The 288358-nt window shown below is 49.2% G+C and overlaps 1 protein-coding gene across 1 annotated transcript; it reads right to left on the bottom strand.

Annotated features, from left to right (window-relative positions):
* Window positions 1–92410: 92410 nt before the first annotated feature.
* IGDCC3 (immunoglobulin superfamily DCC subclass member 3) lies at window positions 92411–272891 on the bottom strand. Its single transcript, XM_090029075.1, has 14 exons — window positions 272660–272891; window positions 258556–258861; window positions 175255–175399; window positions 171154–171284; window positions 163140–163277; window positions 150282–150440; window positions 136254–136419; window positions 120419–120666; window positions 119671–119835; window positions 109804–109992; window positions 109412–109516; window positions 106086–106224; window positions 103360–103567; window positions 92411–101648 (listed from the first exon to the last, which is right to left on the bottom strand). Exons 1-14 carry the CDS (start codon window positions 272724–272726, stop codon window positions 101457–101459), a joined length of 2358 nt encoding a protein of 785 aa, XP_089885201.1. The 5' UTR covers window positions 272727–272891; the 3' UTR covers window positions 92411–101456.
* Between the last annotated feature and the right edge of the window lie 15467 nt (window positions 272892–288358).

Raw genomic sequence — 288358 nt, 5'->3', positions numbered from 1 at the left:
GTAAACCATTTTACAGTGTTGTTTGATACAATCGGCTAATGTTTCCCTCTGGAAACCTTCTGTTATTCCTAATTTGTGAACGTCCCATACCCTGCAGATGAGTGAGATCTGGGATTGCAGTTAGGTTCTCCCAGAAAGCCTGCCCTGTACTGCAAGAAAATAAAGGCTCCAATCCTGCAGTTGAATGATAGAAAGTCATGGTTGGAAGGGGCCTCAGGAGGTCACATCTAGTCCAGCTCCTGCTCAAAGCAGGACCAGCCCCAACTAGATCATCCCAGCCAAGGCTTTGTCTATCTGGGTCCTGAAAACTTCCAAGGATGGAGAGTCCACCACCTCTCTGGGTAGCCTGTCTTGGTGTTTTACTACCTTCCTAGTGAGAATCCTAGGATTCCTAATATCTAACCTAAACCTCCCTTGCTGCAGCTTGAGTCCGTTGCTCCTTGTTCTGTCATCTGCCCCCACTGGGAACCGTCCGGCTCCGTCCTCTTTCAGCCCCCCCTTTCAGGTACTTGAAGGCTGCTATTAAATCCCCCCTCAGTTTTTCTCTTCTGCAGACTAAGTAAGCCCAGCTTCCTCAGCCTCTCCTTATAAGTCTCATGCCCCAGCCCTTGAACCATTTTTGTTGCCTTCTGCTGGACTCTGTCCAATTTGTCCACATCTTTTCTATAGTGGGGGGCCCAAAACTGGACACGGGACTGCAGATGTGGCCTTACCAGTGGTGAATAGAAGGGGAAGAATCACTTCCCTTAACCTACTGGCAACGCTCCTACCAGTGCAGCCCAGGATGCCATTTGCCTTCTTGGCAACAAGGCCACACTGCTGGCTCCTATTCAGCTTATTGTCCACTGTCACCCCCAGGTCCTTCTTTGCAGAGCTGCTGCCCAGCCAGCACCGATGCATGGGATTGTAGGGCATTGCACTTGTCCTTGTTGACCCTCATGAGATTTCTTTTGGCCCGATCCTCCACTTTGTCCAGGCCACTCTGAATCTGAGCCCTACCCTCCAGCATCTCTACTATTCCCCCAGCTTGCTGTGGGGAGCTACTCAACACGCCACAGCCGTCAGTGGGTTCTGTTCAAGTCCATCCACAAATTAGCTGCTCTCCATCACATGGTAGAAAAACAGGTGCCAGAGATGCCTTGGGTACTGAGTTCCATTAATAAAGCCCTCAAGTCCATTTCCCCTTATTAATACAGTCCCACAGTTTGAATACAAATCAATGTCCATGGTGTCGTGTTTTGCCTACTGCTAAAATCCCAGATCGTTCCACCTCCCTGACCTCTTTCAAATGAAAAGGAGCTCTGCAATGATCTCATTTACATCTCTTGCATGAAAGTGGCTCTGACTATGGGATAACTGGAGTATTAATAGTCTGTTTCTACATGCTAGACTAATCCTGAAGACACTGATGTCATGAGGACCCCCTATAACAGTGTTGCTGAACTTCTTCCATACCATTCCCCCACTTTCCACACCAGGGCCCCTCTCTTACTTTGGAGGGTGTTTGCAGCCACAGGCTCATACCCTTGTTCTGTAGAAAATTCTCAGAGATCAGAATAATTCTGTACAGCTATTGAATGCACCAGGGAAACCAGAGGGCTTTTTAATTCACGGGCTTGGTCGTCACTGGTAAGCTAATGGAACTGCTTTCTCTCCCATCTGAAGATGTCCTTTATCTTGCTGCACTTCCTTCAAGGTCATGCTGATACCCTTTTAACTAGGAAAAATGGTGAAGAGACAATGTTCAAGCTGGTTTAGGTATGATGCTGGAAAGGCTTTGCTTTCTGTATGGGACCTCTACTATCTTGTCCTCAACTTGCATGTGCTTTAGCTTGTTAACAGACACTTTTGGTTTCGGATGAACCCAGAAGCAGGGTGTGGATCAGGGGTGGGCAGGGTGTGCCATTCTATCCAGCCCATGGGGCCGCTAAAAAATTTAGAAAATTAATATTTATCTGCCCCTGTCTGCCTCTCATGTGGCCATCAATGGCTTGCCAAAACTCACTAAGCAGCCCACTGCCCAAAATAATTGCCTGCCCCGGTGTGGATTCCAGGGTCCATATTTTGGCTCTCGGCTCTGATTGTTTTCTGTTTTCCAGTTCTTTGTCTTACTTTCCCTTCTCTCTTCCTCTTTCCTTTTCTCTCTTTAAGATATAAAACCGAAACCCCTTCTTCGCTGAAGTAAGATATTGGCAAGCAACGCCACCAGTGACCAGGCCTGGTTTCACTACAAGTTTCCATTTAGCTGCTGTTTGCCTCCTAAGTCCCAGCTTCCCTCTACTGGACAATGGCATGAGAACACTAATAAAGCTTTCAAATTTAAAACTGGTCAAGAAACTGTTTTATAAATCTGCAACCTTCAGCTTGATCCTTTCCAGAAGCTGCTCTCTCAAACCAAAGCAGCCAAGGATGCCTCAGATAATTTCATTTACATAATTTATATACAAAGCTGATTCTGCTTGCTAAAGGGATTGCATGTTAGGATGAAGCTTGCCCCTTTCCTCAGACATTCATCATTCTCTCTCCACAAATTAATCTCATGGGAGGATCATCCTGCAATCTCCTTCAGGAGCGATTGCTTCATCACAAAATCATCTCTCTGTGGGCTTCCATCCTCAGCAGATGAACTATTCCTACAAAATCCTTGTAGGGCTGCTCTGATCTGCGCTGCGGGGAGTTGAGCTGGCAGAGATTCTCCAGCTTTGCAGGCTGGTGCAGAGATGGAGCTAGCATTCAGCACCTGTTTCCACTAGCCTCAGTTGTGCAAAGCAGTGGCAGTGCTAGTGTAGCACCTGTCAACATCTTTTCAGTGCTCTTTCAGTGAGACTGGAAAGGACTGACTGGATTATCCACCTCGGTCATAGAAGCATAGAAGATGAGGGTTGGAAGGGACCCCAGGAGATCACTTGGTCCAACCCCCTGCTGAAAGCAGGATCAGCCCCAACTAGATCGTCCTAGCCAGGGCTTTTCTACCCAGGTCCTAAAAACCTCCAAGGTTGGAGACTCCACCACCGCTCTGGGGAGCCTCTTCCAGTGCTTTATTATCCTCCTAGTGAGAGAGGTTTTTCCTGATATTTAACCTCAACTTCCCTTGCTGCAACTTGAACCCATTGCTCCTGTTCTGTCCTGTCCTGTCCTGTAGTAGACAGAGCTGCAGGCAGCGATCCCTTTCATACACTGAAAGCCTGTACAGACCTGATGGACACTGGGCATGCAGTCTGATGGCTTATTTGGGATGAGGGTGCATTGGCAGTGTGGCTCCAACTCCCTCCCTGACTTTGAGCAAGCCACATAAATTCTCCAGGCCAGAGAGATGCCCCTTGAGCCACTTTAGGGGCTACGCAGAGAGACAGTCTTCTACCTTCTTCCAAAGATTTTGCTATCTTCCCGCTAGCGTCGCAAGCTTCTGACTGCAGTGATGCCATAGCGGGGCGGCTGCGTTGTCACCCCACGGTGGGCATCTCTGGCACTTTTGCAGTAGTAGCTCTTGGGTTAAGCTTAATCCTTCTGCTCTTGGGTGAGAAACCTTCCCGAGATGCGCATCAATACCAACAGAATCAAGTCCTGGGGCAAGACGCCTGCCTGTCGTCTGGCAAATGACTGACAAAATGCGGCAGGAGCGCCGTGCAGCGAAGCGCTGTGGGGCGTAGGAGGGGGGCGGCTGTGCTGAAGCAGCACGGAGGGAGGGTTGTGAATGCCAGGGCCAGGTTTCTGTCTGCGCTGCTCCTGCTCTAGCATAGCTCTGTGCAGACGGGCTGGAGCCGTTTGCTTTACTGGGCTGCGACCAATTCTGTGTCATGCGAGGCCTGCGTGTGCCCCAGTCGGCCCCATCGCCCTGGATGCCCTCCATGTGCAGTTCCCCCGGAGAGCACCTTGATTGCTCCCAGGCTGCAGAGCAATAGGGCACCCAGCGTGTCGGGCTCTCTGGGGAGCTCCCCGCTGCCAAGGCACCGGAGAGGGACTCTCTGTAGACGCCCTCCGGCTGCTGCCAGCTGAGGGTTGTGCAGGGAGGAGGGCTGCCACCATGGCCCCTGGGGATTGCACCGCAGGCCTCCAGGGTCCTCTTCCCTGTGAACAAGAGGCAGCCCCAGCAACCAGGGCCTGGGGCAGGCTTTCCTCCACGTGCAACACCCCCTGACCAGCAGATGAGACCAGGAGGCAGCCAGTTCATGCAGGACTCGGACCGCTGCCTGCCGCAAGAAGGGTTGCTAGCAGCACTCCTGTCAGCTGCGCTCTCTTTCTCCCCACCTCTGCCTGTTCTGTTCTCTCCGTCCCCTTCAATCCCTCCTCTTCCTTTCTGGGGTCGAACCCAGGGCCTGGTAGTCCTAGTCCCCTAGTTGCTGCAGATTTGCACTGAAACCCTGGATCGGTCTCTTCCCCTCTCTAGGTCTCGGTGTCTCCATCTGTGAAGGGGGCACAGTGGCATCTTCTGGTTGTGCAGGGGTGCTTGATATTGCAAAAGGCCTGATGATACAGTGCCTGCCAAGTATTTTGTCCAGTCTCCTCAAACGTCCCCTCCCTCCCCCTGGTTCCATTACTCCTGATCGGATGACTGAGCTTGCTGGGTGAAACTTGGAGGGGCAAGGCGGCGAGTCAGGGCAGCTTGGCTGGGAGGAATAGACCCTCTTGGGCCAACAGGAGGGTTCCCGGCTGTGCGGGGACCCCACTGCATGGGTGAGGGGTATCCCTGGCAGGTCGGTGCCCTCCACCGGGCTGCAGATGCAATCGCTTGGCGGCCTTTGGCAGGGTTTCAGTGGGAAGCGAGTGAGCCAGTCACTGTGGTGGGGATGTCCCCAGAAGCAGGCGGTGCCCAGGCTGTTGCCTGGGGCTGGGAATGCATGCCGCTGTGGTCTCCCACCGAGGCTGGCCTCGGCGGCCCCAGGCATCTCGCTAGGCACAGAGAAGCTCGAAAGCCTCGTGTCAACCCTGGATGGTTCGCGATCATTCCCAGAGAAGGCCGAGCACCCGGTGTCCCCATCCCACCTGGGCAGAAATGGGGACGGGAGGTGAGGGGGCTTTGTCTCCTGAAACACTGAGGGGGTTGCGGATGGCATGGTAGCAGCATCCTGCAGCGCTGGGCTCCTGTTTGTTAGCACAGAGGCAGTCAGCCGTGTTTGCCTGCAGTCAGGCAGAAGGCGCAGCGTCTGATGCTTGCCAAAGCTCATGCAATACAGCCCTGATTTAATTAGCCTGTAAGGTGCAGAGCTACCCTTCTTTCTGCTAAATTTGGTTCAGGCTGTGGACACGCTGCTGGAAGGGGGGTTCCCAGCACTTGTGAAAGTCAGGCCGGGCTCCCCAGAAACAGAGGTGCCTGAGATTAGAAGGCCCTGCCCAAGCACTGCTGTGGCCTTGGCTTATTGTGGATGTGACTTGCCTTCCTGCTCTCTCTCTGAGGCCGGGCAGTGTTTTTCTTTCATAGCAATAGGTGGTTTTGTAGAAGTTACTGCCCCTCTGTGAATAAATAAGATCAATAAGACATTTCCTCCCCCAGACAGCACTCCCCAGCCTTTGAAGACACCCTGCTCTTCACAGCACCTGGGATTAAAATTGAGCCTTGCAGAAGGGAAGCTTAATAAAATACAGTCGATCTGATGCTCCTGGGACCCTGGCGGTGTTATTAAAATCCACTTTTCCTTGATGCTCTGCTTTGAGCAGGGTTTAACCAGGATACACAGGAGTTTATTGCTGGGATCTACAGGGCTGTCAGTGTCAACCCACTGAGCTTAAACTGGTCCCCGTCTGTCTAATAGCTTTGTGGCACCTCCCAAGGCAGGAGATTACTGAAGGCATGGTTTTTATCCCAGACTTTGCCACGGACTTGCTACGTGCCTTTCCTTTGCCTTGCTTTAACCTCTCTGTACCTCAGTGTCTTTATCTGTGAAATGGGAGTGCTGCACCCAGGCTGGTCAGGGATGCCGCTCGTGTAGTGCCCTGGGAGCCTTGGAGAGAAGCTGCTTTGGCAAAACGCAAAGGTTTATTAATAACATAGGGCAAACCGAAGCATAACTTTTCTACAGAACAGGGCCGCGAGTGAAAGCACGTTCAACCTCCTCCCGTTCCTGGGGATTAATGTGTTCTGCTGCCAGCACCGGAGGGAAAGGTACCAGGGAAAGAGTGAAATAGGGATGGAAGAAATGAAAAAGCAAAAGTGGCCAAACCCTGCCCGCACTGCTCAGCATGGCTACGGCTGCTTTTCTGCACTCGTTCCAAAACTACAGGCTCGGGCCCCGCTGGTAGCAGTCATTATACACAGAGGAAGCACGACTCAGTGGTTAGTGTCAGCCTGGGAACCAGATGCCATTCCCTGTTCTCCCACAAAGGCCCTGGGTGCCCTTGAGAAACCACTTTACTTGTTGGTGTCTCGGGTCCTCATCTGTAAAATGGGAATATTGGATCATCCTTACCCTCCAGCGGTAGCGTAAGGTTAAAAGTCAGGTGGGCACTCGGATACGGTGGCAAGGGCGGTGGAAGAAACAACGTTACATAATTCAACTCCGTACAGGGGAGTTGCAAAGAAGATGGGGCTGAACTGTTCTCAGTGGGGGCAGATGATGGGAGCAATGGGCTCAAGCTGCAGCAAGGGAAGTTGAGGTTGGATATTAGGAAAAACTTTCTCATGAGAAGGGTGGTGAAGCACTGGAATGGGTTACCCAGAGTCCCCATCCTTGGAGGTGTTTAAGACCCAGCTGGACAAAGCCTTGGCTGAGATGATGTAGTTGGGGCTGGTCCTGCTTTGGGCAGGGGGTTGGACTAGATGTGACCTCCTGAGGTCCCTTCCAGCCCTCGTTGTCCTAAGACAAGGGGAAGTTCATTTGCTTGTTACTTAACGGGCACTAATCGGACCATCACGGCATCCAGTCGCTGATGTTTTCCAGAGTAGGGTTATGCGCTTCTCAGTTGCGTAGACTGAACACTATCAGCTAGACCTGGGACCTCCCAGATACCAGTGTAATAAATAAAAGCTTTATGTGGTTAAAAATCCCTGCTTATTCTTAAACAGCAGGGTCTTTGTGTCATTGGTGAAACAACGACAGTAAGAGGAAAAACGAATCTGTCAGCAGCTGAGCGCGGTCATGTGTGAGGGGACTTCAAGGGCGTCTTTTAACATTTAGTGAGATTTGATAAGGGAATATTCACTGGTGAATCTGATGAGACTTGAAAATGAAGTGCAATTAGTTTATAAGTCCCTCAATCACAAGCTGCCCTTTGACCTATCCGATAGCAGAGTGAGCTTATCGGGAGTTTTGTCTGTTGAAGCTTGAGTGTTCGTGACACGTGAGAAAGCAGGGATCTAATGAGAACGGCCTCACAATTGACATCATGCCCTTCATCCAGAAAGATCTCAAAGCCCTCTTGTAAACGTAGGGACAGTTTTATTCAATACCTTCATGCATCCATCCCTGCGGTAAAAAATAGATCTTCTTTACCTGTCCCCTAGAGGTTGGTCATTGGAGTGGGAGTCTGTGCCCGCTTTTGTCCCCCAGGTCCTTGCTGTGGGAGCCTGGAGAGTGAACTGGAAGTCCTCTTCCTCCTGTTCCCTGCAATGGGTGCCCGTGCGGAGAAGCACAAGAGCTGTTCCTTCCGCTCCTGGGAGCTTCTGCAGGTCCCGGGGGCTGTGAGGCTGCTGCAGAAGGTGGTGGGCAGTCACACGTACCAGGCAAGGAGAGGCAGGCCCTGCCACCTCCGCAGCGGTGGTGTTGTGACCATCCTCCGAGCCTAATGGCGCATTGAACCAAGGTGGCACCGGCTTCTCTAGCTAATGGCACACTGGGGAGTGATGTATCATCACTTCCATCCACCTTTGACTCCCCAGTCTGAATGACCAGGTGTGCCCATTGACAACTGGGATCAGTCTTCTTTGGGTCAGGAGCGAGGCTTGAACTCCCAGCATTAGAGCTGGACCAGATGTCTAAGCAATGCTGCCGTTTCACTGAGAAGATCCTTTGGCATCCCAGCAGAGAATCTGTTTGGTGTTTGTTTTTTTACTTAAGATAGCTATTTAAATATTTAATAACCCGTACTAAAATATTTAAATCAGCATTTTATTTAAATACACATTTCCTTTTATTGTATGCAATATGCCACTTTCAAATACCACATGCCGTTTTCAAGGGGGTTTATCAGAGGCTGCAACCTTTAAAATGGGCAGTCGGCTCAAAGAAACCACGAGCCCTCAGGGTGACATCTCGTATCTCATTCCTAAGGCAGACTGCTTCTCTTCACAGAAATAATGGCGACGCAATGATGTTTATCATTTAAAATCTTTATGGATGATATTAAGAACCTCTTCAATCAGTTGGCTCCTACAACTTTCCTTTGTAGATGAGACAATGCAGCAAACGACCCACGTTTCCCTCTTTGATTGCTCTTCTGAGCTGTCCGGGGAACTCTTTTGTACGTTCAGGAGCTGGTGGCGCGGCAGACGCCAAGAAGCAGCCCCGTGTGCGTGTCCCAACCGATCTGCGTCACAGCAAAGGAGCGTAGCTGGTGATCGACATGTAATTGCACAGGATCTTCCTCCAGCTGGAGGATTATTTTCATAGCTGCCGTTACCGTTATGCCTGCTTCTCCGTGTGCGTGCAGGGGTGTTTTCACCCCTCGATTCCATCGCTCCAAGGACTGCTAACAGCATCAAAATATCCATGTCATTTTGGGGAGGTCTGTACTGTTACCCAGAGCACCCACTCTGCATATACCCAACCCTGAAGGCATCCCCCCCCCGCCCCATTGCTCTTCTTGAGATCTTTCTCCTTGGCATACTTGAGAAATGGGGGTGGGGGTAGCCTGCAGGAGCTGGGTTTGGTCTCTATTGGGTGGGAGTAGGTGGCTGGGGCACGTTTGGGAGCAGTGTGCTAGGGAGTGGGGCAGAAATGGTATGAATGTACCCTTTGGGTTGTGCCCTCCGAGGCAGAAGAGGCAGATGAAAGTAAGAAAGGCAGAGCAGGCACAGTATTCAATGTTCGCCCCCAGGCCTTTCCCTTCCTTGGCTTTTCCCTTGGTCCTGCTCGGAGGTCTGCAAGGCAGAAAAGGCGCTGCAGGGCTCTCCCGCCTGGCTTCTCCTGCTCCTCTGCAGAAGGGGCGTAAAGGGGTACCTTTCACGGTTCTCCAATTTCTAAGTGAAAAGAGAGTGAATAAGAATATGGAAGAGGTAGTTTGCTTCAAAGAGCATGCAGGTCTGCAGCGCCAGGCCCAACAGCCGCCTGAAAGGAGTATGTTGCTGCTTTGATCGTATCGCACCTGGGGAGATGTCATGTAACCACAAGGCCTGCTTTTAGATCCTGCTCTGGGCCTGCAGCTGGTCCCTTGTCTCCATCACTGGTTTGTGACTGGGAGACCAATAGCCCTCACCCCCCTTCCTCTGTGGGCAGGGACATACTGGGCAGAGCCGGTTACAAAAACTCTGCTGAAACTTTTCTCACTCCAAAATGCATCTCGTGGAAATGGAAACTGTTCCCAAAATGGGGTCTGGTTGGACACCGCAGTCCTGGAGCAGCTCAGTGTCATGCTGGGAATTCGATTTTTGTCTGTAGCATTTTGTTCCCCATTTCCCTTCATGCTGCACCCTCTTGCAGTCTCTGGAGACACTTCACCTCCCCCTCTGCCTTCTTCCTTGCCCCAACTGATGCAATGAAAATTGAGTCAAAAAGATTGAACTGTTTGGCTCTGATATCCTAGGCATGAAGGTTTTTCAGAATTCCCAACCTGGAGTTCATCCCCGTCTGGGATGAAACCACATCCTAAACTCATGACGCTTTGTGGAAACTGAGCTCCTGTTTCTCCACCTACACCAGGGAGCAGCTCCTCTGAGCGCCTGTCCTGGCTGTCTGGGATCAAGCCAACACGCGGTGCCTCTGCCTGCCCGCTAGCACGGGCGTACCCTCGTGGGGTTCGCCGTGTGTTCGTGCTGTGAAGACCTCGGTGCTGGTGATTTGTGGCGTGGCTCAGCAGGGAGACGCCCAGATCCGCAGGGCACATCCATCACTGCTCAAGTGCTCTGTGTTGCAGAGGTGCTTCAGAGGGAGACAGTGCCATCTCTCTACCACGAGTCACACAGTCATAGAAAACAGGGCTGGAAGGGAGCTCCAGAGGCCATCTGGTCCAGCCCTGCCTGGGGCAGAATCATCCCTGTCCAAACCCGTTGTTTAACCTCCTGGCAAAGCCACACAGTCAACTTGATACAACACAAGGCATAACACCCTCACCTGCAACAGGGAAAACAGAGGGATCACAGTGGCCAATATTTTGCCGTTGCAAAGGTTGTTAAAATATGCCCAAGAAATCTGAGGAAGAGGGCCATGTTCCTGCTGGAGGAAGGCAACCCCTCCCTTCCCCCTCCCAACCCATACCAGTCTGACCAGGGGTTAAAATTCCTTCCTGACCCCAAGTATGATGATCGGCGTGACCCCAAGGGAAGGGCAACATCCTGTAGTCAGGATTATATCCCCACTGAAGTCCCGGCTTGGGCATTGGCACACCCCAGTCAAAATCCCCAGTCTTGGGTGCAGACAACACCCAGTTCTTCTGAGGAAGGTGACCTCCCCGCTGCTGACAGATCTAGCAGTAGGAGGGGGGAAAAATTCCTTCCCAGCCCCATGTGGCAATCAGCAAAGCCCAGAAGCCATAATGCAGGAAGACTGTAGTGCAGGTGGCCCACGGGCCGGGGTGAGGAAGGAAAGGCTTCCCATGCCCAGGTTTACCCAGTGCCCTGATTCACGAGCTTTTGCATGTCCAGCTGCAAATGTAATTAGTCCTAAAATTATCCATCCTTCACGCTCCTCTGTCAAGACCTCTTCAGATTTAGCCTTGTACATGAGATCATTGGAATTGCAGCCCCTTATGCAAGATCTTTACGACTGAAAATACGCTATAAAAGTTTGCTGGGACTCTCTTCTCCTCCCCTTGTACATGTAATTTTCCATTGAAGGAATAATGACATGTCTCGTTTCTGGCATCATAGCCCCAGGCCTAGCAAGCATATGTCCAATCTTTAAAAATAAATCCATTGAAGGAACACAGAGCAAATAGAGCCATGGCAGCTATTAAAGGTCAAATAAGAAAGGCCACCTTAAAATATGCTCATAGGAAATGACAGGTTATGGTACCCTGTTATCTAATTACCTGTGTCAGGCAGGGAAAGCTGAATAGCAATGATTTTCAACCTAAATCATGCCAAGAGACCTCAGCACAGCTTAGCCATCTCTCCCCGTCTCTTGCAAATTCTAATCTGGGGGCAGCTGGACTGGTGGGAGATGCAGTCAAAGTGACAGTATTTGCCTGGCCATTTTGGACTTGGCGGGGGTTTGCTTCATCTGGGGGCCCCTTCTTGCTAGCGTGTACACCCTGAGTATGTGCTGCCAGGGCTTGTTTGCATTGCTGATTTGTATGAACACGGATAGCAGGCTGGGTTTCCTTTGCATGTCATGCGATCCCCTGTAGGAATAGGGGAAGGGGATGCAGCTGGGTCTGAAGACTCAAGTTCTTTAGGTGCAGAACACGGGCAGCGCAGGCACTGGTGGCGGCTGCTGCTGCCCCTTGTACTGGGGCAGCACCTAGGTGAAGGATACCCTAGAGGTTGGTGTGTCAGTCTGGGCTGGGAGAGGTGTGGGGTGGACAGGGGCAGTTCTTTGCTCTGTATTACCGTGGGCAAGTCTCTTAGCCTTTCTGTGCCTCACTTCCCCCTCTGTAAAACGGGGTGGTGGAACTTCCTTCCCACAGAGGGGCATTACGAGGTGCCTTGTTTCATAGTTTCTAGGGTCGGAAGGGACCTGAGCAGATCATCATGTCTGGCCCCCTGCCATGGTAGGAAAGGGTACTGGGGTCAAACGACCCCAGCAAGATGTGCATCTAACCTCCTCTTAAAGCCCCCCAGGGTAGGAGCCCACACTACGTCTCTTGGAAGTTGGTTCCAGACCCTAGCCGCCCTGACCGTGAAGTCGCGCCTCCTGATGTCTAGCCTAAATCTCCCCTCTGCCAGCTTGTGACCGTTATTCCTGGTCACTCCTGGCGGTGCTCGGGGGAACAGGGACTCCCCCAGTGCCTGCTGGTCCCCCCGACTAGCTTGTAACAGGCCACTAGATCCCCCTCAGCCTTCTCTTTTGGAGGCTGAACAGGTTCAGGTCCCGTCGCCTCTCCTCATAGGGCCTGCCCTGCTGCCCCCGATCATGCGAGTGGCCTCCTCTGGACCCTCTCCATGCTGCCCACATCCCTCCTGAAGTGCAGCGCCCAGACCTGGACGCAGTACTCCATCTGCGGCCTGACCAGTGCCGCACAGAGGGGGAGGATCACCTCCCTGGACCTGCTCGAGATGCATCTGTGGATGCACGACAAGGTGCGGTTGGCCTTCCTGACCGCATCCCCACACTGCCGGCCCATGTTCATCTTGGCATCAATGACGACCCCAGGATCCTTTTCTGCCTCTGCACTGCCGAGAAGGGAGTCCCCCAGCCTGTAGGTATAGTGCCAGTTGTTCCTCCCCAGGTGGACACTTTGCACTTGTCAGTGTTGAATCCCATCCTATTCTCGTCCGCCCACCCTTGTAACCTGTCTAGGTCCGATTGCAGCCTGTTCCTCCCTTCTAGCGTGCCCACATCCTCCCACATCTTAGTGTCATCAGCAGATTTGAACAGGTGCTTTTTACCCCCTCGTCCAAGTCACTGATGAAGATGTTGAACAGTGCGGGCCCGAGGACCGAGCCCTGGGGGACCCCACTGGCCACGTCCCTCCAGGTCGTCCACCACCGCTCTCTGGGTGCGGCCCTCCGGCCAGTTGGCAACACGCCTGACTGTGTGGGTGTCGACACCACAGCCCCCAGTTTCTTAATGAGAACGGGGTGTGATTTTTATTGGCATCTGTGGCGAGTTAAAGGGAAGATTATAAAGGAGTTTGGAGTGCTTTGGAGTCTGTTTATGGGCGCTCCACCTAGGTATTAGGTCAGCAGGAGAAACATTTATGGGAAGGTTTGACTAACGGGCATGGAAGGTGGGAAGCACTGGCTGAGTGGTGGCAGTGAACGTGTCCTTCCTCTGTCCGGACTATAAACCTTCTCCCAAGGTTTGGCTTCATTGTTGATTCACCAGCCTTGTGGTAGCAATTATAGCGGCGCAGGTACTCTGTGGCCTGAAATCAGCCACTGAACTGTTGCTTGATGTCTTCATAAAGAGTTGGCAAGGTGCCTTCCAATTTCATTTGATTTAACCAGAGATTTTTGGTGGCATATGAAGTATGAAACCCTGGGCTTCTCCAGCCAAAGGCAGTTATTAAAATTAAATACAGATGTTGGGCTTAAAGTCTGTCTTCTGTCTTGAAAGTTTACCAATTCCCTGTTTTCAAAGTAAGGACTACCTCATATTATCTGACCCTGTATCTATCTACACGGGCCTTAATGATCCTTCACCCAGCACACCACTAAGTTGGAGCTGAACAAGAGTATGTCTCTTAGAAGGAAACCTAGTCTCGACTTAAACATTTCCAGTGATCAAGAGTATGCTATAGCCCTTAACAGTCTGTTGCATAGTTGTTAGGAGCTGGAAGGGACCTGACAGATCATCGGGTCCAGCCACCCTGCACTTGGGCAAGAAAGCCTACTGGGATCGGGTGACCCCAGCAAGATGGGCGTTGAGATGTTTGCGGAAGATTGCCAGGGTGGATCAGGCTCCAATGGTTAGTTACTCCCGCCAACAGAAAATGGATTTAAGATGCAAATTTGTATTTGTCTAGCTTCAACTTCCAGCCCAGCGATATCTATGCCTGTTCGATGAAAGAGCCCTCTAGCCTCCAAAGTCCTCCTGCGATCCTGGCACCCTGCAGCTAACAGGGAGATCTTGGGAGTGACATTGAAGCTTTTGAAACACCTTCAGGCCAGGCTGTTTGACCTGAGCTCAGATGAGCTGCCCTTCTCCACTCAAGGTCGTCTTAAAGTATGCACACAGGCACTCATCCTCCTTAGGCGTAAGGGAAGGTATTGATTGTGTGTGGTGAATCGGTGCGTGCATCCTGCAGGAGCAACGTGGCATAAATGGGAGAAAGATGCAAGCGCTCGCTATCTCCGAACGCACGGCTGTTCATTTCCTTTTGTGGAGGAGACTGTGGTGAGGCGGCATGTCGGAGCGCTCTTCCTGCGGCATCTTTGTTCAAACTGAAAGCAAGAACAAGGAAAGGTTTTAACTAAGCTGGGCGTTAAAATTCAAGAGGTGAATAATGTAGACCTCCCTCCTCCGCCTCCGAAAGCTGATTAACAAATCGTGCGGCGCAGTTATGCTGCTTTATTTCTGTCACCACCGCCCAAGGGGTATGCAGCTGTCAGCCATTTGGATTCAGGCCCTGGCTGTTCAAGAGACTCCCAGCAAGTCATTTTATTTCCGTCTCTCCGTCACCTGTAAAATGATGTCTGCAGGAGTGAAAATGCTAAAGGTGGGATGCGATATACTGGAAAGGCTCCATAAAAGGAGAGGGAGAGAAACTGTTCTCCCTTGCTGCGGAGCGTGGGAGGTGAAGCAATGGGTTTCAACTGTGGCAGAGCAGATTTAGATTAAATACCAGGAAAAACTTCCTGGGACTGACAGAAGAGGAGGACAGTGGAACAAGGTGCCCAGGGAAGTTGTGGCATCTCCTTCCTTAAAGGTTTCCAAGAGGAGGCAGACTGGGCCTCTATCTGGGACACTGTAGGGTACTAGGGTAGCCCATCCTGCATTGATGCCAAGGGTTGGACATGGTGATCTTCGAGGTCCCTTCCCACCTTGTGTTGTAACCTGGCTCACAGCGATGATAGGAGGCATCGTTGGTTTAACCTTTGTCAAATCCCAAGGTATCCTTTGATGGAAGGTGCCACAGAAATGCATAGGGTTGCAGATTTGTTTATTGGAGGGGTAAAATGTAATGCTGTCCTGGTGCTTCAGCTTATGGGAGATAGTGGGTAAAGCACATCCCACTTTCCTTCAGTGGAGATCTTCCCCCACCCCTATTCAATCCTGGGCCTTGTTTGCCATGGCACCGCTGTGGATTTATGCTGATATATGGTGTCACATGGGTGCAAACAAGGCGTAAAGGGGCAGTGAATTGGGCCTGTGCAGATCTGTCATTTTCTGCATCCATGAATCCATAGGCCAGTCCACAGACAGACGAGACTTCCAACCGGTAAGTGAAGACCTTTGCTAGGAAGGGCGCGTCTCTTTAATCATAGGATCATAAGAAAGCAGGGCTGGAAGGAACCTCATGAAGTCATCTGGTCCATCCCCCTGCTCACGGCAAGACTGTCCCTGATTAAACCATCCCAGCCAGGTGTCTGTCTAACCAGCTCTTGAAAATTTCCAGGGATGGAAATTCTGCAGCTTCTCCAGGCAGCCTGTTCCAGTCCTTCACCGCTTTCCTAGTCAGGAAGTTCCCCCTGTTCTCCAGCCTAAATTTGCCCTGCTACAACTTGAGGCCATTGTTGCTAGTCCTGTCCCCTGCAACCACAAAGAAGTGTCTATCTCTACCCCCCTGTAATCACACTTTAGGTGTTTGATGAGTGTTATCCAATCCCCCTCAGTCTTCTCTTCTCCAAACTAAATAACCCTAGCTCTTTTTTTTCCTTGTAAGTTTTGCTTGCCAGGCCTCTAAACATTTTTGTTGCTCTGCTCTGGACTCTTTCCAAACTGTGTACATCCTTCTTGAAGTAAGTGTAAGGCCCAAAACTGTCCATAGGACTCCAGGTGAAGCTTCACCAATGCCGAACATAGAAGAAGAGTCACTTCTTTTGAATTGCAAGAGATGCTTCTGTTAATGCAACCCAGTACACTGTTGGGTTTTGATTGGGTTTTTGGTTTTTTGCAATAAAGGCACACTGTTGGTTCATATTCAGCTTATGGTCTGCTGTAAGCCCCAGGACCTTCTCTGCAGTACTGCAGCCTACCAATCATTCCCCAGTGTATGAGAGACAATAACTGCATGCACAAGTGCAGAACTTTGCACTTGTCCTTGGCAAATATCATCGGGGTGGTTGTGGACCATTTCTCCAGTGTATCTAGATCATTCTGGATCCTAGCGGTACCCTTCTGAGCATCTGCAGCTCCACCCAACTTGGTGTCACGTGCAGATTTGCTAAGCGTGCCCTCAACCCCACTCTCCAAATCATTAAGGAATATGTTAAACAATACTAGACCCAGGGCAAATCCTTGGGGAAGCCCACTTGAGCCCCATCTCCCACAGAGCAAGGTACTGAGGGCAAAAGACCAAGGGGGGAGGCTGGAGGCTTGGTACTTCCCCTGGACGTCAGCAGATCCAGATCCGAGCTTCAAAGGAAAGAGACAGTCACAGTCCCTGGTCACTGGGGACCCAAATGTGCCTGTTACCAAGAGCTTTTAACTTCTGTCAAATTTTGGCCTTGTAAGTAACCAGGATCCTCAGTGATGGTGGATGAGGAGAAACTGGTTCGCTGATCTGTGCCCTCCAAGTGAAAATGATACCTAGGCTGAAGGTTGAAGAACATGGTGAGCTGAACTTCTCGAATGCGTTAGTCCCACACCCACCTCCATTTGTCCAAGCTCCAGAAAGGGAGCTTATGGGGACGGGGGGTGGATCTTCTCACCAGGTTCAATGGGTCATCTAGGATTGGAGGGGAGGCTAAAAGAATAATTCATATTGTAGTAATAGACCTTGGAGAGGATGGAGCCAGAAAATTAGGAGCAAGAGAGCTTGTTCCTTGGACAGAATGGAGATTTCTATGGGCTTAATTCCCATTTTGCACTATTCTCACACCCATGTGACTGTTGAGTTCAGTGATGGTGCTACTGGCTTCTCTCAGTGAAAGATGAGTGGAGAAACAGACCCCTCAGATAGCAAGCTAATGCCCGATTTACCCCAGTGTAAACGTGGTGTTTGTCCGTGTTGTGTGTCTATACAGCTCCTAATGCAATGGGGAGTTGATCTCACTTACAACCCCAAAGCTTTCCTATAAAATAAACAGTAAAAATGAATTGAATCCTTTCAGCTCTGTTACTGATATGTGCTAATTCATAGTCATCTTCACAGTTACTTCTAGCAACCAGAACTGTCATGTCTTTAAAGCTGACTTCTTGAGGAAGTCTGATTTGTGTTTGCTCCAGTGATATACTGACTGGGCGTATCTACATGTGCATTTACGCCAGCTTAAATTTACTGCACAGTGGGAATAGGCCAGCATCTACATGTGCAGGTGACCTGGGATGGAATTTAGTCCCAGGTCAGAGCAGCCTGCCATGTGTCCCTGTGGCCACCGGGGGGAGCTCCAGTCTCTGGCCATATGGCTGCCAGCCCTTGGCACTAACTTTAGTCCCAAACTGAAGCCAGGAGCCCTGGGGCAGGGCTCAGGCTGGCCCCCTGGTGGCTGGGCAGGCCCAGCAGGGAGACCCCCTGGGTTACTGCACAGTAACGTGTCTACACGTGTGTTACTGCGCAGTAACTAATCGGGCATAAATTTGATACCTGCATGATGCAGGTATCAAATTTACACTCAAGTCGGTGTAAATCACCGTATTTACTGTGCGGTACAGGTGTGCACGTGTAGACATGCTCCCACACTGTGCAGTGCAGTAAGTTGGGTTACTACACAGTAAATGCGCACAGGTAGACGCACCCACTGGTGACCTAACACATGTCCTGCTGCCACAGCTTAGCAGGTTCTGAGGACAACCTTTGTCCACTCACTGTTCCCTGGTCCTGAGTGGGACTAGAGCCTGGCCCTGTTGACTGCCTTGCAATCATATGGTTTTGGGGCAGAGAACGTACTCGGCGTGTATTAATAAAGAGCGGTATGAATTGATGGTGTTTAAGCAGCAATTAATTGTACTGTGAAGTGAAGAAATAAGATCTCTTCTCACCGGGAAGCTATTCAGAGCACAATTTGTCTTTGAATGCAGTTTTAATTAAGATTTGCCTTCATGACAAAAAGAATAGCGCTGTCAGGATTTGGGAGGGGAGGGAGATATTCTATAAATACAAAGCAGATAAAAAAGACAGGAGCAGATGACAGGTTAACATCTCCAGCGCTAGTAACTGCTGCATATTTGTGACAGAAAGCAAAGTATAGGAAGCTGAACTACTCAGCCCTAGTTTCATGGGTCCCTCGGGAGCGTACGTGTAGTGTGATAGACTTTCTATTGTCACTTCGTATCCGGAGTATGGCAGAAGATGTGTTGCACCAATATTGTCATCCCCTAATCTCTTAATTTAGCTGTTCCCCTTGATATTTAGTATTTAACCAATTGGAGAATTCTTTGTCGGTTCTTTTCTTAATGTATTCAGCCACCGTGGTGCAGTCACTGCACCTTTGGTATAATAAAACAAGGTGCTCTGGTACCTTTCCCTTTATATCTTGAAGCAGACGGAGCGGTGGGCAGCTGGAGGACTTGGATATCACATATATGTTTTGATGACTTGTTGGAGTTTTACTGCCATACCTTTGCTTCCTCCAGTAATAATTTTAAAGCTGCGAATAATTATTGTACTTCACTCTTTTGTCTCAGCCTCAAACCCAAAATGCATTTCACACTGATGGGAGTTCAATATTTTTTTAAAAACCCATTTTATGGGAAAAGCATGGCAGTGCACTTACCATCAATCAGAGTCTTTTCCAGGCATAATTCAATCAAGCTGAGGAATATGAGCTGAAAAGGGTGCCTGTGTCTCCTCCCCCGTGAAGTGATTGAAACCCGATGGCAACAATGGAACATCCTCGGTTTTTTGCCCCATTGGTAATTAATAAATTTTAAGATGCCATGTGGTTTCCTTCTTAAGAGCAAGGAGGACATAAGCAAAGAAACAAGCTCGTTTTCCAAAAGCAGCGCTGGAGAAGCCGAATACTTTGTCACGCCTAAATGACAGCAGTAAAAAATAATTGGCAATAATGTCATTTAACAACTGAAATGAATTGGAGGTTTTTCCCTCGGTGCAATAGAGGCTGTGGTGGAAGGGTATTGTGGGAGCTTATATTTAATCCTGGTGGCTGGGCAACTGGGCTCTTGCTGAGATGAGAGGCCCATGGCGAGAAAGGGAAGGTGATAATCTTTGTGCTCTGTGTCTTGAAAAGAGGCGCTGTGCTGGATTTTTAAGGCCAGAAAAGAGCACTGCAGGTCTGGGATGTCTTGTGTAACCCAGGCCGGAGAGCAAGGAGGCTTGCTTTTAGATTTGCTTATGTTGTTAAGATGTTCTTCCTTCAAGATGCAGACAAGGGGTGAGATCCTCTTCTGGCCCTTGGGTCGGGTAGAAGGGCCGGAGTGGTGCCACGCTGACCCCAAAGCCCCTTGCCTGGCTTGGGGAGGATTCCCCAGGAGTAGGCATGGGAGAGAGAGGCTCCATAGCTGGCTTTGGGCATGCCAGGGCCAGAGAGCAGCAGAGCCCCAGCACAGCGCTGCTGCTGAGACCAAGCTGGACCCCACAGGGAAGCCCTCTAGTTTCCAGCCACCAGAACAGCCCAGGATACAGCCAGTTAAAGACATTTTAGCCCCATCTCTCCCCAGTCGTGCATGTCTTGCATCTTTTAAAGTCAAAGCACATCCTCTCACCCAGGAACTTTTAATAGCTTGGCTGTAGGTTCATGCTCTGCCACATCGTAGGCAGTGGTTTGATCTGCAGCTCGCTCTCTCACAGGCGTTCGATGCCGTGTTTCTCCCCTTTCAGATGGAGGGGCTGGCAAAGGGTGCAAAATTTTTCCTCTGCCCTGAGAAGAGCAGTGTGGCTAGGGCGGGGTGGCTGGGGCACCCACCCCAGCAATCAAGTGCAGGATGGGGTGGAAAAAGCCAGCTGTCACGGCAGTGGCCCCATCCTGCTGGTGGGGCGGCAGCATTTAGAGGTCGCCACCGCGAGCACGTGTCACAGCTGCCCCAGGTCTCCGGCTGCATCATCCCTCTCTGCTTGAGGAGAGCTAGATTGAAGTCAAAAGGCCACAAGTTTTGCAGATCAGAGGCTGCCGCCTGCATGCCAACTCACTCAGGCTGTGGCCTCCCATGGCGGATGTCATGCAGGAGCAAGCCCTAGGTCTCGCTTCTGCATAGACTCCTGCCCTATGGGAGTAGTCCCTCTGAGCTGAAGAGCTCGCAGAACTGGGCTGGTAGGAAACTCAACATTTAAGAGACCTGGGATCTATTCCCAACCCCATCACTGCCTCGATGTGTGCCTGCAGAAAAGCCACTGGCCTGTCTCGCACAGTGTGAATCGGGTATAAAACCAGGTGAGTTTCTGCTCAAGCCAGGGGAATGTTCACACGCACAGCTGAACCCCAAAACGGTGAAAATTAGTGCTGTTTTTAAATGCCTGAAAATATGCGTGTTGCTTGTTATGCTGCCGAAACAACATTTGGAAGGAGGAGGTGGGAATTTGCAGAACAGGAGAGCTTATTGGTGGTACCTGGGATTCCAGCTCGTGGCTCACGGATACGTTCAAAGAACTCTTGGGAGCTGGTAACTTAACATGGGGATCTTACACTAAAAAGACACCTACCCCCTGCTTCAAAGGCATATGGGCCAAATTCAGCTTTTGGTCCCTCTGCGTAAATCCAGATTAACTCTACTGATGTGAATTTTGCACTATGACTTTATAGGTAGGGGATCAAATCCAATAAGACTATTACTGCTGCAATTTAAACAATATGACGGATCAGAGAGAAGTGGGGCTGGAAGGGACCTTCAGGGGTCATCTAGTCCAACCCCCTGCCAGGGGTAGGGTCACCCCTACCCAAACCATCCCATAAAAATCCATCAATTAGTAAAACTAAATGTGACTCTCATTTGCATGTTTCCAAATGTCACTGCAGAGGGCCTCTTCCAAAATTAAATAATGTGACTTATTCGGCTGTGATATTTATTACATGCACAATATTAGTGTCCTTATGTCCATTCAGTGTTTTAACAAGTGGCTTTGCTTCTGACAATGCTCCTTTGTCTTGATAGCAAGCTCTTTCTCTCCCTCGAAATGGTATCGCTAACCCTGGAGAACACTAAGGACTCTGTTCAGCACAAATGTGCAGAGGAAAGTCAGCAGATCACTCACAAACCTTAGGTGAGCACCTGATTCAAGTGAGCTATTAGGTAAGATCAAGAAACAGTATCTATTTGATATTGGACTCATCCTCTCTTGGGAGGTAACTATAACTGGCCCTTGAATGGGGATTGATTTGCTAGTCTGACTGTATTCCTGCCGCATAGGATATTTAATTACCCTATAAAATGATGGCAGCTGTGCTTCCCCTTTCCTTCTATTCTTCCTCAAGCCTTTCTGCCCCACCCCTATGTCTCCTGTATTTGGGGCCGGGATTGAAGGCTTCCAGTTTCCCAGACGCTTGGGAACGTCAAGGGGTTCGCTTACATAGCAGTCATGGTGATCCCAGCGTTGGACAAATGCATCGAACACCTGCAGAAGGATGGGCAGAGAAAGCACAGCTCTCAAAGGAGGAGGAAGGTGGAAGAACAGGCTCACATGGGGACAAAACCCACCTCTTTTCTGTGCAAAACCTTCAGAAGAAAAGTTGCAACCTCCTGCTTAAGAGAATATGGCTTCCCCAGAGAGCTTGGATGTTAAACCAAGTTTAGATTGACCCTCTCCTTGCCTGGACTTGTGTTGAAAAGTGATGTAGTATCACTACTGCTTTTACAATGCCATTGAGTAATGGGCATTAGAGTGCCCATTTCTTTAAGCAGGCCATGACTGCCATTCCCCTGATGCTGTATTGTTGTGTTTCATTATCTTGCCTACGCTGGGGGGGTTGGTAAAGACTTTCTCCCCTCTGCCCCAGCCAATTGCTACCACTAGTGCAGCCCCACCAGTGGCAGCAGCCCTGGGAGTGCTGGTTCAGAGGGAGCTTGAGGCACCAGAGGTGATTTAACCACCGTGTTGTAGAACAATTATGACTCAAATTGGGCAAATGCTGGTGCAAAATATCAGCCCCTCGTATGTGCTGAAGTTCTGATTTGGCAAAGCAGTTTAACCCAGTATCTCCATCCAGCCCTGCTTGGTAAAGCCAAGTTATTTCTCACACTTAATCCTTTGCACTACGACTTTGAAACCTCCATGCATAGGAAGGAAGGCCCCAGACCCACCCTCTGCTATACTTGTGCTCCTGTAATCTGGCCGTGATCCCTACCTCCCTTTTTATCAATCCTCCAGACATGGGAGACTGTTGTCCCGGGGTCAGATTCTCCATCTTTCTGCAGTGGTGCAAAGAGGATGCAAATTTTCAGTTCTTCTCAACTTGGGGATCTTCTCCAGCAGGAAGAAATCTTCATTGGGCATAAAGCAAACCTAGGTGGTTCCTGTACTACCTGCCACAGCGCCTGGTGTATGGAGGGGTCAAGGTTGCAGGAAGAGGTTATGGCAGAGATGGATCTCTGGCTTTCTAGCTGGCGTATGGCAGGCTCCGGCTAGTAAACCACAACAGCCCCCAGGCCATGTTAGGGATACAGCTACAGCCCCGACTTCATAGAGCTATAACTGGTTCACTTGGATACCTGGATCACCTGCAGACAAGATTTTCTGGGTTGATGTGATTGATACCTTTTATCAAACCTACTAAATAGTTGGAAAAATTGTTCTTCACAAGTATGGGGGCACAAATGCCCTTTTTTAGGTATAGGGAAAGTCTGTTGGTGTTCGTGTGCTTTCCTGGGTAGCATAGAAACTAAAATGCAAAATGCAGGTCTGTGAAAATGCAAACGCAGGGCGGTAAGGTTCAAAGGGAATCGCGTGTACCCTGGAATGTGAATTGGAGGTAGCTGCAGAACGGGGCTGTACAAGCCCAAACGCATACAACCGCCCCCACACTGATGCATTCCCCCCACTCACACCTCCACCCCATGAAGACCCCTAAATCCCTTGGACGTCTTTGGAAGCTGAAAGCAGCTCAACTCCTCCCTATGGGAGCGCTGGATGGAAGGAAGTCCTGGGTAACTTCTACCCATTGTGCTGGGTATGGAGCCATGTAGACCATTCAGATGACTTTTTTCAGGGAGAGGATGGCCTGTGTTATCCTTTGTATTGCAGCACACACCAAGGAATTGAGGTTAGAAAGAGAGTAATGCACCCTCAGGCAATTGGAGCCCGTTCTTAAACTCTTTCCCATTCGTACCAGGAAATACCTATCTGTAGTGTATAAACTCTAGTTTTGATGAGGTCACGGAGTGATTAATAGCTCTGTGATCCCAGGACCTTAACTGAAAGCCTGGATTCCCCCAAAGAGAAATCTGACCATTGAAAGACTGCAGGTATTCGGTTTCAATTAGTGCAAAATAAATGAGTTGTATTTCCCAGCAGGCCCATGGCTAGAAATGAAAAGGGTGATCCTGGCAGGGTGCTAGAGATTTGCTGGGCAGAAAGTGATTCAAGGGACGTTGTGGGGAGGAGAGGCCATGGGCTGGAAATGTCTGGGTTGGGATCCAGAGTGAATCTGTGTACACTGCTATTAGTTAAGGATCTGTCCACAGTCTTGCTAACACCTGAGATAAGATTCCTGATTTTTGAGAGAGGACCTGGCTGCAGGCAGGGTATACGGACATCTCGGGCAATTGTGTAACAACACTGCAGGCATCGTAGTTTGCCATGGAGCATTGGGTAATGATGGTCCATCTGAGCACCGCGGGGAGACGATGTTCCCTAGGAAGCAACATTTTATTAAAAAATATAGACCTGGAGGGGTGTTCAGGGAATGGAGGGATGTTGCTCACCTCCCTAAGAGGCTGTCTGCAGGGAAATGATGTTAAAGTCAAGTTATGAGCAAATGTTCAGACCAGCCCAAAATCACCATCACCCAGTAGGGCATCTCCACATAGGGAGGCATTCCAGAAAACTGTTTCTCATCAGCTCCCTCCATGGGGTCTCTTATTCTGGATAAAACTGTTTTCTTCCAAAGCAGTTTACTACACCGCAAAAGTGAATTAAATGAGTTTGGAGGAAATCATATTCCAGAACAAGAGCATCCACAACAGGGAGTTCATTGAGCATTGCTATTCTCCTTCAGATCCACACATTGCCTTAGTCCAGCTGAACTCCCCCTAGAAAAGCTTTAAGCCTCTGAACTGGCGTGAGAGCCTTGAGACTCCAAAAGGAGCTTGTGCCGGGTGGAAGCAGATCGGGCCTTCTTGCGCACGCTCCTGGCAAGACGAAGACAGGGCTTTTCCCAGTTTTATTTCTCACCGAAAAGAAAAAAGAAATCTGGCAAAAGTGAAAGATTCTGCTTTCCAATGGAAAAAAATAAGAAACAAAAATCAATGAAAACAGATGCAAGGACATAATCCATCTCCCACTGACTTCAAAGGAGGTTGGAAGTCAATGAAGGTCTTTCAGTTGATTTTGATGGCAGCTGGATCAGATTTAGGGACTTGATCAAATGGGATCTGACGATGGTTACTTGCTACTTCTCAACAAACCAACCTATGCAGGATTTCTCATTTTTCTAATATTGTTGATTGTCATTAAATCCGCCTTAGCTTCGCTGTCGAAGTTGGGATCAAGCAAACAAGAGGGAATCTTGTCTCGGATGACACCGTACAAACGCGCAGCCCTCTTGGGCTGAATGCATTACTTCTGTTTCTACAACTTATTCTCTGCACAGACATCTCCTGGTTTGATTTGTGTAAGATTTATGCATGGGGAATTGCAAAGAAAATTCAGCAGTTACAGGCAAGCAAGAGAATTGCTGCAATTTTGTAATCCCACTAATTCCTGACGAGAAATCTTTTCCCCATTAACTTGATCAAGCCATCAATTTCTGAGCCTCAGCATTGTCTTGACAGTAAATCCCCAGCAAATGGGACATGCTTCTTGATACCTTTTTCATCAAGTCCCAGCTAATACTTCACAGCCATTAAGAATGAATACAGTCAAGTATACGGAGGTTTCTTGGCACTAATGTGACGTATACAGTCACTGTTTGTAAAACAAAGCCATCGTCTGATGAAGTGGACACGTTAAACACGTGCCTGAAAAGTTCAGGGCTCAGCACATCTCTGCTCATATTTTCTTTGAACAGTTTGGAGCCGGTTTTGGAACAAACTGATCCAAGAAGCTGCTGTTGGACCTCATCCTAACTTTGTCAAATGCAGCTTGTATTGAGGACAACTCACAGGGCTAACAGGAGTGCAAAGGAGACTTTTCCAATGGTCCTTCAGGCTCTTTCCACTCTAACTGAAGCCAGTTGAAATTTGGGGTGCTTGTCACCAGACAGGATCGAGCTGTTAATTAGCAACTCCTAATGTTTTGGATAAGAAGTTGCTCTTTCTCTGGGACTGGTAAAAGCCAGGGAAGTGGTATAGGAAAGCCATGTCTCACCCCATTGCTACAAGAAGACCTGCGGTTAACAGATTTCTCCTCCCAACATCCCGTGCGATGATGCAGTGCCATTTTCCCCATTTTACAGATGGGAAACTGAAGCCAGCATGGCTAAGTGACTTGCCCATGGTCACAGGGGAAGTCTGTGGCAGAGCAGGGAGCTTAGGTGGATGCCCCAGTCACTGGACCAGTCTGCCTGTCTGGAGCGCCCAAACATAGGAGATGGATAGGGGAGGGAGCTGGAAGATGGGAAGAAATGGAGAAAGTTTCTTGGAGGTCCTGGAAAAGGGCTTGTTGCTGTTTAGTACCACAGGACAGCTGGTGGGCAGCACTTGAGGGGGAGGTGATTTAGGCTCAGTCATGACCAGGAAAACATGTGCAGGGGACAGGCTGTGTGAGAAACAGCTGGTTTCCATTAGGGCAAGAATAGGTCGGGCGGAGCTACAATTGGGTAAACGGAGCAGGAAACATGGCAATATATTGCTCATCCAAGATATATGGTGCACAGCCGTGTGCACTAGCTGTATTTTGAGCAGGTTATTCTGGGATCCTCCAGTCATGTTTTAGGGTCCAGGCTTAAAATAAAGGGACTGCTTGTGTTTCATAAAATATCCAAGCTTTAGACCCAGTTTAAATGCTGCATGGCATGACTTTTTGGAAGTCTGGGGCCTTAATGAGTCAAGGCCTGTAACAGGCTTTTGAAGAGAGGAAGTGTCATAAATGCTGTGGAAGGATCCATATAATTTATGAATATTCATTTAAGGAGGTTACCAGCTTTCAATGCATTTCTGCTCTCGCAGGTTATAATTCTTCTGTGATCAGGGCAATGAGGACCCTTCCTATCCAAATAGAGGAGGGAGTTTCTCTCCCTTTCTCTCTCAATACTGCCAGTTTTTACACCAAATGGGTGATGTTCTGCCCTCCATTTCACTTGTGTAACTGTGGCAAGTTAAATTGGGTCGTATAGCCTGAGCAGATCCCATGCCTTGGCATCAAAGTTTTTTTGTTTTTTTTCAAAATCTCTCCCAGAGAATTGAAGAAGAAATGCTTTTCTTAATATAATTTTAAAAAATCGATATGCATAAAATGATAGCGTTTGGAGGTATCCGTACCGCCTGAAATGTGGTACTGTTTTGGCAGTTGTGTATTTAAAAAGACCTTAGCACTGTTTTAACATTGAATTTGATCTGGATTGACACGCACATGTAAAACGCAAAGCAAGAGGGATGTACGTGCAAGGCCAGTCGGCCATGTGCTGATATTAGTTTCCAGGAAAGGACTGCTCTTTTAGAAAGCACCTTCTTTTGCCTCACCACCGTTCTGCGCATCTTCTTGGGAGGGACCAGCAGAAACCACGAAATCTGGGATTGTCTGCAAAATCCTCAAAACCAATAGCAACAACAGCAAAACCCACTTAGTAACGAAAATGCTGCCTCCCCAGTGGGAGCCGGTGATTCTCGCTGCCAGCTGGTGGGGCGGCATGAAGCGCAGGAGACAAGATGGCAGCTTCCCCCTCGTCCCTCCGCCCCTGCCAGGCCTCTCGGCCAATCGGCACCGAGGGGCTGGGCCTCTTCACCAATCAACACCAAGGGGCGGAGCTGCTGCAAAGTGCCCATGAAATCGGTTCTGCTCACCACGACTGGGCCGCGAAAAGCTCTTTGCCTCACCACGATTTGAGTAGGTCCCTGCTTACCGATGCGGGATTGTAGGAATGCGGGTGGGAAGGGGTCGCATCCCCTCCGAGCCCCTGCTCAAGGCAGGGTCTCCCTGAGAAGTCACCAGTGGTTGTGGGTGCCTGGGCAACAGCGGTGGCAGCAGTGGCCGCCCTCCTGGTGCCCTGCTCGCCCGCCCCTCGTTATACGACTGTGTCCCCCCCTCGGGGAGAGGACACGAAGGCCTCCGGCTGGCTGTGCCGTTTGCGTGGTCCCCCTTACGGCAGCGTTTGAGCACCTCCTGATTCTTACTGCGTGTATCCCCGTAGCACCTCACAGGGACATGAGACTCTGGTGCTGCCCATTTCACAGATGGAGGACTGATGCGCAGAGAGAGTGAGGACAGGTCTATCGCACTTCTCTACCCATCCAACCCGGCCCCCAGGGTCAGCGTGAGGATGTCCCCTTCCATGGCCCACGAGCACCCCGCAGACGGAGATGGCAAGAGCTGCAGCGAGGGGCGTCCTCGGAGCAGTTTCCCCTCCTCCTTCCTAGGCTGGGTGCAGGTGGGCAGGGAGCGTGTCTCGGGGGTGAATGGAAGAGGCAGGCCCAAAGGGGCAGACGAAGGGTGGGATTGGAGGCTCTCAGGGGCCACGCTTGCACTCCCCATCTTCAGAGATGCTGGGCTGATTCCTGCGATACGGCGCAGGGCCGCATCACATTCGTTTCTGGAGCTCTGCAGCCGCTCGGGGTAACCGAAAATACAGTAGCTTGGGTTTCCAGATAGATGGAGGGTGAAAAAGTGGCTGCACGAGAAAACAACTTAAATTTCCTCCTAATGAAAGGGGCTTCCCCAGCTCAATTACTCTTTCAAAATGAACTTGGACCTTACTGATCCTTGAAGCTGACTCCCTGAGGCCCCGGCTCTGAAACGATGGCATTTGCAAACACCTGCCCGTCGCAGAGAGTAAATTATGAGCAAGCATTAGGAAGCAGCCCTAGCTTATTTCAGTCGTTGCCTCCTACAGAGCGTTATTGTTTCTGCTTTCCAGAGAGTGTGGAGTTACAGCCATATATCTGCACCCGTCCAAGCCCAGATCACAGATAGGTCAGGTCAGGGGTATGTCACCGCTGGGCAGCAGTTGTGTTTTTTAAAAAGCCAAGTTCTGCACCTTTAAACTCCTTTAAACTTTTCAAAATGTATTAGGTGAGCAGAGGCTCTGTGCTTCTTCATTAGTGGACCATGCATGTCTTATGCACAAAACTAAGAATCTAGGTGGGCATTATTTTAACACAATGAAGTGCTAATCTGTTTTAACAGCATAGGACTCCTTTATTTAAAGACAGACATCCCTGCATCCTCAGTATCCCCTAAATTATGATAGGCTGCTGGGGGATTTCTTTTGACTTCTTGGTAATGGAGCACTTTATTCATAAATCTTCCAGTGCCAGGGCACTCCTCTGCAAATCAATAGATTCATTAGCAAGCTGCTTTTCCCACAGAGCCGCCGACAGACGCACACCATTTCCCAAGCCGTGCTCTCTCCTGATAACGTGGTTGACAAGCCCAGTGCAAACCAAAAGCTGCCGTGTTGGGGTACGGCTGAGACCTGGTCGCAGTTCCACTGCTCCGCCACTGCCCGCTGGGGGACCTTGAGCAAGTCACCTCGCCGCTCGGCCTCAGTTTTTTGTCTGTGCAATAGGGATAATTGTCCCTCACAGTAGGAGGACAAATACAACCTCAGTCTTTCATATTCCTTCTTCAGGTGCTATTTTGCCTTGCTTGCTATTCCCTCATGCCATCATGTCCAAAGTGGCTGAATCTGGGGTTTTCCTTCTGACCTTGGAAAACCAGGACTAACAGCTTCTTTTCTGTTTTTTCCCCTTGCTGGGTGACCTCCTGTTCCTTCATGCAGACTCTTTGGTTTCTCTCTTCCCCTTCCATTCTCCATTTTTTCCAGATCTTTTAGGATAGGCTCTGTGAGCCCAGTTTACAGCTGGTGGAAACTGGGGTAGCCCCATTAGCATCCTCCACTGCTGGTCTGGTGTGTAATCCTACAGAAATACCGGAGCAAGGAGCAGGGGTAATGCACACCGAGCGCTGCATGCTTGCTCTGCTCCTGTTCCTCTTAGTGTCATAGGACCCCAGGGTTAGAAGAGACCTTGAGGGCCAAGTTAGGCCAGCCCTGTGTTCAGATGCAGCATGCACCGTTCTTAGACCATTTGCAAGAGATGTCCATCTAGACTTTTCTTGGAAACCCCCCAGGGAAGATTGCACAGCTTCCCTAGGAGGGTTGGTCTCTGGCTTTTAAAGCAAGGGAGTTTTTCCTGACACTTGATCTAAATCTCTTTGCTGTAAGTTAAACCTGTGTGTCCTCACCCTGTTCATGTTGTCTACCCACTTCAGTCTAGCTTGGAAATTGCTTGGACAGGAAGAGGGGTTTTTTGTGCAGTGCCTGGAATCAGGCAGGCACCAGGGTCTGACCAAAGTTGTGGGGAGGACTAGTTATGCTGGAGGGCAGGGCTAGGATTCAGAAATACTGTGACACATTGGAAGATTGGGCCAAAAGAAATCTCATGAGGTTCAACAAGGACACGTGCAAAGTCCTGCACTTAGGATGAAACAAACCCCTGCACCAGTACAGACTTGGGACCAACTGGCTAAGCAGCAGTTCTGCAGAAAAGGATCTGGGGGTTACAGTGGACAGTAAGATGGAGGGCAGTGATGCTTCCCCTCTCTTCAGCACTGGGGAGGCCACATCTGGAGACCTGTGTCCAGTTTTGGGCCCCTCACTACAGAAAAGATGCGGACACGTCGGAGAGAGTCCAGCTGAGGGCAGTGAAAAGTGTTGGGGGGCTGGGGCACACGACTTCTGAGGAGAGGCTGAGGGGACTGGAGAAGAGAAGACCAAGGGGGGGATTTGATAGCAGCCTTCACCTCCCTGCACGGGGGTTGCAAAGAGGATGGAGCTGGGCTGGTCTCGGTGGGGCCAGATGACAGGACGAGGAGCAACGGGCCCAAGCTTCAGCAAGGGAAGTTGAAGTTATATGTTAGGAAGAACTTTCTTACTAGGAGGGTAGTAAAACACTGGAACAGGTTACCCATACAGGTGGAGAAATCCCCATTCTTGGTGATTTTTAAGACCCAGCTAGACAAAGCCTTGGCTGGGATGATCTCGGTGGACCTGGTCCTGCTTTGAGCAGGGAGCTGGACTAGATGTGACCTCCTGAGGTCCCTCCCAGCCCTCGTATTTTATGACTCTACGATTCTGTGAACATCACTGGGTGCTACCCTTATGCAAAGAATAACGCACGACACATCTCCTTTTGTCTTTTTGGCCCCACTTGTGCTACGGGCCCTTTGGGTGTTCATACACGTGCTCTGAGAGGCAGGGAGAAGGGGGCACTTTAATTAAAGCGGCTGTGAGTGAGCTCTAATTAAAGCGCCCAGAGCAACACACGTGTCAGCATCCTGGCGCTGAAAAATGTTGGTGAGGGGCTTTAACTTAAGCTTGTTCAACAAGCTTTAGTTAAAAGTCCCCTACTGCCATTTTTTCAATGTGGGAATACTGATGCATGTGACACTGGAGTCTGCTGGAGCGCGGTATGTACCACGCTCCAGCAGACTCAATTAATCATTGTAATTATGTGTCAGAGCAGCCTCAATATACATGTATAGGTGCCCCTTGAGCCTGAAAATGTCTTCAAACCTTCCCAAACTGGCCACGCTGTCATGCAAATAGCCCTTTCTCTGCATGCATCTGCTTCTGACTAGTCTGTCAAGCTTTGCTAGCCACACAACAGGCTTAATTTTTCTGTGCAGTGGCCACGTTGGCACATTCACAGGATAGTGCACTCATTTGGGCAGCTCCGTGGCTTGCGTGTGCAAGCGTGTTGTCTGAATTTTCAGGAAATCTGCTAAATAAACTCATCTGAGACTTTGGTTTGAGCTGCGCCTGGATCAGGCTCGTGGGGAGGGGGCAGGGGGAGCTCTGCCTTCAGCACACCTGAGCCTGAAGAGCAAGGACAGGGTAAAGCTGTTCCGCCCCTGCAAGACTGTAACGGCTCCGTGGAAGCCATTGCTCATGTGCACAGTGCTGTGGCCTCGCCCCCCAGGAGCGCCCTCGAAGCGGCCCCTCCATATAGGGCCAAGGATGCTCTCGCAAAGACGCTGATGCCGCACGCGACTTGACCTCAACCTTTCCTCGAGTGACGGCTCTTTGCACCAAAGGACCCAAGCTGGGGTAAGAAGTCTCCCCCGGGGGCGTTGGACGTACGATGCCGTTCCAGCGCTGTGCATCTTGGAGCTAGGAGAAAGCCTACGGGCGAATTCAAAGACAGGATCCCTCCTCCGGGACCTGAGCTGGGCTCCAGCAAGACTTAGCATCCCCCCCAGTGCTGATTCTGATGGCCCATTCCCACGGCCCTCGCGCCTGCTTCCACGCGCTGATTCATGTCGTTTGTATTAGGCATAGGGACAATGCAGGATGGGAAAGGATGCCCTGATGATAACAGCAGATGGAAATATCTCCCCCCCCACACCTCCCTGTCCCAAGAATTTACTCATCAAAGCCAAAACCCAAGAACAAATGGCAGACTGAGAGCACTGAAAGCCTGGAGGGCAGGGCCCTTCAGGCTCAGGTTAAAGGGAAGGAGAAAAGCAGCCTCTGTAATGATTGCAAAGGGGTTTCTTGGAGATCTGAGGGCAACAGGCCGCGTTTTAAAATAAAACACTTTGAGGGAGGTGTTCTTGGCACAACCTAGGAAAAGATTGGTGTCATCTTTGCTGGGACTAGTGATGCCCGGGGGGGGGGGGGGGCGCTTTGCATTCTGGGAAATTGCTGCCCCTGGAAGTGCGGTGCCGCTGGTGGGAGCAGCCAGCGCTGTTTGCATCCTCGTTGCATTCGGCAGCAATTTTTTTTCATCAACTCTCCTTCTCCTTACAAAAAAAACCCCACCTCTTGATTAGCTGGGAGCAAACACCGTCAATCAGGGAGAGCTGCGCGTGTCTTGATGAGCCCTGGCCCCCTCGACGCCCGGAGGGAGCGGAGCCTGCTGGATCTGATACATTTGTTAAAATAAAATAACGTGGGCAGAAGGTGCTAGTTTTCGGGGAAGGATGTTGTTGCCCTGGGGAGATGTCACCGTGTCCTGTATGCATTAATGAAGCGCTTGCGTTCCGGTTAGGGCTTGAAAGATGCTCATTGAAAATCAGGCTGCCATGGAAACCAAAGGTGTTAGTCTTTTGGGAGCGCTGGTGGAGGGAGGTAGAGGAGGGAGGCAGCAGAGATGGTGTAGCAGAGCGCGAGGTTTGGCCATGGCTGGTACCCGTCTGAGGGGCATGGCTCGTGCTCTCGTGCCAAGAGGGGCGTGCGCCTGCCCTGCCTGGCCTGAGGCTTGTCCTGGGCCCTCGCCCGCTTCCCACCCACCTTGGGCAGGAAGGGCCCGACTCTCAGCAGAGCCAAGCAGCGCCTTTCCGTGCTTGCAGATGGCATCCAGGCTGGTCTAAGGTAGGGACGTCACCGGGGAGGCTGCGGAGCTGCCGGAGAGTCGTTGCGGCGATGGCTGGAGTAGACTCCTCTGTGTGACTTTCCTTGTGCACCAGTGGACCTTCCCCTGCTTCTTCACAGCCGGCTTTGCCCCCGTCCGCTCCCCACCTTCGCTGTCCTACTGCCCGTGCGTTGCTGCGCTGGGGTCCAAGTAGAGCAAAGCCCTGGGCATGCAGGAGGCACAAGAGGTCTGCACAGCCCCTGCCACCCTGAAAGCCTGGCCTTCTGTGACGAGGGCACTGCACCACTACCACTGCCAGGAGACCCGCTTTGTAAAGACATGGCACTGGCTGATGCCGTGGGGCTCCTTGGAGCAGACTCGGCCCTCGGCCACAGCTCATGGCAAGGCAGACTTCACTCATAATGTAGACAGGACTCCACACTAAGGGCTTCCTCCTCCCACCGTCCATGCTGGGCAGTCTCATGTTGTTCTTCGCTGCTCTCCAGCCCTTGCAAGCCTTCCCTCGCACACGGCGCTGACGCCCGTCTGCTTGCAAGCCTTCCCTCGCACACGGCGCTGATGCCCATCTGCTTGCAAGCCTTCCCTCGCACACGGCGCTGATGCCCGTCTGCTTGCAAGCCTTCCCTCGCACACGGCGCTGACGCCCGTCTGCTTGCAAGCCTTCTCTGCACACAGCGCTGATGTCCAGCTGCTTTCAAAACACAAAGCCCTTCCCCACCCTGGGAAGAAGATCCCACCATCTCCATTTCGCAGGTGGAGGAACCGAGAAGAGAAGGTTACACAGCAAGGGATCAAGGACCAGATCCCTCCTGTCCAGTTGTGTCCCTCTGGACCATCCAGTCTCTTTTAAGGTTGTGCCTTAACATGCGTCTATGTTATAATCATTCCCTTGACACCTGGCAGCTCAGCCACTGAAGGTGTCGGGTGCCATTTTGAAGGTGTAGACAGTTTCTTTAAAATGGCGAGGGGACGGGTGGGTTGGTGTCCCAGGGTCCAATCCTGCAGACAGGGTATTGCAAGTGAAAGGCCTTTGCAGCCCTCGCATCAGGCATGAGAATAAAGAGAATAAAATACCCGGGTTCTACCCCGCCCTACCTGTGACCTGCTGGGTCGTTCGAACCCTCTCTACAAACCGCAATTCCCCGACGGCAATAGCAGTCCTAATCAGCCTTTGTAAAGGGCTTGGAGATCAGTGGGCAAAAAACTGCCTCCTGAGAGCAAAGAGGAATTGCACCAAGCCAAACAAGTCTTGCCTCTGCTTCCGAATGGAGCTTCGGACAAAAACTTTCCCCCAGTCGCTGGCCGTAGATCGCTGGAGCAGCACCCAAGGAGAGGGAGAAAGCACCGTCGGTGGTGCACGGAGCGCGGGGTCTGCAGCCGGGGGCTGAAAAGACCTGCAGGCGCAAAGGGCGTGTTGATCTGCTGTCGGGGTAGCTGCAGGTTGGCACGGCCTTCTAGCATTCACTGCTATAGGATCCAGGGAGTTATTTCCCTCCTCCCCACAAGGACAAAGGACAGAAAGCTATGCTGCACAGGAAAATAATACAATTACTGCATCTGCTTTCACAGCTCTGTCATGTACTGTTCATTTTAATTAACATACAGCATATGCTGTGTGACAGAGTTATTAATGAAGGTTTGGGGGTCACTGAGAACCGGTGTCGCCTTCCTCCACCTTGTCATATCCCTGCTTTGACTCGATATCCGAACGCCCTCCTCCCCCTGCGTTTCCTTCTCGTTAACCTTCCTTTTTGTCTCCCCTGCCTCTGCAGTCTCATCCTGCGTGGCTCGGGGCAGTCGTTCCCTCTTTGCGCTGCATCCCGTACTGGAGCTAATTCTGATTGGGCTTGGGGGCATTCAGATGCACACCAGGAGAAGCACCGGCTGCTGCCCACACAAGTCTTTTAATTAGGCATCTAGAATAATTAATGAGCTTGAATAAAAAATATATATATCAGCTCTCCTCCAGAGGAAATCCTAGCTCCATATATCTACAGTGCATCCCATTCAGGTGCTTTGAGACGAGAATGCAAGTGTGAAGTGTACCCATGAGGAAGATGGGGGGAGTTTTATTACAGTCCAGCGCTGTTCTAGTGACTAGAAAATGTGTATATTTTGGGGGGGATCATGCACCAAGCCAACTGCTTACAAACAGATGTTGCACGTGAGTCAGCTCTGGAGATGGCCATTGGTGAATAGATGACATTGTGGAATCAAATTTAGGTGCATTATACAGGATTAAACCAGCAGTAATTAAATTGCATCACTAAAGCTGCAGCCCTTATCCATGAGGGGCTAGGGGAGACTCAGCCGGCGGATTTGGATGTTTTGCATTCATCATCGCTGACACGCGGCGGCCAAAATGCTGCGACTGAAATGAACCTGCAGCTGAGTCTGCATGTCCTGCGGTTGCCCTGGCGAGTGCAAAGCGGGTGGTGGAGCATGCCCGTGGCTGCGTGGGCACCTTTGCCCCTGCTTGCATACACGGTTACAACCAGCAAAGGAGCTCCTGGTGTGAAAGCTGCCACTGGTGCACGTGCATCCATTTTCTGCATGTTTGCCTTGGCTCCTGTTGCTGAAAGAAAGTCAGGTCTTGCCTACACTGCGTCTTGGGCAGGCAGGACTGCGCCAGCCCCACCCATCCAAGGCTGCAGAGCCGCTGTAGACTCATGCCTATGAGGCCACTCTAGACTTATTCCCACCACCTCCTCTCAGACCTGCAAGGATCAGGGGCTTGGGTACAATCAGCGGGGTCCGGTCCAGAGCCATCTCTTGGATAAGCTTCCATTTCTGGAGTATGTTAGCAGACTTGGGTGGGTCGGGTGTGCTCAGGCTCATCTCCCCCAAGACCTACTGTTGGTAGAACATAGACAAGCCCCAAGACAAACCTATCCCACATCTTGCAGGCCCATCTGCTGGTCTTGCAAGGAAGGGAAGGTTTCTGGCATCAGAGGCGAAGGGAAATCAATCAGTAGTTGACGGGGGATATAAAAGTGGATTGCCCTTTTTTTTTTGCTCCCCAAGGGAATGCCTGCTACCAGTTCTGAGTAAAGCCAAAGGGAGCAGAGATTCAAGCTGCACTGAGTTTTCATTCACTGTCTTCCTAAAGAGCTGAACTGCAGACGGACCTGCGTGGGGACCACTTGGGAAGGATCAAGCAAGTTAGCCAAAATTATGAAGTCAATATGCAGACATAAAAATGTGTTAATCCCCTCCCAGGCTGTCTGATATGGAAGCTCTGGAAGTTATTCAGAGGTAACATGATCAGAAGATCCTGGGAAGACAATCCTGCCCCATGCTATAGAGGAAGGCAAAAACCCCATGGCCTGTCCCAGACTGACACAGGGGAAGAATTCCTCCCTGACCCCACATTTGGAGATTGCCATGCTCCTAAGTGGAGCAAGACCTAGCCAGGAACCTCTGGGTAGGCCATTAAAACCATCAGCACACCTGTCCAAAACCCCTAGGCTTAGCTGTGGCCAATGTCCCAGGTCCTCGGAGGAAGGTAAGAAATACTGCAGAAGCCAGGAACATTCATGCGGAGAGGAAAAAAGGTCCTTCCTGGCCCCAACTGGCAAGCAGCAAAAGCTGCAGGGCATGTAGAGAGACTTTGCAAGGATCCAGCTGACTGCAGCCATGAAGTGGGTAATAACTTGGTTCTGCAGAGGCTGGGCTTCGTGACCTCAGATGCAGGTCGAAAGGTAGGTTTCTGGGGACCTCTTTTGTAGCTTTGATTTACTGGCTGGGTGAATTAATTTATTATCTAATTACAGTGATATCAGGCTGCTGACTGGCTGAGTTAATATGTTACCTGGATATAAGCATGTAATGCTGCTGGGGATCGTTATGAAATCTAATTAATTATGAGTGCCTAGAGCTTTCTGTAGGGGCACTTTTTATCGTTGCTTGAATTGCAGGAGTATAAATGCAGAGCAGTCAGACCTCAAAAGTAAACTGGGGCAAAATAAAGAGAAACATGTATTTTTTGCTCTTCCAATGTCTTTGCGATAATCATTGCAGGTGGTTCCTGCAAGGTGAAAACAATTCAGCCGGTAGCACGCAGCGTATTGACGGCTCATCCCGTGTACGTGCCTTTCTTGGAGTTCACATAGTTGGGCCATATGGCATTGGCATTCATTTGCTTCAATGCATATTTGCAGTACTTATTCTAGTTCATAGCACAGCTTATAAAATCAGCTTCCCCGGCACCAGTATGTTCCCAGTACTAGGGATCGTGATCTTCCAGCAACATTGCCCTGGTTTTTGGATAATCTACCATGTTGGGGACAGTCTGTAGCCAGAAGCTGCTCTTCAAGGACATCAAGCCAAGAGCATCTTAATGTTGCCAGCCCAGCAAACCACTTTCATCCAGATCTGGCAACTACACAGTGATAACTGCCCCCCCACCCCTGCTGCCCACTGGTTTTTGGCTGCTTCCAGTCATAGAATAGTTAATCAGCGCAGCCAGAAGCATCTTCTCCTGCCAGAGAGGGAGGGGAAATGCCATCTCCAGACCTGCCAGTGGCCCTTGGGACATAAACCCTGGTGGCAGTGAGATGCATTAAACATCTGCCTGGATTCAAGCCACAGCTGTGCATGGCAGTGTTCACGGGAGGGTGTTACAAAAGCTCCTCTTCATGACCTGGGATTTCATCTCTGGTAGCCAAAGTGCTTAATGCTTGCAGCAGCCAAGAACTGTGCAGCATTAACAAAGGCCTGCCAATATTGTGTGTGTGTGCGCGCGTGTTGTATATGTGTGTATATGAAATACACATATACACTCACACACACACTCTGTCTCTCTCTTTCTTTCTCGCATGTCTTCTAAACCCTTTCACAGACATGCCTTATCCCCAAGCAGGAAATTCATGGATCCTGAAATCCCCCAGTAAAGGACGGAGGAAAATCCCACGCTGCTGTCGAATTTATGATTGCTTTTGCGGGCGCGTAGATAAAAAGGGCCGTAAATACAGCATCGTTCCGACTTCAGGTTTTTTACGTCTCTTACAGGTGACCCGCGTGAGTCCCATCTTGATTGCACACGCGTGGGGAAGCATTTGCTCGGATGCACCGTCAGAGTTCAAAGCAAACCGGGATGCCTATAAAAGAGACTGGGCAGTGTGCATAACTAACGAGGCCTTGCAACCAGGCAGGCTGTTTGCAAGTAAGAACGGCTCCTCGTAGTGCACGGGAGTGTGATGGGGTTGTGGGCACAGCGGTAGAAAGATGCAGTCATGTTATAGTGATATTGCTGCAAAGTAATTACCATTCTATGTGCTATTAGTGCTTCATGCCATGGTTTAGTAAAGCTCCCAAATGAGAATGTACTACTGTAAAGAACTGATTCAGGACTGCTGAATACCCGCTCCTCTGCACAGATGCCCAGAGAGAAAATGTGAGAAAATTTTGCTGACAAGGGGGAGGGGGAGTTGCTAGAAGCCTAGAGGCAAAATCTCTTGGGTAAGGATGTTTCAAACCAGGGAGGCAGCAAGCGACACCGGTTGCGAGATGCATGGATTTTAATATTACCAGCTCTTTCCTTGACTTGCCTGGGAGCATTGTATGTCACATCTGTTGGGCTCACTGTGCCCATCAGGGTAATGGGGGTACTAAGGCAAGCCCCTGTTGGCCAGGCTTCAAGGGGGTCAAAAGGTTTTGATTGATTGATTTTTTTATTTTTTTTTAACTCTCAGGAAAATTGGATTTTTTTCCCCTCAAGTCTTTCTCCTTTTCAGCAACACGTACCACCCTCCATTTTCCAACCAGTTCTGCTCCCTGAAACCTTTGGAATCCCTTTTTTTAAAAAAAAACTTCTAAACGTTTTCAGATTTTCCACAAGGGAAACATTTGAGGGAGGGATGGGGGGCAGGGGGGAGGTTGAAGAGGGGACTTATTTGCCCCAGCCATCACCACTGGATCTTGTTGAAATCGTCTGACAAAGAGAGGAACCTATGTGCCACTTAGTACCAGCACCGTGGAGTCCTGGCACCCTCCGGGTGGGCTCACAGACTCGCCTTGACCTCCACGATGTGCCAGGCCTGGTCCCACGTGAATGCACGCGTGGTGCAGTGCAGAGCTCTGGAGAGGTAGCCGGTGTACCAGAAGCAGCAAACCTGCAGGAGCTTAGAAGAGCTCAAGGTATCTGCCTAACGTGGGCACACGTTGCTGTTTTGCTTGCTCCACCGGCCCAGGGGATCCTTTGTGGGACATATAAGCCCCTCACCACTGGATCTGAGGCAGCAGCTGCTAGCGTAGGGCAGCTTTAAAAAGTGCATGGAGCGCACTCCATGAAGCCAGAGTCTGAGATGCAGGGGGGCAGTGGGTATAACCTGAGCTGGGGAAACGTGTGAGGTGTCCTAGCCAGCACAGCTCCATCAGTGGTACCAGTATCAGGCTAAAGAGCTGCTGTAACAAGTCTCTCCTGCAGCTAGACATCTCAAAGTGATTTACAGAGGGGAGCAAATCTCACTGTCCTCCTTCAACAGAGGACTTGACCAAGATCATTAGCAGAGGCAGGATTAAAACCCAGGCATTTTGGGAAGTAGCTGATCCAGCTAGCTGCTTTGTCGTCCTGGGAGCTGGCTGGCGGTGCTTGTTGCTGTAGCAGATCCTGTCTAGCTCTTTCAGCGGAAGAGATGCTGACCTTAGAGGTGTATATGGATCTGCATTTAGTTGGGAAAAGCCTTTTAGTTGAGCCTTCTGCAGCGCCATCTCTCCAGGGCTCCTGCCGTCATGGCTCGCTCGTTTAACCGACAGCATCTTCCCTGCGACGGCTAATTGCAGAGGTGCTGTTTGTAAGGAGGCACCAGTGTGTGACGCTGTTGCCAAAGCATCCTACTCCCGTGTCCATCAGCCATGTATCTGAGCACCTTTCATTGCAGGTGGGTTTCGCAGGGTTGGGCCCATCAGCCAGATTGCTTTCTATGATTGCTGCCAGAAATCACAGCCTGACATGCCAATGCAGATTGCTGGGTCTAAAAAAGCAAGATCAGAATAGGAGCCAGGTACGAAAAACATAGGATCATAGGAAAGTTGGTCTGGAAGCAACCTCACAAGCTCATCTGCTCAAGGCAGGATCATCCCTGACTAAACCATCCCAGCCAAGTTTCTGCCTAACCCGCTCTTGAAAACGTCCAGGGATGGAGCTGCTGCAACTCCTCTAGGCAGCCTGTTGCAATGCTCGACCGCCCTCAGAATGAGAAAGTTTCTGATCTCCACGCCGAATGCCCCCGGCTGCCATCCGAGGCTGTAGCACATCTGAAAGAAGGGTCAGCACCACCAGCTGCTGTGCACCCTGTCGGTTCAGGTGCACATCTAGCTTCCACAGCCTGGGAAATAAAAGAAGCAAATTTACCGTCTGATATATCTGTTCAGGTTTGCAATTCAGGACAGGCCAAGATCCCCCCCAGTGTTTGTGTTCAGGGTGATCTGGACACTCGGCCTCTGCTCCCTGGGGATCCCTGGCCTCACGCCCCAGCTACTGCTCGCCCTGTGTTTTGCCGAAGGGGTGCACACAGTAACTGAGCTCGTAATCATGTGAACTGCGCTTATTGATTATCGGTGCTTCAGCCCTTTAGCAGCCGCATCCCAAATAGTCACCGCTGCAACCATCCCTTGCCGGGTGGCAGTGTTTGGTTAAGGAAAGAACCGCTGGTATGATGGAGGCGTGCTGTTGCCCTGTCATAGGTATGTGAGCCGTGGACACGTCCCCTTTGCGGGAGCTGCTGCTTTCCTTTCAAACCGCGGGATTGTCAGCCAGGCAGTGCTGGCAGCCGCGTTCCTTGCTGCAAGTGTTTGTATGAGATACCAATTGCATGCTCTGGGCTATGCGGTATAGCTGGGCCCGCTTCAACAGTTTGGTAGCAGCCAGTGTGGGTTTGGACTGATGCAAACCCAGTTCCCACATTCCCCCCTGGCTGTGCGAGCTTTGCGGATCGCCTCCTTCCCCAAAGGGAAGAAGCACAGGTTCTTCAGGACAAAGATGATGGGGCAGGGATGAAGCTTTCCTATATCTGGGCAGCACCTACCACAGCGGCCCCAGTCCAGGCTGGCATTTCAGGGGGTTATAAATGAGACTGTTCCCCTGCACCCGTGTTAAGGAAGAATGAATGAGGTGACAAACTCAAGCGGGTTTTGCAGGAGACGCCTGCCTCATTCAGTGCACGCCATGGACGGCGCTGGTACGCCAAGTAGCTGCTCTGTGCACCATTGTTCACAACTTATTTGCTATATTTGGATGCCCAAATTGAGGTACCTGGGATCTGATTTCCCAGAGTACTTAACATGCCTCTGAGTTCAACACTGTGTCCCCTTCGCCTTCAGCCAAGGCCGTGAGGGGTCAGCTCAGCTGCAAATCGGATCCCAGCGTGCCGTGCCAGGCACCCGGCAAACGAGAAACGCCTAGGTAGGGACGACCCTCCCTGCTGTTCAGAGCTCTCTCTTTTCCCTTTCACTTTGAAAGAAGAAGTCCACAAGCTCCGTTTAAACAGAAACGCAGACCTGGACTATTCTGGCATGTCCCAAGTGATGTATTTCATTGTGAAAAGGCTGAAATGTCAGTCTGAGATCTTTTGGCCCTATTTTTTTGTCTGAAGTCTGCGCTGAATTCAATCCCATGTTTTCATAAGTAGCTTCAGTTGTGGCCCCTCTGTAACTCTACTTTTTGTGTCTAATTTATTATTTTTCAAAAAACCTTTGCTCCCCTCTAGCCACATCCCAGCCTTTCAGGAACGAGGGATGCAGGCTGCTTGGGGACCCTTGCCAGCAAGGACACCCGTGGCTCAAGCAGAGAAGGGCCAAGTCTTTGCTCTGCTTAGGCAGGTATTTCCTCATGTGAAGTCCAGTGCTTCCCCCCACTGGAGCCTACAGAAGAACTACCATGCTTCTTAGCTTAATATCCTTTCCCCCAATATTGTTTCCAGGGCAAAAACCTGTGGAGATAATAAACAGGAGAGGACATTTGTATCGCAGGGCAGAGGAAGACCTTGGCCGAGTGTCAGAAAGTTCTGGTTCGAGCAGAAATGTGACTCCCCCCCAGCCTTTCCGTTCGCCCTCCCCGGACCTTTCTAATTATTATATATTTATTTAACCAGGAAATTTTCCACTCTGATCTCAGCATCTGGTTGTCAGCCAGGGCCGGGGCTTCACCTGATTCTTTCCAGCTGGACTGACTGGGGCAGGAGGAGGTCAAATAACTTGCCTGAGGTCAAACAGCGAGTGAACCGCTCAGCCAAGATTAAAGCTTGAGCGATTTGGGGGTCACGGCCAGGAGGGGAAGAGAGGAGAGACACAGGATTTCATTGTCCTGACTCCGCTTAATGAACCCAGGGCATCTTCTTTATTTTCTTTTTTCCTTTGACTTAGTCTCTGACAAAAGATGGGGAGGGATTTTGCACAGAAGCCCCCTGGAACTGGTGAGCGGAAATAAGACCTGGGGGCCGTGCGAGCAGAAGAGCTAAGTGTTCTCAAACCCCCCAACCTCACATTTGAGATCTCCTGGAGTAAATATACGGGCACTAAATTGTTTGCTGTTCAATAGATCCGCTTCAGGTCAAGTCATGCCCCCTTGAAGAGAAGGCTATAACCCCCATAGAGGAATCCGTCTCGGCCTTCCCTTCCCCTTGGCTGAAAGGGTTAAGACTTCTTGCATGTTTTCCTCTGGGACTCAGGAAAACTTTTTACACTTATGTCTCCGTTCAGGAATGATACGCGTGCAAGCCAAGAGTCCTGAACCACTCTGATGGCTCTCCACCTCCCTGTTTTAAAATATGTGGTGGCAAGAGCACGGGGGTCACAGCCACAGAATATGACTTTGGGCCAAGAGACAGCTGAGCGCAAGGGAAAATGATGGCTGTCAGCTCCTGCAGTAGAAATGGCCCCGGCTTTGTGTGGACTTTGGTCGGTGAGCCTGGGTCTGGATAAGCTGCCCTCCACACAAGGCTAGGGAGGGAAGTAATTCCCTTTTTAACATAGATCCCGTTGAAAGTTAAGGCCAACAAGTTTGGCGAGAGATCTGTTATCTTAATCAGCGGGTACGGAGCCGAGCTAAGCCATAAATAAAGGTGGCCGCTGTCGATTCCAGTCAGCAGCATGAGGGAGCCAGTGGGGTCCAGGGATTAGTGGATGTAATAGCACTAGGTTGATATAAAATCAATTGCTGTCCACTAATGAATGTGCAAGAAATTGGGCAGCGTTGTGCTTGAGTGGGAGAAATCTGATTTCCTCCCCCCCAACACACACACACACACACACACACACACACTTTGTTTTTAAAAAATTCACCTTTCATTCATGGGCTGTATTGTGAATTTCTTCCTCTAGGGCTCTTTTAATTTAGCGATACCTTCTACCATTAAATATCGGGCTCACCCTTTGTGAAACAACTTGATCCTAGACGCGGCCGAGTGATGATAATTCTGTTTTGTGACAGTCTTTGGTTGTGAGGTTGGGTTTTTTGTTTGCTTGTTTCACACTGGAACAGAACTAAAACCTTTCAAACGTTGTCACGAAGTGGCGTGAGGTCGAGGCACTGCATTTTTTGAGGAAAAGGGAGAGGTTTTCAACTGTCTAGTCAAGGAGCCCTGAAACTCAGAAGCCTTTCCATCGAAGAAGGTATGTAGCTGTAAAACATCGTGTACTGATGGAAAGGGTATTTCAGTGAAAGTATTCCCACCAGATCCTCTTTCTTATTATGATAGAGCATCATAGCCAGAATCAATGGGCTTGTGGTTAAGCAACGAGACTGGAACTCAAGAGATCTGGGATGAATTCCTAGTTCTGCTGCAAACTCCCTCTATGGCCTTGTGGGCAATGCATGTCATCAAACTGTGCCTCATTTTCTCAGCCTGTGATATATGGGTAATGATCAGTCTGTTGCTTACAGACCTAGGGCATTTGTACACGCCACGTTTTTTGCCCTTTCTTGTGCTGCAGCAGCATGACTGTTTGCACAAGCAGGTTTTCCAGATGCTTTAAAAGTCTTTCTGGTGCATTAAACTAAAACTCCTTGGACATAGTTTAGGTTGACTTGCCACGAATTAAAGTGTCGCATCCATGGATTTGTTGCGTGCAAACGCGAAGGCACTCAGAGACATGTAATGAGCTTCTGTGTCCACCAGATGGCACTGTGACTTTTTTTGTAGTTCACCCCTTCCAATTGCTGCTGCTTTCAAATTGCTTCCACTTTTTTTTTTTCTCTTGTGCCATGTGCTGGCTCCCTGCTCCCACAGCTGCATGTCAGGGTGGGGGCCCCAGGCCGGGGGGCAGCACAGAACCATCCCGCTCTCCTGTGGCACCAGCTGGAGACTGGGCTTAATTCATTCAAAAACTTGCTAGTGTGAGCAAACACTGATGTGACACTCCAAAGCTTAATTCATTCAAAAGCCTAGTGCATGCAAACATTGATGCAAAACTCCAAGATAAGCAAGTTTAAATTTTATAAATCTATTTAATTTAATGAGGATTAAACCCCGTGACATGTACAAGCACCACTATACTCCAAATTGTCTTGGGAACAAAAGTCCAGTGCAGCCTTTTGCAAAAAACGAAAGTTAATAACAGTCAGCAAAAGTTGGAGCCTAGCAGACTAATCCAGCCTGCATGTCTGAGCTTAAAGAACAGGGATAGACAGTCTCCAGGCTTCCTGATCTTGTCATGGATTGACGTGACCATGAAGTCAAAACACTCTAGAAATGCAGGAGTCCCTTTATGGTTGTGTTTTTCTCTTCTTTTAAAGGTGACAGGATTGGATTTTGATCAGACGGGCAGGTGTTTAAAGTCAAGATCACCAAAATGTGTGTTGATTAATTCATGTAAATAGGATTAATTTCACCCCTTCCTGGGTGCTGTTTGTCTGGAGACTCTCTGTGGAACTGGATGGGTTGGATGGAAGAGAAGAAACAGCTTTTCATAGATGTCATAGATTTCATAGACATTCGGGCTGGAAGGGACCTCGGGAGACCATCCAGTCCAGCCCCCTGCCCCAGGGGCAGGAAGTCAGCTGGGGTCACAGGATGCCAGCAAGATAAGCGTCCAGTTTGCTCTTGCAGGTGTTCAGTGTAGGTGCTTGAACCACCTCCGCTGGCAGACTGCTCCAGACCTCGGGGGCTCGGACAGTAAAGAAATTCTTCCTTATGTCCAGCCTGAAACGGCTTTTGTGTCTCCTGGGACCCCAGGATCCACCAGAACACAACTGAGCCCTTGCTGTCCTCATATTGAAAGGCATCCTGAGTCCATTGAAGGAACCACCCGCTTTGCCAGCCGCTTGGACAACCCCAACACTGTCAGGTTGGGGCTCCTGTTGCCTCCCGCTCCCTTGTATGTGCTTCTTCTTCCCCACATAATTCCCCCAGTTTCTCTTTGGTCTTATCTGATAACCTCTAGCTTAGCCAGCCAAGACTGCTCCATCTTTTGCAACCCTGATGAAAGACTGCAACCAGGAATACAGATAAAAGAGATGTCCTAATGGGATGCAAGTTTGCCAGGCACAGAGTGGCTGATAAGACCATGCGCTGGGTCTGGGTTTTTCCATCGTCCCTGCACCAAGTGAGCGCAGCACCATGGGCAAACTCTGTCTTCTTATCTTTGCCATTTTATTCCTGTCTTTGTATATGACTTGTTTGGTCTCCAAGAGGTGATAGATTGAACTGTCATAGCAACATGAAGTTCAAGCTATTCCAACCAACTTCCTCTGAGGGATAGTTAGAAACTGCGCAAAAGGGGCTTTCTTTAAAAAAAAAATCCCTGCAGTGAAAGGGAAAAGAAATAAGAGTTATGGCTATTAGGAAAGTCTTCCTCAATAGTTTACAGTTCATTCACACTAACTGTAATACCTTCTTTTCCTCCATCTTTGGTAAAATATTTTTCACAGCGTTTTACCCCGCAAATATTGACACAAACCTGGACCTGGTTAACACTGACCTGCTTAGGGCTGTAATAGTGCACCGGGATTTCATTAACATCTTACCCGTTGCTGTGTTTTGAGATGCAGCTCTTTCCTTGCACCAAGTCTGAACTAGTGCGAGTGCACGTTCTCTTGAGCCGGGTCTCTCTCTCTCTCTCCTACTGTCTGCACGTGCCATGGTGAGAACAGGAAGAAATAAAGGATGCTTTCTGGGTACATTTTAATGATGCGTCCCTCTCTGCAGCGAGGAGCACATCATGCAAATTGAAAAGCATTCCAGGATCTTTAAGAAATGTAATTCAATAACTTCCTTAAAGAAAATCCCGGTTTTGTGAGCTCCACCAACCAAATGGCAAACAAATCACTTTGCCATGTACGCTCGTTTGTAGCAGAATTTAAAAGGTGCAAATAGGGACAGCCTCATTTTCAGAATTGTTCTTTCCCCACTTTATGCGTAATGACACCTTCAGCTTTTACCGAGGTTTTTTATAAGCACCTGGTCCCACCCGCTTTCCCATCAGCCTTTGCTTCAGTTGCAGGACAAGCCTGCATCACTTGGGGAGGTGCTGTGCTGCGGGAGCTGCCGTATGAATCCAGACATTTTGAGGCATGTTCTTTTGGAGCGGGTCATTGTTGGAGCCGCGCGCTGGTCGCCGTCTCAGCCGGTAAGTCTCTTAGAGGTCGGTCTTCTTTCTGTCTTTTTTAAACTAATGCTCAGGTTTTCGTGCTTCCAAGCTCAAGTACTTAGTGCAAGCAGCAGCCTTTCTCCTTCCCCAAGTGTATGGGTGTGAAGAAGGAGAGGTCCTTTGGGGTCCTTTGACCCCAGCTGACTTCCTACCCCCAGGGCAGGGGGCTGGACTTGATGATCTTCGAGGTCCCTTCCAGCCCTAACATCTATGAATTTATGAATCTATGGAAAAAAGGTTTGGATGGGAAAAGACTGTGTCATTGCAGTCTCCTTTGGTGTAACTGCTTGAAGAAGCAGTGCAGTCCAATGGTAGGGCATTGGGCTGGAGGTCAGAAGGCAGGGGATACCGATCCTGTCTCCACCGCTGCCCTTTTGTATGACTTTGGGGCAAGCCCTTCCATTTTTCGGTGCCTCTGTTTCATCCTCCAGGCTTACCATGTGAATTTTAAACTCTTAGGTGATTGAGACCCCAGCTGACTTCTTAGCATGTATGTACCATGCCTGAAGGCCATCAAAATCCTACAAATAATGAAGGGAAAACCCCCCCACAAATCATTGAGAAGTCTTGCCATTGAGACATGGGTGCCCTTACCACCTTGGACTAAAAATTAGTCGTCTCACATGACTTCTTCTTCCACAGTGGCTTCTACAGGAACTTGCTATCACGAGTCCTCCTTAATGTATTCTTGACCACTGTTGACCCCTGTTGTGCTCAGAAGAGATAAAGGACTGTTGAGTCTTGCTGCTAAGGAAACTCTTTCTCGGTTTCCTAGAGGATGTCCACCTTTGGGGCCCTCTTTTAAATGAGAATTGCCTTTCATCTAACTCCCACTCAGAAGTTCCTGGTCATGGAAGAGCCTTATACCTAACACTAGGGGAAAACCAACATTGCTCTAGAATTGGTCACTAAACAAACACAAACCAAAAAAACCCACATCTGTTTTTTAAAATCTCAACTTTGCAGGGCCTAGAATGAACCCATGTCTTTTTTTCTTTTCTGTTTTTTTAATTTTGTAAGACATATAATTGAAAGGGGGATTGAAATGTATATTTATCAAAATAGTTCTGATAATCTTTGCCATCATGTTTTGAATAGACATCATAACTTTGGGGGGCAAATACAGAATTTTAGATAAAAAGGATTTTTGAGTGAATTGTTTCTTTTTTTTTTTTTTTAAGAAGGGGCCTTTTATTTTTTTTCTGACCAAATAGACTTTTTGTTTGAAAAGCTCCAATCCTCTATTTCTTTTCACGAGGAACCTCCATCCAGTCAGTATGGTTGCATTTTCCTGGTCTCCTTCGTCTATTAAATGGATCAAAGTTCGTTCACAAATAAGCCTGTTTAAATCAGCTTTGTATCTGCTGGCCTGATGGATGGAGGGTCATACGGACCGCGTGGAAGATTGGCTGTGTAGTATTTGAATGTATCCATCAGAAAATATGTCACCTGCCACTCATTCCCGATACCAACCGGACTACGATTTAAATAGGAAGAAAGACTTCCAGAAAAGGAATAGCCTTGTCTGAGACAGTTTTTTTGTGAAAACTAATACATCAAGCTTACTTGGAGATGAATTGGGAGATAATAAATACGAAGAGCTCTATGTGTCATTATATCAAGCCATTTGGAGAAGTGGCAATAAAAGGGAAAGTAATCCAATAACCTTGGAGAAGGAAATTCCTGACTTCAATATAATATTACAGCTCTTTGTACTGTTTGTGGTGAGACAGGGGAATAAAATCTGATGCTTCTCTTGAAAGGAAATGTGTCATTCATCAAAGAATTTTTTTTCTTTAAATGGAGGCAAGTCGTGGAAGCCTTACAAAAACCATCTGCCCTACAAAGAAAGGTAGCTGTACCCAGTCTCATGGAAAGAGGAAGAAGGGTTGGGAAAATGCCCCCCGTCCCAACGATCTCAACATTGTAGGTGTTTGGTGTGTAACACAAACAGTGTTCAACCTCCGTTAGCTTCTGGGAAGACAAGCGTAGTCTGTGCTTTGCTTCCCCTATTGCAAGGAAAGTCGTTCAGCCGGAGAGTGCTTCCATGCCGTTTGCTGCAAAGTGGCTAACCTCTGCGTGAGCTAAAGCCTTTGGGCTTCTTCAGCCTCCATTCATAGCTGTTAGGGGCTGGAAGGGACCTTACAGATCATCAGCTCCAGCCCCCCGCGCTTGGGCAGGAAAGACCGCTGGGATCAGATGACCCCAGCAAGGTGGGCATCAAGACATTTTTTGGGTGACTGTACCACCTCTGTGGAGAGCCTGTTTCAAATCCTTGGCACTTGGCTTGTAAAGAAGTTTTTCCTTATGTTTAGCCTGAAGCAATCTTCAATCAGTTTGTGCCCATTATTTCTTGTCCTCCCCTAAGCAGCCTTGGTGAATAGATGCTCCTCCAAGCCCTGATGTATGCCCCGATGTACTTACAGGCTGCCACCAAGTCCTCCCTGAGTCCTCTCTCCTCCAGGCTGAATAATCCCAAGTCCCTCAACCTCTCCTTGTATGTCTTGCTCTCCAGGCCGCTAATCATGCATGCGGCCCTGCTTTGGACTCTCTCCAGCTTCTCCACGTCCTTCCTGAAGTGCATTGCCCAGGACTGGACACAGTACTCCAGCTGCGGTCTCACCAAGGCCAAACAGAGTGGAAGGATGACATCCTTTGCCCTGCTGGAGATGCCTCAGTGGATGCACGCCAGTGTTTGATTAGCTCTGTCGGCTACGGCACCGCACTCAGGGCTCGTGTTCATTTTGCTGTCAGTCATGATGACGCCCAGGTCTCATTCAGTTGTGGTGCTGGCAAGCACAGCACTTCTGAGCCTATGTGTTGTGGATTTCTTATCCCTAGATGGAGCATTTTACATTTCTCTGTATTAAACTACATCGGGTTGAGGCCCGCTGACTTCGCGAGCCTGTCCAGGTTAGCTTGCGTTATCCATCTGTCTTTGAGAGTGACCACGCTCCCTCGTGGGTTGGTGTCATTGGTGAACTTTGCCAAATTTCTTATAATGCCTGAATCCAAATCATTGATGAACATGTTGAAGAGCACTGGTAGGAGTACTGAACCCTGGTCACCTTCTGCCATGATGACTCAGTGCCATCAATCAATACCACGGAGCCACTGGACGCCGGCCGCTGAACCGTAAAGTAGTTGAGGCCGCATTTTCCCAACTTAACCAGGGGGACATCGTGGAAGACCAGGTCAAGGGCCTCTCTGAAGTCCAAGTATATGACATCAACCTCATTTCCCCTCTCTAGGTGGCAAGTTACCTGATCACAGAAGGAAATGAGGTTGGTCTGGCACAACCTGCCCGTAATGAAGCCATGTAGACCACCCTCCAGCGTGCTGCCTTCACTTAGACTGTGCGTGATGTGTGATGGAGTCGTTGATCATTTTCTCCAGCACTTTCCCATCTGTAAGAGCCTCACGCCTGTGTTCAATTGCTCAAAGATCTGTAGATGAATTTTGCTATTAGATTACCCCAAACTCAATTCACTTGAAGGCATGCTGCAGAAAGCGTCGGTCTGACAGGGTTTGGTTTTTTTCCTCCCCTCTGCAAAGTTGACGGAAGGGCCCTTGGGGGTTTAAGAGACTCTTTTCCGGTTTTGATTTATTGGCCAGCGGAGCGAATGCATTATTCCAGTACGGTTTGGTTTTTGCTGCTGCGTGTTTGTTGTTTGCGACGCTGAGTCTTAATGAACTGTGAAGGCCTCCAGAACTGTGTGCGTGGATGCTGGCTTTTAACTAGCATTTAAACCCGAATAAATAGCATAAATACTAATGCATTTATTATGTTGCATTATCATAGGTCTTCCATAAAGCTCTCAGTGTCCAAGCACCTCAATCTCTAAAATACTTAACCTCTTAAGACCCCCATGAAGTAGGATGATGCTATCATACCTGGGAAACTGAGGCACAGACTTGCCCAGGGCGATGCAAGAAGTCTGGGCAAAGCAACAAACCAAAATGTGTCCTTTCTTGCCCTAGGTTGTGCCCGGATCACTTGTACTCCCCCCTTGCTTTGGGCAGAGTGCATTAGTGGGTACGTACGCCCGTGTTGTTCTGCGTGGCACTTGCTTGAAGGGGAGCAAGGTCATATGCAGGTATTTTGGTTGATACGTTTGCTGAGAAAGAGCGGAGACTACAAGGCTTTGGTTTGAAGTTCATGGGTAACAGTGAACAAACGATGCGGGAAGTGGTTGAGAAAACCATGTGCGTGCTAGATCGCTGTGCATCCAGGTGCTTTTTGCTAATATCTATGTGAGCACATTTTTGGTGGGGACAAGTATTTCTGGCAATCAAAATTTGGGCCTGTAGAAAACAAGGGTTGGGTAGACGCTCAGGAGGTCACGTCCAGTCCGCGTCCCCTGCTCAAAGCGGGACCAGCCCCAGCTCTCTCATCCCAGTCAAGGCTTTCAGCTCAGCATTGAAAGCAGATCACTGAGAAACAATATTTCAGCACAGGATGAATCAAAATGATCATCAGGTAGGAAAGCGAGCTCAGGGGTATGTTAGACACCTTGAAGAGCAAACGCCAAATGTCCAAGTGAATATTTTCTGTGATTATGCGACAAACAGGGGCCGCAATTTGTACTCGCTGCTCAGCAAGCCTCTTTGGAATAATGAGTCGACGTATAAAGATCACGATCTCTTTCTAAAGCGTTTGTGAGCAGGAAACAGCAAAATTAGCACACGTAGAAGGTCTAGTCAGAGAGGCTCGGATCAGATTTTCTAGGGTCAGGCTCGCCGTGGGGTGAGACGCCAGCAGAAAGTTGCAGTTTAGGGCAGGCTTGTGGCTTATTGCAGGAGCACGGTGTTTGGGTTGAAACGGTGCCGCTTACCTTGCCGATACTTGTATGTCGGCTGCATCTGCTGATGCTTCTGCCTCAGCTGTGTAACGGGAGAAGCGCTGTGAATAGGGGATCAATGGTTATTTCTTTGCAGGATAAATCCCCTATTCACCCTCTGGTGTAGATCAATGGCCAACTCATTGATTATTGTCCCATTTCCGAGGAGGAATTACAGCGTTTTAGTGGCCCGCCATCTGGACAGCCAGGGGGGCCGTGCGGCATTCCCATTGTCCACCCCTGTCGATGTAACACCGGTGTCAAGCTGTATGTTGGATTTTTATGGAGCCTCGAGGCTGACCTTTCATTGACTATATGCTGAATGTCCTGAGGCTCTGAAAGGGTCAAGTCACAAGCAGAAATCATAAATCACTTATGCTAAGGGTCACTTGGGACAAGCTATAAACTTTTTGGGCAGCAACTGTAAATATTTATAATCTGAAGGGCTGTTTTCTGTTTTACGGAAGGGATTGTATGTGTGTCAGGCTTATCTGTGTGTTGATCTCCGCACATATGTCTGGTGTGTTTATGTTTTAAAGATGCATGTGTCCGTGTAAATGCGGCAAGTGCAATAAGTAAAGAAAATGCAGGGTATAGGAGACTCTCTCTCTATATATATATAAAAGAATATATGGATATATATATTCATGTCGGATATTATACTAGAATAATGTGAGGTTTAAGGAAACCATAGCGTTCATGTTGCTCACAGAAAGAAAAAAAATAATTCTGTGAACAAAAGCAATTGGCATCATTTCACTTGCAAATTGAGCCGCGGAGGAAAATACCATTTATGAAAGTGTAATTTATTCTCGGGAAATCAAGCACTCACAATGTGTTCTTGTTGTGAGTTAAGTTACAAAAGGAGGGGAAAAGAATAGATTAATGACGAACCTGACAACACTTCAGAGTAAATCACCCCCACAGAAGCCTTGGGAAAGCTTTATGGCCCATGCACAAAAGAGATGGTCTGTAGCAGTGAAACAGTTACCGCTGTTAGGTTTGCGGCATTTGGCCTGCAACAGAGGAGCCAGGAGCAAGGTCCGGCGCCAGACCCCAAATGCCAGCACCATCCCATTTCGGTGCTTCTTTATTAATTCCCTTGCTAGCTATACATCCATGACGTTAGGAAGCTAAATAGCCATGCTGCCTTAGATGATCAGCGAGGTCAGCCTCCCAAAGTGAGAGAGGGCAAGGGTCAAAATCCTAGACCAGGGCTAGGATCTGAGTCTATATAGTCTCTGTGGGAAAAGCCTAAGCCAGACAACTCCACGTTTTGTATCTCCAAATCCAAATCTAGTCTTCAGAGCTGGATTTTACAGTCTACCCACCAGAAAGCCTGATTCTGCTCTCAGGATAATGCAAACCCTGAGCCAGCAAAGTGCTTAAGTACATGTTTGATTTTAATAACAGCAGGACTACCAGCACGCTTCAGGTCACACCCATGCTTTGCCAGGTTGGGGTCTAGATCAGGAGCAACCCACTGAAATCTGTCGAAAGGCCTCTGTTGTAAGTGCAAACCACTTCTGACCCAAAGTTTTGATCCAGTTTGGTTGGTGTCCATCTCTTCTTCCACATTTAAGAGCCTTGGACAAAAGCATTTTTTCTGCCTCTCACAATGGGGGCCATTTCATTTGTACATCAGGCTCTTCGTGTGATTTATGCTTTAATTAAGGGTATTTATAGGTAGTGATAAATCTTTATAGAGAGCCTTAATAGATATGGATACCTTATCACAGAAGTGTCTTTTCAAAGCTAGAGTAGTAGGATGCCAGCACGATTCCTCTTTGGTTCTCGAGAAACGGTCCTGCGGTTTTGTGTAAGGGCTGGTCTACATGGAGGAGTTCAGGCTGATTAAAGTAATGTGAATCTGGAAGTGGACTCAGTTAATTTGGAACAAGAGGGTCCTTATTAGGGAGATCGTCAGGAATAGCTTTCAGCAGATGTTGTGGAAGCTCACAGTTTAGCCAGATACAAAAAGGGACTGGAAAAATTCTTGCGGGGAAAGGGCATCAGTCCCATGGGAATTAGGGGCACAGCCTCTGCATCAAAACTTCTTGGACCTTAAGTGCTGGAGGCTGCAAGTGAGAGAGGAACAGTGGAAAAAACCTCTGGTCAGACCCTGTTCACGCTCCCTTTCAGCATCCGCTCTCTGCCACTGTGCAATGCGGGAGACTGGGCAAGATGGCCTGTGGTCTGACCAGTAAATGTTCTAGTTAAGTGGAAAAAACTGCTCTTATAGACAAGGCCTCCGTGTTTGACTGCAGGCCGTCTCTTACGGGCGTACTTAGCTACCTACCGTTTCACAAGATGCTAGCGCTGGTGAAGCTTCCTTTGAAAGCAGTGCACCAGCTGCTCTTAAAGTGAGTGCCGAATGCCAAATACCAGTTCAAGTTGTACATTCATAATTTGCATGGGGGGCCATGCTGTTGCATTGGGCCATATTCTGCTCCGAACTGCTGTGAATCAGCAGGAACTCCACTGACATCACTTCATTTACACCGATGTAAAACCTGAGCCAAGCAAGGGCAGCATTTGTGGCAACGGATTCAAACCTAATTGGAACGCAGGCACTTTGCATTCTCATTTTTAGGATGACAAATAAGTGATTGTGCTTTTTTATTCATCTGCAATTAGTACGTTCTTTAATGGTCCTGTTCCTTGCAGATGTGCATAATATTACTGCTTGTCCACATCCCCTTATTTTCGCTGCACACTGCCAAAGTATAACAGAGATTTAAAAGAAATGAATTTTTATTGCTTGTATTCCCTTGAGCTTCTAATAGCATTTTAAAGATCCATTTGGAAGTGTCTAATTTGTAAAGAGTCTTCTCCTTCCTGCCCCCTCCTCTCCCCACTGCAATTTTCATGTGGAGGAGAGAGTAAATCAGCATATTGGCATAATGACGGGTGCGATTATGCCTCGTCTTTGTTTCAGTAGCTTGTAAGACATTTCTGTGCTCCTTCCAGATAGGTCCCGATCTGAAGGGTGACCAGCTCGGCCTGGGAAACAGATCTAGTTTGGAACCACACGCACTTGTAGATCTCAGGGCCCTTGACAACGATGAGTCTCTCTCCTGGTCCCCAGAGGCTCAAGGGAGAAGCAGGAATGAAAAGCTCCTAATGCATCAGCATCAAAAGAGGAAGGGGCTGTAAACTGGTTTCTTAACAACTCCAATGCTTTGTTATGCTTTGCAGGGCCTCGCATCTGGTCATTTTTAGTGGAAAGAATGTAACGAGGGTCCTTCCCCACGCCGTCTTTCCCATTGCTAACTTCTTGTTCAACCCTGATGGAAAGAAAGTGCAGTGACTGGAAACTTCGCCGATGTGGTGGAATGAAAACAAGCAGAGCCGATGGATGTCAGATATTTCCCATGGGGATCACTAGGCAGGTTTTGGCCCAAACCGTAGGACACACAGGCAGGGGCTGCCACTAAAAACCCAACGGTGACAGCGTAGCGGTAGCGGAAGTTCCCCGAATAGGGACATAGTCGCATTCCTGACTAGTGTCGCCCGTTGTTGGATGGAGACCGATGAAGATAGTGCACCTGTGAAAGAAGTATTCGTACAAGGTAGAAGCATTGTGAAGGTCGTGGCAGAGAAGGGAACTCCGGCTGACTCTTTACGGTAAATGTTCTCTGTATTTAACCCTGGACTCCTCCTTTCTAGCTTGTCTGCGCAGTTTTGGCTGAAGCTCTGGTGAATTCGCATCTTGTTCTTGGTATGTTCAGTTGTTGGGGTTTTTTTATTTTAAACTTCCCTCCGGATTCTTACGCAGCCTAATGAGACCGCTCAGTTGTGCCATGGGCTCTCTCCAGCTTAGAGATAATGACTGGATTTCCCTGTAGTACGGTGGGAGATGAGTGACCTGAGTTCCCCTCGACTGCCTCCAGGAGGTCCCAAGGGACTGTGGCTTAGCGGCAGACGATGACGTCCCGGGGTGGGTATGGACGGTCTGTGAGTACGAATGTAGTCGCATTCCTGACTAGTATTGTCTCTCATTTGATGGACACTGGTTAAGATAGTGCCTCTATAGATCGGGGCCTATGCAAGCTGACATAGATGGGCTTCATATTTACTTTCTGTGTGATTTTTCAGGTCAAATTTTGCCTAATTTCCCAGGTCCCTAATTGTCACCTCCCCAAGTTTGTCCATTCAGCTCCCTGCCCCCTGATCAGAAGTAGTGAAAAGTCTCCAGTTGGGACACAGTGGACACTTGGGTCGATAAGGTCTAGACCGCGGCTTGCTCTCTGGTAGCTGCCTGCAGAGGCTTTTCAAGACTCAGCCCCACTTCCCATTCAAGTGAGCAGGCGCAACCAGAGATGCCCTGCGAGTAGCCTTGTTGAGTAAGAAGGTGCCACGATTACCATCACTTTTCCACATTAGCCCACGCTTTAACCTGCGTTCTAGCACATTACGCCTTTCTCCATCTGATCACATAACACCCGTAACACATAAAGCATCAAGTAGTGCAGGAGCCTCTCTGTTTCCATAAGGTGTTATGGTATAATTGCAAGCGAAGTGTGAAGAAAATTAATGCTGTTCACGGTGATGTGCAAGAAGGGGGCAGAACTTGTCAAAATAAGTCAATTGACAATTAAGAGATGTAGTCTCCTCTCTAAGCACGGAGGAGGGTGCAGACTACTTAGAGGCTGTGAATCAAACAGCTTGATTCCATCCCAGGAATCACACTCTGGACCTTTCTTACGCCTTCATTAAGGGAAGGGAAATAGTGCTATTTTCTGTGGTCTTGTCTGTGTGAAGCAAAGGGAAAATGTAAGCGGATGCTGTTTCACTCTTGGTGGGTGGTGGGAAGTCAAGCCTTTATGAGTCTCATCTGGAGCTTCCAGCATAGTGGCTGCGTGAAGGTGGCTGTAGACTTAGATGGTGCTAATAAGCCATGGCAAGTGATGGCCTTCTCAAGAACGTGCGACTTGTTTCCATGCAGAATCCACAGATGTTGGCAATGATGCTTTATTGTATGTGTAGGTAGCATGGACAAATAGGTTAACCCATCAGCAGGGCTTGGGGAGCGCCACCCGCCTCGTGCAGTAATTGCATGCCACTGCAGTGACATACTAGTAACTGCAGTGAATTGCAGTAAATGCTCAGCACCGTGGAACAGCACCAGAAGACACGGGGGCAGGAAGACCCCGAGCTTGTTTCTGTTTGCAACAACAACAGGGGGGAATTTAGATGTGGATGCGAGTTAGCCACTGACATACGAATTTAGACTACCTAAACAGCTGCACGGATCGGGGTCGACGTACCTACCCATGCTGGACTCTGGCCAGCCCCTGGTGTTTGTGAGGTCTCAGCAGGTCACACCTGGGGAAGATTACAGGAGAAGGAACGTGGGGAGTTAGAGGAGGACTGATCTGAAAACCAGACCGTGCCCTTTGCTCTCGGCTTGAGCAGGCCACCATCTCCATTACAGCTGGTAATCAGCCAGTTCAGCTGTCAACTGCACTGACCTCGCTCTTCGGGCTCTGGGAGCGGGTTTATCCTGACAGTAGGGGATCCATGGTTAAAGAAACACAGCCCCTGTTTCCAGTTGTCTGAGAGGGGCTTTTAGCTTCTTTCACTTTTTTGTGAGGGCTTGAGAGGACCTCCTGGTGAGCCGTACCTGGCCCTGGCAGAGTGAGGAGGAGGTCATCTCTGGCCTACTCCAGCACAGCTCAGCTTGCGGGCTCTTGCGTTAAATAACCCCCCCGGGCAGTGCTGGGAAAGGAGGTTATAGCAGTGCATATAGAAGCTGAGTGTCTGTTGGGGAATAGGAGCCTTATACCCGAGAAACGTGCCTGTGGGTGCTGTCTGGGGGTGACACATGGCGGTGGAAAGACCTCTGGAGGTTCCCAAAGGGCGTGAGGGTGGGATGAGAGGATGGGGGAGAGGGGTGAGGGTAGGAAGGTCAAAGCATGAAGGTTGGAGGGTCTTGATGCTCTTCCAGGAGACGCGTTGCGGGTGGGGGAAACGGATTGTAGAGATATAGGCAGCTCTGAGCTACAGCCCCCTGGGGATGTGCTTTGAGCATCTGGCAGATAGCTTAAGGCGACCAGGTGCCGCCACTCTAAGGGGCCCAGTGGTCCAGATCTAAAATGCTCTCGGGTCCCGTACTACGTTTACAGAGGCTCATTACCACACAACCTGGAGCTGACAGGGCTTCCTTCTCATCAGCATTTTGGATGCTTTGAGTTGCTTTTTTGAAGAGCTTTTCTGTTGAGAACAGCACCAAGAACTTTTCCGATACTCTTCCCTGTGCGACGTCCTATCGTATCAAATACAAGCTGGGTTCAGGCGCAAAATCCGTCTCCGTGGATAGAGGAGTCAAGCAATCTTACGTACCACAGGCATCCATCAGTGAGTGACGTAGGCACGTGGGAGGAATCCTGGAGCCGCCCCGATCTGTGTTGCCCCTGCTCTTCCAAGCTCCAGGCAGACTCTGCAGCCTGATTTCCATCATTGTTTTTGTGTTTGAATTGCCAGACATGTGTGATAAGCCTTCTTCCCACACGGAGGAAGCTTTCCTAACGGGTTTTTGTCTCGACTGCTTGGAGGCTAAATGAAATATCATTCCTTCAAGGATATTTGTCCTTCTGACTCCCTGACCCATAGCAATTATAGATTTGTAGATTCATGGATGTTAGGGTTGGAAGGGACCTCAACAGATCATCGCGTCCGACGCCCTGCAGTAAACTCTCAGGAGGTACTACCGTGGTGTAAACTAGGACAGTGAACAGCTTACTGTGTTCGTGCAAGAAGAGTCCCCTTCCCAAGGGCAAACTGCTTTCTACCCTGATCATGAGCAAAGTGGCATAGAAATACCACCCGGGGGAACCACTCAGACTTGCACGTGGTGTGCAGGAGAAAATGCTTGTGTCATTTTGCATGAACCAAGCCGTAAGTTTTTTTCTGCAAGCAGGTAGGTGCCTGCTAAAGACATTTTCTGCATGAACCTGACACAAGGGCTGCACCCCGACCTGGTGGGGGTGGGGGGATCACGGGAAGAGTGCAAGCCATCCAGGAATTTTTTTACTTCCTCGACACAGAAGATGCAACAAAAGGAACTTGCAAATCATCACCCGATGACAGTTTTCAGCCATCACGTGCATGTGTGTACATAGGTGGGCTGGTGAAAAACTTCATGTTTTCCCTTTATCTGACAGCTCCTGATGAACTGTAACGCATAAAGATGCATTGTGGACTCAGGGTGTGAAGAAATGAAAGAGTTATCCCAACTGCAGCGAGAGGGGGCTTAGCACTGCATCTCCTGTTACTGCTTTATCTGATCGTTCTCTCCAAGTGGAAGCCAAACTACGATAATTTACCACGTGTTTTCCTTCAGTTTTGCTTCGCTGTGGTTTGCCATCGCTTACTGTGGCCTAGGACCTGCTGCAGCGCGTGCGTCTGCATGTGACAGTACGTCACTGTCGCAACGTGCTGGAGCAATATAATGTCCGTGCATCTACACGCGACCAGCAGCTACTTGGTTGTAGCGGCACGCTCCCCCACCATAGCACACCGCTATGGCGAAGTAGTTGCTAAAAACACCTGTGCACAGTGCAGTACGGGCTGTTACTGCACCGAAAGGAAGTACTGAAGCATGGCGCGGTAACAACGGCACCATAGGGGCACGTGTAGACGCACCCAGAGATGCACAATATCAGCTCGCAAGTGGTAAGCACTACCCACTTTAAACCGGTATAATTCATCTGTCCACACGCACAGAGTTTTTAGCACAACCATTTGATGCAAAGATGTTGACCAGATAATTATGACCCCAGCATAAGTGTCTGGCTATATCACTTCTGGCACTGAATGTGCTGTCTAATTTTAAGGCATTTGGTGAAATTAAAGGGTTTTTAGGCTCATTACCCAAGTAGCACTATTTCCCGCTGGGGGTAGACTATGAGATAATGCAGCGCGACCAGCAGTGGGCAGGGTAAAGCACAGGCATTCCCAACAGAAATGGTCATATTTCTCATTACAGGTGATTTTATTTATGACCATAGCAAATCAAACCAGCCCTGCCTGCTGCACCTTGAGGTAGTTGCAAGTTCTCTGCTTGGTGCCAGTGGGGAAGGCTGAGTGCTAGGCTAACCGCATAGCCGAGTGTTGTTCACCCTGTGGCCCAAGGGATTGGATCCAGCCCAAGGAGCCATGTCACCTGGCCTGCGGGTCTCCCCGAGGTTTGGTAGTTTAGCAGCAGGGGAGCAGTGGTAGCATTAATTGCCATAGTTGAGGCAAAGCTCCAGCAGTTCACACCGCCACTGCTCCCTCTCTGCCAAATTTCTAGATCCATGGGGAGCTCCACAGGCCAGATAACATGGCTGCATGTGCTGGGCTATGCTGCTGCATAGGGTAAGGACAGCCAGGTCCAGCATGTAGAGTTGTTCCTTGGCTGTTGACATCTGGAAGCAGGCTGGCACCCTTGACCACTCCTGCCAGCCAGCCTCGCGTGGCGACCCCGCATTGGGATCCAGCCCATGGACTGGCCCCAAGCCAACGATCTGGCTCACAGGGCGGGATTAGGTTGAGCATTGCTTATGTAGCCTTATCAAACCCACCACTTGCAGAAGTGAAACCCCACTATCACTCCATTTTCCACCCGATATGCCAACAATGGCACAAGAAGGTCACCTAATTATAAACCCCTGGCTAAAGAGTGGACAGGCTAGATCTTCATTTCTAAATCAGAACCAGCTCTTCTGAACATCCGGCCAATCATTTATGGGTCCTTGGTCCCAGTTCTGAGTCCTGAGCCCTTTGGGAAATCCCAGCCCCCTGGGGTATTAGCGAGACTGCCGAGTTAGCTGTCTAGATCCCAGTGCAGCAAAGCACTCGAGCAAGTTCAGGACAGTCAACCCGTGTTCACATGGATGTTGGCTTCGCTGACCAACAAACGGTCATGGGCAGGTCTCTAGGGGAAGTCTGAGCCTGCTCCTGCTTTGCTTGCAAGCTTCTGGCACCCTGATTTTCTGTTAGGCTGTCTCTCGTCCCACAAAACTTGTTTTTGGTCCCCGATGCTGAAGTAGCTCTGCGCCTCCGTGTTGAGGGAGCTCTCTGGGCCGTCTGTCTGTATAACCTTTGGCTCACTGTTTGTGAGAGATCCCACTTGGTGCCAGTCTGCTGAGCATACGAGAGGCACAGTGCATTGGGTCATAATGGAGGGCTCACGGTCTCCAGTTCAGTCCTCGGCTAAGAAGCCAGCATCATGCCCACATGAGACTTTTTTCAGCGCAATTCTTGCCACTGAGACTCAGTCCAGATTCAGCTCCAGACCATGCCATCCTTTTCACTGGCTAGAGCAGGAGACGGACCCAGTGCCGACTAAAGGAAAGCCCTGTATCGCTCCTAGACCACGGTCTTTTCCATACCCCGACGCCAACAGTGCGACCCGATCTCGGCACCTACCTGACAGATTAATGCAATTGAGATTTAATTCTGCCGTTTATTCTTCTAGCAGTCAGAGGAAATTAAATTCACCAACACGGCATGTGTGGGAACACACTATTTTTTTTATTACATGGCCATTAAATTGTAATCCCCGTAACAGCATCTTTGGAGCAAGAGCAGGTATTTGCATAATTCTGAAAGGGCTGCGGCACTGTACATCTTCATGTAGCGCTCTAAAAATGCAGTGATAAAACTGAGTTCGTGGCCTTAGGCTCTATTGCAGGCTGTAATAGTATGTCACATATTAAAGGAACATGTTTGAAACCACATTATATTATTAAAATTCATAACAGTGATTTATAGGGGGTTTTAAAAACAGCAGCCTGCCAATATAAATTGGCTTAGGAAAGTCAACTGTAATCCACATAGGTCCAAATAATGACATTTCCTCCAATATGTCCAAAAGGCTGAAAAGCAGAAAATAATATCCAGGCTCCAGAGATAAGGCAAGTGCCCCAGGGAAGCGGGACTCTAAAATATTCATGCAATTGTAGATTGGATGTCGGAAATGGCCTTTCCCAATGGCTGTGTTTAGGAACTGATGAATTTAGTTACTGTACCTTTATATTTATTGCTCAATAAACAAGACGGGCTCCTTTACAACTCCCAGCAACACTAATTTGGCCATTTTAGTGCAAAGGAACAAGTTTTCTGGGCAAGAGGAGGGCTTATCAACGCGCCGTTTTCATGTACGATCAGGAGAAATCGGGGGTTTTATTAAACTCTCCCAGTTAGAGGCGGATGGTCTCAGCTGCTCTTTGCAGCAAGGTGCGCTTGCAGTACAGACCCAGTATAGCTCTTCGGGATCGAGGACTTCTGCAGTTTGCTGTGAGGGAGTCATCATTCCAGTTAGCGAGGGGAAAACCCCTTTCCTGAAAATGGGCTAGGGACCCAGCGTGAAGGAGGATTGCAGGGTGGGAGGAGCAGAGTTATCCAGCCTGACCCACTATTGCTTGAGGTCCCACAGCTTCAGCCTTATTTGATCTCCGAGAGGGGCGGTTGATTCTCCGGGCCTGTCGGAGCTCAAACTTCTCTGCCGACCAGACTGCTCCGAGGGCTGCGAACAGAGCCCAGCCTGCCCGACAAGGGCTGGGATAGCTCCAGGTAATGCGAGAGTCGCTGATACTAAATTATGTGGAAAAGTGGTAACGCTAGGGGATAGGATGTGGATCCAAGTGGAACAGGACAAGCTGGAAAGGTGGGCGAAGCAGAACCGGATGCAGTTCAATAAAGATAAATGCAGAGCGCTTCATCGAGGGAGAAGTAACCTGCAACATGAACATAGGCTAGAAGGAGAGGTCCTGGCCAGCACGATGGCTGAACGGGACCTCGGGGTTATGGCTGATCACAGGATGATCATGAGCTGCCAGTGCAACGCTGTAGTCAACGGAGCGAATAGCACGCTGGGATGCATTAGGTGATGTACCACGAGCAGGGCGAAAGAAGTGATGCTTCCTCTGCACTTGGTGCTGGTGAGGGCACAAAAAAGGTGCGGAGGATCTTGAAAGGGTGCAGAGAACAGCCACAAGAATGATTAAGGGCCTGGAGGACAAACCTGATGAGGAAAGAGTAAGGGATCAGGGGCTGTTCATCCTGGGGGAGACGAGACTTGGTGGCCGTCTACAGCTATGTAAGGGGTGAATATCAGGAGCTGGGAGAAAAACTGTTCACTAGAGCACTGCAGGGGAGGACAGGGAGCAATGGCCATAACCTGTTAGAGGATGGTTTTAGGTTGGACGTGAGGAACATTTCTACAGCGCGGGTGACCAGAATCTGGACTAGACGTCCCAAGGAAGGGGTGCACCCCCAACCTGGGAAGTCTTCAAGACGAGACTGGACAGACACCTTGCTTGGGACCATTTGATCTCTGGAGTATTCCTGCCCAGATCGGGGGGGTTGGACTCGATGATCTTTCGAGGTCCCTTCCAGCCCTGCATTTCTGTGATTCGATGATTAACTAATACGCTGAGGTTTCTGCCTGAGTCTGCATGAGCTCATGTAGGTTCTGCCTACAAGATAGCACTGAGGGCAGTGAATTACTTCCATTTTCCATGCTCTGGTGTTGGTGAAGTCACCTAATGATGATATATTGCATGCTGAATCTCAGCACTGGCATTCCTCCTTGTGTGAGGGGGCTAGCAGCTGTTGGGGTGAAAGCAGAGCTGGCCCTTGTCAAAGGATGGTGGGGCACAAGAGGAAGAGTGCACACCCCACCCTCCCACCCCTGAGCCGAATGCTTTCTCCCCTGGCCACACTGAGCAGAGGTGCGTCTCTACAGCGCCTTCCAGGTGAGGAGGACACAGGCGAGGTAGCTCCAATACCGAACATCTCAAGAGTGCTCCTCCTGTCCTCCACCAGTGCTGCCAATGCAGAAATCTCCTCCATATTAAATACTTGAAGTGGGGAGGGAGGCAGGAGACCACTGAATTTAACACCTGTTTGGGACTGGGGTGCAGCCGTGAAAGGCAGGAACAGCAGAGAAGACCCCAGCACTTCAGAGGTTGGAGTTGATCTCCCCTGAGTCTGGGTCTCGGAAGAGTTGAGCCCCCCAAATGCTTGCTAAAGTCAATGGGAGATGCTCCTGCTGAGACCTCGTGTGGCTGCCGATGTACTACCTGAACGTCCAAGGCAAGTGGCCGCACGGGATAACTCATGAGACCGGCAGACCCGCTCGAAGCTGCAGAGTCGGTGTCCGAGCAGGGGTTGCCGGAGCTCAAGAGCTCCCGGTCTTGTGTCCACCCGCCTGGAGCCTACCGCGCTCTCTCGAGCAGCTGCGCAGGATGAAAACCGCTAGCCCCCTCCAGTGCAATGGGATCTCAGGGAAACGTGTCGCCTTGCTGAGCCTAGACGAAGAAACGGAGCTCGCTGAGACGCCTACCACCGGACAGGCGATCTGCTTTGACTGGAGAACTGGGGTGTTCAAAAAGGCACCCGTACGGTTTCAAATCTCTGCAGAGCGGGACGGGTTGTGGTTATTCCCGGTGGGCTCCTGCGCAGATGTAGGTCTGGCTGACCGTGTGTTTTTGCAAACCGCGTGCCGATCACTTTTGTGTCCAGAGAAAGATTCTGCTTCTGCAGATCTGGTGTTGTGCAGAACAGGGGCAACCTCGCTCCAAGTGGATCCTGAGTCCCCTCCTACCTCAAACACAGCTTGCACAACCATTCTGGGTAGCCAGGGAAAGCCAGCTCGTTCACAACACAAGCACGCCCCAGAGAGACCCAGTGGAAAGGTCACTGCTGAGAAGCTACAATCCAGTGCAAGAGGTCAAGGGATAATTGAAATCCAGAAGGAGCCCATTTGTAACTGAGACGGGGACGGGCCAGCCACGAACGCAGCCTTCCCAAGGGCCGACTCGGGGTGGAGACCCGCTGGAGAAGCAGCGGAAGCAAAGTTCAGGTGGGATGAAGACACTGATGTGCAATGGATGGAAACGGATGCTTCCCTTTGCGGGTTCCCAGAGAAATTCCCCCTGCACCTCCATTGCACCCACAAGTCTCTAACTGTCCAGGTGAAACCCAGGGCATGTGGCGCATTATAAATAAGAGCATCTGTGTCCTCAGGATACCAGTGCACTCCCTCCACCCGTCAAGCTGATGGACTATCAATAGCCCCTTCTCCACGCAGAGGGGCCGGCCATGCCAGGGATGGCTATTAGCATACAGCTGATGAAGATGTTCCAGCTCTTGATTTTTAAAGATTATTTTTCAGCACAGAGAACATCACTATAAAGGTTTTACAACGTCCCTGTTGAAATTAAGCATGGATTCATAAAAGTGTCAGCAAATGAAACCATAATGCCCGAGCTGTATTAAAGCTAAAATGACCTTTCAGATACTTAGGATTTTATGGCATATTATAAATTCTGGACATGTTGGCAGTGTTATAACTAGGACATTAGGAGTAACATCTTTTCCAGCAAAGCTTAGGCAGGAAGTCTTGCAAGTTTTCATCATTTGTCTGCATGTTCAGCACGCTTAGCTACAGTATTTAGGAGTGTTTTTCATGCAGTGATGGCAAACTAAGCAATCGTACTGATAATTTCATATTTACACGGACTTTCGGGTGTCTGTTCTGCTCTGTGGGAAGTTTCAAGCAACTCCCTTGATTTTTTTTTTCTTGCCTGCTTTTAAATACAAACACAGCAACTCTGCATTTGCATCCAAAGTCAGAAAGAGACTGAAAAAAATCACGAGAGCACAATAAAAAAGCAACACTTTTCCCTGCTACTAGCCCCGCCGTACATCATTAAAGGGGAGAGAACTGGACCACGTTCCATCCCCTTGTCTTGAGTAGTGTGGCTGTTGCCAGCCTTCCCGGACCACACGATAGGGTTAAAAACCATGGCACTTGTGGAAATAATACATGCCCGATTCTCTTTATTTCTGGTTTTATGCCTTTGGGTTTCCCGTTCCCGAAGGATTCTCCTGCAACCAGACGGTTTAGGAAAGCACAGCCTTTAAAAACGAACGCTGAGATTCTCATGCAATCGCATGGCTCCGGGAGCTGGGACGCGAAAGGTGAGCAACACCACGCAGGCTGCGTCGTACAAGCCGGAGACTTGGCTTTGTTCTGCATTGACCTTCCACGCTGCTTTCTGCCGGGGCAAGCAAGAGCAGCCTTGCTTCTTCGCATAATTAGGTCCTTTTAGACAATCACGTGCTGAAGTTCAGGGGTTTCAGACCCTGTGGGGGGTGACCATTTGACTACTGTGACTATTTTCACTGGGACATTCAGGAGTGCTGAGACCATTCCCCCAGCCGCGACTGGCGGGGTGCCTTAGAGACAACATGAATGTCGGGCTTCGCTGGCAGCGGGTCAGACCACTTGCTAGTGATCCGCTGATGCTCTGGGCTCCAAGGAGACGTTGCCACTTGCAAACAGTTTCATAATTCGCCCAATCTTTTACCAAAACAGCACTGAAATAGTCACCCCTATTCTAGCATCTTTGTCCATGCCAGAGCATTTGTTAGTGGTTGAAGTACAAAGCTCTGCTCTTCCTATGGAGAAGGAAGATGGTGAGATTTGAGTTCTGTTTCCACCCCTACCACTGGCATGTCTCTCAAGATAGGGGACCTGAGGCCCGCCCTGTCCATGAATTCATAGATTTCATAGATTTCATAGACATTAGGGCTGGAAGGGACCTCGGGAGATCATCGAGTCCAGCCCCCTGCCCAAAGGGCAGGAAGTCAGCTGGGGTCATAGGATCCCAGCAAGATAAGCATCCAATTTACTCTTGAAGGTGTTCAATGTAGGTGCTTGAACCACCTCCGCTGGCAGACTGTTCCAGACCTTGGGGGCTCGGACAGTAAAGAAATTCTTCCTTATGTTCAGCCTGAAACGGTCTTGCAGGAGTTTGTGACCGTTCGACCTCGTCATCCCTTGGGGCGCTCTGGTGAACAAACGTCCCCCCAGATCCTGGTGGTCACCCCTGATAAACTTCTAGGTGGCCATCAGATCACCCCTGAGCCTGCACTTTTCCAGGCTAAAGAGTCCCATGGCTCTCAGCCTGTCGTCGTAAGGTCTGCTTTCCTGACCTCTGATCATGCGCGTGGCTCTCCTCTGGACTCTCTCAAGCTTCTCCACATCCTTTTTGAATTGTGGAGCCCAAAACTGGACGCAGTACTCCAGCTGTGGCCTCACCAAGGCCAAGTCCAAGGGGAGAATGACGTCCCGGGATTTGCTCGAGAAGCATCTATGGATGCACGCCAGCACTTTGGTCGCTTTACTAGCCGCAGCATCGCATTGCAGGCTCATGTTCATCTTGTGGTCAATGATGACCCCCAAGTCTCTTTCTTCTGTAGTGCTAACCAACGTAGCACTGCCGAGCCTATAAGGGTGCTGCAGGTTTTTCCTCCCAAGGTGGAGAACCTGGCATTTTTCAGTGTTAAACACCATGAGGTTCTCGTCTGCCCATTTGCTGAGCCTGTCCAGGTCAGCCTGGATCACCCGCCTGTCCTCTGGCATGGATGCTTTGCCCCAAAGTTTGGTGTCATCAGCGAACTTGGCCAGTCCACTCCTGACTCCAATGTCCACATCATTAATGAAGATGTTGAACAGGATGGGTCCAAGGACAGAGCCTTGGGAGACCCCACTAGTTACAGGGCACCACGATGAGTGACTGCCATCAATCACAACCCTTTGCATCTGACCACGAAGCCAATTTCCCAGCCAGTGGATCGTGGTGGAGCCAAGGCCACAACCGGCCAGTTTGGCCAAGAGGTGATCATGGGATACCAGATCGAAGGCTTTTTTGAAGTCAAGATATATGACATCAATCTCTTCTCCCTCGTCCAGGTGATAGGTCACCTGGTCATAGAAGGAAATGAGATTGGTCACGCAAGACCTACCTGCAACAAACCCATGCTGGCTATCCCTTAGGATGTTAGCCTGGGCCAGTCCCTCAAGGATGGCCTCCTTAATAAACTTTTCTAAGATCTTCCCCGGGATAGAAGTCAGGCTGGTGGGCCTGTAGTTAGCCGGATCCACTCTCCTCCCTTTCTTGAAGATCGGCACCACATTGGCCTTCTTCCGGTCTTCGGGCACTACACCAGAGCGCCAGGAGCTCTTGAAGACCCGTGCCAGGGGCTGGGCTATGACGCTCGCCAGCTCCTTGAGTGCCCTGGGGTGCAGATTGTCAGGGCCGGCTGACTTGAAGGTATCCAGCTTCTCAAGATGTTCCTTCACGAGGTCAGCATTGATGGAGGGTAGGGGATCCCCCTCACCCGGACCTCCCTGTCCCATAGCAGGCATGGGCATCCCATGGGACTGATGAAAGACTGACGCAAAGTACCTGTTTAATAGGTTGGCTTTTTCCTGGACGTCAGTTGTCAGTTGCCCCATCTGGTTCAGCAGGGGTCCAACGTTGCCCTTGCTTTTCCTCCGGCTGCCCACAGATCTGAAAAAGGACTTTTTGTTGTCCTTGATGCTCAAAGCTAGTTGGAGTTCAGTTGCAGCCTTGGCTTTCCTGGTTTGCTCCCTGCAGGACCAGACCAGTGCAGAATAATCCTCCTTGGAGGTGAATCCCGTCCTCCATCCTTTGTAGGCTTTCCTTTTTAGCCGCAGGAGGTCCGCTAGGTCCCTGGAGAGCCAGGGGGGCTGCTGTGCCTTCTTGCTGCCTCCTCCATGTTGGGATAGATTTAGCTTGTGCACTGAGGATCGCTTCCTTGAGAAGCAACCACTCTTCTTGAACTCCCATCTCCCTGGGGTCACGGTCCCTGAGGGCCTGACCGACAAGCCTCTTGAGCTTGTCAAAGTCGGCTTTTCTGAAGTCAAGGACTTCCGTGTTGCTGACTGACTTGCCAGCTTTACGGCGGATGGTGAAGGTGATCAGCTCGTGGTCGCTGTCACCCAGCTTCCCATCGATCACTAGGTCGCCGATTAGGTCATCCCCCGTAGCCAGTACCAGGTCGAGCAGCGCTTTGCCTCTCGTTGGCCCATAGACTTCTTGAGTCAGGTAGAGGTCATCCATGCACGAGAGAAAGCTTTGCGCCCGCTCAGATTTTGCTGAGTGATCTTCCCACGAGACGTCTGGGTAATTGAAGACCCCCATGACAACCAAGGTCCCGGAGCAAGCGGCCTCAGTCAGGTCCCGGGCGAACTCCTGGTCAAGCTCGGGACGTTGAGTGGGAGGTCTGTAGTAGACTCCCACCGTTGTGTCCCCTGTGCCGAATTCCCCACGAATTTTTACCCAGAGGGTCTCTAGCTGTCCATGCCGGTCGCCAACATCAGCTTGCAGGGACATGTAGCTTTCCTTCACATAGAGAGCTACACCCCCGCCCCTTTTGTCAACACGATCCCTCCTGCACAGGGTATAGCCCTCGATACCCGTGGTCCAGTCATGGGTGGAGTCCCACCAGGTCTCCGTTATCCCAATGACGTCATAATTCTTTGCACTGAGCAGGAGGACGAGCTCGTCCTGCTTGTTGCCCAGGCTCCTGGCATTAGTGTACAGGCAGGCAAGTGTGCCCTTAGGGGCTCTTGCCTTGCCCGTAGATTGTGCCAGGGCTGGGGCAGGGGTGGGCTCCCTTAAGTGCCCCCTTAAGTGCCTTGGCCCGCTGGCTTTGCAAGGGCCGTTCAGCGGGCCAGCAGTGGCAGTCGTCCCCCCATCCCCCCGCGGGCTTAGTTTAAAGCCCGGTGGAGCAGGTCAGCCAGCCCGGCTGAGAAGAGCCTCGTCCCCAGGGGAGAGAGGTGGAGGCCATCTCTTCCCAGCAGCTTGCTGCCTCTCTCGCCAAAGAGCGGGCTGTGGTCGTGGAAGCCAAAGCCTTCCCGATGACACCAGCGCCGCAGTCTTTGGTTCACCGCATGGATCCTCCTCTCCCTCCTCAGCCCATAGCCCGAGACTGGGAGGATCGACGAAAACACCACCTGAGCTCCCAGACCCCTAAGCCCCACTCCCAACTCCCTGTAGCGCCTCATGACCTGGCTGGGGGTGCTCCGAGCCGTGTCATTGGTGCCCACATGAATAAGGAGCATGGGGTAGTGGTCTGTGGGCTGGAGGAGGTGCGGGATCCTCTCTGCAATGTCTCGGATGTGGGCCCCCGGGAAGCAGCAGACTTCCCGGGCTAAGGGGTCGGGGCGGCAGATTGCCCCTCAGTGCCCGCAGGACGGGGTCTCCCACAACAAACACCTTTCACTTTGTCTTGGGGAGAGCGGGGGCAGTGGCTGCGGTCGAGCCTGGGCTGCCTGCGGGAGCCGGCAACTGCGCAGGCTCTGCTGGGGCTGCAAGAGGTGCGAACCTGTTGCTACGCTCCGGCGGGGCAGGGGCCTTGGTGCGGCGGGCCTCGGGGCCCTTGACCACCTTGGTCCATGCCCCTGACTGGGCAGAGCGGGAGGTCCCAGAGTCCTCCTTAGTCCTGGAGGGAGATGGAGCTCTCCCCTGCGGCTCCCGGGGGAGAAGGGCCTGGCACTAGGAGTCGATCTCCTGCTCGCAGTCCCTGATGGCACGCAGTCTCTGGACTGTGGCCTGGAGCTCCTCCAGCTGGCGCGCCAGAGACCCCAGTAGGGAGCAGACCCCGCAAGGGGAGGGGGCCGTGCTCCCGGGCCCCAGAGCCTGGAAAAGGGACAGGCAGCCCTCGCAGCCAAGAGCCAGGGGCTGCGTCCGCGTGGGGCCCGGGACCACTCGTGATACATAGCTTGTCTGTGGTGCCTCGTGTGACATTCTCCAGGTGCTTTCCATGCAGTCGTGAGCTAGGTTTTGCCGTTTCCAAGGGAAGGAGGCAAGTGAGCGTCCAAAGACCTACCAGACTAAAGCAATCGAGGGGACGCAAGTTCAAAAGTGCTTACGGTCTATTTTCAAAAGTGCAAGAAGGTCAAAATGTCCAAGGTATTTAGGGGCGCTTGTACACACGATGGGGATTTAGTCCTCGGGGTTGCATTCTGGGCTCCCTAAATTGAACCGGGGGGGCGTTATTTTTTCAACAGTGTCATGACAAGGGGCCCGATTCCCCACCCCCTTTTTTTCTCCTGGCAAGGGGCCCAATCCCTTTTTATTTCAGTGGAGCCTGCCCACATCCGGGGGGGCAAGTGACCCCTGAGCTGCAGGGGCCCCGGTCCTTCCCTCTACGGTAGCGATGCCCCCAGGGGCCCCCCGGGTGGGCTGCTAGCAGGCTGAGTGCCGTCCTAGCTTGGAGGCAGCACCTGGCCCAATCCAGCTCTTCCCGACCCTGAGCTGGGGCAGCACCCGGGCTGCTAGCAGCCCACCTGAGCCGCCCCAGGAGGTGCTGCCACCGCAGAGGGATGGACCGGGGGCCACTCAGCCCACTGGCGGCTTGCCCCCTGGCCGCGGGACAGGCAGGCAGGCTCCACCAAAAAAAAAAAAAGGATCATCCTCTCGTGGCTTTTGTCTTCAGCAGGTGCCGTGAGAGGCCCGATCCTTTTTTTGTGTGAAGCCTGCCTGTCTCTCCCACGGCCCGCCGATGAGCTAATAGCTGCCACAATGCAAACTCATTAAAAAAACCTCAAAACTCTAGTGTGATGCCATTAAGCCACACAAAGTGACATTTTTGTCACGTGTGCATGGTAATGATGTCCCGCGTATGAGCACTAAAGATACTTTCTACCGAGATTCTGAAAAGCATCTGCGCCTAGCTCCCATGGAAATCACCAGGCTCTTTGAAAAATCCAGATTATCAAAGAGATTTCTGCATCATTGCACATGATGTTGCAAAGACTAATTCAAGGCCTCACTTTCACAAGTGATTTGGGAGTCATTGACTTTCCAGGAGCCTTAGAGCCTGGCAACGTTGGTGTGACTGCAGCTTAGGTAGACACAACTAAGTGACCTTTAAATTGGTTTCTTTAGGTACTGGTCAGCACCACTGCAGCAGCCCCGAGATCTGTGGGCACTGCAAAACCCACCCTGAACCTAGGGCAAATACAGTGGGGGTCATTAATCCTACCTTTAAAAGTCATTAATACTACCTCTAAACATCTGTCCCAAAACCTTTTGAGTCCGCTAGGCTCTTCCCAAAATGTTGCCCTTCATCATGCCATTCTACATCAAGGTGCTATGGCTCAGAGGGGTCATGGGTGCCCTCAGATGTGTCGAGTGCTCAGTATTTGGGGGCTGCAGGTGAGCATCCAAAATCAGAGGCCACTTTTGAAGATTTAGGCCTGCGTGACTCGATCAAGGTCCCTCAGCAATGCAGACAACGGCACAGCCATCTTCTAATCTTGTGCCCAAATCACAGCGTCTCTCTGGGTCGTTAGGGTAGCCGAAGGTGTTTTGCTGATGTTTGTAAAGTACTCCGAGATCCTCCGGGAGGAAATCTGCCCTGGCGCAGAGTATGGCTGTCCTTCCCGCCACCAGAATACCAATGTCTAAGTGGCTCCTGTTCATTTGGCATCACCTCGTTCTCACGGGGAGCTTGTACGATCTGGTGCCTGACTGTTCACATCGTGGTGTCACGATGATGGACTGAACCAACCCTTGGCGTTGTGCCCTGGCTCAGCAGAGGCCACAAAGTAGCTCCCAATGACTTCTTATTCTGCACTTCACTGGATCAAGTCCAAGCACAGTTGGTCTGCGTGGGGCTCCCGTCCATCCTTCTCAGGGACGAAGATAGCCAAAGTGCCCCGTAGAGCAGATGGGGCAGCTGGGCATTTCAGTAAAGTCAATGGGTTTAAAGCCAACAGAAAACTCCTGCTCTTTTTAATGGGAACTGAAAGACAGCCTAGTCTTCGAGGTGCTGGTGCCCACCTAAGACATCCAGGAAATAGGATCCATCTCTAGCCCCTTCGTGCCACGGGCTGCGGAGGGTGCCCTTGGCCTAAAAACTGCCCTGGGCTTCGCAGAGCGGCTCTACAAACCTCAGACTTGTCACCCAACCAAGGGATGGACTTGGCCCTGTACCACTAAAGCCCAAGAGAGTTTTTTCATTAATTGAATGTGCATGTGATCAAGCCCTTAACGCTTTACCTCGATGACAGAAGGCCAGCAGCTTTCTCTCCGTGGAAGGAATCGCTGGGGGAAAATAGCGGTGGCCAGGTTTTTGCTGGCTGCTAAGCTTGAAATGAAGGAAGTTTAGTGTTGAAGCGACAAGATTTTTCCAGCTAAAACATTCTTTTAGCCTTTCCCTTAAAGCAGATAATTACTTTTGACATTAGCTAATTGCTTCTGTATTCTTATCTGGGAAAATTGTGCCATTTGCTGCAGAACGTGCAGTGCCGAGGCTGATTTTCTACCCAGCTGAGCAGAACTCATAGAAAATCATTTGCGTTTATTGGGAGCCTTTTTATATCGGAAATTAAGCAAAAGCATCTTAGTGGGCTGGCCTTGCTGGTGGCGGATAATGCTAAAAGAGCCACAGAGGGGAAAGGAGGTCTTGGGGACAGCACTGCACTGGGATGTGGGAGTCCTTGGCTCCAACCATCATTAAAATCAGTGGGAGGAGGGAACCTCATTTAATGCCGTGGTTTCTCTAGTTTAATCTGGGGAATACAAAGCTCTCCTTTGTCTTCCTATGTGATTAGCCTGTTAGCTCGTGGCCAGGCTCGATCTACTTCCCCAGCTATACTCGGGGCTAAGGCACTGAGCTCCGGTGTGCCCATAGGGCCTGATCCTAGCACACAGGGCACGTGGAAGTGGACCTGGCCAGCAGTGAAAGCAGGGGGCCGAGTCTCACCTCTCTCTTGTCCTGCATGGCTTCCAGCGTATCACCATGCACTAATACCCGTGCATCACCCTGAGGCAGACCTGCTACTCCCTGTGGGGAGGGGCGGCTGTGTAGAGCAGACCAGGTCTGGGTCCATGTCGGGGAGAGGCAAGGGGCGGCCAGCTTCCTCTCCCCAGTCCCCAGCCACTCTTCAGGCCCCAGGTCGAGAACCAGTACTCTAGAGCCCACGCCGCGGGGAGGATTACAGGCCGGCACACTTGCAAAGAGGGCTATAGGTCTGGGGTGGATCCAAAGGAGGTGCAGTGGCAGGGCTGCAACCCCTTTTGGATTGGTCTAGTGATGCTGGCCCCTTTAGGGACACTGAGAAAGTCCCTAAGTAGAAGAGGTGCTGCCTTCCCCTCCATGCTCAAAGGCACTTCCCCTCCCTTCCCCTCCACCCCCGACCTGCTCCACTGTCCCTGCCTGCTCCAGCTGGGCTCACCTAGGGCAGCCACAGTGGCAGCGGCTTCCTGCGCCTGCTCCTGGGGAAACCAGGTAGTGTGGGGGAACCCACTCCCTCTTCCCGGCTGAGCACAGCCCCTGCCCAACCCAGCCCAGCAGGCAGATGCAGCTTGAAGCTTTCTCCGCTCCCCTGGACAGAGGGGAAAGCAGCAGTGACTAGCTGGGGGGGGTTCTTCCATGCTTCGGGAACTTTATAAAGCCCCAGAGGCTCTTGCAGCCTGATTTTCCCCATTGGTGGGCCAGAGGGAAGGAGGCTGGGAGCAGGGATGCAGCTGCCCCTGCAATGGGGGTGGCTGCTCCTGCACCCCACTTCGCCAAATTGTGGATCCACCCCCGGGTAAGTCTGTGCAATTCTCATCAAAGACAGAAATTGCATCGTGACCTCTCCAACAGTGCAGCTGAGTGAGCCCCGTGGCTCTTAATGGTACCACCCAGCTCTGTAAGCAATGAGCTAATGCCAGCCTCGAAAATCCTCATCTCGTTGAGCCGAGCTTCTAAGGGCGGCCTTTGAGCTGAAAATATTTCTCTTATGGTGGGGATGCTATGAGACTCTATTCCAGCAGTGCGAATAAACCAATAATACCAGGGTGAGCCCTTGGGATCTGTGGTTTAGTCAAGCATTCACTGTTTAGGGTTTTCCCTTCTGTCTCTCATTAAAAGCCTGCTGCCAGCGACACAGAAAGACGTTCAGATTGTGCATTAAGGGAGGAAACGGAGTTCCTCCGCCCCGAGCTGAATGGGCTCCGAGCAGATCTGTTTTGTGGTGAGAGTGACACTCGTTACAGAGATGGGGTGCCCGTGGAGTGCAGGGGAGGCAGGAAAGAATTGAATTACAAATCAGACCCACGGTGGGTCCCAACGTGTGCAGAGATAGGAACCTGTTCTTACCAGGAGGAAGTCTTTGCTACTGTTGTTTGCAGCCTGAACGAGGCATGGCTGAGGGTCCGGCAGTGTTTTGAGGGAGAGGTGTTTGGGGAGTTGGCAGCTTGGTAGATGATGTGTCCCATGTTGGCAGTGGGGAGAGAAGAAGGGATTTGGTAGGAAACCCTTCGAGTTTGTCTTCACCGACAGAGGAGGGGGGGTTAGTGCAGACAAGACACCTAAAGCTTGGGCCAAGCCTATACATCAAACTTACATTTGTGTAACTTGCATCGGTTTTACACCTCGATGTATAGGAGCAGATGGACGCATGTATCAGAGGCAGCTGCACGGAGCAGGTTGCTTTTACTTCACCTTCCCACAAGGTACCAGGGGATCAGGTAAGCCTTAGACAAATAGCTCCCCATAATAGCTGTGGGCACACAACAATTACACTAGGGTACTTTTACCCCGTCCCCCCCCACCCCGGAGTAATTATAGACAGGAGTTAGGTAAGTCAGAGGAGAAAGTAAGTTACTCTAACTAGAAAGAAAAGGGACAAAGAGGAAAAAGAATTGAGGGGGGATTTTGATTTTCCTTATTTTTGTCCAAAAATTGAAACACTTTGGGGGAAAAAAGTGAAACGTTTTCACCAAAATATGTTTAGAGGCCTTTTGTATTGTATAAAAGAGTTTGGATTGAAACACTCTGCCTGTTTCTCACAAGGCAATGTGGAAAAATACAAACCATCGGGGTAGCTAAAAAGCACGCGCCGATTCCCCTCTTTAAAGTCTGTATGTGCATTTCAGCACAAGGGCCGGGTGCCAGACTGGCCCCTGAAACTCGGGGGTTTGTGCAAAATAAGCAAGTGGTCTGATTAGGAGCTGGAAAATCCTTACTTGTTCCCTGGCTGCAGTTTAAGTAGCCAGCATCTGAGTCAACTCCATATATAACACAGTCAAGACAACTGATGCCAGTACAGCACAGATGAAGAAGGAGATTCTTCCTCACCTAAAGCCCTAAAAGACTGGCTGGATTAACACCGAGTGTGTAGGGCAGTACATCTGTAGTCCTGGACCACCACAGAGGCAAGAGCAGACTAGAAGGAACTAAGTCTGCTTTCTCTGCAGCTCCAGTGCACTAGTTTCCTGATAACTTTTCCCTGGTCCAACAGTTTAGCTCACTTCCTTTACAGGTGCAGTGAAAAACCTGCTCAATTTGCAAGATGAGAGCTTATCTGACTGGTGATAGAGAGCAGAGGCACTCCTCTTTAAAGGGACACTACCCACTTGATAACCACACTCTATGGGCCTTTGTACACGCCACGTTTTTTGCCCTTTCTTGACCTGCAACTGTGTGACTGTTTGCACGAGTGGGTTTTCCAGACGCTTTAAAAGTTTTTGTTGTGCATTAAACTAAACCTCCTCAGATGTAGTTTAATTTGGCTCGCTGGGAATTAAAGCGTCGCGTCCATGGATTTGTTGTGTGCAAACACAAAGGCACTTAAAGCTATGTAATGAGCCTCTTTGTCCACCAGATGGTACTGCGACTTTTTTGTAGTTCACCCCTTCAATTCGCTTTCAAATTGTTCCAGCTTTTTCTTTTTCATGTGCAGTTTGCCAGCTGGGAAATGGGCAGAGGGTAAATGGGGGGCCCTGGACTGGGGGTGCAGCAGTGAACTGTCGCGCTCTCCTGCAGTGCTGGTCAGGGGCCGGGCTTAATTAGTTTGAAAACCTAATGCGTGCAAACATGGATGCAACACTCCAAAGCTTAATTCATTCGAAAACCTAGTGCATGCAAACACTGATGTGATCCTCCAAAATAAACAACTTTACATTGTATAAACCTATTTAATTTAATGAAGATTAAAACCTGTGGTGTGTACAGGCACCCAATGGCTGTAAATAACCCAAAGTTGAGGGACATGGATGTGGGCTGGATCCCTAGCTGGCTCAGCTCCATGACTTCAGCACAGATATAGCTTTGCTCCAGGTGGCATTTTCTGCGTTGCCTGGATTTTTCCAGTTCCTTCCTCCTTTATGCATGTGAAGCTCTTTGCAGCCATCCTGTTTTGTCTGTTCCCCTATACAATCTGTGGGTTTCCTCTGCTGCTTATGGTTTTTCATGAAGCCACAGAAGGAGAGAAAAGCATACAGTAAAATGCCATCAGGCTATCATAAGACCTGGCAAAGGGACTCAGGGATTGGGTGTGGAACGACTGTGAGTGGCTATTTTGAAAAAGGTTAGATTTCCCCATTGAGCACATCCCTTTGACTGAGTCTGAGTCAAACACAGCTCCTGTGGGTTGTTCTGCACTTCACTGGTGATAGCTGGCTCTGGGGGTTGGCATCTCCTGTGAGGAAAGGACTGAAGGGGCCTCAGCGTCACTTCTCCTTTTGCCAATAGAGGACTTGGGGCTGAGGCCGGCTGGTGGAGGAGTATGGGGAAAGGTGCCCTCTTTGCTGCTGTCTAGGCTGCGCCCAATAATTGTACATTTTTGCTGTGATCTGTGCCAAGCCCATAGCCCCTTCCTTGCTTGTCAGTATGGGACACACTCGCGTCACACCAAACAGAGTGTCCTGTGGCCTGTGTGGGCGATGCGCATCCTGGAGAATGTCAGCCCTTGATGCTTTCCAGCGGGGCAAGCTGCAGAGGAGACAGAGACTGCAGAGACAGGCAGACAGGAGGCCAGTGCCAGAACACAGCCGTGGTGAAGGGGGGCCAGGCAGGGAACAAAGACCTGCTTCCCACGTAGTGCGAGCGGACGCTGCTCCATTGACTTCAGTGGAGCTACAGAGGGATCCTGGCCGGAGGTCTAACCCCGGGGGTGGGACTTTGTCTCTCCCTGGGGCTTTTGCTATGATGACATGTTACCAAAATGTATGCCTAGGTTGGGTGGACCCTCCGCTGGTGTGAACTGGGTTTCTTTCCACACACACCCTCACACACACACACACACACACCCTTTCATTTTTGCTGCGTGAGACCTTCTGATCCGCAGCATCTGGAACTAATCTCCAGGAACTCAAGTGCTTGGCTTAATTGAGGAGACTTTGTTATCCATTTTTTAACATAGTTAAAATAATTTGCAGAGCCTGACAGTGTGTGATGACTCTTGGCAATGCAGGCAGCCTTGGCCAAATGTGCCGGTGCACAAGATCATGCCGGCTCCATCCTGCCAGTGCTGCAAGGGGAGTGTGTTCACACAGCTGCTTAGGCTCCTTCCCTCTTTATCAATAGCTTTTTGTTCTGAATGGGGACGATGTATGAATTTGTGTAAGCATTAGAGAAGGGTAATTCAAATCATTACAGGCAGGGCCCATGATCACAAAGCCCCCAGACATAACTTCTTCCAGCTTCTGGGATGGATTCTCCTTCTTCATCAGTGTAAATCAGGAGTCATTTCACTAATTCTTTTACTCTGGTTAGCACTGGTGAGGCCTCACCTGGTGTCCTGTGTCCAGTTTTGGGCCTCGCATTTCAAGAAGGGTGTGGACAGACTGGACAGAGTCTGACAAGAGAACAACAAAAATTATTAGATGCCTGGGAGTCAGGACTTATGAGGAAAGAGAGAGCTAGGGTCATTTAGTCTGGAGAAGAGAAGATTGAGGAGGGATTTGATAACAGTCTTCAAATACCTGAAGGGTGATTATAGGGAGGATGAAAGTGGACTTTTCTCTGTGGCCATAGGGGACAGGACTAGGAGCAACAGCCTCAAGCTGCAGCAGGGGAAATTTAAGGTGCTTATACACATGCATCGAGGCTGCTCCAATGCACTGTAATTACAGCGTGTTGGAGCAGACTCGATTAATTAATCGACAGACATCTGCTGGGAAGAGCAGTCAGCCAGGTCTGACCGCTCACGTGGGTCCCTAGCCCATATGCAGGGCCTCCATCTAACCCAGGACGTGCACAGCCCCACCAGGGAAACGCCTTGCTGGACCTGGTGCTGGCCACGGGTGACGGCCTGGTGCGGGGGCTGCGGGGGCTCGACCCCCTGGGCGACAGCGATCATCGCCTGCTGGGAGTCACCATCCAGCGCAAGGTGGCAAAGGCCGGCAGCAAAGCAGCAGCCCTAGATTTCAGGAGGGCCGACTTCACTGAGCTAAGGAGAATAGTTGGGGAAGCGCTGAGGTCCCGGGGGGGAGGGGAGCCAGGTGTCCAAGGAGAGTGGTCGCTCCTTAAGGAGACAATCCTCCAAGCCCAAAGGGGACAATCCCCACATGAATCAAAGTGGGCAAGAGTGCTCAAAAGCCTCCATTGCTCACCAAAGGCATCCGGGAACATCTCCCAGCTAAAAAGGAGGCGCACACCCAGTGGAAGGGAGGGGCCATCACCAGGGAGGACTATACCCCGGTTGCTTGGGGCTGTAGCGGGGCAGCCAGGAAGACCAAGGTGGAGATGGGACTGGGACTAGCTTCCTGGATCAAGGACAACAAGAAGTCCTTTTTTAAATACATAGGGGGTAAAAAGAAGGTACTGGGTAACATGGGGCCCCTGCAAGACATACTTGGAAATCTGGGGTTACACCAGATGACAAAGCTAACCTCTTTAATAATTTCTTTGCCTCCATTTTTCTGAGCAGAGACCAGGACATCCCCCACACTGGGATCCCAGTCGGACCCAGGGGAGGCGCATCCAGGCCCAGGGTCAGAGAGGACCTGGTCAGGGAACTTCTGGGGGGACTGGACGTGTTCAAATCAGCCGGTCCAGACGATCTCCACCCCCGAGTGCTGAGGGAATTGGCTGCGGTCATTGTGGGACCCCTGGCACGCCTGTACGAGCACTCGTGGTGCTCTGGTGTGGTGCCAGAGTACTGGAAAAGGGCCAATGTGGTTCCTATCTTCAAAAAAGGGAGGAAAGAGGACCCAGGAAACTATAGGCCAGTTAGTCTTACCTCGGTCCTGGGGAAGCTCCTTGAGAAAATTATCCAGGAGCACATCTATGAGGGACCAGTGGGGGAGATTATGCTTAGGGGCAACCAGCACAGGTTCATTGGAGGCAGGTCCTGTCAGACCAACCTGGTGGCCTTCTACCACCAGGTCACCAAATCCTTAGACGCAGGGGTAGCAGTGGACATCCTGGACTTTAGGAAAGCCTTTGACTCTGCCTCTCACTCCATCCTCATAAAAAAATTAGGCGACTGTGGTGTCGATGCCTACACAGTCAAATGGGTCACCAACTGGCTGGAGGGCCGCACCCAGAGAGCGGTGGTGGACGGGTCTTATTTGACCTGGAGGGACGTGGGCAGTGGGGTCCCCCAGGGCTCGATCTTCGGGACCGCACTGTTCAACATCTCCATCAGCGACTTGGACGAGGGGGTAAAAAGCACCCTGTTCAAATTTGCAGATGACACTAAGATGTGGGGGGATGTGGGCACACTAGAAGGGAGGAACAGGCTGCAATCAAACCTAGACAAGTTAAAGGGGTGGGCGGATGAGAACAGGATGGGTTTCAACACTGACAAGTGCAAGGTGCTGCATCTGGGAAGGAAGAACCAGCACCATACCTACAGGCTGGGGAACTCCCTTCTCCGCAGGGCAGAGGCAGAAAAGGATCTTGGAGTCATCACTGATGCAAGACGAACATGGGCCAGCAGTGTGGGGACGCGGTCAGGAAGGCCAACCGCACCTTGTCGTGCATCCACAGATGCATCTCGAGCAGGTCCAGGGAGGTGATCCTCCCCCTCTATGCGGCACTGGTCAGGCCACAGCTGGAGTCCTGCGTCCAGGTCTGGGCGCCACACTTCAGGAGGGACGTGGACAGCATGGAGAGGGTCCAGAGGAGGCCACTTGCATGATCGGGGGGCAGCAGGGCAGGCCCTATGAGGAGAGGCGGCGGGACCTGAACCTGCTCAGCCTCCACAAGAGAAGGCTGAGGGGAGATCTAGTGGCTGTCTACAAACTGGCCAAGGGGGACCAGCAGGCATTGGGGGAGTCCCTGTTCCCCTGAGCGCTACCAGGAGTAACAAGGAATAATGGCCGTGGCAGGACACCATGTGTGCCTGCCACTTTAAATCCCTGGAGCTGGCAGCCGCCAGGTGCCTAATGAAGGCAGCCATTTTAGGTTCAGGGCTGCCCGTATCAACAAGGCAGTTTGGCTGCTGGAGGCCAGGCAACAACATTGCCTGTCCAGAGGGTTGCTGAGTTTCATCTGGAGGTAGGGGAGGAGCTGTAGGGGATGGTAGGAGGCTGACCCCAGTAAGTCCTCCAATGTTGGGAGGGAGAGTTTGGGTCAAATATAACACCCAAGCCCCAGTGTGAGGGGGCAGTGTGATGTGGAGCCCAGTGAAGGGAGAACGGGGGCTCAGCCAGAGAGAGCGAGAGCTGAGTCCTGACCCTGATAAGTCCTCCACCATTGAGAGGCAGAGTGTGGGACAAAGGTAACATCTGTAGTAGCACCATGACTTGCTGCCCGGGGGGGGGTGAGAGTCCCCATGTGAGACCCTAAGGCACCAGTCGTGGTGTGGAGGACCCGAGCTCACCATGTCTCTGAAGGAAGACCCAGAGAGGGGGACCCCAGGGAAAGAGTAACGGTCATATATCAAGGCCTGTCAGAGCTTCCCCTGACTGGCCCAGGCGGGGGCCAGGACCAGGAGGGTCAGAAGGGCAAGGGGGCCCACCAAGAGGGACGCCCAGGAGCCAGAGGCCTAGGGTCCCAACTGGCCTGAGGGTGGGCCGGGGCTAGTGTGAGCCAAAGGTCCCAGTGAGGGGACCACACCTGAAGGGGAACTGGTGGCAGGGAGATCTGTGGCCCGGTATGAAGGGAGGAACCTGGGTGGGGTCCTACAGTAGGATTCTGGGGCCCATTGTGTGGGACTGGCGTGTGTGGGAACATCATGAGGTCATCTGTGAGGCTTGGGCTGCGGTGTAGGGGAGGGATGGAGCCGCAGGCAGCGCCCCCTGGCATCGGAGCAGAGAATGGGCAGCCTCACGCTTAATTACATCAATCAATTAAGATCAAGGCGTGGCAGGAAAAAAGGTGGGCGGTCAGCCTAAGAACAGGTGGGCGGGCCACGGTTGGATCAGTCCCGAGCAGGCCCCCTGTTACAACGGTCACAAGCTGGCAGAGGGGAGATTCAGATTAGACATCCTTTTACTCACAGTCAGGGCGGCTGGGATCTGGAACCAACTTCCAAGAGAAGTGGTGCTGGCTCCTACCCTGGGGGGCTTTAAGAGGAGGCTGGATGAACACTTTGGCAGGGGCGTTTGACCCCTGTACTCTTTCCTGCCATGGCGGGGGGTCGGACTCGATGATCTGCTCAGGTCCCTTCCAACCCGACCAATATTCCCTCTAAGGAGCAGTGGTCCGTGAGCGTGCTGCCTCGGTCCAGCATGGGACACTTACTGAAGGGGGCTGGGGCCAGTGGCTGGAGGCTGGGGCCAAGGGCCGGGGGCTGGAGCTGGGAGCTGGGGCCAAGGGCTGGGGGGTGGAGGCTGGGGCACTGCACTGGCAGAGCCTCACTGGGGCAGGCAGCGGCTCCTCCCCGAGGTGAGGCAAGGCAGGGATGGAGGCTGGCGCGGGCTCCGGGGAAGTGGTCCACTCCCCAGCCCTGATGCGGGGGTGCAGAGCACTTCCCCGGAGCCAGTGGAGCCCGTGCCAGGCTCCGGCTCCAGCCTCTCCTGGTACGGCCTTGAAAAGGCTGTGCGCGGCCGCACTTTTAGTTGTGTGCGGCCATGGCCACGCACACCGTAGAGGGAACCTTGGACCCTACCAACTATGAAACTATGGTAATTACCGCAGACTCCAGCGTCACATGTATCGGCATCCCCGCACTGAAAAATGGCTCCTGCTGCCCCAGCTGTTAAATCACCTCCAATGCCATTTTGCAGCAAGGGGATGCTGATACACGTGACACTCGGGGTGCTCCAATTAATTAGAGCAGCTCTGAGAGTTGCTCTAATTAAAGTGCCCCCTCCCTCCACCTCCTGAAGCACGTGTATAAATGCCCTTATTGGAGATTAGGAGGAACTTTCTGACTCGGAGGGTGCTCAGACATGGGAACAAGGTGTCTAGAGAAGTTGTGGAATCTCCAACCTGGGATATTTTCTAGAGCAAGCTAGGCAGACACTTGGCTGGGATGGTTTAGAGATGCTGCTGGCTTGAGCAGGGGGCAGGACTTGATGGCCGTATGAGGACCCTTCCAGCCCCACTTTCCTGCGGCCCTATGATCCTATACCAGCAGTGTAAAGCAACTATCAGTGGGAACAAAGTCAAGGCTGCAGCCCTGGGAGTGAGTGGGGTGCTGTGCTGGATTTCTGTTCCGGCTCTGGGGGGAAGGCTGATATAACAGAGCAGGATGTGGCCGCCACGCCAAGTGCAGCACACAGACTGGAGCGTGGCAAAGGAGTGCAGCCATGCCGCCATGCTCGGGCAGCCCCCCGGCTTGCCGTTCAGGCCGGAGCATGCACAGAGCACGTGGCTGTCTCAGCATGGTGCTGCCTGGGGTTTGACTAACCTCTCCCCCTACCATGTACCCACGGTTCCCAGAATACCTTCCTTTTACTCAGAGCAATGGTAGGGTTTGGGGGTGTGCAAAACTCCCAACTTTGCAAGGGTGATTCGGGGAAGAACCCGGCTTTGTGCTTACAGCCGGGAGCCCAGACTCAAGATCAACTCGTTTGGATAGAGATGCTCAGACAACTCGCAACAACTTTCCCTCTTCTTCCTTGGTCTTATCCATCATTTTCTCTTCAGGGCAGTGCCGTCTCTTGCTGTGGGCTTGCCCCGTGGCCAGTTCGGGGGGTCCTAATCCCAACAGTAATCGGATCGCTCCTGTCCCCGGCAGAGAGGTGTTTGGAGGTGAATATCCATCTGTGCCCATAAATATCTGTTCCAGGTAGCATTTCTGAGCTGGGGGGCTGCAGATGTGACCTGCCTCACAGGCACAAGACCAGGGACTGCAGACCATTGAAGGCCACGCAATGGAGGCTGTTCCCAAAGGCATTCTCCTGAGTGCCCTGGCTAGCAGACTAGGGATTAGGAAGATTAACCAAAGACCTGCCACTTACTGGGTCAGACCATAGGCCTGCCTTGCCCAGTCCCCAGTGTCCCGGTGACGGAGAGCGGACGCTGAAAGGGGGACGAGCAGGCTACGACTGGGGTTTTCCCTGCCGTTCCTCTCTCACTTGCCACCTCCAGCTTTTATGGTCCAGGAAGTTGCGATTCAGAGGCTGTGCCCTACTCCCATGCTCGGTAGCTACTGATGCCCCTTTCCTCCAAGACCATGTCCAGTCCCTCTTTGAATCTGGCTGAACTATCAGCTTGCACAGCGTCTGGTGGCCATGAGTGCCACGCTTTAATGACACGCTGTGTGGAGAAGAACAAACTTCTGTTGCTCGTCTATTTAAACTTATGGCCGACTAGTTTCATTCTAGGACCCTTCGTTCTTATTTTGTGAGAGACAGCAACAAATAAATCCCTGCTTACTTTCTCTTCACTATTTAGTATTTTGTAAATCCTTAGCATGTCACCCCCTCAAGCAGCTCTTTCCTAAACTGAATAAGCCTGACCTCTTTAGTCTTGTCTCATAAGAAAGCCCCTTCATGCCACTGATTATCCTTATTGCTCTTCTCTGAACCTTCTCCAGTTCGTCTATATGCTTCTTGAGGTGTGGGGACCAGAGCTGGGCCCAGTATTCAAGGCCCAGGCACCATGGATTTTAGGGCTGACAAACAATTAAAAAAATTAATCGCAATTAATTGCAAGGTTTAAAAAAATAGTTGCAATTAATCACACAGTTAAATAATAGTCAGCACCCCCTCACCGAACAGCCTGGAGCATGTGTGCCCTGTGACTCCCCCCCCCCACCACCAACAGCATGCCACCCCAGCCCTGACCTCGGCCCGGCTAGCCTCGCGCCCTGGCTGGAGCGGATGAGCAAGACCCCGTGCCCACAGCCCTGACCTTGACCTGCCCCGTGCCTGCTTCAAACTCATCTGCCCACACTGAGCAGGGGCAGCGGCCGAGAAGAAGCTGCTGCTCAGCACAAAGGAAAAGCAGCCCCCCTCCCTCAGCACTGCTGGGCCCTTCTTGCTGCAGCTACATGGAGCCTGTGTCTGGGCTGCCCCGTGGCTCCTCTGCACTGCCACTGCTGCCCGGCTGGACTGCCCAGAGGCGGCAGTGATGGCAGTGGAGAGGAGCCGCAGGGCAGCCCGGGCGCGGGCTCTGGGTGGCTGCAGCAAGAAGGGCCCAGCAGCAGAGCGAGAGAGGCTGTTTTTTAAACTGTGATTAACTGACAGCCCTAATGGATTTATAAAGGGGCAGAACGATACTTTCTGATTTGCACAGCTGGGCCCTGGGACAAAGACAACTTGAAAAGATAGAAGCAGTGCCATAGCAAGTGGGGAGCAAGCGGGACGACCACCCTGGGTGTTGAAGCAAAGGGGTGCCAACAGGTGCTGCCCAGCTGGGGCAGGGCGCAGGCATGAGTGGCTTGTTTGCGGGGGGCGCAGGGATGGGAGAAGGGCAGCTCCCGCTGCTGTGTGTGCACCTAGGCCAAGCATGGGGGGCGGTGCCCCTGGATCTGCGCATGTGGCGAGTGCAGGCTGCTGCTGCGGGCTTTCCCCCCGGGGCAAACTTTGCTGCCATGGCACTGGATAGAAGCTACCTTGGAGAGACATGCTTCCCTGAAAGCTGTACCCTGCCTTTCAGGAGCTCCTGGGCTTCCTCAAAGGCTGTCAGTTGGGGGTGTCCTTCCTCTGTAATTTGAGAGGAAAAAACCTGTCTCGTGTAGCTTGCAGCAAAGCATACGTTTCTGAGTGACTAAACGTGCTCGGGCTGCTCGTTCCCTTCGTTGGTTATAGCTCTGCTCCTTTTGCAGATGAGCGTCCGTCCTGGAAGATGGTTGCTGGTTGTGATGCTACAGCTCGCATGCTCCTGTGGAGAGGAGAGAGCAGGTGCTCAAACCCAGCCAGGCCTGCTTGGTGGCAAGGGGTGGGCCGCAACAGGGTGTTTTAGGCAGAGTGCAGTCTGCGAGCCAGAGCATGGTGAACTTTCTGTCTGAGCTAGGTGACGGCAAGAGGTTAATGCTTCTTGGGGCACACTGGGACCAGAAAGGGGTGACCAGCCTGGCCAGCACCGAACAGCGCTGTCCGTGCTGGCTCCCATTCAGCTCACTTCCTGCAAACATCTGCAAGCGAGTGAGTGTTTCTGAGCAGGGTCGCACCAAAAGCAAGTGTCGCCAATGCAAATTCACACAAGGCCTCTTGAAAGCTTAGCAGTCATCGTTAAAGCTTGGCCAAGCATCCCGTCAGGGAGCAGGAGTAACACCAAGGGTGCATGGTGAAGGTCTGGTCTCCTGCGTGGTAGAGAGCTGTTCACACAAGCTGAAGCTTAGCTCCAGCTGTGCTCGCAGCCCGTGGCACACCGCAAGTGCATGCTCCCAGGTTTCGACTGGAGAGGTGCCCGATATCTGAGCAAATAATTACACTCGCTGCACGTATTGATTATCAGCTGCTTTGAAGCCATTAACAACTCGGCCCTGGATAATCGCCATAACAACCTTCCCTCGCTTTGCCTATTGTTTATGTAGCAAATGAAGCTGCGGCACGATAAAGGCACTTCATCATCCCTGGATTCATTACTTACATAAACAGTCTCGCAGGCTAACTGTTGCTTTCCATGTAAGGGGGGGTGGGGATTGGTTTTTTAGGACCTGGATGACCTATTTCTTATTTAAAATTACTCCCAGGAGGCATTTCTCACCAGGGGACTCTTCGTTAGCTCATTGCTTATTATCCCATCCCTCAGCCCAATGTAAGGGGACCTTCCGATAAGGAAAGTACCAACACTGATGGTCCCCATTGTTGACGGGAAGCTCTCTACCCGCAGACCAGAACAAAGGGGTCTCACTTTGTTGAGTTGGGGGGGGGGGGGTGTCCCAGAATAAAGACATGTAGCAGGCTTACTTTTTCGGGGCTTGGGTTGAGTCCCAGGATCGAGGGTCTGCTGTTTGATTGGAGGAACCCACCCACCAATCCAGAGGCAGCACAAGGGAAGCAGTGCCCCACCCCTTTCTGAAGGGAGGGGGCAAGGAGCAGCTGGACCTGAATGGGAACTGCACCAGCCAGGCCTGGAGCACGTCGGGGGCGGAGCCTCTGAAGAGTATAAAAGGGGACCGTGCTCGGCATGCTGGCAAGAGGCTCTCGCAGGATCGGTCTCCAAGGCACAAGCCTTGGCTGCTTCAGAGGGGAAGTGGCCCCACAGGGGAGGCGGGCACGGGGCAGGAGGGTCTGCCGCCTCCACCCTCCGTGGCGGGAGGGGCGTGGCCAGATCCCAGGGCCCTAAAGGGGAGGGGCTTCAAGGAAAGCCCTCAGGGAGGTGCTGAGTGCACTCCCTATTTTGGGTGACTGTTGTGTCAAGGTCTATATAGCTCTGGATATTCTTTTAAGACATTTTACATGGTTTCTATGGTCTTAATGTATTAATATGTAGGTCAAGAAATGCTATTAACTTATTTGGGTTATGTAAGCTGAGTCCTCATATGCGTTTATCATGTCATAACCTTAACTATCTTGTTCAATGTATTAATTATTATATATTTTGTAAGTTATATGGTTTACGTGAATTGTGGGATATTAGATGTAGTGAGATATGCCAAGCTTTATCGTAAATATTTCATGTTTTATCTTAGGTATTTATTATAGTCATAAATTGTATATAGTTAAGCACTCAGTCTCGGCCTGGGTCTGTAGAGAGGAGAGGGAACTGCTCTAGTAGCCGGCCCCTCCATCAGCACCCCGTCAGTGGAGGCCAGGGCACAACCCCTGGATGTACCTGGGCTGCAGAGAGAGCCCGCCTGTTTCTTCCCAAGAGAAGCACTGCAGTGGAAAGCCAAAGGAGCATTTCACTAGCATGCAGATCTGGCCATGGTAATGCAAAAACCCCCCCAACCCGTACTCGTACTCTGGAGAGGTGTAGGGCAGCCCCAAACTCTCCAAGCTCTTGCTGCCTGCTGGATTCCTCAATTCACCCCAGTCATTATGGGTCTCCAGCTCCCCTTTGCTTGGGTACACGTTAATGCAAGGGGTTGCTCATAAAGACCTTCAGAGCCGCGTGAAGAATTCATAGTACGGCATTTACTTAACCCGCAGGTTCCCATCAGTGGCAGTGAGGGCCATCCCTCACCGTACCTGAGCTCTGGTACCTTGTTCTCCTGGCTGCAGGCAAGTCTGTAGGCAGGCACCTTGCTCTCTGGCTCAGCACCCATGGGACCTGGCCTTGCAGCTCGGTCGTTAGGCAAGGTTGACCCAGAATATTGATGAGTTTAGGACCAGAATTAAAGCACCAGCATGCAGTTCCTTTCTTCAGACAATGCCGGCTATACACAGGCTGGACAATACTAATTTGATTGCTGACAATACTAATCCAATCGCTGCTAAACACAAGTGTTACGTAGTAAAACTGAGCACCTAGCTCCTATGAACTGAGTCGAGCAGCTTCTGCAGCCTTGCTGTTGGGACATTCGCTGCCCAACCTAGTATCTGCAGTCTACAAGTGACACTAAATCTACTACAGTAGCATCCACAGGGACCCCATCTGGGCCAGGGGCTTTACTTGTATGTCGTAAGGGTCAGACTGTGGCTTACAAGAGAGCAGGGCAGGAGGGGTGCCAGTATCAGGGGAAAGAGGGCAAGCTGGGTGCATCTATATGGAGCCTGGTAGCTCAGTTGGAAGTACATCAGGCTTTTAATCCGAGGGTTCAAGTCCCTGCTCAGGCGAGTGCTGCTTTTGGGTCGTCAGGAGGAGACTGGACAAGCACTTAGCTGGGGTCCTCTGGATCAGCGCTCTTTCCTGCCTAGGGCAGTGGGTCGGACTCAGTGACCTACTGAGGTCCCTTCCGACCCCAGTATCTATGTCTTGGGCCCCACTCTTCAAGCAGGATGTGGACAGTTTGGAAAGAGTCCAGTGCAGGGCAGCAAAATACACAGCTGTTGGGCTCCCCGTTGCTCTGGCCTGGCTGGAGCGGCCTTATCTTGCCCTGAGCATTGCCATAATGCTCCCATCCACATCCCACCCTCAGCAACACCGAATACAGACACTCCTCATGGCAGGGCACAACCTGCGACGGGCACTTCATCACCCGTCCTGCCGAGCACAGGCCCTTTGTGCCGTAGAGCAAGCAGAGGAGCTGGGTTTTGTCGCTCAGGTGTGGGGCTAAGGTCAGCACACAGGGAACAGGTGCCTGTCCGGGTAGTGCCACACTGGGGGCTGGGTTGCCCCACCTGCCCCGGGTGGCGCGGCAGCACTGCACCCTCTGCCTCGGGGAGCAGCCCTCTCCCTGGGGCTGCAGCAGCCTGCACTGCTTATAGCTAACTTACAATCCCTCGAGTGCTGTAAACCCCCATCGACACGCTCCCGGTGGCACACGCGGGGCACTCGTGGTGCCTGTTGCATTAGCAGCAGCAGGGCGGCCGGTCTAAAGCCCTGTGTGCTACGCTGGAAATTTAGCTTTGGCAATCCGATGCATTAGCAGCCTGGATTCCTGATCAATCTGGAAGCAGTAAAAAAATCTTAGAAGCGGGGAGACTTGAAGGCGCTCTGATGTGAACTCTGAACCCTCTGCAAAATCCCTTTGAACTTGTGAAGTGAGTCGAAGTCGCAGCAGTCAAAAGACAGCCGGCATTACTGCCGCAGCCTGTTCCCACACCCCCGACATGTGGCCTGGAGGGTGCTCAGAGCTGCTGGCTCAACGATGGATCTTTGCTCTGCCGTGTTACTTTGCTTCCCAAGTTTTCTCGCACTTCTGTGCACCTGGACAATGAGATCGGGGCTTCTGCGCCCGGCTTTCCAATGTGGGGCTGGGGTAGCTCTGGCATTGCAGAGGGGACCCTGCAGTGTCGGGCACTCCTGCTCTCGCCTGCACATCATTGTCTCTGCTAATAGAAAGGTGCACTGAACGGCGGGTGAAGCAGCGGAGGCGCGCCTGCATGGGACGCTAAGAGCCTGCGCCGGTCAAGCGGTCGACCTCTCCAGCACCGGGAGCCAAACGCCACGAGGCATTTCATGCTAAGCTGTTACCCCGGGTCCGCAGAATGCGGCTTGCGCGGCAGTGACAGGCGATGCTTGACCCCTGGGTCAATGGCAGGCGGATGCATCCTCCTGTTGCTGCAAAGTGACTCAACCAGGCAGTCGCCTATGAGATCTCAGCAGCAAGCTGCTAGTTTGAGAGACAGAGTGAGTGCACGTGCGTGCGTGCACATACTTGTAAAAACCTGGACCAGGAGCCCCTCCATCCTGTCTCTGAGCTCCTTTGGTGCCACGCCGCACAAGGGGAGGCTGTCCCCAGCCCCTGGACTCTAGGGCAATTTAACACAAAGCATGCAGAAGGTTTAAGGTGGGTATAGCAATGTCAGCGAGCCACGCGCGACCCCTGCGGCAGCTCCAGCTGTGTTTCGAGGCCCGTTTTGGTGGGGGTGTCGTCGGGTCCTGCTGCTCTGCAGAGTGAGCTAATGCGGCTCTGCAATTACTGGTGCAGGGGGGTGGGCCTGGTGGGGCAGAAGGGCTAAGGTATGGCTACAGGGTGAGGCCCAATCTGCAAAAGCTGCGCCCAGCGGCCGACGGACGGCTCGTCTCACAGGCAGGGAGACGGGCCACCGCCAGCCCAGGAGCGCAGGCAGTCTTCGACGTGTACCGGCCGGCTGCTGTTCCAGCACAGCTCCCATTCGCCTTCGTGCGGCTCATCCCCCTTCCCGCGCGCTCTGCCGCCCAGCTGCTGCAGAACGTCCTGCCCTGGGGACGAGGCCGGGAGACGCAGCGCGGCCTCCAGCGGGCTGGGCAGGTGCTGACCCCTCATTCCTGCGGCTGGTCCTTGACCCCAGGCCCCTTTCGCAGGCTTTCCCTTCCACCTCCTTGCTGATTCCCACCGTCACCTCCTCTTCCAAGTCTGGCTGGTAGCAGCTCGGTAATTAGAAACACTTGTGCAGAGCAGCAAGCTGTGGCCGGCCAGGCCGTCGGTTCAGCGGCTTCACTTGGTGGGGGCCTCCGCTGAACTCATGCGCTTGCTTTCAGTGGTCGCAGGGAGGCCTGGCGTGGTCCAGCGCCGGCTGAAGGGGGATGGAAGACACCACCGTACCGAGGCGCCCTGAGGTGCTGCTTTGAACACTGCTGTCCCCTGCACTTACAGCATTTTGCCCTGGTAAGGACGAAGCCCTGCGCCTTCAGGCTGTGGGTCAGGCAGCACTGCCCAAGCCAGGAGCAGCGACAACCCCAGCTGGCTTCACGCTAGCGCTGCCGGAGAGCGTGCAGAGCTGCCTTGGGAGAGCGTGCCTTTGATCGTTCTTCCGGGCCCGTGTTCAGAGCCGGCCAAGCCTTTCTCATTTCTTAGGACTCATTAAGGTCCCTGCTATAAAAACCTTTTAAAGCAATTTATAGAACTCCTCCGCCCGGCGCCGCACTGCCTTTGGGCCACTCCGTCATGTTGCTGGCTGTATTTCTGCTCACAGCCCTTTTATAAGTCTTCCTTCTTTATTATGAGCCCCCACAAGGTGCCCATAAAACGATGCACAAGAAAATTACAGCCGTTATTTTTTGACTATCAAATAAATTTCTTTTCACAAGTTTTATTTTACTAGTGGCGATTGCAATAACCTCCCAGCAACAATTCCACATTTTTTTTTTTATTTGACCCTATTTGTTTCTGGGTGTCGAAGGGCGCGGTGACATCTTGCCTCAAACACAGAGCCTGCGGGTGCCGGGCAAGGTTCGTTTGGCACCCACCGCCCAGGCAAAGGGCAAGGCTGGTACTACGCGGAGCCCTGCGGCCTGGCGAAGTCAGCGGTGCGCCACGCGCGCGCGGCTGTCTGCCAGAGCCGATGAGAGCCTGGACGCCAGAGGCACTTGCATGCCTTATTTACAGTGGATCGCTTGCTGTTTGCGGCCTTGAGTCAAGAAAGGCCTGAAGCACACTCGGGCTGGTAGCTTATAGCCCATTGATACCTGTTTGCATAAACGTTGATACAGGAGGGCCAACAAGATGTGCTAAAGGGCATGTCTGGCCCTAAACGCTGTGCCTTAATGGTGACCACGAGCCAGGGCCCTGAAGAAGGCTGTTTCAGCATGGGGGGTCTGTTGGCAGAAACCAGGATGGGACCCTCTAGAAGATCACAGCCTATTACTATGGGCTTTTGCTGCTGGCTTAACGCAGGTGCCTAGCTGGGCGCTGCCCTTAGCAGGCCCCCTTTCCCTTTCTCACCTGAGGGCAGTGATGCTTTGCTGCTGAGTGTGCTGATACGACCAGGGGCATCGATTGTACCCAATGGCACGCGGGGGCTGCCGCAGCGAGGGTGCAAGCTGTGCTGTATGCGTGCTCCGTCGCCATCCGACACCTCCCGCCAGGGGCTCGACGGGACGGGCAAGTTGTCCCACACTTTGCAGGGAACAGGCTCACTGCAGCATGAAGCAGTAGGCGCCATCCCCTTGGACAGTGATGATGCATTAGCATCGCAGAAAATGAGGGCTGGAAGGGACCCCCCCCAGGAGGTCACATCTAGTCCAACCCCCTGCGCAAAGCAGGACCAGCCCCAACTACGTCATCCCAGCCAAAGTTTTGTCTACCCAGGTTTTAAAAACCTCTGAGGATGAAGATTGCACCACCTCTCTGGGTAATCTGGTCCAGCATTTCACCACCCTCCTAGTGAGAAAATTCTTCCTAACATCCAACCTAAACCTCCCTTGCTGCCACTTGCGCCCATTGCTCCTTGTTCTGGCTGGAACAGCCAGCCCCGTGCTGAGTGAGCCCCCCGGCATGCAGCTCGGGTTTACCTTCTGGGGGCTCGCTGCTCCATCGCCTAGGCCTGGGTGATGTCCTCACCGGTCATACCCCAACATGGCCACAGACGTCCTCTCTCCCCACCCCAGGACAGGTAGCGGCGTGGCGCTCTCTGGTACCCTTGCATGCATTTATTCTGGCTCCCAGCCGGAGATTCCCCGTAGTGACATTGCGTTGTGGTGGAAAGCCGTAAATGCCACCGCACCGGTGACCTCAACGGGCTCATGATTTGTTGGGTTTAAAAAAAAAAAAAAGAAAAAAAAGCAGGTCCTTGGCTGATTGCTGGTTTAATTCCCTTGCCTGTCTCCTTCCTTAACGGCAGTGAAGCTGCCTTAGAAAATGGGAGTGAATGAGAGGAGCCTCAGCAATGCGGTTGGTTTCCCCAGAGAGAGCGTTCCTGATTGCAGTGAAGGCACCGAGCAGGCCAAGACCCTTGTTTAACCAGCCAAGGACCTGGCTTGAGGTTGATGAGAAGTGCATGAAGATAAGCAAAATGTCTCAGCATCCCCTCTACTTGGACCCATGTCTGACAATCTCCCACCGTGTTAGTCCAGATAAGGAAGCTGGACTGTTTACACACAAACCACCTTACCTTTCTGCACACCATGCCTTCATCTTCTATCCCAGCAGCTCCCAAACTTGGACAGCGTGCACACCTCCACTTTAAAATGATCCAACCTTAAGTACCACCAGCAAATTTTTGTCATATAAAGCAATGACAATAAATCTGTTAACGCGTACCACTGACAGGTTGTCTGCGTACCACTGGTGGTGCCCGTACCGCAGATTGGGAACCAGTGCCAGGTTCGAAATAACAAAGCCACACTCAGAAAGAAACTAGAGCTAATTTATTCTAGTTTTATTTTCCTTGTACAATAGCCACAGGCTAAAAGCTAAACAGAGCAAACTACAAAAAAAAAAAGGTTTTTTTATTTTTTATTTTTTTTTATACAGAACTAACAATCATAGGATCAGTGGGATTTCAAATATCAAGATGGATCAAAGTAAGAAAGGTAGAAAATAAACAGTAGAAAAGTGCTTTGCATTTTGGGTTTATATATATATAATTCTTTAAACAGTTTATTCCTGAAGAAAATTGGAACAAAGTTCTATCATCTTTATTACAAGCTAAAGGACACCGTAAATACCGTCTAGATAGACTTCCTCTATCCTTGCTTTGTAAGAAAGAACCTGCTCCAAACCCCACTGACGTCAGCGTCTTGCATGGACGTCTCATCGGGCCCCCAAGTCCCTTCTCCTTATAAAATGCAGAGGACCGAATCCTAGTCTCAACCTTGGGTAAATCCAGCATCGTTGTGTTGATTTACACAGTTATGGCAGATTTATCCTGTTGTAAGTGAGAAGAGAATCCGGCCCTGAAACTGCTGAGCGCTCGCTTAGAGATGCTACTGTACTTCGCACATAATCATTTCCAGAGTTCAAAGGCGCCGTCTGGATTCAGCGAGTTCACAGGCCCAGCTGGCATACACCCAAGCTTCCTCTTTTTTTTTTTTTTGGTGGATTGGAGAAATAAATGAACAGGCATCAAGTTGCTCGATAGGATCTCTAGTCTGCCTTTCATGTCCCTTGACTGGGGAAGGATCTATTTCAAACACTGTTTGCACAGATGATTTCAGTAGGATCCCCCCCGCCCCACACACAACCTCCCCCAAGCCTGTGTTTGGATACAGTATTTTTACCTTTTTTTGTGGTTCTTTACAGACCCAGTGGCTTTTAATCCATTTGCGGGATGAGGGCAACTCCTCCAAACAGCAAAGACCAGGCGGGATTCTCGCCCCATGGACAGCAGTGGGGATACGCTGGATTTACCCCAAGGTGGCTATGTCTCAGGCAGCCCCATGTGAAGGAGACTATGAGGAAGCATCCCACAGCCTTGTTTCTCCAGACCCCTGCTCGTATACCAGCACCACGTTTCCTGTAAGTACCTCAAACTTTGGGTTTCTCGGCGCGTAAACACTCGCGCCTCTTAAAGAATTGGTAAATGAATAAACCAAGCACTTGTCCTAGAGCTTTCCTTTTCCCATCAAACCACGAAACGTCCCCCGCTGAAAACGCGATGGATAACCCACAGCAATGCAAGAGCAGAGCGCAGGGGAACAGGGCTGCCATGTAGCTCTGGACAAATCCAGCATCACCGCTCTAAACGCATTCACTTTATGCAATGATACCTCTTCCCCCCTCCCCCCCAGCCCTCTGGTTTTCTTTTCTACAGTATATACACAGCAAGGGCGACACTCATCATGAGCCATGTAACACAGGGTGACAGAAGACTGATGTACAGTGGACATGGCAGGAAAGCTAAAGCAAGCCAACAAAAGATGACAGCTGTTCTCAATCTGTGCAGGATTTGAAATCTTCCGACCTGTGATCGCTGCGTGACAAGGTATCCGGGGGCAGATCAGGGCAGCGCAAGTACCTGGTGCGACAGTCTTTCTTACCACCGGCTTGTATTTGCTTTGCAGATATGGGGAGAGTGGAGAGGCAGTGGGCGCTCTCGCAGAGGAAACGGGGTTATAGGCGGGGAAAAGCAGCGCTCACCGCTTTGCTCCCAGCAAATGCATGATGTAGCCACAGAGAAGGGGAAAATGGAGTGAAAACGTTACACTGAGGAGGCCTGTGTGAGCGTGGGGGCGAGGGGATGCATGTGTTGGGGCAAGACAAGGGATTTCAGTACAACACTCATAAATTGCCTTTAAACTTATCAATCCTCCGTTTGCTACTATTGTAAATAAACATGGAGAAGAGGATAAAACCCCAGACGGCATTTGGGAAAGCAGTATATCCACACTTTGTCTCTAAGAAAAAAAGCAGTCATCCACTCTCCCCATATACACTACCGCGCTGATTCAGGTACTGCACTGAACTGCTACTGTATTGATTTCCCCCTGGCAGGGGACCTGGCAGCCTATAGTGACTTTTGCCCTCAAATCGCTGCACGATACATTATCCTAGTACGGAGAAATGTGCAGACACACACAGTAATGCTGCTACAGATCAAAATGCACTGTTGTTGGGGTTTTTTAATATACCATATACCTGACCCAAGACCCACTGAAGTCAATGGAAACCTTCCTGTTGACATGAATGAGCTTTGGATTGGGTTATAAAGTAACAGCACTTCATGTGGTTTTCCTTTTTTTTTTCTTTTTTTTTTTTATTGCCAACCTTTTAATATCTACAATCCTTGGGGGGGGGGAATCGTTGTAGGTGGCAGTTTTAAAATCCCCATCTGGTCTAATACTTAAAAATTCCAGCATCTTTATGACACAAGGAAAAAGAAAGACACAGTTCACAAATAAATACCTGAATCCAACAGTATGAAAATACCCTGTCACAGTATAAAACTATTCCCTGCCCAACTAAACATAACACGGATACTATCCCTGAGGTAGCAGCCATCTCTGGTAAACTTGCAAGCAGAGCTTGGAGCATCAGTTGTGCCCACTATGGGTTACCAAAACTGGGTCTTAGACAGTTTATCTCCTACAACAGCGTCACTTTGCCCGAGTCAGGAAAACAGTAGGAATTTAGGACCCCGTCTGTTGTGCAACGAAGGCAGTTTGCTGAAGTGATGGAAGTTCCTTGGAAAAGCACAACGGGGCGAGATGCTGATGTCCGGTACACCCGTGCCTTATGCTGGCAGAAATGCAGTCAAGCTGCTTGTTACTAAAGGGCTTGTGAAGAGGAAGAAAAAGCTGTCACATTAAGGTGCCGCACACAGTTCCCTTGGATGAGCGGGGGGAAAAGGAAAGAGAAAACCAGCAGGAACGTTTGGGTAATGCTCGGCTCTGTGAGCGAGTCACCAGCATAAAGAGCTGCAGCGCCCAACGGCAGCTTTTTGATGTTAATTCTTTGCGGTCGAAACACGCCTGCCCTATTGTCATGTCCCCAAGATCAGCTACAAAGAAACATGGAAGACGTTTGACTTCCATTCATGCGTGAAGCCAGCTATCACATGCGCAACGTAATACGGGAAGATCCCAGCAGTGCCCTAAGTGCGAAGCCTGGATCGAGGATCTGGTTGGAGAGAATAACATGGGACTGTTTCAAAGCATGCTCTTATGATTGAGAGTCAGGCCACGTGAATCCCATCCAAATGCTTTCCAGGACACCAGAGCGTTGGCTTGCTTTGAAAACCGACCGTTTTCAATGTAGTTTAGTGGTTTTCAACCTTTTTTCATTAGTGGAGCCCTAAAAAGTGTTGAACGGAGGTGCAGACCCATTTGAATTGTAGGTGTGGGTATTCACCCACTTTTGATTGATCCTAGTCATCTTTTGTGGGCCCCTTAGAAATAGTGTGCAGACGCCCAGGGGTCCACCGACCATAGGCGGAAAACCACTGGTGTAGTCAACTCGGGCACTTTAAAGAGCCAGGGCCAGGTTCTCAGGCGTTATAAAACAAGCACAACTGGGTTGAAGTGAATGGCGCTCAGACAACTTCCACCTCCTCAGAGTTTGGCCTTAGATGCTTACACCCATGAACATACCTGCATGACTTTCAATGAGAAATTTTCTGCATCTCCTCCATAACATGGATTATTCCAGGATCTCACCCCATGCTCTGGAAAGACCCTTCACTTCACACGTGGCACCTACAGCTGCATACACACGTCAGCAGGATGGGACAGTTCAGTCTTCCTTACAACAACGGGTCATCAGCAGTGGAAAGAGGCGATTTGTGCTTACTTGCATTTTCTGGAATGTCATGGCGGCCACCTCACCAATACCAAGTACCTTTCCAACATGTAAATGCCACCTGTTCAATCAGCAGCCCATACCTGGAGTTTGACATGGATCCCAGCAAGTGAACACAAGACTATATGAAAATGAACAAGTAGCTGCTAAAGACCTTTGGGTCCAAAGTTGGCCTTGCGACGTTGTGAAACTCCATCTAAGTCAGAGGAGGTTGCAAAGGGCTTCATGGCTCTGCCTTCATCTGCAAGCTTCAAGCTTGCCTGCATTCTTTAGATTTCTATCCAGCAAAAACCAGTCTGGATAAATTAAGAGCTGGCTTGAATCTGTAGCTGAACGTGAACCAAAATCAACTTGGTTTAGACTCTTGAACAAGTTCAGTTAATCTGGACCAGAAACATTTCTTCCCCCCGAGTTCTGTGGTCCTCTGTTCCAGGATCAGACATGGAGGCCCCAAACCAACCAAAAGGATGGCTGTTACTTGAGTTGTTTCCCCATCCAAACAGGAGCTGGATGTACTTAAAGATGCGCAATCTCTCATTGCAAGGATTCCTATCTGATTTTGCAGACTCAAGAGCCTTGGACACGTCAGGTAGAAATACATCCTCTTGCTGTTTCCCCAGAATGGCCCTAAAACCCTTTCGAGATTTGCCCATTACAAACATCTATTTTGCAGTGGCATAGATTTACAAGAGCTTAAAAGAAACCCCAGAAAGAGGAAAATCTAAATATCTAAAAATAATCTTTAAAGGTTCACATCCATCTTTGTCTCAAACCAACACACAGTTGGTTTAAGCCATTACATTTCTGCATATTAAAACAAAAAAAATCTATTCATGACACACTACTGTGTTTTAACTAATCAAATGGCACAGCATTTCCCTTTAATAAAAGGAAGTAGTGACAAATACTTGTTACTATTACAATATCACAATAATATGATATTAAATTAATAGCAAGTTCACAGCCCCAGGTATTTGAGCTGAAAGCTAGACTAAATTATGTGTTCACTTTGGCAACAGTACTTTATTCAATCTGAACTTCATCATTACACACAGAGACAATAAAAAGAAGAGCGTGGATGGGTGGGGGGGGGATTCTCTTTGATATGAAGTCGTAACTCAATGCACAAGGAAACACATCGCAGCTTTGTTCCTTCCATGCACACTAGGCAACATGGACGCTGCACCTGCGGTGCAGGGCTCTACTTCACAACAGGTTGGGTGAATACCTCAAATATCAGACTTGGAGCCTTACCCCAAAATCCTAGCTCCGAAGACCAGGCTTTGAGAGGTTGGAAACCCAGGTCCAAGTTTCGCAGCTTGGGCTCTCGCTAACACACACTTCAAATCTTTAGACAATGGCTCTTGTTTGACTCGCATCAAAGAAAGACGTGCTTTTAACAAGCCCTTTGAATCAGTAACATTAATGCCTTTCTTGGCTTCCCCCCCCAGCTGTCCTGCATCTCCATCCCCTTTCACCTTTCCAAACAGTGGCGTACCCTGGCTCCGACAGGTTAACTCCTGTGTAACCGGACGTCCCAGCTGGCCAGTAATAGCCACCATTGAGCAAACATGGGGCCTGGCACTATAGATGCTCCAGAGCACAGCTGTTATTCTGATTTTCAGTCTGTGAGGAGAGAACAAACCAATTTATTTTACAAACTGCTGAAGGAATTCAGAGATTTGTGGGTGGGGAAGAGAGAGAGAGGGCTGAAAACATCTCCCAGCTTACGGTGAACGTGTGAGCAGATCGCTCTCTTAGGTCATATTTAGTCAGTATTTTAGTGGCGGGGTTAGATCACTTCTCGGTTTATTAACATACAGACCTGGTGCTCTCAAATTCCTCCTTTCCTGCAGAGCGAAAGAGAACATAAGAAACCTCATGAGGGGGAGAAGAACTTTTAAAAGTCTAAGAGATTTATAAACACTGACCCAAATTCACCTAAGGCACATGTGTGCTCAGTTTAATTGAGGCCAGCGCCATTGTATCTGCGTACGTCAGGCTGATCTATTTGACCCGAAGGGGAGCTGTCTCTTCAGATCCAGCCCAGGCTGATTGCTGGAAGCGTTTCAGGATGCAGGAAATGGGAGATATGCTTTTCCTTATTTCCCTGTGTATTCTTGTACAACAATTATGTAGACAATTTTAGCAATCAAGTGCCAAAGGGTGTAGGTAATGGGGCTGGAGCACATGTTTCTCATACACCATCTCTCTCCCACAACTGAAGATGGAGGACTGGTTTTCATTTTTTAAACAGCCATTGAGCTCTTTTCCTTTTTTACAACTTAAGCTTGTTTCCTCATTCCTTTCACTCTTCTTCTTTTCAGCTAAAATAATTACATTTGATTCACCACCGCATATAAAATAAAGAGTTTAACACTAAAACAGCTTAAAAGCGCGCACACACGAAACGGCTGCCCTGGCTGTGGCATCACAGATGGGATGTTCTCCAGCATCGCATTACAACTCTTTCTTGGTTTTCGTTTCATACCACCAGGCTGCTTTTCTACTGGAACTGAGGTAGGTCGCCAGCAACATGCACCTACTTAACACACCAACCTAAGGCTTTGAATGAGGTCTAGGCCTGACACTGCCACCAATAACCTAAAGAGAAGCTGCTGGGAGGATGTCTCAATGGACACGGCTGTGAACACAGCGCCAGTTAATAGCATTGTTGCTACAGCCCGGATTCCCCAAGGCATTTACCTCAAGGCCCACCTAAATACCTTGGAGAACCAAGGCCTAGGTCAGCACACAAGACAGTGCCATATAAATCAGCATGGCAAATTTTTGGAAGCGGTGGCAGACAGCTCTGGGCAGACTATGGACACTTTGAACTCTCTTCTTCCCACGCTTCTGAATTAATGAGATCTTTGCCATTTCCAACACGTGGCTAGGCAGATGAAGACCCTTTAATGGCCCAAGATGCAAGTACCATACTCTTAATATTAAAGGATACTTAAAGAGTTTGGAATATTTTTTTCACATGGAAAAAGCAATGTAAAGAACCGTTTCTTCCAGTTCCTTCAGGATTGCTGACTTTGGACTCATTTCCATTCTGTGAAATGCCAGTAAAGCTACCCAAAAGGTAGGGAGGGGCCAGTGTTTTCTTTGTGGTGGGAGAGCGACAGTTATAGCTGCCTCTAGCAGACTCTTTAATGGCTTTACTAAATAGCATAAATTTCATAATTAACAAACCCTGACACCCCCTCTCCCCACCCCCAGGTCCCTAGAGATGATAATGGGAAGCAACCTAGCAGTAACTCTCAAACTGGCCACTGGGAATTATGTCCTTTCTGAATGGGGGCACATCAGTCAGCCAGTCAAGCCAGATCAATCTTTGAATGCTGTCATGTGCTGGCTAATGCCTTGTATTCAAAAGCCTCAAACTTAGGCTGTTTTCCTCTTACAAATATGGGTCCAAAGATGTCAAATGAATAAAGAAACCATGCTTGTTAGCTGCAAGGATGGGGGGACAATAGGTCAAAATATGCTTTTCCTTTGATACAGCCTTTCCTCAAGGTGCCACCACACATGGGGGTACGTATTAGTCACTGTGGCACAAGAAGACACCTCCATGGGTGCGTAAGGATGAGGCTAAAGGCCATGGGTCTCCTGCACCTCAGGGATGTCATTATCTCAGTTTGGGGTGTGTTATACTGCTGGGCCAGTGGTAGAAGGTGGGTGCTCTGAGTAGCAGTGGATAAGGGTAAGTGCTGTAGTCCTAATCTCTCCAACTGCTGTCCTGTGATCAATTAAGTGGGAATTTTAGCCACATAAATTGGTTGTATCCTGCAAGGCACTGAGTACTCTAGCCCTGGTTCAGGAAAGGACTGAAAATGTGCTTCCTTCTAGACCTGCGAGTCATCCCATTGACTTCCAAGTGCTCTCCTGAATTGAGTCAGAGTGCTCAGCTGCCTCGGAGGATGGGTGGGACAGAAGGAGCTTTTGGAAACATCGCGCCAGTTTGAAGAAGCTAAGCTTGGATCTCCGGCTGCAACTCCGTGGTGAGCACCATCCTTAGGTTATTCGTGGCAGCTTGCAGGCTACAACGCTAACAGTCCTTAAAGTATAACCATGATCTAAAATGCAGACGCACAAAACCATACACAAACATTACGCTTCAACTAAAAGTAAAGCTTATAACACTAGTGAAATGTCATCACAATTTGTTACACAATGCCACCACGCTGCCCTTTCGTGTTTCTTTGAACAGATTTCATTGGAACAAAGCACAAGAGTCAGATGAAGGGAGAGAAGGTCTGATGACGCACACGAACAGACTTCTATAAAAAACTTGAGGTAGAACATTGCTTTCAAGGTTTGGAAGTGCTTTACATTGGGGGGACGACGACAAAACGACAACGACAACAATGGCAGATACGGAGCATGACTTCTGAGGTAGTACCGAGCTTGTACTGACCAAGTGCTACGCTACTTGTTCTGAAAACAAAGGAAGACACAGATATTTGCTGCTTCCCAGAAGACATTCATTCCGGTTGAGGTAGGTTCTGATTTAACTCGGGTGGTCTGTCCAAGTCTTTCAACAGCCCTCATGCAGGCCTCCTTTGACACACTTCTTTTTTTTTTTTTCCTTATTTATAGTCAATAAGCAAAAAAGTATCCTGAGAAATAGAGAAAGTGTACAAAATCATCAAATCCATGGAGAGACAGCCCTTTTTGGCCCAAATTTTTGGAGTCACATTAGAAGGATTCCTCTAGATCCAGTCATCTTGAAATAAAAAATAGATCCACAGAATAGTTCTAAAGCTGCTAAAGAAGAAACAAGTTTGTGAAGCCACGGGAACATGCGTCCACCATATTCCAGCGCTGACGGAGAGTTTGCCCACTCAGGCAGTTCAGTCTGCTGTCTAGCAGCCACTGGGAAAAAACAATCATGACCAGTCTCGATAATGCAGTCATAGGAAAAAATGCACAGAGAGGCCTGAGACAGGTCAGAAAGATAAACTTCATAGAGTTTCCAAAAGGGTGTGTGTGTGTGTGTGTGTGTGTGTGTGTGTGTGTGTGTGTGTGTGTAAAAATAAAACAAAACAAAACAATAAAAAAATCAGACCATAGAAATCTTAAATTTGACCTGAGATTGACGAATCATTGTAAAGACATCACCAGACATGGAAATGGTTCCTGGTGATTCCTACAAGAAGCTGAAAGACTTGGCAATTATCCTTCATTGCTGGGACTGTGGTTCGAAGCTGGGGCTTCTTGGCTGAAGTGGGGTGGTGGTCCACCATGGTCATCAGGAGCCCAGCTTTTGGATGGGGGGTCCAGCTGCTCTTCTATGATGCTGAACTCATCCAGTGGAAGTGTCGATATCTGGGTCTCATCATGTGAGGTAGGTGGGACGTGATCCGGCTGAGAGGAGGTAAAAGACAAGCCGTTACAAATCCAAGAACTTTTCATGGTGCTATCTGAACTGAGCTGTGGGGCTGCTTGGAAATGGTGCAGCTCACAGGGAGTCTGTAAGCATCTTTTACAGAGGTGTCCATATCTGCAGACTAAATTCTGCCTTCAGGTACCAGGCATAAGGATTTCTTCATGGCACAAGCCTCTACCACCACAGCTAAAGGAGGAGCTCTTTTAGCTGCAGCCACTGATCATTTTGTCTCTTGGGCAACGCATTCAGGGAGTGATTTTATTCCCCTTTGTGGCCTAGCTCTGCACCTGGGGTTTTTTAGCCTTGCCTCTGCACTGGGGATGTAGAAGTGTGCACAGGCTGCATGCACACTTGGCTGTGTGCTAGTGAGTGGTCATGGCACTTGTCTAGATAACCTGGTTCTGGTTCCTCCTCACCCAGAGGAGTTCAAACTTGTGTCTCTGACTTCCTAGCAATGCGCTTAACCCCTATGCCACCGGCTGGGCATTAGCAAGGGCTGCTTCAATGTCCAATTGAAGCTGGACTACTACTGCTCCTTGCAGTGGATAAAATAGATGGAGAACAGAGCAAAGGTTTCTCCCCAGTGGGAGCAAAGGCCCACTTCCTTCCAGGCCCACAAGCCTATCATTGAGCTATAAAGCCTCTGACTTGCTCGCTTCCTTCTAGCCCCATATATCTCCCTCTCTTGGCTGGCCTAGGGGACGTCTAAGCTGTGGCATGACAGTTAGAGCACTATGTTAGCAAGTCAGAAAGACAGGCAGTCAATCCACCTTGGGAAAAGTCTAAAACCTTGGTCTCCAGCTTCCAGCCCAAATACCCTGGCCTTACAATGACATAGGAGGACTGTTTCCTTCTAGCTACTTTATTAAGACTTCGGTGCACTGATGCCTCCAGCGTAGATATGCATCCGTAGCCATGCGCCTGTCCAGCCAGTGCATAGCTGCCTGCGTGCTCAGTCTGTGGGTGCAGGCTCACACATCCACCATGCAGGGGCAACAGAATCCCAACTGCAAATCAGTGTAAAAAATGTCACTAGAGAGCTGCCATTCAGACACCTGGCAGATGATACACTACAGACATGATTAATCTGTTAATCACATCTTTAGTAACCCGGCCACACATTTGTGCCATTCATGGTGTGATAAAACAGGGAACAAGCCACAACGGTATTACATAAAACATGTAATAACTTGTGGGTTGGTTCCCATTGTGCCTTCATTTGAACGTGTGGCTAGCACCAGGAGCACAGAGAGCCCTTCAAGACCTGGTATGCTCCTGTACCTGGGAGCACACATCAGCTGACCAGTGCTCCCAGCTATGGGCACACCAGGCATCCAGTTTGCTACTTGCCAATGCAGGGGGTGCCCACTGTCATGACCCCAGGCTTCCCTTGCTCTAGCAATAGGGAGTGATTGGGAGCTAATCCCCAATTCCACTTCCAGTTGTGTTTGTGTGGCATGGTGGGAAGGGCGATTGCTGGGATCACAGACCAGATCCCATCATGCTTTTAACTGAATAGCAGCCTCAGGTAAATAAAGGGTGATAGAATAATGCCCCTCCTGTGTGTTGTTCTGTATTTTCTGGGTACTGAAGGGGGCTGAATACACACATCCAAGGAGAGAGGGGAGGGTCTCTGCATCCTTTGGCTGCTTGCTGTGGCAGGACCATTGCTCTCCTCCCCCTGCTTACCATGATTCCCTTATCCTGCTGCTCTTGCAAAGGCACCGCAGGAAACAGCCTTTCCAGTTCATTCATATCCAGCTGCTTTCTGTTCAGGTCCAGATCATCCCTGTCCCTCCGAGCCGCTCCATTCAGCACCAGACCCGTGGCATTCCTCTGGCTCCTTGGGATCTGTGGAGTCGACAGCTGCTCCTGGACATTTTTGCACATCAGCAGTCTGGAAAACAGAGGGCAGAGAAGCTCAGGTGGGGCCAAAGCTCCTGCCAAGGTGACAGGTAGCCTGCTCACATGGCTCTGGGAACACCATTGCCCTTGCATCCCCTAGCAAATGACTTGCCTATATGGAGCCAGTGAGAACAGGATTCAGGGTTGGGAAGTGCAAGAACACTGTGAGAACATGGGCTGTACTGGCCAACAGACTCTCAATGCGAGGCACCTCCTTGCCCCTCCCACTTTGTACCCAAAACTGCAGCCACTGTGTGCTGCATTTTCTCCTGCTTTAGCATACTGCCTCCCTCTCCCTTAATCAACTTCCCTTTGTTCTGTATCCCAGTGTTTGGGAGTGGGGGAGTGCCTGCCTGCCAAGATTCCCCATGGCAGGCAGGGAGCTAGTTTGCCCAGGCTACTGCCAGCATTTTCTTCCTCATTTTAAGAGGAACCCTTGGATGTCTGAGCCTGGATCTCATTGCGGGTAGAGGGCAGGCTTTGTGAATGAAGTGCTAGGCTGGGAGTTGGGGTCTAGGATCTGGGTGGGCTTTGCCACTGCCCCGCTAGGTGACAGTGGGCAGCTCCCTTCACTGCCCACGCATGGGTTAGAGCTCCTGGCAGCGACCTCCTTGGCAAACCTCTCTGGGGTTTGCTGCCCTGTTCAGGTTCTTATGAATCTGTATCTTTGGCAACGTTGTTCAGATCAGTTTCCTGCCTGATGTAGCCCCAATGTGCCACCAGGGCTGTTGCCCCAGACTGTTTTTACCCTGCCTGTGCCATGATAACCCTTAATAGGGTTTGAGAAGGCAGCAGTGTCCCACTGCCATCAGAGGGGCCCAGCGAGATATAGTCACAGTCACAGTCGTCTGTGTGCAGCACAGCGAGCCAGTGCCAACAACGCCTGGGGATCTTCCAAAGCCAGTGCACCAAGGTTCCCTCTGAGCTGCACACATGCACAGTCGTGCACAATAACAAATCCTGCCGCACAATAACTTTTAAATGCCATGCATCGCTTGGCTGCACAGGGGCCGCTCCACTCCTCACTGCGCCGGCATCCCCACAGGGAGGGAGAGCACAGCCCCGGCCAGAGCAGCCCACGAGGGGCTGGTCTGCTGATCAGTAGCCAATCATAGCTGTTACCCCTTCCTCCTCTGTGCCAATGGCGCAGGGCAGGCAGCAGCTCCCCCCTGAAGTGAGGCAGGGGCAGGGACAGGGCCTAAGGCAGACCTGGGCACCGTGTGAGCTCTGCTGGCTCCAGGGAACTACTCCACTGCCCAGCCCCTTCAGGCAAGCTTCGCCCCAGGCCCCACTGACTTCACCCTAATCCTCTATTGGTTACAACAATTAAAATACTATTAATTCATCTAGTATTTACAGCAATGCAAATTAAAAGCAGAATTAGGGCTTCAAAGAAAACACATCTAACAAGGTAATAGATAGACTGAGACTAATATTAAAGAACGCATTTGGTACACTGTGTAATATTAACTATAAAAGGGGGAGGTGGGACCAATTCAGGAACGGACTAAAGCAGCGCACCCATGGACCAAAGGGCATGCTCACAGATCACTACACTTTAGAGCAGGGGTGGGCAATTATTTTAGGCAGAGGGCTGTTTACTGAGTTTTGGCAAGCCATCAATGGCCCTATTACAGGCAGCCCAGGGCAGATCAATATTAATTTTCTGAATTTTTTAGGGCTCCCACGGGCCAGACAGAATGGCCTGGCAGGCCACATCCAGCCCCTGGGCCACATTTTGCCTGCCCCTGTCTTAGAGGGAACATTGCAGTGCACAAGTCCAGCAGAGGACAGAGAGTCCAGTATAGGGCAGTGAAAGTGGTTAAGTGGCTGGGACACATGACTTGTGAGGAGAGGCTGAGGGACCTGGGTTTTAGTTTGGAGAAGAGAAGACTGAGGGGTGATTTAATAGCAGCCTTCACCTCCCTGCAGGGGGGCTGCAACGTGGATGGAGGTGGGCTGGTCTCAGTGGGGGCAGATGACAGAACAAGGAGCAATGGGCTCAAGGTGCAGCAAGGGAAATTGAGGTTAGATATTAGTAAAAACTTTCTTACGCAGAGGTGGTGAAGCACTGGAACAGGTGACCCAGAGCAGTGGTGGAGTCTCCATCCTTGAAGGTTTTTAAGACCCGGCTGAACAAGGCCTTGGTTGGGATGATCTAGCTGGGGCTGCTCCTGCTTTGAGCCGTGGGATGGACTAGATGTGACCACCTGAGGGCCCTTCCAACCCTAGTTGTCTAAGATTCTAAGTCACAATGACCTTAGCAGGCCCCAAACAAGCGTATGCCACAGGGATGTTATAGCACAGGTGGCAGGAGGTGCTCCCTCTAACCCCCGCAGGAGAGATGCACTGTGTGATTGGCAGGGACACCATGGAAGGGTCAGAGGGTGTCACATGTCAGAGATGATCGTGAGATCCCACAGCCCCTTTGGCCCACAAAGTCGGAGAGCAGTGCGAGAACGTGGGCTGTACCGGGAAGAGAACATCCCACCTGCAAGCAGCGCACCTACCTTCCTCTGTACCCAAACATGAGGAAGAGGACGCAGAATATAATGCATGTGACGCCGATGTGGATCCCAATGATGATGCCAGTGGTGGATGTCTTATTGCTCTGCTCATCTTTCAGGCAGTCGCACGGGGGATTCAGCACTGGAAGGAAAGGGAGGGAGTTAGTTCTCTTCCTGGTGCTCCTCAGATCCAGTATCATTGCTTCTCCAACGGCCCAGGTTAGGACTGAGCCCCAGAAAACTAAACCGAGATCTGGGCTGTGGCAGGGTGGGTCCATCCAGGTGTATAGGCTCAAACCCCTGCTCGCGCGGGGTCTGCGGAGGGGCAAGACACGCAGAGCTGATAGGGAGCAACAGCAGCAGAATGAGGTTGGCAGCTGAAATAACACAGCCTGCAGCATGAGCCTGCAGTTGGGAGCTGGGAGCCCTGAACTGGACTGTGCTCTTGGCCCCCCTCCCCAATACAATCTTCCCCTACTTTCAGCAGGGGAGGCTAGCCTTCCTGGAAAGATGGTGATAAGCTTCATCACCTGGTAGGGCCTTGGCTGGCTGGAAGGAAGCCATTGAGACTCCAGCAAGGACTGGCCTGTCCTCCCCACCATCTGTCCTGGCACATCTACTTCCCCAGCAGTGAGTGCAGGGTCTGGGGGGGTGGGGCTGAGTGGTGCCTGAGGAGAGATTGGTCTCAGCCCCCTGCCCTGCTTCACCTCCACCCCACACAGACACAGAGAGGAGAGCTGAGGCAACAGGGTTGAGAACCTTGCTGGCTAAGGCCTCTTCTTCTCTCCTGAGGCCCCTCTTACGGGAATCATGACCTGGGAGCAGGGAAGGACATATAGTGCACTTATTCCCCCGGCTCATTCTCTCCTCTGGCTTGGCACCAGAAGGTACTTATCCCCTCCCCAGGTGAGGAATCTGGAGGCAGGGGGTAGCCATCCTTTGTGCCAGCTGTGGCCAGCAGCCATGCCATAATCTGAACAGGAGTCAAGTCGATGGATATCCATGGTAACGTCCTGGGTGATGGCTGACGGCAGCTTTTGACACGGTACTTTCAGGGAATAGAATGGGATCGAGCTGCCAAGTGGAGTATGTGTTTTATTGAAACCCAATGTCAATAGCTGCCACAGGCAGGGAGCAGAATAACCCTCCATATGGATGATATCCATGCTCTGTCCTCAGGGTACCAAGTGAGCTAATTTAACCATGTCCCAGACCTCACGGAGGAGAAAAACACCGCTTCCCAAACAGCAGTTTCGATGGAAATCAGGCATGTTCCCAAAAATCCCTGCTGTACCACGTGCAGCTCCTAGACAGCCAGTGCATCCTTCCCCCTTTCCTTTGTGCTGTAGGTGATGGAAGGGCCTTTCATCTGAGCTAATTCATAAGACTCTGCTGCAATCTGGCAGTTCTGGTCTATTGTAACAAAAGCTTTCAGCCTATTCTCCTGAGACAAGCAATTTGCTTTAAAGGCAGAGCCTGCCTCTCTGATCCCTAATGCTGTGTTCAGATGAAAAGTGAAAGGATAACATACAATTATTTTGCCTTTCCACCTGGGGATTTGTAAACTTTGCATTTTCTCTGTGTAAGAGGTAGGCTGTGAATTACAGAGGAGGGAAGCAGCAGTGCTTTTGTACCAGAGCAAACCAAAGCATTGTTAGAACATCTCCGAGTATCACTATATAAACCAGGGACGCAAAGTATTAGACGGAAGCTGATGAGATTAATATTTACAGGAAAGAACGATAGTGGATGAATAACATGGTACTCTGCTTGGAGGTATTCCCAGTGGGAGGCTGGTTAAAATGACTCCAGAAGTACTGGGTACTTATACGCCTACAAGAGGAACGATCAGTCAAAGCGGAGAGAAGGGAGACCTCTCACCTCCATATAACCTTACCCCAACATAATCATTTGCTTTTTTTAAATTCCTTTAAAAAGCATGTCTCCACCCCTCTCCCCCCCAAAGACACTCAGCAAAAGTTATTTCATTCCAGCTGAAATCACTGCAGCTTCCCTGAAAAAGAGGGACACAAGGGGTGGGAGACTCAGAGATCTGGACACAAACACTCCTGACCTGCCACAGTGAGAAGAGAGTCCTGGAAGCAAATGAGGTGGAAAATTTGGGTTGGATCAGGACTTTCTGTCCTTGCAAGGACTGTGGCTGATTCTGGCCATTCCTGGGCCCCATGTGTGGAAGCAAAGGCTGGGCCAAGTCTGAGCTTGGTTCTTTGGTCAGTTTAAGCTGGTTCTGCAGTCACTTTCTTTTTGTTCACTTTGGCTGCCAAGACAGCAAGGGACTGCCTGCAGGGGATAGTGCAGAACGGGGGAACAGATAATGTCTGTGACAATCAAATCCTTAGCAACAACAATGATTTATCTGCTGTTCTTACCTACACTAAAAATAAGTACTTGAATATTTAGGGGGGCAGGGCGACAAGGACCCCTTAAACTACTAGCCCACCAAACCTGACTGTGGTGTGTCCAACACACCCATTGTTCTTGTGTCTGAGGCAGGTTCTCCTCTCAGTCAGTGCAGTATAAACCTGCCTGTCTCCTTGGGGTTTGCTGAAGGTATGTCCCACGTGTATAGCTTCATACCTGAGTCTCTTTAGTAACAGTCAGCCTCCCTTACGGGACGCATATTTAAGGTTCTTGCTAAGGGCAGTGGGAGCTGCACATATGCAGAATTAACCCGGACGACCAAACATACAGAAATCTCACGCAATTTTGATGATAAAAAAAAAGTAGTTGTCTCTGCACAGCTGCAGCTTTCAAAAGAGAGATAAGTGTATTTGCTCTCTAAGCCTGTCCACAAAGCGATCAGCCTCATTCTTCATTTCTGGCTTCTGAAACTTGAATTTGGATGAGAAAGTTGTTATCGAGTTACCAGAGCACAGGAAACTATGTACGTTCGGCCTTTCTTTAGATCAGCAGACAGCAGACTGAATTGTTCTATGAGATCCTTTTTAATGACACTAGTGAAGGGTAGCTGGGAGCAGGCTGCGCACGGTTGGCGGGTCATGCTGGCGTTGCTTCCCCTTCTCCTTGCTAAACGGGGCAAATTGGCATTGGGAATAAACAAGGGGAAACACCAAATTAGCCACCGGGGGGCACTGAGCCCCTACACAATCTGTCTTTAAGTTTATTTGTTGGGCTGTAAATGAAATGTTCTTAAAGGTGAAGACGCAGAGGGAGGGGTATATAGGATTGGGTTGCGGGGGAAGCCTCTCGCTAGCTACAACTCCCATGCTCCAGAACTGACTCCAAAACTCCTATTCAAGATAAAGTTTCACTTCCAAAAGACCAGCTGATGTGGGTTTGCCTCTTACCTGTCCTCTCCACCGTTTCTCGGAGGGACACAAAGCGAACCGTGGAATTTCCATCCCCGTGCTGGTTATATGCAAGGAGTTTGACTTCGTATACCACCGATGGGTCTGTTGAAGAGAGACACAAGGAAGAGAGTTCAGGCAGAATCGCTCCTATAAACCAACCTGCCTGTTTCGGCACGTGTCTGGGAAGCAAGTGGCAACAGCCAAGCACGATGTTCCCGCTGAACTCAATAGTGAATGTGCACTGTCTGCTGTGAAGCAAGCTTGGGATCTGAAAACAAACCTGACACAGCTCTCCTACTTGCTAGAGGCCATGTATTTCACCAAGAACATGGAGGCAAATGTTCCTGTGCTAAGCAACATAACATGGACAAGGCCTTCTTGGTACTTACCTAAGTGAGTAATGTTGTAAGACGTAACGTTGCTGGGCAGTAACATTGGCCCAGTATACTGGGAGAGGTGAACTTTACGGTAGTAGAGTTTGAACCCTTCGTGTTGGCCCAGCTTGATGGAAGGCTCCCAGGTGGCTTGGACAGCGGTGCTGTTAATAACTTTAATAAAGAGGGAAGGCATCGCTGGGACTGAAAGACAGAGAGAGAGAGAGAACATTTTATCACCACCTGGGTCACACCTGTGTCCTTTTAGCCCCAATATACTCTGCAGAGTACAAGACTCATGATGCAAGATGCCCACTTTGCTGAGGTTGCTGAGTCTGAGAGCATGACAGCTAGATTAAAGCGGGAAAAGCAACTGAGAACCACCCCTGGTTTAATGGCCCTGAATTCTTCCATGAAGTTGTGAGAACTTCAAACTGTTTCCTGCTCTCAGCGTGGTGGTTGGACAAGGTAGGAGGCTACTTTGTAGATTCTGTTGCCGTTTGATTCTCAGCCCCTTAAGGTCAGGGCAGGAATGCAGCAGCCATGGAAGTGAATTTCCAGATTTCGTGATCTTCACCATGGGGCAGCGGTGGCCTTTTAGAATGATTAGTCCCTCGGGGAGGGTGAAACCAGGAGGACGGGGCAGTGCTTTGAGGCTGACGTCTCCAAGTGAAATACGTTGCAGCTGGCTGAAGATCCCAGATACCTGAGCTAGCTTAGAAGTACTTTCCTTCAGTGCTGGAAGGACCTTTCTCCACAATGTCAATGAGAAAGGGAGGAAATCAGGGATTGATAAGCAAGAAATTAAGTGTTTTCAATTAAGGCAGGACATTTCTCCACATTATATCACTGCTAAATTATAGCTATTTCCAGTATGATAATCCTGGTGGGATGCACTCACCTGGCCAGAAGGCTGCACTGAGTCTTTGCTGTGGGGAAGGCAATGCAGGCTCTTTCTCAGTTTTACCTACCTATTCATATGCTGTTCCCTGTGCTTTTGGGCTACAGCCAGAGCCCAGAGGAATCAATCAAAACCTCTCCACTGACATCCAAAGATTTGGATCAGGCTCCTTCAGACCGTGAAACAGTACTTGCCTCCCAGGAGGGGCTGGGCTGGGCTAGAAGCTACCCCAGAAGACCCAGACACATCCTGGGCACCACTGAGAGGCTGGCACTGGGGGTGCTTGTTACGTCCACACCAGAACAGCATGTTCCAGCCAGGGGCCTGGGAGGCTGGATGCATGGTCCTGCTTTGCCTAAGTCATATGTAGCTATGCACCGTGGTGGCCAAGCAATGCCCTGGACCAGTGTGCTCTTCACAGAGTGCTCATCCCTTCACCAGGTTTTAGGTGGTCATGAAACTTGAGAGCCCTTTCCTCTGAACTGGGCATCCCTGTTCAACTGCAGTGGGTTTGTCAAGGCTGCGCCAGTTTAAGGAACTGTGGTGTTAGGGATGGAAGGATCTGGCTCACTGGTGTGGGAGTATGGTGGGCAAAGCAGGGGAGGGTTGAGGCAGGATCTTGCTCAGCCTCCTCTGCCCTCCTCCTCACCCACTCACACAGGGGAGCTCTCTCAGTCAGGCTTTTCCCTGACTGACCCCAGGATGCTCCAGGCCAAACGCTCTACTCATTTTTGGGTCCCTTTGCACCCTTCAGTGTGTGCAGCGGGGCTGGGAACTTCCCCCTGCATTGGTAAGCCGAGATCCCTGCTGGTTCAGGGCTCCAGGCCTCTGGGTCCCTGATGTCCCATGTAAGGGGTTCTTGGGGGCAGGGAGTAGGTACCTCCGCTACCCGGGCAGGCCTGCTTATAGTCCTTGTTGGGCAGGAAGCTGCCTCTCAGTGGGACCAGTGTTGTTCCAATAATCCAGCAGCAGAGTTTAGCTCCTGAAGTCCCTGCCCTTGGTGCAGAACCCAGCACCATAGCTCTCTGGGAATAAATATCATCTCAGTGGCACCTCACATCAAGGAACACTGGAACCAGCAAACAGGAACAGAACAATCATCCACTTAACTCTGGCATCCAACACAGACCAACAGCAGGCGCTTCAGGAGAAGGCATTGACTTCTCATGATGTCTCTGCCTCGGGGAAGTTAGTAACTGATCCCACCTGGTTATCAGGTCATGCTCTAGGACTGGTGCTCAGGCTTTGCAGATTTGAGGAACCCCTCGTTAGAGTCCAGAGACTTATCAGACAATGCAAGCTCTTAGTTGCCACTCATTTTTTGGCTACAGAAAAATAAAAGAGCAATTCTTCTGTTGCAAAGAAATCAGCAAGCCCACGACAGGTCCGAATGGTTTGAACACTGTGGATTCCTATCTGACATCTCTAAAATCCCTGCCACACACCCTGCCTGAAAATCACTGCTTTCATGGATAGGGATGGATGGCCCTGTAATTCTGCCTTACCTTCTGAAACTATAGTTGCTCTTCTTTTGCCTATAAATGTCTATACATTTATTGACACGTATACTAAAAAGCTGCCTTGACAATTTCTGTTGACACACAGCCTGGCAGGGCAACTGATACAATACATAATAATAGTAATAATTTTACTGAATAGGTCAAAGTCAATGGAACATGATGGTGCAGGCTGAAGTTTGGCATGAGCAGAAAGGCTACTGTCCCTGTTTGAAAAGAAGGGTTAAAACAGCATAACTGAACAGTTAGGAATTTCCTGATTCACTTGAATTGCCTTTTTTCCTAATAAAAATACAGTAGGCAATTAAAGACTGCTCTGCTGTTTGATGAGCTTGCAATTGCAATCATGAATCTTCCAAAAAAAAGTTATCGCATCTCCATTGATTCACATTGGGAACACAGTGCAGGACAAGTCAATGTATTTTCCTAATGACCTGCATGTAAATCAATAGAAAGGAAGAATGAATTGGTGTTTTCCCATTGACCTACAATACAAGAGCATCCCCAGGTAAGTTCCACAGAAAGGCATAAGAAAGCAGCTTCCTTATTCATTTGTGTGAAATTGTCACTCTGGCTCAATGTCTCTGAACGGGGAAAAAACCCCCAATGAATCAGGGTTCCTTCTTACCATCATAGTATCTCGAGGCTTAAGCTGATGGAATGGTAACGTGAGTTTATCATGACTTTCAGGCCTGAACTTTTACTGGACCGTGCCATTTCATCCAAACAAAGATAGAAAATTGCAAACAAGACCTCCCATAATTGCCCTTGCCTGCTAATCTCTCTTGGGCAAGACAAAGGATAGTCTGGACTTTGTTCTTGAGGAGAGGTTTTATGGGCCCCAGGGATACTGTGCCAGGCCCAACAGTCAAATGTTATTTAGGGGAAACAGCCTAGGCAAGCAAACTTCTAGAGGTGCTGAAGGTGCTGGATGCCAGCCATTCACAAGTGGCTCTTATTCACTGTTGTCATAATAGGCAACCTCTGCTTGCAGGCACATTCCAACAAGCTTCACCTCACTACCACACTGGCATTTTTGGCCCTGTTTGTTATAACACACGGGGCCCAGAGAAAGAATCCATGAATCATTTGCCAACTTGCACTCCCTTCCCAAGGTGCAGCTTACATATCACCTCTGGATTTGGCCTGTGAATTGACCTGAGTGCAAGGAAATGGCTGGTCACAGGGCTCACACGGTGAAGGACAGGAGGAGAGCAGTGCAGCTCACAAGAGGATGGAAGACGATGCAAATGAGTCTTCTCTCCCCAGGCCCATTGTACACAACAATGGGGCGAAATGCACTGCAAGATAAGTGATCTTGCCCCGTGCCAGGGCGGGTCTGCACACGAGAGCAGGGGAAGGTCTCTCTGCCTGAGATGAATCACTTCTGTGTGATGAGCTGAGCCTTTGGTAGCCACAGCAAACAAAAAACTGAGCATATCCTTAAATAAATACATCCAAGTTGGCAGGGTGGGACATTTGGCTTGGTACCACCTGAACAAAGCTGAAATGCTTGGTGGGAGGCGTAATCCCTGGATATGGCAAAACTAGCCTACTAAGTTCAAAGACTGCATGGTGCAGCAATTTCCTTAGAGATGGCTCTAGGGTTTTTCCCAAACCTTGTTCAGGCCATATTGAAACACCTTAGCACAATAGCATAGATTCTCAGCTCCGCCACTTGCTTTGCACAGACTCTGCCGGTACAAAGCAGCAGCAAAATCCGGTAAAGCTGGCCACTAGAGGACTCTCTGGCATAGAGGACTTCCAGTAGTAGCTAGCTTGCCATCAGTTCCCCCCAGGCCCAGAGCAGAGGCTGTGGGAAGGGAGAGGGGGCAAGCGGAGTGCATCCTGGCAGTGTCCAGCTGCTGGGGTGGCTCAGGTAACCACTGGCAGCAGGCACAAGAGAGAAAGCAACCCTGAGACAGCTCATGCTGAGCCCAGACACAGAGCAGTCAGACCCTAGAGGAGGAACACTGAAATCTGGGGGAAACTTGTCTGCCGTTTGGACAGTTCTTGGCCTAGCCACCACGTACAACACCTGGATCTGGACTTGCATCCAAGCTTCCCTATATATTCAGAGCCCTTTGCAGTTAGCTTGGCCAAGGTGCTGCTGGCCTGTTGCCCAAGGCATAAGAATGGTGCATCCCTGAAGTCTGGCCATTATGCAGCTTAGCTGGAACTCCCAAGTTCCTGCCAACTGCCAAAAGTTGGGCAAGATGTGAGAGCCCCTGGACACGGCATTGCTACGGGACATAGGTACTCTCCCTCTGCTTTTGCAGGATGGTGCAGTGCATGCCCCAGGAATCCTCATGAAAGACAAGTTTCTCTCCAGCTAGTTGATGTCTTGCCTTGCTATGGAGAATCTATACAGGGGGCAGAACTAGAATCACAGCAGTTCCTGAAGAACAAGGGGCATTCCTGGAGCTCTTCTCCATCCTGGACTCTGATGTGGAACATGCAGCTAACTGCAAGCATGCTCCAACGCTCTGCAAACAAACAGCTGTCTGCATGTTCCAGGCAGGTGCCCACCAGTCTGATCTGCACACAAAAAGCAAGGTTTGGGCACAAATGAGCATGCACTGGTTGCGTATGCAAAGCCAATGGGCACATCTCACAGCAAGCTGGCTGGGATTCTGCCTTTTGGGGCAGCACCGCTTCTTGGAACATGAAGAAAAATATTGTAATTGGGAAGAGGAAACTTTATCCCAGGGAACAAAGAAACACTAGCATTGGCCATCCTGATTTGTGAAGAGTCGGTTTTATTTTATGGTCTCAGAGCTTTACATTTATTAAAAACTACAAGAATGTCTCACCTTCAAAACATGGAATATATAGTATTCACTCAAAATTTAAATATATAGTATTGATTATATGTACGTACTAGTAGAATGCAGGTGCTATTTATAATTGCATTACATAAATAAGTGTATACAATAAGGAAGTATAGCTGTGTGTGTCTGCAATATATATGTGTGTGTATATACACACATGCACACAAGCATATATGTGCTTCACAGAGGTATATATATGACACAAAACGTATCTAACTTATGTGAGGTGTCTCCCTTTTGCTAAGGGATGGAATACTTGTCTTCCTCTTCAGTGCTGTTTGGAGTTTTCCCCAGGTCATTTCAACTGTCTTCTTGAAGTCATCTTAAGCTGAAGATGACTAAAGGAATGGTCTTCATCCTAGAGAAATGTCAAAAAGTTCTGGAGAAAACCCTAAAAAGCATGAAAAGACAAGAGTAGGCACCTGTGCTGCTTCATGAAGCACATGTTGTTTGAGATATAACAGTTCCATTACTGGGTTGGTATCTACAGGTGTTTCTCAGCACCAACCATGCAAAGCACCTCTTTATCTGGCTGCTGGAAGGTTGAGCAACAAGCCTGGGTGTTGGAGTGGATTCTGACCCCATGCACATACAGATAAATTGAGAGCGAGTCCATTGGCATCCGTGGGGTTTTCCTAGATTCTAGCCAAGGTGCAGCTGAGTACAGCCCTGCCTATGATGCTCTTTCTCGGCCTGTGCCATGTCATCTTTCCAAGCCATGGGATAGGACCGACTGCTTTCTTCTCCCATCACGTCATCCTTTTCGCCCAAGGTCAGACTTGCATGCTGCATCTCTGGATCCCTAACCGAGCTCCCTGCGTGGCTCCGTCACTTCCTGCAGAACATATACTTTCATTGACAAGGAACCAAGACTGGAGCCTGTGGTGCAAACCTCCCCAGTGTAGCCCGAGGAGCTGCTGCATTTCAGCAACAGGCCCAATCCTCTTCTCACCTCACGCTAGTCCACATGGGGAGTCACTGCCAAAACGGAGTCACAATAGGGCGAGCTGGATTATGTGTGCTCAGAATTGGGCCCCAAAGCTCTAAGAGAAGGTGCAGACTGCTGAAGTGAGAGATTTGGCTGATTTCCTAATGCAGGACTCACTCATTCTCTCCCTATCTTAATCTCCTGCTCCTCTTTCCGGTGCCTTGTTGCTACTCCACTTCTCAACACATTGCTTATCTCAATGGCCCGGCGCTGCAGATAGCTGTGCACCGGCCCCAGTCCAAAGGAGCTCAAGCTAGACAAGTAACGTAACGAGAAATGATGAAAAGAAAATGGGGAGAATAGAGAAGAAAGAAGAGCAGAAAGGAAGATTTCTCCAGAGCTGCACAGAACTACAATTCCTTTAGAGAGTTGCAAAAAACTGAGATCATTTCCCCCTTTGGTATTTGTCTCCTCCTTCTTTCTTATTGCACCTAGTCACAAAGCAAAGAGCGGAGAGCAGAGAGAAAGCAGGACAACCAAAGGCAGTTTGGAGCGAGGCTGCATAAGAGAAGCATGTGTGCATGGTATTATTCGTGAGACACATACATTCATATGCTTTGAACTATGAAATAAAATTGCAAAGACAGTGACCGGCATCCACATCCCTGCCATCTGAAAGACTCCCAAGGGTGATCTTCTTGTCTAAAAACTAAGGGTCCAATGCAGATCATTTCACCCTTGGATAGCTTCCACTACTTAAGGAGAGCTTGTACTTAAGGCCCCAGATGTAACAAACCATGAGATGCCCAGATCCTGTATGAAGTTAGATTCTTAACTGCCTGGCATATTTCTTCATGATATTATGGCCTCAACATCCTCGCTTACTGGAAGTTTTATATGTCCTTCAAGAACCACGCAGCTTAAAGCTGGCTGATATCTGTACCCATTCTGGAGGTGCGTGTTTTCCTAGTTAAGCAGAGCCCGGTGGGGTAAGCCAGTGCAGAATCAACCCCTTTACTTTGTTTAAGAGAGAAACCTCGGAAATCAGTGGCTGTATGGTGGGTGTGGCTCAGGCATGCAACAGGGCGGGATTCTGAGTGCAGTGGTAGTGCTCATCTGTCAGCAAGCCAGGAAGACGGCCCCATCCCGAGAGCAATGCCACCACATCAGCTAAGACACCGTGTCCAGAGTACTGTGAATAGAAGAAATGGCATTCCCCCTGCACTCACGTCAGTTGGATTCAGACACACATGCTCATTTCCGCTGTCGTCCCAGGCCAGGTCCCATCCTGCCAGTGAGATTCCACCCCAGGAGGCACCTAGGCACCACATGAACGTTTCTAGCTGTGCTCGCACCTGGCTTCAGGCATATCATCAACCCAGTTGTGTATATAGACCAAGGCCCCTGCAGAGTCTGCTCGTGCAATGTCCGTTCTACCTACTGTCCTCCTGGGCAGAAAATTATGGGCTGGATTTTCAAGCAAGTTGCAGAAACTCAGAGGACACAACCAGGCCATAATTCGGCTGCTTGGTCCCAGCAGAGAATGCTGCTTTGGTAGGGGAGGTTTCCTCTAGGGGCAGCTCTCCGTGAGGAGCATGTAACCTGGCTTGCTCATCCGTAATTAAAATACAGCTCAATGTCTGCATTCAGTTGCCAGGGATGATGTTGTTTTTAAGGCCAGCATGGCAGCCTTGTGCCTTCAGATGTAAAAGATCCAGGAAATGTATTGCCCTCTCACAAGGTACATAACCGCATAAGGCCTGAGTTAAGGCAAGCTTGTCAAAAAGCCTTGCCCAGCCTGCCCCAACCTATGCCAAGAAGCACCAGGTTTTATGAGGCATGGAGGGGCTGTGAGCTACTGTGGCTGAACTCAGAGCTCTGGGTCAAGGATTTTAAAGCTTCTGCTGAGTCCACCCCTGTCTGGGCACCAGGGGGAGAGGCTAGATGAAAGGAAGGCAGGGGGACTCCAGAATGCCAAGTAAATAGACATGCAAAGTAATAACCCAGCATGTCCCACCACAGGGATAGAGTAGCTCTTTAATCTTAGATCCTGTAGGAAATGCTCACATCCGCTGAAAACAGGGCTCAGAGCTGAGCCCCCAGATTGGAGTCAGAGCAGCCATTTCAGCTGCATCTGAATCAGGCCCTTTGTCCTCCTATCACTGTCCTGCAGGACTTCATGTTTCTGAAAGAGACCCCTTGGGGTGCGATGCCCCTCTCCAATACATCTGCTTTGAAACAAGAGATGAAGCTATTGAGATAAGCCGTGGTCTCCAACTGCCTGAAATGTGCTGGGGCCTAAGCTCAACGCTGGTGACCAAAGGCTGTTCTATCTGATGGCCTGGGACTGTGGTTTTAAGCCAGCATCCTATGGGCAAGTCCTGCATCACACTCTGCTACCATGTTGGGGGCACTCACTGGCAGTCTGAGCAGAGACGCTGAGGAAGCAGAGGCTCCTGGAACCAAGCTACCTTCTTACTAACCTCTCACTCCAGGTCAAAGCAGAGCAGATGGGAAGGCCACTGTGGCCACCGGCCATGCTGCACTTGTGCTGTGGATGAAGCAAGGGCTTCTGTCTCCAGGGCTACTGATCAACTGGCTTTAGGAGTAGAGCCATCAAATAAAGAACATGCACTAGACCATCCTTTAGGAAAGGCTGCCAGTGCCAGAGCTGGTGCTGCAGCATCTGGGCTGCTGGACAGTACTGAGGCCTACTACTGTTTAAAGCTGATGATTTAATGAATTACTGTTGTAGGGCAAGGACCAGTAATGGGCGTTCAGCTCTCACTGGCTTCAGCATAGCTGGCTGAAGATGGAGGGCTGCTGTAATCTATGTCAGCTGCCAGGGTACGGATATCCTTGTTATGCCCCATCCTATGGGTACATGCTTTGGGCCAAGAAGGTAAGTGCAGCTACAGGGTCTGTACATCTTAACACGCTGGAGGGGTCAGGTTTTGCTACTACCTGATCTTTGCCCTTCATGAAACAATGTCAAGTCATGCCATTGAGAACACTGGCCCAGGGACCGGCTCTCCTGAGACAGGGAGCTCTTTCCAAGAAATAACCGGGGTTACTGCATTGTCAGGGCATAGGCCTGCAAAGCCCTTCACTCCCAAGGGACTGCATATAGGCTCAATGAAGAACCCGATGCCTGAGGTCTTGCAGAGCCATGTCCCCCCTGAGGGGATCAGAGGAGCTCATTCATTTTCTGGGTAAGGAGAAACATGTCCAAAAAGACCACATGAGGCAGTTGCTAAAGAGTTCGAGAGGTCTCTGCAGGGGCGGAGGCAGAGACACCCACAGACATGCCTTGCTTGCAATAAAAGGCTTTCTTTTGGGGTGTCATAAACAATCCTGAGGCTCTCACTCACTGCAGGCCACACACCCAACATGAGGATGGCAACATACCAGAACAAGACCCCTGCAAAAACTGACAGTTAGCCCCCACATCATGCTGTGAGATATAAGGTGTTGCAGAGACCGCCAGCTGATTTGGTCTCGCTCTCTTCTGTTCTGCCAGGTTAGAGAAAGTCCAGATGCTCCTCAGTGTAGCCAGGTAGGGGGACTGTATGTCACGTTCCAGAGCATAATAAGCAGGGGGTGGGGGGGCAGTACACAATGAAACACCAAGTACGCACAGCAACTAGGCTGACATTGTTGCTGCACCCCAAGGTTTGCAACCATCCAAACTTTAGACTTCCTTACCTTCTCCCAGTGTGCTCACCACCATGACATCAGAGGCTTTGCTAGCTCCCCGGGAGGTGTATGCCTTGATGTAGAAGCTGTAACTGGTTGAGGGCTCCAAGTCAGTCACAAGCTGCTGGAAGGTGCTTTTGCTCACGGCCTCCTGATACTCCATCTCCACCGGATCTGGAATGCAAGAGTGAGCAAAAGCAGAGTGGCGTGAGGCTGCAGGAGGGTAATGCAACGGTGCTCGGGAGCACATGGATAATAGAGTGACACCTGAACAAGCCATAGTTTTCCTTCTCAGTGAGGAAGTGTGTTGATAGGTGGGTCAGATTCTTCTCCACCTGGAACCTTTGCCATGGACTTCAGCTGGAGGGAAAGGACCGAGCCTGCAGAGCTTTGCTTTTCCATCCCTCCCACAGGAAGTGCCGTGCTGAGGCTGGCTAGTTTAGAGCCGGCTCTAGTATGTCCATAGGAGCTGCAATCATGCCTCCTGACCACAGGGCAGATGTGCCCTGGCAGCTTGATTCTACAAGATGGCAAGACCTTATAATCAGGGACTGAGCTCAGGACATGCCAGCTTCTGGGGTGGGGGAAGGTGCTCAGTGCCTCACAGAATCAGCTTATGCTACTGGTTTTTGTTGCCTGTGCAGACAATCCTAGCTTGAATAGGCAGGAACATGATTGTTGCTACTGACAATGTCCCTGCATCGTATCCAAGTGCCCAAGGATGGGACCTTTTGAGCATCCAAGCCAGGTGCCTTACCTGCAGCCTTCCTTATGTGCAGCACATAGCCGATGATCTCCTTGGTATTCTGCAGAGGCTCGCTCCAGGACACCTGGATGGTGGTCGCAGAGACAGTCTCAGCATTCACATTCTGGGGAGGGCCTGGCAGCCCCTCGGCCCATAGCACAGTCAGGCGGGCACTGGCCTGAGTGGAGCCGGCGCTGTTCTCCGCAATGCACTGGTAGATGGCTTCGTCCATCTGGCTGATCCCGTAAATGGTGAGTGTGCTGGAAACAAAGGCAGACAAAACAAACAGCAGCTTTTAGCTTCACACCTTGTAGCCCTGACCCTAGCGCTATCAGGCATCGCCATAATCTCATCCAAAGGGTGTGAAATGTAGAGGTGGGATGAAGCCTAATTAGGGACAGTGTCAATACCTCTCATTTGGCTTCACTATTTGGGCCAAACTGGGTTTACAACCAGGTTCCCACCTGGATCTGCATATTGATGATTCCATCTCAAAAGAAAGTCAAAGGAGGAGGAGGAGGAGGTGGCAGATTATCTTGATATTGTAGTCAGGCAGCTTGTCTCTGTCTTGGATTAAAGAGATTGGGGTCACCCCTAACTGAGTTACAAAGGAAAAAGAATGCACCAAAGGACTTTTGCACATGGACTTTGGAGAGAGAACGAGGTGTTAACAGTGTAGGTCTCATGTACAAATTGGGCAGACTACACTGTTGAAAGCAGAGCATCCAGCACCAACCTGGTGGAAACCAATGGGACGTGAGCTCCCAGTGCAAGGCTGTGTCAAAGAAGGCAAATACAGCCCCTGGGTGTAATAAAAAGAGAATAGCACCAAGGTGAAGAGAGGTGACTGCCTCATGCCTGACTTGTTCCTCTGGCTTTCACTTGGAACCTGCCCTTTCTCAGCAGACTGCCAAGTAGCCCTTTCCCCAAGATCAGCTGAATTGCTTTCACTGCAGATCAGAGACACCTGCCAGCAAGTTCCTCCATCTCAACTTTACAGCCAGAAGTGGGGTGGGGACTTTGAGATGGTCTGTTGCCATGAGGGTGGGAAGCAGGATAAGTATACTAGATGCCACGTGGGATGGCAAGGAAGTCTTATATTCAACCAAAACAGAGGTGCTAACAGCAGATATACCTACCTAGCTTTGACCCAGCTGGTACAGGTAACAGCAAGCAAGGGAACAACGGCACTCACCGTTGCACCGAATGCACTACGGCATTCACCCATACACTACTAACGTGACAAGGTAGGATCATGGTAATAGCTACCGACAGGGAACTTGCAGAGGCACAGCACGTGATACATAAGCCAAGTCTAATCAACCCCAGTCAGAAAGCCCTCTGGTGATGTTGTAATTATATTATAGCACATTAGAACAGTCTTAGAGTAACATTAGAATTAGCCCATTTATCCTGCAGGGTGATAGCCTCAGCTTTTGCCTTTGTGTTATGAAAAAAATAAGGCCCGATCCTTGCAAGTGTCTGGGGAATATTCACAGCCTTGCAGAAAATCTTGGTGTGTATTTCTGAGGCCAGGGTCTGAAATGTCCACATAATTAGAACCACTCTTCAAAAGAGTTGCTGGAGGCTTCTGCTTGGAGGCTCAGGTGCTGCTTTCAGTCGCACGAGATAAGAAGGATCGCTGGCTCTTTGCTCAAAACCATTTCTGAAGGACAAAAAGGCCAGGCGTGCCCAGTGCTCCCCCAGCCACCACGCGAGTATCTCAGTAGGCTCCATGAGACAGGACGGGGGGGGGTTTATTGGCAAGGTGGTAAGAGGAAAGATAGGATGATTAGATGCTATTTGCACCTCGGGTAGTTGAAGTGAATTGCTATGTGGACAACTGCATGGGTGTATGACAAGGGCCATTTATAACAGAGACCATTTCCTAGCCAGCGAGGAGGTAATGGGAGCCCAGGTTTTAAAAAGAAAAAGCCAACCACTATCAATCTGAGAGAGCAGCACCACTGTGCATGGTTGCAGCATCACCCCAGCTGGCTGTTTAAAGTTTAAAACAGCTGTTTGACAGCTCTGGGCACTCAAACAGAGCCGTCGATAAGCGCTCATGCCGTTCAAGTGTTTCCCTCAGAAATCAAGCCCAGAACAAAGTGATTCAAATCATCGTGATCCAGTGGTTACACAAAAGCATAAGTAATATCCAATATTTATCCAAAATAGCCTAACTGGAACTGGAGGCAGCCTGTGAAGCTAAATCAACTGGGCTTAATTTACCAACAACAAGGCAGGAGTTTGAGAAGGTTACAAATAAGACAAGTTTGTGACTTGCTTGATTGCGTTAGGCAAGGATTTTTGTGGGGCACATCTTTTACTGGACCCATGGCATGGTTGGGATGAAGTTAGAGAAGCATTCAAACACAAGCCATTCACCAGGTAGCAGTGTGTTAAAAAACAAGAAGTTGGGAAGGTGGGGAGGGGATAGTCTCAGCGAGAGATAATACACACTCCTGTTCAGGGCAGTATGGGAACACAGAGCGAGTGAGCACATGCTGGAACCTTTATTTAAAAATAAAAGACAGCCGTAGAGCCGATGCTTGCTGTCAACTGGAGTGCAAGCAGAGTCTCTCTCGCAAATTGAAGTGGTTGGGATCATTGCTATAGCACACCCTAATACTTGAGAAGTTTTCTTCCATCAGTCATAAACAGAGTTACCTGAGCTCATCAGTGAGAGCACACATCCCTGCCGTGCTCTTCCCTTCCCCGCCGTGTGAAGGGATGGAACGAGAGGTGAAAGGAGTCGAAATCTCACAGACAGCCCTGTCTTTATCAATGCACCATGCTAGCCCGCTGTAAATACTGGCACAGAGGCCGGCACGGCAGCCAGCATGCTTCATGTCAGGGGCTTGCACCAGCTCTGATGCCCAGCCCTGAGAGGTGGGAAATCCAAAAAGCCAGAGAGCGAGTCGTGCTCAGTCTCTGTTGGGTGAATGGCTCCAGAAAACTCTTCTGCCTGGCCCAAGCAGAACGAACAGGCCCTGGAAGAGTCAAGTCCCATGCTCCTTTCTGAGGTTGGCAGGAAGGTCTACACACTACAGAGCCTCGGCAGCGGGGGCAAAGGGGTCAACAGCTGTAGCACCAGCCCTGGGAGCTGGCTTAGTATGAGACTGGTGTCCACAGCCGCCCCCAGCTCAGCTGTAGCTACCCCTTCCACTGCCGCCAGCCAGGGTACAAGAAGTGCTTGTTACGCCTGTGGCCGAGAGCATGAATTTACAAGAAATCATTTTGTTCTGCGAGGGGGAGAGGGCTTCCAGCCAGGTCAGGATCAGGCCCCCTGCTTCTGCAAATGAAAAACAGCAAGCGGGAAACCGAAATTACAAATAACCTGATGGAGCCCTGCCTGTAGATCATCTCAATGCTGGTTGTAACTGCAGCAAAATATTGGTCTTCCTGCATTACAATTTATTACTACTGTTGATTTAACATTCTTATTTCTGCCCTGCAAATCATCAGGGCTATAGGAAGTGAGCAAATGTTTAACAGTCCTCTATTTATGTCCTAGTCTTTTGTTTCCTTGGAAACATTGTAAATGGAACATGAAATGTGATGGTTTCAGCTGATATGGTGATTTCAGTGAATCAACCTTAAGCTCCTCTCCTAGCCATAGGCTCCATCTATCTGATTAAATGAAGGAGGAAGGGGAGGCAGGGAAGGAAAGTCCCAGCGTGTGGCTAAACTGGTCAACAAGCCATGATTTTGGCACGGCCAGGCGGCAGAAAGGCAGGATTATGCAATGGGAAGGCTGTATCTGCAGCTCTGCATACAGCAGGCGGGGCAAGGAGGAAGCAGGTATGCTGCTGCCTTCTGTAGCAGCAATATTAGGATGACTCCCATGAATTCACGCTGCATCTGTCTACTGAGGAAAGCCAAATCAAGCCTGGCTCTGAAGTCAAGCACAGCATTAAGCTTCCCAATCGTGGACAAAGCAAACCAGGAACAATGAGAAGTGTTGAGGTTCTCCTGGCTTACGGCTGCTTTTACTTTACATGTTAAATATGTTACAAGGAGAGAAGAGTCAGCAAGGGAGAGAGCAGCAGCTACACATGACCTACTCCTTACTGCTGTGGTGTGGGGTCAAGGACAGCTCTTCCAAGGGCCAGGGCGGCTTCTGGTGCATGGGGACATTTGTCCCTGGAGGTGGGAAATGCAGGGGTAGCTGCACTCGCTGAGGGGCAGGTAGGAACTTCAGCAGCAGAGGCAGCAATAGGGGATGAACAGCATGCATTTTGGGGAGCATCCACACTGGGCTTTGCAACAGAAAGAGCTTCCCAGACAGAGCTGGGCTGGCTGAGATTGCCAGGACGATGCAGTTAGCAGCATCCCCCATCAAGCTACCTGTTGTGGGGGTCCTAAAGATATGCCCCTGGCATGCTAAATGAGGCACATCTCTAGGGCTCTAGGAGCCCACAACTTAAATTTAAAGATGGTGACTCCTTGACCTGTCCCCTGCAGCCACAGTGACCAGTCTATCAACATCCGCTGTATAACCACCCTTCAAGTGTTTGAAGCCCATCACCAGCTCCCTGGTCTTCTCTTCTGCAGACAAAATCATTCCCATTTTTCCAATCTTCTCTCGTGTTTCCTTGACATTTAACAATTTTTGTTGCTTGCCTCAACAGGCTGATTTTTCGTAGGGGAATGTTATGCATAAAAGGGCACAGGACATCGCCACAGCAATGCAGCCACTTCACACCCGACCTGTTAGCAACCACTGGCCCTTTCTCTTTTATGCTCAGAGGGCAGAGTGAGAAGAGATTAACAGCCGCTTTAAACCAAGCCATTTCCTGCACATGCCAGAGCTTCTGATGCAACAGGTCTGTGGGATGCTAGCATCAGGACCTGGGCTGGGCACTCCCTGTGATATTTCACAGGCAGCAGATACTTTACCAACAAGACCTTGATATCCAGCACTCAGCCACATTAAACAGCTAAACCCCCCACTTGATTCATAGCTTATGAGATTCTGCACCAGCCGACAACATTCCTCCGGCATATTGTCACGTCTGAAGAAGGACGAGGAGAACGAACTCTCTGAATGCTGAAGACAGCAGCAAGCTGCAGTCCAGATTTTAGAGGTTTGTAAACATTCATTTGCCTTGAGATTTGCAAGTGTGGGCTTGAGAGCGTGATACAGGTCATGGATACCCATTGCCTATGGAAGGCGGACGCAACCAGTATTGTGTTACTTGGGTTTGTGTCACAGGCAGGGGTTCGATAAAGTTATTAAATGTTCAGCTCAACCTAAAAATCGTGAGGTGGAGAAACGGAGTGCAGAAAAGCAGGCAGAAAAACCGCTGGGCCTTCGAAAGGATCCACAAGATCCCTCTCACAAGGCACAGCCATGCAGCACCCAATGGAAAAATCTCTTGTTCCCTGCAAAAAGGGCAGGGGAGACCATGGTACTGCTGGCAGGGGATTTATGAAAGTTGGATATGTTCAGCTGATTCTAGAAGGAAAATCATTCCCATGCTCCGGAGAAAGGCAAACCCCACCACAGTCCTGCCCATTCTGATCTAGGGGCAAATTCCTTCCTGACCCCAAATCTCAAGATTGGTTTGGCCCTGGGCACATAAGCAAGACCCTCTGGCCAAGCACCAGAGAAGTAGATACAGCAATGGACCACAAACTCCCTCCTGTGTGGGTGGATTGGCAGAAATCAGGTTCTCTCTCTCTCCCAGACAAACAGTGAAAAAAACTAACACCGTCAGACTGGCAGAAATCAGAAAAGGCCACTGTCTGTCCTTTCTGGAAGCACCTACAACATGAGCATCAGTCGTGACTAGCCTCCAAGACACCGGTTGAAAGCCAGTTCTACGACAAAGCCATGGAAACCCCTGGGTCGGCTTCCTGAAGATACCACTAGCAAGCATCAAGTTGCCTCTTCAATACTTAGAGCACAAATTCAGCCTGCCTTTGCCCACCCCAGAGAAATCCCTGGGGGTGAAGGTGTTGCTTAGTGCAGAATCTGGTCCTGTTTTCCCAGGTTCTGCTTTTCACTGAAGGCTCAAAGAAAAGCCAAGGGCCTAGTTGCCATGCACTCCCCTCCCTTTTGAGCAACAGATGAGTGTCTCTGGGTTTCGAACATCTGAAATATGTGAGTGCCCTTTCTTTCTTCCTGTCAACAGAAAATCTGTCACGTTGGGACATCTGCTCTTTGAAAACTTTTCCGTGAGTGCCAGACTGGAGGCGGCATTAACACATCGGATGATAAGAGATGCCGGGACGCTTTCTGTCGGTCGCTAAAGATGCTCACTGAGTGGAGAGCTCAATCAAATTTTCGCACAATACCCTGACAGGCATTGAGAAAAGTGGGGAGCAGAGCTGCTGTAGATTCACACCAGGCTGAGCTGGAGTGTGGGGGGAGCGGCCCTTCCAAAGCAGCATATTCACAAGCTGTCTCCCAGTTCACAGGCAATCAAGATGACTGATCTCACTCGGGTCAGGGGTCTAGGCCAGTGACCAGAGCTCAGCTTTGCAAAGGCTCCTCCTCCAAAAAAAAAAGAAAAAGAAAAAAAAGGATGAGAAGTGAAGGAGCCCTCTTCAGTGAATCAACAGCACAAAGAAGAGGGGCCTCCTTGGAAGGCTAGCAGCATGTGCACACACAAAAAGGAGAAAACGGGATGAAATTAATGCAAAGATTAGAGTAGGTTGAGTTGTGGGAGCATTGTCGGTGACAGGAGTATGCCCCAGCGCTGCATTCAGATGCACAGTACTCCCCCATTCAGCAAACTTCCTGCATCATACTAGAGCCTGCATGACTATATTCGCTATGGGGTGCATTGTCCCGGCCCATATAGAATGAATAACTGTTTCAGAGCCACTTGCCAGTGCACCGACAGAAAGGAGCTTTTGCTTCAAGTGGTGCTTGCTGGCTTCTTTCCAAAACCGTCCTGCATTGGGAAGGGAGAGATGTTCACACTAAAAAGAAGCAGGGGCTTTGCAACAGCACGTTGGAACCAAGTGACAACCTGGATTCCCCTCATGCCATGTCTTGAACTCCAGACTGAAGGTCTCTGAGGGCTGTGGGGTTGGGGCAGAGCATATCGATGCAATTCTTTAGCCTGTGGGAGGCTGGAGTCAGGCCAGACGATCAATTTGTGCTTGGCAGGCATGTGCTGGCACACAGAGGTCTCTCCTGGCCAGGGTTTGGGTCAGATGCTAAAGGTGTGCCCTTGCACAAGCTCTCGGCAAGTTCTCCAGAACCAAGGCAGTAAGAGCACAAAAGCAACTGGTGCTTTAAAAAGGGGAAGGTAAGTTCATTACTATGGGAGAGGCTGATAAAGAGGCTGCACATCTAACTGTCCTGTGCTCATCCCCAACACCCAGATCCTCAAAGGTAGGCTGGCACCTACCTACCACTGATTTCAAACGTTTCCTGTTGATTTAAGTGGGAGTTAGGACTCGCAGTCTGCATGGCCCTGAGGTGGGTAACCTAACCAGTGGAGCAAAAGACTACAGACTCACCCACCCCCTCAGTGAACACCCACAATTACAGACCATGGATGAGCTAGGCAGAATTTCAGTCTAAGAGTTCACGTGAGCACAGCGACTGGTGCTGTGTCTGCCTACGCATCTGAACCCAACTCAAGGGAACGGGCCTTGGCTGCCCTATATCCTGCGTACTGCCTACCTGAACTGGTTAGCGATGCTGGTCAGCTATGCAGGCAGTAGCAGGATGTACCCCACACACTCCCTAAACCATGCTCAGGGTCAACAGGGTGACAGAGTTTCAGTCTGGAATGCCCCCAGCCTTTGCAAGCTTTGACATGTCCAATGTGTCCTCTCAAGAGCATATATAGAAATACACGTACACACACACACACACACACACACACGTGCACACACAGAGGCACAGCATCTATGTCATCTCTAAGACTCCCAAGTGGTGTGCAGGGGCGAAGTGCACTCACACCCCACACTTCAAAACCCATTTGAAACGCTCCTATAACTCAGTCCTAACACTAAGGCACACAAAGTGGTGAGGAGGAGGAGGACCTACCTTCCCATTAAGGGTTTTCCAGGGACTTAGAAGTGACATCGAATTTGGGGCAGGGTAGACAACACTAGTGAGACTGAAGAAGTGTCATGCCTACTTGATCAAAACTAAACCCTCGCCAAGGCCTGGCCCTTCCAGAGTTCAAGGGCTCTTAGTCTTCAGTCCATGTCCATCTCACAGAGAGGGCTCAAGTGGGCCAAGCAGAACCGAGACAGGGTTCTGAGCTTTCCCACATCCAAAGATGTTTCAGTTTGGCCCAGTGCTGCAATCAGCTCCCAAGCGGGGCTAAGCAAGTGAGAATCATGTCCTCATTACAGCTGGGGGAACTCTCCCAAAGTTGCTTGCCCGCAGCCAGCAGTGGAGCTGGGAGTAAAACTCAGGGGCCAGGTTGTCTGCTGATGCAACAAGATGCTACTCCATTGACTCCTGAAGGATTGCCTCCTTCCTGCACAAGAAGAGAGGCTGGCACCAGGCTTTCCAACTCTCTGCTCTAAATAAGACCGGCTCTTCTGAATTACACTGTTCAATGGCTAGTTAGTGCCTGGTACAGAAACTCAAACCTGGAGCATTTAAATTACTTCTCAAATACAACAGTCACTGTGACTAACTGCACTTGGTGGGTGCGCCCAGAAAGTCTTTCTGCATGTTCAGGATCCCAGAGGATCATTCAATATTTAAAGAAAAATCCATGGAATAAATACAATTGAAGTATTTAGTATTTTACATGTGGATATGCAGGGCAGACAGGAAGGAGAGCTCTTCATTGCTGTATAGAAGCCCCTGCCCCCAGCAAGGGATGTAAGTGCTGCTAGAGGACATGGGAAGCCCTTGGAGAAAGGGTGAGCAGGAGTCTTGATGCTCTCAGCTCCAACCCCTCCTCAGCCTGGCCACTGGTGCAGACTTATGGGGGAGAGGCCCCCCACCCCAGTTAGCCCATCCTAACCAGCAGGTGCATCACTGAGGCGACATGGTGGGGTGTTCAGGGGTAGGCTATAAAAGGAGGAAGAGGCATCTTTTTGGAGCTGTCTGAGGATGGAAATTAATCCCTTTTCTGTGCAACATTTTGGAGGGATGCTCATGACCCTGAATCAGCCTCTGAAAGGCCAGTAGGATGGAAGGAAGCGCTAAGAAACCCACAGCCATAGGCTCACAGCAAAATAACCACAGTCATACATGATGGGAGGGGACAGAGGTCTAGCAGTGTCAGATGGCCTGCAATGGCTGCAAACCCATCTGGTGGGACGCAACCATCTGATCTCAACACGTGATCCCAGCACAGGGTAGAAGAGCCAGGATGAGGATGATGCCCTTTTTGTTTCACTGGGCCTTGTGCTTTGTTTCAGGGAGTCTCTGTGCCATGTGGCAGAGGCAAGGTCACCGGGCAGGCTCTGCAGAAGCTGCATCCAGCACTGAAGTGCTTCCTCACCAGGAAAGGGCTATCTCACTCCCCAGCCCTATTAGTATGAAGCTTGCTAGTGTCTGATGCCGAACGGCACTTCCAGCACCAGGAGGATGGGCACTCAGATAGACTAGCATCTAGCAGAAGCACTGGAATGAAGCACAACTATGCGCACGCGTGCTGCAGGTAACAAGACAGTATCCAAGTGTATTTACTGTCAGATATTTTCTCTGAGGACAACCAACACCAACCCCCTCTTGCGGGAAAGTCAACCGAGAGACACCTCCGCACACAGCCGTCACTGAAGAGTTAAAGAGGGAGACCGTTCATCAGCCCGGGTCACTGAGAAAAGCAAGCGCCACCTGAGCCCAGGATCCAGCTGAAACCCCTTTTCAGTGGAATAAACAAAGCCCCTTAATTACCATTTTGTAAATAAAATCTTCTTGGAAAATCAATATGTAGAGCTGCCTTCTCCGGAGACATCGGCCTTTGTTACTGGCTGTTGCAACAATTGCAGCCTTGCTGCCCAAACCCCTTAATGTGATTTATTTCTAGCCTGAAAATGACCCCCCTGAACCCACTGAGCACTGATTGGGTCAAATGAAGGAAAGCAATAACCCAATTCCCACCCTGAAAGGTTTATTACTTCTTGCCTCATCTCCCAGCACATTTCAAATGAAGCCCCTATAATATCCAATAGTAAGCATATGCCCAGCTCACACCAGCCATGCAAGTAACCATCCAGATGCCATCGCAGCCATAGGTTTTCTTTCAGGTTGCGTTGAATTCAAAAGTCTGGGAATCTGCTGGGGATGAATATTGCTCCTTTCAGCTCTGAGGAACCCATTCAAGAGGGCAGCTCTGGAATTAAGTGGGGAACAGTTGCGCTTTTCTTGCTGTACCCTGCAACATCACATTCTGTCAATCAAAACTGCCTGAGATCACTTTGGGAACAATGCTGGTGAACTGGTATCCTCCGATCAAGGCACCAGGTGGCAGATCCAGAGCCGGTGAAAATGGGAACAGCTCTATCGGAGTCAATAAAGCTCCCCCAGTATTGGCCACCTGTAGATTTTTGTGGCCAGCTTGCTTCTGGACTGGTCCCTGCATCTTCCATTAGAAGCTGGGCCAACCATGAGAGCCGAACTCTGCTGCAATGACCCGAGAGCAGAATTCAACCCCCATGTCCATCAGATGAAAGCAACTGAGCCCATCTAACGCAGGGCCACTCCAACAACAACAAACACTGACTCCATGGCTTGGAACAGGGGTCCGTCCCATGGCCAGGACTTTGTCTTAGGCCTACAAAGTGATTTTAATTCACAGTCTTTAATGGCAAGCCCCACCATTCCCTCCATCTGAGCCTTCATGCATTTTTCATTAACAATCATCCGTTATCCAGCGCTGCCTTTGATTTTTGCTAAACATCGATCGGCTATTTTACTCCCACGCAGCTGGTGTTTTCCAGACATAACCACCACATCTGGAGAGGGTACAGGAGGATCTTTAATGTTCATATACCCAGAATCCGCAGTGTGTGAAAGAATCAGCATTCTCATTTTATGGATGGTGAGCAGGCAGTATATTCCAGGGAGCTGAGATGCAGAATTTGTTTTAGTGCCCAAGAAGACTATCTCCTGGTCATCAAGTGAGTCCCTGGACTCACCCAATTATATAGCTGGTAGTTGTATTCCCTGATCCTTTGATAAGTGGCTCAGTAAGGCATGGGAGAGAGGGATATGGTATGTGAAGGTTTTAGTCAGAAATAGCAAGTGTCAGTACCTACCACCTTGGCCAAAATATCTACCCCACCCCAAATGCCAGCTAGAATGTTAGGACTGCTGTTCCAACAGGAAATCTGACTGCATCTGGAAAAAGAGGATCAAGCTTCGATGAAGTTTTGTGAAAATTAAGAGGACCGAATATTCCTATGTGAGAAAGTGGTTTGCAAACGTGGCAAAACTTCCACGCTTTAAAGGCGCATTACCCCTCCCAATCTCTTGTCTCCTTACAGGTCTTCCAGCTACCACCTAGCCACCGTGTGACCCATCAGGCAGCATCCTCAGAAGAGTAAGGCTAAGCCAATGGAAACATGCAGCATTGCTGTAACCAAGGTGTATCGTCTCCTGACCTGGCCTTCTGATTGCTGCCTACTGTGGGAAATGAATGAAGGAGGAGCACAGGACTTCTGACGTTTCTCAAGCCTTGTGCCTTGTTCTCCCTGTGTTGGAGCTCTGAAGCCCCTATACACCGTAGCTCAGTAGGAGTCAGAGGCTACAGAGTCTCCTTGCAGGTGTAGCATGATGCCTATGAAGAGTCTGCAGACTGCCCTAAACAGGCTGACTGGTACCTCCATTTAAGGCACCAGGTTTGGGGTCTGATTTTCCCCAAGGTGCTAACAGGGAAGCGGCAACTCAGATATACTACCAGGAGCTGAATAACCCCCAATTCTGCCTTTAGGTTTGCAAAACCACAGTCTGACATAAGACCAATTGTTCTGGGCGGGGAGACGGAGACAAAACTATCCCCAGTTTTGTACTCTTCCACCTCCAAGTCCGATACCAGAACCTTTCCAGAGGCTAATGTAGGATCACCGAGTGCAACTGGGGCGATTCCCTGGGTGCTGCACGTTTATCTGGGAAGGCTGCAGTCAGCAAGAGCAGTATCTCAAGCGGAGACTGCATGCTCAAAGCTCAAGGGAGGGCAACAGGCTCCATCTGACCTCATGTCAATCCTCTGGCAGCCCCATTCTCAGGCGCTTCTGCCATTCGATGTGTTCGTGCATCATCCCTCACAGTGCCATTTACAGGAAGGGGCTTGTTCCTTGGATACATTTTTGCAATCAATTAGCGCACAGTATGACTTGGGATGATTTAGTCTTTCTTTAAAACCCCCCTTTGGAGGCATTCAGCCCTTTACGATGATATTAAGGAGAGTTTTAATCCAAATGAATTTTCAAGGAAACCATGTAATCTAATTAAAAAAGCTCATAGTGCAGTTTAAGAGCTTCATTACTATTAGATTCCAGATCCATCATTACATGGACAAATATTTTCCAAGTGCAATTGACTGATAAATCCAAAGGCCTAATCATAAACTGACTCTGCCTGGAACTAAGCGGGTTACAGCACTTAGTCACGCACGCAAGAATGAAACAAAAGGACAAGTTGAAAAAGCTCTTACGAGGAAAACAAGCCATCAACTTGCTCTCCTCCATTCATCCTTCCCCAGAGCAACCAGCCAACCCAGAAGCACACTTGCCCTTATATTTCAGTGGCTTTGGGAACTCTGCCTACCATTTCCCAAAGGTCTCAAGCCAAGGTGGGCCACACTGATTCAAAGAGTTGTTGGCATCCTCAAAGGATGGAGCATCCCAAAGCCTAGGACACTATTCATGGCCTTCTTCAAGTAATGGAGAAAAATGGCCTTGCCAGGGAACCAGCTGAGCTCCAGAAGGCACTGACACAGATTCCATGTGAAACCTTGGCATTAGATTCTTTATGACTCCATTCCTTGATGTATAACCCAGCATAGATAATACGTTCGGTCTCTTGTCTCTGGCGTTATTGCAAAGGCAGGTACCGTCTCTGATGCCGTGTGGGGCTCTAGTCTCCGCTGGTGCTGTAGGGTGTGCACACCAAAGTCACGGTGACCCCTGGGGCTTTATAAAGTCTCCAACCTGAGATAAAAGCTCCCCTGAAGGTGGAGAATCTCACTGTCCTTATTCCTTGCCCTCAAACATTTAAAAAGGCATTAAAAAACCCTGGCAACATAACACGGGGAAGCTGCATGGTTGCAAAGCTTTAGCGGACACAACCATCCTTTTCCCAGGAAGCAGATACATCAAGGCCCACAAAAGCCTTTCCTGATGGACTGAACGGAAGGAATAGGTTTTTCCCAGCCGGCAACTGCATTCATGCATATGCATTTGTTAAGGTAGGTAACAGTTATACCACACCAGGGACTATAAAACTCGACTGATAATTTAGGTTTATGGCACAGCTCCTGTTATTTTTTAGCATGTTGCTTCATGTTATTTCCATAGAAACTATGCTGCCAACTTGTAATTTTCACACTAAGCACATCCCACTGTGTTATTCCCACAATACAAACATCACTGTACTTTAGCATGGAAATGCAGTTATTCAGTGCTTGCTGAAAACTATTACCTGGTGAGATAAAAGGCCTAAGTTTAGCAAAAACCAGCTCCCAAGCCAATATTATCTCAAACAGGGGTGTATCCATGTGCATTTTCACATACCAGGGGTCAAACCATACAGACTAAAGTGTGGTTTGACTCTGAAGACTGACTGTGTGAGAATAGCAGGCGCGGATTCAGCAAATCAGCTCCTAGGGCATAATCAGAGTCCTCTCTGCTTAGTTCAGTGAGAATGTTTTCTCCCATTCAGCCAGAAGAGCCAAGACAGAGATGGGAGTGGAGACCTTTTTCTGGCTCATGCATCATCAATATGATTTTAATCAGAGGTCCTGATCCGATAAAGCCCATCAACACGTGCTTTAAGTCTACAAAGCACAAGCTTTAATGCTGGGCTGCATTGCGGCCTACGTCAAATCTACTGACTCAACGCTGCAACTCAACTGCCTTCGGGTGATTATCTGGACAGCCTGACTGAGAGCAGGAGAACTGGGCAAGTGCGGACGCTGAGAAACCTACCCAGGCATCACAAATGATGGCACCTATCTTACAGAGTCTTCATTACATCACCCTACCCAAGCCAGAAAGAGCCCATGTGATGCTCAGATCACAGGGATGCTTGCACGTACTCAGAGCACCTTTATACTTGTGAAGGGACAGCCAGCACACGATGCAGCCAAACAGGGAAGCCTTCTGCTGCCAGTTCCACAAAATCTTTTTCAGACCAGGCCTTGCCTGTCCTGTGCTGGATGAAGCAAGCAGACAAGCTTCTGACCTAAGCAGGGTTGTTCTCACAGCTGTACTCTCCGATAAGTCTCACAGTCAGAGAGCATGAGGTGAAAAGCTCTTTAGAGATGGGGAAATGAAGCAGGGAGAGATGAAGTGACTTGGTCAGGAACAGCGAGGGGGTCTGTGGCAGAGGTGGAAACTGAATTGAGAGCTTCTGCCTTCCAGGGCAGGCCTTACTCCCTTTCTGGTGTATTTTAGCAACATAATCAGTAACGGTATTTTAATACAGGGGGATGCGAGTGTTTCTCCCTACACTCCTTCCAGGCTTAACTGTTACAGTAATGGCTTTCAAGGGAAATTTCCCTTCAAAACCACCTCGGAGAGTGTTTCCTTGCAAACGTGGCATTCAGAGCTCACCCGCAAAAATGACCCATCGCTTCTGCTGTAGACTCAGTCTGAACTAAACCATTTGCTCTTCAAAGCACGCAAACAGAACAGAACTGCTTCCAGATCACTCTTTTCCAGTCTCTGAGTGGAGTGTGATAACTATCGTCCGGTGCAACAGGAGTCTATTATTAACCAGATCCTCAACTAGACAGGATAGATTTTGTTCCCATCTGCTCGAAAAGTAGAACAGATGCAAAGTGCTGTCAGTCACTGGGACTTAGGGAGGCTGCAGCAGCCACTCAGAAGTGACTGAGCAACACAGTTGTGACAAATTAGCCTTAACTGTCTTCCATACCAAAGACAATACCCATGAGAAATTAAGTTGCTCTCCTGCTCTTACTGATCCCACATCTGTAACTAAATCACATGAAATCTGTTTGTAGCAGCAGTGCACTTCTGACCAAAATCTTTTAAGGGCCATTGATGGTGCTCAGACAGTGGTGTTCAATCATTTTGCCCAGTGGGCAATGCCTGGCCTGTCTGGGGGGCCACATTCAGCCAGTGGTTCCAATCTGGTGCCTGGGGAGGGTGTGGAGGGACCCTATCCAGCCAGGATCTGGCTGTGTAGAGGAAGGGGGAGGCAGGGAGGGAACATGACCCAGCCCTGATCCAGCTGCATGGCAGGGAAGGAGGCATGGCCTGGCCCCTACCCAGCCATGGAGAGGGAAGGGGAAGTGGCCCAGCCCTGATCCAGCCGGGCAAGGGAAGGGGTTGTGGCTCAGCTCCAACCTGCCATGAGGGGCTTGGGAACTTGTCAGTGGGGGCAGGGTGATAGTGTTAATTGCCATTGCTCCTCTGCTGCCAAATTTCCCAACCCATAGGAAGTCCCTGGGCTGGATGCCATGGCTCTGCAAGGCACACTTGACATTCAGCCTGGATGTGGAGCACCCCGTCCTAAGACATGAGAATTTTGGGCATACTTCCACCAGCTTCATCTACTGAGATGTGTGCAGTGACTCCCAATGGACATGGGCGGGACACAACAGCATGAATGCCTGTTCACGCCCAGCTGAGCTTCCGGCTGTCCCCCCCACACCTGAATTCAGCAATGCCAAAAGCTGTTGCCGATTTACTTGTTGCCGATTTACTTGCAATGCCAATTTACCTGTTGTTATTCTTCAGTTTAACGTGATCACCAGGTTCCAAGATCTGCCCGTTCTTCAGCCAGGTGATCTGAGGGGGGGGTTCGCCTTGCGCCAAGCATGTGAAGATGGCAGTGGTCCCCACTGGCCTGGAAATGGACTGAGGATGCTGCACAAACTCGGCAGGGGCTGCGAAGAGAAGGAAGGCAAAGTATAAGGTGACCGTCCTGTCCCACTGGCATCAAACACGTTCTAATTGCTCAGTATAAGCTAGCCCTCATCTATTTTGTTGGCGCAGCTCTATCAGATGAAGGGAACCCGTGGTAGTTTATCGGCTCCAAAGGTAGCTGGGTGGCAGGGGAGAATCTAGATCACTCTAGATTGTGCTTGCCCATCTGTAACCATGTCTGTAATCAGCTAAATAATAGAGCTGGGCTGCTTTATCGGGGAGAGAGAATTTTCAGTAATTGCACAAGCTGCGGATGCCAGGCACGGTAATCAGTTAACAGCCCATCGCCTTGTGGGCTCAAGAAATCTGGGCACGTGCTTGTTTACAGAGAGAAACACCCTTACCTTAATCTACACAGCCCCGACTGCCATGGCTTTGCAGTGCTGGCATAGCACCTTGTGCCAGTGGCAGGCCGACCCCGGCCTGTCTGATGGAGGCTATTTAAAAATGACAAAAGAAAGGACCAGATGGAACTTAACTGATTGCAGTTCATTCTAATGCAGCGATAAAAATCACCCCGAGACAAAGAATATTTCTAAGGACCTCAGTGCCAGTGCCCCTCTCACAGTCTGCCATGCCCCTTCTGCACTAAACACAGTCAAGAAAAGCAAATGACATATCAGCTCTGTGCTCTCTGTTCAAAATCGCCTCGAATGGCTGGACCTGCAAACTTGGAGGCAGGACTTGTGGGTTCTAGTCCCAGCTCTGCCACTGGCTTGTTAGGTGCCTTTGGGCATATCGACTCTGAAACAAGTACAATGGCACTTAACTGCTAATGACAGCAGGGGACTTAATTAATGTTGGCAAAGAGCTTTCAGAGGCCTGAGTGCAATTATGGCAATTGTCTAGCTCCCTGCCCCAAAAAGCTTATAGCTAAGTAGGCACAAGAAGCAACACGGAGAGACAGACAGCATGGGGAGCACAAGGAAACAAGACAAACTGACAGCATAGTGCACTTCCTCACCCCATCTGCACCAAGCCCAAGGAGAATGTGCACTCATGTACTGTGATGTTCATTCAGAGATCTTGAAAGACTGCATAAGACAGGAAGGGTTATTATCCCCATTTGACAGATGGGAAAACTGACCATTGCAGGGGAAGCGACTGGCACAGAGTCAGGGGCCGGGTCTGGCAGCAGAACTCTCGTCTTTGACTCCCAACCCAATCTACTTGCACCCCACAGCCTTTGCCAGCTGTCGGCATTTTGACAGCAATGCATGGAAAAGCTTTACAAAGCAGGAAGCTTGGAGCATCAAAAAGGCAAACAAAATGCTAGAGATGATTAAGAAGGGGGTTATAAACAAAACAGACAATATCAGCATGCCCTTACAGATCCATTGTATGTCCACACCCCGAAGCCTGTGTCCCGTTTTGGTCTCCACACCTCAAAAAGGAGAGAGAAGGTACAGAGAAGAGCAACAAAGATAATCAGTGGTATGGATGGGGCTTTCATATGACGAGCCACTGAAGAGGCCAGGGCTATTCAGTAGCTTGAGAGGAGACATGGTAAGGGTGTACAACATATTAAATAGTGAAGAGACAGTAAGTGGGAATTTATTATTAGCTGTCTCACAATATGAGAACTAGGGGTCACGAGTTGAAATTATTAGGTAGTAAGTTTAAAACTAAAAAAAGGAAGTTCTTTTTCACCCAGTGTGGCGCTCATTGCCACCTGATGTGGTGGAAGCTGCCAATTTAGCCAGATGCAAAAAGGGACTGGATAAATTCTTGGAGGAAAGATGCATCAGTACCTGTTGACCATGGGAGTTAGGGGCACAACCTCTGAATCAGAGCTTCCTAGACCTTAAGTCTGGATGAACACCTTGCCGGGGTCATTTGACCCCAGTCCTCTTTCCTGCCATGGCAGGGGTCGGACTTGATGATCTACTTAGGTCCCTTCCAACCTGACCAACTATGAAACTATAAGTTCTGGAGGCTGCAAATGGAAAAGGAGCAGAGAAAAAAATATCCTGGTCATACCCTCCTAACTCTCCCTTTCAACATCCACTCTCTAACCCTGTGTGACACAGGAGACAGGGCAAGATGGACTTATGGTCTGACCAAAAAAATGGTAGTTCTTATGTGCTTATGTTGGAAAGCCACTCTTGTCAGCAGATCTCACGTTGGCTGCAGACTCATTCACTAATGACATTTCATAGCACTCCCATGCACCTGGTTCATCAGCTTGGTGCCCCCAGCACCTGCCATGGTCTCCTGTGTGGAGGCAGACCCCGCAAAGCCTGAGATTGCCACTCCGTTTACTACAATCACTGCCATTTCTTACTTTTAAAAGCAGGATTTTAACAGAAAATGATGGGACCCTCCATCCAGCTGCTCGTATTAGCCTTAAAATCCTTTGTCACAATATATCAGCACATTAGGATACAGAAGGCAGGGCATGAACGACATTGCTGAATGGTTGAGTTTATACAAGCAGCTATGCTTCAAAAGGCAAGGCTATAATATAGTCCACATTGCCACTGAGACCCGAAAACCAGTTGCAATCTCTAGCCGGTCCAATGAAGACAAACAGATGAGAGCCACGGGGGTGTAATGAACTTATAGACAAGAGTTTCAGAGTGGATGGCAGACATTCATCCTCTTTTTGACAAAGCGGGACTATTTAGTGAGGACCACTCATGGCTGATGTCAGGCATTTCCAAATCAGAAATTAGTGTACACCGTCCCAAAAGATGCCTGCATCCCATTGCCCAGAAACCTCCGCGTTTCCATTCTTCCCTACAAGGTGTCAACCTGGGTGAAACCCTCTGGGTAGGAAAGTGAAGACAAGGCCCAGATGCCTCTTTCTAACTAACACATAAGCTGCAGGTCTGAGGCAGACTGAGAATGGGACAAACCTTATTCCTCATGAACAAAAATCTCTGCATGTATAAAGAGTCGCCTCTCATGAGAGGATCTGGGATTTCCACGGGCTGCTTCTTTGGTGCAGTTGGGTGACAGGGACAATAGCAATCCTTACGAACTCTGAGCTTATCTTATGAATTTATAGGCCTAGCAATACTTTAAAGGCTTGTACAACATATAGACAGAGGAGCAGCTATTTCACTGAATGTCTCAAATATGCATGTGCGTGCATGTGCATAGAGGTATATATGCATATATTTATGTGAAGGTGCATAGAGAGAGAGGTATATATACAAATTTGCTACCACAGAAATCACTGCATCAGGGCCTAGCTAAAAAGTTTACCCCTTGAGACGTACTTCATTCCACCCCCACTTCCTCCCCACAAAGGATGTAGGGAAGGAAATCAGGCTGCTAGCCTTTTACGGTTGTCTAGCCACCCATTTTTTCTCCAGCCAGATGCTCACCCTGGCCCCTATCCCTCTGGCATCAGGGGGTTGCTGCTCCCATTCTTAGGGGAACAGCCACTATCCTGAAGCCCCAGATGGATGCTGGGCTGTTGGTTCATTACCAGCTTGGAGGAAAACCTGCTCCTGCATTGTCACGGCAGGCTCCCATGCAAGTACTGACCGGTTCCTACCACCCTGCTTAGCTAACGTGCACTAATTAGAGCATTGCCTGAGGGGGAACGGTGGCACGATGCCTCCAAAGGGCCCTGGCGCAGGTGACAGTGCAGCAGGAGGTGCTGGGAAATCTGAGGAGGGAGCAGTCTGCAGAGAGGCCGGCCTCACCAATTATTTGGAGGGAGCAGGACAAGGAGGATTCGTTTGGTGAAATAATTTGGTCTGTGGCCAAGTCTCTCCTGGGAGCTGTGAGCAGGGAGAGGAGCAGCTCCCTCTTGAGGTCTCCAGGCAAGTGGGGGGAAAGGGAGAAGGGGAAATAGTTGAGCCGGCACCTCCCCGGGGCCTGGCATGGCCCTGAATGGCAGGGGAGTGGTTGGGAGATAAAAGCGTTGGTGGACTGTTCCCTTGCTCCAGCCTGACCGAGGACCAAGCCAGTGGCTCCCCGAGCACCATCTCCGTCCTAGCCCTACGTCACCCATCGAAGCTGCTCCCAAGCGTGCTGCGGTGGCCGAGAGCAGAGGCCCACCCCTCCGGAAATCTGGTAGTAAAAGCTTTCATGGGGACGCTGGGGGATGGGTCAACAAAAAACAACGCCCAACCCCCTTCCCCAATTATAGGTGATGTCATGGCCACTGCTTCGAGGCCAGAGCAGAGCTGGAGGGATCCACTGCACAAGCCAAGTCCTAAAGATCAAAAGCCCCAAGAGCAGCGACACAGAAAGCCCCACCGATGCAGCCCTCTCCTGCAGAAGAGCTCCCTCTTTCATTTTTAATAATCAAAGAGAAGTGGAGCATGGAAGATGTGACTTATGTTAGCAGTAGGGGGTGTTCTGCCGAAGGAATGCATTGTCAGGGAGTCCTGCCGGAGCCCGGGACTACTAATGAACCTAATCTTAGAAACCTAATGGACATGGGTTTCTAAAACCTCCTGCTGAACCGTCCCTGGGTTCCAATCAATGACTTTTCTCTCCCTCTCTCTGTTTCTCTCTCTCTTTTTCTCTCCTCACATTTTCTCCTCCTAGATCAAGTTAATTTATGAATTACATTAAATTTGAGGACAATTTTGGGAAAAGGTAGAAGAATGATGCTGGGTGGAGGGGGGGAAGGGAAGGAGGAGGTTGGCGGGATTGTTCCCAGCAGTGAATGGCTTCTTTGTGCTGCTCAAGTGATGTACAGTGAGAACATGACACATTCAGGACCTGATTTTCAAGAGTTTCTTAACCTCCCCTCTCCTTCGTGCTGGTGCAATTCTTCGAGTGCAATTATTTTGCAAGCCATTCGATGCCTCCCTTCTTCCACAGGAGCTCACAAATCATTTCACCCAGGTGCAAAGAATCCCCCTAAAGATGCCAAATGAGGAAACGGCCGGCTTCCAACTCCATTATTTCTGTTTCATTAGAGCCCTGTCACTTGGCTTTTTGCCTTCCCCCAAGCCCGGGAACTGCAGCTTGTTCCAGGGAAAGCATATTTTACATGTGGAGCAAGCCATCCGGCATGCCCCTTCTGCAGTCGCTCTCTCTGCATCCTCTCTTGTTAGCCTGTGTCAAGAGGGAGCAATTGGGACATTGTCGTGTTTGACTCCAGGGTAACCGAATGTACAGCTGTGTCCACTGGCCCCGGGCCAGTGCTGCTATTCACCATTCAAAGTCCTAGCCCCATGCTTTCCTCCTGTCCCTGCTCTGCTCCCTGCTCTCTCCTCTTAGCTGTTTCACTGAATGAAGGCTGGGTAGATAGACTAACGAAAGTAGATGAGAGAGAGAGAGAGAGAGAGATCACAATTCTGCCAGGCACAGGATGGCAGTAGCAAGGGCAGAGTTCAATTTTGGGGTTTTATACAAATATATTATCTTGGCTTGAGCTCCCACCGAAAAACATGAGCAAATAAATCCTGCCTGGGTGTTCCTATGTGAACAACCTACCCTACTCGTAAGCAATATTCATCTATAATGGGGTTTCTTGAAGGGAGAAGAAAAATGGGACAGAAACCCTTAATAATCAGCAGCCCATCTCAACCAACTCTTAGCACCTTAGCAACTCTGGGGTTGCAAAGGTGCATACAAGCTAGTCCTTGGACCTCTTTCCCCCAACAGTACAGCCACACAGGGAAAACCAACAAAGAGCCCCAGGTGCCCAGTGCCAGATACAGCCTCTGGTGAGCTAAACAGGGGAGGTGAGGAACACAGATCAGGCTACCAGAGAGGCACACAGGACTCCTGCTTCCAGCCCCAGGAGCAGAAGCTCACAGTGCACCCGAGGTGGTGGGGGGAAGGATGCCTGGTCATCACTGCCTTCTGAATCGGATGTATCTGATGTACCCCCAAGTGCCAGGGGGACAGGGCTCGGGCAGGAGGCTTAGCTGGCACTGCCATACACCACATATCCCATGGCAAGGCTCCTGCTCTCCCCGAGGGGACACTTCTTCAAGGGACAAGGAAGTTGAAATGAAGAAGAAACCATTTGCCTCTGTTCTCACTTAGGACTTGGCAACATTCAGGGCTGAGCAGAGAGGGAACTCCCTGTAGGGCAAACCCAAGCAGCGAGGGCTTGTGTCCACCACACAAGCAGCTAGTTTTGGGTAGGCAGGCCTGAGCGGGCCCCAGCCAGTCTACTAAGGTAACCCAGAGCTGGAAGTTCAGCCACGAGGCTGCCAAGCACCCAGAGACGTGGCGCTGGGAAAGAGTCTGGAGCAGCCTGCTTGGCGAGCCTCCAAGTCTGGAGTGTGTCGGCAGACCCAGGGGATCCGGCATAGCCAGCCCTGTCTTCCAGAGGGCCCACCACTGACTAGGGCTTGACGGAGGCACACAGGGGTCTTCGGTCTCATCCGCTTGTTTCACGCACACGCACGCACACGTGACTTTGGCTTTTTCCTTCCATGAAGACCCTTTGTCCCTTTCCCCTACTCTTTAAACTGGCTCCAGTGTCCCCAGGCTGTCATGTTATGTTTTCCATGCTGGGCTGAGCTGGAGAAGGGACAGACTTTGCAAAACTCTGCACTGGACCTGACCATCTCACCCCCCTGCCCTGCCATCCATCCCCTTTGCCATTCATAATTGATGTAGCATCTTGTCAAGGCTTATTTTACACTAAGCAAAGGGGACCCTCCCACATGCCTCCTCTCCCTCCGCTTTAACACAATGAAAGGCTGGGGCTGTGGCAGGAAGGGAAAGAAGAAACCCATTTCACACAGCGCCATGGCTAATAACCAAATCAGCATATAAAGGTGATGGCTCCAAACCCCTAGCGAGGAGGCGCAGGCATGTCGGCCCCTTGTTTGTGAAGTGCAGTGAGCATACAGAGAGCTTTGTTATCGGGGATAGAATGGGAAGCAGGGAAGAGATAATATGCTTTTAATGAATATTTAAAGGCGTGACATTTGTATCAAAAAGCAATAAAGCTTAATGCCGCCTGCAGAAATTTTTAAATAAATGCATTAATGGGTTTTGCTGTGCCTAACGAACTGGGATGCTACGAAGGTCTGGCGCACAGGGGCCTCTCTCCCACAGGGAATTGCTCAGCTCCCCAGAGACCGATCAACAGCATTTGTTAGCACCCAGGAACTGAAACATCCAGTTGTTTTCATTCGGACAAATGAGCAGGATATAGCCAATGCAACACAACACCCTTCATGTTGCTAATAGCTGGGATTTCCCTGTGAACCCAGACATCGCACTGGGGATGGTAAAACAGAGGGGTCCCATGCTGAAAACATGAGCAGGTTGCAAGACATTTCCCCCTGTGTCTTTGGAGGCTGATGTTAGCATCTAGGCAGGATATGTTTAGCTTTAGGTATCTTGCAAGAACGTCATGCTGAGGGAAGCTACAGAAGAGGCAGCCCTGGCGTGGAAACTTCTTCCACTCCAGGGGATCTCCAGGGTGCTGAGCCCTCACGCAGCCCACAGAGACTGGAGGTCCATAGCACCTCTGAGACTGAGCCTCTTCACAGGAGACAAGGTGCTGGAAAGTATATGGAGTGACAAAGAAAGTGTCCCTACACAGCCACACCAAGATGCCCAAACCTTACAGGGACGGTGCTCTCAGTGTGCTGGGCAAATTCAAGCCCTGTGGCCTGCTCAGCCCTTGGTCTCTCTGCTGAGATGACTAATGTGGGAGTCAAGTTCTTGCCAATTCCAGTGGGGAGACTTAGGACTGGGGATACAGGGTGTAGAACATCCCAGGAAAGAAATTAGATCCAATTAGACCCAAAGTCCTAGTCAGGACAGAGTCTGAACTTCAAAAGCAGGCAGCAATGGCACCATCACTGGGCAAACCATGTACCTGACTTTGATGAGAGACTAAATAATCAAAAGTGCTGGTTGCACTGAACCTAGATCATCTGGATGAACTGTGACGGAGCCAGACAGCCGGCTACTGTTGAGGAGAACTGTCTCCAGCGATGGGCTCCGACTCGGAGAGTTTCAGAAGCCAAACCCTATCTGAAATCTGCACTTGTCCTCTCTATAAGGCCCAGTCCAACACCAGGCGGTGTCAACAGGACTAGTGCAATAGCAAGACAGGGAACACTGATGCCACCTTCTCCCAGCATCAAAACAGAGCGGAACTACTGAGAACCCTTTAACTCAGGCAAAAGCTGAAGGCAGAGCAAGTGCTATGGCTTCAAGCACAAAGCATGGGAAATTCAGCACTTCCATTAATTAATTCCATCCTGCGGCTGGATCCTGCCGCTCTCTCATGAAAGCAATGAATGGGTCAAGGAAGACAGCGGGCTGCAGAATCTACTGCACAAAAGAACAAAACTAAGGCCTGAAGGCAGAGAACAGCAAGACAATGCAACAACTGTTGAAAAGAGCCTCCTAAAATGTGTCCTCAAGATGGACAATTATTGGTGAGATGGGATCTCATTTTTTTCCCCACAGCTTTCAGGAGGAAACAAAGCGTGAAGTGGGGAACACCTCTGACTATCTTTCCATTCACACCCCAGCAGTGTGTTATTACACTAGATGCATACCAAACCACAAAAGCTCCTACTTATGCATCCTCCATTTTGTATCTAGACCCAGTCCGCTCCTGCGCTGCCTCCCGCTCCTTAAGCCTTTCACTTCCCATGTGGCACAAAGCTCTATTCAAACGTCCGCCTTCATATCTCAAAAGAAAATGGAAACTTTCTTCTGTAAGGACTTGACAAAAGAGATCAAAGGGCCCTAAATGGATAAGGGGGAGCAGAGAGAAATAAGGAGACCTCACACCCTGAAGGAGAAATTCCTAGAAGGGCAAGATGGTACTGGATGATTTAAAAAGGGAGATTGCTATGAGAAAGATAATGGTTATGGAAACAGCATTCAAATAGACAGCAAAGACATTGGGCACAGAAATCTCTGCCCCAGCTACACCCAGGACTGTCACTGGGACCTCTAGGAGACAATACTGGTAACCAGAGATGTGGAAAGGGAGACAGGATGCCTGGGTCCACCAATCCCACTGACTTGCCATGTAATACTAGGCCACCCCCTTTTTGTCCACCTATCAAAGGCAGCCAGGACTGGCACACCAGGTGTGGCAACAGCAAATTATCTACATACACTCTGCATTTTCAGAATTTCTCCTGTGCCCTGTCATGCAAACCCTGTTTGTTAGTACCTGGATTAGCGTATTTTGGGGACCCACACATTGTATACCAGCCCCAGCACATTGGCACTGCTCCTTCCAGATCAACCAGGCTTTTGTTTGGTCACCCCTGGACTTCCCTCTTTCTCAGGGCAATTTGCATGGCTGATGTCTTGCCAACACTGAAAGCCGATTTCCATGTTTCCTCCTGGCTTGGATTTGAAGCAAAAGCTGCTTGACAGGAAGTGGCAACACCATCAGGACCCACATCAGTGGGCAGAGGAAGCTTTGCTGCTGGCTGGCGCAGGAAAAGGATTAGCCTTTACACGTACACCGAGAACTCCTGGTGCAAGTTCGAATCCTGAGCAGTTCAGATTTCCCAGATATGCATCTCAGGTAGTCTCTAAGAGTCAGATACCCCTGAGTGCAGCAAATACCAGCTCTTCATAGTCTCATCTGACCTTCTGCTCCTTAATGTGAGCACTTCTGTCCCATGATGGGGGATGACTGTGGCAGCACTTTCATTAGACACTTAGGGAAAAAACAATCCTCATCCCAGTCACACCCGTGTAAATCCAGAGTCCCCACAGTGGAAGTCACTTCTCCAACTCCAGACTGATATAGCAACAGCAGACTGAAACCAGGATCCAACTCTCCAAACAAGTAATTTCACTTGTTGCAATTGATTCTGCTACTTGACACCTTCCTTTTCCTGATGAGCCCATTGTAAAGATGGAGCAGTTGGCGACAGGGGAAGTTCTTCTTGTTGCAGCTTTCAAGACATCTAAACTTGCCGTGTGTGTTAAAACTTCCCTTGCACATCCCTCCTCAGCTCCCCATCGACAGCATCACTTGTACATTTGGGCTCAGTATTCTTCATTAGCCACAGCCCCAGGCCTGAGGTTTTACACTGGACAGCCCCACCTGGCTTCACTCCAGTTCATCCCTAACTTACTATTCCAAGCCCACTCCTAGCATGAGTTATGAGCAGCACTGCTGTCTTCCAGGATGAACACAGTGCATCATGCCTGGCTACCTGGGAGACTCCAAACAGAAGAAACGCCCCCTGCACAGAAACCAAACCACACAGCAAATCCACAGAAGGAAATTCTTAATGCCAGGCTTTTCCCATGAGCAGGCCACATCTTACTAATGGGATTTATCTCATACGCAGCTGATGTGAGTATAAAGCCCCAATGGCAACTGAAGCCATTGCCTACCTGGAACAGGAATCTTAGCAAAGATTTTGGTGCATTTCAGCTTCTTTTAATGTGTTTGGGAACAAAGACACCACCCTTCGTTCACAAGGGCTATTTGGAAATGGCTATATTCTTATGGATGGTACTAGCCAGTTAGGAGTTAGACCACCTGGGAATCAACTGGGGCTTGTGGAGCTGGTCTTATATCTTCAGTGGTGGAAGGGATCCACTTGCGAACCCTCACATGTGACTTGCAGGAACTGACAGGTGAGCATCAAAACTGAAGGAGAGCACTCTCCCCATCACTAGCATGAAAGGTTCAATTAGCTTGCTCCAGCAGGAGATGTATAATTTTAGATTCAGGATATCATCAGTCAATAGTTAATGAGTGAACTGATGAGAATACGAGATGCCTTAAGTGGACTAGTTTGAAGAGGAGGTGAGTGCCTGTAATCAGAGAAGGATTAGTGCCATTCAGCTCCATGCTACCAGCTGTGTTGCCTTTATAAATACTTGCCTGTTTCCTTTCACCATGGAGACTGGTTGTCGCTCAGTGCTTATTTCTGGCTGCTAGTGGAATCGCGGGCAGACCCTTTACGAGTGGCGTTTCAGGCCTGTTGTTGTGGGAGAATGGTAGCACCCACTCTAGCCAGCGCTGAGACTGGAGCTAATTTCACAGATGACTTTTTAAGAGTGCTCAAGGCTGACACTTCAGCAGTGGCTCAGACGCATCATTTTGCTGCCACCGAAAATGGCAATTTCCCAAGGAACCAGCTTTAAACACATTTAATTGTCAAGCATGATTGTGCTGCTGATGGGTGCCGGGTGAGCAAACTCTGCTTTTCCATGAAGACGTGTCAGGACACAGCCACATGAACTTCCTCCAGGGTGCCCCATCTGCATGCCTCAACCCTGCTCTAGAGAGATGGGGTGAGAAGGCTGTTTTGTCCCCCTGCCTGTTTAGCCTTCGATGCTGATACTCTTCAGAACAACAGGAAATAATGACAAGTATGGGAGTAAATTTTGTGACGCAGCCACTATAAGAACTCAATGGGGGTGGGTGGCTGTTTCAACCTTTTCCACAGAGGCAACATTAGACCTTCATGGCTTTTGATTTCCACTTACCTAAGCTGGATGAGAACAAGGGCTTGCAAAAGGTGAGGATTCACAGTGTGCTACCATTCTCAAAGTAAAATATCTGAAGGAGCCATGCAATGATCAACCCACTGCAGACTGGACCTGTACACAGCAGACTTCACCTGCGGGCTGCAGCCCCATTTTGGACCAGGATATAAACTGTTTCCACCTCCATGCCCACTCTGAGATTGAAACCCCACCACTTCTATCGCAACCTCAGTCCAGAGGAACAGAGCCATACTCAGCCTTATAAACAACCTGGCTAACTTATAACAGGCTGACAGTGGGGGTGCAACCACTGTCCTGGACAAAACAGCATATGTACAGGGAACCAAGAGACAACTTTCCAATGTGTAGTTTTACAAACTCCTGACAGAGGATCCCAGGGCACAATACTGGGAAGAAGTAGATAAACTCCTCAAGAAACCACCTCTGGAAACACAGGAGAGGATTCCTGCCAGGAGCCCAGGCCAAGCAACTTTTACTTATTTCCCAAGATCCACAGACCTAGTGAGCCAGGACACTGCATCATCTCTGGCACTGGCCCATCAGAGGGAGCTCCTGGCTACATCGACTCTATCCTATTTCCAGGCACTACTGGAGCTAACAGTTATTTGAAAGACACCGCGGATTTCTTAAAGAAACTCGGCTCCGTGAACAAGCTTCCAGAAAACACCATATTAGCCACCATGGATGCCCTATCTCTGCACCGACAGGCCCCATGAGGATGGATTACAAGCCATAAAGAACATTATCCCTGATGAGGACACTGCTTCTGCTTCTATCAAACTCTTTGTCCTCACACACAACTAGTTCAGATTTCGAGACTCCCTATACCTAAAAATGAATGAAACTGCTGTGAGCAATATGCCCATATATTTAGAACAGACCTCAAAGTAGGTGTTGTCGACAGTTGTCCTCTCCTCCTCCCCCATATAACTAAGGTGTATCAATGACATCTTCATCACCTGGACAAATGGGAAGGAATCTCTAGAGAAATTCACCAGGACTTCAAATCCCACTTCTCCATCAAGCTAACTCTGAACTATTCCATGCAGAAAATTCATTTCCTAGACATGAAGGAGAAGGTTTCCAATGGGCACATTGGCACCATGTTGTATTAGAAACTGTCACAACGACCTTTATATCACCAGCTTTCATCTGAAGCACACCACTTGATCCATCATCTAAAGCCAAGCTCTGTGTTACAACTATATCTGCTCTCACCTCACTGATGGGGAAGAACACCTTAATGGTTTGGAGTAAGGATTCCTACAATCCCAATAAAACTCCCAAACTGTAGCCATTTGAATGAACAAAGCCAGAGTCAGACCTTGCACCAACCTGTTACAACACCAACCCCAGGGAAAGGACAACAGAATCCTTCTGGTTGTCACCTACAGCCCCCATCTTGAACACCTTGGACACATGGTTAATAACGTCCAGCCCCTCCTGGAAAAGAACAACCATCTCAAGGTAGCCACGGGGGGGCAAACCTATCCTGACTTCAAATGGTGTCTGTCCAACAGCAGGGTACCTAACACCCTTCTCACTGGGGCACCAGGCCTTGCAGTACACCAAGGTGCCAGCTGTGCCTCCTCACCAATACAGACAACGCCACCACTGGACCAAATGACACCAATTCTCTCTGCCATCTCGCATATACAACTTTACCATCCTCATATATACGATCACCTGCTTGAAATGACCCTCTGCTGTCTTCATTGGACAGACGGGGTGATCCCTACATGTAAAAATGAATGAACACTGTCCTGACATCCATTCTAGAAAGATGCACAAGCCTGTGGCAGAACACTGGACCCTCCCTGGACCCTCCATCAATGACCTCAGAGCAGCTGTTCTTAGTAGTACAACTTTAAAAACCAGCTTGAACAAAAACTACAGAACATGAGATCGTCCACAGACTGGACTGTGTTAAGCATGGTTTAAACAGGGACTACCAATTCTTATCCCTAGATTAGCTTTTGTGACCTCTTTTTCCACTGTGGGCTTATTGCTTGTTTGCTTCTCCCAGCACTGTTCCCTCTCCTCTCCCTCACTGTCTTTTGTATTCAAATCACTCACTCCATTTTACATGCTGCTCTATGGATATCCTTTCACAGCATCTGATGAAGTGAACTCGGACTCATAATAACATATGCTATCTAAATCAGTTAGTTTATAAGGTATAAATTGACCCTGCCTTATGTCTGACTGCAGACTAACAGGGCTAACTACCTTTCACTGTTTTGCTATCAGGTTGTAGACCTTTCTGGCTTTATGGGTGCAGAATGAAAAGTTTATCTAGTGGGAAAACTAAACTGACATCAATAAAAGAAAACTGAAAAAGTCACATCTTTACAGCAGGCCAGGTGAAAGAGGGTGAGAAAACAGTCAGGTAAATAAAATTATTAAATAGCATCCTGCTTTGTCTTACCTTGTACAACCAGCCTTCCCTGGGCCGTTCTCCGCACCCTGGTGCCAGGTTTGTTTGCTGCACACACATATATCCCAGAATGCTGCACAGTGAGGTCAGAAATCATGAGATTTCCTGTCCCAAGCACCTGAATCCCTTCCACACCAATTGGGCGGCCATCTGCAAGCAGAAAGGGAAAAAAACAAAATTACTTGCTTAGGCTTTAAGCTCAACTCCCTCACCCGCAATGAAGTCCCAGGTCAGGGTCCTGTACAGCTGCCCATCTGATGCAAGCTTTTCCCCTGAGCTCAATGGGTTTTAGTTCAGGCTTCTCCATGCTGTAACTGGAACAGAACAAGCAAAGAAAAGACAATCTGGGATCCCTGACTGTGCCATTGCTCTCCATTACAACTAGAACTGGATGAAAAACACAATTCCCACTACACCATTTTCACCTTTTCAAAAAACACAGCCTAAACTCAAAACAAAAACTCATACATTTGTGTGGAATCATGCAGTGTTTCATCTTGGAAACACCAAAATATGGCATTTCTGAAACAAAGTTTATGCTCTCCAGGATTCTGGCAGCACCTGCTGACATCTTGCATCGATGACATCTTTTCCTGACAGCTGCAGAGCTGCTATCACTGAACAGCAGTGGGGAAGCTGGTTAACTTTACCACGTCCTTTCAAGGGTGAGCAGACATGAAGCTGTCAAGAGTCAAGTCACTGACAGGTTCCAGGACTCCTCTAAAGCGTTCTCAGGAATTGGTGGGCTTTCTGGTACTCTAGACCAGCCCTGCTGTCAGCTGGGGCAAGCTGACCTGGGAATCTGAAAGCCATGCCATCCCCAGCTGTAGAACTAGCTGGGTGATAGGACTGCCCTGACACAGTGGACCCACAAAACCCAGCTCTTCAGATGCCTGGGAGAATTTCTTCAAAACTGAGTGAATTTTGTGAAACACTTGTTTTGATGAATCAGTGCTTCCTGGTGAAAGCCTGTTCGGCTAGAGAATTCCCAGCCTGCTCTAATTATGCTGCATTTCATCAGTAGCAGGCCATGGCTGTTCATTGCACCATTGGTTTGTATTTTAAGACTCTATCTGCCAGACATCTATGTGTGTTAAGAGTGTCTGAAGGGAGGGAAGGTGAAGGGCTGTCACTGCTGGTGAAGGAGCTGCCCTTTCATTAGATGTGAAACTGGACCCTTGCTCCTTCTTACATTTGCTAAGAGGGAAGCGGGAAGATCCTACAGAACAAGAAAAAGAGACCCAGCAATAATGACCTCTATATATACCTGCTCCTCTCAATAGCAAACTCCCCAGCGTGTTATGTTCTACAGGAGAGGTGCTCAAACCCCTACCCATGGGCTAAGTCTGGCCTGCAAAGCCATGTCATCCAGCCCCCAGGGCTCCACATGGGTCCAGAAATGTGGCAGCAGAGGAGAGGTGACAATTAGCACTGCCACTGCTCTCTTCCCACCAAATTTCCAAGCCCTGCCTGACTGCATTGGGCCTGGACCATTGCCATGTGGCCAGATTAGGCCCCAGTCACACCCACCCCACACACTGGATTGGGCCTACAGATGGACTTGGCAGCTCTCATCTGGCCTACGGGATGAAAAAGCTGTGCACCGCTGCTCCAGAGTTGGGGATAGGTATCTAACAAAAAGGTAACTGTAGGCTAGTCAAGAAAAATTCCTACCAATGAGCTCAGTTAGCCTGCAGCATGACCTCTCAAGGAAAGCAACAGCAGCCCAGTAAAACCAGAATTCAGATACTTTGCAAGGAACCATTGTTCCCTGGTAAAAGATCAACCAAGTGAGACGACAGTCATTTTCCAGTGCTCTGGACCTGATTCTAAAGATCTGCATTCCAACTGACTTGGCTCTACACATAGTTTCATAGTTCATAGTTTCATAGTAGCTAGAGTCAGAAGGGACCTAGGAAGATCATCTAGTCTGACCCACTGCCTTGGCAGGAAAGAGCACCGGGGTCAGATGACCCCGGCAAGGTGCTCATCTAACTTCCTTTTAAAAATCCCCAGGCTAGGAGCCTGCACCACTTCCCCTGGAAGCCGGTTCCAGGCCCTAGCCACCCTGAATGTGAAGTAGCGCCTCCTAATATCTAATCTAAACCTACCCTCCGCCAGCTTGTGACCGTTATTCCTGGTCACTCCTGGCAGCGCACGGGGGAACAGGGACTCCCCCAATACCTGCTGATCCCCCCTGACCAGTTTATAGCAGGCCACAAGGTCCCCCCTTAACCTTCTCTTGTGGAGGCTTGCCCTGCTGACCCCTGATCATACGAGTGGCCCTCCTCTGGACTCTTTCCATATCGTCCACGTCCCTCTTGAAGTGTGGCGCCCAGAACTGGACGCAGTATTCCAGCTGCGGCCTGACCAGTGCCGCATAGAGGGGGAGGATCACCTCCCTGCACCTGCTCGAGATGTATCTGTGGATGCATGACAGGGTACGGTTGGCCTTCCTGACTGCCTCCCCACACTGCCGGCCCATGTTCATCGTGGAGTCAGTGACGACTCCAAGATCCTTTTCCATCTCTGTGCTGGCAAGAGGGGAGTTCCCCAACCTGTAAGTGTGGTGCCGGTTCTTCCTCCCCATGTGCAACACCTTGCACTTATCAGTGTTAAACCCCATCCTATTCTCATCCGCCCACCACTGCAACCTGTCAAGGTCAGCTTGTAGCCTATTGCACCCTTCTAGTGCACCCACATCCCCCCACATCTTAGTGTCATCAGCAAACTTGAACAGGGTGCTTTCTACCCCCTCATCCAAGTCACTGATGAAGATGTTGAACAGTGCGGGCCCGAGGACCGAGCCCTGGGGGACCCCACTGCCCACGTCCTTCCAGGTCGAGAAGAACCCATCCACTACCACCCTCTGGGTGCGGCCCTCCAACCAGTTGGCGACCCATTTGACCGTGTGGGCATCGACACCACAGTCTCCCAGCTTTTTGATGAGGACAGGGTGAGAGACAGTGTCGAAAGCCTTCCGGAAGTCCAGAAAGACTACATCCACAGCAACCCCTGCGTCTAATGATTTGGTGACCTGATCGTAAAAGGCCACCAGGTTGGTCTGACAAGACCTGCCACTGATGAACCCATGTTGGTTGCCCCTGAGCATGCATTCCCCCGCAAGGCCCTCCTGGATGTGTGCCAGGATAATTTTTTCAAAGAGCTTACCCGGGATTGAGGTAAGACTAACTGGCCTGTAATTTCCCGGGTCCTCTTTTTTTCCCTTTTTGAAGATAGGGACCACATTGGCCCTCTTCCAGTCCTCCGGCACCTCACCAGAGCACCACGAGTGCTCATAGAGCCGCGCCAGGGGTCCCGCAATGACCTCGGCCAGTTTCTGTAGAACCCTAGGGTGAAGATCGTCCAGACCAGTGGACTTGAACACGTCCAGCCTCTCCAGAAGTACCCTAACTAACTCCTCGCTAACCCCTAGCCCAGGCGTGTCTCTCCCGGGGCCCGAGGGGGGCCCAGCAGGGAGGTGGCTGAACTGGTCCCTACTTAGGAAGACAGAGGCAAAGAAATCGTTAAATATGTTAGCTTTGTCATCTGGCACGACGACTAAGTTGCCCATCGTGTCCTGCAGGGGCCCCACATTACCCGGGACCCTCTTTTTACCCCCTATGTATTTGAAGAAGGACTTCTTATTGTCCTTAATCCGGGAAGCTAGTCCTATCTCCATCTCTGCCTTGGCCTTCCTGACTGCCCCCCTACATCCTCGGGCGACTGTAACATAGTCCTTCTTGGTGATGACCCCATCCCTCCATTGGGTGTATGCCTCCCTTTTAGCAAGGAGACATTCCCGGATGCTCCTAGTGAGCCATGGGGGTTTATGTGCCCTCCTGCTCCCTTTGACCCTTGTCGGGATTACCTCCCTTTGGGCATGGAGGATCGTCTCCTTAAGGAGCAACCACTCACCTTGGACATCTGGCTCCCTTCCCCTCTGGGTCCTCAGCGCTTCCCCAATGATCCTCCTTAGCTTGTTGAAGTCAGCCCTCCTAAAGTCTAGGGCTGTTGCCTTGCTGCAGCCCTTTGCCACCTTACGCTGGATGGTGAATTCCAGCAAGCGATGATCACTGTCTCCCAGGTGGCCCATCACCCGCAGCCCCCTCACCAGGTCGTCACCCGTGGCCAGCACCAGGTCCAACAAGGCGTCTCCCCTGGTGGGGCTGTGCACCTCCTGGGTTAGATGGAGGTCCTGCACTCTGGCTAAGAACCGACGTGAGTGATCAGACTTGGCTGACTGCTCTTCCCAGCAGATGTCTGGGAAGTTCAGGTCCCCCATGATGACCACATCCTTAGCCCTCACTGCCTCTGTGAGCTGACCTAAGAATTCCTGGTCGAGCTCTTCTCCCTGGTTGGGAGGTCTATAGTAGACTCCCACCGTTAAGTCTCTGTCCGCTGGACTGCCTTTTACTCTAACCCAGAGCACCTCAGAGTGCCCCCCCTCTACCCCCTTGCTAATTGACGAGGAAGTATATTCCTCCTTGATGTAGAGTGCTACTCCTCCACCTTTCCTTCCTATCCTGTCCCTCCTGTATAGCCTATAGCCCTTGACACTCACCGCCCAGTCATGCGATGAGTCCCACCACGTTTCTGTGATCCCCACTATGTCACATCTACGATTCGCTTTGATCCAGTTGGGAGCACAGTTATTGAATGGCTTTTAGCAACGGAGAGCCTCAGATCAAAGGGACAGGGAATGATTCCACTTGCAAGTATCCATATCTCTCAACTACAATCATTCCAGCATCAATATCTACTGTAATCCAAGGGTAGGAAGTCCAGGTGTAAAATCCTCCAGTGGTAGATGTATGCCTCTTATTTTTATCCTCGCTCTCTGTAGTTGTGCTTTGGACAATAAGTTGATAAGTAGCGAGGTCAGAAAAAAATTCCCCCCGGTACATGATGGCCAGAAAATGGTATTTAGAGGTTTGCTTTTGGGAACTGGTTTGTAAGTAAAGTAGATATGCATTAGAACAATGGTTCATGGCAATGGCAAGGGTTAATTGATTTCTAAAAGCCTGTTTGTAACAAAGTTTCTTCAAGGCCCACCCTGTCTGATACAGGCAAGCAGCAAGCAGACATACAAGCTGCGAAATTTAAGACCTGTTCCACAGGGTTCCACAACATGAGGTAAGGTGGCATTAGGTACCAGTGCCCAGCTACAGAGCCCTTGGGATTTCTGGTTTTGGGGAACAGGCCAAATTAAGAGGACACCGGAAAGAACCAAATTAGGATGTGTGCATGTGATGGGTTTGTAAAACAAGGGAAATATGCTGACAGGACAGAACATGGATGGTAGGACAAACTCAGAGAGACCAATCAGTGATACCCAAAGATGAAAGGTCATCAGAGGAGAGAAAGAATATAAAGGAGGGATTTTAGAGCAGCAAAAGGTCCCCAACAGGGGAATCTGAGGCCATTGTGGACAGAAGGCACACCACCAGCCTGTCTCACCCACTCCATTGTGGGGGCAAGGGAGGGGGTTCAGCTTCCAACCTGCTGACATCTGACACTCAAGAAAGAACCTCAGGGTGAAGCTCTCATACTGGCCAGACATACCGTGACTCTGTAAACCCTGGGACTGGTAGATATAGAATTGTTTGCATTATTCTTATCTGCTATCACCACGTATCAATAAAATTCACCTATTATCAAATGGAGAGGTCATGGTCAGTCTGAGGGTTTGGGTCCACCTGGAACAAGGTATCTGGGCCATAAATCCAGGGCCAAAAGTATAGTGCTGCAGAATTAAGAGCTTTATTGGAGAGTTTATTCTTCCCCTGAAGCATCCCCCACCAGTGACGGGATGAACAGAAAATAAACTACATGGACAAAATGGGTGATTCATATACAGCAATGTTTACTGCAATAGGGAATTAATTATAAGTCAACCAAATTCCACATTGCAGTCCATCTCCAGCACATACAGGATCCACCAAGTTTGTTTCTGCTGATGTCTCAGACAACTGAGATCTACATGCAACCTTTTTCTCCCTCCAGAAATTATTTTTGGATGCCACAGGCAAAACCTACTTCTAAAAGATCCCAGTCACAAAAAGAAAGCTCAAGTCCTCAAGAAAAGGTGGAGAGATGAGATGAAATGGGAAACCAGGTTTTTGAAAGGAAACAGCAGGCCCTGCAGCAGGTGTTTGTTAGATTCCAATGGTTGGACCCATTAGAGCAGCAGAATTCACTGATGAATTTCAAACTGGGTAGATATTGGTGGAGCACTCGCTCGTGGACCAACAAGCAGGAAGTAGAGGATATTCCTTGTCAATGGCAAATATGTCTCCCATGCTCTTGGCAATGCTTTGCTGGAGAAGTTTAAGATAAACGTTTTCTGGTCTCATAAGGCAGGCAGATCCAAGTCACTTTATTACGTACATTGCAGAAAAAAAATGCTCAGGTCTTTTAGACAGCGATAAACAAATTCCATTAACTAGCCATATGGCTGGCCAAGAGCAGTAAATGGATCAGTCATAAAAAAGGGCGGTAAAGTGTAACCTGCCCAACATTTAACAGGCAATAAGATGGGTCCTTGCCTTGAAATGTAATTTAAGCTGAGCAGAGAGAAGGTTTGAACTAAATCCAAATTGAACTTGATTTTATCTTTGAGTTAGGTCTTTTTGAGGCTCATATTTAAAACAGGTGTAAAAAGCCCTGTTTAAGTACGAGTGTCTATAGGCCTCCCATTGTCTCTACAGCTGCCGTTGATTGATGAGATGTGAGAAATCCATAGGAACATAGGAAAAAATCCACTGCTGAAGCTTTTCTTTTCTCTTAAGATATGGGACAGACATTCTTCAAGGCTAAAGGTTTAAGGGAAATGGCCATTCACATCTCAGGAGTTTTGCAGTTTCTAATTTCTACCTCACAGGGCTGGTCCAGCAAGGTGTCCTGTTCAGGATGCACTCCATGCCCTCCTGGCCCAGCAACTCTCATCCAGTCCATGGAGCCAGATGAGTTTGACACCCCTGGGTTAGAAGGCAGCAGGTTCTGTGGGCTGGTGTCAGAAAAATTTGGGATCAATCTGTCAGGCTAAAATGGAAATGGTTCAGATGAACTCATAAGCTCTCTCTAAACTGTCCTTTCAAGACAGCAAGTCTGCGTGGCATCAAATGCCTCTTACCTCCCATCCGAACCAATTCAATTAGAGTTTGGAAATAGCATGTCTTTTCCCATGGGCCTGAGCAGGCTAGCAAAATTTATATGAGTCCCTTCCTGGAACTCAGCCTCAGTAGCTTTGCCAACCATCAGCAAGATACTTAATATCCTTTGCTGCACCAGGGGTTCTCTGGCTTCAGTTCTATGGATGACTTCATTACACAAAACTTATCTTTTGGCCTCCCAAAACTTGTTTTTCCTTTTGCATTTTCTGTTTGCAAGACTGGCCTCTAAAACAGGTGAAGAGTAGACCCAAGGACCACTCAGGAAGCAAGATATTCTACAGTCCACAGACAGCCACCAAGCTCTATAACTCTGCAGAAGATAAACAGCTAGCGGCACGCTGCTAATCCAAGCGCTAAAGGGGAAACTGAGCCCCATGTGTGCGTGCTTGCTTTGAGGTTGCAGAATTAGGTCACTTCCACTTCATTTTACCCTGCCTGGATTGTGACAAAACACCACTATCAACCAGCTCGAGAACAGCGGGGTGGAATGCTGATGGGGGCTTTAAAATACATGTTGTTTTTAAGACATGGGTTTTGATCAATAGCAAAGAACAGCTGGTGATTCTTTAACAAACACTAGTTCCATTAAAACTGGCTCTTCTCCAAACAAGAGATGCTCCCAAAGAATCTCTCTATAATATCCAAATACATTTTTAAGTTAGCCATTAGCATAGGAACTGGATGAAAGTATCTCACCATGCGAGATACAACTTATTTATTTTTCCAAGGTATCTGTGATACTTTTTCATAGCAACGGTCTCCATTGTTCTGTCCCATAAGCCAGTGATTGGCACATTGGTGCCAATTACAGAGGTTCATTAAAACGTGCTAGGCAATATGAATATGCAACAACATGGATGCCTTTCTTTGATAAGTAGCAAGTAGAAAGAAAGTAACAACTTTCTAATGTTGACCATTTAGGTCTTTTGTGGATCCTTTGTATCAGGGTATAGTAGCCTTCTACTTTTTAGACACATGGGTCTTCTACTCCATCGGACATTGGGCACCACGTATTAGCATATTTAGAATACATTGCAACAGTTGACTATTCAGTGTGTGAAGTGGTGAAATTTACTCTATTATTTCTAAACACTTACAGGACTGGTGCTCCTGTCAACCAGTCAGCCATCTATTGCAAGCTTCTGTGTCCAATAAGTTACCAATTAATTGGCTCCTACAATTGTTGTATAGTTTACTTCCTGAATGGCTCCCTCTTTAGTAATTTCCTTCCCATTGTGGGACCCATTCTGACAACTTCTGTATAATGCTATCAGATAATCACTGCCCTTTCTTTCTCGTCTCACTTCTCTATCTCTCACTAAATAATGTACTATTCTCACTTGGTGCCGTTCTGGAGGCCAACACCATTGGCTTGTCAGTTAAAGGATAAGCTGTTAGGCCCTACATTAAAAATCATCATCCCTTCTGTAGGCTCTGAGGTAAATGCCCAGGATGTTTATTTGCGCATGCTTGCAGGTCCAAGTTGGAGTATGCATTTCTGGAAAGGAAGCCCTATCTTTCCCAGGTAAAACAAAACTTTTCAGGATTTTAATCAGAGCCAGTCCACTAATAAACCTCTAAGTTTTGCAATGTGTATCATGCACTGGCAGACCCAGGAAGTTAGTTTGTGCTAGAGGGGTATAAAATATACTCATGCAAAATGAAATTCAAAATTTACTGCAGATCATTCAAAAACTGGCTTATATGTTGAGTAATTTTTCCCCCCTTCCATCAGCCACTTTTCCACTGAAAACTAGGTGCTTTTGTAGCAAAGCCAGAAGAGAAAGTAGATCTATTTTATAAAGAAAGGATGATTTTATAAATAAAATGAATGCAGAATGTCAAATGTGCACTCATTTCTTCTGGGGAGGGAAAAAGATTGCCACATCATCAAAATTGCAAGTCATGTGACTGGAGGCAGAGAGGATGCAAAGAAAATGGAAAAGCATTGTGTATAAAAACCTGCAAGAGTGAAACATTTCATAGAATGCAATGATTCTTCTTTTAAATACTGAGAAAACTGTTCATTTATCGTTGTTTTGGTTTATACCAAGTTGAAACGGAACCTCACATAAGTTGACAGCCTTCATTTCATAGATTCATAGAAGTAGGGTCAGAAGGGACCTTGTAGATCCTCAGGTCTGACTCCCTGCCCTGGGCAGGAGAGAAAACTGGGCTTAAATGACCCCAGCCAGGTAGGCATCAAGCCTCCTCTTAAAGACCCCCAGGGTAGGAACCAGCACCACTTCCCTTGGAAGTTGGTTCCAGATCCCAGCCAACCTGACCGTGAAGTAGTGCCTTTGGATGTCTAGTCTAAACCTACTCTCTAACAACTTGTGGCCATTATTCCTTGTTACCCTGGGGGGCGCTCGGGAGAACAAGGTCTCTCCAAACTTTGCTGGTCCCCCCCTAGTGAGTTCGTAGACGGCCACCAGGTCCCCCCTCAGCCTTCTCTTGCGAAGGCTCAACAGGTTCAGGTCCCATCGCCTCTCCTCATAGGACCTGCCCTGCTGCCCCCTGATCATGCGAGTGGCCTCCTCTGGACCCTCTCAATGCTGTCCACATCCCCCTTGAAGTGCGGCGCCCAGAACTGGACGCAGTACTCCAGCTGCGGCCTGACTAGTGTCACATAGAGGGGGAGGATCACCTCCTTGGACCTGCTCGAGATGCATCTGTGGATGCATGACAAGGTGCAGTTAGCCTTACTGACTATGTCCTCGCATTGTTGGCCCATGTTCATCTTGGAGTCAATAATAACTCCAAGTTCTCTTTCTGCCTCCGTGCTTTCGAGAAGGGAATTCCCCAGCCTACAGGTATGCTGCTGGTTCCTGCTGCCTAAGTGCAGCACCCTGCACTTGTCAGTATTGAAACCCATCCTATTTTTGTTAGCCCAACTGTCTAGCCAATTTTTGTTAGTAAACTGTCTAGCTCCTGCTATAATCTGTCCTTCCCTACTAGCATGCTTACCTCATCCCAAATCTTGGTATCATCAGCAAATTTAAACAGGCTGCTTTTCACCCTGTCATCCAAGTCGCTAATAAAGAAATTGAACAGTGCGGCCCGAGGACCGAGCCCTGGGGGACTCCACTGCCCACTTCCCTCCAGGTCAAAAAAGACCTGTCCACCACCACCCTCTGAGTATGACCCCTCAGCCAATTTCCAATCCATCTGGCTGTGTAGGCATCAATGCCACAGTCACCTAGTTTTTTAATGAGAATGGGGTGGGAGACAGTGTCAAAGGCCTTGTTAAAGTCCAGAAAGACTACATCCAGCGTGACCTGATCTTAGAACATAATCAGGTTGGTCTGACAGGACCTGCCCCTAATGAAACCATGCTGGTTGCCCTTGAGCATCAGCCCTGCTGCTGGCCCATCACAGATGTGCTCCTTGATAATCTTCTCAAAGAGTTTCCCCAGGATTGAAGTAAGACTAATGGGCCTATAGTTGCCCGGGTCCTCCCTCTTCCCTTTTTTAAAGATGGGGACCACGCTGACTTTCTTCCAGTCATCTGGCATCTGGCCAGATCACCACAAGTGCTCGTAAAGCTGTGCCAGGTGCCCCACAATAACCCCTGCCAATTCCCTCAACACCCTGGGGTGGAGAGCATCTGGACCTGCTGGACACGTCCAGCCCCTCCAGAAGCTCTCTAACCCAGTCCTCCCTGACCTCGGGTCTGGCGGCGTTTCTCCCGAGTCCTTCTGGAATCTTGGTTGGGGAGTCCCGGTCCCTGCACAAGACTGCGGGATTTCAGGGATTGCAGCTGGGTGTTGGACAGCTTACGGTACCACGAGGATGATTCTCTCTGCTCTCCTCAATTTGTATGACTGTAGTGGCCACAGGGTGTCCTTCCGGTGGCTCTTTTAATGAGTTACCATCATAGGAGGTGCCTCTGAAAGGTGATTTCATGTGCAAAGACACTATGTGTATAAAGTCAGTTGTGCATGAAAACATCTTTTCTTGGACACTAAGGCTTGGGCTGTTCTTAGTTGGTTTTGTTCCAGCTGGAGTCCTTTCAAAGCCAAGACATTTCCTTTCTACTCCTATTGCTACAGCACAAGAGCAGCAAATGCTACATATGTTCGCAGGCTATCGAAACTGCTCAAGGAGAACCAGAGAGACTCACAAATCCACAAATGTGCTAGAGTGCCTTAACTTACCAAACCACCCAGGACAATAGTGCCTGCCTCCTTGGGGAGAGGGAAAAACATTCACAATTAAATGGAACAAGTGAAATAAAAAAAAGGGATTTCCTTTAATTCATTGGTTTTGATCAGATGCCAACTTGCATCCAAATGCAGACAAGATGTCTGGTTTTGGTAGAAAGGTAAGGCCCAGCAAAGCCCATAGGGAGGAACATAGCTTGAAATTATTATATCTTCATTACTGCACCATTCTGTGGAGACAAGAGTTTTGAACAAGGCAATAAGCCATTATAATTGGGGCAATTATAAAGTAGTTTATTATAGTCAACCAGCCTTGTGTCCAAGAACACATTACAGCACAGAGCTTGGTATCATTGACAGTGTACTAGTCAATTTTTAAGACAGCATCAGTATGAAGGTTATCATCCCTAGGGGAGAGAAGGGGGGGAATATATATATCAGCAAATGGCAGACTGGTGTTATGGGTATTAACAGTCAACTAAATGAGAAAAGCAGTGTGGCTAAACTGCTCTGGATCACTGTTGTGGAAGTGTATCCTGCCATGTGCCTGAAGAGGGGAACCCATCCTGCCCACAGCAGAGTTCAGAGAACAAGAGGCTCATAATGGAAGCAGCAAGGAGCTGGGTCAAAGTCTTGGGTAAGCACAGGTAGACAATGAGAGGCAGGACAAGCTCCTTAGGCAACATGCAAGCCACAGGTGGAAAGATCCTGTAAGAACGAAGTAATAAGAGGAAAAGCTGAAGAGCTGGAGAAAGGCTGCTGAAGTTCAGCAGATCAGGAAACCTTCTCTGGTCCCACAGTGCAAGAAGGTAGCCACCAGTAATTTATTCAGGAGAGATGCCTGCTGGGCCATTCGCTATGAGATCAGTGCTCTGCGGCGTACATCTCTCTGGACTCATGTTTTGAGCAGGCAGAGCTGAAAAAAACATTTTCTTTTGGTTGCAAGAAATGCAGCACTTAGCTCTATGCCACTTGTGGGATCTGCTTTGACAGCAGCTCAGGTTTTCCTGCCTATCAACAAATGCTGTTCACTTCTCCACCGAACAGCAATTCTTCAAAGCTTCATATGTGCCCCTATTAACCACTCCCATTTCCCCGGGTTTATTTTACGTCTCTCAAGAGACAGACAGTTGCTCTGGAGTCTGTTTTCCGTGAAAGATGTGTTTGACTGTTTGTGTATGAATTCACTTCTCTGGAGCCAGCACTGTTGATGTTTTTGATGCAGCTACAGAAAATGCTGTCACTTCTTGGAAAGATAAAATTATCCCCTTCATGAAGCATCTATGGTGGTAACCCACCCCCTTTTATAACAGGTTGAAATAGGGACTCATGGGAAAGCAGCTCTCATAGCACAGACAGAAAGATAAAAGGAGTTCTGAGTCTACAATTAACCTGAACAGTAAAGGGAAAGCTGGATTGTTCAGTGCAATAAGTCCTCGGTGGCACCTAGCTATTTCCCCTGGTGACAACAATCAACTGAATCCAGGATTTCCTGCCACCCACTAGCTTACCTAGTCGACTCCAGGACACAATCGGCCTTGGGTTTCCAGTGGCAACACATTCCAGGATAGCAGTCTGGTGCACAGTCAGGGTGAGGTTTTCCGGACCAACAAGAATCATGGGATCCTTGTAAGCAGTCGAGCGGGAGCCTGCAAAGACAGTCACTGTTAGCTGTATCTGCCGGACCAGGAATCCTGGGGTTGGGGAGCACTTCAAGGGTCATCTAGCCCAGAGGGGGAGGGGAGTACACCTTTTTGGCAGCCATACAACAGATTAGCCCTGCACCCTTCCTGAGTGCCACTCCAACCCCTTTCCCTTACCTGATCTGCTTCTCTACTTCCTGCTCCATGCCACCCAATCCCTATCCAAGCTGTTGCTCTGCTTTCTGCTCCCTGTCCTATTAAGCATTGTGCTCCCTCTTCCCTCGCTGATCTGCTACACCTGCACACACAGGCTGTCTATACCAACTATGCCACATGTGCCACAGGTTGGCCACCCCTCATTTGGATCCAGCACAGCAAAAACAGTAAAATACAGTCTTCTACAGCTCCATAAGGCAGCTCATGCTGTCCATGAGTGCTGATATCAGCATCCCAGGGCCCAGATACCCTAAAAATCCTGGCTTTGCAGAGACAGCAAGGACTGAGGCAGGGGCTTACAATAGGTGCAAGAACCTTATTACAGGGCTGTCCAACTTCTAAGTGGCCAGGGGCCAAACACCCACAGACTGCACCAATGAGACCCGCATAACAGCAGACTGAATCAGAGTGACTCAGTGAGCTACATGGACGCTGGCCCGCCCTCCACCGCCTTGCATCTAACAAGGCTGAGAGCCACTGCTACATGCCATTTAGCCATATTATGGCACCCGCATCTAACGGAGCTCCTACTCTAACCAGACAGACAAAAGAAGGCCTATTCTATTTTAGTAGGTGGGAAAGTGCTGTGCATAGAGGTTGCATGATTCGTTCAAGGTTGCATACAGAAGAGCTGAATCCTGGATCTCCTTCAGCCTCCCTACAGCTTTATGGTTTCTGGTTTTCAGGAGGACTGCTCCTTTCTTTCTAGCATGACTTGTGTTAGTTTTATCACCTTCCAGGAGGTAGGCAGGTGAGCTCTTTAACAATGCCACGAGATGAACGCTTGAGATATCAGAACCCAACACCTCACAACTGTCACCCAGGGAATGTGGTGATATCCAAATGCCACCAAGGACCCAACAAAAGCAGCTGAAATTAAGACAGCATCAAAAGTGATGGAGGACAGGCAGCAACAGCTTTCCTGCACATAGGACAAGCTGCGCCGAGTCACCTTGTCTCCGAATCAGATTATGGACTGTGCACAAAGTGGTATAAAGCACCTGCAATGATCTGGGGAGTCTACATACAGTTTACATTTTTCATTTGATATTGAGGGCAATGAATATCTGAGTCACCCTGCAAACTCCATCATTATAGGACTGGTGCCTCTGTTGTCTTTTCACCTCCATATTAAAATGAAGCTCCAAGGAGCAGTAACACAGGGCTAACGATGAAGGACTGTTAACCCCTAATGATCATTTACTGACACGGAAGCACTTTTGGCCAGTTCCTGGCCATAGAAACCTGTTTGTCCATGTGAACTGATAAATAAGCAGGAGGTTGGCTGGTGGGAGACTAACAGGCTAACACGTGGAGTCATGGGTCACTGGTAAAAACGTGTTGCTCACCAGCATTTTCAAGAGAGGGAGAACAGACCAGAGGGGCTCCATATTCTACATTAGGGGTTTTCAAACTTTTTTGGTCAGTGTACCCCTGGCGGCTGGTCAGGAAGCAGGTGGTCCCCTGGCAGCTGGTCGACAAGCAGGGGGAGCACGGGTCCCCCAGCAGAAGTGATGCACAGTGGCAGAAATGGTGGCGGAAATGAAGTGCTGGATATGCGGCAGCGATCCCACACCTGCGCCACTGCTGTGTACTCCCTGGGGCCTTCCCAGTACCCCCAGTGGTATGCGTACCCCCAGTTGACACCCCCCATTCTAGATGAGAAGTCACATTAGGTGAGGATACAAGGCATTCTCAAAGAGCTTTCCAAAAGGACAAGGAAACCAAAGTCAGGGTTGCTCTATAGGGGAGTCACCACTTTGTCCAGGCCTGTAGGTCTCATTTGCAAAGCCTGTGCAGTCCATCCTTCAACTATCACAGGCCCAAGAGAGAAGAATGATAAACCGAAGTGTCCACAACCCTGAAGCTCTAGGAAAGGGTGAGCAGCCTTATGTAACAGGAGAGTCCAAGGGAGCACACAAGTCAACAGGCTTAGGTCACTGGACTCCAGAGTCTTCATGCCCAGGAGGGGGACAGTAGACAGAGGATCCACACTCACAGAACATGCCATACACAGAAGCCAAAAGCAGGGACCTCTGCTCTGACCCCCAAAACATAGCAGGCAGACTCAGGCAGCAGGGTGGGGTGTGCCCAGGAGCGGAAACGTTACATGGGCTGGAACAGCAGGGTGACAACCTGTCTGTGTGTCAGGAACGGGCAGCCACTCCTGACTTTACCATCTCTCTGTGCCTCAGTGCCCCCTTTGCCAAAGCAAATTCAACTTTGGTCTATTTAGAAGTTAAGCTTTTCAGGGACAAGCATGGCCTCTTGTTGTAGTTTGCAGAGCAGGGAGTACAGTGAGCCCTGACATGGGGCCAGGCCCCAGGTATTTCCATATGTGGCACGACTGTAGCTCCAAGTAGTAAACTTCTAGCCTGCACTGCAGGCTCACAAGTGTGGATCCCCATAACACAGTCCTTTATTACCCACAGTTAAGTTTACTAATCGGCCTGGTGACAGAGAAGCAAAGCTTGGGCCAAAGCCAGGACAATCCCCAGGCTGGGCATTTTAGCTCAATGAATGTTTTATTAAATAATCAGAGTCTGTATTTGGTCTTTCCTCATTGGCAGCTGCTGTTTTATTTCCAGCCCTTATGTTATGGTGAGACCTGGGGTAGACGCAAGATAGTCCGAGGTCCAGCAGCATTTAAGGAATTCCAACAATCCCCGGGTTGCTGCTGGCAAGAATATTCTGTACACCTGCTTGGAGAAATACTTGCATTGATTTTTATCCTTAGGAGTTTGAGGGGAGTAGTGGGAGAAGGGAGATGTGAAGGGCTTGACAGGCTCATTTCAATCTGCTTCGCTATTAGCATTCAGGGTTGTTTTTTTTAACTCTTCTTTCAAGATCCATCAGCTGCGGACCCTTGTCATGACTGCAACACTCGTTAGCTAGAAATGATGCAACTGAAAGTACTTTGCAAGGTTTTCCTCCTAGTTTTCATTGCTTACTGCACTGGTTAGCTTTACCCCTTCATGATGCACCAGGGATTGAAGGCAAGAAACCACTGGGGAAGATATTACTGTGGTAGTGAGGAAAGCACAAGTCAGAATGGCTCATTTGTTAATCATTTATACAGCAGCTGCACAGAGGGTGATAAAGTAATATTATGGGTTGTGTTATAAAGAATGATATCCGAGGCACAAGGAGTCGAGGGAAATCTGTACACATGTGTGTGTCTGCTGAGTTGACTTCCTTGCTAAGTTCATTTCACTGTAAAACAAGCAGTAAATTAAATGTCCATGCTCCAATATTATTAATGATTGGCAGCATTTGAGAGCACAGGGAAATGTGGTGACTCAGCCAGGGTCAACCAGCAGGACCAGCATTGCCAAATGTACAAGCCAACAGCCAGGCTCCTCTGGTGAGAATTTCAGAAGCCCTCAGCGATAGCCAGGGCAAGAGTTAATCCTTGCAACGCATTTTCAGTGCAACATTTCTGCCCAAAGGGCTTCACAGCCATATGAAACTCCATTCACAGGGCCAGCAGCTGAAGGATCTGCAAGGCTCCAAACAACATAAAGCAATAAAAGGGAAGAGACTCTCTTCTTAAGGGGAATGGATTTAAGTTAAGGACCAAGTCTCCAGAGGCCCTGCCCCTGTCATCAATGACAAGGGGACCTAAAGGAAGGATGCTGAGCCTGGCAAAAGGCCCCTTGTGCCATTAAATGACAAGCAGTGGGTGACAGAAGGAAGCGTCACTAGCATGTGCTTTTATACCTGTTGCTGCCTGCATGGGAAGGGTGTTAGTGCAGGGGCAGGGCAGCTGCAAGGAAGCATCTACTCCAGCCCTGTTGGAAACAGTCCATCAAGAGGATGGAAAAGTGTCTGTGTTGCTTGCTGTCACCGGGACACCATACTGCTGTGGGAAAGGGATATCCAGGAGGCTGAGCGCATCCCACGGGTCTATCTTCACAGCAAATCAGCATGCCTCCACCAGTGGCAACAAGCAAGATGGAGTGAGGGCACATGGCCCATCTTATGGACCTACTGCCCCATGTGGAAGCACATGGGAGGATAGAAAGCATCTCAGGGCTGGGCCAGGCTCTCAACTGAAAACCACTCCCCCACACCTTCTGGTTTTTGGACACATACCAATGCACCTTCATCTTTTGTATCTCTCTCTTCTGGCCCTCTATCAGTATCCTAAGTCTCAAAGAAGCCCAGAGAAGTTCAAAGTCTACAGCATAAAACTGGCTTGGGTCCATTTTTTTGCAATACAGGCTGACTGAGGGGAGAGGAGGACAAGAGATCCTGACTCGTGAGGTGAAGAACACCGCATGCCCTTACCCCTGCCACGACCACAGTCCAGTCCAAGGAGAAGGTGCAGAAGTTTGCAACACGGCTTCCTGTTCCATAATGCTAAGAAAGCTCTCCTACACAACGCAGTCCACATCACTGCCAAAGCAGCACAGAAGTAAAGCCTATATTGGTGAAGGGATGTGCATGTGGACTCACACCAAAGCTAAAGCCTTATCTTGGACCCACACCAAAGCTTATGCTGGGGCAATGGTGTGACCTCTGCTTGGGTGCCAGTGTCTATACTGGGATGACACACATGGTGTAGCTATTCTTTGAGTAACTTGGTTTTCTTAGTCAGAATCCACATAGACACTGCCCATGGCAGACCCTGGAAGTGTCCTTTCCAAGGGATGGAGAGTCCCCCGAGAAGAGCCAGCATGTTCCAGCCAGAGCAAGCTAACAACTCAGAGCAGCAGGTGGGGAAAACCCAACTTTCCTCCACTGATACTTCACTATTCATTTTTTCCTTCCTTTCAGCCACAGCTCACATACATCAGATGAACCAGCATCCAGTGCTGGGACAGACACCCAGTACTACCAGTGCTTTCAGGACCAGTCACTTGCTTTCTGGCCACGTACAGCATCTCTCTCCCCCCAGCCCCTTCCCAGTCCTCAAAGGCCATTGCCTTAGAGCAAGCACTGTGACCAGCCTGTCATTCAGCATGGGAAAGCCGCTCCCCAATATCCGTCACCAGCCACATGGCTAGTTCCAAGGGGTACAACTGGCTTTGTGTCACGAGACTCGCTGAGCAAGTTCAGTCCCAGCGAGCAGGCAATGGTTTGTAGGACCCAAGAAGATGAGGGCTCAGGCTAACACAGGGCTCGTCTATGAGGCCAATGTCCTGTCCAGGAGCCCCAGGAACCCAAGCACCTCCTCAGCCAGAGAGTCCAAATTGCTACTCTGTGCTGGAGTACCCCTATCTGAACAGGCCCTCTCCTAAGGACATATCTGGGCCAGCACAGTAATGTCCAAGGAGATGTTATTAACTATAGCACCTCAGAGCCCTAACCCTGGACCAGGACACCCTTATACCCTTCTGAGCCTATGCCCTTCCTGAACAGCTTCCTACCTTCCCTGCTTGCTGATCTTTCCCTGTACAGCTTCTCTCCATCTCTGCCCCCATTCTATCCTGTCTGCAAGGTTTATAGCAGCCACCTGGGTGGCTCCATCCCAGCTGGGGCAGATGAGGAGACTCTTCATTAATCCTTTCCAGGTTGTTACTGTGGGATGCGGGGATCTTATCGCATGGCCTCTACCTCCAGAAACTTGAAATCTGAGGGCCTGTTTACACTGCAGTGACTGCACCCCCCAAACCATGGCCGAGTGTTCAGCTAGGGCAACTGCTGGCAGTACAGCTGCAATGGCAAGGAGTTCAGCACCGGCTAACCACCTGTGCACTTACCCAGCAAGCTTCGCAGACTACACTGACTCCAGGTACAGCTGGCTGGACTTAAGCTAACTGCAGGATAGATATGCCCTTTGTAGGACTCCTTCACCTGTAAGCCTGCAGAGCCCCAGGAGCTGAGCACTGCTCCTGCCTGTGCACCTTCAACAGCACTTACTGACCTTTCAGCTGGAGTCCTGAATCCGACTCACCCTTTGCACTCTGGGTTATGGCTATGTTACACTGATTTTCCATGCACAATTGCACAGAGCAGTTTTTTGGAGACCCAGCTCCTGTACAACCCCATTTGTATAATCTCTTCCAGGAAACGTGCATATAAATTAGCTTAGGGTCTCTCTTCTAGGAAATGTGGACCTCTGGGTTGTTGGCCCAGAGGTGCCTGTTCAGAAAAAATCTGACCTAAGGATCGCCAGTGGCTTGAAACCAGAAAGAAGCAAATTGCTTGTTTTCTTCGGAGACCAGACAGAGGGCCTTCACAGCCTTGTGCAAGACAAGGGCGCAACATGCTCATGTCCTGTGAGCTGCCCAGCTGGTCCTGGCTGCATGATTTGATGTCAGGCTTTCTCTCTTCCTATCTCTAGGGAGAGTTTCTGAAATATCAAAGGAGGTTTTATGAAAAGAAGAGATGGAAAAAGGTAGGCTAAATAGTAGACTACACAGCTGACATCATCCAAATGACTAGCACAGTAGAAACTGGTTGACTGGCCAATTCCTCAAAACAGCTGCAAGATGGTCACCTAGAAAGATGATTTAACAGCAGACAATTGCAGGCCTCTAGTAAAATTAGGGAAAGTTGCTGACTGTAATTTCAAAGGGACTTTAAACCATCATCCATTACAAATCCAGATATCACCTGCAGGTGTGGTTTTTGTATCCTACAGCAAAATGCAAACCTGTGTACGCAAACCTCTGTCCTGCTCCATTTGAGCTGGTTTCCTCTGTTTGTTTGGTACTGGGTACCTGAGGTTGGGCAGCAACCATCTGGGCACCCAATAGCATGTACATCCACTTCAGCCACTCATTGGAATGGAGCCCCCATAACCATTATTGCTTTTCCCCCTATAATATTCAGTACGGTCAGGAATGAATTCCCATCAGTTTCAATCAGGGGGTTAAAGCCAACATTTTTTTTTAAAAAACAGCTTATTCTTCTGGAGGATTTTCCCCATGCTTTTTCTTTTGGAAGCATCACTGCTCCTTGGGCTGTAATGCAGTGCTAACAGCACACAGAATATATTTCTCCTCCTGGATAAATAATTGATCATGCTGCATGTTACAATTACTTCAGGAGTGGACAGAGCTTATAAGGAGATGATGAATCTTTCACGTTTCAAAAGGGATTTATTTAATGTAAAGCTGCCGTAACTCATGTTCCCACCTTGCTCCCTCCCCACGCAGCAACCGGCACTAATTTAAAGGCAAAGAGACAGATTTATTTGCAATCAAATGGACCATTCTGGCAGCAACTAATAATACTCAGGAAGAATGAATGCAGTATTCCTGGGCAGAAGAAAGTCCATTGACAGGAACCTCAGTAATGATCTGTTAAACCAGTGATTCTCAACCAGGGTGCTATGGCACCCAGAGGTGCCTGAGATCTTTTCAAGGGTGCTATGTAGCACTGTTAGGTTCACAAACATGATTCACAGGAAAAACCAAGAGATTTCAAATAGGAATCCATAGTGTTAAAAACTGCCCTGTTGTGGTCTTTCTGAGTTCTTTGCAACAGAAGAATTGCTTTGGTATTTTTCTGTAGTAAAAAAAACCCAGTGAAAATGGAACTGGAAATTTCCAAGGCGGGGGTTGAGTCTATTGAGGTGCTAATGCCCCAAATCTACTGAGGGGTGCTTTGAGTCTAAAAAGGTTGAGAACCACTATGTTAAACTGTCCCAGCCCAAAATAATGGGGAGAACAGGAATGGGGAAAAGAACTTCTAGGCCAGGCTGGCTCCTACAAACCTGACACGGTGAGTCTGGCTTCCCGGCTGAATTTCACATTCGCAATATTTGTAGCAACACAGTGAAAAATCCCACTGTCTTCAGCTCTCAGCCCAGTGATCTGCAGGACTCCCTTTGGAAGCAGCGTGTACCTAAAGGGCACAAAAAAGCAAAGCATTTGCTAAATGAACATGGCTGGAGAGCAGAGGTGTATATCCAGGGTGACTTCGGGCTTCTGACAGTACGGATTCCCAGCACCCCGTGTCTGGGAGTACACAGAGGTGCCACCCAAACCAAGCTCACCCCAACTCAAGGATCTCATGTCTAGTAACACAAAGACTGTTTCTTTCAGAGACAGGATCTTTGACTTTCCAAAGAACCTTTGACAGCAGTCAAACCCCTCAGTCAAAGTTTTATCTAAGATACTAGGCAATCAGGACTCATAGTAGAGATGATCTCTTTTATTAGACCAACAGGATTTTTGCAAAAAAGTTTCTTCAATTGCAAAAATTTTGTTGGTCTAATAAAAGATATCATCTGTACTTCGAGTCCTGATTGCCTTTTCCTCTAGACCAGTATGGCTACAACCTGGATACCTGACATATAAGATACTAAGATTTTCTCTGGGCCAATGTCCCTTTAGCAGGAGTTTCTCTTCAAAAAGCCAGTGTTCCAGGGGATGATATGCATCAAAGGTAACACAGCAGCACTTTGTGGCAGCCTCAGCAGTGCATTTGGCTGGACATGTGGGACAAGACAAGTCAACCTCAGAAGAAAACATCTCAGAGATGGAACCACCCCATGGAGAAAAGAGTTGAGGACTTTTTACACACTGAACACTGCCCTGTCTGCACCTGGGATCCTTTCCTTGCCTTTGTTAATATTGTTTTTCAACTTACTAGAGTTGGACAACAGAACACATGAGAAATTCCAGAGTTTATTGCTCAAAGAACAAAAGAAGCCTGCTACTGTCCACACAAATGAACCTCAATAGGAGTCTGCTGCTAATATGTGCTGCCTGATGGCACTGATTGGCTTCATGGAGATACAAAACATTATCTCACCAGCGATTAATTATCCATGCTGGACTCAGTCTGGAATGCACTGTACTGCTGGCAATGTTTACTGGCAAACTGTAGTGGTATCGCCTCCCCTGGGCCCTGCCAATAATGCTTTTTCAGTCTTATTAGACCTTTATGGAGTTGGGTCTGTGTGAACCTCACATCGTCTCCCAATGCCAGAGGTCATTAGCACACTTTTTTGTTGCCATTTATTCTTATTTTACCAGTGTTAAAATAGGTTAATGGTAGAGTTTTTAGGAAGAGGTTTGAAATTTCTGGCATTTTCAGTCATCTCTAGAACTTTAAGTGAACAGGCTTTAATAATATATATATACTGTATTATGATAGGTTGCTTAGCATCTTTTTTTTTACAGCCATATCTTTAAATTGGCTGGCAGTAGATCATTACACTCTGATGAGTTAATCTAGTTCCATCTGGAAGCTAGAGAATATCTTTTTCTAGATCAGCATATGGTTAAGTATCTGTAACCTGCTCTCTATGCCGGGTTCTGAAAGCTCGGCTGAGTATCTCAGACAGCATGAGAGCAATCAGTTTTATATGTACTGAAGTTGATTGCAATCTCCCTGGGACTTTAAAATGTTCTTTGTTTTGGATGAATTATACCACCAGAAGCCTTCATTTTTGTTAACAATCTGCCCACAGCATTAGAAGATTCAATTCCAAAGCTATTATTCTGTCTTCAAAGCCTCAAAACGTAAGACTCAGCATACACATTTATAAACAATTTATACACAGAAATGCACCAACCATGATTAATGTAGAAATCCAATTCAGTTACAGAGGAAGCAGCTCTCTTCACCCTCTCTCTTGGGCGTCAGAGATTAATCTACAGAGCTCATGATAGAAACCTTCTCTAGTCCCACAGGAAGCAGAATCTGTTCAGACTCCAGATGCTCAGGACAGGTAGGAGGAACCTAATCTAACTCCTTGCCAGGAGATAGTTCTGCCTTATCCAAGGAGGAGCAAAGGGCAAGCAGTGGAAAACGTGTTGGGTGATCACAGGGCTGGAATCTGCAGCTGTTCCTTTTCAGCCTCAGTTGTAAGGGGGGGGGGGCGATGATCTTGTTCAACTCCTTACCATACCGTACACATGGGCACATCCTCAAGCCCCCAGCACTGGGCATACACTTTGACCCTAGCCTGCAGCAATCTTTGTCACTCCAATCTTTGGCATCTCTGGAGCAAAGGTGCACACAGCTCTCCTCCTGTAATTCCCATAGCTGGAGATAGACTATCCTTCATGGCTGTAGGAAGCAGGAGTAGGGACAGTGGCCTCAAACTGCAGCAGTGGAAATTTAAGTTGGAGATTAAGAAACAATTTCTCACTCAGAGGGTGGTTCACTACCCAGAGAGGTTGTGAAATCTCCATCCTTGGAAATTTTCAAGAGCAGGTTAGACAGACATGTGGCTGGAGTGGTTTAGTCAGGGATGATCCTGCCCTGAGCAAGGGGCTGGACTAGATGACCTCGTGAAGTCCCTTCCAGCCCTACTTTCCTATGATCCTATGACTTGTTCCAGTTTCAACACTTCCATTTTAATGAATGTACTTTCAAGGCTCAGGTCTGCAGCCTTTACTCACCCTAACTGGTATTTACCTAGACCACAGAGTCCCACTGGGCCATACTGCTGGCTAGCCAGGACCTCTACGCAGCTCCTTGTGTAATTCTCAACATGAGCCAAGCCTGTAGTTGCCTAAGAAAAAGACTTGATAACACAAGGAAAAGCAAAATCTGATGGCTGCAGTTTTATTCCTCAGTCGGTCTCTCGGGTGCTTCTAATGTAAGTTCATGGAGAAGCTGAAAAGGTCGACCATTGTTTCAGTTCTTCTGCATCTTGCTTTATCCTCTCAAGCACCAAGCTTCCTTTTGACATATTGAGACCAGGGGCCTTCAGAGAAAAAAATCTCTGCTGATTCCTCATTGCATCTCTTCCTCCTAAGCAGACAGCGAATTGTGAAGAAGGTGTGCTAGGATCCACGCTCTCCAGGAAGTCTTGTTTAGGGGCTGATCAGAAGCAGCCGTGGCTGTCATAGGCTGCAGATAGCATGTCATTCCTTTCCTGTTACGTGCCCTCCCATCTGCCCCCTCATTTTCTGCCAAATCTTGGAAGATCAAACTGTTTCCTAAGCAAAGGGAGGGACCTGTCAAAAAAAGAATTAAGGAGGGGGGATTTCAGGGTTATGAGGGAGGAGGGGAAATGAGTTTGGTTGTTTTTTTAAAGGCTGGTTGAATAGGAAAACTAAATAGGTTTTAGGAGGAGGATCCGTCTGTTCATCTCATTATTGACAAGGCACCATATCAAAAGGGAGCTCAGAGACTTCTGATGAGGTTAGACTTGAACTCCTCAAAGGGCCTCCTAGCACCAGGCTGCTGCTCACATAACTTGTCCCTTTGACTTTGGCTCAGCAGCAAAAGGCAAATTCACACCCCTTGAGCCAAAGCAAAGATGGGACAGGACATGCAGCGTGGGCTGGTCAGTCGGGTCCTGCACGGAACCTGATGGAGGGCTCCTAGCACAGGAAGATCAACCTGCAGTGAGGGTTGCATTGAATCTCTCCTCTACCAGAGAGCCCTGAAGAAAAATCAGTGTCAGCTGGGAAAAGGCTGAAACAGTGTGGCCATGGGATGCATTAATTCAACACATCTCTAAGCCTAAAGGATTCTATGGAGCCTATAAGATATATTACAGCTGTCTTTTCATGACAGAAGGACAGTGACTTCCATGGAGCCAGGCAGGAGAGAGACCTTTCCATCTCACTGGTCTTACAAGAATGAATTTGGCTGACCTGGAACAGGTTATCCAGAGACATGGTGGAATCTCCATCCTTGGAGGTTTTTAAGAACCAGCTCAACAAAGCCTTGGCTGGGATGACCTAGATGGGGCTGTTTCTGCTTTGAGCAGGGGGCTGGACTAGATGTGACCCCCTGAGGTTCCTTCCAAACCTCATTTTCTATGATGCTGTGACCTGTTTCCAACATGTGTGTGGTGTGTGGGTGCAGAGAGAAACTGCACGTGGTAAGTCATCTGTGTGCCTCTTACCTTTTGTTATCTGTACTGATGGGGACACGATTCTTTTGCCACAAGATTACAGGCTCCGGTAACCCATGGATCTGACACTGGAACCGTGCGATGCCTCCTTCTTCCACAACTGCATTCTGTGGGTGAATGTGGAAGTCGGACATAGCTGAAAGAGAAGGGAAAAAACAGGGGCAGGTGAGATCCAGACTAAGAAACAGCACTGCCAACAAAGGTTGCAGTGACCTTGGTGACCGGGCTATCAATGACTTCAGCACCCAGGAGTCAACAATTAGGTGAGGTGATGCAACGAAGTTGCCAAAAATACAGCTGGAGCTTGCTTGATCCCACCTGAATATGTACCCGCTCCCTTGGGATAAAGAAGCAGCAGTGCTTAGAAGCTGTGCATTCGCATGCCTAAATCTTACTTAAACTGAAAGGAGAAACATCTCCACTCAGCAATGAAGCTTGCAAGTGCCTCTGTTATCATAGCATCGAGAAGGATGCTGCAACACTGCAGTAGCATTCACTGACAGTCTATACTACTGATTTCAGTGGGTTTTGGATCAGGCCTAATAGTAGAAAATAAGCATCTTGTTCCTAGGCTCTTTTCATTCCACTGCTGTGAGGACCTTTCAAGCCCACCACCCACAGCCATCCTTGTTGTGTATATGGCTTCACTATGGCATTAACTCAGTTGTTATTTCTGCATTGGAAAGGCTTACAGAACAAGCTGGAAGAACTTTTCCTGGGAGTTGATTCTGAACCTCTGCTTGACACAGGCAGCCTCAGCTCATTTCCAGTTCCTGCTTTCCAGCACCACAAAAGGATCGATTACAACCACAGTAAAGTAAGGCTTGGAATGATAGAAACAGGTCCCAACATTGCTAGTGATCCTTCCTCAACTCCCAGTGCTAGTTTTAGTGCCTATTTGCCCCATGCCCCGATAGCAGCAGAAGCCTCCTATTCAGTACTATACAAGTAACAAACCTATTGCAGACACCCAACAACCTAATGATAACAGGCCAAATTTTGCCTTGAGTAGCCCTGACTGAAACCAAAGAAGTGTAGAAGAGTGAGTTGCCTCAATCAGACAAGAATTCACTCAGCAGTCACTCCAGGGAGTCCTGGCTGGGAGTCCAGAGAAACCCCCAGGACACTGCAACAGCACAGTCAAAACACCAGCAACAGGTCTTCCTTGATGGTGCTAGCACTGCAAGACCCAGCACCTCTGTCATTTCAATCACCAGACCATAAAGCTGATGCCGTTAAGCCTGAGCTTTGTCTGGCCTTCCTGTCTGCCTGCCAAGCAAAAATTACATATAAAGGGAATGCTGCTTCTGAGGGGCCCTTTAAGCAAGCTAATGGGTAAACACTTCTACTGAGCATCCCAAGCTCCTGGCACAATGCTGTATCTTATAGCATGTTGTGGTCATCCAGAAAAGGATCCAACGCAGATTCATTCATAAGATGTTACCATGCTCCACAGGAATGGAGAGAAGGCCAGGACATGGTGAGAGGGGGCATGTGCACATCAAGGAATCCAGTGGTAGCATTACAGGGAACCAGGGACACTGCTGCAGAGAGCAAGTTTAACAAACAGTAGTGGGTTTCTGTCTTGTGGTCACTGCTGTGGACAAGGTCCACATCACCTCCAGCGCCACTAAAGTGGAAGGTAAGAAGTGAAAACCATCATCTCCCACTTCCATATCACCTCTCCATAACCAGACACCTGCATCTTCCTGCACTGCTCATTTTTGCTCCTTGTAGAACTGAATCACCACAGACCCCACTTCTGCGGGGCACTGTACACCCCCAATCTGCCCCTGAGCATCCAGCAGGCCTGATATTACCAGAAAGCACTCAGGACCTCTCTGGGTTAGCCCCCACATGCCCACAATACACATGGCTGCCTTGGCTTCTCATTCCAGCCAGCTGGTAGGAAAGGACAAATTGCAAAGCATTCAGGGAAGGAGAAGAAAAACCATCCCGATTCAGCATGCACTAATAGCAATAATCATTGTGTGCAAAGTGCCTGGCATGCTGTTAGCAAGACATAAATAATACAGTAATTATTACTATTAATTAATTGGAAGGTGCTGCTTGTTGACTCCACAATAACCATATCCCGGGCTAATAAACAGCCCAGCACTTATTTAGCTCATGATTCATTTTCAGTACCACACGCACAGGAAAATCCCTCAACTTACCAGACAAGATGAGATTCAAGAACCACCCTTCTGCCCTCTAATTCTGCCTTCCCAGCCCTAAGAAAGACTTCTCTCCCTCCTTAAAACAGCCTCTTGCCTCTTTTTGCAGGTGGCATGGGGTAAAAAAGGTGCCTCGGCTAGGAAACAAGCTAGGGAGACATCAGGGTGGCTTCATCACTCATTGCAGATTCCCGTTGGACTCAGGCAGCTGGGAGCCTGCTATTAGCATTCATGCATTAAATATGGACTGCATTAACCCACTCCCTATCAGCAGCCTCAACTTTCTCGTCACGCATTTGTTCAGCTGATTGTATGACACCGAGGAGCAAAGCCCCGGCGAAGGGTGGGGAAGGTTGAGCTTAGATCTTGCTCTCTGGCACTAAGCATTTCATTAATAACCATTTTGCTTCAAGTGCGAGTGGATTTCACCTGCCAGATGGCCTTTGAGAGATAGCTCAAACACCCAAACCACCATTCCCTGCGCCCAGCAGCTCACCGCATGGCTCGTACACCCTGATTACAGCCGGCCTCTGTGTAATGTGAAACCCGCTGGGCAGGGAGCTTGGCCTCCAAAAGCAGTGCCATGCGCTCTGCTTCCAATACAGAGAGGGCAGCAGGCAACCGACCTTCTCCAACTTGGAAGGAAACTGGTTTGCTCCTCACATGAACAAGGGCAGGGCACCCGATGGCTAAGGCAAATGGGAACGGAGGGATCACTGGAAAACCCACCAGCTTGGGGAAGAATACCAGGAGAGGGCCTAGCTCCAAGCCCCGTGGAAATAAGGGCCATCAGGGCTAAGTCAAGGCAGTGCCACCTCCAAAATGGGGGTGAGGTATAATGGCGGGTGGCCTGGGGATCCCTTGCTTCAGCAGAAACCCAGAGACAAGTACCTTCTCTCAGGGGGTTCCCTGGCTTTGCTCTGGTTAACATCCCTTCCCTAGGTGTCAGCCCAAGTGAGAGACAATAAAACCAGCCTTCAGCCATGCCTGGAAAAGTGGTGCCTTTCTCTGATATTTTCATACTGTTCAAATGACTGACGTTTCCCTAAATTAGGGTCTCCCAGTCGGTAAGTGCAAAATCCGGCCCTGAGGCTAAAAGAAACCAAGATACCCAGGCTGCAGCAGAGGAAACTGAGGTTGGAGATTAGGAGGAGCTTTCTGACTGAGGGTGGTAAGGCGCTGCAACAGCCTGCCCAGAGAGGTGGTAGAATCTGGAAATGTTCAAGAGGGGGTTGGACAGACACTTTGGCTGGGGTGGTTTAGTCGGGGATGATTCTCCCTTGAGCAGGGGGCTGGAATAGATGACCTCAGAAGGTCCCTTCCAGCCCGACTTTCCTATGATCTAGGACTTCATTTTTCATATTAGTTGTATGATGGAAGGGCTGAATTGGGGATCAGGAACACATGCTGTACAGATACTTAGAAAGAAGACAGCCCACTACCTCAAAAAGCTTTACAATCCCGATAGGCCACCAGCCACCAAAAGAAGAGTACTCTAAATCTGATGCGAGTACCCAAAACCTGATAGCTGGGCACCAGGCACTAAGGTATGAGCACTGTATAATTAATACCCCTGGACTAGCCACTGGGGAACCATGAGTTATCAGGAACTGCACAAAGTTAAATAATACAGCAAAATACTCCCAAATCCAAATGCCTGGGCCAAGCTTCCTTGTGGATGGGAAATTTTTCCATGCTGTAGGGATGACTGTGGACAGCAAAGTGTGAATGAAAACAGCTGTAGGTAGAAAAATGCATGCTCGTTTCTTTATTTCATTAATATCATCTCTTAAAGTTAAAATTGCAGTGATAACCTCTACTCTTAAAGACACTAGTATTAATATTTCCTATGAATAAAACATGAGAAGCTATAAATTATTCAGTTAGCAGGATGTTAAGTAAAATATTACTCTTCAACGACCCTATAACGTGGCTTTGAAGCATGGTTTTATGTTAAATGCCTAGGAAACACCATGACCCTTGCCAAGACAGCTGGTGTCCCAAAGCTGCATTAAAAATTAATGTGTTGATCTGCAAAATGTGATTTTTAAAGCAGGTTTGCAACTTTGTTTACCATTAAAAGACAAAGGTTTCACTGGAGCTTGTCTAACTAGCAGCTGAGTTAACTGTGAAGAATCACTGGAACATGGTTTCCTACCTGGAAATAAATCACAAAGGGGAGAGAGTTGGAAAACTGATGGCTTGATGGCCACCAATCAAGGGAAGAAAATCTCTGTTGCTACCCATAGGATGCTCCATGCTTCCCACCTGCCTGTACCTACCTCAGACACTTGAGCTCTAGCTTTCTTTTCTCTTTTACCAGGAACCACCCAAGCTTTCATTATCAGAGGGGCTTAATTGCTTAAACATACACTAGGAACAGGGCTGCCCAAACTTCACAGCACCAATGGCGGCACTGGCCTTTTGCCAGGAGCCTGAGGGAAGGATCTAATTTGTATGCAAATGTACGTAATTATTTTTTTTAAATAAATGCATGCAACCAGAATATTCGCTTGGGCTCTTAATCTCCCCACGCAGGGAGAACCTGTCTAATGGATCTGCGTTGTCGAACTCCATCTGTCTGTCCAGCCTCCCCAGGACAACCATCGGAGGAAGAGCGGATGAATGGGACTTGCTGCCTGGGTTCGTTAATCTGCACTGAGAATGTGTGTGCATGGGTTTATTTCCTGCTAAGGTCTCCTATGGCTCAGCTCCCTGTGGGGTATGAAAGGCAGCATTCGGTGAGGAGGACCCACATTAAGACCGTAGTGCACTAGAATGTCCCAGCCCAGCCTACTGCACACCCATGTCCTAACACAGCACGTATAGACAGATGTGGAGTCCTCCCCTCCCAGGGAAATACACCACCATAGGCAGAGTCAGGTCTAAAACCTGAGGTGATGTCTCTCTCTCCAGAACATGGCCGTGATGCGAAAGGTCTCAGGGCTGCTACCAGACACTAGGGCCCGGTGACTCCCACAACTAGGTGCATCTACATGAGACGTTTACTGCGCGTTAGCCTAATAAAACTACACAGTAAGGCTGTGCGAAGCTTCAGGTGCCTATTCAATTCGGAGGAGATTTGGCCCGATTCAGTGGCCAAATCTCCAAATCCAAATCAAATCAGGGGACCAATTTAAAGGTCCAAATTGATTTGAAGCTCTCTGAATCGATTCAGAAAAGATTTGGAGATCTTTGATGATTTGGGCAGTCCCTGCCCACTGCAGCAGGCAGCTGGAGCTGAACTCGGAACTGGTAAGTAAGGGGCAGGGGAGGGAGGGCTGGAGAAGGGGAGAGAGGACCATGGTGGGAGCCCTGCCAGGCCTCATCCCCTGCCAGGCCTCATCCCCTGCCTGCTCCCCCAGCCTCCCTGAGCACCTCAACCCCCACCCACTCCCCCAGCCCTCCCATGGCTGCCCCGCCCACCCCAGCTCCAGGCCTTTTAAAAAAAAGCCCCAATTCACTGGGGGCTGCCCGGTGGGGGGGGGCAAGTCCCACTGCCTCACACTGAGTAGGGGGCTCTGCCACAAGCCCCCATGACCTCTGCCCACTCTCCCAGCCCCACCACAGCTGCCCTGCCAGCCCCAGCTCCGGCCCTTTAAGAATAATAAACCACCCCCCCAGTCCCACCAGCTGCTGCAGCACAGGGCAGTGGGGATCGTCCCCCACTGGAAAGTAGCCAGTGAGCCCGGCCTTTTTTGTTTTTTTCTAAAGGGCTGGGAGCTGGGGTGGATGGAGAAGCCATGGCGAGGGCTGAGTGAGCCGGCAGGGTTCAGGGGGCATGTGGCAGAGCCCTCCACATGGCATGGGGCAGTGGGGGGCAGTGGGGATCCCCCCCCCACCAGGCAGGAGCTGGTGAATCAGGGCTTTTTTATTAAAAGAGCTGGGAGCTGGGGCTGGGCAGGGCAGCCACTTTGAGTGGGCAGGGGATGGGGCCTGTGTGATTTGGAGATTTGGCTGATTCAGTAGCAGCCGAATCTCCAAATCAGATTTGGTCCCATCAATTTGGTACAGTGATTTGAATCACCAAATCGAATCACTGCCCCCCGAATCAGCCGAATCCGAAGTGAATACTAGCCACCTTGCACCTACTGCACAGTAGCATGGCAGTCAAAAACTGCTAATAGGCTACTGATCAGTGCTCTTAGGCTAATGCGCAGTAAGTGTCACAAAATAACCATGCGCTGGCAGTACTGTGCAGTAACTAGGATCACTGCACACTTAGTCAGTGTTTCATTAGGCAAATACTAAATTAAATCCGCAGTAACTAAGGTGCATTAATGAACATGTAGATGCGCCCACTGAATGCCACTTTTGGTCTGTGATTTGTGTGGTCCAGCCAGCGCAGAGAGGGTCATAAGGAGGAGTGGGCTGGTACAGGATGGGATTCTCTCTCTCTGTGAGCAGGATTGCACTGACAGCTTGTCTACACCAAGAGGACCGCGTAGAAGGTCTGGGTATGAATTGACAGCATACTAACTACCCCGCAGTATCTCCCTGTGTGGGTACACCTATTGTCAGCATGGTCTTGTCTCTACATGGACACACAGGAAAGTCAACCCACATTCACTAGGGGGATTTAAAGCAGGTTGGCTATACCACCATCCAACTGCTGTGTAGACACACTCATTCAGAATTAAAGACATGGTCCTCTCAACTTGACTTATTCCACATCCAGAGTAAAATTACTTCAGATTAACTTTCCTCAGTGTCTCTGTGGCAAGATAGCTCACAAACCAATGTTGAGCGCTGGTCTGCCATAAATTCATATCCTTGCTTACCGGGCACTAAAATCCCCACACAGACACTCTCAGGGAAGAGTGGTGCCTGAGCTAAACGCAGCTATTCTCGCAGCCTGTGCAAAGGGCAGGGCTAGAACACCAAATTAGTCCCAGAAACCAAAGCGTGGTGCTGGCGGTTCTGGAAAGTGGCACTGCTCTTCCAAAATGGCTCTGGCACTGACATCCCCAGGGGTGAGAGAAGGGGAACCTCCTCCTAACTTACACTCTGCCCCCCTGCAGTTTTAATGAGAGGAACTACTCTTTGCAACTGCTTCCTAAACCCAGGGTAACCTTGATTCCCACTTTCCATGTTGGTTCCCTGGCTACAAGGTGGCTATGTGATTGTGATGAAGCAGACAGTCTTCCTGTACTCAAACCTCTCCTGCCACAGGGGTCCCAGGGGAAAGTCCTGAAGACACAGCTCTGCACTAAGCCAGCAGCATCCCACAGGTAAAAAGCAGATCTTGACCTCATCCATATTCACAGAGGATTTATTATGGCAAACAAGTTTGCTCGGTCTCTCCTAATCGAAAAGTAAATACACTCTCCTGATGAACAGATGCCACAGAAAGTCTGATGTAATAAAAATGAAAATAGGTATCGAATTAATTTTTCTTTACTCCATGAAAAACTAAATTGAAACCATTAGTGGCTAATCCTTTTTTGTTCAGCAGAGCATTAGTGCTAAGCAGGAGATTGACCTAGATTTGATGTAAAAAAGAAAAAAAAAAGAAAGAGAAACAAACAAAACATTAGCTCAGTTTGTCAAAGCATATCCCAGGCCTGTTGTATCGTTAAAATACAAACATTATTATCAAGGGTAGACACAGGTGTGGGGATGAGGGACGAGAGAAACTAGTCTAACTGTACAGTAAAAATTGCAGTGTTTAGAGACTACTGAGGAAGCCCAGTTTGTGCTATAATGAGTTTTTCTTTGTTTTTAAATGACTTCAGATGGGAAAAACCCTCTGAGTTGCTTATAATATAATGCAACAATGCTATTGCTTTCCAGAACCGCGTGAAGAATAAGCTATTGAGTTGGACTCCAAGGGTAACTGTGCACTGCTAGCCACCCTTGGAGTCCAACTGTCTACAAAATGATGCCCCCAAAGGGAAGCTGCTTTCAAGCTGCTTCCCAAAATCTCCATCTACTCTCACCTCAAACGAAGACCTGTCCACAGAACTGCTCCAGAAGTGGTATAATTGCAGGGCAACCGTGAGCTTAAAAACAAGGAGAAAACTCTTACTACACAGTGCTTATCCACAGCCCTGGGCAGATCTAGAATTTGGAAAAGGGGAGTGCAGGTGGTGAGATGCACCATCATGTATAAAATAACACATTTTTCTCCAGTTAGAAATGAACTAGAAGCAGTACTAATATGCTAGGGGCCTTCTGGCTGTATTATTCAGTTGAAGATTGAAGCAAAAACAAATATGACTTCATTGCAATGAGTTAAAAACAATCTGCGGGGCTGTAGAATAGGAGCTTCATTACCGGGAGCAGCTAACAGGCAGCAGAACAGAAGAAGGGATGGCTTGATTTGGTGGACCCTCAAGCCCATTAAAAAAAGAAAAAAGGGTCACTAACACCTGTGGAATGCAGAGTTGAGAAGGGATCAGGTAGACTGTAATGAGCCTTGAAGTCAATTGTCTCCCTCGGCACTGCCTGACTAGACAGGTTGCTGCCTCTCCTGGGGAGTTGGTTTTATACTTTGGCTGGAGCAGGAATCAGAGGTGGGTGTGAGTGCACCCATGCAGCCCCCCGGATCTGCCCTGTCCACAGCTTTTTGTTGGTTCTCAACCTCCTTTACAAGGGATGGTCGTTAACATTGTGTCCCTTGTCTAGACAAGATGCCAGAGGCGAGAGATTAAATGTTTTGCCCAGTGTTGCACAATAAGTCAGTGGCAAGCAGATTCCCTTAAAGCGTAGTCCTGCCTGGAGCGCTGACGTAAAACCGCAGCTGCCCGAAGGGGGAACCTTTTCCCTCGACTGAAGAGGGGGTTGTATCCCTGCCCCAGCAGCCTCTGCAAGCTCCTCCTTGTGCTCCACAAGCCAAACAGTGGATGGTCTGCTCCTTGCCATGGCAGCAGTAAAAAGGGCCACGGACATGATACTAGGCATCATCTACCCATGCCCAAGCCTACAAGGCTGGTGCTGACCTGGCTGTGGCCTTGCGGGTCTAACTGGAGTTGACGGGAGCGATGGAGGCTCCAGAAGGCAGGAGCATGGTGGGAGTGGAGTGAATGTCTTTTATTGGCCTGCTAAGGAGATGTGAAAAATCCTGCACAGCTGAGGATTAGGAGACCCCCCTTTCTAGCATCACTTCTGCCTCATCCACCAGGCATCCTGAGGTCCACTGGTGTTGCGCGCAAGGAAGCCCCGGCATTGCGGAGGAAGCAGTCAATCCAGCGGCTGGACGCTCTGGAATGAGTCCAGCCAATTGAGCTCGGGGAACTTTTCCAAGGCACGATTGCATAAAGTGCCAATTAAACCTATATCTCAAGTGCTTGGAGCTCATGCTGACAGGCGGGGCTGAAACAATCCTCGGCGGCAGTTAGGCTCGTTAGGTACCAGCACTCCTGCCCAGCCCTAGCCTCCCCGCAAGAGCCTGGGGTTCCCACAGCCCATCTCAGGGATTGCTTTCAAAGGAGCTGGCAGGTTCAGGCTTCGCAACCACACACTCCGCTTTATCTGCAAAAGAGAAATCCTTATCTTGGAAGGGGTCACTTGATTTGCTCCCCTGTACACTCTGGGAATGGAGGAGCCGCCTCTATAAAGGGCCGGACATAAAAGGGCGGTGGATGGGGAGGCGAGGGAAGAAGCCGGTTGTATTGGGTTGAGCCTCTCCTCTTGGTGACCCCAGCTTAACGAGAATGGCTTAGTCAGTCTTTAAGAAAAGACACTGTATCTTCTCTCCACTTTTTCTTTTTTCTTTTCTTTTAATGATGCATTAAAAAAAAGCAGCAGCCCCAGCAAGGCCACCTCACAAGGGCCCAGTGGCTATTCACAGCTGGGCCACAGCCTCTCCCCGACTGGAAGCTCACTCTCCGTGTCTAATGATGCTATTGTGTGAGGCTCTTGCAGAACGGCTATGGAGCCCTGTTTTGAATGCAAGCTGCTTTGTGCATAGTGAAGCGTGAACAACAGCGCCGCCCATTTATCTATTTAATTCTCTAGGAGTATCAGAGGCAGGGGCCTTCACTCGCCTCTAAAGGGAAAGAAAAATCGCCTTTCTCTCTGTTTTAAAAAGGGAGGGAAATATTAAGAAAGCAGCAGCGCCTCTCCCACTACAGAAGAAAATCCCTTTTGCCACCGTTGGCTGATAAAAGGTTTTAAAAATCCCAAATCTTCATTGTCCGTGCTGGGTTCTAGGTCTGAAAACAAAATGTGCTGCATTACTCGGGAGAGGTAGACCCTAGGGAGACATTTTGGCTGAGTGTAAATCAGCACCGGTGAACGATGCTGACCCCAGAAAGGACAGACAGGTGCCCTGTTGGGTGCTGCTCTTGCTAACCATGGTTGGGTGTTTTCCAACAAGGACAGGGGCCAAGCCTGCTAGTTCCTACTCACAGGTCTTCACCCCTCCATGATAGCAGCCCGGTTGACTTTAACCAGACTCATCAAGTACAAAATACCTCCAGGAAGACACAAGCCTAAAGCTTCTAAGACACAGCACAAGGCACCGTGGTTCTTCTGGCAGTTTTAGTGTCCATTGACCCACCACAGCCTTACGGTCTCCAGTTTGCAACAGCTTTGCTGCTGCCCTCCAAGACTGGAGGCAGCGGGGCTGAGTTTCAGAGGGACAGCTGTAGAACAGGGCTCCAGAAATGATGGCGCTGCCAGTAAGGCTCCTCTGTCTCTTCTAGGTGATCCTCTATCACTAAAAATGCCAGAACTGATTCTTTACCTTCAAAGATGGATGAAATGATTCCATCTAAATACAGTTCAAATCAGATCCAGGGGTGCTCTCAGGCAAAGATGCCCAGTTTCAACCTGGAGAGGACACAAACACACAACTGGCTCCGTTGTAAACCCCTGAAGAGAGGAGTTGAAAAGGAGTCACTGGTTGAGGTTGAAAAGCACAAGTGTGCTGCACTCTAACCGTCCAACTTGTGATGGAGCTGCTGAAATATGCAACAGATGCTTAATAAAGAAACCACTTAGCACTGCCTGATCTGGGGCAAGGAATTATTGGCTTCTTACGTGACCATGTAAAACTATCGCATGCCCAAAACAGGCCCCTGGATTGCACCCCTCCTCACTGCCAGGCCAGGCTGTGCTCTGAAGCTACTGGCTCTGCGGGGACAGCAGGACACAGGAGTCCTGATGCAGTCACTAGACTTCCGCCAAGGTCTCTGGGAACCACCCATCAGCACAGGGGCTTCTTCACATCCACGTGGGGGGTACAAAGCTTCCTCCCTCACGCAAGCCTCAGTCCTTGTGGCTTGAGCGGACAGAAGAAAGCCCTGAGCCCTGTAACCTATGGGCTTGGCTGTGTCCAGAAGCACAAATCTCCTTCACCTGCCGGTGCTCTCTGGGTCAAAAACCAGAGCCACCCAGGGTTGCAGGGTCATCACAACCAGGTTCAGAGCCAGACACGATGTGTCGACAGGGAGCGACAGGTCCTTGCAGGGTGTCTTTCTTGCAGTTCTAATAAGCCGCACATTTTGCTGGATGCATTTCTCCCATGCAGGGCACAGGGAACTCACGGGGAGTTTCCTTCTTGCTCTTCCTCTGCAGGAATCCCCTACCATGTAGAGGGGCAGAGGCTGGGGCACCCAGCCAGCCTGCAGGTTTCAATGGACATGCTCGTCTTTCGCCCATTTCCTCTCGCTCTGACATCACATCCCAGGAAGCAGCCATGCTGCCCAGCATGGGGTGGAGTTAATATTGCCTCCAGGGAAGTCCAGAAGGTGCTGAGGGAGTACCAGGACCAGTACCCAGAGGTCTGCAGCACAGGAAGTGCCATGGGGTCCTAAGTTAGGAGGAGCATGTTACGAAACTGGCATTGTCTGGATAACATTTTAGGTTTCAAAGATTTCATAGATATTCAGGCTGGAAGGGACCCCGGAGGATCATCGAGTCCAGTCCCCTGCCCCAGGGGCAGGAAGTCAGCAGGGATCATAGGATCGCAGCAAGATAAGCATCCAAATGTGTCTTGAAGGCGTTCAAAGTGGGTGCTTGAACCACCTCCGGCAGCAGGCTATTCCAAACCTTCAGAGCTTGGACAGTGAAGAAGTTCTTCCTTATGTCCAGCCTGAATCGGTTGCAGAGGAGTTCGCGATCATTTGATCCTGTCATCCCTTGGGGTGTCCTGGTGAACACCCCTAATAAACTAAGATAACCATAGCTAAGGCCAAAACAACACTGGACAGTCCCAGAGTAATGCACATAGAGAAATTCAGGGGCATGCAACAGGACTCTGCAAGGTGGAAAATCCCCAGCAGGAGAGGAGGGATTTAAAAGCCCATGGGTGATCTGTTGTGTATGGATTTTGAGAAGCTGTGATATCAGATACAAGCTCAGCCCTTTGCACAGACAAAACCCTGAAGCCGATGCAGCACAGTATGACCACATAAAGCTGTGATGTTGGTTCAAGACAGTCAGGCCAACGGAAGTGGAGGGAAGGTCTACCCTTCACGGAGCAGCACAGCATACAGGCAGCGGAGCTGGCTCCATGAGGCCGTGGCTAGACCATTCCTGGTGCCCAGGGTGATGTGGGTCCACCTGCACTACCCCGTGCATAGCTAGTGACTGGAGGCCTGGGTCCTTTAACCCACGTGTACAAAGATGCAAAGCCAGAGAGGGGATATTTTATTTCTGTCTTCTACGCAGAAATGCCCCAAATGGCCCTGTTCAAAATGTCTCCACTGTCCAACAAAAGAAGCAAGTTCCAGCAACTGTGCTGCCTTGGTAAACCCCCGGCTAAGTCCAGCTGGGCCAGATCACGGAAGGTGCCAAGCAGATGACTGCCCCTACAGAAAGTGGGAGAAAGAGCCAACTACAAGTGCCCCAGGGGATACAAGTTTTGTACTAGTCTAACCCAGTCAGGTGGTGACAAGGGCTGGGGTAGAGACAGAGCACAGCTGGCCCAGGGAGGGAATGCCTGAGCTAAGCCTTTCTGAAGGACACAGGGATCCTTCACCAGCACTGCAAAAGTCCCTGGAATAATGTAATAGAGACCAAGAAACAGCTCCATGTGCTCCTGCCTCAGGACAGGTCTTCCCTGCCAGGCTCCCAGTGCGGTCAGGAGCACTGAAAGGTCCTGCTTCTCTTCCTAATGAGCTGCGAGTCTCATAATGGAGCTGTCCATGTAACTGGGGGCAGAATTTAGGCCCGGGTATTGAGTCCTGATAGTGACTTATAGGCATATGCATCATCTCCGACAGGTCAACAATTCAGCTCTTGCTGGTCTTCTCTTCAATGTACTCATTCCCTCTGTCTCTCTCTCACAAACACGCATGCATCCAGGCCATGCTGGCAGTCTTAAGGCATGTTTAGTAGATTTATGGTATTGATTATGGTTCACTTATTGGAAAATAACTACCACATCATTAAAGTTTGATGCAGGAGCACTCTCCTGTGAATTTGAGAGATCTTTGTCTGAAGGGAGGTGATCCATGGGCCACAGAAGAAAAGAAGCAGTGATCACGCACCAAACAGGGCAATGTTATGCTGCGTGTGCTATGGAATTGCCAATGGGCAGAGGAAAGCAAGCTCCTGCATCCACACCTCTAGCGATCCAGCGGGTGTTCCCCCCACCTCATCCCACTGCAATGCTGACTTCTGGGCAGAAAATTAACAAATATGCACCCTGTGCAAAAGACCATCTGGTGCTCTGCAGACAGAGATCTCACCGCACATTACACAAGAAACCTATATCAGATCCCCATTTTAGAGATGAGAGAGGTGAAGTGACTCGTTTCACATCAACGAGGCCAACTGTAGATCAAGGAATAGAACCTGAATTTCCCATATCACCAGCCAGCGCTTTCTCCCCTACCCAGAGCTGTCAAATGCATTTGGCCCTGCAGGCCAAATCCTGACCGCTGGACCCAGACTGAGAAGCTTCCTGTGGACCAAACGACCTGCAGGCAGTGGCACTGATCCCCATGATCACCAGAGCTACTGTTTCAGTCACTCACCCTTTTCCCCAGCCATCAATTTTAGCCAGCCACATGGGCCTCTGTGAGCGGGATCCGGCCCATGGGCCATATGTTGGACACCCCTCCACTAGACCACACAGTCTTCATTTAAATGAAAGAACGCCTATCCACTGCCTGCCCACTGCCAGCTTACCCTGACACTACCTCCTAGACAGGACTGCATGACAGATAAATAGGCCATGCAGGGTCATCTTCCATTTCACACATTTGGCAGGGAAAAATCTACTACCCAACCGCTCTTTTGGCTCCCTCCTCGTGGTGAGAGGCAGGGGAGAAGTCCCCGGCAGAGAGGCATCACGGGGAGGGCCCTCTCCCAGCCAGGTGCATGGCAGTAATTTCTCAGAAAGAAATTACACTCCGGCCCATGACGGTCTTTAGTGTATCCTTGGGCAACTGTCTGTGAAACAAAAGCTGGGGTCCTCCTGCTCTGCTGCTGGAAGGAATGGGGAGTATTTGATGTTATAAACAACTCTTGATTTGCTTTGGAAAGCTGCATATGGGGCTTGTGAGGACAGAGTTCAGAGCAAGGTTATCTGTCATCATTACAGAGCAAGAGCATGGAAGAGGTCACGCTGGCCTGTACAAGGACACCCTGACAGCCCAGAGATTGAGTCCAGTGGCCTAAGACTGAGGGGAGAGAGCTCAGTGGAGATCCCAGTGGTACCATAAGAACGTAAAAACTACCATTCCCTGGGTCAGACCATAGGTCCATCTTGCCTGGTCTCACGAGTCACAGAGGCAGACAGCGGATGCTGAAAGGGAGAGTGAACTAGGTCTGCCTAGGGTTTTCCCCACTGTTCCTCTCCCACTTGCAGCCTCCAGCATTTAAGGTCCAGGAAGCTCTGATTCAGAAGCTGTATCCTACTCCCATGCTTAGTAGCTACCATGAGGGGCTTTGGCCCCTGCTGGAACAGGATATTTTCTTACACCAGTGGCACTGAACCTTTTGTCCCTGTAGGGCAGAGGAGTATCACAGGGCCAGTACACGGGCTGGACTGGACCCCCTGTGCCAGCTCTGCCTGGCACCGTGCACTGGGATTGGCCCTGGGGCCCTGCACTGCCTCCACACACCAAGACTGGGCTCCAGGGTCCCATGTAACCCCCACCTGGCCCCACATGCCAGGATCAGGCTTTAAGGCACCACGTTACCCCCACCTGGCCCCATGTGATGGGATCAGACCCCACCCACCCTGCATGCCTGATCTGGCACACAGGTCCATGGTCGGGGGGCCAAATGGCATGGGGCTGGGGGCCAGATCTAGCCTGTGGCCTGTGGGTTGAGAATCCTTCTCTTACACCATAGGAGTCAGCATGGGACTCCCTGACCAAGCACCGTAAGCACAGCTGCACCTCGGCCTTGCTACCGAGGGGGCCAGCGCTCCTTGCCGAAGCGCAGACTTCTGCAGAACGCGGCCTGCCAAGCTCTCACCATCCCTACGGCCATTCACTTGCTTGCTGCGAGGCAGACAGGGCCTGATCCTAACAGGTGCTGAGCACCTAGAATTCCCATCGAAGGGAGTGGGCAGTGCTGAGGTCCTACTTGGAGAAGCTGTCCAGTCAGCCTTTAGAAACTACTGGATTGTAAGAGCTACCCAAACCACAGCAGCAGCAGGAAGTTCTCCCTATTCAGATGTCAGTGGGGTAGTCCCTGCGTACTTCCTGCCTCACATATACAATTAAGACAAACGGTGCCATGTGCCTTGTGCTACCATTTTGACTGCTTGTGCAGTACAGATGTCAGACAAAGCTCCTACTGCATAAGGCTGTGGGAATCCCAAGTGTCCTCTAGGGCTGAGAAGCTTGGGTGACTTACAGGGACCATCTGAAAAGACTGGAACGCCAGTGCCACGTCCGGAAGATCCTCGGCATGAAGTGAGAGGATCATCACACAGATGCCAGCATCCTCACCGACGCTAACACCACTGGTATGAAAGCGTTGATTAGTCGACATCAGCTGCGGTGCGTAGGGCACTGCATGTGCGTGCCTGATGTACGTTTACCGAAACACCTGCTATGCTCCCAACTCAGCCAAGGACAAAGGACACACGGGAGGCCAGAGGAAACATTTCAAGGACACCCTCGAGGCAAACATGAACACCACAAATTGACACCACAAATTGGGAAAACCTAGCCCAGGACAGGGCTACATGGTGATGCCTTGTGAGAGAAGGTACATCTTACTTGGAGGAAAACTGTCTCACCTTGAAGGCAGAAAAATGACAGAAATGGAAGGAAAGGAAACACGACGGAGAAGTCCATGATCCAGCCCTCCCTTTAACCACCACCAGTGGTGTTTGCCAGAAAATCGGTGGCTCTAGGCTCAGCCTTCTTACCCATCAGTGGACCCACTTACAACCCTTTCTCTTGACCCAGGGGAGTGATCATCCTCAACCGCGAGGGAGATCGCTGCCGTCAGTAAGGATGTTTCCAAGTCCGCCCTCAAATGCTGACTGCAATGGTAGGACAGCACACTCTCTCACATGCATGCCCTGCCCTTGGCCAGTACCGGCAGGATCCAATCTGTAGCGATACTGAAGCAATGCTGCAACAGGTAACACCAATGGGACAGCACATTGACAGCTTGCAGAAGGGAAAACCAGACAGTGAGACTGAAACAGCGAAGAGCTCTATCCGGCCCCCATGGAAGTCAGGGGTGAATGCTGGGATCTAGGGAGCAACTCTTCAAGATGGCACCTCAAGGGAGGACAAGGACGGGCATAAGCTAATAGAGGATAAATTCAGACTAGATATAAGAAAGAACACTTTCTCTGTAAGGGTCACAAGAATCTGGAACATGGTCCCAACAGAGGTGGTGCAATCACCCTGTTCAAGAGGAGGCTGGACAAGCACCTTGTTGAGCTCGTCTGAGCCCAATAACTTCCTGCCCACAGCAGGGAACCGGACTTGATGATCTTACAGGTCCCTTCTGCTTCTATGATTCTTGATTTTATGATGCAATGGCACTCCCCGAGACCTTGTCTATAGGGATTCTTTGGCCAACCCCTGGGCACCAACCAGGACACATCCCCACCCCTGGCTGCTGTTCAGCACCACAGCCTGGTACTCAAGTAGCATCACTGCTTTAGCACAGGCCTGAACGGCTCTCTGCCTTGGGCATGCTTCTTGGTACATGTCTGTGCTAAATCCGCTGCACTGACTGATTTCTGAGCTGAGCCCTTCGGGTACGTCTGCGTGGCAGTCATGTTAGATGGCTCACATTCACGGTGTTGCTGTGGAGGCCCAGAGATGCTTGCTGACTAACACCCCACTGAGACTCAGGTTCTCGGGCAGCTTTGACCTCCAGGCTGCCGTGGGACGCTGCAGGCAGAAGGCAAGCTAGCTAGCCTCCTGACTCTAACAAGGCTTTTACACAAGGTGTTGTCACAGCACTGCCTGCGGGATGGAGGCACTGCTAGAAACTTTGGAAGGAGCCAGCCTGCAGCAAGCTGCGGGAAGCCTGTCTATTTTCCATCTGAAGAAGGTTGGATGTGGCCAATTTGCATCTTCTTGTTATGTTGGCACATTCATACATGTTTAATTTTGGCCTCGGTGAGGTGACATCCGCGTACAGAAGCCTGGAGGGAAGGGAAGGAAGCTTCTCATTGGCGATGCCCACAGATATGCCCCCGGCCCCACCTTCAGATGGGGAGCCATCCGGATTTACCAAGGCTAATGAATTTTAAACGAGCTGTGTTGTCTTAATTTTTTTGTTGTCAACCCCCATTTTTCTGCTGGCAATCATTGCAATAATAGCTTTAAATTTTCAGCATCTGTTTTCGACAGCCCTCTTGTAATTAGCTTACTAATGTATTTCACTGCCGCCTTTGTTATTTTCAGAGAATTACTTCATTCCCAGCTATCAGAGATAGTGCACTTTAGTCTATATGGAGGCTGGCCTTTGTTCCCTTGTGGTTATTCACATGGGGGAAGATGGCTCAGTGAATGACAAGCCATTCTATCACTGCACATTCTGCATTTAATGTCTTTATACTGGCTCATTAATTACCTCAGAAAACTCCTTTCCGAATGGGACCGGTGATTTACAGAAGGCTTGGGCAGGGTGCCATATTTATCAGGGCTACAGCAAACCGCACCGATACACTTAATTCGCACTCTCCTTTTCCCTTTCATTACAATCCTCAATAATCCTCACCGAGCACTTGGTCAACTTCTCCTATGCCCTTGCTCGACCCAAAGTCAGTGAAAGTTTTGCCTGAGGAAGGTTTTGGGAGTTCAGTAGGTGGCTTATAATGAATAGAGTTGGAGCCTGATCCTGTAGCCCTGGGTCTGGCAAGCAGTTTGACTGAAGCCATTGGCACAGTGTTGTTAGCCCCTGTCAGGATGGACTGTCAGCACCAATCAGGGTTTTCAAGAAAGTGGGGGAGGAGGGGTTTCCAGGATCTGGGCCTTTATCTTTAAATTAACCCAGCTGGTCCAAAGCATTGCCACATACAACATGGTTCATTCATTGCTTCAGAAAGAACATGGCATGAAACCAGTACAGCATGGACAGATACTCAGCCTTTCAATATACACATGTCAGAGAGAGTGAGATTTGACAATATTTACTCTCCCACCTGTCAAGCACAGCGTTTTGCAATGGCTGAGTTGGGGAATACAGACTGATAGGAGATTCCCCACTGCACCCCTCATTGTCCAAGGAGGCCTTGCACTGGCAGGGCACCATCCCAGGGAGAGGGAAGAGCAGCAGAGGTTGGATGAAGCTGCACCATGGGTCTGTTTACAGCAGTGAATCTGACCCAGGGTGCCTCAAGATCCTTTTAAGGGTGCTGCCAGCCAGGTGTCACACAATGTCCGCCTTATTAGGTGTGCAGACACAATTCACAAGATAAACCCAGCGATTTCAAATAGGAATCACAGATTTCATAGACATTAGGGATGAATGGGACCTCGCAAGATCATTGGGTCCAACCACCTGCCCAAGGGGCAGGAAGTCAGATGAGGTCAGGTGACCCCAGCAAGGTGAGCATCCAAGTGTTTCTTGAACGTATCCAGAATAGGTGCTTGCACCACTTCTGCGGGGAGTCTATCCTAGACTCTGGAGACTCGAATGGTATCCATGGAGTTAAAACCATTTTGACCCATTGTAGTCTTTCTGAGTTCTTTGCAGCAGCAGAACTGCTCTGGTATGCTTTTGTAGTCTAAAACAAGTGAAAAGTAAGAGCTGGCATTTTCTATGGGGTGCCTCAAGTCTACTGAAGGGTGCCTCGAGTCTAAGAAGGCTGAGGACCACCACAGCTCTTTTGCAACAATGCGCAAACCACCTCCCACTTGACCCAGCTCAACCTGCTCTGTGCATGTGTGAAAAAGTGACTTGGCTGTTTTTCTGGAATAAGCCCACAGATGTTCTCAGGACCCAAGGCTGGGGTGGGAGCAGGGGGTGAACAAGATGACCTTGTGAGATCCCTTCCAGCCCTATTTTCCTATGATCCTATGAATACCTTGCTTCAATGAAAGAAAAACTAAAACCCTTTCTGGAGAAGAAAGAACCCCTTCCTACTCCAGGGACCTTTTTGAAGACATAGGTGGCAGCCTATTTATCTTGCACCAAGAAGAATCATCTCTGACCTATGCATAACTGATGGTTGAGGCCACCGCAGGCACAGATGTTCATAGGTGAACATGAATGTCCTGGTGTTCCTTACTTCTCAGTAGGGCCGCTGAAGAGAGGGATCAGCCTCCTACTCTTTCCGATTCTCCCACAGTGCTCTCAACTTTGTCCCAGTGACACGATCAGGGCTGGATCCTGCTCTCTGGAGACTTAAAGTCAGCACCCTCTTTTTCTCTTTCTGCTGATGCTGATCTACTCTTCTGACCCACTTTCTGACAACCCTTGGGCTGCTGGACAGAGCTGGAGGAACAGTAAGACACTCCTCCAGTTCTCTGTCCCACAAACCTGAACAAAGAGTGGCCAAGCCAACACACCATTGTACAAGGGCCTGCCAGCAAAGCCCTCCTAGGGGCCGTCTGTATTGCAATCCGAGGTAGATACACCTGAGCTAGCGTTCAGCTTGAGAGCTCAGGTACTGATTGCTGCAGAGCCGCAATGCCATGGAGCCCAACGCCAAAGATGTGCAGGAGCTGCAGTTGTACCCTGAGTGCAGGGTGAACAAACCCTTCCATGAAAAAGACTGCAGAGGGACCCAGTGAGTACAATGCAGGCCACACTAAATGAGGTCTCCTGCCCCTGTCTCTGTCCAGGCCAGCTCTTCTACCCTGCCCATCGCTTTGTAGCTAAGTACTTATCTCTCTCTCATTAGCACAGGGACAAACAAAGGATCCCTTTAATATCCTCTGTCTGAGAGTACTCTCCACTCCCGCCTCCTACAGCAGGAAGGTATCTCAGTTGCCTTGGCAGCTCCTGATACTCAGTAGGACTCCAAGCTTTCTTTATTAAGTAATGAGGTAGAGGTGAAAATCATCCACGCTCTGGTTAAAGAAATTAATGGGTCGAATAAAATAATAATTCCTGCTGCACAAGCCTCACATCAGCCCTACAAGTCTTGCAAAGCTTCCTCGTCCCGCCCCCCGAAGTATATCCACTATACACAGGGAAGGGGAGGAGGGGAAAGCATGCTACAGAAGTTAAAGGACCTGGTCAAGTTTTGCACAGGAAGTCAGTGGCAGAGTCAGGACAAGGTCTCCTGGCCAAACACTGCCTCTCCTACACTGCAAAGCTGAATATGTCCAACAGGTGCAATGTGGGCCTATTTTTAGCCTTTAGAGCCTTTAGAGAAGGAAGGCTGTCAAGCCCCGGGTGCGGGTGCTCACAGAACCACCTGCAATTCTAATGCTAATTAACCAGAATTTGAGACAAAGATTTAATTGCATGGAGGCTGAAGCCTGGGATGAACTACCGATGTGCTGAGTAAGCCCCCCCAGACGTGTGGTTTTCCCCCTGGAAACAGCCAAGCCCCGAGTTTTCATTTCATCCATGCGGCTAAGTTACGCATATAAATTCTCGCCCGCTCCTCTGGCACTGGGAAAGGCTTCCTATTTTGCTGGCTGAGATCCAAAGGAATTCAAGTTGAATTACGGCCATTCTTCAGAAATAGGCCAAATCCACCAAAGCGGGACACATGACCGCATACGTAGGGCTCACTCTTTTCTTCTGTGTATTTGCAGGGAGAAGCCCCGATGGCTGAAAATAGCTTATCTGTGGAAGTTCCCCTTTCCGCTTGCTCTGCCGCGGCTGCTGTTGGCTGCTGGCCAAACTATTACCACCTCAAAGAGCAAGTTCATAGCTCAGGCATATCAGGCGGGCTGTACAGTATGTGTGTTGTGATGTTGTCACTGATTGCTCCCCAAGAACAGAATTGTGTTTCTGCATAAGCGCCTTCCCTCGTTAACTCTTTCTTACTCCTCTGCTAGGTTCATCAGTTTAGGGATTGAGTTTGTAAGCAAACCAATCCTAGCATCCATTCCTCCTCCCAAATTCCTCTATAACAGCCCATTTCAAAATGGAGCTCACGTGCTCATTAAAGGGCCAAGGCTGTGATTGTCATTTTACCACGTGAGGAGCTCAGCACCATGGATGAGGTACTGTCCCATGCTACCTGCCTCTCACCTGAGCTCTGGTTCACTGCATTGTTCCTAAATATCATAATTGCAGTGCTCCAGCTGAGTGCTTTGGCTGCCTTTCTCCCCTCATCATTAACACCCAGTGCAGGCATCATGAATGAAGCATCATATGCTATGGAGAACTTTGAAAGCTGCAGTTAGAGGCAGCCCCTCGTCCAGGAACCTCCAAATTAAATTAGACAAACACAAACTCAGCAGTAAGAAGGCCAAAAGGTCCCAGAGTGGAAATCTCCATCTACCTGTCTTTTTCAGGCTCTCTGATCATCAGCATGACAGCCCGGAAAACCAGCTCAGGGCTGGGGCGGAGAAGCAGAGATCACTGTCATTAAAGTATGACCAACATCCAAAAGGAATTCATTTTTCAATGAAGCAGGCAGCTTTAAATACTTCTGCTTTTTAATGACTGGGAGTTGTGAACCTGGTCTGTGCCATGATTTCTGCTGCAAGCTTTGTCAATCCAAGCCTGGCATCAGCTTCCTTCATGCCTGATCTTCAGGGAATCTCACACGCTAATAGCTCAGCCCTCACTACATTATGGCTGGGGAATTAGTCTCTCTGTCATCTTTATGGAAACTAGCATGTGGTCCCTGAAAGGGCTCTATCTATAGTGTTAACAGAGGTGATGCAAAGTCAGCAACTAATGTATAATGATAAGTCTGGCTATTAGTGCCCCAAAAGAACACCTGGATACCTAAAATATCCAGCATGGTGATCCAGTCTATCTTAACAAAACCCCATAGCCCATAATAACTCCCTAAGAGACCAACTAAGATGCCTTAATAAGTTGTTTATGTGACCAAATTGTCCCATGAACAGGATGTGTGTGTGTGTGCTGTGCTGTGTAAGGCAACCTATATCCCTGTGTACTGCGTAAGGCATTCATGAGTACATGTATGTTCACACCCTGTAAGAAAGGTGGAAGTAATAAAAACTACTGGGTATCCCAGCAAAAAAAAAATGATACAGGCACGCATATCGGGGGGAAAAAATTGCAAGAAGAAAACATAGAGCCCACGTACAATGAACTAAAAAATGAAGCTCCAAAAATGATCTGTTTCGGCAACACGGCTGAATGCAAACAGAAGCAGAAGAAAATGCAGTCAGCCTCTCTTTTGTCCTCGAGCACAATAGGCATGTCAGTTTGGTAGCCTTCAGAAACCATACCCTGCCATCTGGCTCTGGGCTGGACAGCCAATGCGAGGCCCCAGCCATCCAGCTGACGGAGAGAACCACTGGGGAAATCAAGCTAAGACAAGCTGTCCACATTAAGCTGCATAAATTAATGCATATATGTGGCTGCTTAGGAGGACTTCTGGTGGTGAAGTGCTTGACCGGTGGGGCTGACCCACAGGCAGGTGGAGGGAGAGGACAGCGATATTTGCAGCATGCCGTTAACTGCATTTCAGGCCAGAGTTGTAGGCAGGCGATCCATTAGAGCGGGGAAGAAAAGGCAGCCTCCTCTGCTCATTTGCATGACGTATGGTACACCAGGGAATCTGGACACGCAGCCCTTTTCAACAAGATAGTCAAATACTCCATGTTACGCTGAAAGATGTACAACGCTGTCCGCTGTGAGATGGCCAGATGCAAATTCTGCAGCAGCAGGAACAGCCCAGATTAATACTGCTCTGCTGATGCCTTGGCCTTAAAAACTGGACTTGTTAACTAATGCCTCTTAAGCACTGATGTAGAACAAGGGCTACCAATGAGGGAAGATGTGGGAGGCAATAAAGATCGCCACGTTCCCACTGCAAGGCCAGATCCTGCAGCCCATAGGACAGTGCACAGTACTTTCCCTGCAAACAGCCTGCTGAATCCAGGGAGCCAGGCTGCAGCAGCAAGAGGAGGCCTTACCTATGGGATTCCTCTGAATGGGCTCCTGGTGGGGTAGACACTGCTCAACACAAGCAGGGAAAACAGGAGCAGGCCCTCAGCTCACAAGGAAGAGCAAATAATAGGTGTAATTCAATGCAGCTCTGGTGTTAAAGGGTTTGATCCTGCTTACTGCCAGCACTTCCTCCTAGACCTAAAAGATGCTGAGCACCATCAGCTCCCATGGAAAACACAGGGTCTGATTTTCCCCCTCCCCTCCCACTATTGAAGCCTAGGACATTCAACTGGTGCAAGGTACATAAAAAAGATGGGTATGAGGGTGCCCAGCTCCAGGCAGGGAGGCACCAGCCCACAGACTTGACATGAATGGCTCAGCTTGCCCCCGGCTGGGGACCAAGAGAACGGACCAAGGGGACAGGTGAAAGCTGGTGTCACAGAGAAGCCGCTGCCAGCGAGACAGTGATCTCAGACCCTGGAGCCATCAGTACCTCCCTGGTGCAACAGGAGAGAACACAGTTGTGCCAGCTTTTCAGAGATTTCAGAGATTTCATAGACATTTGGGCTGGAAGGGACCCCGGAGGATCATCGAGTCCAGCCCCCTGCCCCATGGGCAGGAAGTCAGCAGGGATCATAGGATCCCAGCAAGATAAGCATCCAAATATGTTTTGAAGGCATTCAAAGTGGGAGCTTGAATTGCCTCCGGTGGCAGTCTTTCCAAACCTTGGGGGCTCGGACAGTGAAGTTCTTTCTTATGTTCAGCCTGAATCGGTCACAGTGGAGTTTGTGACCATTCGATCTTGTCATCCCTTGGGGGGCTCTGGTGAACAGTTGTTCCCCCAGATCCTGGTGGTCACCCCTGATAAACTTATAGGTGGCCATCAGATCACCCCGAGCCTGCACTTTTCCAGGCTAAAGAGCCCCATGGCTCTCAGCCTGTCGTCGTAAGATCTGTTTTCCTGACCTCTGATCATGTGCGTGGGCTCTCCTCTGGACTCTCTCAAGCTTCTCCACATCCTTTTTGAATTGTGGAGCCCAAAACTGGATGCAGTACTCCAGCTGCGGCCTCACCAAGGCCGAGTACAAGGGGAGAATGACGTCCTGGGATCTGCCTGAGAAGCATCTATGGATGCAAGCCAGCGCTTTGATCGCTTTACTAGTCGCAGCATCACATTGCAGGCTCATGTTCATCTTGTGGTCAACCATGACCCCCAAGTCCCTTTTATCCAGGAGTGGACTGGCCAAGTTCGCCGATGACACCAAACTTTGGGCCAAAGCATCCACGCCAGAGGACAGGCGGGTGATCCAGGCTGACCTGGACAGGCTCAAGAAATGGGCAGACGAGAACCTGATGGTGTTTAACACCGAAAAATGCAAGGTTCTCCACCTTGGGAGGAAACCTGCAGCATCCTTATAGGCTCGGCAGTGCTACGCTGGCTAGCACTACAGAAGAAAGAGACTTGGGGGTCACCATTGACCACAAGATAAACATGAGCCTGCAATGCGATGCTGCGGCTAGTAAAGCGACCAAAACGCTGGCATGCATCCATAGATGCTTCTCGAGCAAATCCCGGGATGTCATTCTCCCCTTGTACTCGGCCTTGGTGAGGCCACAGCTGGAGTACTGCGTCCAGTTTTGGGCTCCACAATTCAAAAAGGATGTGGAGAAGCTTGAGAGAGTCCAGAGGAGAGCCACGTTCATGATCAGAGGTCAGGAAAACAGATCTTACGATGACAGGCTGAGAGCCATGGGACTCTTTAGCCTGGAAAAGCGCAGGCTCAGGGGTGATCTGATGGCCACCTATAAGTTTATCAAGGGTGGCCACCAGGATCTGGGGGAACGTCTGTTCACCAGAGCGCCCCAAGGGATGACGAGGTCAAACGGTCACAAACTCCTCCAAGACCGTTTCGGGCTGGTCATAAGGAAGAATTTCTTTACTGTCCGAGCCCCCAAGGTCTGGAACAGTCTGCCAGCGGAGGTGGTTCAAGCACCTACATTGAACACCTTCAAGAGTAAATTGGATGCTTATCTTGCTGGGATCCTATGACCCCAGCTGACTTCCTGCCCTTTGGGCAGGGGGCTGGACTCGATGATCTCCCGAGGTCCCTTCCAGCCCTAATGTCTATGAAATCTATGAAATCCATAGTGCTAGCCAGCATAGCACTGCCGAGCCTATAAGGATGCTGCAGGTTTTTCCTCCCAAGGTGGAGAACCTTGCATTTTTTGGTGTTGAACCTTGCATTTTTCTTCCAGCCTGCTATGTTAATTCCTGAAGCCACCTGCTCCACACAGGGAGCCTGCCATCTGGGAGACACCATCCCCAAGCCACACAGCCAGGGGACCCAGCAGGGCAGTCCAGAGCCAGGGCAGGAGGCTTTGGGCCTCACTGAAGATCCCCAGACACCCAGGCAGGTCCATGTTTCACCCGAACCAGCTTCAAATCACTGCAGAGCTCGCCTCCTTTCCCACAAGCCAGTGGGGCTAGCTCAGAAAGGAAACGGGACTGAAGGAGCTTTGCAACCACCCAGCCTGGGAGCACAGCTGCCTCGATGGCTCTTGCCCACTGTCCCCTCATTAGAGCCTGTGCAATGCAAAGGGACAAGGCAGCCCAGCATCACCAAACCTCAGCTCCTCCCTCTCCAGCAGCTCCTCTGCAGAGACTGGATGCCTTTTCCTCCTGCCCATGCCCCCAACAGGAGGGGCACATTTGTTGCCACAGTTCACCTTTCTGCCCAGGTGAAAGCAACCACCAGGATCATCTCATCAGAAACCCTTAGGGAGCCATTGCCAAGGGCTGGGGCACGCCTGGATGCCAGAACACCTCTTGCAGACCAGGCACCGTTGTGGGGACCTCTCCTTCTCCCTGCGTCCATCTGTCTGTTCAGCAAAGCAGTCAGACACAAAGCTCAGATCCTCTCATTCACTTCAACAGATGGGGGCTTGGGGAATGGAGAGATCTATGTCTGCATGGCAGGCTCTTGGGTCCAGCTCTGGGTTTGTGAAACCAGGGACAACATCCTAATTCCAGTGGCGCAGGGTAAACCCTTCGGTGAAGTTACTCCCAATTCATGCATTTGCTCCCACAGAGCTCCATCCAGATGCTTCACAGGGGGTGGGCTTTGTTTCAGGTCCGCTGGGAAAGGCCCCTAACCCAGAGGATCCTCAAGCTTCATGAGAAGCAGTCACATTCAGAGGCCTCCACACAGGCTGAGGTCTAGCGATGCCAGATCTCCAGATGGGGGACTGCACAGAGGAGATAACATTGTCCCAAGATGTGCTGTTACCTCTGATAGAGGCCACGCCCCTCCCACCCCAGCCAGCTGGCAGCCTGACTCTCCCCCACTTCCATTTCTCACCTTCTTCCCCCAGAGCCACTGACAGACCCTCACACAGGGACTGAAGGGACCCTCAGGATTTTGGGGAGGGAAGGCTGCCAGTCTGGGCTTCAGTGTAATCCAGTTTGTCCCCAGGCTAACTGAGAAAGACCCTGGCCCTGGCATTAAAGTTCGAGCTCCCCTATCCCATACTGTCTTCCTGGGAAGGGTTCTGTCCAGCACTTCTTCCTGGAGTAGGAGAGTCCAACACAAATGCCATGAACTAGTATTGGGGTGGATGAACACAAACACCTCCCACTCTTAATGCAGCAACAAGGACAGGGGTTTCCTCCATCACCCATCAGAGATCTGTTGTGGGAGAGGGAAATACCCCACATCACACACCACTGGCAGCATAGGGTCATATGGGAACAACACACAGTCCTAGGGGGAGCACATCGGTCCGCTTCCCCAGCTCTGAATTAGGGAGGCAACATGCTAAGAGCGCTGAGAAGAGCCTTCGCAAAGACAGCCACTGACATTAAAAAATGACCCTGGGGGGTGGAAATGTTGCTCCTAAAGGATTAGTTCAGCTACAGATTCCAGCTCATTGAAATAATCTGTTGATAACTTGTAAACCACTGTAGGGACAGAGGCTCAGAAGAAGTTTATATTAAGCAAGCATCTTCAGATGAAAATATCACTCATCTAAAAGGCATCGCCATTCATTCACGCTCAATAAAACCTGAGATGGTTACAGATAGGGCTGACAGAAAACATAAAAAAGAAATGAAATCAAATGCAAAACTGCCAGGCAGGAAGCAGCATGAGGGGAGGGGGGGGGCGGTGAAAAAATGGTGGCAAATAGGTTGATTTAACATTTAAGCTCAGGAGAGAATTTGAAAGCAGCCTTTAATATCTGATAAAACTTCCCTGCTGCCTGTAGCTGCCTCTGGACTAACAGCACGGGTACACAACGCGATAACCCACTTTAAATGCAATAGCTTCCCCGGGTGTTTTTAAAGGGAGTATTATAAGCATTTACATTCATTGGTTTCTCCCTGATACATCCATGGGCAAATGAGGTCACCTAATGCAGCAAACACCCACTCAAATGGCAAGGTTTAAATAGTGGAAAATTAGCAAGCAGATGCTCCAGACAAGCTGGCCCTGGATACAAAGAGCTGCAGGGGCAGAGGGGAAGAAATAACTACTGGGCAGGAAATGGGGGGCAGGGGAGAGAGACCCTGATGCTCTCCATCCCATTTGGAGTTGTTCTGATGAAACAAGGAACTGGTCCAATTTCCTCCCCTACACATGCCCCAGCAGGTAAATGTGGAGCCAGCTCCTTGGCCACTTCCGCAGCAGCCCCTGGGGTTATTAGGCGTAGCCAAAGGGCTCTGTCTGCCAGTAGTGCCAGGGTGCACGTGGCATCTTGTGGGCCACATCCAGCCAGAGGTGCTTGGAATAACTTTAGCCCTGGGGCCAATGAGGAACAGCTCTGCTGTCTCTGCCACACTCAGACAAGGTCCATTCAGCATCTTCCTTTTATCCGTATATGAGGGAGGCCCAGCAGCCCCATCCAAGTGGCTGGATGCTGGGTGTAAGAGGCAGACCGTCTCTGTTTCAAATGCACTGATGATTTCCTGGTCCAATAAAGAGACATAACATTATCTGCCTTTTCAGGTTTTATTTCCCAAGGAACAATGTAGCTAGAAACATTTCTCTGTTTCAACTAATAAAACTTTTATGGCCCCTTTCTCTTGAGAAGCCCTGCATAGCAGTTCTTCTCCTGACAAGAAATCTGGGACCAACAGGAGAAAACTGACTGGTGAATATTCACGGGTCAGAGAAACCAGGTACCATTATCCTGCAAAGTTCCAGCCATGCTCAGATGTAGGTTTGAAAAAGCTTGTTGCAGTGCAAGCAATCAGATGCATGCAGTGAAAGAGCCCAGTGCGAGCAATTAAATACATGCAAAAGGTTTTACTGAATGACAGGGCAGCAAGAGTATCACTGCCAGGATCCACCGTTTATCTTGTCCTTTTTTTTTCAGAAGTTTCTTTTTTCACTTTCCTTTGAAACGGCTTGTAATCCCTGGCAGCGAGGGGCCCCATGTTCCAGTGGCTAATGGCTAATCTCATGAGACGCAGTGTTGCTTGCCTAAGAATTAGACTCTCAGTGAGACAATCCTGTACTCCCAGGCTTTCTGCAGAGGGCGAAGCCAGGTCTGCACTGAACAGGTCTGCCAGCATCAGTTTGAGGAGTGGTGTGGTTTGTTTGTTTTTTTTTACCTACAAGGTAAAATCTATGGGTAAAATCTGTGGACCCAGTTACTCTGACATAACAGTTTTTCCTGGTATAGCCTGTTCCTTGCATTGAACAAGAAGCTACCCCAGCAAAAGTATGTTTTTGCCAGCAAGGCTGCACCTCCAGGAGGGCCGTCGCCAGGTTGGAGACACCGGGATTGCAGTACAAGCAAAGCCGTTTCCAGTATGGGCTTGGTCTGGGACATGGGCACTTAGACAGCAAGGTAGCAGCTGCCAGTTTGCTACCTCAAAGGTCCCAAGGCCCAAATAACGGTTAATGGACCCACCAGATATGCTAGACAGACAACAGTAAGGAAAAAAAAATGGATTTCTAGGAATGAGGAGAATGAAGAAGAGCAAATTTGCATCTTTTGTGAAACACAGCACTAGGCTGCTCTCTTGCCTAACACGCTGCAGGCCTGACTTCTCTTCACATATGCCAGGGCGAATCGGGGATACCTCCACCGAAATCAAGGAAGCGACACTACCGTATGAGAAAGGAGAAGAGAAGCGCCACCTGTAGCTGCTAATGGCATCACAACCGCTGCAGGACCATTACACAATGGTTAGTTCTTTAGGGTTAGTAATGAAGAAAGAAGTGGAATCAGGAACAGAGTCTGAGACAATTTGCTGTTAGCTTTGCTGAAAGGGAACGCCAAGAAATCTCATCAGGGCACACTGCCTTTTCACACTCCTCTCCTCGCAGGCACCCAGAAAAACCTTTTCAGGAGTTTTTCTAAAGGCAGGAAAATTCCCTCACTGCAGCCAGCAAGCACAGAGCAAGTAAAAAAACCCCTAACAAATGAGAAGGAAGAAAGCTAGCAGCAAGGAGGGCAGGAAATGATTGCCACTCCAGTCGCTCAGAAAAAAAAAGGTTCACATAAATCAACCCAGGGGAAAAAGAGTTTCACGCCGCAGAAAACCAAGGCCAAGTTAAACCTACGTTCAATCATAAATTCCAGGAAGGAGAGGTCTTTCCTTTCTTTCTGCAGGATGCTTTTTATGTCAGGGATGGTTTTAATTAGCGTAGCTGAAGTTTGTAAGCAGGGCTGTGGAGATGAGAAAGCTGGCCCTTTTACGGCCACAAAGAAAACCCACTGCAGCAGCGGGCTCAGCAGCCACCCCAACACACCCTGCCAGGGGACTGGGGGCAGAGCACCATGGCTGGGCCCGTTTCCCAGCACAGGAGGAGCTCGTTGCTCTCCCCAGAGCACTGTCAGCCCTGCAGCTCTGGAAAGGACACCTCCGACACGAGGCCGGAGCATGATGGCCAGGCAGGCAATGGAGGATGGACAGGGTGCAGACATGCAAAAGAGATCCCCAGGTACATCAGAGGCCACTTTGGGACTTCAGCAGTCAGCCCCAGTCAGGATGGCCTCCAGCTGTGGCCCTGTAGCTATACCAGCCAGGTCCCTTCCACCACCGAACATCACCCGCCTTGCCCAGTGTTATACGGTCACTGGTGTTACACATTCAGCTCTTCTCATCAGGAGCAGCCCAATAGCTCCTGCCTGAATGCTGCTATGATCCATGTACATGAACGTCTACTAACCTACATGCACTCAGTTCATCGACATATCTCAGACCCAAGTTGCATGCCTCACTGCTCTCCTTGCCTGGGCAAAGTAATGTGAGAAGGTGAAACTACTTTTCACTTGGCCTCGACCACCCGTTGCTCAGATCTCAGTCTGACACCCAGCTCTCACTGTAGGGTGGGGAAGTTTCTTCTGGGGACACCATCTCGTCCTAGCCCAAGGAAGATCAGCCCTGTCATGGTCTCATTAAAATTCAGTCTCATTGAGAAGTGCATGAGCACACTCCCTCGGAAATGAAAAAATAAACTCTGACCTCAATAAAATCTAAAACAATTAACTTGCTAATTAGTCAACAAATAACTGTTTCTCCCAAGTAGATATTAAGTTGTTAAGAAATCTATTAGCGTTTCCACTGTAATTTCATGCTTTGCTGATGATGAATAAAATACAGCTGAATAGGGCCCATTCACTTCCAGAGCACAGAGCCCATTACCTTCATCCAAAGAGGCAAATCCTGAGATCCAAACCATTAACTGCACCTTCTGTGCCATGGAAGGACAGAGGCAAAACAGAGACCACTGTCTACTGTTGAGAGCAGGAGCAGGGAGAAGAGAAGGAATTACTGGACCTGCTCAGTAAGCCAAGTTCTCCCACAACCCAATCAAACCTGTAGGCCAAATTCAGCCCTGGTGTAACGCAGTGCAACTGCAGAGACTTCAAGGGAGCAGGAGATGCTGGCACAGGGTTAGCTTGGTCTCTGTTTACACTGAAGGCATCAAATGCATCTCCATCAAACTACACACGTGCACAACTCAAAACAGTTGCAAATCTGACACAAGGAAGCCCATTCAAATGCTTCTGTTCCTAGTTAACCTATTGGTTCAGATGACAAGCCAGCTATGGGGCCTGACTAAGAGTCCAGAGGTGTGTCTGAGACTCATTTAGGACTCACACTGGCAGCCATCCTGCAGGCAACCTTGCTGTCAGTTGGTGGTCAGTCATTCAGGCTGGGGAGTCACAGGGGGCTGGGCAAGATGTGTGCCCCATCACTCACTTGCAGGCTGCTGGCTAGAGGTGTTTCCATGCCTTAACCAGGGTAGCTAGGTGGGCCATGCAGACTCAGGTGGCCTTTGGCTGTCTATAAATGGGTCTATCAGACAAACATGCAACTAAAAAGAAACAGAGTCCTTAGGGCATGCGCTGAAGGTTTTAGTTCTCAGACCAAGGAGAGACAAGCTGCAGCACAAAGACCCCTCCCAAGGCAAGTCCTGTCTCCAGCCCTTCCTGCCTCACTGAGGGACTCAATGGGTCACAACAAATGCATGAGGGTCTCACATTGGAGGAGCCTCTCAGAGTCCACAGTGTCCTGGACACTTTCCAGACAGACAAGAAGAGGCAGCCCTGCTCCCCGCCATTCCAGGGCTTATAACTTAAGGTCAGAGGCTAAAAGGACAGGAGTCTGCCATGTAAAGGTGAAGTTACACATTACACTTAAACCATACTAGTGGCACTTAAAATGGGAGTATCTGCAAGTTAAAGCTTGTTAGTTCACACTAAGCACCCTTTGAGCATCTCAAAGTTATGCCACTTCAGGTGAGGGTTAATTCTGGGCCGTGCTACCCAGCTCATGATACGGTAACTTCAGTCTGCTCCATGGAGGTAAAACAAGCAGTTACACTCCTCCAGCATCCCAGGATTCTCTACTTCCAGCCCCCACCCCCAGTGCCACTCAGAGGAGGAATGGAGCCCGGGTGTGCTGGCTCCTAGCCACACTCCAGGGGCAAGCCAGAGCTGTGCAGGCAAGAAATGCTATTAACCCTTAATGTGCAACTACTCACAGAACCTTCTAACTATACTGTCGCTTACTATTCCACAGGTTTCGTATGGTCTAAGTGTAACATAATGTTACCCTAAGTGGAAGAGTTGAGCTGGCAGAGATCGCCAGGAATTTTAGGGTTTGCAATCTGCTGCCCGGATGTGACTGATTAGCAGTAAGAAAGCCAATGTTACACTTAGCTACAAAGGCTGCAAAGTGATATATAGTCTGATACGTGAACTTTTTTGTTAGGCACTGGCCCAACCAATCCCATGGATCCAACTTGCATGGATAGCCAGGTCCTGACTATTGGTCCAAACTAGTATAGAGACAGGGGTCAACTATACAATTTGCAATGGTGACCTATTCAATTACTAAACAGGAAAGCTGCACCCATCCAGGGCTGTCCATGTAGCACTTTTAACCACCACTAAATTCACCCTTTAACTAGTTTTCTCTTTAGTCTCCAGTCACCTTTGCCATATCACTAAAATGAAGTCCAAGAGTCTGTAAAACATGCCCAACTACTTGCTCAGCCCCTGCAGATGGCACTCAACCCCAGCTTCCTTTTATCTTAATATATGCTGGCTTTCAAAAGAATTTGCATGTTAGAACAATTAGACGTGAAACATGACATCCCTTATCTCCATTATATTATATAATTGGATTTGCAGCGCATACAGATAATGAAAGCCAGGGCTTCCAGCAGCCCGAAATATAAATCATGAGCTGCATTTTCGGCATTTAAAGTTTGGACATATTTTTAAGAGGCCCCAGTAAATACATTGCTCATATTAAGAAATCGAATCATGTTATTAGGGCCTCAATTTATCCAGTAAAATCTTTAAAAAGCTCGTAAAGTCATTACTTTATTAGGCCAGACTTATTATATGTATTTGAAGTAATACTCAGAGGTATTGTTAAGCTGCAGCAGGCCAGGACTCCAGGTCTTTATGCCTTTTCCTTTTGGTAGCAGCAGATGTCTTGAAAGCTGCAGCTATGCAGGATTGTCCCCTGGAAGCCCTTAGCTTCAAAAGAATCCCAAAGAAAAGGACAGTTTGTGGTAGGTGCAGATGTCTTCAGCATATTGCATATGGACGGCTGGCCATTGCATATTGCATATCTTCTGTTTTCCTAAGGACCATTCACCACCACTCCCTGCCACCTCATTGCTGGAGGGCTCCTGCAATGAAGAGGCCTTGCCGCTATGCACACAGCACTCTTGGAAGCCAATAGGACAAAACCAAGACAGCTGCAAGACGCAGCCCACAGACCTCACCAAGAAGGTCTGTGCAGGGACTGCAGAGAAGAGGATTCCTTCTCATTCCAGTCACTACCCAAGCCCCTGGCTGAAGCAGCAGCCTGAGCTGATGGGCAGACCTGTCATTAATGCATTCCCTGTGTTCCTGGCCTCTTCCTTCCACACAGATGCAGAGGCAGCAGCTGCAGAGCAATGCCCTGTGAAAGTGTCCCAGAAGGCCTTGTGATGGCACACTTTGCCCCATAAATCCTGTGTTCATGCAATGGAGTCAGCAATGCCTTACTGCGTTTAGGAAGCTCTGCTCTCGGGAGTATGCGGGGAGGATGGGGCAGGAGGCCAGCTTGGGGGAGGCTTCTAAAAGTGAGTAGCTCCAGACTGGGTTGGAAAGGAAAGAGCACAGGATGCTTTGTGAAGGAGCAGGTCTGCACTGACCGTGAACACAGGCCCCGCCGACCTCACCAAGTCTTGCGTGCCCCTAATCACAGATCCCTGCCTCCTGCATGTACTCCCCTGAACTTTGACCTCACCGGCCTCCTCCCAGGAATGAGGAATGCCAGGCTGGAGACCCCGTGCTCCTTCTGCCCATCAGGAAAGCTGCTGCGTAATGACCACAACATTTTAGTCCACAATTTGATCCTGCAGCAGAGTCACTACTTCCTGTTCTTAGCCTGCGGAGCCAGGACAGTGACAGGAGGGCAGGCTGGGGTCTAGCCTGACTCGCACCTCGGGGAACGGTTAACTACGCTGCCCCGCTGCAGAATCCAGTGCCAGTGTGACTGAAAGCTGGAGGGTTTACACAAATGAGCCAAACACTCTCATTTGCATATATGATGAATATTCATTATCCCATACTCATAAATGATGGCAAACATCCTAATTGCTAGTGCATAAGCTTGACAAAGAATGAGCCACAGAAACAGAGGAATTGCTCTGATCCAGCATTGTCCTTGGGCTGCACCCAGGTGATTCTGGTGAGTTTGTAAGGGTCTATCTGGGTTGGTCCTTGATTCAGGCTGCCCTGAGGGCTGAGGCTGGATTGCTTGGGCAGCTGCTTGTGTTGGCAGGGTGATCTTCCTGCCATGCGCTGGGGGATGCTCTGGCTGGACTGCCGGCCATAACCGGGTGCCAAGCCCTGGCTGACCCATTCTCTTGTTGGTGGAAGGAAGAGACTGCTGAAGCATCTCACCTTCCATTAACAGATACACACCTCCAGTGCAGAGGGCTGCAGAAAAACCATGGCCCCAGTGCACCAGACAGCTAACAGAGAGATCCCCAAATGCATTTGTTTCCAGCCCTGTCGCATGACTTCCAAGGGGTGGGTTGGACTCTGGCTTTCTGATGGCTTAAGATTGTCCATTTCACAATACATGAACCTGCGCACACCCTGCGTGGCTCCTAGGGTTGGCAGCAGCAAGGCTGAGTATCACTGCTGGTCAGCTTTGTCCCAGAGCCACAGAGGGGTGTGGAGGAAGCCATTCAGCTCCTCCAGGGGGACTGACCCTGTAAAGGGCAGTGCCCAAATCATGGGCAGCGTCCTGCTTTGGGGCACTGAATATTAGCACCAGAGTCAGTTTGGGATGGTGCACTGCATGCGTCAGGGACAGCTGGACGGGCTGCTGGATGAAATGTGTCGGCCCATACGGTGTGCTGTGTCCTGCTGCCTCCTCTCTCTCCGCTCCTTCCCTGCAAAAGCAGCTGTGGACCAGGTGAATACATTCCACGGGGTGCGTGTGCCTGGAGAGGCTGCTCTAATTGGTTCATAGCCTTCAATCAACCCCCATGACTCCCCCTCAGTCCCCCAGCCTAATGCCTGGATTGCTTTGAAGCCCGGCTAATGGCAAAATGACATCCTGCTCCCTCCTCCCATTCTCTCCCTTTGCCTACTAACAGGGGCCCCTTGGCTTGACCTTAAGGTGTTACTGCTTTGCAAATTCAAAGCAGAAAGAGCACTCAGAATGGAAGAGCTAAAAAGGCTACTGGGATATTTCTTTATGGAGGGAAATACCAGGCCTTGGAAATGGGATGACTTGGGTGTCCACCCTAACATGGCAGCATAATGGCTTTCTGAAGAACAGGCCTGTTCGGGCTAGATTGCTTCTAGTGGCCATAACACAGCACTGGGATTTTGGTCACTCTTTCACCCCCATCTCACTACAGCCCTGCAAGGTCATCTGCCACTTCATGCCCCTCCGCTGCCGATTCTGACTTTGTGTTGCAAATCAGCACTTTGCTTTTGGGCCAAGGAGACCAAGGAGAGGGATGGATGTTCACGGGTGATATCTTTCGTTGGATGGGGATTGATTTAGACAGACAAGCGCTTGAGTGCAAAGCACTCTTCTTCAGGTCGGTGAAAAAAAGCAGGCACAGCTTGAGCTTAGGATGTTTTTCCTCATCCTTCCTGCCAGATACAACAGTAGCAGATTAAAAGGAAGTGGTGGGAGCTTTTATCCCGTAACCCAGTGCCTTCCAGGTGATCCAATAAGCAGTGGCCACTGGAGCTCTCTGAGCTAACGGGGTCTAAATACTTTATAAGGTCTCATTATGGATTCACGTGGGCAGTGACCTGATCTCTTCTAAGACATGTTCCCAGGAAAGAATCAAATGGTGCCTCATTCTCTATTTGATTCATCAGGTCAACTCCTTTCAGCCCATCTCCTGTGCCAAACACCAAAGGCAGTGGTAAAACTCCCCGTGCCTATGCTGAGAGCAGACGCTGGTTCTTAATGTGTTAAAATGGTGGTGTTTTGTGTTCTCGTGGGAGCTGCATTTATTTACATTGCAGGATTACGTTTGTGAAGCATTGCCTTTAAGTTGCTTTGTGGACTTCCCTGAGCTCCCATTCAAGTCAATGCACTCAGCTCCAGGGCCAGGACAGCATTTAGGTGTCTAACTTCAGCTAGATGCCTAAATAACTTGAAGGGTCCAAATCTCAGTCTTACAGAATCAAGCCGTAACAACTTCCAGCTGTTGAAGGGAGATGCGACTTCTAACAAGTTTTATCTTTCCTCTATATCTCCTCCTCCCTGAGAATAAAACAAAACAGTGAAAGCTCTTTAAAATCCATTCCCAACCCTCCTGTTCACACGACTGCAGAAAGACGATGTTCTTAATCTGTCCCACAGAAGCTTAATATCCGCAATCAGTTACAGGAGGCTCAGATGTATTTAATGGGATGTATAGCATGAACAAGCCACACTGTCCTATTAGGAGCTGTGGATGCAAAACTCCATTGCTGGCTGCCGCAACCATCATAAAAGCCATTAAGGGAGCTACTCGGCCTAAATGCACATAATCGGCAAATTTATGGCCTGTTTCTCCTGTTCAGCGTGGAACATGGCTGAGGCAGGGGAGATGCGTGATGTTTAATGCTCACAGGCAGGGTTGGCATGTGGCTAGGAAACGGTGTCTCCGAAGCCAATGGTAGTTAAAAGTAACAGTTTGGTGTACACGCTGAGATCCGCATGTTACAGCGGGTCCATCACACGCGTATACAAGGCTGCCTGTTTCAGTTTAATTGATTCCCCCAAGGGCTTTGGTATGGGTTTTATAGTGCATAACTAATACTGATAAGCAGGCGTGATAAGGTAGTGTTATTACCAACTAATGGGTCACTTCATCCACAAATACTTTCTAATTTAATTGAAAACAGTAACATGAGCTACAAGCAGTCAAAACCTTGAGTATCGTCGATGCTCGCGTTCCTTGCCCTCTCTCTTCAGCAGTTTTCTGCTCTTTTCTTTTTTATTTTCGGTATGATCGTGAGCCACTGCAGATGTCACAAGCCAGAGTTGTGCGTCTGCAAATCAGCATGCTGAAGCCTTTGTGATAACCTGTTCAGCCTCCATAAGAAAAGGCTGAGGGGGGATCTAGTAGCCTATTACAAACTAGTCAGAGGGGACCAGCAAGCTTTGAGGGAGTCCCTGTTCCCCCGAGCACGACCAGCAGTGACTAGAAATAACGGTCACAAGCTGGCAGAGGGGAGATTCAGACTAGACATCAGGAGGTGCTACTTCACTGTCAGGGCAGCTAGGATCTGGAACCAACTTCCGAGAGAAGTGGTGCTGGCTCCTACCCTGGGGGTGTTTAAAAGGAGGCTAGACAATCACCTTGCTGGGGTCGTTTGATCCCAGTACTCTTTCCTGCCATGGCAGGGGGTCGGACTTGATGATCTGCTCAGGTCCCTTCCGACCCAACCAACTATGAAACTATGGATTAAATTCAGCCCTGGGGTAAGACAGTGCAGCTCCCCAGGACTTCAATGGAGAATCGCACCCAGTTACAGCAGGGTTGGATTTGCCTTTGCCTTCTAGCTATCTCCCTGTGCCCTGTCAAAATAGCATTAAAGAGAAACTACTGGAATAACTTTCAGGTGTTTAACCTTTTGGGATCAAATATAGCACCCACTTGTTAAATAGAGATTGCAAGCTATCCAGGTCTCCAAAGTTAAGCTCTTCACTGATCATTTACAAAAGTAAAATTCCAAACTCTGCCATAATCTCATCTACTTAAAAACTGGATAATTCAAGTCTCTCTGCAGGAAATTCATGAGGAACATGGCAGCTATTAAGCAAACTGCTTTTGTTTGAATTTGGGCTCCTCCAAAGACAACAATAGTGTTTCAGTGGGATCAAAGGGACTTCTTGGAGATTTCAGGTACTAATGAGAAAAGCAATTCCTTCTAATTCACACAGAAAAAAAAAAGTCTGCCCAATGAATAGCTCTCCGTTTGTAAACCCTGGCTAATGTCCCTCTGCTCCAGGAACATAGAGAACCCGAATCAACAGAACCTGATGACGAGGCCATCACAAGCAGGCGGTTCCAAGATCTGCTCAGATCAAAGATACATCGGCCCAGTTTCACTCCTCCGTGAGAATGGGACCAGGTCCTCTATTTGATGTCCTTTAGTCCCATTACACTGCGATGTCACAGACTGGCTGAAGACCGGACTGCTGGCTGGAACAAGAATGCTGTGTGCCTTGGTGACTGTGTCACCCTCTAGCGTCTGCAAACCCTGGACGTGTTTATGACCCCTAATTCTACCGGTGTTTAACAACGGAGATTCTCCTTTTACAAAGCAGTGGGAGAGACAGTGCCATCAAGTGGATCTGCCAAGATTTCCACCTCCACTTGCTTTGCACTATAGCGGAAGTTAGTACAGTTTGGACTGGCACAATACGTTGCTGGTTGTACATGGAAAAGCCTTGAAGTATATGACTTTGAGCACAAAAGCATTACTGACTCGGTGTGTGTGTGTATGTGTGCATGCATGCATGTGTGTGCACATGTGTGCATCTGTGCGCGCACATGGGCAAACACATTTGAGAACACACCTTCACTCTGAAATACACTTCCTTCTGCACAGCAGCAAACTCTTAAATGAAAATAAAATGGTTTCAAACCTTGCCCGCAGTGCCTTTTTCCTTGATTAGCACTAAGAGCAATGATTTAACTAAGGGCAGCTGGGGGATAGCAAGACCAATCCAAACAGTTTTACTTAAATTCAATCTCGGTGAACCTCGTTCCCAGTGCTTTTAGCACTGGCGGGATAATGCATGCCTATTAAAGAGCATGTCAAAGCCCCAGTCACACAGTCTGGGCATTCAGTTAAAGCGAAGGTCACGGATCTGTGCCCCGGGGCCATGAGAGAAAGCACAGAGGAAGGGGCGTGCCCATCTACTCTACTACTTATTCAGAGGTCACTGCTTTCTGTCACACACCCCAGTGGCCTTTGACTTCTAGGACTCGAAGAAGGAGGGGAAAAAAAGATAGGCATGATGAAAGTGGGGCCCTGATGTGGTGAGACAACTCACGAAAGGAGCTCTAAGTAAAAACAGCCCCATGCCCTGCACGGTTAAAGGAGCACGATCACTCATTTTCAGAGCTCTCTCTAAAATGGCTGTTTAAGGAAGATCACATTTTACACACACACACACGATAAAAACCTGAGCATGGAAAAAAATAAATCAATTGTTACAGCAATGGAAGGCATAACCCATCAACACTACAACAGCTCAAACAGGGTAGGAACCATCTCTTGGAATTATAAGTAGTTGGTAACTGAGATACTCAGTGGGAAGCCCAATAAATGATGGAGGGAATATAAATATACATCCAAAAATCTAATGTGTATATATATATATATATGCATGTTGTTTGCAGGGAAAACAAGAAAGAAAATGAGAGGGAAAGAGAAGTACAGCATATTTTAGAAGCCTATTAAGTGTCTGGTGATTGCAAATACTTGAAACTAGGATTGATTCTACTCATACATGGTGCATTTGTATCCTGCTCTGTAATGGTGGGGATTTGAGGAGAATCCACTAATTGTTCTGTTCACACTGCAATTTGTGAATAGCATCGTTTAGAATTGCTGGCAACTAAGAGAGAAAATAAACTGGGGAGTTATAAAAAGAAAGGCTGGTTTCATATTCTTAGTAAAAGATAAATGGCTCTTGACTTCAGTGACACTCCCAAAGCGGCTTGCTGGTTAAGACTGGATTCCCAGTTGCTAGCGCTCTTATATTTGAACAATGTACATTTGGCATTAGAAGCTAAAACGCATGTTAGTGAAGCTACCTTTTGTTTTTATAGTAAACAGATCTGTTGTTCATTAATTAAACAGTTCTTCCAATAGCACACAGAATTTCCCATTAAGAGAAATCTCCTCTAGAAATTGTTCCCTGCATGTCTGAAAAAAGAAAGAGACTTTTATCTGCTTCATGTTAATCTCTGATTTCTCCGAGGTCTTGTTGCCTGAAGCATGCTGCTGAAGTAACAATGCACATGTTCCCACATCAAACGTCAAGGGAAGGTGGCGTGGCTCTGAGGCAGGGGCGGGCAATTATTTCAGACAGAGGGCCGCTTACTGAGTTTTGGCAAGCCATTGAGGGCCGCATGACAGGCAGCTAGGTGCAGATAAATATTAATTTTCTAATTTTTTAGGGGCCCCATGGGCCGGATAGAACGGCCTGGCAGGCCGCATTTTGCCCGCGGGCTGCATTTTGCCCACCCCTGCTCTAAGGTGTGCATGATTTCAGAGAAGATAACGCCACTGAGAAAGAAAAAACAGTAACTACCAAAAACCTACAGGCCACCCTGCAAAGTCTAGGGAGAAATATTGGAGTGATGAGCACAAGTTTGGGTTCAAGTTCAGCCCTGCAGACCCAATCTGGATCTGCTGCAGTTTGGAGCTTACTCTAGATCCTTCTTTTCCAATGGATGAAACATGAGCTCCACAGAAGTCAAAGGCAAAACTTCCTTTGAATTTGAAGGGAATGAGGATTTAAACGAAAGTTACTATTATCACCTCATTGGCTCCTGAGCTGCCATCAGTCACTGCAGCCCTATCAAATGGAAAAATACCAAACTGTAGCAGCTGATGATCTGGCCCACTGCTTGCACTGCAACACTTTTAAAACTACATGGGAAAGCAGGTCTTAGACACATGGATCAGTCTCAGAAAATACTGCAGCATCATCACAATGCAGTTGCTGATTCATCCCATACTCCTCATGAATGAAATATTCCTGACAAACAAAAGGCACTAGGGATGTGGACAGATGAAGCAATTATACTAACTGAAGATGGAAAAGGGACTTAACCAGGGTTCAGTTCAGCCTGCAGTCATGGTTTTGTCTGTCCACTCTACCTTGGAGTAGTAATAGTAGGCAATTGTTGATCCTTCAGGATCATTGGGGGGGGGGGGTAAGAGGTCACTGGGACCTTCCATGTGTACATCTAGGCAGGAGTATGGAGAAGTGGAGGCTACCCAGATCATCCATCCCCCCTTTAGGCCATTGAGACAGAATCCAAAGGCCAGTCTTGAGTCCAAACATTCAGTGCTTTGATGGCTGTAGTTATATGAGTGTCAAGAAATCAAATCCAGGTCCCCAACCTGAGTCAGAACTGGTCCTGAAGGCCATGTCATCTGGCCCAAAGGGCTTCCCATGGATCCATGGTGAGCCCCATGGACCACAGCCCTGCACACTAAATTGGACATGCAGGGTGGCAAAAGGCCCTGGTCCTGGTGCACAAGGCCAATCAGGGGCAGTATGGGGCTGCTGGGCCTGATTCTGGCACTCAGGCCAGGGCAGGAGTAGCATGAAGCCAGGCGGGCCCAGCACAAGGCTCTAGGGCCTGATCCAAGCAGACAGAGATATCATAGGGCCCCAGGGAGCAGTTCCAGCAGGTGAAGGTGACACGGGACCCGATCCTAGCAGACGGAAACAGAAGGGGGCCCCGGGCCTGAACCCAGTGGCTGGCAGTGGTGCAAGGCCCTTGGGCCCAATCCTGACACACAGAGTCCAAGCTGGTCCAGATGAGTGGCCCCATGCCATTCATCTGGCCCACGGGGCTAAAAGTTGAGCGCTAACTGGTCTATCTCACCCATGCAGTTGGTCCATCAAAAAAGATCACCCACAAGGATTCTTGCCTTTCGCATATTTCCTACACCATGATGACAATGATGTCACCTCGCTACTACCATAATTTCTCACCTACTTCATTCAAAAGCAAGTCACCATTGTTCAGGTTCACTTACTGTGGGACAGGAGCACATAGATGAAATGGTTATAACAGCTCACTGGACACAGGCTGAAAAGCACTAGACTTATTCCCCACTTTAAAGCAGCATCGTGCCTCATCTGTCCATGCATTGAAATGGACTTAGAAGCTACTTGTAAATTAATGGAAGAGTGGGGTGTATCGAGAGCAGCTAATCGCTGTGTCTCAGCACCCAAAGAGAGCAAATCACTAATTATTTGTATTGAAAATAAGCAGCAGGAAGAGCTTATGAAGTAGGAAATCAGCCCCTGGACAGACAGGTATCCTTCCTCTATGTCATCACAAGATGTCCATGCACGCTATTAACACATGGGATGCACTGGCAGGTTTCCAAAGATGCGGTACAGAAAGGCTCCAACTCAGCAAAACAGGGAAACCCCTGTGTGACGGGCAACATGCAAGAGCAATGCTGATTGCTCTCTTCACTGGGACCATCCACATGCCTAGGTTGTGTGCGTGCTTTAGGGTTTCACTGTACTGGGACCTTCCTCTGGTCATTTTCCCATGTAGAACGTATCTAATTAACCCACTATAAAATCATCAGTTCTCAAAAATTCCTTCATTTTCTCCAGATGCATCAAACTAAGTTGCTCCCCTATGTCCTGAGCAATCTGGATGCAATATGTGTCAGCAGCGCAGCAGGTCTCCAGCTGATAGGCCCTGCTCTCCCCTGAGGAAGAAAGGGAAAGCCTGCCCCATCTCATCTGCTCTTGCATGGCAACAAATGAGGATTCATACTTAGCACTGAGGAGAGGATGGGCCTGCCATAGGAACGTGCTGTTAGAGGAAGAGACCCCATCACTTCCTGGAGGGTCCTGGCTTGCTCTGCTGCAAGCGTCCCCGCTGCCCTGAGAAGAAGCTGAAGCAAAGGACCTCCTCCATTAACACACCCGCTCTCGCCTTCCCACTTAACAGGCCAGGGTTGGCTACCAGCAGAACCTGGCACCATGCTGAGCAGTAGGGATGGGACCCTGGGAAGCCCTCAAGGTATGTAGGACCCAAGGTTGCTCCCGGCAATGCCAGCAACCAAGCTCCAACAGATCCCCACTTCTACGCCCCTGCACAGGACTGGCCTGGGCAACAAAGTCGCTGCTCCCAAATACCAGAAAAGCCCCTTGCTGCACAGAGCACGCAGCCCCTCCTCTCCTGGGTGGCAAGGCTACTGCTGCAGCCCACTGCCCTCAAAGAGCCCAGGAGGAACCTGGGTAGGGGCAGCAGCCCCAACTGGACCCCTGCACACCTCAAGGGACCCCAGGTATAATCTCATTGTAGTTTTCCAACAACCCACCTCAAAGTCTAATCCCATGAGCTCCCAGCAGGTACCCACTTGCTTTCTGGGCTAGTAACAGGCATCTTTTACTAGACAGCTTTGCAGGACTCTGAATCACAGTCCTGGCCCCTTTTCCACTAGGCTTTCCCGCCCCTTGACTTCTCCACGTGACTGTGAGAGACAAAGCCATCATTGTGAGTCTTTTCAGTGCCTCGCTAGAAGCAGCAGCTTTAAAGGTGCCATTTCCTTATGGGGGAAGAAAGTAATGCAGACTGGTGGGAAGATGAGCCAGTGCTTCGCAGTATCAGCCTTGGCTTTGGCAGAGCACCACCCCATTACAGCGAATGCTGCTGGTGTTGTGACCGGTGCTAACAGTTTGCTGCATTTCATCAGGCACCAAAACACATTTAACTTCACAAAGCACAGGCTCAGAGTGGCTCCAAGAACTTGGCCTCCCGGAGTGCTAAGATGTTACAGCTTCCAGAAGGAAAGACCTGACCCCGAGGGAACTAACCCAGCGACACGAGGTGGGGGTACTTCCTGGCCACAGTGCTGGGGCACTGCATTGCTACAGGCTTGGGCTCTCCTTCAGAAATCATTTCAACATTCAGTGAACTCTGTTCCTCCTCAAACTGGCTCTTAGGAACAGCCTCGCATGCCTCTGAAAGCATGCTGAATGCTCTCTGAATGCATGCCTCAATGCTGTACTGGTGCAGACTGCTTTCCAGAATCGCGGTGTCAAAACTGCCACTATCACTATCCCCAGAGTCGCTCCAAATATCAACCTATACGTCACTTTCGGTACAACTACTGACCTGACCTGACTTGCTGGAGGAGCCAGTGGGAACAGTACGGCTAAGCCATTTTCACCCAGAGCCTTGGCTCTGGGACTTCATTTGGGACTCAGGTCAAAGGCTGCCCCCAGAAAGATTGTAGGCTGAATTATTCCTGATCCCCCTTCTTCATGTTTCTCAGGCTACTTGTTTGGACCAGCCACCTCTTATGTCCCATCATAAACATAGGCTGCTATTGGCATCATGCTGCTGGCTTGTGGGAGCCTGCACGTGCTCCGTCAGCTCCAGGGGCAGGGGCTGGTATTAGATACCGGCCCAGACAGCACTGGGCAAACATGAGGCATCCCACGGTGACATCATGGTGACAATCAAGCAATTACATTAAGTAGCAGAATCATAGAAAACGAGGGCCGGGAGGGCTCTCAGGAGGTCACATCTAATCCAGGTCAGGTTTATCCCTGCCTCAACCATCCCAGCCAAGTGTCTGCCTCTCCTGTTCTTGAAAACTGCCAAGGGCAGAGACTCCACAAGCTCTCTGGGTAGCCTGATCCAACGCTGAACCCTCTGCAGATAGAGAAAGTTCTTCTTCCTAATCTCCATCCTAAATTTCCTTCGTTGCAAATCACCATTAATAACCTTCAGAGTAATAATTACAAACATTATCATCCTAATAACGCTCGTGGGTAGTATCCATTGTGAATCATGCGGCCAGAAGGGAGAACCTATGAAGTCCCAATCTTAGACGACAACCAGGAAATGTTAAGTTGGAATTAGGAAAAACTTGCTCACAAGGAGAGTGGTTATGCGTTGGGACATATTGCTTAGAAAGGCTGCAGAACCTAAGGTTTTAAGACCAGGTTAGACAAGCACTTGGATGAGACCGTTTAGACAGGGGGTTGGACTAGATGACCTGAGGGCCCTTCCTGCCCTACGTTTCTATGATTCTACATTGCATGTTTCATGGGTCAGCATCAGAGACTCTGGCAGAGGCCAAAGTGAACCAAAAATGTAAGGAACCTCCCAAAGAGAACAGTATCATCTACTTCTGGGTAAGAAAATAGGCTTTCACTCTTTTCACAGTAAGGAAGGGCTGCCTAATTGATCTGCAAAAATAATTAAACAATGTGCTGCTAAGACTTCCTTGCTAATTTACTTACATGTCCATGTCATCCACACAGCAAATCACAGACAGGTCTGTTCATTTACAACTTTATGTATAATGTATTCAGCAAATGGCATAAATTGGCAGGAATACAGGCGATTCCATCTCAAACCCTGCAGTTGGTAAATTAAATCTATTTGCAGCAAAGTAAATTGAAATACGCATTGGACTTATTACAGTGTCTACTTAAATATCCACAAATGGACTGGATTTCTTCAGGTGAATATTATCTGCATGCAGTGAAAAGGATTCGACTGGTTTGAAGTCTTTGTCTGACAATACTGCAGTGATTCCACGGCAAGTTCTTAGTCCTGCTTTGCAGAGTTTGGGTAGGGGGATGTTATGCCAGTAATCAATATTATTCTGCTTCGTCGCCAAATTTCAATGCATGCCCTGCAAAGAACAATTTTCCAAGTAGCAGAAGGAAGATGCGCAAGTGTTTGAATCATATTACTTTTAAAGCAGTGTCTGAACTTAGCGTGCATGAAGGTTGCCAGATGGACTGTCCTAGAAAATGCAGTTCTCTGTTTGCTGGCAACAGAACCAGCAACACTTAGCTCTCTCAGCCTCCAAGCTCCCTCCCAAAGCATGCAGGCGTGCCGGTGAGCTAGTTCACCAGCCCAGGAAGATTGATGACACCCTAGCATCTGGTGCAGGCCTCTTCCCCAGAGCACAATTTATTGGCTCAACAGAAACTCAGGCAAAACATCAGCATAAAGCAGTTCCTCTGTCCGACAGTTCAATGGGGATACTCCCTCCCCACCCTCAGCTATCACCCTACCCTGCAGAAGGACTCACACAGGGCCCTTCTACATGCCCAGGCCACCCACCTTGGAGTTAACCAATAACTGGGCTCTTTCCCAGCAAGGGCACTACTCCTTCTCCAGCACTGCTTAGGTCTTGCTGGCACTCATAAGGACCAGAAGTTCTTCAAGCTATCACCAGACCCCCCCAGCTCCATCAGCACCACTGGCAGGAAAATTATTAGTCAGGGGTAAGCCAGGACTGCTGATGTTTAAAAGGTCACCCTGTTACAACCCATTTCACAGACGGCATTTGGGAGAGCTTGCAACTCCCCTGACTCCCACACTCATGCTTTCCCCACTGGACCACTGCAGTAGCAGCAGTGCACGTGCCCTCAGGTCACTCAGGCCTGGAGGCACCACTTGGGAGGGGAAGAGAGACCTTCGAGTCTATCCAAGGCCATAGCCTATCAACTTGGCCTTGGGACACACGGAGTTGGATTCTCATTTTCACTGCACTTGGCTGATGCGTGTCCCACCTTCCCTGAAACATCACAGAGTCTGACTTTAAACTCCCCAAGCAGGCAACATCTCCAACCATTTCCATGGGTTTCTGGCTCAGTTTTCTCCAGGCAAAAGCTGCCAAGAAAGTCTATGGGTGTGCGGCCTAATGAAAACCCAGCCAGGATGACAGGCCCAGCAATCCTGGCAAAGGGCATGCATGGGGCCTATTCCATTTTCGGAGAAGTGCCGCCCTTCTTTCATTCCCCAAGAGGCCACTCTGAGTCTCTCTGGCTTTTTTTTCCAGCTGGAATCGTTATGGCAGTCACTTTTTGAAATACTTTCTACCCACAATGCCTGAAAGCCTCCGTCCCCCAGCCTTTCAAAAAAGCCTACAGTTTATGAGGTTAATTGAATGCACATTGATTCCACTAAGTGTCCACAAGAAGAAGCGCCATTCTTTAAGATGTCATTTCTTTCCCTCTCCCTCCACCTTCCCTCCCAGATACTGCTGGGGCTCAGCACCGAGCCAGCCTGTCCCTTAGCATGGCAGCCCCTCCAGCCTCCACCAAGATACTGTTTCCAGGCTGGGGGGAGGCTCAAAAAAAAAATCTCTCACATGTCTAAAAAAGAAGACATAGTGCCACAGCTAACCTTTGAGGATTGCTTCCCCCCTGCCCCTGTGACCTCGTCCAACCTCCATTACTTAGGAATTCCCCAGACAAGCCCTGAAAGGCAGGGATGGAATTTCGGACCCTCGTGCTCAGTTGTTTGTGCAGGGCAGGGTGGTCTGCAAGCATCCGGACCGAAACGGAATTCATTTGCTAGGAGAGGGGGATTTTTTTTTTGTTATTAGTATTATTATTATTCCCTTTCCCCTCTCTGCTTAAAATTGCAAATCCCCGGCTGGTACAATGAGATGGGATTGTAATATGCTTTGTGCAGTCGCTTCGCTCCAGCCTTAGAATTCACAGCCTGGTTTTAGGGCTGCAGACTGAAAAAAGGCTCATCTACATTATAAAACTGAAGCATGTTCCTCTTGAGAATGTCTCTAGTGGGGTGAGAACTTGGGAAATGCTCATTTCGGACATCTGCTTCCCAACGCGCCTGCAGCCAAGCTGAGCAGTGAAAGGGTATTAACAATGGCTCTGGGGGCTGCAGATCTTTAATCCTAGGAGCACACAAAATGGGGTGGATAGATAGATAGATAGATATATTTGATCCATCGATGTGCTCATGTTAGAAAAAAGCCACAAAGGTTATAAAGGAGGTCTGCAACCACTTGTAAAGAGTCAGACTGAACTAGAGCCCTGGTAACATTATTCCTCCAATCGCTCCTGCCAGTTGTGTGCTGCTAATTATGCTGGTGGTTTTCCAAATGATTGCCAAGGGATCCAACGTATCACTATACTGGGGAGGAGGGGGACACACACAAGAAGTGATAGTAGCTTGAGACACTCCATCTACCTAGCACAGAAGATTGAGGTGTTGTTTCCACCAAGCCCTGCTGAGTATAAAATAATAAGGAGCAAATATCCCCATTCCTCACAGATCCTCACATTGCACTGACATCCCTGACAATGCTGCTGGCTACAGCTTCTGCCTTCGGTGCTGAATGACCACCACGGAAGTGGCAAAACCCACCATACCTGACCTACCCAGGACACAGGAAAACATGCCTGGGAGGTCTTCCCTTGTGAGCTCTAGGAAAGGTGGCCTGTGTCCCCTACCTCACAGGATGCTCACCTGGCAGCGGCAGGTTGGATATTGGGGACAGAGACTCGGGAGGCAGTCCTGGGTCATGCGCTTCTCCAGAATCATCCATAGCAGGACAAGGCCCCTTCCTGAAGATGTTCTTTGCTCCCCAGATGCTCTCAGTGAATCATAAAGAGCTGGGAAGGTGCTAGCCTGTAGTGCCCACACAGGACCTGGGTCTGAAGCCTGAGTGCACTTGTGCCCCCTCCAGACCTGGCTCAGGTGCTGCTGTGGAGCTCTCCACGACTGCTGCCTCTTCTGAAGTGGGGGGGGGAATCATCCTGGACCTACAAGGATCCACTGGGCTGTCTCTCGTGAGAGTCAAACTATCGGCCAGGCCATTGCCCCACAGCCACTCCACCCCTCCCACTGCGTGACTTTGCCCCAGACATGCTCTGTTCTCCTACAACCGCTGCAGGGCCACAGAGCATGCCAGCAACACAAGTGCTCAAAGCCCCCAGGTACGTACCACAAAATCTAGGCCCCCTAGCTATGCACCAATGGTAGAAGGGAGCATGGGAGCCCTTGAAGAGGAAAGTTTCTCCCTCTGCCCCATCCATCAAGAGAGCTTGGCGCCCATTCTTTTGCTAATCAGCCCCACTTACAGCTGCACCTTTTCATCCTGAAGGGCCGAGGGGATTTTGCACGCGTTGGGTGGTGGGAACAATGCCGCCTCCGGCTTTGTAGTTGGGGGAGTAGGGGGGGAAGAAAATTCTCTCCACATGTGCACTGGCAGGTGACAAAGCCTGGCTGGGGAGGGGGGGGAGAGTAACAGCCTGGCACTTTGCTGTCCCATGAGCTATTTCCTGAAAGAAGTGTGAAGCAAGGAGTGGCTCCCAGAGCCCCCTGCCACCTTTCTCAAAGGGCTCATTTGTCTTGATAAGCCGGAAGAGCTCGAAGCCGAGAGAACTTTGATTGAGTCAAGCCAGCATCCAGAATCAGTGTCAAGCCCAGGTGGCAGCAGGCCCCTGCAGAAAGTCCTGGCTGAAGAGCTGTATTGTGGCTCAGCCAGATTTTGTAAATTTGGGGAACAAGGGAAGTCAGGCACCTCCTGGGCCAGGAAAAAGAGAAGCTTCTTCAGAGGCACTCAACCACGCAGACCCAAGAAAGCGCAGCATGAGGAAGAGCAAGGAATGACCTGGAGGTTTATTTACAGTCGACCTCCCGGGCTACTCAGCTTTCTAAGACCAAGCGCTTCAGCCTCCCACACCTTGAAATATTTACGACCCTGCTTGCCTCTACAGAGGGTTTGATGTGGCCTAGCTGCTCAAGGAGCTAGGGATGCGCAGACAGCCCATGTCTAGGAAAACAGATCCTGGCCCAAACTCTTGCCTGAGCTTTACACCATCACAGACGTGCCCCTTGTAACTGTAAGGCACAGTTCTCAGCTAGTAAGTACCCCTGGAGCAATGGTGCAGGAAAGCAGCCTCCGGGAGTCAGGGCTCTCCTCCTCCAACGCATTGCAAGGCAGCTAGAAAAGGCTTCCCTGGGGTCTGACGGTGATACCCAGGTGTGATGAACTTTTCATCTTTGATGCTGCTTCAGTGGACTTATTTCTGGCCTGTAGGTACCAGTGGCCTGTTCTTCCTTGTCTTGTGCCTCACAGAGTCCCTCCCACCCCAGGGGTAAAGTGATACCAAATCAGAGCTGGAACATTTGATACTGTTTTGCACTGGCTCGAGGAACTCTGCCAGGGGCAGGGCAGTAACTTATTCAACCTGGGTAGAGGACGTGAATTCTTATAAAGTGGCAAGATCCAGGAATGCAAACATGGGCTCCTGGGCATTAATCTTGGGTTTGCCACTGATGGACTGTGTGTGTTGCCTTGGGTGAGTCACTTAAACAGCCTTCCCATCTGCAACACAAGGGTGACAACATTTACTCATCAAAACTTGCTAGCTAGTCTTTGTGAAGCGCTACACAGGCACAAGGCCACAGAGCTGATTTACGGCCATGGCGGATGTGTCCCATTAAGTGCTAAGGATCATTATTAGAACTTAGAAACAGGGTTATGCACACACAATGGCTCAGCAGAAGAACTAATGAAGGCAGCTCTTCTTTTGCGTAGTGGCTACAGGGCTGCCTGACTGGTTAATGGCTCAGTCTATATACAGTAAGGCAACACTCTAAATATGTCAGCCTTATGTCAAACAAACCTCAGAAGCGATAAGTGTGAGCGGAGAGCCTGGAATGTAGCAAGAATCACATTTTGAACAGCGTGCCTGATAAGCACAGGCGCCTACGTGCTTACACAGGAGAGTTTGGAAGTGACCCTCCTTCATCACCTTTGCTTGGCTTAAAGCTTTACGTACAACAGAGATCAAACAGCCACACAAGAGACCCAACAACTGTCCAATGCCCTTCCTCTCTGCCCAGCAAAAGCTCAGCAATTTGCCTTTGCAAAATGCTATCCAAAATTATTCCCCAGGTGATAAGCCAATACACTTCCTCATACAATATGGTGTCTTGGGTTTTGTCTAAACCTTGTATGCATTGATTAGGACTGTAAAAACCTATAGCTACATCCCAAGTAGCCAAATCTCATGTCCCCTGACGTGTATCAGACATTTTGAAAAATCACACGCTGCTGTGAAAACCTGTCGATTCTCATTATGTTTCCGTTCCCTCTCACTCATATAAATGAGCTTTGACTTCTATTGTGCCTCTCTTTTTCCTTGTGTAAGAATAAAGAGGCAAATAAATGCTTAATTGATGCCTTCGTAGAAGGTACTCAAATGGAGTTCATGGACCTCCAATAGAACAAAGAAGCAATAGGGGATCCATCAATAGAAATCATAGGATTGATTATCTATCCACTTATATCAATGCAAGTCACTCGACTGATGCCATTGGAGTGACTCCAGATTAAGAGCAATATGAATGAAAGCAGAATCAGTACCTCTGATTTCTGGATTCCACCAACTGAGGTCCTTTAAGATTCACCAATAAATACACAGTGAACAGTCACCTTCCAGTTCCAGTCCTGGACTGGGCCCCCAGCAACAGGACACTGTCTGGTCGAGCTAGAATTCCATACTCTATTAAACATGCATAAGCTTCTGTGGGCTGGAAGGTAAATGATAGCTGGTTTATTTGAACAGAGCACTGTGTTTGTTATTGCCAGGGATTTTCCTGACATGCACTGCATACCATCCTAATCAAGGAGCAGAGAAAGGTTTCAGGAGACTTATATGAAAGCACAGAACACACGGCAAACTCAGGAGAAGAAAAGGTTTTTCCAGACTTGCTTAAAACTTAAAAAAAATCAGAGCTTTATATGATTGTCAGGGGACAGCAACCACAGGGCAGGTCTGATACAGATCTCATGCTCACCTGAGAAGAGATTACCAGTAATTCACAGTGAGAGAAGCGTTTTGGTTACTGTCTGGCATCACTGCAGTAGGCTGGATTTGAATGAACTGTCCCATTCTTCTGAGCTTCATTGCTATTAGGGTCCGAAGGGACCTCAGTAGGTCATTGAGTCCAACCCACTGCCCTAGGCAGGACAGAACGCTGAGTCAGCGGACCCCAGCTAAGTGCTTGTCCAGTCTCCTCTTGAAGACCCAAAAGCAGCAGCTGCCTGAACAGGGACTTGAACCCTGGACCCTCAGATTAAAAGGCTGAGGCTCTTCCAACTGAGCTTCCCTGGCTCTGTATAGATACACCCAGCTTTCCCTCTTTCCCCTGATACTATCAGAGCACAACAGCTCAGTGGCACAAACTCAAATAGCATTTTCCCAGCTTTCTACACACTGGGCACAAGTGGCATCTAACTTGACCTGGGAAGGAGACAGCAGAGAAAATCTGTTCCACCTAAACTCAAGTTAGCTTCTTCCTGACATGCCCTGCCCTAGCCGGTCACCTGACCATGGGCAACTATTTTGGAGCACCCACTACCACACTTACATGCTTCACAGAAAACAGGTTAGGCTCAGTGCTAGGAACCTACATGTGCCACGGGCAGAGGTCCAAGCCAAACTCCCACTACATTACAGGAGTCAGAGGCCAAGGTCGATGGGGCACGAACCATCTTACATGTTTGTGCAGCACCTGGCACAGCGGGCTCCTGAGTCAGAATGGATAATTAAGACTCAGCAACTGCAGAAGTCCAAAGCTCAGCCTCTCCTCTCTGATGGAGCAGACCAAATACACATCATTATTGCTGGTGCCTGGGTGGAAACTGCAAGCTCCCAAGCACAAGACAGAGGAGTGGACAAACAAGGGGAGAAAACTACTTTCCTTCGGCCAAAGAAGGTTGTAATCCCCTCCAATATCCAGGCACTATTCTACAGTAATAATAAATACATTATATGATATGCACGTTATTGATAAGGACATTAGAAGAAACTATACTTCATCAAAGACTCTACATTAATGAGAGTAATAATCATCATCCCTGGCATAATTCTTTTTCTAAGTGGACTCAAAGTTCATCAGTCATGTCAATTCAGTTGTGCTTCTGGAGAGCGCTGTGATGTCTTTAAAGCCTTTAATGATACCCAGGGAAATGAATTATATGGATCCTTCCCCACTCCCCTTCAGGAGGTGCTGAATCAAGCCCTTCAAATAAATAAGAAACATTTCTAACCTATCCTGGCCACTTGGGCTGAAATATGGTTAGGTGACTGACTGTATGACTATCACCACGAGCCTACAGATTGCAGGCGGAAAGGATTACCTATCTAGAGGCAGGTAATCCTAGCCACATCTCTGGCTGAGTTGCCCTCAATTTACTGCTTCTGACTCAACTCAGCAGGTGGATCTATCAACCTCCCACCTAGATAAAGAGACAAAAGCAACTCTTTTGCTAGGGACAGAAGTTACATATAAACCAGTTTAGGTGATCAGAAACTGATTTAAACCTGTAACAGAACAGAAGTTCAGTACACATAAACCACTTTCAAAATAGGTGAAAATAGCTTAAAGTGGTTTAAAATAAATCTGGTTGAACGTAGTATCAGATTTAACTAATCTGGGACAAACCTGTTTATGAAACTTCTGTCCCAGACCCTGGTTCAAGTTAAATCACAGTCCCTCAGCATGCTTTCTAGCCCTGAACTGGGCTACTTGCTCCAGCAGAAAAGCAGGGGGAGGAGGCAGGATTGCCCCCACCAGGCATAACCCTGCTAGGATCTGGGCCAGGCAGGGGGGTTAAACTTCCCTTCCCCCAACTACAGAGCTTGCTCCCTCTCCTGTCCTGCCCTGCTAAGAACTTACTGCTGGCTGTGACTGTGAACTACAAATCCCAGAGGCACCTGGAAGCACTAAGAGGAAGCGATGAACAACCCTGCAGAATCCTGCTGCTATGACTGTGGACAGCAAATCCCAGAGACCTCAGGGGCAGCAGGAAGAAGAAGCAAACACACAGCCGATGCTGGTTCTGTGCCGGAGAGCTGTGCTCCCCAGCTTCTCACCTGAGCCATTGCAGGTATGTGATTGCATTTCCTCAATCAATAGTGAATGCCTGTCCAGCTGTTTCTCGGTGTAATCTCTGCAGTTTAGACTAACCTGCAAAGACTGAACTGATTCAGCCTCAGGCTTTTTGACTGTCTGTACTTAGCCTCTGAGCTAAAGAGAAGGACAGAGGCAGATTCAGGAGGAAATCCTAGGAACAGCTAATTCTCAATGGAGACAGCTGCTGTTTAAGTTACCTCTACAGTCAAAGCCCAGTGGGGCACGCACCTAGACCTGTGATTTTCAACCACCTCAGAAAGGAATAGTGACTAGAACCAGCCTCTACTGAAATGGGTAAGATAATGAGTCAGCCTCTTGGACAATGGTAGGGATGGGACTGTAGCCCTTTTTTTATCAGCTGCCGAATAGGTGCATTTAATAAACTACAATGCTGGTTTGTTCCTCCATTCAGAGGAGGATTAGCATGAGAAGCAGAGTGAAGAGGAAACCACTGGATGGAAAAATACCTGCTTCAAGCAGATGAGGACTGGGAAACATTTCACTGTCCACAATACCCCCAGGAGTTCCAGGCAAAATCCATAAAAAAGGGCCCCCAAAAATGTCACCATTAAGCTGTCTTCCATTTATTCTCTATTAAAAGGCCCAGTTTTGTCTAAATTGGATTCAAATGAATGTATTTACATTTGCAGTAAGTACCTGAAGTCAAGCTGTCAAAATGTCACTCCGTCACTCATGTTTTCACAGCACCCCGTCACAACAATTAGACGTTTCCCCCCTTGACAGCTTCTTTGGACACAAGAGAATGAGTGACAGAAAGGAGTGCAGCTCTGAGAGTGTCTCATAATTACGCTGCAGTGGAAAAGTGTTATTTGTCTGTTAATTCTGGCACGCCAGGCCATTATTGTCATTGGCTGTCAGCCAAGCTTTCCCAGTACACAAAAAGTCAATTTATGTCAGGATTTTCATTGACTCACTAGCCGTCGTTCCTCAGTTTTGGGGGGCAATTTATTATGAAAGCCACCACCGGCCATATGTGAAGTTTTCATATAACTATTCATCCTAATTAACAGTAAACCAGGATAGAAGAAGAAATTACAATGGGCTTAGACTACATTCACTTGTGAAAAATAACACATTATTAGTCAGGACAATATGTTGTTTGTCAGAGCCCACATGATGACTTTTGCTTTCTTTAGGGGGGGAAAAAGGAGAGAAAGGAACGAAAGCTTCTTGGACCACAAAAACAAGCTCTAACAAGCAAAACTTTGTGCAGACAGTGAAATCTAGTTAGTGAAAACACATTCCAAAATAAAACCAAGATTTGCATTGACCTGATGGTGTAAGATGAAGCAGCAGCAAGAACTCAGAGTTCAGCCAGTTATAATAATTTGGCCCTGTTTGCACTAGCTGTTATACAGATGCATCGTAGAGAGAGCCTGTGCCCTAAAGATCTGTAATCTGAATAAACAAGGAAAGGCTGGGTCAAAAGACAGGGTATCCCATGTATGGATGGGCTGCAAGTGCTCTGGCTCTTCCACCTGAAAACAGAGCAGGATCTCCCTGGCAGAGAGGGGTGATGTGTAGTTTGATACTGTCTTGTCATTATAAACCCCTCCTAGTATGACCTCTTTATAGCACTACATCAAGGAGAGCAGCTGGTTCTACAGGACAATAAATCAGCAGATGGCAAAGCACTGTCTCTTCAAAATATCCACGCTGCAGAAATGCCAGAGAACATCCTCATGATGTCAGGATAGTGCAGGCCTCCATAGGAAGTGATGGGAACTAAGTTTTAGGGGGTGCATCAGAAACGGAGATGGCCAGAGATGTACACACTCAGGAAGGATTTGCTCTGAATGCAGCTAATGGAGAAGCAGGTGTCATCTGGTGTTTTATCAGCAGGAGAAGGCAGCGCTATGTACTCTAAGACCAAACCTAATGCTAAGGTCAAGATATGGAAAAAAGAACAGAGAGTAACAATAAGAAAAGAGGGATTGTCTCCTGAGAAGACAAGACTGATGCTGCACCAGCAGTGAAGACACAGGAGTGCCAAGGTTGGAGGGAAGCGCATCCTGCTCAGCACGTGAGCCCGGATGCATCAAGCCAGGCCCGACTCTGAGGCACCCACTGCACCAGTCAGATGCTGGGTGTGACTGGGACCGGTAGAATGGAACGAGGAGAAAAGGACTCGGCTCTTGATTCACCCAACGTAAAAGGAGAGGAGGGAGCCTAATCAATTCCATGCTCACCTGTGATCTGCTAGGGCCTGTGGCCCTCCGAGAACAGCCAGATGCATTCCTAGGCCCACCCAACCCCTTCCTCAACACGCCTCCTTTGCCAGCCAGTGGCCAGCAGCAGTTGGTACTCCTTTCTGAACCATCTAGGAAGCTTTTTCCCAGAAGGAGCTTCTGCAGGGGAAAGTCTGCTGCCTTTATTTTACTGGAGTAGTAGTGTGCAAGGACAAAGGGGTTCTGGTCCAGCACAGAACGACGGTGCACTCATGGAGAAATTTGTGGTGAGTTCAGTGGATAGCAAAGGGGTCACAGGCTTCTCTGTTCCTTGTGTATGTTCCCTCCATCTTCGGACATGAAGGATGGCTAATTAACTTAAAGAACGGGGAGGAGGGAAGTGGCAGGAAGGAGTTATGAAGCAAGTGCTAACCCACTGCTGCGCCAGCCTGGACATATTGTGGGATTTCGCCTCATTTGGAATTCAGGCTGCTCCTCTCCCCAATTCCTCAACCCAATCAATGAACATTAATCCAGTTTATGGTTCTATTTTTAGGAGCCTGTGTGATATTTCTGCAATTAGCTTGCAAATGTGATGCAGCATCGAACTACAAAATCTTCCATAAACCACAAGAGGGTAAACTGACAGCGCCACAGAACAAAAGTCGGCGTCAGCAAGGCTCCGAAATAGAGACCCACTGCTCGTACACTGGTAACTTCGTGCATCGTGAGTCGTTAATGAAAGGCAGAGATTTTAGAGCAGCAAGAGGATACGTACAGCTAGCGCTAGAACAAAATGAATTATGACAGACAGGAGCAGCAACACTTCCCATAGGTAATGGCAAAGAGAATGTGATTGCTTAGCCTACAGTTACAAACATTCGGAGTCAAATCTTCACCTGGTGTCAATCAGGCCAACTGAGGGTTTTGGCCACGGGTACCACTAAGAAATCAGCCTGGACCCAATCTACCTCTGGCACCATTCCACTAAAGTCAATGGACTTGGCCCCTGAATGCACTCTGAGCTGAGTCTCCACCACAGTTACACACTGGAACTGCAAGAGAGTCTCTTGCAAGTGGAGAGATCTGCAGTACATCTCACTGAGTCTTGGGGATGTTGTCTCTGGGAGGTGGGCATCACACAGGTAATGATAATGCATATTAATAGGAGAGCAAGGCACATGATGGCAGACCTTACAAATAATGTCACGTTAGATCAGCCACAGAAGACAAGCCCATCCCCAGTGACCATATACCCAAGCTGTGGAGGAAGACTGCTGCCCCTATTTTTGGCTTCTATTTTATAAATAAGTAACCTTCCTTACTTCTTTCTCCTGCAGCATACGGTTCTGATGCCTCTTAAACTCTCTTAAAGCTCTCTGTCCTTCTCTCTTTCCAGCAATGCAACTACCTCTGGGGTGGAACATAACAGCTGCTCAGCATTGCTCAGAAACACTGCCAAACAGTTGGAGTCAGAAGATGAGGAAGAACACTGTCCAACAACAAGCAGGAGGTTGGCTGAATTACCGACAGTGCAATTTAGTCAGGAGAGTTGAATTTACATCTCTATCTTTGTAGCACACTCCATGGAATTATGAATGATGAAAGGTTCAGGAATTATTCAAACAACAGCACCCTACTACTCCATGTACACCATGCTGGAGCTGGAGCGTACCCTTTGTTGCACGTTTTTTGACTGACCAATACAGAAAGACTGGGGAATAAGTGCAGAAGCACCAGTACTGGAGTTACCAAGGGCTCCCATCCAGCCATCAGACAGCTTGTGAATGCTGACCAGTGATCTGCACTGGCTTTATGCTGGTTTCTAAGTCAGTAAGTTGTGGTATTTGGGTTGTCCAGAGCTCACTATCACAAAATATCACAAAGGGGAAAAACTTAAGAGGGTTGTGAAAATGACTGGAGCCTTCTGTGGATACTGCAGCCCTGACCGATCCCATGGCTAGACTGCGAGTCTTCCAATACTTGACATTACTCTTAAAAGCCCCAAACCTGGAATCACACAACACATGAGAATTCCAGCTTTTGTTAAAGAAAAAGTAAAGTTCCCCATCCTCCGGGCCTTGGAAATAAATCCTGCAAATGCAAAACAAATGCTCAAAACCCAAAAGACCATTTAAAGATCCCCCACATTTGTTATTTTTAAATGTCTTCTGAATTTGTTTATAACCACTGAGATTCCCCATCCCAAGTGCCAGGAATATCCAGTGCTCTAAGCATAACTGGAGTAGAGTTTGGGAAGGGACAGGAACCCCCCAGCTTCAGGGCCTGAGCCCACCTCTAACCATTAGACATCAGGAGGAAACATTCCCCATGGGCCCTTTCTCTGAAGCAAGTGGCCACGGTCAGAAACATGACGTGGGGCAAGAGGAACCATTGTTCTGATCTGGTCGGGCAATTTCTCCATTCCTGTGGGATGCTGCTTGTTAGCTCCTCTAACCAAAGGATAATTTTACAGAGAATTTGATACCTGCATTCTGCACATCAGCAGGGGAAAAAGAAAAAAACAAAAACACACAAACCAGAGACCTAATTAGCAAGGAAACTTCCAGGCCTGGAGTGCCGCACTAGTGTTTCATCCTGCAAGTTACACAATAATATTAGCTCTCCTGAATCTTGAGTGGGGACTTCCTTTATGCTGCTTCCATAACATGCCATAAGTGATTAGCATTATTTCTCTCCTTGGCGTCTTGGAAACAATAGCAATTACAAAGTCATCCATTCATATCTAAGGCCTCCTTCCCAGACTACAACTTCCCTCAGGAGGGGAAAAGCATTTCATTGAAGCAATTATTTATGGGGCATTAAACTGTTTTTTTAAGAAGATGCTGCAGTTTCCCTTTTTGCATGCATAATGCAAAGATCAACGGGACAGCATGTCACCTGAGCATCACACAAAGACGGGCAGATTTTTGCCTGCTTAAAAGGCTGCTGCACACCAGTTTACCCACCAGCTCTTGCCACGTTGTGTTGATTTACCCAAGGGATTCCACATGCAGCCCGGCATCCAGTTACGAGAAGATGATCCCCTTCTTCATTTTTTTAACTCTCCTCATGTCAGTAAGAGGGTCTTGTGATACTCAGTGGTTTGGTGAAAGCCCCCAGCTCAGGGAATCTTTTGATGATGAAAACAAACCAAGATTCACTTTCCTTATTCTAAAGATATGAAGTTTATAGCCCTTAGGACCCTAGGCCTGAACACATGATATAAGTGTGTCCTACCAGCTCAGAGACCCACAGGTAAATGAAGGCAATCCATCACTTTTTAATTTTTAGCCTCATGATTGTCAAAGCCAGTGTCACAATTGTTTTTTTGGGAGGGCAGGGGTTTGAAGGAAAGGTCAGGCTCATAATTTCTGACTACAATTGAATTCTTCTTGCTGTTCTTCTTATCCTCCAGGGAAGGGGAAGTGTGCATCTTGCAACAGAAATCGGAGATCTTGGCACAAAGGGAAATATGCTCTTTCTTCCTGTGCTCTGAGAACTGATAATAGTTTCAGCTTGTTTGGCGTGGACTTCTGACCGGCACAGGGCTTGTCATGCTGTTGTCAGACACTGGCACATAATAGTGAGTCCAACATGCAGACTTTAAGAGACTCGTCTTTTGAAGCAGGTGCTGCATCTAATTGCTATGCCTGGTGTTTCACTGGGATTAAGTGACAAAAAGAATGGCAGTAATAATTGCTGCCATTAGTACCTTGCATTCGAGCAGCACCTGGCCTACAAGGACTGACTCTCACTCTTAGAGCTTGTTTAAGGTCAGATAAACTAGGACAAAGGGTGTTAAGCAACATAACCAAAAGGCTGGAGGGGATGGGGCTCAAAACAGGAGTGCTGGCTCCTAGCTCCCTGGTCTAGCCACCTTCCCTACACAGTAGATGCTGTTCATACTCCCCACTCCAGTGGTGCTCAGCTCAGTGCAATGAAACAGCAACACCAAGTAGCCAGCAAATGCCTTCTTGGTTCCCAGATGGGTGCATGCATGGGAAATCAGAGGTCCTAGTATTCTGCAGGCTGTGGTGCCTTCCTGGGGAGGTGACAATTCGGCACCAGCCCAGCTCCCTGACAGGGTGCTACTCTGCACAGCGCTCCTCTATTGGGGAAGGAGTCCAGGTCAGCAGGGCCCTGGAAATCCAGGGGTCTGCCACCTTCCTGCCATGCACACCAGAGCCCGGCCCTTTCTCTGGAGCCCTGTGCTCATTCTTCCGCATCTCCTTTTGTCATTCACAACCCCTCCTTCGTGCCTCTGGAGACAACTGACCTTTCTTCCCTGTGAAGTCCTGGTCTGGACTGTCTCCTGGCTACATTGTTATGCTTAAGGCCCATGTTGCAGTCAACCATTATACTGGCCAGAGGATGAACTTGTTGCTAGGGCAGGAGCTCAAGTATGCACCATCCGGCTCCGTCGGTGCGAGTGGCAGCCCAGGGCTCGCTCCGCTCCGCCACAGCCGCTTTTCAGACCATTCTTTTCTCACCAAAATGAGATTGCAACAATGGGTCCAGCATCTGGGTACCTTGTGCTGAAACACTTGCTTTGCATGTTGAGGAAGGGGCTGGGTGAAGCCCCTGCATGCTGGCTTGCGAGCCTGGGTGTAACATTTACCTTCTGCAATAAAAACTAGTGACTCATTAGCCAGGACATACTGAATTAGACCATTTGGCTTCTTACACGCACCCTTCATCCTACCTGGCCATCGCATGAGCTGTTATAACACTGCCAGTCACTTGCTGCTGCAAAAAAAGAGGCATCTGACAAAGGCCGGTTCCAGCTGACTACAAGCCAAAGAGCCAGCTTAACTGGGCACTCAGCCCCTCCACTAGTTCCACAACTAAGTCCAGGTCTCAGTCAAATAATTCTGGCCAAAAACCAGCCTCGCTCCAAAGACAAAAGACCTCATGCTGGCTTAGCCTTTACTGCGGGCACAGGGATAGGGAACAGCTCTGTCAGAGCCATGCAAACGCAGTGGGAAGTAAGGGGCCAATGCCTGAATCCTCAGAGGAAGGCACAAAAAATGCAAACCAGGAGCTTTCATGAGGGGCAGAAAATTCCTTTCTGATCGCTAAAGGTAACCAGCAAAAGCCCTGGAGCGTGGAACAGCCAATCACCTGCCGCCTGGCAGGGAGTGACCTCCGGACCCAGCACGGGGGCTTGCAAATGTTTGATTCTGCACATACTCTAATATGGAGGGGCCACTTTTCACAGCATTGCCAATGGACTCTGGGCAAGGGATCCTTCAAGCACAAAAAGCCAGTGCCATGGCCCTGATACTGGGCCCTCCATCTGCTGGGCTGAAGGAAAAGGGACAGGGCAAGGACCTGAGTGACCCAGGTAGCAGCAGCCACAGGGGTCTGACGGGTGCTGTGTGTCCAGCCCTGGAACCTGGGCAGCGGCATGGTGAACTTTACGCTCATCTCCCAGGCTCTCCACTTCAGCCCGGCACACTGCGGCTGGGGAGGAAGGGCTGGCCCACAGACTCCACCTACTATGCGTATGCTGATGGCCTGCAAAGAGTTCGTGCCCAGCCCTCCTTTACTTACCCAAAGGGACCAGGCAGGCTGTAGAGATTACATCCTGAACTTTCAGTTTCCCTCTCTTCATTTTAACTCACTTTTAGTCCAAGCAAAAACCGATGACATTTCACCCCTCGCTTCCCTCCCAGTCCCATGCCAAGTGAACCACCCCGCCCTCCACCACCACCACTACCACAAGGGACCAGGTTGGGCAATAAGCAATCCTTTGCTCCAGCAAGATGAGCAGCCTGGATCCACAGCCGCAAGGTAGAAGCAGCACTGGTGTCTGCAGGGGGCCACGGGAGGAGAATGTGCTTTCTCCTGGGCACAGTGCTTCTTTTCACTGGATTCCTTCTGAATGTTCAAACAACGGCTAATTAATCACAACAAAGACAAGGCGATCAGAAAACTTGGACCCAGCACCCAACAGCTGCTTTTTTGTGGAAAAAGTCTATGCCTTGTTCCATCTGTGGCACACAGAACTGTACCCTCTCTGCCCAGCCTCTCCCCAATTCAGGAACATCCCTAACTGACCCGAGACAGCACCATGCTGCCCCATGAATAAATCCATCAGGATTGCAAATGCTTTGAGGCAAGAGTGCCATAAATCCCAGGCTAGCGTATTTTAAATAAAAGGTTGGGGGGCAAGGGCAGTGGGGAGGAAATAAACCATTGCAAAGAAGTGGACTTTCTGCAAGATTATTCACAGCAGGAGACTTAGGGGGGTTTTTTAGTGCTACAATGCAAATCCTATGACATTCTCTGCTGAGCTCTGGTTTAATAGCTGCTGGTACTCCCCCATCCTTCTTTGATTACTACAGCTGAAGCCAGAGTGTTCTTGCTCCAATTAATCCCTTCTCCCCATGAAAGGTTTAGAAGACGTCTATATTCTGGACCACTGCAGATTTTAACAGGATGAAATCCAGAGGTGAATTAAAAAACAAAAAAACCCTCTGCTCCCTCCTCCTAGGATAGATGGATTTTAGTGGCTTCACGTGAGGCTCCAAACTAGCATTTGAGAGTGTGTCAGCAAGAAATTCCAGTGTAATGAACCTGCCCCCATCCCAAATGACTCCCGCTGAAATGGAGAAATGAGCAGAGAGGTATTATGATCCCTCACACACCAGATGGATGCTCTGCTTTGTTCTCCACTTACATACAGTTTGGATTATCTTCATTGTAATTCTAATCACCACCCTTCTGTAAGCGAAGGGGCTATCCATGCTTTGGTCAGGAGAGCTAATTAAAAGCTGTGAGTCATCCAAATGTCTTCACACATTGGAAATGTTCTTTGGAAGAACAGGTACCCTCATTCTTTGGGGAACCTCGTTAATCAAAGAGAAATTAATGCAGGCTTCTCTGGGGCTGGAAGCCAGGCAATAATAGCAAGATGCCAATTTCCCCTAGCAGAACACAGCAGCCTGGACCATGGAGGTGCTGCACACACCCACCAGCCAGGCAGTTCTTGAAAAAAGGAGTGCCCTGCACAGTCTCCACTGATGGCAGTCGAAGTGCACGCACGCATGCACACACACACACGCTTCCATTCATGCTTCGTTTTATATTTGTACCGCATGACAGCCTACAGGCTTCACCCAAGTTCAGGGCTCCACTGTGCACGGTGCTGTACAGACACATGATAGGAGACAGCCCGTGTCCTGAAAAACTTGGATTCCAATAGGCAGGGCAGAGGCTGGCCAGAAGGCAGTACCATTAACTCCATTTCACAACTAGGCAATGGAGGCCTAAAGAAAGCAAATGAGTCTCTCAGGGCCCCACAAAAAGCGTGTGGCAGAGTCAGGAACAGGTTGGAGCTTTCCCAAGTCCTGAAGCCTTCACTGTGAATCTTCCCTTTATCCAGAGCCTTAAAATTAGGCTTCAATATCCATATTTTGGACCTAAAATAAAGAGCCTCATTTAAGCAGGGCTTGAGTGCCCATAAATTCTACTCTGGGCAATTCTGGCAGTGCCTCTTCCATCTCCAGGATCAAAAAGGTCCTGACCTTGGGAGCCAAGGACCCAGGGTCCACAGACAAACTCTGGTGGTCCTGTTGCCCAGTTTACACCTGCTTTAATTCCACAGCACCAAGTGGGAGGACAGTGAGTTGTCATTTCCTCAACACAAACCCCAGCTGCCCACAGATTCCATCTTTCAAGCTTTTTATCCCTCGTAGTCACTGGCCCCGATCCTGCAACGAACTTCCTGGCATCCCCTGGAGCCAGCTCACACAACCAGCGCCAGCACCATACATAGACTCCTGGAGGTCCTGGACAAATGTTTAGTATTGGGCCCATCCTTTGCCAGAGATCATGATAATAATAATTTAAAAATTACCACTGTTGGGCCCTCTTTCTGTCCGGGCTGCCCATGTCTGTGCCCTGCCCAGGACTATGCCCCCAAAGAGCACATCAAGCCCTGTGAGCAACAGGTGCCATGGACCATTAGCTCAGCAAATGCACTGGACTATCAGCATGAAGGAAAGTGGGCTGCAGAGGCATGGAAGGAAGGAGGAGGGCACCAAATGGCTGTGGCAGCAACACTTTGTTACCCAGCACCATCCTGAGGCCCTCTCAGCCCAGCTCCCCAGCACCACGCCCCGGGTTGTGCTTCTCTGGCAAGCAGTCCCATGACAAGAGGCAGCATCTGCACTGGCTTCTCCCTTCCCAGGAGAAAATGCAGCCGCAGGAGGAATTCGCAGCATGAGAATGGAAACAAAACTGCCCCCCAAAGCCTCCCCCCTGCCCTCCCCAATATGAACTCTCTCAATCCCTCAGCCTACAAGGGTCCGGCTAACCCCACAGAAGAAGTTACGAGATATTCTTCCCACTACTCATTAAACTTCTCCAACTCTCATTAGCTTCGAGCCAGGCTTACTTAAAAGAAATTCTTTTTATCAAGATTTTTCTTTTTTTTTTTTTTTTGGAGAGAGAGAGAGAGAGTGAGAAAGAGAGCCCAATTTGACCCCCTTGGGGCCCTCCCTCTCCCCTGGCCCCCTCCTCTCTCTGTGCATTAGGATCGCAAATGAAAGACACAATCGAGACTTTCCCTCCCACCCCTTTTATACATTTCCATGGGAAACCACAGAGAGTTGGATGGACTCCGCCGCTCTGACCAAACAAAACGCCTCAGCAAGCATTCGCTGCTAGGAAGGAACCGCCAAACTAGAGGAAACAAAGGGGCTGGACTTTTCTGCATAGCCCAGGATCGCGGGACAATGAAACTGGGGAGAGATCAAGACCAGAGCGACCGCATTGATGGACGAGAACTGCCTCGCTGTACCCTGGGAAAGGAAAGGCCGTGGAGAAAACAAACAGATGGGGGGATCCTGAAGCTGATCTTTGAGAACTGTTTTCAGGGAGGAGCAGAAATTGCAAATGGGAGATTTAGACTGGATACTTGGAAGCACCTTCTGACTCTGCAGGGGACTCTGTGGTGGGAAAGTTTGCCTACAGGGGCTGTGGGATCTCTACTGGTGAAAGCTTTTATGTGCAGGTTAGACACACACGCGGCCAAGAAGGTTGAAACAAGAACAGTCATGCCTTGAGCAGGGGGTTGAACAAGATGTGGCCCCCCCCGAGGTTTCCTCTGGCCTGGTTCTTCTCTGAAAACAGTGATCCTGAGCTCAAGCTTCTACTGGTAGAGATCCCACAGCCTCTCTGGACAAATGTTTCCATTGCTGAGCCCTGCTCAGAGTTACACAGTGCTGCCGAGTATCCAACCTAAATTGCCAGGTATGAAAACAGAATCTGTCATCCCCACGAAGGAGCAGTGAGCAAACTAGAAACCATATGACGCAAGGCTCCTTTGCCTTCAGAGGGGTGTAGCTTTTGTAGTGAGAGAAGCTATAACTTAGAGAAGCTTCCTAACAGGAGGGAGTGGGGAAATGGGAGCTGGCCCCTCAGTTAGGAAGCAGCAAGCCGGTCAGTTAAGTGAAAGGCAGACAAAGGGTCTGTAGAGGTTGCCTATAGCTCTTCAATTCAAGTCTATCATTAGTTCTTCTTATCAATTCAAGTTTATTGTTAGTTCTTCTTATTCATGTATACCCATATTTATTGAATAGTATGATCACTACAACTTTGAGCCAAAGGCTTCCAAAGGGACAATCTGTTGCTATAAGCCCACATTAAAAATGTCTCATGACCTCTTTTCAGAAGTACGGAGCCCCACACCTACTGCCAGAGCTGGTGGGGGCTCAGCGTCCTGGACAAATCAATCATAAGAGGTCGCCACTTGGTCATCAAGAAACCAGATACCCCAAACATGGGCCTCAGGTGGTTCTCGGATTCTGGCCCAGTATATTTTGTTGGGATGATATTTTTCTCTATCTCTGTTACTGCTATTGCAGAGGCCGGTGTCTGAAGGAAGTGTCCATCTTCACTTTCTCGTGTGTCACCATTATTGATCAACTTCAGTTGATCAAGTGCTGGCCAAAGACCCCAGCCGAGATTGAGATCCCAAGATGCCAGCTGCTGTTTAAACACAAAGCAGTCCCCATCCTAAGGGTTTCCACTCTAAATGAACAACAGAAAGTAAGGATGGGAGTGAGGGGGGAGAGGAAGCGGAAGATGAAATGACTTGCCCCAGGTTCACACAGAAGTTCAATGGCAAGGACAGAAGCCAAATTTTCTGATTCTGAATTCAGGGCCTTTTTGATCCAATAGCAAAGTCTTAAAGGTTGGCTTAAGTTTGTGAGTCTCAACCTTTTCTAGACTCAAGGCACTCCTTGACTTGACAAATTCAAGGCATTCCCTGACAGCTCAAGGTCACCCTTGGTAGACTCAGGGTGCCTTTTGGAAAATGCCAGCTGTTCATTTGCACTCATTCTGTAACCACCAAAAAATACTAGAGCAATTCTTCCGTTGCAAAGTACTCAGAACGACACAACAGGTCAGAATGTTTTTAGCACTACGGATTCCTATTTGAAATCTCTGGTTTTATCTTATGAATTGTGATTGCACATCCATCAGTGCTAACACTGCATGGCACCCTGTGACACCCTTTAAAGGATCTCAAGGCACCCCCGAGTATCACAGCACCCTGGTTGAGAATCACTGGCTTAAGGCCATCAGAGCCTTCTGCTGTCTGGAAACAACACTGATGTTGCATGTTCACCAACATGACACCATTGTGGAAGCAATGATAGCTATGAAGATGGAAAAATGGAACCCTGATACAGGCAGTTCTTGGACTTACAACACAATTTGTTCCTGAAAAACACGTCTTAAGTCGAAACGTCATAACTTGGGACCAATTTTCCCATAGGAACAATGTTATAAATGGGGGATCGATTCCTGAACCAAGGCCCAATATTGTATTTTCACCAAAAATAACCCAGAATGTTGTGCTCAATCAATTATAGATGAGTAACATAACTACATTAATGTATTTATATTGGAAACAGCAAGCATATTGATTTGGAAGGACTTTGTTGAGGTGACTTTGTTGGACTTTTTGAAGGGTTCTTGGCTGGAGTCTTCTCAGGAGTCTTGGCTGCAGGTTTCTCTGGAGTCTTGTCTGCTTTCTTAAAGAAAGCGTCCAAGGAAGTTTGGATAGATGTTCTCCAGGGAGATGGGTGACACAGCAAACTTCTTCGCTGGTGTGGCGTGGTGTTGGCTCCAGTGTCATGAAGTCGAAACTGATGTCAGAAAGTTGAAACAGGGTGTCAATTTATAACGTTGTAAATGCCATTCATTGCAACTCAAAACGTCTTAAGTCGAGGACTGCCTGTATTTTGAGTTCTGGAATGGTCCAAGTGTAACAAGGAAACAAACAAGACGTGAGCAGCAGGTGGATTTCTGTTTAACGCACATCCAAGGGGAGGTGTCCCTTGTTTCAGCCCAAGGCCTGGAAACCTAGACAAACATGGAGTTCCCACCAACTCTCAAAGGAAATATATCCTCAGACAGGGTACATGGGGCTGGTCTTTGAAGCCTAAAGCTTTGGACTTTGGATATAGAGCAGTACTTTGCTTAATTTTCCTAATTTGCCTGGTGTCTTAACTGCCTCAAACCTTTTCATTCAATTTCTGTACAAATAAGGTAACAAGTGAACACTGCAACCATGATGGGGGTCTGTGCTTGGTAAATAAAAGAAGGTTAAAGAAACCAGGGCAAAGGAAAGTGAGACCACTGCATTTGCTGGCTTTGAGCACGTGATGGACAGCTGTCACTCCAGGGAGAGCAACAGATAATATAAGTCTTCATGAACCTCTCTTGAACATACAGCTAGACATACAGCCCTCCAACTGATCATGCTCAAGCCAGATTTGGCCTGAAACATCCATTTTTCAAATACAACTTGACCATTTGGACACTTATAAGACTGACTCTCCCTGTTTAACAGACAGGACCAGTCCCATGGCTGGATCCAGCCCTGCATAAGTTTCTTTACTGGTAGAGAAAATCATATATGAGTACCAATCTGCTTTCCTCTAAACCACTGCATTCTCACCTTCTTGCCATCTCCCTCCAGATACCCACAACTTCTCTCCTGGCAACATCACTGTCTCGTCCCAATCCATCCATGCGCTCCACTTCCTTCCTCCCCCTCACTCATTCCAGCTCATGGCATCTTCCCAAGACAGTTGGGGTTTTCTCTTTGTGCCAGAGTCTACTATCCTTACCTCAGGGATCATTCTATTTTGCAGATCACTTCACTGAGATCACAGATAGAGTGACAGTCTCTGGCTTCTTGTCAGCACTTTGGGGCAGGGACTGTATCTCCCTCTGGGTTTGCACAGCACTGGGGGGGAGGGGGTGGTTATGGTGCCACATAAAAGTTTTTAAATGAAAAATAAGTAAATAGTAGTGTGAAATACAAGTCTCATGACTCAAGACATTTAAAACATCTTATGGAGATCTGTGCTGCACGCACTTGGGAATAGACTTGATCTCGGGGGCCTTTTCTCAGGATTCTGCACCTGACCTTCCTGGACATATTATGTTGGAAAAAGTTTTGTTTTTCTGAGATGAATACACACAGAAGCATGCAGCTGAGGGGAATGCTGTGGTTGAAGTTCACACACACACACACACACACACACACACACACACACACACAGAGTCTTTCTTCTTCTTGCAAGCCCTACCACTCATTTACACACCAGCAGCCCTAAAACTCTCTTTTGTACGCCCAAATTGATCCTTGCTCTTAATTAGTGCTCTCAGTTGCAGCAAAATTTCATTTGTTTCTTCCAAATGTAGCCTGATCCATTGTCCCTCTCCTGTGACCTGTGAAAATGAGTCATTGAGCTCAGTGACAGTGGTAAGTGCAAAATGCGGCATCAAAGCGACATAATGGAGGCCTCTTAGGACTGACAAAGAAACACCATTAATCAAGGAATGCTCGAGAGGTGCCAGCTTATTCAGGCATGTGAGTCACTGCTGTTCCTTGGGGGAAAGATGGGGGGCAAAGGGGGAGGGCAGTGGGCCCTCCAAGAGAAGGGCAGCCTGCAAAGAGGAGCTGTCCAGTCCCAGGAAAGGAGCTCCCCAGCTCCTCAAGGACTGCCAGCGCCTGGCTGGCTGGATACACACAGGTCCTGGAGCAGAGAACAGCAGCCATCAGTGTTCCTGGGACTGGGCTCCCAGGGGAGTACCTTTCCCCTCTGCATATCTGCATGCTTCACCAGTAATGTTCTTTTCCCTCCCATGCATCTTGCTACATAGATAAATTGAGGTAAATTGAGGCATGGAGCAGTCTCTGGACTGCTCAACACAAACCCCCACCTGCCCCATTGTAACCAGGAGGCCCCATTCCCTGCAACACCTGTGTCCTCACTCCAGAGCATGTGCCTGACATGACAGGGCAGCTGCTACACCGGCCTGCCAGGTGGGTTTCACATCTGGGGCTCTGGGGAAGGAAGTCCACCTGGGAACAGCAGCGTCAGAGGAGTTTCAGGTCTGGTCTCCCCGATCTCCCTAGTGCATTGCAATCTAGGCAAAAATCCCACTTCGTCCTGCCATGGCCCCTTCTGCTATGTGCTATAAAGGGGCCAAGAGCCCGCTACCTCGTGGGTCATGGTGGGGTCATACGGGATGGATAAGCCTTCCTGGTTCAACACATAAGGAGCCAGGAGTAGCCACGTCCAGGCAGAATTGAGGTATACAAAGCCAGGGCTGCCCTGCCCCATTGTAAGCAGGGTGTTCCCCAGCCATCCCACTTGATGGGGCTGGGGGACATTGCCAGCTGCTTTTGGCTCAGAGACAAGGACAGTTTCACCCTGAGAAAACCAGGTGCAGGTGGAGAGCGAGAAGATTTCTGGACCTCTGTAATGATGGAAAGTCACAGGGAGGCAGCTTGGCGCCCTCGCCTGAGAATCTGCGTCATTAAACCAAACTGTTTAGCCACAGCTAAATCAAGCTGGCTCCCCCTCTCAGCACCCGGCATTAAGAGCCGCACAATAGAAAACAATGCAGGAGAGAAAAGGCCACGGATCTTGAAACTGCTTTCAGGAGGCCATCTGGTCCAGCAGTCACCGCCAAGGCTGGGAACGGGGAGAGTCCTGGGTTCAGATTTAATCAGAGTCACTTACGGGCTGACCTCAGGTGAAGCATTTGACCTCCTTTTGCCTCTGCCAACCGAGCTGTGAAATCAGGTTTAGAGCAGAAACCCTCTCTGGAAACCATATGCTGTGTCCGGGGGGAATGCAAGTGCACTCTACACACGGGGCTGAGGCTGGGCTGGGATCCATGCTACAAAATGGAGTGCAGGATATTCAGGTAACAGCCCCTTGCCCAGCAGCACACGTTGCTAATGAAACTCATTGAGGCAAGGGGGGAGCTCACTGCCTGCTCTCATTATGCACTCCAATACCCTCCTGGGGGAGCATGGGTGAAGAGACTCCAAGTCCTGGCCCCAACTCTACCACTGACCCCAGGAAAAGCACCTGGATCTCTCCACAGCAGGTTTGCTCACCTGTGATAGGAGGACTGCAAGAACAGCCTCTCCTCCATGGACCCTGTGAAGGCTCATTAAAGACTTTAGAACCACGGGACCTTTATACATCTCCTACCTTGGTCAGTGCAGACACACTCGCATTTTGCTGGAGGCTAAAAAGTGCCTTCAGTGCCAAGCACTACAATTAGTAGCCCCGTTTTGCAAAAGCACAAAAGTAACTCAATAAGCAAAGTCTCAGGGGTGCCTACGACACTTTAAGGGGGGAAAAATAGGATTTAAAGCCCTTTGATTTCTTCTTTACCGCTTAACAAAAATGGTCTGGAACTAAACCTATGAGCTGTCAGTCCCCAGATGCAGCAATACACATCCTTCTACATTTCTAAGCAAAAGCCATTTCCAGCACCTTTTATTTTATTTCCCTCTTTTTGGCAATTTTCAGTAACCGCAGGTCAAACCCATGATTAGAGCAGTCCCAGACATCAAGACAAGTGCAGCCATCCCTTTAAGTTACAAAGAACCACTAGTTCCCCATCAGATCAACATTATTGATTTCCTTGGCCAGATGGCTTCAGAAAGTCAATTCCTACTCACAGACTTTCCAATAAACACTTGCAGAAAAACAGAAGCATCTCTCTCACCTGGTCATCAGAGCAGCCTTTCTTCCTTGACTTTGGGGGCTCCTGACCTGTTGATTGGCTTGCAAGAGAGCAAAACTTAAGATTAAGTGGGCTCTCCACCCTCTGGCCAAAGTGAATTCCCCATAGACAGCATTAAACAAGTCTCTGCTCTGCTGCAGCACCTTCCCTCCCAGGATCTCATTGTCCTCCATAGTCTTCAACGAATTAAGCCTCATGTCCACGCCTCCCACATTGTAGCAGGGAAGCATTAACTTCTGTTTACAGATGAGGCAACTGAAACACAGGTCAGTAAGGCACTTCAAAGTCACCTGGAAGTCACTGGTACAGCAAACTGAGGCCAGGACCCAGAAGGGTTGCAGCATCAGTGCCCTGGTTCAAACGTCACTAATACCAACCATTAGATCTAGCCTGCTCAGACATTATATACATAAAGTAGTAGAATAATAATAATTACTAGCTCACAGGTATGTAAGAAATCAACACATGTAGGGAGCACATGCTGTCTAGAAGTCAACAGCACAGAGGTTCTGGGGTCTAGCATCCAGCCTAAGGAGGGGCATGGGGTCAAGGATAATGCCCCCTGCATTATAATGTCCTAGGTATGGAGCTTCCCAAGCATCCCAATGTCCTGGTGCACGCTGATGGTATGTTTCCCAAAATGGTTGTACAAAAACCAGCCAGGATATCTTCAGTCCCATAAGTGCAGCTTTCCCTGGCACACAACATACAACATTTTTTTCCACCCACCCTTGCTTATTTGCAGCATATGCCAGCTTCCCAGACTGTGTTGATGGAGACAAATTACATATCTTCCCCCTGCCTCTCTACTTACACTTGCCATAGTCTCATCACCAGACTGCAGCAGCAGTGTGTGCACAACGGCATGCTGAATCCATCCAGAACTCAGCACAGGGCCAAAATTAGGATTGGATTCAGAGACCTCCTCTTCTTTTTGGCCCAAAATGACTTAAACCTGTGGCTATATCTCATTGATACTTCCCTTCTACGCGGCATTGGTCAGACCACAGTTGGAGGACTGCATACAGTTTTGGGCGCCGTAGTTCAAGAAGGATGTTGATAGACTCGAGAAGGTCCAGAGGAGGCCATTCATGTGGTTAGGGGTTTACAGGACAAGCCCTATGAGGAGAGACTGAGGGACCTGGACCTCTTCATCCTCCACAAGGGATCTTGTGGCCGCCTACGAATTCATTAGGGGGATGCAGCAAGGGATCGGAGATGCTCTGTTCACCAGGGCGCCTCTTGGGGAAACAAGGAACAACGGTCACAAACTGACAGAGGGCAGATCTAGGCTAGATATCAGGAAACATTTCTTCATGGTACGGGTGGCCAGAATTTGGACTGGGCTCCCAAGGGAGATGATGCTCTCCCCTACCCCGGGGGTCTTCAGAAGAAGGCTACATAGGCATCTGGCTGGGGTCATCTGACCCCAGTGCTCTTTCCTGCCTAGGCAGGGAGTCAGACTTGATGATCTGTTGAGGTCCCTGGCAACCCTAGCATCTATGAATCTATGACTCCTAAGGTTCATCCTTAAATCTCCGTATGTGTCTAAGTGCTTTGCTGTACCTATCTGGTGGGAAGATTTGCCAGCTAGGAACATTTCTGGCAATAAACTTAAATTTCAAGCTCTTTGGATAAAGTCTCTCCATGAATTATTTGTATTCCTGGACTCTGTGGCAATTACATGCATTCCCTCAGTTTACTTGACATGAAGCAACCTGCATTTGCTGTGTTTCCTGACACTTCGGCAGTAAAGGTTTCAAGCTGCCAAAATAAGATGCGACAAATGTCTGTAAACTGGGTTGTTAATCCACAGTCTGGTGATATCTCCTGAAACCCTGGGCACTGGGATGATGCAGTCCTCCCCGCAATGGCCATCACACACTCTTTTGCCATAGACACTCTGTGTGGAGGCCCAGCCTTCTCCTCCCAGCTGGAGTCACCTGCAATGAGACTCGCTGCTTCCCTCTTTGTTGGACTTGCACCACAGCTGAGCAGTACAGACACTCCCAAGACAAAGGCTCAAGCCAGACAGTCTCCAGTTCAATGCAAATGCAGCTCCAGGCCACTGTGGATGAAGAGGCCGGAAGTGGATCCAAACTCCCCTAAAATTATAAGTGTATTTCTATTTTCTGCCAATCACCAACTATTAACAGATGTATCAAAAGGCCATGTTCTAACAGGTAAGAGTTTCTCAGTGGATACAAGCCAATGTTTTCACTGGCTGCACAGGATGGCATTTTTGCACTATAAAGAAACACTGGTGGCCTGCTCTACCAAGCAGATGCTGAACAGTCACTATCTCGGCTAACACACCAGAGATCAAACCCAGAGCCTCCTAACCTAAAACCACAAGCTTCTACAAACTGAACTAGACAGCACAGCTCTTTTCAGGGGGAGGGACTGTCGCAGATTGTGGACCAAGCTCCTGCTGACCAGTGGGTTTTCTGTGCCTTGGGAGAGCATCCCCCTGCCAGAGAAGACCTTTGCAGCTCCCCAGCACAAAGGCCATCCAGAAGAGTGTTGTCCAGTGCATGTATGGAAGTGTGCTGTCCTTGTCCAGGCACAGCTGAGCACGGTCTGAGAAATGCATTAAAGGCTCAATCCTGTTAGCTGTGGTAAAGCTGAATAGCACCTTATTTCTAGCAGGACCCATGATTGAATTGTCAATACAGAGAGCAGATGAGAAGGTCATCAGAGAGTACTGCACAGACAGAACACAGATTGTAAAACAGAAGCAAACAAAACCAAAATGCCAGGAGCGCGATTCTCAGCAGCTGTTAGTCAGCATTGCCCGCTGGCTTTTCTGGGGCTGCACGAGTTTACCTCAGCTGAGGCTTTAGTCCTAGCCACAAAAGCACCTCGGACTTTGCCTGGTTGTGTCTGAGACTCTGCTGTTTAGATCCTGCTGACCTTAGAGATGTCAGAGCTTCCTCAGCTGAGCTACAAGAGTTAATTGAGACAAATAACTCAACAGTGCTACCATTAATGAAATTCTTCTGATATATTTCCCTGGAGCCTTCTCTAAATGAGTAAGTGACATTACTGCCTGGAGTACAAACTCTTCTGCAAGACAGAGAAACAGTGCTGGGACTACGGCTTGGCTTAGCTACAAGATAAACGTTACAGAGAAGAGCAAGGTTGCACGAAAATAGTCATCACGCTGCTACAAAACCAGGGTCCTCTAAAAGAAAGATGACCTAGACTCCAAAGTGTACATTCTCAAAGGCGCCAAAGAAACTCAGGGGGATATGTTGTAGCTGTGTTGGTCTAAGCACATAGGCAGACAAGGTTCTTTGGATAAATCCGATATATTTTATTAGACCAACTCAAATAGTTGGAAAAATTCTTCTTTGCAAGCTTTCGGGTACAAACACCCTTCATCGGGCTGAGGAAGCAGCTGCAGTTGGAGTTCCCATCCAGGAAGAGCACAGACCAAATGCAGCCGCTTCCTCAGCCTGATGAAGGGTGTTTGTACCCAAAAGCTTGCAAAGAAGAATTTTTCCAACTATTTGAGTCAGTCTATTAAAAGATATCAGCAAGATTTTCTTATGGTAATATCTTTAAAAAAAAACTCAGGCATGCTCCAAAACTCAATGGGAGGGCGGGATGAGTGCCTGTCTCTTCCGGTCCCCAAATCAACTAAAATTCCCAGCCATATGTCCAATTTTTCTTGGACAATCTGAAGTTTAGGAGGGTTCTCCTATGGTTTTCTTTCGTCACAAGAGATTTCCAGGACACCCAAAACTTTCTGCTTTTTTTTTTTACTCTGATCAGAACATCTGTTTTCTTTAAAGATATGGAGCCACAACCGGTACAGTCTGTTCTACGTTTACCAAGACCACAAAGAAGGACAGTTTGGAGTGATAAACAGCGCTCAGAGCTACGAGATTTGTCAAAGGAGCATAGAGAGCATCCCAGCAGTTCCTCTTCTCAGGGTGTGTTAAAGATGCTTGTATTTCAGGGCAAAGCTGACTAAGCAGCAAATGATTTGCAGCACAACATTTTGTTTGAGGGTGCGAGGAAAATTTACCACACACTACCACAGCAAACTCAGTCCTCTTTCCTGCCAGGGGCAGGGGGTCGGACATGATGATCCATTGGGTCCCTTCTAACTCTGACATCTATGAAATCTATGAACATGCCAACTGTATGCAAGCCATCTGTTCCCACAAAAAGCCCTGCACTGCAAGGATGCATCCAGCTCAGACTTAAGCCTGAAAGTGGCTGGAGTGACATCAGACATGCTCCCCCTTTTATTTTTAAAGAAAAAAAATGCACTTTTGCCCCACGCAAATGTTGCAGCACGCCAAAAAGCATCACTACAAAAAGGGCCCAACTTTCAGTTTGCAAAATATATCAACTTTGTAGCAACCAAAGTTATAATTAGAGATGCTCCCTAACAGGAGACTGAGGGAGTTGGGAAATATGAGATGGGCCCTCAGAGGACAGCCAGGACAGTGGGTCTCAACCGTTTCGGACCCAAGGCATCTTCCACAGTGTTTGTGAATTGAGTGGCACCCAATTCCAAAAATGAATTGATAGATCACAGTGCTTACTTCCTTGCAGAAGGGCCCGGCAGTAAGGATGGGAGATCAGCCAGGCAGGGAGAAGCCTGAGCCCACACTTACCTGCTTAGTTTAGCTGCTTATCTACTAACACCCCACTCACCCCTCCCAGGACCCTTCAAGGGATCTGGTGGCACCCTGGTTGAGAATCACTGAGCTAGGAGTTCAAGAAAGCCACACAAAGGGTCCGCAGAGGCTTGCTTACTGCTCCGCAACTAAAATGCGTTGTTTAGTTCGGTTCAAATTTGCCACAAACCAGAGTCCCTCCTGTAGTAGAGACCTCCAGCCTGCATCTCACGCACAGGGAAAAGCAGGCGGACCATGCACGTGGCGACTGCAAAATCTGTGGAAGCATTTGAAAGTGGCATCCCCATGCTGGCATCGCCCAGGAAATACCATGTGGACAATGTTGGCGCCACCTTATTTAAACCTTCATTTCAAACGCTAACTTCATAATAAGTGGAACAAAACTGTGTAAAAACATTTCCCACTCTAATCCCAGGCTGATCCCTCCGGCATGGCCTTCTTTTGTAATTACATCCCTTTGTGATCTCATTCTCATGCCTTGTATTGTGACCCATACAATAATCAGCTCCCTTTGTCTCTCCTTAATCCTTTTAAACTTCCTTCTTGTCTCTGCACTCCCATAAATGCTCCCATTATCTGGGTTCAGCGGCTCTTCTACCGCCCCACAACTCCAAGGGAGTTTTGCAGGTTAACGGCACTGAATGCAGGCAAGGCAGGGAGGCGGCCAGCATGAGAACGTGGCTGCTTTAAGCAAAAAAATTCTCCCCAAGCCCTTCTGCAGCCACATATAGCTTAACGGGCAGAACAACTCGCAGGCACGTGTGAACACCAGGCCTTTTTTTGCAAATGACCTTGAGCCCCTTGCCCTGGAGGTCAAAGAGACTGGCACTTTTGAGCGGGAGCCTCAGGGCCTGGGGAGAGAAGCTGCTGCTGTTGTCTGTAACAGCTCTGAGGAATCAATGCTGAGAACATACGTAACATCTGCCTTGCCCAGGCTATCAATCCTCACCTCCTGCCAGCAGGGTAAGTGCTAAGTACACACAGGCACAGTGGGATGGAAGAAAGGGGCTGGGGGTGGGGAGAACAGAAGGGGGAAATGTCTGCCGAAATAAAGGAGTAACAGGGTACCTGGAGGGTGGCTCAAGCTAGATGGCAACAACACAGGTCCATCTGTACCATAGACTACAGGCAACCACATGCCCTGCAAGCTGGGATCTCAGTGCCCAGCTCCCCACAACAGCAGAGCCACTGCTGTCAGGAAACCCACCCAGCATTAAGCCATGCACTGTCCTTTGCACACTCTCCCCCTCTTTTAATACCATCAGCTCACACCATGAAAATTGCTAGAATCAGGCTGGGTACGTGTGGCGCCTGCCCCAAGACCCAGTTGGATGGTGGTTTCCAATTAGCAGAAGCTGCTTGTTATCGAGTGATATAATCAATGGGTCCTATCGCATGGGCTGGGCTGTGATTTATGATCACGCAGGGCAGCTCCATCAAATGACGGTACTGGCAAAAAAAGAAAAAGGCTGGGAATGCTGAGAAACCACATGCTGGCCCACAGGCAAGCCCTTGGCAAACAAAAGGGGGTGGAAGCTAGGGCTGCAGCTATGCTGCATCTCATAGGGCTATTGGGCTCTTCCACAGGGCACTGAAAGCAGGAAGGCCCCAGCCAGCACAGCACAGGTGTAACAGAGTGGAAATACAACTTCATCCTGTTCCACACACCACTGTCTACATCTGGATGGGGCAGGGCTGTATGACCAAGGCTACCCAGCAGGGATGGCTCCACTTTGGCCACCCACCACTTAGCCCTGCTTGGGGTCACACTGGGTGACCCTCAAAGTCCAACCCAACTCTGTCCTTCTGTTCTTACCTGCGTGGGGGGCAGGCAAGTAGGAATAGGCAGTGTGGCAGGTGATGTGCTTGCTCCACTAGCCCACATATTTGTATATCCAGGGGAAGCTGCTGTTTCCCTGGAACAAGTGGGAAGTGGGGAGGAATTTGTTGCCTGGGATAGGATTTGCCCCTCAGTTGCTGCATGAGCTCCACCTGGCCTCTCACGTGGCTTTACCAAGCATAAAAGCAGGGACACAACATGCAAAACCACCCCCTGTCATGATCATTAACAACAGTAACTCATGAGTATAAGGAACTGTCCCCCTTAGATCTCTGATCCCAAAGACATTGCAAATGTCCAACCTGTTGCAAAGGAGCTGCCCACTTCTACTGAGCACAGTTAAGGAAACAGGCCCAGAGAGGGGACGTGACTGCTTCAAGGTCACCCAGCAGATCCATTTTGGAGCAAGCCTCCAGCCTCCCAAACCAGGCCCATGCACTGAAAGATGCAGCTGTTTTTAAACCCCACATCTGAAGACTTGGAAGAAGAAAGGAGATTTAGCATGAAAGGAACAATAACAGGCAGGATCTAAGCACCTTGAAGCAGCTTTTCTGAGGACAAGTTAAAGTTCTTTAATGCTGTTCTATGCCAGCATGTCTAAACAAGGATCTCCCTTTCCCCGCGCTGGCCATGGATCTATGAAAACCAGAGAGATCTACCGAGAAGCATTGTCCAGGCTCCATGCCTCTGAAGAAGCTTATAACCATGCAATGATTTTTAATTAAGACAACTGGGAGTCATACAAAAATAAATTATGAAACCGTTGTTATAGGGGAAAATATCTGTAATCAATAACCTAATCCGACTGTGAAAGAACATATTGCACACTATGACCTTTCAATGCTGTTGCCTGGGTTTGAACAAACAGCAAAAAAGGCAGCTGAAAAGGTCCCAGATGAAGACACCCCAGGAAATATGTTAGTAGGACAGAAGCAGCAAAGGCTTGCGTTTAGTTTAGCCATACATGTACTTCACGGATGCTTGTACTTATTCAAAACTGGAGTACGGTACAAAAATACTGTACACAGGCATTTTAATTTGTGCTCTGAAAAGCCTTGTGAGAAGAAGAAGCCAGTTCCTGTCCTCTGTGGAGTAACATACAGCCTGGGATTTTGATGACTATGCATAGCCTTTCTCTTGTACTTTTAACTGAGGAAAACCAATCACTCCACCCCACAGAGGTAGGCAAAAAAGCACTATTCGACTCCATTTAACAGACAGAGAAACTGAGGTGGGGAGTTGAAATGGCTGGGCCCAGGCTACAGGACTAGTCAATGTGAGCACTGGGGTTAGGATCCTTAGCCAGTTCAGGGTTCCTCATTCCCACTTTATGTGAAGGCCCCTTTTCTCAGCATTAAAGCATAGCAGCACACGCATGTTACTCTGTCACCCAGGTCTCCAGACCTTGTCCATCTGCCCAGCAGCCTCCAAATCCAACATCAAGAACCTCAAAGGAGCTGCTGCCAAGCAGTTGAGCACTGAGGACCCTGTGTTACATACACGTCATCTGTGACCAGAGTATTCTTACAGTTAAATTTTACCCACCACCAGTGCCTGGAAGAAAATTTTAAGCATAAAAATATGATATCCGGCAACATTTCCTGAATGCAAACATGTACATTCCACGGAGCTGAGAAGATTATATTCCAAGCAATAATACAAAGTCAGGGTATATAACGATGATATGAGACTAACGGCATTCCTTTGAACCCTGTGAAAAATATAGTAGAGATCTCTAGGGGCTCTGCTTTGTCAGATTCCTTTTACTTCTCAGCAGCACAGCCTTGATCAACTTTCATGATTTTTGTTTGTGAAAGGTTTTTATTTCTCCCTCACTTTTTTGTTCACATGTCAGCATCAGAGTGAAGGGCAGATCTGCAGGGGGACTGGGATTTAGCCCCTAAGACATTATTTACTCTATTTCATCAGGGAGGTGGGGAGAGGGGTGGGTAAAATACACATTTTCTGCCTTAAAGGAACATGCCTGCTAGAACTCAAGCTGGTGGACTCAAAGCTCATAAGATTCAGAGCCCTCACCACCAGGCAGCAAGGCGGCATTTCTGTGCTCGGTGCATGATGTGGGGAAGCTGACTGAAGGCTGATATTACCACCCCCTCTAAGCATGAGCAGGAAGTGTTTTTGCTCCACGTCTGTACAGCACCAACCACATGACCGTCCCTCTCTGTGATCAGGACTCACAAGCAAAACCATCGCGCAAAAAATGATCCATGAGGCTGCCACTATGGGAGTCCAGTGGAAAAGATGGCCCAGCAATGTCCAACCTGCTACGAGAAGGAGTCTTGTGGTAGGACTCAGTGTATCAGGGTTCAGATCTCCTACCTTGGGAGAGTCACCTCATCTTTCCGCGCCAGAGCTCATCCAGCTACAAAGCAGGGAAGGGGGTAACAATCCTTTTCACTTGTCCCTGTTTCTGTTTCCCGCGTATAGACAAAGATCTTTGGGGCCCAGCACATATCGTAGGCCATACCTATTGGGCCTCAGACTCACCTTCAGCCTTCATGCACTACTGCAACTCTTTCTCCAGAGGGTTTGTCCATGTTTCGACCACACCTGGAAAGAAGTTCTCTTTAGTCTGTAACTTACCTTCACCAAGGAGATGTCAGCACGCCCAAGCCTGGGGATTTGGATTCCCCCCAGCTCCAAACAAAGTTCTGTATTGAAGTTCTAGTTTTGGCTCACTGGCAAACGTCATCATTGATTATCAAGCTGTCAGATGGTTGGCCTGTTTCCGCTGACCTGGGTTCCAAAAGAACCGAGGCAGCAAGCCACAAGGCAATAAACTGCCACCAGGCCCAGGACAGGCCCCTGCACCCACGGATGTCTGCAGGTGCTTCCCAATGTCCTTAATGAGAGAAGAGCCAGAACACACTTGGCCTCCACTAGCAGTCAGTGAGAGTCTTTCCCCCTTGATCTCTCTAGTGGCAGGACAGGGCCGGGGAGAACAGCTGTCACCACCGTTTCCAGAGAGGACTGAACCCAGGGCCTCTACAATGAGAGCAGAAAACTTAAGCCCCTTAGCTGGCACCTCTAGCCTTTCTCCTTTCTAAATCCAGCTCACCAGGGAACACAACATACACAGTGAACAGTGGAGTGTAAGAGCCCAGGATTTTTACGGTGCCCATGTTGTCAGCCCTCTGCAGGGCAATCCTGGGCAAACGGTTCCTGTTAAGCGTCAGGAACCTGCTGCGCGAGACAGGTGGAAGACAGAGTATTCTGCACGTGGCTTTGTGGCATACGGCAAAGAAGCATGAGAGAGCCGTGCCCAACGCCAGACGACAGCCTAAAGGAGCTTCAAAGCAATTAGTCGCCATTGCAATTTACATTGAAATATGATTACAAAACGAGATGCTACTTGGGGGGACACGGGAACTGAGGCAGCACTGTTCAGCAATGATCTACTATTCCACAGGTGATCCCTCTGGCTCTCACGTCTCCTGTTTGCAGATCCAAGCAATCTGAGGCTCCGCTTGCATGTCAGCCACCTCCCAGCTCATAAATGACAAAACTACTCACCAAAAGCGCTCTAAGGTTTATCACTGGGAGACTTGACAAGTTAAAGATCCAGCTGCTCCCCTGGCATAGACCCAAACTCAGTGATTCTTGAATAATGGCATTGCCTATGGAAAAGCTGGGTTTTCAACAGCCATCCCAAGCTTTCAGGGATTGTTATATACAAGCAGGGAGAGTCCCTTCTCAGGGCTGCCAGCCACCCAATTCCATTGCCTGGAAGGGAGGAAAGGATTTCAATGATCAGTGTTTCAGGGGTAGCAGGGCCAAATTTGGACCTTCTGGGACATGCTGCCTGGCACTCTCACCCTGTCCCTTAGTAGATGCCAAAAGCGCTCACAAACACAATGGATGTGGTTTGAAAGAAATTATCATCTTTCCGAAGGGGCTGTGGGTGTCTTTCAATAGTCCTATTTTTTTCCCTACAGGGCCAACACCTGACAGTGCCCCCTGCCCACTTCATGTCCTCATCCCCAGGACTGGGCCAAGCCATGCTGCACGTCTCAGTGGCACCTGGCTGAACTCCACATGCCCCCCTGGGTGGCGTGGAGGCAATCTGTAGCCAAAAAAAATGCCCTCCCCCCATTCTGTGCAAACCACAGATACGTACACTGCTCCAGATGTCGTTAGTTGCTACCGGGGCTTGGGCAGACCTCAGAATCACAACCAGACAGACAATTAAAACCACGGCACTCAGTAAAAAATGAGCAACAAGGACAGCGGTTCTCAACGCCATGGGATAACCGCGCTCTGTTCAGAGCACCGCAACAGGACACAGAATCACCATCCCAGGGCCTGCTCCATCATTTATTTTCCTCCCTTCTTTTTTTTTTTTTTTTTAAATTTCATTCACTCTTTGACATTTCCATTTTTCTCCCGCCAGCTCCCACAACAGACCATCTGTCTTGTGTTGTTAGCTTTGCCCCCAAAGGCAACAATACGCTGCAGAGTAAATAAGACTCACGGCCTCCCCATTACCTGCCTTCAATAACCAAATGAAAGACAGAAACTGTGACCTTCACCAGGACTTTGCCGGGGGATGGGCAAGTGTCGCTGCCTGCGCAGTCCGAAGCAGGGTGGAGAGGCAGCGCAGCTTCAGACCACGGCACGGAGGGGCCAGGAATGATGGAATAGCCTCTGTGTGACTTAATGCAGTGCGCTCCTTCGGGACAGGGGATTTGCTACTGTGAGGTCTCTGTATTTTTCTCCTCTCAAGAAAGGATTGATTAGCTTCCCTTTCATTTAAGCACCATTCTTCTGAATATTAGTTTGTTGCGCTCCACACTCCTCTCTCACTCCATCCTCCCTCCCCACCCAGCCAAGTGTCCACACAAAGGCAGCCACCTTCTGCGCAAGTCTGCAACTCTCTTCCTACCCCCACAGAGAAGAGCCATAAGATGAGTCTCCATCCTTAGTTGTGGAATCTCCACCTTGGGGTGTTTAAGACCCAGGTAAGACAAAACCTTAGCTGGGATGATCTAGCTGGGGCTGGGGCTGGGGCTGCTTTGAGCAGGGGTTGAACTAGATGTGATCTCCTGAGGTCCCTCCCAACCCTCATTTTCTATGATTCAGTGAGTCACTGGCACATTGCTGTGCGGGTTCTCAAAAGCAGGGAGGCTGGGCTGGATTCACCCTGGTCACATCTCCCAGCTCCAACCAACCCCTTCCCAGATTTCACCTGTGGAGAGCAAATTTAAGCTCTAAAAACCCATCAGCTCTTCAGGGACAGAGTTGCAAGGGCAGGCACGTGCTCAACTCAACAACCCAGTCCTGATGCATGCCAGGTCTCCAACCTGCCTGAGCCCCAGGTACCTCCCCCAGCTCTTGGTAGACCATTTGCTATGTCTCCAGCCAGCTGGCAGAACTCATGCACACCCTTGAACACAACCAGTCAAAAACCCCTCACACCAACCCCCCGGTTCTGCCAAGGCACGGACACCCAGACAGGCCACGCCCAACACTTACTTGCTGCCTGAATCCTGGCCTTCCGGCTAACCACCAGGCCATAGCGGTTCTGAGCCATGCAGTCGTACTCTCCCTCGTCAGACGAGCCATCCCCCCGGAGCTTCTGGAAGTGGGAGACATAGAGCGACCCATTGGCCAGCATGAAGGTGTTTTCACTGTCCACAACCATCGCCCCGTTCTTCCTCCACGTGATGGCGATGGGCTGGATTCCTTCCACCTGGCAGTAGAGTATCAGAGGCTTCTCTTGGACAGCTATGTCATCGCTGGGCTCCACAACAAAGGCCAGCTCCGTGGAAAGACCGAAATCTGGAAGGCAGAGAAGAGAGGTGCCAAGGAAGTCAGTGATTCATCTCTCCGGAGCTCCCTGGCTAAGGCTTCAGCAACACGGGGCCCAACAAGCAGCTGGCCTCGTCGGTGTGCAAGTGCCTCACTCAGGCACTGGTGTCTCCTGGGTCACAAAGGCTCGTTCACCTCGTGGCCCCTGAAGGAGGAGGGAAGAGGACAGGGATGGATGGATGGGTAAGTGAGTGGCTACCCGAGTCAGCAAGGAACGGCCCACAGGACACAACCAGACACAGCTCCCTCAAGGCACTGAAACAGATGGGAATCTGCTGTCCGATAAGGCATGGGAAACCTCAGCCCCTCTGCGACTGCCACCAAGGAACAGGCCAGTCATACCCAGTGGGCATTGCTCAGATATTTGGCAGCAACTGTTCTCCTCTGCCAAGACATATCTCCTCCTCTCTCCTCTAGCCATAAAGAACCCAGCCTGGTTGGGTCGCACGCTTTGGGCTGTATTACTTCTAGGATCTTAAAAGTCAAAGCCCTTTGTTCTGTAGAGGGGGAGGCCAAGTGCTGTTACTGCCTAGCACATGTGCCAATGTGTTGCATCGGTCTGCTTCATGTCACAGCAGTCAAGTGATGCTGCCATTAAGTTCTTAATGAAGAGCAAGTTAAGCACAGCAATGTTAACTCACAGCCTTACAGAGCAGAAACACAAAGGGCCTTGTGCTAGCCAATTATGCTAAACGATGTCTACGGAAGATCAGTTAATGTACAATTTACTCTAACAATAGGCCAACCCAGGCTTCGCACAATATAGATACATACTAATTTTTCCCATTTGCCAACAGAACGTCTAAACACTGCATCCTTTGTATTTTCTGCTTCATTTAGTCCAGCACACCTTTTTTAGGGTATAATTTGCAAGGTAGTTGTGATTATAGACTTGAAGGAAAGGTGAGAATAGGCCTGCAATTTAAAAATTAGCCTAAAATAAAAGTTTATCAGCTGACCTGAAATGCAAAAGGTGACCAAGGAAGGTGTGAAAATGTGAAGGGTATGAATGCCTGGATGGGAAAGAATCTTGTAAGGTGGTAGAGAGGAGGGATAGGTCTAGGGCACTGAGAAAAAGAACAGAAATAAGCTAAATGTAGGAACTCTCCCCACAGGTGCCATGAGAGCCTACATTTTGGACATGCCTTCAGACATGATTAGAGGTAAAGTCAAGAATAATCCCGTATTCCCAGGAAAGGACAAGGTCAACTGTGTCTCTTCTATCTGCTGTTTCTAGGATTCACCGACCAGAACAGCCCTCGCTAGACTGTGTTTGTAACATAACCGGAGCCCATCCATGTGCCAAGTGGGGGAGAACTTCCCCATCCTACTCATTCAATTCCCTTTTTGTGCCGTCAGTTGTGAAAAGGAGTTTTGTCGTGGCTTTTAGTGGCAACCACGCAGGGGACTCTATGGACTGCTTGAGTAATAGCTCCATCCAGCCTCACATTACAAATGAAATGACAAAAGTCACTGAAAAATTAGACCAGATCCAGGTAGCATTTCTTTGGTAACTGGCTCCCTTCAGATCTGCCTGCAGTTCCTCTACTGCAAGGGAAGGAAAGAGGATGCGGTGTGATCTAGTATAATGTTGCCAGGAAGCACAAACAGGACCGTTTTCTGTGGCCTGTCACCATCGTGAATGATCAATCTCCCTTCATTCCTCAAATCCTAGAAGCATGGGACAGGTTTCCAGTGATATTAATCAGCCGGGCCAGCATTTAATCAGCAACATCCTGAACAGGCAGAGTCAGCAAAGCACAGAACGCACTAAACCCAGCCCCCACCGCAACCATGAGCAAAACTCCCACTGACTTGCAAGGAAGCAGGAAAAAGAGCCAGCAGCAGCTATAGGTCCTTGCACCTAAGCCTCAGCTCTGCCCAGGAAGGGCAGCATCTGGGATTAAGAGGCATATTTAGCCTCCGTGATCTAGTAGGTCCACTGCCATGAAATCCCTGGACCCAAACACAACCCTACAGTCACGCTCATAAATATCAGAGTAGCGACCAAGTCAACTTCACTGGTGACTTCCCATTTACCATCCTCTCTAGTTAGTGCTAGAGAACCAGTGATGGCAACCACTGGCTCCAACCCTTATGTACAAGAGAGGAACACCTAATCACCTGCCCCAGGTCAAGCACAAACCATCAGCCCAGCTGGCTCAGTCTATGAGAACATGAAGCATTCGCTTTTCAGAAAGAAGTGCAACACCATGGCATCGAGTCACTCTAATCCACCAGGCCCCACACACTCAATTAGTATCCTCCTGGCTACAGAACAGACTATAGGAAAATGAAGCGAGAGGGCAATCTTGTTCAGTTGGATAAAGCTACACAGGCCAGCTGCTAGCGTGGTACCAGAGCCGACCTTAGGAAAAACAGCATCTGGGGTGAATGTGTATATTGGTCCCACCCCCACCCCTAACAGTGCCCAGCCCGGCTCCTGGGGCAGAGATTGGCTGAGGAAGGGGGACAGCGCTGCCGTGAGCACAGGCTGCTCACTCGTGTGTGTGCACATGCCTGACCGCAGCACCCTGGGCTGTCGCCCATCCCTAAGGCCAGCTCTGCTTGGTACCCAGGGAGCTCCCAATCATCCCAAATGGCAATGAATTCCAGAAGTAATCACACAGTCAGAAAGAAGTGGGGCTGGAAGGGACCTCCACAGGTCATCTAGTCCAACCCCCTGCCTGAGGCAGGATCATCCCTGTCCAAACCATCCTTCATAAATCCACTGTGTAACCTCTTAGCAAATACGAAATATGCTACCAAGTTCTCATGGGCGGCAGTTCTCACTCTTTGGAATAATCCAAAGGGGGTTTCATTATTAAAATGGCTGACTCACTCAACAGATTCCCAAATGCATCATATAAAGTGCTGTGGAAATTTGAAATTCTGCCATCCAATGGTTGGTTGGAGTTCATAGCAGCTTTGCAAGTGCATTTGTGAACCAAACAGAGCTCCACCGGGTAGGTCTAATATGGAGAAAGAATCATTTTGGATTATTAGACACTTATGGTCTGATCCTAAAGTAGCTCTTCCTCTCACCCACAGGGTCCACGGGGACTGGTCCTTCCCGAGCACTGGTTAATAGACCTAGGGCCTGGTGGAGAATTTGCATAGAAACCCAGCCACAGCTTACCCGCATCCACTGCAATGGACTAACCCAGAACAGGAGCCTGTTGCACTCCCCACAGCATGCAGTACACAGCCCTTTTTGTGTCTTTTTTTCTGCTCCTTAAAAACAAACATGGAAAGATGACAGAAAGGTCCTATCTCTAAATAAAATGCCTGTCCTTTCTACTTTGCAAGCCCTGGTGCATCTGCTTCTCTCTCTCTCCTTTTTTAAACCTCTCACCCCTTTCTACAGCAGCTCAAATTAGATTACGGGGGATAAGCACGGGGTGTAACTCGAGAAGAGGCAGATGGACAGAGCAGACAAAGGCGCGGGGTTGCTGCGCAGCAGGTCAAAGGTGCTGCTGCAGAGGTATGAGCATGCACACAAAACAGGCAGACTCCATTTAGCAGCAGGCACCTAAAGTGACCCACATTTTTTTCCACCATTTTATTAACCCATTAAGCGTCTTAAAATGTCAGACTCTCCTCATCCACTGCGGTGATCTATCGGCCTCTCCAACTTCTGTTTATGAGACAGCCCCGGGGTTAAAGTACAGCCAGCACAAACCATCAATTAAGTTGCCGTGAAAAGTCAGGAACTGGAGGAATGCTCTGCATTTTTCTAGAGGGGGCCATCATCGAAACAGCATCGAACACAATTTCTGCAGGGACTGAGACCCCAATCTCTGCAGCAGCTGGTAAGCTGTTCTATCATTTTAAAAAAAGAATAGTAATAATACAGACTCTTACTCATTCAGCTTCCCCATTGAGTCTAGTGGGAATCTGGCCTGAGTAAAGATCGCAGTGTTTGACCCAAGAGGCAATCACTGGGGGGGAGGGGGAAGGAAACTAATGAAATAAATTCCCCATCTCCCCCCTTTATTCTGGCATAAAATAGCTTATTATTATATGTACAATAAAGAGAAGAATCAACATAATTACATACCCTTCCCCACAATGGCTGTCATTATAATAACCATCATTAGAGGCTGTGATTGGGAATAATCATGTTTACCTCCATAAACATTCTGCCTGGATCTTCGTTCTAAGGCTGCTTGAGCAGGAAGATGGATGGGGCTCCTGATTAAACCTGTTGCTCTTAGACAAGAGCTGGCTTGGGCTACTGTCTCCTGCTCCATGCCAGGCTGGAGGCACCCCAGGGTAGGACACAACCTCCAGACACCTCCACTCCACTCCAATTCCTCCTTGCTTTAGGGCAGATTTGTTCTAGCAGCCATGGAATCTGCCCTGTTTTATCTGTGCTGGCTGGCACTTCAAGGCCAGTGTAGCCCTCTACCAATCCCCAAAAATGGCAGACATACCAGCTGCTTGTGGGAAGATGGATGATAAGAGTGGTTAGAGTGCCAGCCTGGGACCCTCTGCTCTGGCACAAGGTTCCTACATACCCCCAGCTAGGCCAGATATTTCAAAAGTCTATTGCAGCACTTTGGGGTTTCCAAAGGAACCTAAGCATTTCATTCTCATTTGAAGCACCTCCATACCTCTAAAAATCCAGTCCTTATCTTTCCCTGGCCACAGTCCCCTCTTTATAACACGGGGATAGCTCTGTCCTCTCTCTGGTGGTACCAACCACAGACACCAGGAACCAACAGACTCTTGCCAAGGCTACTTAACCTCAAGTTTCCAGCAGAGAAGAGAGGCAAGACGGCCTGCTGTTATCTATGGACCACGCTGCATGGCCTCATGGGACCCCTGCAGTGCACGTGTTGAAAACTGCTGATGCCCCATAAATGAACGAGTTGGGGAAGCACTTGGATAAGTAGCTGAAGTACAGAGTTAGGCTCCTGCGTACTCCAGGGTGAGGAGAAAGAGTCTTGCTCCTTCAGCCCCTAACCAAATCTGCAGCACAAAGCCCAGTAGCACCCGTTGTGAAGACGGGCACAGGGTCTTTGTGGAATGTGGCAGTACTAGCATGGCTCAAAAGCTGGAGGGACCAGCCAAAGCATCTATGGAAGAAGGCCTAATTCTGCTTAGTTCTCAAAGCCAATGGAACAGAGCCCCTTGGGTGACTAAGGGTTATTAGGCATGATGGCCCAGGAGAACCCCTTCAGCCCTTTGGTTCTGAGTGTGTGGACATTTTGCCTCAATAAAGAGCAAAAGGTCCAAGATCCTGCCTTGCTTACTTATATAAGCAATCAGGATCCACAAGGGACAGGGCTGTGCTCTCCCCTGCAGGCGTTCAGGGATACTTTATTTCCTAAGTAGTCCTACGGTCACTCAAGGGCAGCACGCTCTGGCCTGCTGACAGCCTGACCTAACATCCACTTAGCCGAGGCACCCATGGGGGAGAGGTGCCCCTGAGAGCTAGGGACCCTGAAAGCCCTTTCTTTGTCTCCGACAATCCTCTGAAGTCCACCTGTCTTGAGACGTGCTGGAAATTCAAGTTTTTGAGGATGTCTGTGGGATTACTCACATGAAGGCACAGATTTACAAAGACTTTGGGGCTGGTCCTCAAAGACCTCCCTTATCAGGCTCCAGATCTGGAAGGCAAATTCCAAACTCTGAGCTCAAGTTTTCACCAGGACACTCAATAGCCCCGGAAGGATGATGTTCATGCTGGAATCCCCCCGTGGGACAAAGGAAGGTTTACTGTAGAGGTCAGCATGGACACACAGGAAAAGAAGGTGGAAGTGCAGCAAGGAGGTAATTTAAGAGGGGGGAAAATGTAAACTCTATCGCAGAGATTCTCATCCTTTTTAGACTCAAGATGCCCCTCATTGGACTCGAGGCCCTCTCAGAAAATGTCAGCTCTTTTTTCACTCTTTTTGGACTACAGAAAAATACTAAAGCGATTCTTCTGTTGCAACAAACTCAGAAAAACCACAACAGGCCAGGTTGTTTTTAACACTATGGTTTTCTACTTGAAATTTTTGGGTTCACCTTGTGCATCATATTTGCACACCTGCTACTAAACACTGTGTGGCAACCTGCAGCACCCCTGAAAGGAGCTTGAAGGACCCCAGAGTGCTGGGGGACCCTGGTTAAGAATCACTGCCCTAGCTGCTCTTGAGACACCCATTCAATGTAATGGGGAAAATAAACTTCATTTTCTAATCAAAGGCAATCTATAAAACTGGTTAATTAATTGCGGGGGGAATGAGAAGGGGATATTACTTAGGCTTACACATTCATTAGACAAGTCTAATTGCAAGTTACTTCCTAACACACCTATCCAATCCGTGCTGCATATCGCACTTGAGCTCATCCCAGCCAAAGTCCTGCAAAAGAGGGATTTATGACAATGACTCCTCGATCTAGTGTGTGTGTTGCAGTCACTGCGTGCAGAATAGAAAACATTTCTCAATTTCTCCCCAGCAGCCGGCTTGACTTATTCATCAAAGGGACTGGGTGTTGTTTAGCCAATTAAACAAATGCTTGTCGTAACTCCAACTGTCTGTGCTCTGGAATCTGTAAAAGGGAAAATTGCTTTACCTCCTATTACCAGGGGAGAAAAAAAAGTATTATTAGCACTGACACAAAGGCCAAGAGAAAATGACTGGAGTGCTCATTCTGCAAGTCCCCCTTTGAGAAACAGTTAACATCTTCCTGAACAATATGATCTGTGACAGTGTGTATGACTACTGAACAAAAAACAAACCCAACTCCTCGTATATTGATCACGCCACAAGGCATGCTGAGAGAAACCAATTATTACCAGTGCTTTTGAATGCCCAGATTTACGTAGTGTAGAGACTGGGAGAGAGTTCTGAATTAATGAAAAGCTTAAAACACCTTGAAGTGCCTTTATTTTATTTTATGTTTTAGTTTTATTTTGTTGCTGTGGTTGAATGCTGTTTGCGATTCCTTTTGGAAGCTTCAAAAGAACTTTTTCTTCCACTGATTTTTCTCTTGCCACTTAGTAAATATTGTTTTTGGGTTCTCCACCCCCACCCCACCCCACCCGCTTTCAAAACAGCTTCAATTAACATGGCTTATTTTACACCTATTAATATTATTATTATTATTCCTGGAATTCATCCAAGCCACATCTCACAGCAGGGCCCTGTAGTTCTGGGCACTGTGTAAATACATAGTGAGAAATCATCCCTCCCCTGAAGAATTTATATTCTAAACAAGACAAAGCAAGTATTAGCATTATTCCCATTCCACAGATAAAGACAATGAGGCTCAGATTCAGTTATTTGCCCAAAGTCACACAGGAAGTCAGTAGCAGAGCCAAGTGATGAAAGGTGGCCCAGTCCATCTCAGGTCCTCCAGGCCTCACCCTGCCCCTTCTTCCACTGCATGCTGGTGGAGGAGCTACCCATACTGCACAACAGGAATTCTCCAGACCAAATCTCTGGACAGCTTATGCCAACCATGCAGCACTTCCACAGCACAGTGCAAACCCCCTGGGACTGAAAGGACTGACCAAATGTTTTACTGAAAATATGGGGCCTGGCAGTGGCTACTCCCAACATGCATAGACATATTTCCAGAAATTGCCCCTGCATAAGCCAAGGGTAGCAAAGCAATGAAGTAAGCCCACACACTCTTAACGCAGACAGAGCTGCCACTGAGGTCAATACAGATTCTACCCAAGTATGGAGGGAGTGTGGGATGAAGGCCCAGGCTCCCCGGCAAAAGACTGCCCCCAACTGAATGTCCAGTTGTTATCTGTACCATTTCCAGCCAGCAAACATGAAATACAGCTACAGATGGAGAATAGGGAGGAAGCATTCAAGACATCAAAGTTCTGTGAAAAAATAGCTGCAGCCTTTGGGAGTCTACACTGGAAGGATAATGATCCAGGGCTAAGGTACCTGTCTCAGGACTCAACAACAGCAGAGTCCTTTTGTCCTGAGTGCTCTGCAGGTCCCCAACCTCCTGCCCCAGTGAAATGCAGCCTAAATAGACAAGGCAGACAAAAGCAAAGTGAGAACTGACTTGCCCAACACAGCAGCTCCTCCTGCAGTGTGCAATGCAGCCCAGAGCAATTAGATGCACCCCAAGGCTGCTCTAACAGTGCACAGAGAAATGGCCCTGTGCAGAGCAGCATCCACTCCAACTTGCACTCTGTCACTTGCTATGATTCTGCCCATAAAACTTGGACCTGTAACTTCCATCCAACTCCTTTAGACACAGGTCTTTGAGAACCCCTACCCCCATCATTCATAGGTTAATGAATGGAATACACCCACCTAATCCCAACAACTGAATGCTTCAAAGGAAGCCAAAACTCCCAAACCCTTTAAAATACAATCACACTCATCAACCTCTCAGAAAGCAAGTTGTCCACTGCTTCCAAGCAGAGTGGGTGACCGGAAGGTCCACCCTTCTCCTCCTCCATATCTGAGAACATCCTCTATCCCATTTTACGCTCATCAGTACTGCTGGGCCAGCTACACTGGCCAGAAGAGTCCCTGTTCCACAGGCTGCTGTGACCCCAGCTTGTCTCCATCACTTGCATCTTCTGCACTTAACATCACAAAATGTGGAGAAAGCACACAGCACTCTTGGCACCCAACCACCGTATCGCGCAAACCTGAAGGCCTTGCTACAGCCATGCAGCTGCTCCTGAAAAAAAGCACTGTTTCAGGGGCCTCCAGAAGGCTCCCAAACCATATAAAGGGATAACACCCCCTTGCTTTACCACACACCTGGAAACAACCACCCTCACACTTTAGAATCAAGCCATCTTTTTATTGCATTATGTCTACCTTTTTTTTTCTTTTAATCCTTCTTCTCTCCTTGGCCCCCATTCTTCCTTCAAGCCACTTTTTATCTCAATTTTGACCTCTCCCCAGTCTTCACCTTGCTCCCCTCCTCTATCTTTGAGGAAAGGGCCCAGAAGAGAGGGGCTCCTTGCCTTCCAAACACAGGAAAGTCAATAGCACTACATGGTAGGTTGGAATTTCCTTCCTGTCCAAAAACACAAGGGTCGTCACAAGCCTGCATCTGAGCCCAGTCGAACATCCATGAGAAGGGACCCTTCCTCACTGGCTGCCAGGGGAGGTAGTCATACCTCCTAGCTTACCTGTAGACAGGAACTGCCCAGCACGGGCACCTAAGCTCATCAGCATTTTGCGTTGGCAATAATGCTGGGGTCAGAGTGGTGGGTCACTTCTTTCTTGGGCTTCTCCAGCATGGACCCAGCAAGTCCCACCTATGGTGGAAAGCCCCACATCCTCTGTGCACAACATCTCAGGCATGTGGTGCTTCACACAGGGAATGAAAATTGGGACCATCCACAAAGAGGAGGACCATACCACAGTTTGTATGAGGTCTGAGCAACAGGGGTGAGCCAGAAGTAACAGAGAGGAATTCTTACGGGGGACTAACAGGCCTCAAAGGTCTTGCTCTTGCCTGACAGCCTGTGGCATCAAAAGGCAGCACCCAAGGTCTCCCTGAATCCTGAACTCAACAGCTAATGAATGCTGCCTACGCTACAGACAAGGCTGGAGGCTGGGGAAGGTGAGCTAAGGCAAGGTCTCTGGGAGGGGAGCACCCTTAGATACTCTTCATCTAAACTTTGGAGTGATTATTCATTTCCGGGGCAGGCTACACTAGCATCTTCTACACCCTCTGATTCCCTTTTCCTCATCACATCTCACTCCACACCTGAAAATGAATGGAGATAAATCAAGTGCTCCATTATACTGAGAAGCAGTAAAGTACTGGAGAGCACAGGATCAGTTACAGGTCCCCAATCAGGGGCCATCTGTTCAGTGGGCCACACACTAGCATTTCCGAAAAAGCAGCACTCTCCCCTTTCATCCTCACTCCTGGCTCAGAGCAGCCAACATCCCTTTGGCAAAAGCACTGGTTTAAAGCAGGGGGTGGAAAAAAGAAAGTCCGGCCCTTTGTCTTACGATTAGCTTTGTGAAAACAATGAGCAAAACTGAAACGAATCCTTTCCTCTGCTATGAAACTCCGGTTTTAAATTACCAAAGCTGGAGCAGGTCTAGTTTGTTAAGTGACTCGGCTCCATGGAGCGGAGGTTGCGATGGAACAGCGACATATGATCTAACAGCAGCCCCAGACGGGCAGGCTATACGCTTTCTTCAGGCTGTCAGCCCGCTTGCCTCTCTTCTTTTAAAGTGCAATTATTGACATGTTCACCTCCTTAACCATCAGGTTTATATGCTTGCCAAGGACTCCTGAACACGTGTAAACAATTATTTTTATTTTCCTGCAAAAACCAAAAACATTACATATTCTTTTGGATAAAGTGACTGGGTAGGTTTTCATGAGCCCTGCTCCATAATTTATTAGTTTCTAAACTCTGTAAAACTAAAAAGCTCCAGTAAAAGTTCAAATGCTTTAGTGATTTCAAAGCAACCTCAATCGACTCTTCCTCCTCTCCCAATATTTGGATTTAGGCTTGTTCAGATTTAAGCTCTTCATCTGCAACAAGCTTCCCCAAATTGTTTTGTCAGGTCGAATAAAAGGATGATACCACAGGGCAGAAACTCAGTCATCCAAGCATGAGATGAAGAAATAAAAAGAAAAGCATCTTCTGGGCTGAGGCAGTGACAATCTGCAAAATAAAATGTGTGGTGTGCTCTCTAATCAATGCAGAATTAGCTCTCCGCTTGCAACAGGAGAAAGTCAGGAGCTGGGAAGCAGTCTCAGCATGGAGCTGTGCTAACATGCTGCTTCTCGCACAGAAACCACACATTTGGGGCCCCATTCTGCTCCCAGCAAAGTCAATGAGAAAGCTCCCACTGACTTCAATAGGAGCAGGGAGCCAGCCTTTGAATCTTAATGCTGCACCATGGTGATAAAGCCAGGCTCTCTTGATCTCAACACACCAGACAAAGAAGTTACTTTTGGGCAGTGGGGAAGGGACGGCATGGGGGGCTGGGATAAAAAAAAAAAAAAAAAAAAAAGCACACACTGGATGGGACCACTTCGGAAGTATTTGCAGAGCGCAGCTGTGAAGGGGCTGGTGCAGCCTGGCGTCCGTGCAGCACACTTAACATGCCCTAAGAAGAAGGCAAGAGGGGAAGATCCCAGGAACAAAGGAAGGAGGCAGAGAAATCAAGGCAGCTAGAAGAGGGAGGGAAAAAGAGCATTTCTCATTTTAATGCATAAAGTAGCAGTGTCTTTGCTGCTGTCCAGCAAGCGTTACCACCAGAGGGCCCAGAGCTGCTCTTGTTTACATCACATTTACCGGTAAAGCCTGGGGGGTGGGAATGGTACAGGACTAGGGAGAGAGGGGGAGGAATCGGGTTTATAAGAGAGATCTTGGGTCCAAATCTGTTTTCGTTACATATGCCCAAGTCCTACCAGGCTCCAGCAGGATCTGTGGGGTGATCAGAACGGTAGAAAGAAATCATCACGCCCAAGTACAGACTTTCTGTGTGTGTATTACCATAGCACTGCTTGGGGAAGGGACTGTCATTTGCCTTACACATGTACAGCATCCAGCACAACGAGCTGCTGCCTTGCCTGGCTTTTAGGTGCCGTGGCAACTTAAATAACAACTTGAGCCAGAATAAGTGCCCCCGAGGCATCAGTGCTGGGAAACACGTGCATGCGTGGTTAGGTATCCATATATTGGGTCGATATTCGCACACCCCATGCTCTCCGATCTCACGTGTAACTTTGCTGCTGCTAGATGAGCCTGGCTGTTGTTTTATTAACCGTGCAGTGCCGATCGTAAATGAAAACCGATCAACTCCTGGTACTTAACCAAATTCTCAGGCTGAACTCCCCAAAAGAAACAAAGGCGGAACACAGGTTTGAATTTCATACATCGTCTCTGAGTTTTATTAGGGAAATGATACCAGATAGCCTGTATGTATTTTAAGAGAAAAGACAGGGTATTACACCAATTTAGGAGAAACCAATCCTTTTCCACATTAAAAAAACCTAAAGCCGTGTAGAAAAGGAATTAGCGAAAGCTTATAGCTTCACTAATTTAGAAGTTAAGCCTACTTAAATATAAATGACAATATTTAATTCCAAGGCTGTTACTGAGCAGAGCCTGGGTGCCTCTCATATCCTGTGCCTGTCTTTGAATGTAGGGCTCAGCAATAACAGACAAAAGCTGTCCATCACTCCGAACAAAGAACTCCAGGAAATTAAGAAAAAGGAAATACCGTCGTGTTTCTGCACCCAGCTCCAATGAACTGAGCATCCAGGCAGGTCAGTTTTCACTTGGTTTATTTAAGAGGCACTGTGCCCTAATTTTGGAAAGTTTGAAAAGAAAAAAACAACGCGCACGCATGAGGATGGAGCTCCGGCATCATGTAATGGAGAGAGCAACCGTCCCAAGAAAAACGACACCCACCGAGACACAGTACCCGGGCAGGCAGGGCCCTCAAGTCCCAGCTTTGCTCTCAGTGAAGCAGGCTTCCATTCGGTCCCCGATGGACATACACATGGAGTGCCTTATTAAATTAAACGGGGCACAGAAACTTGCACCTTGCCGTTAACCACGTCCAAAGTGTGCAAGAGCGGACCGGCATGAGAGGAGGGGGTGGAAAAAATCACTTTTTAAATTGCTGCAAAGCCTTCTCAAGAGGGAGCAATACAACACACCGAAAAGTCAGATCCCCTACTTCACAGCGCGGAGAGGCAGGGTAGGACAGTGCAAAGAAATCTAAGCGGATCCCTAAACGATAAATTAGGGGAGACCTTGATTTATGAAGATCAACTTTCAATAACATGCTCCCCCCCTCGCCCAAAACAAGAGACATTACTTCATTCATTTTAATCACACTATTATCTGTCCAGGAATCACAGCAGAGTGATAGCGAGGAGACCTGCCTCCTTACACTCAGCTCCTCAGTGTTTTTCTGTTTTCCAAGAGTTAGGCACACACCCGCTACCTTCAGCTGCTACGAACCAGGCGTTACAGTCTGAAGCACCACCCTGATTTCCTGACAGCTTTGCGTAACGGGCACCTGCGCCCAAAACTACCCAATTCTCCCCTCTTCAAGGTGGTGAAACCCTTTCCAGCCCATCCCGATAGTCTTAAATAAAGCCAGAGGAGAGAAGTCCATCTGTAATCCCACCTTGGCCAGAGAAGACCACTTTCCTTCCCTGGCTTTTCCTCCCCCACCCGCAATGATTTGGTCCTCGAAGAGCATCCAGAGTTGGGGGGGGGAAATCGCGGCTTTAGAGTTTCTCGGGGGTCGGTAGGTCCAGGGGAAAATCCCTTTGATGTTTTTGTAGTTCAGCTGCAGTCCAATGGGGGGTGTTGCTGGGTGTGTTTGCGTGCATCTGAACCCCAGCCAAAGCTCTGTAGGAGATCGTGGTCCTGCTAGGCTGGAAATAGCGGGCCGCTTGCCTTCCAACTTCCCTGCAGGCGGATCCCAACCCCCTTGCCCACCTTGCCAAGGGCCAGCATCGGTCTTTGGACCTGGGACTGGCCCAGCCCGACTTGGCGCTCAGTGGCCACGACGAAAGCCCGACACCACCTGGGCTTCGTCCCCATACGGAGATGGCGCAAAGGAACGAGAAAGAGAGGTTCGGGGGATGCCAATGAAGAGCTGGGGGGGCTGCCCATCACACCCTGAAGCCCCTCCACCTCTGGGGGACTTGAGCTGCAACTTTGCAGCCCCCCAGCCGGCCCTGCCTCGAGGGATGAAGGGGAGAAAGTTTATCCGCCCCCCCCCCCCGGCACCCTGTAGGGGAAGGGCGCTTGTTGACACAGCCATGTGCTCGCCCCGGCCCCGCTTACCTCCTCGCAAGCCGAGCAGCAGCAGTCCCAGCAGGCAGGCGGGCAGGGGGGAGCCCGCGGCGGCCATCGCATGCCCGGGGCCCGGGCGCTGCGCGCGGGGAGCCCGAGCTACGTCCCGCCGCCGCCGCCTAAGACAATCGGTGGCTGGAGCGGGCTTGCGCCATCTTGCACATCCATCAGGGATCTGTCAGCATCTCCCCGCGCGCCGGGCACCGCCGAGCCCCCGCCCCGCCCCCCCTTCTGGGGAACAAAGGAGCCGCCCCCCGCCCCCCGGTCCTGAGGGGCGGGTGCGAGCAACGGGCAACGGCCGCCCGAGGGGCCCGCGCGCAGCCACGGCCTGAGGTAAAACCCCGGCGCTGCCAGGAAACCCCCCGGACACAGCGCGGCGGCTCCGCTAGCGCGCTGCCCCGTCCCGCATGGGTGTCCCGGCCGCCACCTCGTGCTACTTCGCTGTAGCGCGCCTCCGAGGCGGAGACCTGGTTTCACTTCGCGCTATCGCGCGCGCCCTGGAAACGCTGCTCGCCTCAGACTGGTCCCTGGTTTCGCCTCGCGCTGTTTCGCTATAGCGCTCCTTTCAGCTCGGTACCGGACTTCGCTTAACGCTGTTTTAACGCGCATTTTAATGGCTACCGAACTTCGGTTAGCGCTGTTTCGCTATAGCGCCCGTTTGAGATCGGTACCTGACTTTGCTTAGCGCTCTTCGCTATAGCGCTCATTCGAAATTGATAGCTGACTTCACTTAGCGCTGTTTCACTACTGTGCTCATTTGAGATCAGTACCTGGTTTCACCTCGCGCTGTTTCACTGTAGCACTGGTTTGAGATTGATACCTGAATTTGCTTCCTGCTGTTTTGGCACTCATTTTAATTGATACCTGGTTTTGCTTAGCACTGTTTCAAATGAGCGCTAAAACAGCACCAAGTGAAATCCAGTATTGATTTCAAATGAGCACTATAGCAAAACAGTACTAAGCAGAATCAGGAATCAGTTAAAATGAGTGCTAAAACAGTGTTAAGCTAAATCAGGTATCCATTTCAAATGAGCGCTATTTCAATATAGCGCTAAGCAAAACCAAGTACCAGTTTCAAATGAGCGCTATAGTGAAACAGCACCAAGCGAAACCAGGTACCAGTTTCAAATGAGCGCTATAGTGAAACAGCACCAAGTGAAACCAGGTATCAGTTTCACTCTAGCTCATTTGAAATGGATACGGGCACCCCCCACTTAGCACCCTTGCTTAGTTCCTGAAAAACCCAGGGTTAAGCGAAACTGAAAGTATTTGGTGACCCAAAATGGCAACCCTAAGTGTTTTTAATGACCCAAGGTGGCGACTATAACAATTTCAAATGAGCGCTATGGGAAAACAGTGCTGTTTTGCTATAGCGCTCGTTTAAAATTGATACCCGACTTCATATAGCACTCAGCGAGTTTCATTACAACACTCACAGTCGCCACCTTCAGTCATTAAAAACATTTGCAGCTGCTGTCTTGGGTGGCCAAAGGCTTGTGGTTTCACTGGACACTCGGTTTTTCAGGAACCAAGTAAGGGCACTAAGCAGGGCTTGCCTGTATATGGGTTTCCCTCACTTTATGCAGGTTTGGCATGTGCAGACTCGCTCTGATGCAACGACCTTTTTATACCAAAAGTTCATTATCTACGAGGTAAATTCACTCTTACGCAACGGGCATGGTGGAAGCCCACAGTCCTGCTTTGTGCGGTGCATGGTAGGAGTGACGCACACCAAAATATAGTCTCCAGGATGGATCTGTGCTCCTTCCTCCGTCGTCTGTGACACGTGTTTCCATAGTTGCCATCCCCATTGTGGTAACATTCACCAACGCCCTGAACAACGCTGCGTGCCCCTGGAGGCTGCTCAGTGGGGCAGGCAGCGGAGGCAGTGTCAGTGGCCTGGCAGTGGCAAGCGGGGAGCTCCCGCAGGCAGCCACAGCAGTGTCAGCAGCTGGAAAGGGGGTGGGGGGCAAGCACTGACCAGCGGTCAGCAACTACCCACAGATGCCACTGGCAGCAGCCAGCAGTGATCGGGGACCGCCCGCAGACACCACCAGCAGTGTCAGCAGCAATGGGGGAGGCACTTTTCACAGGGGGTGCACGTGTACCTGTGTGTACCCCTTACCCATCACCAATGTCCACCACCATGTGCCTCTGTTGTGTGCTGTTGGCGAGTACCAAAATTGTCTTGTAAAAGTGGCAGGTATGGGTCTGGGGGTCAGGACAGTCCAGGTCTTGGAACATATCCCTATTTGTTACATTGTAAACTGGGTTCCCTTTATGCAAATTCAAGTTATGCACCATTTTCCAGGAACACATGTACAGCATAAAGCAAGGGAAACCTATATATATATTTTTAACAAGCTCATGTGAGCAGAGAGCAAACTCTAAACAAAATGTTACTATCAATTATTTGTATTGCCATGGGAAGCCCCGAACAAGTCGTAGCATGAGGAGCATACCTCACAAACAGTCCAGGCGAAGCACAGGAGGGGAAGCCAGTAAATGAAGCAACTGTGATGGTCCCCAGCGCTGGTCAAGGGCCTTTCATGCATGGACTTCAAAGCAGCTCACTGGCATTGTCCCCATTTTACAGGCTGAAGGTGGGGGGGAAGAAAACTAGTGAAGGGGAGGTGTGTAGCCACCTGGCTCCAAAAATGAGTCATCACAAGGCAAAAGGGTGCTTTTCCGGTGTTACATTCACTTCAGTGGGGTGAGGGTAGGGCAGGGGTGGGCAACGCACCCTGCCAGGTCTTCTATCTGGCCCTAAAAAATTAATATTTATCTGCCTCTGTCTGCCTGTCATGCAGCCCTCAATGGCTTGCCAAAACTCAGTAAGTGACCCTCCACCCAAAATAATTGCGAACCCCTGGGGTAGGTGAAGTTTGTGCACGTGGTGGGTTAGGTCTCTCATCTGAAGCTGCACAGAATAGAAAGGCCCTAATAAACCAAAGGCAGCCTCCAAGGAATGGACCTGTGCTTAACCTGTGGGCCTCAAGCATCTATCACAGTGGTTCTCAACTTTTAGACTCACAGCACCCCACAGAAAATACCAGCTCTTCACTTTCACTTGTTTTTGGGTTACACAACAATAATAGAGTGATTCTTCTGTTGCAAAGAGCTCAGAAAGCCCATAGTAGGTTTCTGACCCTATGGATTCCTATCTGAAAGCTCTGGGTTTATCTTGTGAATCGGTGTAGGTGTTTATACACCTAACAGTGATACTGTTGTGTGGCACCTCATGGCACTGTTAAGAGGATCTTGTGGCACCCAGGTTGAGAATCACTGCTCTACCCATTGGTTTACGAGGGAGCCTCATTAAGCAAATGTGACAAATGTCTACCTGAACAGCCCACTGGGCTCAACTGCATGCAGTGTGGCCAGCTTCACATCTAGCCACCTTGGACTCTTCAGCCTGAATGACCAGGTACACATTGACAGCCCAGTCAACCACAGACAGAGCAGACTTGATTCATGCCTCCAGTGTTATAGCAAGACTCCTTAACCGCTCTGCAGCTGTGCCCCCAACAAAATGCGTCTTTTATTCTACATTCAGCCTAATTCCTCTGCCCCACATTGCCATGTTTAAACTAAAGTGCTTGAACTGAGCTCACCGGGGTGAGCGGTGGCAGATGCCTCCCTCCCTCGTATCCCAGCTTCTTCCCCACAACTTTGGGACCAGACCTGCATGAGCTGGGCCCACAGCCCCCAACTGTAGCCCCCACAACTGGGTACGAGAGCCCTCAGGAGAGCAGGGAAGGAAGTTGAATGGCTCCACCACACCCAGCCTCAGGAAGTAGCCAAAGTCTTAATTGTAGGCTCTGGCATTTTTTAAATGACTCTCTTGCCCAATTAGGTTTTAGCATCAGACAACATCGTAGAGGCCTGGCTTCTGAACTCTTAACAGGGAGCCCATTTAGTACACCCTCCCAGCAGTGGCTGGGTCAGGTCCGTCTATCCCACAGCCCCAACAGACATTTGTCTAACCCATTCTTAAAAAGATTCAAACGGACAACTCTTCTCTCCCGAGCTCACCAGTTTCAGTCCTTGGCCACCCTCTTGCTTGGACTACAGTTCCTAATATCTGAATTTGCAGCAAAGTAGATTTAGATCATTTCTTCATGCCATACCCCAAAACAAGGCAACTGTGCAGAGAAACCTCACTGGATTATCAGCACAACACTCATGTCACTTGGCCAGCCTAACTCTCACTGGACTCTTCTGGTCAATGAACTTAGTTTCACACTGCCAGGAGCTGGAGCCACCTGCTTTTTTGTGGAAATTGGAACCAAAAGTATGACTTTAAAAAAACAGAAGCAAAAAAATAGAAGAATAATTTGATTATATGTCCCCAGCCTTTCCCACCTCTGTCCATTTTTTCCACCCAATTCTATGAGGTCCAAGTTCCTTGGTCACTGGCCAGCCCACATTTAGCACTGGTGGATGCAGATGACAGACACACTAGAAGACAGCGAGGCTCTCCTATCATATAGTAAAAAAGACAGAGAATAGCATAAGAAATTTAACCAAAATGGAAGAGAGGAGATGAAAGTTATAACACGGATGCAAATGTTTGCAGAAGCCAGGCCTGGTTTATCCTGGCTTTTCACTGAATTAAGTGATTGTGCTGAGCTGATCAGCTTAAATAAAAATCCACATCAACCAGCTGCGCTCTCTGTTTGGCTGGCTACCATCAGCGCATGCTCTTAAATATAGCCCAAAAGAGATTTAGCTCCATCCCTACATGCTGCCACTGTTGCAACTGGCCCACCTTTAAACACAGTTCCCTAATTGAAAAAAGCTAGTGCAGGGAGACATTCCCAAACAGAAGAACAACGTGGTCTGTTTGCAAACCTTGCCACTGACTTGGTACTCAGCGGCCTTGCGTAAGCCCTATTGAGCCTCCTTAGAATGCTATTTCCCCGTGAAGAGAAGGAGGAGAACACTTTCCCTGACAAGTACAAGTCTAAACTCACTAGTGGCATATTTGCTTTGAGCTCATCCCCTGGAAGAGGCTGTAGAATCATTCATTATTACTGTCCCTCCCTATTGCCTATGTTGTCCTGGGCTACTGCTCCTTCCCACCTCTCCAGAGCAGCAGGGAAGAGGACGTAACATTTTCTTTTCTATAGAAGCTAAACTGCCTTTGCATGCTTTTTAATTATGTAAAGTAAAATCTGAGAGATCAAATTTGGACACCAACTAATTCCCTGGCTCAGAAACAAAAAACCAAGGGATACCCGATGATAAAAAGTTGAACCTGAGCGTTTGAATGGATGGTGGAAGAGTGAAGGAGAAAAAACATCCATCCTGACTTTTCTTACCACCCCAAACCCACTCACCAATCCCAATAAGGGCTGACTGGCACCACTAGTGGTATCTCTCAAGAGCCTGCTTTTCACCTGTGGAGTGCACAAACAGGACATAGGTACAACTGCGTTTCTAGGTGGAGAAGGGAACCAGTACCTTCCCAGCCTCCTCCTGTGCCCCCCACACCCACTCCCATGTCTCTTGTGAATTCATCACATGCACCTCTGGCAGGGAAGGTTCAAGCTGACTACTCATCACAGTAACAGCAGACATCTAGAAAAGAGGAGGAGGTCGATTTAGTAATCCAGTATGCTCGGGGGCTTTCACTCGGGATACTTTCTAACAACATCCAACCCATGGCTGCCTGGGTGTTACAGAACTGACACATACTCTGATCAGCTAGGAAATAAGGAAGACGTCATTACATCTGCTGCACGTTAAAAGTTTGTTTTAAGGTTAACTTAACAGGAGAGCAAGGGACAGACAGGGCTCCCTTTGAATAAGGCAGAGGAGGCACTAAATTAGATTTACTGTGCACTGAGCAGACCCTGCCCACCTCTCAGTTACTTCTGAATTTCTGAGCTGTCCCTGACCTTTCAGCACAGATTCTTCACTCCTCATTCTCCGTTCTCCTGCTTGCTCTCGGTAACGCTGCAGGGGCCCACAGCAAGCATTTCCATAATGCTAGCAGCTATTATGGGCTCTCACAAATTCCCAGCAACAGTGCCACAGAGTGGAAGGCTTGGCTTCAGCATACATCAAACTACAAGTAAATCTAAACGGAAGAGAGGGAGGACTCCCTCCTGCCCCAAACAAGTAAGTTTCAAAATTGGAACTTTTTAAAGGAGCTTCTGCTAAATTGCAAATATCTCACATCCAGAGACTCTAAATCTCTCCTCTCTCAATATAGAGATCCATTGCTGGTGAGCCTGGTTTCTGTGACCTAGAACTTGAGAAGAACAGGAAACAGAATAGGGCACTATGTTATGTGTCTGTACCAGATTTGAGCCAGGAGTCCTAAAGGTGGATCCACTGCTTGGCATCATAGATTTCAGCTATTGCTTTGTGAGCTACACTTGTCATTGCCCACCACAAGCATTTAAAGAGCACAAGGTCCTTCTCTCCCTTTTCCCTCCAAAATAACCCCTAAAAATCCACACAATTGGCTTATAAGCCATGAGATTTTCTTCCATACACTACTCTATGATGTGTGCTGTTTTATTTCCCCTTCTAAATTTTGAACCTGTAGGGTTCACATTTTCAAGTTTGCTTTGCAACCACAAAGGCTAGTGAACTTCCCATGCATTTTAAATGGAAGCAGCCATCTGCACATCAGCACTCAACTGCAAGCACTGGGGATTTCAGGAAAACATCAAACTCTTTTGCAGAGCTCTGATGCCATCTTGAGAATGACCAATGCTGCATCTTTTTGCAGAGCACTCAAACATTTGGGGGAAAGATCAGATGCTTGCCTCCCATAAACTGCACAGGGTAACCCCAAGGGCCTGTTTCTCTATCTACTTATACTGGTTTTTACAGTGGCGCTTGATTGATTCCAGTGATATTACTCCTGATTTACACCAATGAGTTGAGAACCCCACCCGCAGATACTCAGTTCCTCCTTTTGATGGTATCACCAGGGCCTGTCCATACAGTATGAAGCAGAGCTTCAGAGGAAAAACCCTTCCTGGCTTTGGGTCTGTAAAGTCCCATGCATAATTACAGAGCTACATAAACAGTGATGCCTCACGCAGTTCCATGCATAGTATACTTGTACACGGTTTACCATCAGGCAGAATATATTTGGTTAGTCTATAAGGTACAAATGTATCATCTGCAGGTGCTCTCTCAGCCTGATGAAGGGTCTTTGTAGCAAAAAGCTTGCTAAAGGGAATTTTTCCATCTGAGTTGGTCTAATAAAATATATCAGATTTACCCAAAGAACCACATCTGTCTATTTAGTCAATACACTTATTTTATTTAGTTAGTTAATAGATTTATTTTGGTAGTCTACAAGGTGCGTATTTACCCTGCCTTCTGCCTGACTTCAGACTAATATGGCTAACTACCTCCCTCTTTTTACCATCAACATATTACAGTCCTGGAGCCATATTTCACTCTCATCAAGCACCACATGACTGTTAGACTCAAGGCTTTCAGTCTGCACTGGGTTTGCTGTTCTGTAGAACATCCCAGCAAGCCTCATTTTTATCAAGAAGGCTTTTCACTAAGCACGAGGGGCCCAGTTTAGAAAGATAAAACCTAATCGGATTCTCCCACCCACCTTCCACCTCTCTCAAAGGCTTGAAAAAGGTCAGCTTGGTGTGGGATTAGTACAGCTTTTTTCCATCCCTGACTGGAAACAGGACCCAAGAATAGCCAGCAGTTTCCTAGGAAGTATGCACATACTGAGGATGCTGTTCTTGAAAGATATACCCAGACCACTGTCATTGCTCTGTCAGTGCAATGGAAACGTCTGCACAAGAGAATGTCAGACAGTCCGTGCATGCTCAGCCCTCTCAGAGCAGCCACCCAAGGCAACAAAGCCCCTCGCTCCATCCTGTTACAATACCAACCCCAGGACAAGGATAAGAGTCCCTGTGGTTGTCACCTACAGCCCCCAGCTTGGACATGTCATTAATGACTTCCAGCCCCTCCTGAAAGAGGACAACTCTCTCAAAATAGTCATGGGGAATAAACCTGTCTTGGTTTAGAGGCAGTTCCCATCTGCAAATGGTCTCCCTCCAACAACAAGCTACCCAATTCTGAGTCTCACCAAGGCATCAGGCCTCGCAACAGACCCAGATGCCTTCCATGTCCCAACATCAGTACAGACCACATAGTTGCTGGACCGAATAACATAGATTATAACATCCAAGGTCCATTCACTTCCACCAAAGTCATGGATACCATCGCCTGCTCACGGTGCACCTCTGCTTTCTACGTCAGACAGATGGGGAGACTCCTACATCATCAAGTGAATGAATACCAACCTACAGCTGATAGCAGAAAGATGAACAGGCCTGCGGCAGAAGACTTTAACCTCCCTGGATGCTCCATTGCCACCCTGAGGGTGGCTGTTCTCAGACAGCAAGCTTTTAACAATTTGAACAGGAAAGTGTGGAACAAGAAGTCATCCACAGACTGGATTGTGTTAAGCATGATTTAGACAGGGACTAAGGATTCTTATCGCATTACCTGGATTAACTTTTGTGACCCCTTTGTGCCTATGGATTTACTGCTTATTTGCCTTTCCCAGCACTCCCCCTTCTTTCTCCCTATCCCATACCCTCCTTTGACTTTAGTATTCTAATTTCTCCCTTGTTCTTATACATTGCTTTGTGCACATCCTTTCACAACATCTGATGTTAGATGAACATCTTGCTGGGGTCATTTGACCCCAGTACTCATTCCTGCCATGGCAGGGGGTCGGACTAGATGATCTGCTCAGGTCCCTTCCAACCCTAGAAACTATGAAACTATGAAATAAGCTTTAGCTCACGAAAGCTTGCACTAGATATATCTACTTTGGTTAGTCTATAAGGTGCAAAGCTAGCCTGCCAGTACCACCTCCAAGATTTCAGCCAAGGGTACCTGCTGCAACAATAGCACAAAACTGGGACTCAGGAAACTGGATGTCTAGTCCTGGCCCTGCTGCCAGTTTGATGAGCTACCTCAGGGATGTTGCTTCACCCTCCTGGGCCCTCAGTCAGCCCACGTATAAGTAGAGATAACAACCCCTATCTTGTAATGCACTGTGAGTGAGGTGCTAAGTAAGAAATAGCTCCTGTTAGCACAGTGAAAATATATACTTACCTGCAGTCCTTCCAGGGTAGCATCTCCCATCTAGGAACAGAGCTCTCTCCAGCTCTGGGGACCCATGCATATGTGTGCAGGGAGGGAGGAGGGAAGGTGCTAACATCCATAGATATAAAAGAAAGTACTAAATCTGCATTGCTTTTTCTTCTGCAGTAAGATTCCCCCCACACACACTTTTTTTTTTTTTTTTGAGAGCGTGGAGGGAGGTTTGGGGAGTAGGAATATGGCCTACTCCAAGGAGGGAGCACTCCATCTCCCTGACAGAACAAAGTGGGAAGGGAGGAGGAGGGGAAGGACTCGCTGAAGGGGAGCCTGGCTGCTCTCCTCACAGACTGCAGCCTTCTGTCATCTTCTCTAAACTTGCTCGTTAGGCTATTTAACGCAGCCGCTGTTTAATAAACTCTCTGCCACAGGGATTAAGTTTCACCTCTAGCATCTTTCTGCCAAGAGCAGAACATTAGCCAGACCCCCAGTCAATGCCAATTGGGTGGAGCTGGAGCCGGAGCCAAGTCAATGGACACCAGCTGGAGCAGTAGCCCAGGAACCAACTCCTCCGATGGGATGAGACTCTCGGTGCCGCTGGGACAAGCAAAGAGGAGGAGGGCCTGCAGGATGAGAGGTGACAGCGCTGCAGAGATGCACCAGCACTCAGAGGGCCTCAAGCTGGATCCAGGCAGGGGAAGCGCAACACATTCCAGAGGGGCACTGCAAGCACAGGCCTCCCCTCTCCCTGCAGCCTTGACAGCTGCTTCATTACAACAGGAATGAAAGGCGCAGAAGCCCCCAGAGGATTCAAAGACTCCAGCCCTAAAACTTTATGGCCCTCAAACTCAGACGCAGAGCTCAGAGGCCACTGGACTGCAGTGAGGACAGATCAGTGCTCCAAGCCCGCTGCGGATGCAGCAGAGGCCCATGGGGACCTTGCCTGGAAGTTGCTTTCTCTAATAGAAACCCTTTGTTTACTGCCCTAATCGGAGTGGTTAAAGAACAGCCTGAGCTGTTTCATTACAGACATAAATAAACGGTGGCTGGTGCCGCTGTACCTTGCTCTGCATACGCCAGGGGACTTCTCATGGCAGTCAGCTTCCTGAGCTGAGGAGGAGCCATATATTCTCAATTAATTGAAAACAACTGTGCCAACGAGCCAACAGTTTTGCTATCATTGGAAACGAGCATGTGGAGTCAGCACTAATGATGCCTTGGAGAAATTGAGGAACATGACAGTACATCCCATACAAATGAGATGAGCTATCAAACTCAAGCAAATAGCCTTCCAGCCTCTGCATCAATGCCCTCCCCACAGCCCCATCGCATAAGCTCCTTGGTTAAAAAAGGCAGCGCTTTAATGCTGATGATCATCAGATGCAGGGCAAGATCCCAGCCCCATCCATATAGAGATATGATCCAGATCTGACTAACACCAAACCAGACTGGATGGGCCGGGATTTCTTTTAACTGATCTCGGAAGAAAACAACAGCATAGCTGAACTATGTGAAAGCCACTATCAACTTGGTTTGCAGAGCCTGATCCATAGCCTGTTGAGAGTCAGTGCAAAGATTCCCAAGGCCAAGTTTTCCACAGCGCCAAGGTGTGTGTATGGTGCAGTCACAGTGAGTGCAGTCTAACACAGATGCACCTGAAGCAGGGTTGGGTATTTGACTGGTCAAATAAAGTTTGGTCAACTGACCAGTCAAATATTGGTCAAACATTGTAAAAAAATTGCCAATGGGTCCAAATAATACACAGGAAAACCACAAATTTTCCATTAAGAAATGTGTCAAGAACAATTTTTAAAAAGCATATTTTTGTCAAGAAAACTATATACAAAAAGTAGTTTTTGTAAAATCTTTGCTCAAAAATACGCAGTCACTTTACCAGTCAATTGACCAGCTTGCCAACCATAACCTGAAGTAGTCTTACAGTAGCTAGATTGGGCACTGTTAGCTTCTCCAGTTGGTTTTTCAGTCCAAAACTATATGTGATCTCACTCCCTCAGGTGTATCTACAATATGCTGCAGCTACTGCAGTGCAGACATGCTCCGAGTGACTTAGGAGCCTAATACGAGTTTTGACTTAGGGTCCACTTAGTTTACTCTGCCTCTGACCATGCCAAAATATGCCCTGCCTGTGCACTCCTGTGCCTGCAGGCCAAATGATAACATAGCTGCTGCTTGATGACCTTGTGGCAGAGAAGTGAGAGAACGGGGCTCCTGAACACACTCAGACACTGTCTCGATGGGCCTTTAGTTCCATCTTCCAAAGCATCTTACCTTGATCTTCAAAAATCTGCAGGAACCTCACTTCCACTGAAGTCAAGACATGGGAGCAAGGTACCCCAGTACCTTTGAGGAGCAGGGCTGAGAGAGACTTCATCAACTGGCTCCATCCACTCAGGCAGAAGCCATGCCGCCTGTCTCCCAGTCTATTCCTGGCCTGCTGCCGGACCTAGGGCCAATCTCATAACTTCTACTGGCCTCAGTTTCCCCAGTCTGCCACACAGGGAACACTAGAGCAGACGGCTCATTTTAGCAAACTGTGTGTAAAACAAGTGGAGATCCTTGGGTAGAAGAGCAAACTTGTTCAGTTCCAAGTGCAAACTGTGCGCGTGGCAGGCAAGGAAGAGCCACTGCAAGAAAAGCACTGTTTATTAGAATAATAATAATGATAATTACTACTACTACTATTAGTAGTAGTATTGTCATATATACTACTCCTAATAATGGGTATTATATGCTTCCATAATCATAGTGGGTCCAGTTATCAGTAGGTGTAATGCAGCACTGTTGGATTTAGTGGATGAACACAGATTTACACCCACCGAGAATTTTGGCCCCTCTGTTCCATCAGGTACTCGCACACACTGCTCCAGCCAAGACCAGCAGGGAGAACAAGCTGTAGCCCAGAGGGTCCAGCGGGTTAGCTGCTCTCTGTGATAGGAGCAGAGAGTTTGAAATGCCCACCCCACCCTAGGCTGCTGTAGCCAGGCACCTTCCCAGTGCTCTGCCAAGCCGTTTTTCTCCAGCTGTTGAAGAGGGAGCAGTCAAAGTAGCAAGCCAACACAGATGGTGCTGCTTGTCCTAACTGTTGGTTCAGGAGCTTAGAACGACACTTCATAAACTGGAAGACCTCGCATCCTGGTAACCAGGTGATTCCTTTCTCCAACAGTGGCAACCTGAATGAATGAGACCATCCATCCTGCAGCTCTTTGAGGTGAAATGTTGTTTGAGATATAAAATGCCTCTTCAAGGTCTGAACCTCATTTGTCATGCTCTGGTTAATGATATTTACTACCAATGTAAGTGAACTCTTGTGATACATTTAATCTAGCTGGAATATAATAAATACCCAAGAGATGGGAGCTGTTTTATTTGGGTTTTGTTCTGAATTCCAGCCCTACCTCTCTTGTGTTGTTGCTAACGTTGTAATGCTAAAGCACATGGCTAAAACCTGGTAATATGAGCATATAACCCAAGTTAGTTAGCAGCATCTGATACAGCTGACAGAGCTGGGCTAGTGTCTGGATTTGGATCAAAATCTGAGAAGGGATGGTCTGCTGATGGACTCGGACATTAGCCTAGGAACAGAGATCAGAGTTTCTGTAGCACAGACTTCTGTATGTCCTTGTCTGGTTTCTCTGGGCCTCATATTCCCATCTGTAACACGTAGATAACATTTTCTTATCTCACAGGGGTGTTGTGAATACATTACAGACCAGGAGGCACCCAGATATTAGAGCCATAAGTGCCCTGGGGAGACATGAATAAGTGTTTGCTCAGCCTGCCTCTAAAGATGGAGCGAGTCCAGACACTGTTTTCCGTGTCACATGTCAGAATATTTTCCCACACAATCATACTAAATTTTAGACAGCTTTTCAAGGACCTCCTTTGAAAGCTTCTTTTAATTCATTGGTTTCAATGGTGTTAGTACCATTCCCCACCCCCCTACAATTAGACTAGATTTTCTTATGGGTTGCATCTCTGTTCTGCGCTCACTTATTTTGGTGGCTGAAATCAATCATCACCAAGTGGGAGGGATGTATATATACACAGGGCAGACTGACCCAAAAGAGAGTCTCCTATTGTCAAACTGATACTATTGTTAAGAACTCATCAATGTGTCATTTTATAAATCAGCTAACCAATCCAAGTACAGTACATTAATTGTATTATAAGCTGAGTTATCACCACTTTATTTTTCCATCCAGGGATTTTTGCTATCTGACTCTTGTATTTTATGCAGAAAATGTCACCCAGCCATGGCATGAACAGCTGAGCAGGACTGGCTTTGGCGCACCTATGAGGCACTATTTCTAAGTATGTAGTACAGGATTTGCTTAGAAGACCAGATGCACTCCAGGTTTCCCAGGGTTACCATTTGGATGCAGCCATTCCTGAAAAAGTCCAATTTTTCCTTGGCTCTCAGTGCATCTGTTCACAGTTACACTTACCCCAGCTGATGCGCCCTTTGCTGTAGCTCTACTGGATGATGCAGGAGACACTGCGCACTCCACAGGTGAAACGCTGTGGACACAACCTTCTGTAAGACGGTGAGGACTTACAACGGTGATAAGTCACAAGACAGTCTACAGTGCCTTTGCTTACAGACTTAGAGCAGCACTGAGATGGAAGAGAGCAGAACAGTACTGGGAACTAGTCACAGTGAGTAGCCAAAGGCTTGTGTACATGAGAAACATTCCCGGGGCAGTTAAATTGATCCAGCTTGACTCAAAGGAGGGCAGGCACAAGGATCCGACCACCTCCCCTGCCACTTCTCTCTACCAGCCAGCAGCAGCATGGCATAGGGGAAGGGCCTGGCCACAGTGCAGCCAAAGCCCACCACCACTAAACACCACCAAAGTCTCCACTCCATGGGCTGAATCCAGTGGCTCCACAGTCATAGGTTGCCAATCCCTGCTCAAATGCCTTGTTCCACTTGAACTTGTTGTTTGGACAGAGGTGTAAGCTTTCAGAACACAAGCAATCCTGACAGGGAGTTATACTGGTCTAACCACAGAGGTTGGTATCGTCATACTGGTGCAACTGGGAAAGCTTCTCCTACAGACAAGACTGGAGGAACCAGCCCTACAGCTGGCCTGAATTTACATCTGGCAGCCAAACTGAATCCTGCCACTATGTTTTTCTGGCCAGCCCTTGGGACTCATCAGTGCACTTCCACTTCCTGCCCCAGCACGGGGCCATTTTGTTTTGGTCCTTCAGTCATGCTCCTTCCCCTGCTTGTGTCCTCCAGCTGTTCCAGTTACAAAGCTCTTTGGGGTGGGGGACTGTTCTGACCCATTTCATACAGCATCAGGGACGTCCCTGGCACTTTTCTAGCAACCAGCAGCAACTCTCTGCTGGGGCAAGGGAAACTTCGATGACTCTACTGCATAAGCACCTTACATGGGCCACAGACAATACTGCTTTTTCACACAATTTGCCTGGAACATCTCTGACTAGACCATATTATGTTACAGCCAATGGCATCCTATTATAACAGTTGCCAGAGAGTAGAGCTGCAGAACTCATTGTGCCGTACAACTACTGGATTACATAATGCCTCATATCAGATTAGACCCCAGCTTGTAATATTGCCAGCTGCACAGTAGCAGAGAGCATCCTGAGGTAATGAAAGGCAACAGAGTGAAATGCAAACTAATGCATCATTCAGCCCCCTGATTTTTGTAGACCCAAGCCACATGATAAATTATTGCAGACACTCCAGTACAGAGACTCCCTTCAAATGCAAGAAGAAAAAGCAGAAAGTCCCAGCACAGATGTACCCTTCTCTAATTCAGACAGAATTGGATGTTATGGCGCTGGAGTCCTGGCTGCCTAAGGGGAAATGGAAACTATCATCTACGATGCCAAAGCCACTGAGAGCAAAGGGAGAACACGGGGCAATTAAATGGTGAGTGCTGCTCAGCCTCGGGGCACAACTCCACCTCTGGACCATGCGAGGAAGTACAGCATCAAGGCATACTAAATCCTGCCACTGAAGCCCCCTGGGAGTGTGTCCATCAGTTCTCTGGCTCAGGCGGCTATGCTTCCTCAGGGGTGTATCTCCCATCTCAGTACTGCTCCATGTCTTAGAACAACAGCATTGTTCTCTCTTGCAGCTTACTCACCAGGGTGGGTATGCGGGACTCTGGTCCAGAGGTGGTGCAGCTACACCTTGCTGTAACCCTCAGGGGTTACACCAAGGGCCTTGGAATCAGGCTTCCTGGTGGCCTTGGTTCCTGGCTTGGCTCCTGACTCACCCTACACCTTCTGGGGGGTCACAATCTCCCTCTGCCTCCTTTTACTTTTTGGCTCTCTTGCTGGTGCAACTGGGGTGGGGAGGGGGAAAGAGTGCTTTGGTTTATTGTTTTGCAGCTCCACGGCACCCTGGAGATAACCCCTGCCTTTGTCCTTTGACCTGAAAATGAAGGTTATTGGGGAAGTTTGTACTGCCCATCCCCTCCATAGGAATAACAGGGGAGGAGAGTCTCTTTTTCAGAGGCCCTTGACTTTGGCCTTGGGTCCAAGAAAAGCTGGATCTGCTGTCTAAGCACGTGGCGGGCT

Source organism: Crocodylus siamensis, chromosome 15 (assembly GCF_052110815.1).
Source record: "Crocodylus siamensis isolate JL-2025a chromosome 15, ASM5211081v1, whole genome shotgun sequence".
In the NCBI taxonomy this organism is placed as follows: Eukaryota; Metazoa; Chordata; order Crocodylia; family Crocodylidae; genus Crocodylus; species Crocodylus siamensis.
The sequence above is the reverse complement of the archived record's forward strand: the minus strand, read 5'-3'. Positions and strand labels throughout refer to the sequence as shown.

Excerpts from the sequence above, each read along its gene's own strand:
- IGDCC3 (XM_090029075.1), bottom strand. The coding sequence starts at position 272,726 with ATGGCCGCCGCGGGCTCCCCCCTGCCCGCCTGCCTGCTGGGACTGCTG. Across the intron at positions 163,278-171,153 it reads AGCCAGACTCACCGTGTCAG|GCTCCCGCTCGACTGCTTAC; the intron begins GTTTGTAGGAGC and ends CTGTCTTTGCAG. Across the intron at positions 103,568-106,085 it reads ATGTTTGGGTACAGAGGAAG|ACTGCTGATGTGCAAAAATG; the intron begins GTAGGTGCGCTG and ends TCTGTTTTCCAG.